At 40.1% G+C, this 288358-nt stretch overlaps 1 protein-coding gene across 1 annotated transcript; it reads right to left on the bottom strand.

The window, feature by feature from the left end:
* Positions 1–76264: 76264 nt before the first annotated feature.
* TRPC6 (transient receptor potential cation channel subfamily C member 6) lies at positions 76265–188706 on the bottom strand. The gene is made up of 13 exons (XM_059708056.1): positions 188067–188706; positions 125589–126363; positions 115689–115874; positions 112048–112212; positions 105842–106058; positions 102309–102542; positions 99646–99910; positions 98151–98346; positions 96912–97115; positions 94926–95000; positions 81302–81367; positions 79201–79276; positions 76265–78681 (listed from the first exon to the last, which is right to left on the bottom strand). The coding sequence occupies exons 1-13, from the start codon at positions 188234–188236 to the stop codon at positions 78530–78532; spliced, it is 2781 nt and encodes a 926-aa protein (XP_059564039.1). The 5' UTR covers positions 188237–188706; the 3' UTR covers positions 76265–78529.
* Between the last annotated feature and the right edge of the window lie 99652 nt (positions 188707–288358).

Raw genomic sequence — 288358 nt, 5'->3', positions numbered from 1 at the left:
ATAGGATAACCAGACATGGACAGAAGGCATAATATTGGGAGCATACTCTTTCAAGCTTCTTTGTCTCTGTTATCTTGACCACACAATGATTTCTAGAACTAAGTAATACAAAATCTCAGTAGAATAAATACAGACTCCTTCTTAGAAAGTTGAGATGAGAAGAAAACAAGTGTACTTATACTATTGTTTTTGCCAGTATTGCTGGGGTGCTTAGTGAGAGGGGTGGATAGAGCCTGGGGAGAAACTTAGACTGGAGAGGTGAGTAAGAAGCCTAGTGATGAGAAACAGAAAAGTATCCAACTAGACACAGGATGCATTTAGTAAAGCAGAGATGAAGATCTGAAAATGTGGACTGCTGTGCCCCAGTGTGGCTCAGAAGACTTGACAGTGTGTGTTGGCCTCTGATTCTTCTAAAGTGAATCATGGATTTCTGAATCATAAACTTAGTTTTGCTGTTGTCTGGAGGTTAAGGCAAGTATTTTCCTGTCTTGTGATTGGGGTTGGAATAACATCCTCCTACATTGATTTTTTTAGGGTCATAAAAATAGCAAAATCTGCCTGGAAATGCATCCTCTACATGTCTCCCACATGGCCCAACCTTCTCTGCCCCCGCCCCCTCAAATTTGATCTTTCCAAAAGAAATCATGTTTTATGTATTCTGGTATTTAAATTACCATATGTGTTTGTGTTTTATTTTCTAACCACATTAGTTGGTATCCTCTTTATGGTTTAGAATTTCACTCAAGATAAGGAAGTTTAGGTACTGTTTATGATAATTGTGAATTAATAAGATGTCTTTTTTATGGGTAATACATAGAGAACCTAATTTTCTGTTTAGGCAATCAATTCTTAAAATATAATAATGGTTTATTCAGTTTCCTGATTTCTGTAGCATGTGGTCAGACAGTACATGTTTATGAACCACCATTCTGCTTCCCATGTTCTTGAGCCTTTGACATGTTATGATGGGGGGAAAAATTGAAAAAAAAGTCTTACTCTGAAGAAATAACAAACCAGTGGGAATAAATAAAGCAAAAGCAAGTTAGAATACTCCATATTGAAGAACAAAATTTATAAACTTGAGGTGTGTTGCCACAAGAGGCACTTAATTCTTAGAGGAGTAAACCTTAGTGTTTTATTTCACAAAACTGAATAGCTAAAAGCATACACCCTCCATTTTATTAAACATTTGCCATTCAACATTCTTAAAAAATATTATTAAGTAGCCCATAATATTTAAGTGCTCTGGAAATTGTTTTGGAAATAAAACAGATGTTATGGATGTGTGTAGACAACTGGAAAAATGGTCAGTGTCATCTGAGCTTAATGTTTGCAATTAAGTTTCCCAAGCATGGATGGGCACCAGATTGCCATTTGGCTTTAAAAATACAGTTTCCAGGGCTCATCCTCATGCCAGGATTCATAGCAGCACAATTAACAACAGCTAAGATCTGGAAACAGCCTAAGTGCCCATCAACAGATGAGTGGATCAGAAAACTGTGATACATCTACACAATGGGATACTAAGCTACTGTAAAAAAGAAGGAATGCTTACCATTTTCAACAGCATGGATGGAACTGGAGAGCATTATCCTAAGCAAAATAAGCCAGTCAGAGAAAGATAAATAGCACATGATCTCACTCATTTGCGGAATGTAATGAACTGATGAACAAAAATAGAACCAGAGTCATAGAAGCATCAAATAGACTGTCCAACCTATGAGGGAAGGGATGGTGTGAAGGGGTAAGAGATCAATTAAAGGACTTGTATGCCTGCATATACATATGAGCATAACCAATGGACACAAATCGGGGGAGGAGGGGAGGGCATGTGCTGGGGGTTGGGGGTGGCCGGGGGGAAAAGGGGACTTATGTAATACTTTAAACAATAAAGAATTTAAATTAAAAAAATGAATTAGAATTTCTTGATTCAAGGCTTGCATTTTCAGGAAGCCTTGTGGATGATTCTGATGCTCTGTCAGATTTAAGAATCATGCCCTCAGGTTTCTTTCAAAGCTGGTGTATCCAGACCTAGAATACACCTAAGGAGTTTATAATTAACCCAAGCTTCTGAACTATCTGTCCTCCAAGGGCTTGTGGGATCACTTCTTCATTATACTCTGAATTCCCTTGTCATATACTTTCTTGGAGTCTTAGGAAAATGGAGACGAATTCATGACTTACCCATTCACTACACCATTTCCAGAGTCACTCAGAGGAAATCCTGGGATTCTATCCATTTTAAGACTATCTCAGAACCCCAGTAAGTTGACCCAAACCTCATATCTTCATTGAATGAGGAAAAGGATAAAATTGTATTTGGTATATAGCTTTGGGTTCAGGGCGCTCACCCACGTGTTGGAAGAGATGACAGCAGCTGGTGGTTATTTGTGAGCCCTGCAGCTCCCCTAGGACATGACGGTAAGTCAAAGGGTCCTGTGGGACTCCCAGAGGGCTAGGGAACCAATCAGGAATAGGCATTTGATGGTAACTGATCTGGAATGTGCACAACCTCTATTTTCACAGGAAAAATGAAAACGAAAGGAAAATCTTTCACAAGACACAAAACTTTAAAAACTCTTGTTGCCCTGACTGGTTTGGTTCAGTGGATAGAGCGTCGGCCTGCGGACTCAAGGGTCCCAGGTTCGATTCCAGTCAAGGGCATGTACCTTGGTTGCGGGCACATCCCCAGTGGGAAGTGTGCAGGAGGCAGCTGATTGATGTTTCTCTCTCATCAGTGTTTCTAACTCTCTATCCCTCTCCCTTCCTCTCTGTAAAAAATCAATAAAATATATTTTTTAAAAAATAAAAAATAAATAAAAACTCTTGTTCACAATAAAAGGAGCACCGTATATGGCATTCTTGTAAAAAAACAAATGGGTAGAAAACCTTTATAACATACTAGAGGCCCAGCACACAAAATCGTACGCGGGTAGGGTCCCTAGGCCTAGCCTGCCATCAGGGCCATCTTCCACCCACTCGCCAGTCCCCAGTCCCGCCCCACCGCCAACACCCACCCGATTCCCCTCACCAGTCCCCAGACCCACCCTGCCGCCACCCACCCTGGCTCCCCATTCACCATCCAGTGATCAGAGCCTCTGGGTCAGGGGAGGGGGGATGGACCAAGAGGTAGTCAATGCACCTCATAGCGACTGATTGATTGATTGTTCTGGTTGTTACGCCGTTATGGTCACTGGGCTTTTATTATATAGGATACGAAAGATGAAGTATAACTAGACATAATTTGAGTTCCTGTTTATTAATAATGGGAAAATAATAACCCTGTGGGAAGATAGAGAAAATCTATGAACAAGTAACTCACAGAAGAAATAACAAATGCCCAAGGAATTAAACATGCCAGGCTTATTTCAATCAAATTCTTTTTCACTTGCTGTTTCCTCTGTTTGGAACCCCATTGCCTGTAGATAACCACATGGCACATCTTCTCACTTCCTTCAGGTCTGTTTTAATTTCTTCTTGTCAGAAACACCTTCCATACCCACCCTATATAAAACATCAGTCTCCCAGGTTACACTAAATGCTCCATTCCCTACTTTATTTTGACTCCGAGAACCATAAACCTAATGCATGTGTTTGTTTATTTATATACTCTCTGTTTTCCTAAAATAGAATATAAAATCCATGAGATATACTTATCACTATATCCCCATCCAATAAGATCACCTAGGAGAGGCCTTGCATATTATAAATATTTCAAAAAGAGGTTCTGATTTAATGACAAACTTATTTAACTAATAAGCAACAAAAATCAATATTAAAATGACAGTATATTTTCACTGTCATATTGCCAATTTTTATTTTTTTTAAGTTCTGTTGCTTTTTTTTACTTAGGAATAGAATATTCTTTCTTTTAAAAAATATATATTTTTATTGATTTCAGAGAGGAAGGGAGAGGGAGAGAGAGATAGAAAGATCAATGATGAGAGAGAATCATTGATCAGCTGCCTCCTACAAGCCCTCTACTGGGGATCAAGCCCACAATCCAGGCACGTGCCCTTGACCAGAATCAAACCTGCGACCCTTCAGGCTGCAGGTCAATGCTCTATCTGCTGAGCCAAGCTGGCAATGGCTTGTTGCCAATTTTTAAAAGATTAATAACATCTGGTGTTCGTAAAGATAGAGTGAAGTGGGTACTTCCAGATACTACCAAATTGCCCTCTAAAACATGACACCAATTATAAACCATTTAATTAAATATATCAAATTTAAAATTCACATACCTTTTAATACAGCAATAAAACAAGCACATTATTTTTGGTAGCAGTAACAGCTACAGCAAAAAACTTAGAGACAAAATGTGTACCAAAGGGAAAGCAGTTAAATTACTACATTCACATGATAGTATATCATGAAACTTTTAAAATAATGAGGTAGCATCATATTAATAGTAACAGAAAGATTTTGAGAAATATATGTGAAATGACAAATGCAGAAAAATGATTTTATTTCTGAATAAATTATGTTTATTAATATGCTGAAATTGCATTTAAAAAACCCCAAAATGATAAACCATTTATAGCAGTTTTTTGGGGGGAGGGAAAGATTTGGTCAGGGTTGAGTGTGGAGTGGAAACTGTACTTGAAATTGTTTATTTTATATGCTTTTTTATTTTTAATACAATTAGCATGTATGCATTGCATTTTCTGAGACATAAAAGGGAAGTTGGATCAAACAAGTTAATATAAAATCTTAAGCTAATGACGAGTGCCTTCTACAATTTTTATTAGCACACCTTCTGGATTTGGGACCCAAAAAAAAAATGGAATTGTCTATTTCTCTGCATCAAAGAAGGGTTGCATGACACAATCACTTACTAATAACTAAGGGAAATTGCCTCTCCTCTCTTTGATGTTTTCTGAAACCTTTGTGGTCCTTCACAGGGACTTTCTGGGTCACTGTGCTCTCCTCTTGCCCCTGAACTGCCCTAATCCTAGGTCACTTGTGAGTCATATTTTAATGACAGAGGAATTTACTTCTTGCTAGAAAAAATATTCTCTAAGAATGATTCTAGTCTATGAAGGTAGTATTAGTAGGTTTTGGGGAATAGTCTGGAAAAACAACCTCTTTGGAAATAGTTCTAGTTAGTCTCTAGGGGAAACAAAGACTGGGTCAATGTATATTCATCATTCATTACACACCCAGCAGAGTCTCAGGGTCCATACTTTTAGAAGACATGGTTTTAACAAGTTGACCAGCTTGCGAACTCCTATAATAGGGTGACCAACCTTCCCCCTTTGCCTAGGATTTATGGGGATCCTGGGATGCAGGACTTTTACTCCAAAATTAAGATAATCCCCAGCAAATTGAGACAAATTGGCTACCCTTCAGGCTGAGGAACAAGACTGATTCCACAGTTAGTGCAACAAATAAATGCCTAATACACGCTGTGCAGTGTGCGAGTTGCTAGGGATTACAGCTGTGAACAAAGCATACACCTACTTAGTTCCTGTCCTGGTAGAGTTTAAAGTCTTTACTTGAAAGAAGGAAAGAGTACTACAGATTGTGCCCGACTGATTTCCCTATTATTATATATGGCTTGGTCAAGTTCTAGTGTCACTCCCGGAGGGAGATCAATAGTAACTGGGGAAGACTTTGTGCAGGAGAAAGGAATTGAGCACATTCTGAAAGAGATGGCTGTTTTTATTAGCTCGGCTTCTTGCAGATCATGGGTCCTCAACAGATGTTTGTTAAATTACACTGACATGAATTTTGGAGCAAACTTTTCATTCATGGATTAGAACCAAAGAGGAGGAGAGAGCCATATGGCTTCTGTTTTGGGCAGACACTCAAATGTTACTATAGTTACGTGCTCTGAAGTCTTATCCTCTTATTTGTTCATTTACTTAGAGATTTTGCACTCTAGGGAACTGATCCAAAATAATTTATAATTGGGTATGTAGCTATTGGGCAGATTGAATATTTATGTACAGTAATCATGACTGCCCCTTTCTGGAATAAAAGCAGTTATGTCAACTGATTAACAACCAAAAAGATGTAGGAGAACAGTATGACAATGTAGAGCCCGTGGATACTTTTCTTCAAGCTGCGGGGGTCTGATGACTCGCTCTTTGTTCCGTGTGCAAAAACTGTGTACTGGACAGAATGTTGATGTCATTGGTCAGGATCAGCATTGTGATGTAAAAAGCACAGTGTTGTTATTGGGGGCAGGGGGTCTGCCAAAAATTGACTGTGACTTCGGAGAAGTCACTTAACTTCTCTGCCTATTGTTTCCTCATTTTTAATACTTCTTTTAAAATATATTTTTATTGATTTCAGAGAAGAAGGGAGAGAGATAGAGAGATAGAAATACCAATGATGAGAGAGAATCATTGATTGGCCGCCTCCTGCACGCCCCTACTAGGGATCGGGCCTGCAACCCTGGCATGTGCCCTTGATGGAAACTAAACCTGGGACCCTTCAGTCCACAGGCTGATGCTCTACCCACTGAGAAAAACCAGTTGGGGCTAGTTTCCTCATTTCTAAAATGAGAAGTTGAACAAGGCCATTTGTAAGGACAAATCTAGCAACAATCGATTTTTACTATTTTTTTTATTCTGGGCACCTGCTCATATCACTTTGTCATCACATTTTCCTTCTCAAATTTCATAGACTCTATGACATGCTACAGCATGATTTATACTAACTATACTTTATGATAGTGACTTCTGAGTGGCATTTATAAAAGTACTTAATCATATCAATGTCATGTCTCCCATTATACTGTAGGCAGTGCAGTAGGGAAGGCAGAAGAACTGAGATGAGAATGCTAGATCCTAAAAGACAGCCCTTAAAAAGCTGTATAAGCTGCATCTCGGAATAGTCCACTGGTGAAGAGAGAGGGCAAAGAGTTACCTACAATACTTTCCATTGGTTAAAGCTTTATTCTGCAGGGCACTGACGCCCCTCTTCTTCTGGGTTATGCGTGTGTGAACGTCATGTGGATTTCCACTGCACCCCACCCCAGGGAGGAGGTAAGAGCTACATTGTTCCAACACCAGCGTGAGACAAGGTGCTTTCAGGTTGCTGTAGAGCCCATGAAGAGCTGGTCACTATGACAGCAGCTGGACCAAGGGACAGAAGAGGACTAGAGGGTTGAACTGATACTTCAGACGTTGCTAGTTTATCTTCTTTTGGAGATGGTGGGAGGGGCTCTTTATTCATTTTAATCTTTATAGGGAAGTTTTTCCCAGTATTACAACAGGGAATCAGTCTACCCAGTCTAGACTCACAAAATGCCACCACGGAATCAGGGAGATCTGGCCTTGATCTAAGGTTCACTAGTTACTATGTATTTTGACCATGGACCAGCCCCTTAGATCTATAAATGTGTTGTGAAAAAGTGGAGGCTAAATCTTTGGATTTGTGTGCTTGGCTCACTCCCCTGACAAACTTCTGTGTAGCGACTATAATTTTCTCATTCTGGGAAAAAAAAAAGAAGGGTGGGGGAGATGGATGTGTGCCAGTATTTAGAATATGTAAGAATTAAATTTAAAATCATGATGATTGCTAAGCTGAATTGCACGGTGTGTTTTTCTAGTAAGTAAGCCAAAGGGGATGGGCCTAAAATCTATCCTGATGGATGTATCCCTTCTGAGTAGTAAGGGCTGCAACCACAAGGTCATGATAAATTAACCTGAGGGCTATAAAAGCCTGACTCCAGCCAGTAGGCCCCATGACATTTCTGTGAGTAGAGACTTCCTATCCTTGCACTGATGCTCCCTAACTTTCTCTTATTTCTTGCCCAGAGGAGCTAGCCAGCCCCGTGTCACTCAGTCTTGGGCTGATGCCTTCCATCAGCAGGAACAGGTAACACTGCCAACCTGGTGCTTAACCCCTCTCCCCGATGCTGTGTGTTTACACTGTGCTGAATTGAATCCTGTATTTATTAATTGGTCCAAAGCCAGGAAAGCATTTCTTGGCTAAAAAGAAGCAGGTGCTGAAATGGAAGCAAATAACATTCACTTTTCTTAAAGCTCACACTTGTTTAACCCTTGAAACTAGTATCTAGGCTTCAAGTTATAAAGCATCAACTGATACAATAATGCCTGTGAGTCAGAAATCATAGATTAATCCTAAACTGTTGTCATTGGTGAGGTTTCAGGTGTTTCTCGCAACTGATAGTGTGGCCCAACAGAGTTCTATTTGTATAAGGAGATCCCTGGGAGAGAACTCAGTGGAAGGAAGGCAGGAGCAGGCACTAAGTATCTAATTTAATATAAAAGCTACACTGATGGAGGAGTGTGGCAGAGCAGAGTGAATGATTTCTTGCACAGTGCCTCAAACCTGTGTCTAGATCCTTGCCAGACAAAGAAACCAGGCTAAAAATGCAAAGAGCTTCTTCACTAAACCTGTGTTGGAGGGGCATGAAATACGTCTGTGTCTGTGTGTTCCAGTGTTTTATAAACTGGAGTATGAGCTGTCAGATGGCATTGACCATCATAGAATTCTAGGGATCAGAACAGTGTGCAGCAGGAAGCAGCGGAAGCATAGAAGTATCAGAGGAGCAGCAGATCATTCACAGACAAGGACTAGATTATTTTTAGGTGCTTATGAGACACTTCAAGAAATTGGTGAAGGAGAGCAACAGCCATGCGATGTGACTTGGAGTCTAGGAAAAATGGGAAAACTGACTCTAAGTTCAAGAACACACAACAGGTGAAAGTTCCCTAACACATATTAAGTCATGCAAAGTCCTTTCCTTTTTTCTCTTCTTCCTCCTACATCCCATGCCACCATGAAAATGCCCATATGGACACAGAGCTAAGGCTGAGGCCAACTTTACTATTGCAGCTATCAAATGGTGTGATAGCTGTATGTTTAGTGGTTATTTGAAAGGACTAAGTAGTCAAAGGTGTTTTCAAGTCTTTCTCATCTTCCCTGTCACAGAGCCTAGAGATCTATCCCACCAGGCCTGCTATGTCCATCAGTCTGTTTTTCTAGTCATAGGTAAAGTGAGGACTTATAAATCACAATTCAAATTCTAAAATTTCCCCCAAAGCCATCTATCTGATCTCACTCAATAATTATCCTATTAGCACCCCTCCAGGATAAGTTCAGATGGGATTAAGTTCAACAGCATATTGTCAATCACCCAAAATAACAGTTGTTTAAGTAAAATAGCAGTTATTTCTCTTTCATGTAGAAAAAGCCCAAGGTAGGCAGTCCAGGGCTAATAGGGTATCTCTGTAGCCATCAAGGACCCATACTCCTTCTATCAATCTGCTTCACTAATCCTTTTATTTTCACAATGACCTCATGGTCCAAGATGGCTGTTGGACATTCAGTCATTATGTCTTTATTCTAGGCAGGAAGCCAAAAGAAGAGTTGAAGAACAAACATCCCAGATATCTATCCTCTTTTTCAGAATCCTTCTAGAATGCCTACCCCAAAAATTCTCCTTAAATTTCTGTGGCTTACAGTCTAGGAAAATGATATCACAGAGCTGATTGGGAAATGTCACATTTTAGCTGGGGTTATTGCTGCCCTAAACACAATCAGGGTTCTGTTAGTAAGGAAAAAGGAGAAATGAGTACTAGGGAGGGGCTAGTTAGTGGTCTCAGCCACATCAAGATCCCCTCCCCAAACACTGATTATCTATAATTATAGGTTACACTAGAGGCCCAGTGCACAAGATTCATGCACTTGGGGTGGGGGGCGGGGGTGTCCCTCAGCCTGGCCTGTGCCCTCTCACAGTCATGGAGCCCTCAGGGGATGTCCAACTGATGGCTTAGGCCCACTCCCCATCAGCCCAGCTTATAGCTGAGTGGTGCTCCACCTGTGGGAGTGCACTGACCACCAGGGGCAGCCCCTGCATTAAGTGTCTGCCCCTGGTGGTCAGTGTGAGTCATAGTGACCGGTTGTTCCACCGTTTGGTCTATTTGCATATTAGGCTTTTATTATATAGAATAGCTTTTGCCCTTTCTCCTCTATTGGTATTGTCAATTCTTTTTGGGAAAGTTTTCTTTCTAATCCTAATCACAAATCACCAGGACATGTCCATTGCTCTGCATTTCAGGTCTTCATTCTCCTGGGAACCAAAAGGGGAGGGATTAGGCAAGTTATGTTACTGGGAGCTTTTAATACACTTTATGACTTACCATTTGTGAAGGCTGTGTATCCTCAGAGGACAACTAATTTTCAGATAGAGCAGAACTTTTTATGTAGTATACCAAGGCATACTGCTGTACCATTAATAGATTTGAAGTCTTTATGCTGGGGAAACACAGTTAGCACTATTTTAATTCAAAGAATCACTCAAGTTTCCTCATAGCAGGAAGTTAATAGAAAGATCTCCATTAGCTGGAATAGATTGAAAACTTCAAATTCAGCAGCAACTTTCCTTTGCTCTCTTATGGACAACACAGGCTCTCTATTTTGAAACCCCATCTTCTCTCTACATATTAATTCTAACCTTCTCCTTCTTTATTATTCCCCATCAGGGGTGGGGCTGGCCTGGGGGAGGGGTTGCAGGAGGTTGGCTGGCTGGCCCTGCCCCTGATCAGGGTGGTGGGGGTCCATCTGGGGAGGGGCTGGCCAGGGGGTGGGGCTGCAGGAGGTTGGCCAGCCGGCTCCACCACCTATTGGGGTGGGGGGTAATCAGGGGCAGGGCCTGCCCAGGTAAGGGGCCAGTTCGCTGGCCGCAGTGAGCGTCATGGCGACCAGTTGTTCTGGTCATTCCGGTCATTACAGTGTTCTGGTTGCTGGCTTTTTATATATATAGATAATGTGTTGCTTTTAAATTCTGACATTCATCTGTAAATATTCATCAAGGGTCTTCAATGAGTAATCATTGAATTGTGTGTTTGCAATTTATATCATTTTAAGTGATTACTGGAAATTCCACTCTCTGGACTGCCACACTCTTGCACTCATGGCTGTCTGATTAGATACCACAAAAGAAAATTCCTCTTGCAAAGTCAACCCCAACTCCCTACAGAATTATTTTCTCACTTAATAAGCAAAATGTACCTACTAAAATAATAATAATTTAGAAGGTAGCATTTGGTAAAACAAAATTTTCTCTATTTACTCTCTCAAAACCCCTTCTTTATCCATAAAATACTGTGACCAAAATACTAACAGCTAAAATTAGCAGCAGGGGTATGAATTCCAATGTATCTGATTCCAAAGTCTACATTGTCAAACACTATCAATATAGTATACTTCAAGTATATGTCATTGAGTGGATTTTGGGATATCAAAAAAGGATTAATGCATAATTAAGACTGGGAATGACACATTTTGATTGTTTTCTGTTCCTGAGCAGGTACAACTTTAGAACAACCTTTTAAGGCCTAAAGGTGGCAGAAAACTAGCTTGGGTATATTTCCTGGGAAGGATTCTTATGCCACTATATATAACTGTTTTGACACATGCTATTGTAACAATTACTGAAATATAATCTTTTTCTTGTCTTCTTGGAGAAGTGAGAATGAATTTTCAGAGTATTTACACAATTACAGGTGACTAATGAAGCACTTGAAAACTCACAAACTCCTTGAATCAGATCTAGGATGATGCGACAGATTGTACGTAATGTTTATACTGTGATAAATCCTAATTTCATCATTATTTAATTACATAGACTAGTCCAGGGGTAGGCAACCCCTGGCATACGTGCCAAGCATGGCACACCAGTAACTTTTGCTGGCACGCAAAGCCCTCTCTTATAATCTTCCATTTACAATTTTTTCTTAATATCGACTTTTTTATTTTTCAGATAAATTCAGTGTAGGTGCATTTTAGATAAATAAATAATTTTACATAACATGTATACATTAAAAAATAAATGTATTTTTCATCATCATATACTATGTTTCTTCACTTGAATGAATTTTATTATTTCTTCAAGGTTCTTCACATATGTATACCTTAAGAGATATCAAGTAGGTGTAACATGTTCTCAAAAAATTAGGGTTGGCATGCAGAAGAATTTTGAGTCAGAGATTTTGCTGGTTTTGGCACGCACTCACAAAAAGGTTGCCCACCCCTGGACTAGTCACTTGTCTTTCAGTTGGAGGCACCGAAAGCAAGCAGATTGGGGCAAGAAGCAAAAAAATGAGATATTCTTTGACTTCATTCATTTAATAATTTTAGGTAAATAGGCTTACGAGACCTCTAGTTTATATTTTCAACTTTAGTAGGAAACATTAACTGACCCTAAACTTTACCTCCATTATTTTAACCATTAACAAAGAGAACTAACTGCACATTGTCAGTACAGTTACAACTAGTCTCTTCCTTTATGGAATTTGCAATCCACCAAGCTGTTTCACCTGTCTTAAAAGGCCACTTTCTGTCCTTTGACCCTCTGCCGTACCCAAATGTCAAAGACCTGTCTTTCACTAATTTTTTAAAAATCCTCTCACCTGAGGATATATTTTTATTGATTTGAGAGAGAGAGTGAGCGAGTGAGAGAGAGAGACATCTTTGTGAGAGAGAAACATTGATTGGTTGCCTCCCTCTCCTACATGACTGGGGATCGAACCAGAAACCTGAGTATGTGCCCTGACCAAGAATCAAACCCACAACCTTTTTGTTATATGAAATAATGCTCCAGCCAACTGAGCTACCTAGGCATGGCCTTTCACTAATTTATTTATTAATAATGAGTGACTACGTTATGCTATTGTGTTAGATGGTGGGAAAAGAAAGTCACTAGAAAGACAAAATATGGCTTCTATCTTCGGGGAGCCTACTGTCTAAGCAGGGCACTTGGTCTGGGCTCCCTGGGATTCATTTGTGAATCCTTGGCTAGATATCTGCATGTCACCGGAAACTGTAGGCTAAATTTGAGTGACTCTAAATTTTTCTAGAAAGTAGGTCTAAAGTGTTTATTTGTACCTCAGAGATGAAAGTGTAAATTAATCCCTCCAAAAGTTAAAAAAAAAATTGGTCTAGTTAGAGTAGAAAGGTATGTAAATAAAAAACAATGTTGATAAAAGTATGCATTTTTTTCTACAGAAGTAGAGAAAGGTCATATAAATGAAACTGTAGGACAGATTATAATTGCAGCAATAGATTATAATTGAGCTGAATTTTGAAGACTGCAAAACTATGCGAGAAGACAGAAGGAAGTCCTCTGCAGAAGTGTGCTAGTAGGCACAAGAGCACTTAACAGCTCGGCGATTCGGGGTCCCTGAAAGTAACTTGGTGCATCTATCTGGTTTGGGGGTGGGGGCACCAGGTGAAGAAGCAGCACATGAAGGAGGAGGCTTGTGTGACGAAAAGAAGCACACTTAAAAGAAAGCAAATATGGTTTTGGACGTATTGAGTTTAGATGTCAATGAGATAGTCCAGTGGAGATGTGCAGTGAATGGTTAGGCTTACAGGTTTGGAACTCAGGCAACAGCTAAAATACGGGATGTCAGTTTGGCTACATCAGCATATGGTAGATATATGAAGAATGTTGACACCAGGGAGAGTAATAGCATCATAAGAGGGAAGCTCATAGAAATGATGGTAGGAAACATATCAGTAAGAAAAGGAGGAGGAAGAGGAGAGAGAGAGAGAGAGAGAGAGAGAGAGAGAGAGAGAGAGAGAGAGAAGAGAAGAGAAGAGAAGAGGAGAGGAGAGGAGAGGAGAGGAGAGGAGAGGAGAGGAGAGGAGAGGAGAGGAGAGGAGAGGAGAGGAGAGGAGAGGAGAGGAGAGGAGAGGAGAGAAGAGAGAAGAGAGAAGAGAGAAGAAGAGAGAAGAGAGAAGAGAGAAGAGAGAAGAGAGAAGAGAGAAGAGAGAAGAGAGAAGAGAGAAGAGAGAAGAGAGAAGAGAGAAGAGAGAAGAGAGAAGAGAGAAGAGAGAAGAGAGAAGAGAGAAGAGAGAAGAGAGAAGAGAGAAGAGAGAAGAGAGAAGAGAGAAGAGAGAAGAGAGAAGAGAGAAGAGAGAAGAGAGAGAGAAGGGAGAAGAGAGAAGAAGGGAGAAGAGAGAAGAAGGGAGAAGAGAAAGTAAGGGAAGGACAGAGTGGCCAAAAGTGTTAAATGCTTCAGGATGGTAAATTAGGATTAAGGCCAATAAGAATTCCACTGGATTTGCATCCTAACTGATGTGTATAGAGCAGTGATGGCGAACCTATGACACGCGTGTCAGAGGTGACATGCGAACTCATTTTTTGGTTGATTTTTCTTCGTTAAGTGGCATTTAAATATATAAAATAAATATCAAAAATATAAGCCTTTGTTTTACTATGGTTGCAAAGATCAAAAAATTTCTATATGTGACACGGCACCAGAGTTAAGTTAGGGTTTTTCAAAATGCTGACACGCCGAGCTCAGAAGGTTCACCATCACTGGTGTAGAGATTTCCCCCCTTGTTTTATAAGTGAGTAGGAGGCATTCTAGCATTGTCTTCTCCAAGAAACGATTCCAGATTTTCCTCCCAGGCATTGATTTCTTTCAGCTTCAGTGCTCTCACATCATGTTATTTAAGTCACTATTTTCCACTTAACGTTTTCAACTATATGTGTATTTCCTTTCCTCCACTAGAATGTAAATTTCAAGATGACAGAAACCATGTATATTTATCATTGTATTAAAGACAGGACCATACATAATTCTGAGCATAAAATAGATTCTTAATAAGTATATGCAGAATTGAATAAAATTATAGTGTTTTATGAGCGTATCCTGCCTTCCTTATTGGACTAAATGCTAATGAATAGTCTTTGCTTGAGAAATGATATTTTTGGCAACTTGTTTCCACAGACCAATTTCCCATGAGTCGTTTTATTGAAATTATATGACTGGTGTTTCAGGTAGGACTCAACCAGTCATTCCAAATTCTTGTTTTGCAACCTAGCACAACTATCTCAGGTAGCGTTATTACATTTTCAAAAAGATCTTAACATAAAATTTCCTCTAAATTTAGAAAACTTGCACACATTTCCATTTTGCTTTTGAGAGGAGGGAGGCACGGATGTTTTGAAATCTAAAAAATTGCACTACTACAGAATTTCACAACTTCAAAATGTTTGTGCATCACAGTTGGTGGTGCTCCTGTTAGCTAGAGGAAAAGACACATTTGTAATTTAGGTTTGGATCTTTACATTATAATCTCATTTGTAGGGACTTTGCTCAGCCTTCTCTACAAAATAATCAGTCTGGGTGATTCTTGTTTACATGTCAAAATAAATTAAATGTATATCAGCAGCTACCATGATGTTAATGGGGGATTTGGAGTGTCTGCAAGTTTGTGATACTAACCATCGTAATATAAACAAACATACATAACTTTAGAAAAGCGGAACTAAGGTTTTTTTTTCATTTAGACGATTTCTACAAGACCACTTTTGAAATTTATTTTATTGATATTGATTCCTACAGAACATTTAATAGGAGAACACGGTTGTTATACTGCAATCCTTCGAGGTGCCCATAGTTTTCCAGGAGGCAGTATGCTAGTGGGCTGTGAAGTCTGAGCGCAGATCCCGACTCATGCCCTCACAGGTCCTGTGAGCCAAGGCTTGTACATTCAGCACAGGAGATGCCGGGCCAGTGTCAGACCACAGTCTGAATCAGATCCAGCTCTCTGTCTGACCCACGGCCAATTGCTTCACTTTTCTAAGCTTCAGTTTTCTGTAAAAGGGGAGAAATTGTGATACTACCCACCACATAAGATTGTTGCGAAGATTATATGGGACAATTATATGAAAATTTACACAATGCCCAGATCATGATACTATCTCAATAAGTAACATACTGAAGCACTGAAGCATCTCAAAGAGACATAATTTTTTTTTTTTTTGCCACTGTAAGATGGTATATCAGCTGCTATTACTATACTTTTTTGGTAGTCAGGTTTTTTATCTCCTAAACTTGGGGCAGTAACAACTGCCCTGCCTGACATCAGGGATATTGATAGAAACAAGATAATAAATGTAAACGTTCTATGTAAAGTACCAAATGCTACTGATGACAATTCACAAGGCGAATGGGCCCGAGAGGAAATTCTTTGCTGCACTCAGAACTCATGTCTAAGAAGGATCAGATGAGAAGTGGCTTGATAGGAGACTTAGTCCTCCTCCCTAGCTTTTAGATTTAAGTTTTTGAAAAGTCCTAAAAGTAAAAAGTCATCTAAACTCCAAAAGAGATAATTCCAAAGGATTTAAAGGTTGAACTTATCTATGTTAATGTGACATGGGCAAAGAAGTTTGTTTGTTGTAAACAGTTTCTGCAATTATTCTTATATACTTGATGCTGCCAAATAAGTTACCATCTCATGCAGAACTAAACCTTGATGGCCAGCCCAAATCTACATATTTCAGAAGTCAATTTAATGCCACCAAATCCATAAGGATATGCTTACACAGAACACACCTCCTGTCAGTGTTTATCTGGCTTGCAGACAACCCTCCAAACTAGTAATCCACTGCTTACTGCTCTCTCTCTCTCTCTCTCTCTTTCTCTCTCTCTCTCTCTCTCTCTCTAAATTCTTTATTGTTTAAAGTATTACATATGTCTCCTTTTTCCCCCATTGACCTCTCCCTAGTCATTCCTACCCCTTCCCCCAGCACATGCCCTCCCTCCCCTACTGTCTGTGTCCATGGATTCTGCTTATATGCATGCATACATGTCTTTTGATGATCTCTCACCCCCTATGCCCCCTCCCCCTCCCCCCACCTTCCCTCTAAGGTTGGATGGTCTGTTTGACGCTTCTATGTCTCTGGATCTATTTTAGTTCATCAATTTATGTTGTTCATTATATTCCACAGATGAGTGAGATCATGTGATATTTACCTTTCTCCAACTGGCTTATTTTGCTTAGCATAATGTTCTCCAGGTCCATCCATGCTGTTGCAAATGGTAAGAGTTCCTTATTTTTTACAGCAGCGTAGCATTCCATTGTGTAGATGGACCACAGTTTTTTAACCCACTCATCTGCTGATGGTCACTTAGGTTGTTTCCAAATCTTAGCTATTGTAAATTATGCTGCTATGAACATAGGGGTGCATATGTCCTTTCTGATTGGTGTTTCTGGTTTCTTGCGGGGGGAAAAAGGAATCTTCAGGCAGACTGGTGCAGCCACTGTGGAAAAAAGTATGGAGTTTCTTCAAAAAATTAAAAATGGAACTCCCATTTGACCCAGTAATCTCACTTCTAGGAATATATCCCAAGAAACCAGAAACGCCAATCAGAAAGAAAATATGCTTCCTACTCTCTTGTTGGCAACCTGGTTTTCTTCAGTCTCTTGCAAACAGTAGTTGAAGGCTTAGGAGGCCTTAGGGTAATTCAAATTTACAACAAACATTATTCGCTGTTGCAGTCACATTCTGTCCTCTTCCTGTGTTTAGACTCCAAAATTCTCCAACCTTAAATCCAAGACTGTGGAAGACAATCAACAGTAGAGGTGCAAACTGTCAAGGAGGCCTGACTTTTCAAAGGGCAGGGTGCCAACTGTGAAGTGAAGAATTTTCTTCCTAACATTTCTTATACTTTCTCCCCTGGGGAGAAACAATTTAGTTTTCTGATACTAAATCTTTTTCATGTGGTTTGCTCTAGATGAAATTGTCAGTTATGTCATTATAAAAAACACCCACATCCAAATTTGAGAGTCAAACAAAACATGATAATCTCAGAAGTATTTTAAAAAAATCTGATGTCAGGCAAATATTTATAATTAGTAAAACAACCTCTCTAAAAATTAGAAATGTTTTTCTATGCCATCCCTGGAATAACAGTAATCATCATGATTGGGAAAACATCACAGCTCATATGTTTTTGAAAGTCAAAAGTGCACAGTGCTGCAACAGGGGTTTTACATGTTGGCAAAGCAGGTAGGCCCTTGGGTGGACTTGGTCAGAAATAGCTCATACCCCCTCAATTCTTACATTGCTTGAAGTCACTCCTTTTGTGAAGCTGGTGAAGAGATGTGAGCCTCTATTGGACAAATGGGCAAGTAGATCCAGACTCTGATAGAAGAGATCATGGAATGGATAGATCTTAATGGGGAAGTAAAAAAAGAAAATAATTGATTCGGAGCACAAGGGTTTCACTAAGTTTTCTCTGATTCAACATGACAATATTGGGAAGGTGAGAGATGGGAAGAGGAAGAAAGAAAAGCATGCTTTCTTCTTTCATTTAACGAATGTTTGAGTTTAACCATGCAGGTTCTAGGAATACATAGTTTTCACCCTCAAAAAGTTTACAGTAGAGGGAAGCGGAAAGGTAACAAGGCCATTTAACACCTTAGAGCAGGGGTTCTCAACCTGTGGGTCGCGACCCCTTTGGCGGTCTAATGACCCTTTCACAGGGGTCGCCTAAAACCATCCTGCATATCAGATACTTACATTATGATTCATAACAGTAGCAACATTACAGTTATGAAGTAGCAACAAAAATAATTTTATGATTGGGTCACAACATGAGGAACTGTATTTAAAGGGCCAGAAGGTTGAGAACCACTGCCTTAGAAGGAGTGCTGCGCTAGGAGTAGTGCAGGAGCACAGGAGGAGGGGTGCCTACACGCGTGGGTTTCCTGGAGCAGGTGAAAGCTGAATTATGGCATTTTTGTTAACCAGGCAAAGAGAGAAATGGTGAAGGCATAGGAAACAGCATGTTCTCCCTATCACCTCAAGGCTGCCTTTCAGAAGAGCTGCAATGAATTTAATACAGTTGCACCAGAATATTGGGAAGAGACATGACCAGAAATGAGGCTGTTAAACTTGGACTCAATCCCTAACGGACACTGCCAGCTTTCAAGGAACGGAACTTTACCCTAAGGGCAATGGGAACAATGTATTTTAGCAAGCACTCAATAGGTGTTGGCTATTAGAATTATGGTTTTAATCTAGAGAACGACATGATTAGACGTGTGCTGGAAAATGATCGCTCTGACCTAAGAAGGAGGAATAGTTTTATGATTTACTCAACAGTGTGAGAGAATACATAGGAATATATGTTGATTATGGGTAAGCAATGAGATGGGGTTGAGAGTAAACATTCTGTTAAATCAAAAACAAACAACCAGTTTTCAAAATTTAAAACAGAAGAGAACCTTAACTGATTATTTAGCTTTAACATTCTTACTTAACACATAAGTAAACTGAGGCTTAAAGAGGTTAAATGACTATCTCAAAATCGCAAAGCTAGTGGGTGGCAGATTTGGTAATAAACATGGGGTCCTTTCTTTTAGAGGTGGGCTCCTTTTTTTCAATTACACCTTACAGTCAATATTATTTTGTATTAGTTTCAGGTGTATAGCAGGTGGTTAGACAATCATATACTTTACAAAGTGTTACCCCTCCCCCCCCAAATATTTCTAGTAATCACCTAGCACCACCATACGTCATTAGTACAATATTATTATTATTTTTAAAATATATTTTATTGATTTCAGAGAGGAAGGAAAGAGGGAGAGAGAAATAGAAACATTATTGATGAGAGAGAAACATTGATCGGCTGCCTCCTGCACACCTCCCACTGGGGATCTAGCCCACAACCCGTCATGTGCCCTGACCGGGAATTGAACTGTGACCTCCTGGTTCATAGCTTGATGCTCAACCACTGAGCCACAGCAGCTGAACGAGTTATTACAATATTATTGACTATATTCCCTATGCTGTACTTTACCTCCTTGTAACTATTCTATAGCTACCAATGTGTACTTCTTAATCCCTTTACCTGTTTCCTCCAGTCCCCCAAAACACCTCCCCTCTAGCACCCATCAGTCTGTTCTCTGTGTTATGAATCTGTTTCTATGTTATTCATTAGATTCCTCATATAAGTGAAATCATATGGTTTTTGTCTTCCTCTGACTGACTTATTTCACTTAGCATAATACCCTCTAGATCCATTATTCTGTCGCAAATTCATTCTCTTTTTATGGCCAAGTAATATTTTATAGTACATATGTACCACCACTTTTTTATCCACTCATCTATTGAAAGGCACTTGGGTTGTTTCCATATCTTGGCTATTGTAAATAATGCTGCAATGAACATAGGAGTACATTAATTCTTTCAAATTAGTGTTTTGGGTTTCTTCAGATGTATACCCAGAAGTGGAATGGCTGGGTCATCAGGCAGCTCCATTTTTAATTTTTTGAGAAACCTCCATACTGTTTTCCATAGTGACTGCGCCAATCTGCATTTCCACAAACAGCGCATGAGGGTCCCCTTTCCTTAACAATCTCAGCAACAGTTTTGTTTATTGATTTATTGGTGATAGTCATTCTGACAGGTATGAAGTGATATATATCATTATGGTTTTAATTTGCATTTCTCTGATGATTAGCAACATTGAGCATCTTTTCGTATGTCCATTAACCATCTGTATGTCCTCTGTGCAGAAATGTCTATTCAGGTCCTCTGCTCATTTTTAAAAATTGGATTGTTGGCTTTTTTGGTGTTAATATGCATAAGTTCTTTATAAATTTTGGATATTATCAGATGTATCATTGAAAATATTTTCTCCTATTCAGTGGGTTGTCTTTTCATTTTGTTCATGGTTTACTTTTCTGTGCAAAAGCTTTCGTTTAATGGAATCCCATTTGTTTATTTTTTTTCTTTTATTTCTCTTGCCTGAGGACATATATAAGAAAAAAACATTGATAAGAGAAATGTCATAACATTTACAGTCTATGTTTTCTTCTAGGAGTTTTATGGTTTTGAATCTTAACATTTAAGTCTTGAATCCAACTTGAGTTTATTCTTGTACATAGTATAAGAAGGTGGTCTAGTGTCATTTTTTTGCATGTGTCTATCCAATCATTCCAGTTATATTTATTGAATAGACTGTTTTACCTCAGCCTCTTTGTCAAATATTAATTGCCCATATAGGTGTGGTTTGTTCTGGGTTCTCTATGCTGTTCCATTGATATATATGTCTGTTTTTATTGCAGTACCATGCTATTTTGATTACTAAGCTTTGTAGTATAGTTTGATATCAGGTAGCACGATACTTCCAACTTTGTTCTTCTTAAGATCGCTATGGCTATTTGGGGTCTTTCATGGTTCCATATAAATTTGTAGATTATTCTAGTTCTGTGAAATAGGTCATTGATATTTTGACAGGAATTGAGTTGACTCTATAGCATGCTTTAGGAAGAATGGACATTTTAATAAAACTAATTCTTCCTATCCATGAGCACAGTATATGCTTCCATTTATTTGTGTCTTCTTCAATTTCTTCCTTCAGTGTCTTATAATTTTCTGAGTACAGATTTTTAACCTCTTTGGTTAAATTTATTCCTAGGAATTATTGTTTATGCAATTGTAAATGGGATTGTTTTATTACTTTCCCTTTCTGATAGTTCATTATTGGTGTATAAAAACCACAATTGATTTCTGAATATTTATTTTGTATTTTGCTACTTTACTGAATTTATTTATCAGTTCTAGTAGTTTTTGGTGGAATATAGGGTTCTGCAAATAATGACAGTTTTACTTCTTCCTTTCTAATTTGGGTGTCTTTTATTTCCCTTCCTTCCTTGCTTCCTTCCTTCCTTCCTTCCTTCCTTCCTTCCTTCCTTTCTTTCTTTCCTTCTGTCTTTCTTCTTCTTTTTTTTTTTAATGATTCATGTGGCTAGACTTCCAGTACTGTGTTGAATAGGAGTGGTGAAAGTGGACATCCTTGTCTTGTTCCTGATCTTAAGGGAAATGTTTTTAGTTTTGCCCCATTGTGTATATTGCTAGCGGTGGGGTTGTCATCTATGCCTTAAATTTGTTGAGGTATGTTCCTTCTATTTCCACTTTGCTAAGAGTTTTTATCATAAACTAGAGGCCAGTGCACAAAATTCATGCATGGGGGGGGGTGTCCCTCAGCCCGGCCTGCACCCTTTCGCAATCCGGGACCCCTCAGGGGATGTCCAACTGCCAGTTTAGGCCTGATCCCACAGACCTAAACTGGCAGTCAGACATCCCTCTCACAATCCGGGACTGCTGGCGCCTAACTGCTCACCTGCCTGACTGCCTGATCAACCCTAACCACTCTACCTGCCTGCCTGATGCCCCTAACTGCCTACTTGCCTGATGCCCCTAACCACTCGCCTGCCTACCTGATTGGCCCTAAGCACTCTGCCTGCCTGCCTGATCACCCCTAACCACTCACCTGCCTCAGCCCCCGCTGCCATGGCTTCGTCCAGAAGGACATCCGGAATGACATCTGGAAGGTTGTTCAGCTGTCCGGTCTAATTAGCATATTACACTTTTGTTAGTATAGATAGGTGTTAGATTTTATCAAATGTTTTTTTCTGTATCTATTGATATGATTATATGATTTTTATTCTTCATTTTGTTTATGTGGTACATCACATTAATTGATTTGTAGATATTGTACTGATCTTTATCCCACTTTATCATGGTATATTATCTGTTTAATGTATTGTTGAATTCAGTTTTCTAATATTTTGTTGAGGATTTTTGCATGTATGTTCATCAGGGCTGTTGGCCTATAATTTTCTTTCATTGTAGTGTCTTTATCTGGTTTTGGAATTAGGGTACTGTCTATACTAATAAAAGGGTAGTATGCTAATTAGACTGGGAGACTTTCCAGATGTCCTTCCGGACAAAGCCATGGTGGTGGGCCAAGGCAGAGGTGGTTAGGGGCGATCAGGCCAGGAGGGGAGGGCAGTTGGGGGCGAGCAGGCCAGCAGGGGGGAAGAGTGGTTAGGGGTGATCGGGCAAGCAGGCAGGTGAGTGGTTAGGAGCCAGTAGTCCCGGATTGTGAGAGGGATGTCCAACTGCCAGACATACCCCAAGGGGTCCCAGATTGGAGAGGTTGCAGGCCGGGCTGAGAGACATCCTCCCCGCCCCCCCCCCGTGCACAAATTTTATGTACCAGGCCACTAGTCTATATATATAGAACCCTAATATGCAAATAGACCAAATGGCGAAACAACCAAACAACTAGTCACTATGACATGCACTGACCACCAGGGGGCGCATGCAGAACATGAGAGGCATTGTTAGCAGGTGGCAGAGCGCTGAACATGATGGGTGGTGGCCATGGTGGGATGGTGGAGCAGGTGAGCGGGGGCGCCAGACCAAGACAGGGAGCCGGTCACTGTCATTGGGGCAAGCCTCTGGTGGTTACTGAAAATTCTTTGCTCCCACATGCCCCAGTCCCGCCCGCTGCTGGCACTGGAGCTGCTGCTCACATCCGCTTCTGGTGCCTGGCGCTGACCCCAATCATTCAGTGTCATCAGCAAGTGTGAGTGGTGGCTGCCAGCCCTGATCACCCCTAAGGGATTCTCCACCTCCCCCTGCTCCTGAGGGGAGATCGGGGCAGCCCCAATTACTCCACGCCATCAGCAGGTGTGAGAGGGGCCAGTGCCGTCAGTGCATGGGAGCAGAGACCACAGGATCAGGGTTGCCAGCTGAGAGGGCACCAGGGGCTATGGCAGGAGGGGCCAGGTAGGGGCACAGAGGATGGGCCAAGACCCTCTCCTGTGCCCACCACAGCCTCACAGCCCACAGATCCTTTCAAGGTGCACAAATTCATGCACTGGACCCTTCGTTGGCCTTATAAAATTAGCATGGGAGTCTTGAATTTTTTTTCAATAGTTTGAGAAGGGAAGGTGTTACTTCTTCTTTGAATGTTTGGCAAAATTCACCTATGAAGCCAGCTGATACAGGACTTTTGTTTATTCGGAGTTTTTTTTAAATTACTGCTTCAATTTTGTTGGTTGTAATCACTCTGTTCAGATTTTGTGTTTCTTAATTCAGTATGTTTCTAGAAAATTATTCATTTCTTTCAGATTATCCGATTTTTGAGCATATAATTGTTCATAATATTTTCCTATAATTTTTTGTATTTTTTTCTTAATAAGTCTGGTTTAGGTTTATTAATCTTGTTTATCTTTTCAGAGAATTTGCTCTTGGCTTCATTGATGTTTTGTATTGGTTTTGGATGGGGTGTTTTTTTTAGATACTATATTTTATTTCTTTTCACTGTGATCTATTTCCTTCCTTCTGCCCACTTTGGGATTTGCTGTTGTTCTTTTTCTAGTTCACGTGCATGTAAGGTTAGATTGTTTATTGGAGATTTTTCTTGTTTCTTATAGTAGGCCTTTATTGCTATGGAGTTTTCTTGTGGGACTGCTTCCAACTGTGTCCCATATGGTTTGGGTTGTTGTGTTTTATTTTCACTTGTCTTAAGGTGTCTTAATCTCATCGTTAACCCATCCATTGTTTAGTAACATGTTATTTAACCTCCATGTGTTTGTGTGTTTATCAAGTTGTTGTTTTTAAAATTGATTTCTAGTTTTATACCATGTGGTCAGAGAAGATGTTTGACACGATTTCAATCTTCTTAAATTTATTGAGACTTATCTTGTGGCCTAACATGGTCTATTCTGAAAAATGTTCCATGAGCACTTGAAAAGAGTGCATATTCTGCTGCTTTGGGATGAGATGGTCTGAAAAAACCATTGGGTTCTTTAGATCCTAGACCACTGCTGTTTCAGTCTCCCTTTGTGTCCTTAAAGGACCATGAAAGAATTGGATCAACAATGACTGAAGCTTGTTACTTAGATTCTTTTTTTTCTGTTGCAAGTGTCATTCAAACTACCAGAAAACATTGTGCCCTGCATTTAAATAACTTCCTCAGGCACTATCCTCATGCTGTTGAAATTTTTTGTTGATTTTGTTTACTAATTTATATTACAGAAGATGAAAGAGCTTTTAGTTGATATATTCTATCTATTTTCCAATTTCTGACCAAATCCCTAAAGTGAAATGAAAAATAAATTACCCGCTTGAATGTAAGTAATTGTTAGGATCAGAGACAACCTAGGAAATGTTTGTTTTTCAGACAGTGTCTCCATAATATAACCTTTTAAGAACTGATTCAAGAGCCGTATTTTTCACTGTGCATAATGGGGAGCAATTTTGATGTTGCTTTCAATCATGGAAATTAGAGCAAGGAAAGCTTTTAAAGATTCTAGTCCCACCTCTCTCCACTGGTCCATTACTCATCAAAACTTCACAAATGGACTCGCACCTCTATGCTGGGTGGTAGAATCAAGGGGATGGGTGGCAGCATTGTTTTTTCTGTGCTTTTGAGCAAATAATTTTATCCCCTTTGACCCACCTATGAAATGAGAATGAATGAGTAGTTTATAAACATAGCTCTCTTCTGTGACACAACAACAAATACCAAAAGATTTTTACCTCAGAGAAGTAACTCAAAATACTTAGTACTTGTTATATTATTTTTTATTACTCTTATTTATTCCTTATTTGAAGAGTATCATTTTTTTTATATAGGGTTCTTGGGATTATTAACATGTAAATATATAACACTATTTATTTTTATATATAATGTAATATTGAATATGTTGGTCTATTCACATCTACCTCTACCCATTACCAAGGTATCAAGTTGGTGAGGGCCACTAGTAGAAATATTGCAAATCAGAACAATGAGTATCAATTGAATCCTCTTCCCTAGAATCAAGCAGACTGATAAACAGGTTGGGATAATGCCTAAGGGTATGCGAATTTGCCTTATCTACTCAATTTTTATTGACTTTCTTGATTTGATGCAAAAGGTACAAATAGGGCCTGCTGCCCCTGGAAAGGGGGTCTCCATGTTACCCAGTGCTAACTGAGGAATTTCCTTATTCAACATCTACCATAGATTAATAATTACCATTCTGAATCAACATTAATCACCCACTTTGCTTAGAGCAAAGTGGGTGATTAATGTTTGTTTTCTTAAGGAGAGAATTCAAGTTAACATAGTTTATTTTACATGTAGGTAGGAATAGAAGGGAGAATTAGGGGAAGGGGATATTTTCAGAGAATAGTAGACCTTAGTGAAAAAGGGGTTATAATTTGAGGAGTATAAAGATATTGAACTAATACTTCCATCATTCATTATACATTAATTATTAAGCACTTCTTGTTTATAAATATATAACCTCAGAAGATTTTCTTAATATTTTTTGGTCGAACACAATAGATGAGAGTAGTAGAATATTGATGATGATGAATATTAATAGATGGCAAACATCACCTAGAATACAGCATAGACTTTGAAAGTCAGTCATTGTGTTACATGTTGGCCATTTTGAGGAAGAATGGTTCTTTTATTTAAGAAGGATCCTGGGAAGATTCTAGAATTAAAAGTTCAACACTGCTTTTGAACAACTTTCATTTGGGTAGGAAAAACAGTCCTCTGCCACATTTCTCCACTATGAAATAAATAAATTATCGGTATTTGGTGTGACTAATGAACCAGAAACTATTCTCATTTTATTGCATTGTTGGGTTCCAGCCTCATCTATATAACTACAGGCTGTCTGACTTTAGGCAAGTCATTTAATTTCTTACTTTCCAAGGTCTGCAACGTAGGCATGAAGGGTTGGTAGACACACTGGACAAGGTTTGGAGATCCTTACAGTGGTTCTCAACCTTCTGGCCCTTTAAATACAGTTCCTCATGTTGTGACCCAACCATAAAATTATTTTCATTGCTACTTCATAACTGTAATGTTGCTACTGTTATGAATCGTAATGTAAATATCTGATATGCAGGATGGTCTTAGGCAACCCCTGTGAAAGGGTCGTTTGACCGCTAAATGGGTCACGACCCACAGGTTGAGAACAGCTGCTTTGGAAGGTTTTTAAGCCTAGAAATGAAAAGATTTAGGTTACTTCTTAAAAAGAAGATCTAAATGCATTAGAAAACTGTGGTACATCTACACGATGGAATACTATGCTGCTGTAAAAAAGAAGGAACTCTTACCATTTGCAACGGCATGGATGGAACTGGAGAGCATTATGCTAAGTGAAATAAGCCAGTCAATGAAGGAAAAATACCACATGATCTCACTCATTCATGGATAATAGAGACCATTATAAACTTTTGAACAATAATAGATACAGAGGCAGAGCTGCCTCAAACAGATTGTCAAACTGCAGCGGGAAGGCTGGGGAGGTTTGGCGTGCAGGAGGGAGCAGGGTAAGAGATCAACCGAAGGACTTGTATGCATGCATATAAGCATAACCAATGGACATAAGACACTGGGGGGTAGGGGAGGCCAGGGGATTGTCAAGGGCGGGGGGGGGGGGGAAGGACACATATGTAATACCCTTTGTAATACTTTAAGCAATAAAAAAAAAGAGAGAGAGAGAGAAACATCGAAAAAAAAAAAAGAAGATCTATTGAGCTGACTCACTCTGCTTTATCTGAAGGCTATTGCAAAAAAAAAAAATCAAGTGAAAGATGATAGAAACTCAGACTAGGGTACTGGCAGGAAACATAGTGAGAAATGGTCAGATTCTGGATATAGTTTGAAAGTGGGGTCAACTAGGTTTCCTTGTCAGATTGTCTATGGGACGTGAGAAAAAAAAATGAGCCAAAGATACTTTCAAAGTTTATGGATTCAGCAGTTAAAATTATGAAATCATATCAACTGAGATAGGTTGTAGGTGAAGCAGAATTGGTGATGCATGTGGTGTGTGTGTGTGTGTGTGTGTGTGTGTGTGTGTGTGTGTGTGTGGAGTGGGGGGTGAGTTACAGCTCAGTTTTGACATAATAAATTTAACACTTCCACCCATTTCTTTTATATTTTGAATGGCAGTCCTAGCTAAATCACCCCAAGGCTGTTAGGCAAAGCAGTAATGAGAAGAATGTGGACATTAGAGTTTTACAGATCTAAACTCCAGTGCAAGCTCCTCCTCCACTTATTGGCTGTTGGAGCATGGGGAAGACGCATTAATCTAATAAGTTTCAGCTTTAGGATCTGTAAAATGAATATAGTGATATCTACAATGGTATCTATTTTCGTGAGGGTGAAATACTATAAATAACTGAAACATAGTACATAATTAATAAATTTATTATTAACAATATGAACTATTGTTCCATGTGTAGTTGGTGAGTCATGACTTTCCATATTTTACTCTGACCTCTGCTCTCAATCTGCCTCCTAAATTTCAGACCCTAAGGCAGTGTTCTCTCACCAGTCTCCCACTCTGCCTTAACTGGTATGGCATGCTCTTCCTTCTCTTCCCATCCACAGAGTTACCTGCACCCTATCCTAATATGCCCTTTTACTCAACAGAGAGAAGGTCTTCAAGTCCAGAGCCACAAATTTTCCTTACTGGTATCTATTTGGATCTGATACATTAATATTGACTTGTACCTAACAGAGAGAAAGCTAGAAGAATAAGGTGGTGGTCATTTATTTTTTTTAAATATATTTTTATTGATTTCAGAGAGGAAGGAAGAGGGGGAGAGAGACAGAAACATCAATGATGAGAGAGAATCATTGATCAGCTGCCTCCTGCATGCCCCCCACTGGGGATCCAACCTGTAACCCAGGCATGTGTCATTAACCAGAATCGAACCTGGGACCCTTCAGGTTTGGCCACCAAGCCAAACCAGCCAGGGCTGGTGTCATATTTTTAATGTCCTTCTTTAAAAAAGGATGAAAGTAAAGATGGGACCTTTACACCCTTATCATGAGCAATGAAGCTAGAATCATAAAGACCCAGCCCCGCTCAGGAAGGATCAGAGAACATTGAGAAAAATCACCAGGGTCAGCAAGAGTAACCTTTGGAAGTCCGCATGCGTGGGTGTCTCTCACCTTCTTTTTGCTAAGGGCTCACCAATTTGAGGATCCTTGCCATACGCACAAGTTTCGGCTCCAGTGCCCTACTTCATAAAAGACAAAACAGGCGTGACTTTGGCCGTTCCTGGCGGGGCGAAGCTGTGGTTCACCCCAAGGCTGTGGCTAGTGGCTGGCGGTTCGTTGTGGGCACCCCTAGCTTCCCCTTTTACTGAGGCTCACGCCGCTTTCTCATGTTTTCTGTTTTTGTTTGTAGTTCTTTTATTATGTACTCTTCTTCTGTCTTCAGTGAACATCTTTTTTCTTTCTTTCTTTTTTGGAGTGAAGGAAAGGGAGAGGGCACGAGAGAGAAACATGGATGTGAGAAACAAACATGGAGCGGTTGCCTCCTGCACGAGCCCCGACTGGGGAGCAAACCTGCAACCTGGGCTCCTGTCCCGACCAGGAATCAAACTGGCGACGTTCCAGTGCATGAGACGAGGCTCAATCAACTGAGCCACAGCAGCCCAGGCAGCCCAGTGAACATCTTTATAGCTGTCATATTTTACACTTTATCAGGTAAATCACTTATCTACATTTCACAGAGGTCTTTTTTCTGAGATAGTACTTGGTCTTTTTGTGTGAAAGATATTCCTTTGTTTCTTCATTTTCATTGCCTCCCTGTGTTGGTTTCTACACAGAAGATAGAAACAGCCCCTTCCCTCAGTCCGGAAGGAGTGGCCTTGTGTAGGAGATCAATCTCATGTTCAACCTGCTCCAGCTCTTGTCTCCCAATCACTAGTAAATATCCAAGCAGCTTACTGTATGTTTAGCAGCTCACAGGAGTGGAAGGTGTGCCAAGACCGGCCAGTGTTCCAAGGGGGAGGATCTCGGTCAGCACCTAGATTCAGGCTGATTAGAAGTTAGACTCTCTACCAGCAGCTTTTAAAGTATGCAAGTTATGTATTTCAGGGGAAGACTGAGAGACTGGCATTTCTTCCTGCTCCCTCTGCACTTAGCCCCAAGGTAATAGCCACTTAAGGACTACTTGTCACCATCCTTGTTGAGCCCGTGAACACAGGCCCCGCTGACCACCAGAGCTGGTCTATCAAGGGGTGTGTCCTCTGAGCAGCAAACACAAAAGCCAGGGCATCAGACATGTACGAGTACACAACCTCCTCTCAAAGACACGGATGACCTGGGTGGTGCAGAGGGAGAGCACAAAGATGGCACCTGCCAGCCTCCCGGGTCTATAGGAAAGATTGTCGCTTGCTCCTACATGTGTGTTCAATTAGAAGCCTATGCCCCTCAGGCCATAGCTCTGAAGGTAAGCTAATAGACCTCTCTCACAGGAAGACTAGAGATACATTTCGGCCTGCTGTCTCTGTGCTGTGCTTTTGGAGGAGCAGCTGCTTGAAAACTGTTTCTCTCTTTACCATAGTTCTACAGGACCTGCAAATGCAACCTCTGCTGGCCACCAGAGTGAGATGATCAAGAGGCACCCCTGGCTAGCAACTGCAAAAATTAGGGATCCAGATGAGTACACCAGCTCCCCCCACCAGGAGATACTGGGGGCTTGAAGTGAGGCGGAGGGATAACACAAAAATGGTGCCTGCCAGTCTCCAACCACAGAGAACATCTTAGTAGCCCTAGATGTGTGCCACCCCGAAACCTGTCCCACACACTGAAGCTTTAAGATTAGCAAATAGTCCTCTTTCAAAGAAAGACTGTGCATTTCAGTCCGCTGCCTCTGCACTGTGCCCTGGCTTTCATAGGCTGCCAAGAACTGTCTCTTTATTCATTACTAGAGGCCTGGTGCATGAAATTCATGCATGGGTAGGGTCCCTAGGCCTGGCCCGCGATCAGGGCCGATTGGGAACTTCTGGCTGCCGGTTGGGGCCTTCTATCATTCTTCACCGCCCTCTGGTGGTCAGCGCACATCATAACGAGTGATCAAACTCCTGGTCTCTGCTCAAACTCCCAAGGGGACACTTTGGATAGTCTTTTATATATATAGATAGTTTCATGTGACCTCCCAAAAGCAAGCCCAGCTGGCCACCAGAGCCAGGCAATAAAGAGGTGTTCCCTGGGTGGCAGCCACAAAACTGGGTAATAAAATATTTTCTAATTTTCATCATGATTTCCTCTAGACATATGAATTACTTGTTTGTATGTTCCTTAACTTCCAAACATACAGAATTTATTTAGCTATCTTTTCATCATTATTTCAAGACATAAAAACCAGGTAACTAGACACATGCTTAATCTTCCCTCTGGGAGATTCTAACTCTCTGGAGGGCAGCGGAGCAGAGCAAGAAGATGGTGCCTACTTCTAAGGTCTCTGGAGAGGATTACAGTCAGCCCTTAGACGTGTGTTTAATTAGAAGCCTGCACCGCAGACTGTCGCTATGAAAGTAAGCCAATACACCCCTTTCTCCAAAAGACTGGGCCCCACCCTATTTTGCTTTTCTGTTGTGTGCTGGGAGTGGTACCTGGTTAAGAACTCTTTCTCTCTTCAGTACAGCCCTTGTGGGGATTGTGAGTTCCCTTCCAATGGTGGGGTGTGGGCATAGCAAAAATGTGAGAATGGGTCTCAACCTCTTCTACTGCTTCTACATGGTGGGTGTTGTTGTAGTTGTAAATTCTGTATGTGCTTGGAAGGTGAATTCGCAATCCTCCTATTGTAGCCATCTTGAACGGGTACTAGCTTTGCTTTTAACCCCTGAATATTTGAGAGTGGATTGTAAGAAGTGATGTTTCTGTGTCTTAACTTTGCCTTCTATATTCTTACAATGCATTTGCCTTTCTATAAATGACTTTTAAAATTATCTTCCTCCTGAGCTCTTATTTTTATTTATACTTTAACTCTTAATGTCCATCTGGTTTCACCAGGAAGGGGCAGCCAGGTGTGGATACATATTATTCAGGATACACTGGCTAATGTTGCTGTCCAAAATTAACATGGCAGAATAATGCATTTCTACTTACTTATTTCTCCATTGTGTATGATTAGATGGGCATGAAAAGATTCGTGTAAAAAACAGTATTCATATAATCTTATTATTCATAGGAAATTCTCTTGGACAATTTATGTTTTCCTCTTCTGATAAGGTTTATTTTTCAAGACTATTTGGTTAAAAGGATAGAGACTACTCTCTGTTCAGCCTTGTGTTACCCCAGATAAAACACTAATCTGTAGGTCAAAAGACTGCCTGCCGGCTTTGATTTGGAAGGATTTTTTGAGGACATTGTCTTCATATCTGAATCATTTATTACGGTTTACTTGACGTTGTAATGAATTCTACGTTGTAAGTGATTCATACGTTAATAAGCAGAACACATTGAAATCAGGATTTGTAAGTTATGAGACTGGCATTTCCCAAGTTCCTGTTTTCAGCTGCATCATATTCATTGTTGGGCAAGAAAACACACCAATATAATAATAGAAAATAACTGAACTATGAGAAAAAAATATGTCAGATTTAATTCAGTAACACTGCTGATGAATTTCAAATATATCTTCATCCTATATTTGCCATTTGGGGATAGGAGAATATTGATATCATATACATGTTGCCCAGATTTTGTAGGTATTTTTTTAACAACTCAAACTTAACAAGTTTGAAATGAAATCTAGGAAAAATATAGATTTAAAATGCAAAAGCCAAATGAAATTTCCATTTACTTATACATAAGGCAGTTTTGGGTGACTTAACACAAATGAAAATATTAACAGATGCAGTTCAATTGTTTGCCATGAGAACTTTAATTAGACCCAATATATAGAATGGCACAATGTTGGCTATGTTTTCATTCAACTTCCATTTCCTATGCTTGAGCAAGTTGTTCATCAATTTCCAGTGGAAAGGAATTAAATTAATTCCAGGATTGAGAAATAGTACTTACAACCCCTCTTCTTCTCATTCTTCCATATCAATTGATCCACAGAGCTTTTTCTCTGCCTCATAGTATTTATTGATTTAGTTTTCTTTTCTCCATCTTCAATTTTACTAAAGAGCTTTTGTCCAACTAAACATTTCACTAATTTTTAACTGATTTCCCCTCATCCACCTTGATTACTTCTTCCTGCCTATCCATTTTGGGGCTTTATTTTGCTGTTATTTATCTAACTTCTAAAGATGGAAGCTTATTTCAATAAATAGTAGCCATTTTTATTTTCTAATATAAGCTTTAAGTCATTGAAGTTTACGTCTTATTGCTTTAACCACATCACACATATTTTGATATAAAGTGTTTATTAAGCTCTAAATATTTTCTAATTTTCATTATGATTTCCTTTAGGCATTTGAATTATTTGGATGTATGTTTCTTAATTTTCAATCATACAGAATTTATTTAGCCATCTTTTCATCATCATTTCAAGCTTAACGTTTTTGATGTCAGAGAAACATCACTATGGTCCTTTTCTTTTTTTAAATATGTCTTGTTTTATTGTCCAGTCTTTAGTCTATTTTTGTAAATATTCTATGTGGACTAGACAAAACAGAAGTATATCCTGTTGTTTTGTGGTTCAGTGTTTTGTATGCTATGTCCATCAAATTTAGTATATTTTATTCAAATCTTCTATACCTCACTGATTTTTATCTATTTAATCTACCAGCTTTGTAGAAAAATATGCAATTATATCCTCAACATACGTAGAATGAAAATTCACAGAAAAGAGGAAATAAATGCCTATGAAAATCTTCTACTGTTTTAAATGACTACATTTTTAAAATAGTTAATTCGTCTTGGTGAATTGAATTGCAGTTGTTATCAAGTTATTGTCTTCTTTTCTGTATCCTTATCTTTTAAATAGTTTGTGTGTGTAGAGTGTATACATGGATTTGGTTTTTATATTATTTGATCTGTTTTTTTTTGTTGTTGTTTTGTTTTTAAGCTGAGGAATTTAAGTTATTTATATTTATTGTGATTACTGATTATTTTGGTCTGTGGGGATATCACTTTCTGCTTTTCCTTTGCTGTGTGTGTTTTTAGTTTTTATTTCCTTTCCTCACTAGTTTTCCCTTGGTCTGATTGGGTATTATTTTTTTCTATTTTCCTCTATTTGTTTGGAAGTTTTACACCTTTTTTTACTCTGTGAGAGGCTGGCCTAGAAATTATTATGCATCTTAACTCTTCAAAATATAAAATTAATCAAAGTTTGTCCCGGCTGATGTGACTCGGTTGGTTGGAGCATCATCCTCTACATCAAACTGTGTCAGGTTCGATTCCCAGTCAGGGCACATACTCAGGTTGCAGGTTTGATCTCTGGTTAGGGTGCATGCACGATTGATATTTCTCTATCACGTTAATTTTTTTCTCTCTCTCTCCCTAACTCTCTATAGAATCAACAATGAATTTTTAAAAATCATTTAAAAGTATTCAAGGTCCTACTTGCTTTTTAAACAAAACAAAAATTCAGAAAACTTTAATTTCATTTAAACCCACTTCCAAAATATACGCTATTGTCTAATACATTTATTTTCATCTTTTTAAAGACTGGATATTATTTACCATTATTATTAACACTCAATATTTGTTTAAATTTATCTATATACTTAACAATATATTTGTTCACTTTTTCTTCTTGCATCTCAGACACTGTGTTTGGCATCTCTTTCTAAGGAAAAGTATCCTTTAGAACTTATTTGTGTCAGGGTTTGCTATAACAAGATCCATGCTATATTATATCTACCTAAAAATGTCTTTATTTTTTCCTCATTGTTTAAAGATATTTTTACTGTTTATAATTTTTTTAAATAATTTTTGTTGAAATATGCAGATGATTAATAATTCATGAGTGTCCAGTTTGGTGAATTACCACAAACTGGGCACTCCTAAGTAACCATTAGGCGGATCAAGGCAGAGAATCCTTGGGAGTCCCCTCCTGATCGTTCCTTCTTCCTTTTTCCCAGAGATAACTTCTCTCCTGACATCTCACACCATGGATTAGTGTCACCTGCTTTCAGGTTTTCTATAAGTAATTTTACGTATTCTTTGGCTTCTTCCTTGTTCTGATCATTATTCATCCATGTGTGTAGCAGTAGTTTGGTCATTTTCATTGTTTACAGATCCCATTGTAAGAGTATACTAGAAGTTACTTCTCCTCGGTGGATATTTAGATTGTTCTACTTTGTGGCTATCCCACACACTATTGTGTGACATGCTTGTACATGCGCTTTGTGTACATTTACTGCTCTGTTGGTTATATATCGAGGCGTGGGATTGCTTGGGCATAGAGTAGGTGCATGTTCTTATTGATTCTGCTGGACAGTTTTCCAGTGTTTGCACCAGTTTGTTCTCTCAGGAACAAAATATGACAGTTTCACATTTTTGCCTAAACTTGGAATTGTCAGTTCTTTAATTTTTGGTATTCTGATAAGTATGCACTGTTATTGCATTGTGGTCTTTTTATCTCTGATGACTAATTTTGTTTTTAATTTCCCCTAGAACTTATTTATCTTACAACTGAAAATTTGTAACCTTTAACCAACATCTCTTCATTTCCCCCACCCTCCAGCCAGTGGTAATCACTGCTATGCTTCTGGTTCTATGAGTTAGAATTTTTAGATTTCACATATGAATGAGATCACACAGAATTTGTCTTTTTGTGTCTGGCTTATTTCACTTAGCATAATGTCCTCAAGGTTCATCAATGTTGTCACAAATAAAAGGATTTCCTTCTTCTTACAGCTGAATAATAATCCATTGTATACATAAGGGTTTGTCAAAAGTAGGTTTATAGTTCCGAATATGTGAAACACAGGGTTTATTATTATATTATTATTTATTAATTATTGTATAATTTTTAATACAGATAACTATAAACCTACTTTTGCCCCACCTTGGATATGCCACATTTTCTTTATCCATTCATCTGCTGACACACATTGTTTCCATATCTTGTTTATTGTGAATAGTGCAATTAATATGAGAGTGAAAATATTTTGTGGAGATACTGAGTTCATTTTTTTCAGGTATATACCAAGAGTTGGGGTTGCTGGACCATATGATAATTCTATTTTTAACTTTTTTTAGGAAACTCCATACTAATTTCCATAATATCTGCTGCAATTTGCATTCTCACCAACAGTACACAAGGATTCCCTTTTGTCCACTCTGCCAACATATTTTATCTCTTGTCTTTTTAATACTAGCCATCCTAACAGTTGTCAGGTTATAGCTTGTCAGGTTTGATTTGCATTTTCCTAATGATTAGTGATGTTGCACAATGTTTTATGTAACTGTGGCCATCTGTATGCTTACTATTTGGAAAAATACCTTTCACATCTTTAGCCCAATTTTATTTTGGATTATTTGGTGTGGTTGTTTTGTGTGTGTGTGTGTGTGTTATTGTTGTTTGTTTGTTGCTATTTAATTACATGAGTCCCTTGTAATATTGCCAATATTAACCTCTTATTAGATACATAGTTTGCAAATATTTTCTCCCACTCTGTAGGTTGCCTTTTCATTTCGTTGATGGTTTCTTTTGCTGTGCAGAAGCTTTTACTTCTGACGTTTCTTTTTCTTTTTTCTTCCTACTTGTTTACTTTTGCTTTTGTTGCCTTTGTTTCAATGTCTTGGCCAAACAATTGCTGCCAAGACCAATAAAGAAAACTTCAGTCTTCCTTTATAAAAAGTTGAACTATGTGCACAGGAATTCATGCCCTGTCATTAATCCTTTTGCCATTCTGGATGATTTTCCTTTCCTCTGGATTCACAGTTTTACAAACCCTCTCAATTTGGGATTGCAGACGGACTTTTCTCTCTGATTGGTAGAGTCTTCTCATCAAAGCTAGGCTGGAAGACTCTAAATAATCCACCTAGGAACTGGAGAGCATTATGCTAAGCGAAATAAGCCAATCAGAGAAAGATAAATATCACATGATCTCACTCATTTGTGGAATATAATGAACAACATAAACTGATGAACAAAAACAGATCCAGAGACAGAGAAGCATTGATCAGACAGTCAAACTTCAGAGGGAAGGTAGGAGAAGGTGGGGGTAAGGGGGAGAGATCAACCAAAGGACTTGTATGCATGCATATAAGCATAACCCATGGACACAGATACCGGGGAGAGGGGGTGAGGGCATGAGTTGGGGGGAGTAGGGGGTCAATAGGGGGATAAGGTCACCCTTGTAATACTTTAATCAATAAAGAAAAAATGTAAAAAATAATAAAACAGGTTAAAATTATGATTCAGCAAAAAACAAAACAAAAAAACAAAAACTCCACCTAGTTCTCCATGTACACTTTACATTTAACTGTCTAGCATTCACAAATCAGGTTGCCACTTTCAATGATATATTACCAAAAAAACTGTAGACAGTACTCAGGCAACCCTGATTTTCTCTTGTACTGTCAGATTTTCCAGCCTGCCCCAAACTTGAAAAGTGATAGACAAGAACACAGTGGAATTCTATCAAATTGCTAATATTGGTGACAGCATGACTTTTCTTCTAAAGGAAAGAGTGATTTATTTTCTATTTGCTATAGTGGAGCTATGCGAGAGTAAGTCAGCATATCATTCTTTTGTTAAAATGAATGATAAATGGCAAAAAAAAACCCACCCACATTTGAACTATATACAGGTGGAATACAAAATAAAAATGTGCTCTGCTCTGTTTTCATTATTTTTTTTTAGAAGAATGCCTAGAAGAAAGAATGCCTCCTAAAAAATGCAATAATAATAAAAGGAAATGTTTTCCTGAAACTGAGACAAAAGTAAAAGAAATTAATTCAACAAACATTTTATTAAGTGGTTCCTTAGTGCTAGGCAAATGCTAAGTGATGAGAATAACAAGATAATAAAATCCAGTCTCTGTCCTTAAAAAGCTCTTGGCTCATTAGAGAAATATGACACTCAGTTTTACTTCAGTTGGTATGTGAATTTGGTATTGCACTTGAATATGTAAATGAAAAATGAAAACCTCAAAAGAGTGATCATCTCTTCATCTCTATTTATCGAGGTGGGAACCAGAAATAGTTTCTGGAAGACATTATATCTGAGCTACAATAGAGAGGCTGAATTGAAGTTCATGAAGTTGCCACAGTGGGGGATAGGCAGTGGTTGAATAAGGATTTCAGGCAAAACTACAGATCTGTGCAAAGGCTCAGAATCAAGAGTTAACCTGCTGCACTAAGGAGACCAGAGGTAGGAGGCACTGCTAGAGAACCAGAACTGGATTTTATTGTCTCGGTATTCTCACCACTTCGCATGATGCCTAGGACTAAGAAAATACTTAATAAATGTTTGTTAAATTAATTTATTTTACTTTTTCTCAATTTCAGGAAAACATTTCCTGTTATTATTTTTGTATTTTTTTTAGGAGGCATCCTTTCTTCTAGGCATAGGCCCTCAAGAGGACCAGGATGGAGAAACGAGAGACTCATTGGTAGCACAAGAAGAAGGGGTCAGGTCACGATGAGTCTTATGTTTCAAGATAGACACTTGGGTTTTATTTGTAGGACTATGATTCAAATATTAATAGTTGAATAATTAATATTAATCACCTAGGGCAGTGGTCGGCAAACTCATTAGTCAACAGAGCCAAATATCAACAGTACAACAATTAAAATTTCTTTTGAGAGCCAAACTTTTTAAACTTAAACTATATAGGTAGGTACATTGTTATTAACTTAATTAGGGTACTCCTAAGACTTAGGAAGAGCCACACTCAAGGGGCCAAAGAGCCACATGTGGCTCGCAAGCCGCAGTTTGCGGACCACGGACAAGGTCCTAGGGGAAGCCTTTAAAAATTCAATATCTCTTTTTCCAAAGATTTTTATTTAGTTTGTATGAGACAGGGCATAGGCACCAGTATTTTTATGTAAGTTCCCAGTGTTTTGTTTATTTGTTTATTTTATTTTGGTTTTTGTTTTAATGAGCAGCAGAGGTTGAGAACCACTGGTTTAGAATGTGGGAAGGAAATTCTAAATAAGGGAAGGAAAAAAACACATTCACAAACTTACCTTAGACAGCTCATTATAGCCATAGAGTTGAAGAGAAAAGTTGGATTCAGAGATCACATCTGAAAATATTCCCTGCCCCCGCCCCTTTTTTTAATCGAAAGAGCCTGCCCTTCCAGCTTTATTCACTGTGTCAGCAATTTCACTAGCAACAGACACCCTCTCTGGGCTTCAGTTTCTGCATCTGTAGAACTAGGGATCTAGTAATAGCCATATAACAGCATTGTTATGAAATTATATATGTGAGAGCTATGGTTAAGTGTAAATTGTTTCCTAGGTAGACACAGTCTACAAGTTGAAATAGACAATGTCTTTGATTGTTCAACACTCATTACACCCAAACCAATCATGAGATTTCCATCCCCCATCTACAAGTTCTATTGCTCCTAAGAGAGGTCAGAAAGAGAGATTGTTTATCTTCTGCCACAAGACCTTATTTCTGGAGGTGACTCCTGGCACTGCTCCAGCATTCTGTTACTGAGAGGGAAAGGCACAGAGCCTGGGTCCTTGATGAGAGTGTTGAGGATGAAACAACCAACACAGGAGGCCACACTTCTGAGTTTATTATTATGTGACACGATACATTTGCTCTTTGTGCCAGTCTGAATGGGACTTCTTGCAGAAAAAAGATGTACAAACTATGGATCAAAACTGAGTATTCATGAATCAAATACTCAACTTATTGAAAGCAGGCTTAATTTTATCTTGAACTTGGACAGTTTAGACTGAATGAAAACAGACCTGAGGACTCTGCCTTGAATCTGATTTGAACTTACTAAGAATGGAAAATTAATTCCAGTTAGATGGAGAAGTTCTAGGACTATAATGGGTCATTAGGCACACAGAGGAAACTGTGAAATTTATTTAATTCTAGGTCCTTAGATTCAACATGGCTTTACTTTTCTGTGTTCGTAAGTATTCTTGGAATACCATCTTCCAGAGATCTCATATGACATAATTCAAAGTGCAAGTTTTTTGGGGGGTGGTGGGTTTTTTTTACCTGTGATCTCTGGTAGATTACTTAACCTCTTTGAGCCTCATTTTCCTTAACTGTAGCATTAAAAAAGCACTTTCTCAGAAAATTAAATCTGGAACTGCCATTTGACTTAGCGATCCCACTTTTAGGAACATATCCTAAGAAACCTGAAGCACCAATCAGAAAGAATATATGCACCCCTATGCTCATAGCAGCACAATTTACAATAGCTAAGATCTGGAAACAGCCCAAGTGCCCATCAGAAGAAGAGTGGATAAAAAAGCAGTGGTACATTTATACTAGGCAGCTGTAAAAAAGAAGGATCTCTTACCCTTTGAGACAGCATGGAGAGACCTGGAGAGCATTATACTAAGTGAAAGCCAGTCAGAGAAAGACAAGTATCATATGCTCTAACTCATATGTGGAGTCTAAAAAACAAAATAAACTGAGGAACAAAATAGATCCAGAGATATAGAAGCATGAAATAGACTGTGGAATCTCAGAGAGAAGGCAGGGGTGGGTGTGTGGGAAGAGATTAACCAAAGAATTTACATGCATTTATGCATAACCCATGGGCACAGACAACAGTGTGGTGAAGGCCTGGGATGAGGAGGGGAGGGTGAGGGGAGGAGGTGCAAGCTAGAAAGCATCAATGGGGGAAAAGGGGACATCTGTAATACATAAAATGTATAAAGATACATTTTTTTAAAAAAAATATACTACTTACATCAAAGAATCTACTTTGAATATTAAATGAGGTATAATAAAGTACATGACACATAATAATAATCACAACAGCACTAGTGGGAATATCCATGTGCTATTTAAATATAGAGAGAGGAGCCATGTTTGGCAGTGGTGGCTGACCTAGGGTTGTTCCAGACTAAATTGAGTGCCCAAAGCTATGTCTAAACAGACTTAATCCCCAAAAAGGTGATAGGGTACATAAGCTATCTGCTTCTTTCTTTAAAATTTGCAAGTAACTTAAATAGAGAAGCATCTTTTTATTTAGTGTAGAATTTCTACAGGGACCTTGGAATTTCCACTATTTATACAAAAACAACAACAACAAATTTCAGTAAGCAGGATAGCTTCATGCAGGAAAAATTTGGTACATAATTAAAATGCATGAATGATACCTTACAGCTTGATTTTTGGTCTCTTTCCTGAGACTAACAGCCTGAATTTCAGGAATTAAGGCGTTACCTCAGAGTGTTTAATGTCCTACATGCTGAAAGATGTTCAGATTTTGATAATTCAGAGATAGAGAGATCAGAGTCCCCTTGGGAACATCCTATTTTTTTCTTTAGGATGAAATAGCAAAAGTGTAAAATTTGGAAGGTTGTTAGGGCAGATAATAAAAAAATATATATAAAATAAAAATACTGTTTGGAGTAAGAAAAGGTATTTAAAGCCAAGTTTTTATTACTGAGGAATTAGGCTAGATGATAAATCTTTCAACAAGAGGTTTAATTGAGCTCCAACTAAGAATAAAGCAAAGTTTTCTGAACAGAAAAGCCTGGAATGAGGAGAGTGATGGACTGTTAAAGGAAAAGATGAAAGTAACAAATATAAGGAATGAGCTTCTTCCTTTCAAAATTGTTCCCAGCCTTCTTTCCCATTATTATCAGAAATCTAATCTGGTCAAAATCTTGACTCAATTTAACTCCTGGGTCATGCTACTCTGCCAACTCCATAAAAATTTTCAAATTATGTTAGCATTGTCTGCCACTACCTGGCTTTTATCTAAAAAGAATGTTTTATCAGATTTGAATCAGGTGACGATGAAGTGCGAAAATTGGATCAAAATGTAGGTGAGTTCTTGAAGTCTAGTCAGTAGTTTTTAATCTTTGATTGAACCCAACTAAGTTTAATATGCACAAAGTTAAACTTGCCTCTTTTAGAGTTTTACCATTCGAGAATTATTTTGTGAGGTGTTGGATAATTCTCCAAAAATGGGAATGTTTGGGGGAGGTATGAAGTGGAATCTCAGTTATTTACGTCTTAGTGTGATATGTTGTAATGAGCCCTCCCACCCCTAACTTCAACTGTAAGATAATTTTTTTTCCTTTGGAGAAAAAAGATTTGATCAAAATGAGGTCAGTAGGGATAATTATTGTAGATTATTGTCATCCTAAGCTGAACATTTCCCAGGGATGGCAGTTTTGAGCTAGTAACAGAGAGCAGTCAGTCACAGAATAGCCGGGGAAACTGGGGGCACTTGGACATAAGGCAAGAGCTTTAGGAAGAGGAGAGGGACAGAACTTATCTCCTAGATAAGTTCGCAGAAATGGTCCTTAATACTCCCCCTCTAATAAACTAGAGTCCAATAGTACTTCTACCAGCGGTTCTCAACCTGTGGGTCCCGAACAATGAAAATACATCCTGCATATCAGATATTTACATTACGATTCACAACAGTAGCAAAATTACAGTTATGAAGTAGGCACCGAAAATAATTTCATGGTTGGGGGTCACCATAACATGAGGAACTGTATTAAAGGGTCCCGGCATTAGGAAGGTTGAGAACCACTAAGCCATACTGGTGAATAGCTGCCCAATGCCAAAACATTCCAGTGTCATTGCTCACGTTCCTGGACTCAGTATCAGCTGTGGTGAAGCGCTGTCAGGCTACACAGAAGCATAATCATGGAGTCAGGCTGGGTCTTGCAGATAGAGCAGCTCCTTCAAGGAACCGAGCAGGGCGTCCAGGCAGCCTATCTCATCCTACTGGCCCTTGGGCATCTTCAAGGGAAACTGATGTGGCAGATGGCACTGGAGACCTTTACCTTCCGAAACCCAACCTCAAAACAAGAACCAGATTTCCTGACCTGAGGATTATGGGAAGATATCCTCCTCTACTCTGTTCAATGAAGAAGGGGCAGTTACGTAGCTTCCATTCCCAGACCACCACCCCTCAGCCTCCTTCCCCAACCGCTGTTCTCCCAGATTACCCCCAACACGCTTGGGTTTCCTCTACATGCACCAAGCTTTTCTTCCTCAGCAGCTTTAACCGGTGGCTCCTCCACCTGGGTTGCTCTTCCTTAGCCCTTTGTATGACTTGTTCTTTTTAGGCTGAAATCTCATTTTTCCTGATTGCCCTATTTAAAAAATGTCTCCCGCTCATTTTCTTTCTCAGCCCCCTTTTAATTATTTAAATGCCTTGGAGGAAATAATTCTAGGTTCTCACATGTTCTTGTTTATTCTCTGACCTCCTCTCACTAGAAGGTGACTACCGGTATGACAGGCTGTGTCTTGTTTATTTTTGTTTCTGTCATACCTACCACATGATGGAATTTCTGCCAGCACAGAAGATGTGCTGGCTCCACAGACTTAGGTGGTGTAGTCCTGAGCTCTGGAAGGGGCCAGGCTACCACTATGGTGTGGGAGGCTGAGCGCATGGTTGGTAGACTTCCCTGGCAAAGGCCAGTGCATCCCACCACAGCACGAGGTGGAGGGAAGCTGGGAGCAGGAGGAGCCAGCAGCATTGTCCTTGGGAAGGAGCTTGTCCACCACCAGCACATTTGTCGGGGCTCCAGAATTTTGCACTGTGTGAAGTGAGGGACTGCAGTCTGAAAAAAACAGAAGGAAAGATGGTTTGTTGATCCGATGCTGTCTACTGAGTATTATGTCCGGGAGGAAAAACAAACAAACAAAAACAACCAAGAAACTTTGTCCAGCCTGTGTCAAACCTGAAATGTTAAGCATTTCTATCTAAAGACTGTAATCTCCTTGAAGGAAGGTGCTCCACCTCATTCATCTCTATAACATAAAGCCAGGGAATGGGGGGTGGGGGGTGGATGGGGGGGAGGTGAGGGGGGAGCTGATCCATTGTTTTAAAAAATACTAACCGCGACGGACTTGTATGCATGCATATAAGCATAACTAATGGACATAAGACACTGGGGGGTAGGGGAGGCCAGGGGATTGTTAAGGGCGGGGGAAAAAAGGAGACATATGTAATATTCTTTGTAATACTTTAAGCAATAAAACAATTAAAAAAATACAAAAAGCAAAAAAAATAAAAATAAAAAATAAAAATTACATGTGGATGTGTTTCATATCATGCTAAAGACACCAACCAGCCTGACCAAATAGCACAAACCAATTGATACAAACTGTGTTCCTTTAATAAACAATCTTGTTTGGTTGCAGACTCCTCCCTAGCCCAGGTCCTTTTAATAAACAATTTTGAACAAAATTTAAACAACAGCAACAACAACAACAAAAAATAAATTAAAAAATAATAAAATTAAAAAATAAATAAAAAATACTAACCGCTCCTACATACTAAGTGCTATTACTAAATTAACTAAATATTAAAAGTAACTAAACACTAATCTTTCCCTCCAGCATGAGAAGGCTGCCAAAAATACGTTGCGGTATTCCAGCTAACCCAAGAAAAGAGAAACTGGTTAAATTGGGGTATAACTGACATGACTATTCCTGAAGTGATCGCCATGTCTAGCTCCCCATTTTCCTTTTTTCTTCAGGCTCTCTGACATTGAAATTGAATAATTTGGGGGAGCTAAAATGGAGTAAGGGGGACCGGAAACAATTTACCGAATGCTTCTTATATAGGAAGCTTAGAACTACAGGCGTTCCCTTGAGTATGTTGTCAGAATTACATGAAACCATCTACATTGCACTTATTGTTTTTACTGTTACATAGAGGAATACAGTGAGATGCAGTGCCTATCATCACAAACCTAGGAAGTGGCAAGGCTGAAATTTGAAAGGGAGCCAGCTATTTTGTTGTTTTGTGTGTTTTTTTTAAATATATTTTATCGATTTTTTACAGAGAGGACAGGAGAGGAATAGAGAGTTAGAAACATCGATGAGAGAGAAACACCGATCAGCTGCCTCCTGCACACTCCCCACTGGGGATGTGCCGGCAACCAAGGTACATGCCCTTGACCGGAATCGAACCTGGGACTCCTGAGTCTGCAGGCCGACGCTCTATCCACTGAGCCAAACCGGTTAGGATGGGAGCCAGCTATTTTGTCTTAGAAACAAGCTCTATTTCTATTACAAGACACTTCCAATAAAATCATCGGAGAAACAGAAGAAATCACTATGAAGCTGGTAGAACCCTGGGACTGCCCTCTATAAGGACTTCTCTTTTGAAAGGGAAAGTCAGTAAGGAAGTTACTCTCAGGAGAATCTCAGGCACGGCAATAACCGCACTGGTCAGTTTTGGAGGGTCCACTCTTTCCGTCCCAATGAAATGGCACTCAGCGTGGTCTTAACACTGGCCTTCACCACTGCTTTTCAAGCATTCTTGTTTTAAGTCTTATTTCCCTCGGGGATTGGCCCTCTGATATTGCCAGTGCCTGCTGGTTTCAAAGAATCACAGCAGCCTTCAAAGCACATTAGTATCTAATGTCTCGAAATAGTATTAAATGGCATTAGTTTAAATTCTCTCTGCAGATACAAACCTTGCCGATTTGCTTTTACTGTAAAACCGCCCGTGACAAACATGCCAGGTGTTGCTCCAACCTTTGTTGTTTCCTCTGCAAGGACCAGAGTGACACACTGACCATGAATCCGGGCTGCTGAAGCCTGTGTCAAGGTGTTTTGTCTAAAACTCAACTCTATCACAAAATAATATGGGACCGAAATCAAAGCACAAAGCTAGAAGACACACTCTTAAATTCTGTTGTTAAAAGCATCCCTTGGAACCCACTCCACAGCATCTCCATAAACTCGACACTGCAGCACAGTCACATCCTGTCCTCACAGTAATAATGTATCTTCAAATCTGAGCATTTTCCCTTCCATGTCTATTGCCTCTCTCGTTTACACAGAAGTCTTCTTTTGGGAAGTGTTGCCACCTATCGTTTAAATGAGTGAAGAAACTAAGGCAAGGAACAGTGAAGTAATAGCTAAATTCCAGAACGTGGACTTATATGAACCTAGGTAGCCTGGAGCCGGAGAACCTAGGGGTTCTCAGACACTGGGCAAGTCTCTTAACCGCTTTATGCTTCGGTTAAAATAGGGATAACAGTTTCACCTATTTTAAAAGATTATGTGAAAATTAAGAAGACATTATCGAAGGAGTCATTGATTATTATTGCTAGTCCGTCTCTGGGTTTTCATTCTTTCCAGTTCACTGCAGCTGTGAGCGAACAGTCCCGCAGCAACAAATAGCTCCAATAATCCTGCTGCTGGCGAGACAACATCTGGCCATCTCCAGGGTGCCCAGTCAAGACATCTGTATTGTCACAACAGAAAACATTACCAGAAACAGCACTGTTTATCTCCAAAATGACATCTTAAATGAGAATGGTATTTGGTTCTTTCTTGAAGCTTAGATCAGTGTGAATACAGCTTCTAGTACTGACGACTGTAAAAGCAAGGCATTCGATTCTTACTGACTGTGAAGGAAGATATGCGTCTTAAGCAGGCAAAGCCCGCATACATATTGCAGTTCTTACAAATGCCCTTTTCAAAGGGGCACATTTTCAAGCACGGGCAACTGTGGTCCCTGCTCATACAGAAAAAAGGAGCCAGGCTTCTGTATACGGGCTTCCATGAGAAGCAAGAAGTCACACTCCGGGGCCGGGCAGATAGCTGGGACCAGGTAGAGGTAGTGTCTGGCAGTGGTGGGACTTGGAAGAGGGCGAGCTGGCAGAGGCCCCTGAGGCAGCCACGGGGACGGAAGCAGGAGACACTGTAAGGCATCTGCAGCCAGGCCAGGGGTGGGAGGCTGGCGAAAGGCCGGTAGAGAGTCAAAACCTGAACTTGTGCAGGAGTAAGGAGCTGCCTTTTAGCCCGTAGATAGCTCCTATCTCAAATATGATCTCAAATGCTTCTCAGACTCAAAAAAGTCCCAGGGCGGTAATGGTTCCAGGATTCTGTGTGGGCTGCTTCTACAACCAGGAAAAAATGCAGCAGGCTTGCCAAGAGATGAGCTGCCCTGTCTGAAAGCGAGGGAGAAGAGTTCCTTTTTCTCTCTTTCTCCCACAGCAGGCGCAAGTACACCCAAGGCCGTGGAGACCTGCCCTGCAGGACGGCGTGACCTTTCATGTCCACGCCTGGGCCAGGAAATGGGCAGAATCTGCCACTTCAGCTATATATATATCCAGTTTGAAAAATTATTTCACATTCAGGTTTCTAGAAAAATAACACGTTGCACACTTGTATATATTTTAAAATATCTCCTTGTTTTAGATTTGATCAATGTAAATATTTAAAGATTTTTGAAGGATGAAATTTAAAAGACAGTATTTATTTTTAAAAAAATATATTTTATTGATTTTTTTTTACAGAGAGGAAGGGAGGGGGAGAGGGATAGCAAGTTAGAAACATTGATCAGAGAGAAACATTGATTCAGCTGCCTCTTGCACTCCCCCTCCTGGCAATGTGCCCGCAACCCAGGTACATGCCCTTGACCGGAATAGAACCTGGGACCCTTGAGTTCACAGTCCGATGCTCTATCCGCTGAGCCAAACCAGCTAGGGTAAGGGCAGTATTTCTTTATTTAATAATTCACTATCTTCTTCAAGGACTTGTCCACAAACATAGGTTTAATTCATCTCCCTAATTCCCTTTTCATATCAAAGTCAAAACTAAAGATGGCTAAAGCATTTTAGAAAATATAATACATTCAGGTTCATGTACAACTTTGCCAAATGTTGACTTGAGTGATAATGAAGCTCCACTTACGTCAACATAAACTTTAATAAGGCAGTGCCTAAATTAAAATATGACCAAAGAAAACAATTCTATTAAAAATAGTTAAGGCTATCATCCTATTTGTTTTAAATGGTATCACAAGAAGTGAAAGAATCCACGCACTAAAAACAGGCCATTTTATGCTTTCCTTCCGCGTTGCCAGAAAACTTCTGTGTTGATATAAATAATATAACCCTTCCTTTGGAAACTGTTCTAAAGATGCAGTCACTTACGGTCTTATTTCCAAGAGGAAACTTAGAAAGTCTTCTTCACGTGGTAACACAGCCATCTGATGGCAGACATCGTGAGCTGTAATGAAATGCTGACATTCCTAACAGGCATCTCTTCCCCAGGCACACGGATGGACGTGCTGTGATTTCTTCATGGGCCGTGTGTAGTGACTGGGATAGTGGAGAAAAGATTCAGAGGATGAAAACTAGAAATATTGGAATATGAACACCACCACTAAAGCAGCTGAACATGCTAAAAGCATTTCTTGTGTTGCCAGTTCATTTTTTTGCAAATGTACACATCTTTCCAAAGACATCCTACACCACACCCAGATTCAACAAGTGTTTCCCAAGAGCCAATGGGACCAGAACTATACCACATGTAATTCCCACCACAAACATTTAGAGTTCGCTTCATTCCCAGTGTCACCCACCCAAGGGTTGGACTCTGGCTCTCTCTCACTCTCACTTCTGAGTCTTGTGGTCTTATGCAGGCCTGTTGACCTGTCTTAGACAAGGGTTGGTTTTGTTTTCTTTATTTTGTTTTCCTTACTACTTTGTACCATAAAATCCCAGGTAGACATAAGCAATGGTTCTCAACCTGGGATGATTTTTCCCCACAGGGGACATTGGCAATGTCTGGAGACTTTTTTTTTTTAATGTTTTTATTGATTTCAGAGGGAGGAAGGGAGAGGGAGAGAGAGAATCATTGATCAGCTGCCTCCTGCACGCCCCCTACTGGGGGTGGAGCCCACAACCTGAGCATATGTCCTGACTGGGAATCCAACTGTGACCTCTTGGTTCATAGCTTGACATTCAACCATTGAGCCACACCAGTCAGGCTGGAGACATTTTTGATTGTCACAACCAGAGTGTGCTATTGATGTTTAGTGGGTGAGGCCAAGGATGCTACTAAACACCCTATAAACTGGCCAGGTGGCTCAGTTGGTTGGAGCGTCCTCCCATAGCACACCATAAGGTTGCGGGTTCAATTCCCAGCCAGGGCACATATCTAGATTGTAGTTTTGATTCTCGGTTGGGGTGCTATAGAAGGAAACCGATTGATGTTTCGCTCATCTCTCTCTCTCTCTCTCTCTCTCTCTATCTCTCTCTCTCTCTCTCTCTCTCTCTCTCCTCTCTCCATTCCTCTCTCTCTACAATTAATAAAAAACATGTCCTAGCCCCAGCTGGTTTGTCTCAGTGGATAGAGTTTTGGCCTGCGAACTGAAGGGTCCTAGGTTTGATTCCAGTCAAGAGCACATACCCAGGTTGCAGGCTTGATCCCCAGTGTGGGGCATGCAGGAGGCAGCCAATCAATGATTCTCTCTCATCATTGATGTTTCTATCTTTCCCTCTCCCTTCCTCTCTGAAATCAATAAAAATATATTTAAAAAAAACATATCCTAGGGTAAGGATTAAAAACAAAAAAGAATTATCCAGCCCAAAATGTTTATGGTGCTGAGATTGAGAAACCTTAGACAAAAATGAAGAAATGAGGTGGCTAAATCATAAAAGAGTAAGCCTTAAATTGGCAGCAGCTCATGATAAAAACAACAGAAGCATTTTAAAACTGTATATATTTCTCAATTCACCCCATTCTTTTGACAACCGAAAGATATTGGTGTGTCAGGGGGGAGGGAGAGTGAGGGGGGGGGGGGGAGAGCAGTGAACACTGAGTTCCATTTATTCAAAATTTATTAAACATTGCTTGTGTGCCAAATACTATCCATGAGGACATAAAAATAAATAATACATGGTTGCTGTCCTTAGGAAGTTCAAGCTCGAATGCAGGGAAGCTGACTAAAAATCCAGTCATTTTTATGTATTGTGTAAGTGCCTGACAGTGAAGTGCTCACACGGAAGGTCAAGGAACCCTGGCTGGGCAGCAGAGAAGGCTTTCAGTTACGAAAATTAGAAAACAACAACAAAGTTTATGAATTTTGAGCACAACTTAAGATTTTATTGTATCCTGGTCGAATCTCAGGCTATTGGATTTTTCATGTGCTTCCATTATGCACTTTCTAATATGCTTTTAAGATCCCAGAAGTCATTTCAAATTCATTCATATGGGCTTATGCTTTTATCCAGCGTGGGCACACTCACAGATTTTTTTTTTGTCTTTGTGAATAGGCTTAGATGTCTGAGGTAATAGCCTTTTTCTGTGGAAAATGGCCATCCCCTTGTCACTCACCCCATGCAAGTTCTTAGAATTCTGATAATGCATTCACCTCAGTCCTTTTCAATGAAAACTAAAGAGTTGTGGTCTGCTTATTCAAACCTCTTTATATCCTTGCCCATTTTTACATTTAGATAATTTTTATAACCTTTACTGTCTAAGTAGTAACACCCAGAAAATGAATCAGCATCTCTACATTGTTATTTGAGAATCAATACAGGGTGAGGGGAAAGTAGGTTTACTTTACAGGTGAGTGTGGGAAGCATGTAGTTTATTCTTGTATTATTATTTATCAACTATTACGTTATTTTCCACACGAACAACTGTAAACCTCCTTTTGCCCCACCCTGTACATGTTGCATAAAATAATGAACAGTTCACAGAATATCTATTATACAAGAAATGTTATGCTAGGTAGTGGGGCTATGAAGGAGATTAAGTGCAAGAGATAAGTGAATAAATGAATATAAGAAGTTTGCTGTGGCCCTGGATAGGTAGCACAATTGGTTAGAGCATCATCCCGCTTTGCCAAGGTTATAGATTCAATCCTTGGTCAGGGTACACAAGAAACAACCAATGAATGCATATATAAGTGAAACAACAAATATCTCTCTCTCTCTCTCTCTCTCTCTCTCTCTCTCTCTCTCTCTCTCTCTCACACACACACACACACACACACACACACACACACACTTTCCTCTGTCTCTCAAATCAATAAATTTTTAAAAAAGTTTGCTGTATGCAATCCCATCCCTTCCCTTCATCCACTCAATCACCAGTCATGTTGATTTTGCTTAATGCCTTTTTTTAAAATTTTGTTTTATTGCTTAAAGTATTACAAAGAGTATTACATATGTCTCCTTTTTTCCCCGCCTTGACCACTGCCACTACCCAAGTCAAAGCCACCAACATCTATGTAGGCCTTTTATGAGGAACTCACTCTTTAAAAACCTAAATAGACCAATGACTGCAAGAAATAAAAAACTTATTAAAATAACCTAACATGAGATAGATAAGTTCTATTTCCTTATGCTTATCCATTTTATTTGCCTATTCAAATCTGTTTGCATGTGTTTCAAAGTAATCTTATTAATTTCTGATAGAATCCATGTTTTTCTTTTAGTGTTCAATATTTTTTGCTTTTGCCTTCTTTCTTTTTTTCTCAGTTAGGTTAGCTAGTGTCATATCTATTTTATTGTGTGTACCTTTAAATCATTACTTCCTTTCTTCTTATTTCTTGTATTCATTTTGTTGCTTTTTTCTCATTTATTTAGTTGAATCCTTATATCACTAAAAATTATGTAAACAGTCAATTTTGAAAGCTATGAATTTTCTTATGGTCTCAGATTTAGTCATACTTAGTAGATTTTATATGTAGTATGTGAATTATCAGTGTCAGAGGTTTTGATATTTTGTTTTATATTTTTTGAAAAAATATTTAGGAGAGTTTTTTAATTGAATTGCTAGGAATTGTTTTTAATATACTTTGGAATTCTTTTTAAATTTTATTGCATTTAGGTCAGATAATTTCCAGTTTGGTAAATTTATTGAGGTTTGTTTATTTATTTTTTGATTATTTCATTTTGGTCAGTTTTCCTGGAATGTTTCATGGGCATTAGCCAGCAGTCTGATGAAAAGGTCTATACTGTTAAGAAATTTTAACTCATGTTGGCGAAGAGGAGCTACACTAGTTGTAAGGTTATGAGGGGATTGCAAAAATCATCGCTGCCTCAGAGGTTTAAAATTTGTGAGTAGAACAATCTCAGTTGGGACCCAGTTCTACCACATAACCATGGGAGTGGTTAGTGATAGACAAGATGATGAGAAGGTACTAGGTTAGATGTGTGAGCCTCAAATGGTAATGGAACTATAGCATGAAATGGTCATTGGGGAGTTAGGAGGATGCTGGCTATAGCTCTGACCTCCTCTTATATACAGTGTAAGAGAATAAGCAGTGCTTATAAAAGAGGCCTTCAGAGAAAGTTGCCATGATTTAATTAAATCAAAGAGGTTTAGGGAAATGTCTTTAAAAACAGTGAGTATATAATTGGGATTGACCCCATATTTCTGTGTATCCAGGACAAACCCAGCCCAAAGTGTCTTAGCTTGGAAGAAAAATATGGTCACCGTAGAAAAAAATAGATATTGTTTTTAAAAATCCACATGGAATCATAGAAGATTCGATATAAATATTTGGGAAGGGCAAAAATGGAAGTATGATGAAGGGGTAGGAGCCCCAGAATGGGTTGGATATAAAAACATTCCCTTGTCTCCAACTTTGAAGAGGAAATTAAAGACAACAGATGCTAATTCCTTAAAGACTCTCCCATCAGAATCACACAGTCATGTAATCCACACCTGTATTCTTCCTTTTTCTTGCCCATTAAATAAAGAGGCATCACCTTTCTAACTACGGATACTCTCCAGCTGTATTCCTGTTTATCCTCTTATTTCCACAGGTAACTTACTTTCTACTTTACCCATCTCTCACATCTGTTCAACTTGTGTATCATTAGCACTTAAACATACTTAAATTTCTCCTATCTTAAAAATAATAACCTCTCTTCAAAATAATAATCTTCCAGCTACTATATTGTGGTTTTCTACACTTATTATCACTACTTCCTCACTTTCCATTGACTCATCAACCCTCTGTAGTCTGGTCCCAGCTTCTTCAGCTCCATTGAAACTATAATCTTAACGATCATCAATGTGTTCCTCTTTGGACAAATCTAAAATCACTTGTACATTCAAATGTTCCGTGACCATATACTGACAGTGCATACCACACCTTTCCCGTCTTGAAACCATCTCTTCTCTTAGGAACAGCACATTCCCTGTGTCCTTCCTAATTCTCTCAAACTCATTAGAGTTTCATTTGCAGCCTCTTTTTCATTGTCCACCCTTTCAATATTGGCATTCATCGGGGTTCTGCCCAGGTACTACCGTTAGCTTTCTCACTCCTCTTGCTTATTCTTATTCATGCTCAATGAATGAAGTTTTAACTGAAATCTCTATCCCAATCCTGCTCTTCCCTCCTGAAGTTTATCAGTGTAAATAGCTGGTAACTGAGCATCACCTTTCAAGTGACTTTCCCACAAATACTTAAAGTCAGCATGTTTACAATCAAAATCATTATCTTTTCCTCAAATATGCTGTTCCCCATGTTCCTCATCTAGGTCAATGGCACTGCCATCTCACAGGTGCTCAAACTGGAAACATTGAAGTTATTGTACTTCCCCTCCCTCAATCACATTAATTTAATTCACATTTCAAAATGGCATCTATTTATTTTATTTCTATTGAAACTACTTCACTTACAACCCATTTTCCATAGTGTTCCAAATGAACAGAACTCCCTAAATGTGAATATGATCGAACCACCCTCTTCTTTAAAAGTGTTCAATGTCGCCCTGACTGGTGTGTCTCAGTTGGGTGAAGTGTTGTCCCGTACGCCAAAAGGTGGCGGGTTTGATTCCTGGTCAGAACACATACCTAGAATGCAGGTTCCATTCCTGTCAGTTGGGCATGTGGGGGAGGCAACTCAATGTTTCTTCTCTCTCTCTCTTTTTCTCTCTCATCAAGCATGTCCTCAGGTGAGGAAAATAAATAAATAAATAAATTAATTAATTAATTAATTTCAATATCACTTCATTGTCCTGAGAAAAAGTTCAAATTCTTATAACTAGTTCTTGAATTGTTTCAATTTGATGGGGTATAACCTTGAAATGGTTTTAATTTTCCCCACTCACTGCTGGTAGTCCATATTGACTCTCTCTTTCCTACCAGAAGTAGAATTCTTCATGACATATCGGGCAAATTCTTTAACATTCAGGTCATTTTTGTCTATTAAAAGCCTATTGAGTTCAAAACTTCAGTCTCCTCAGAGAAGCATCGAACAGACTGTCAAACTTCAGAGGGAAGACGGGGATTGGGGGCGGGGGGAGTAAGAGATCAACCAAAGGACTTGTATGCATGTATATAAGTATAACCAATAGACACAGATACTAAGGGGGTGAGGGCATGTGCTTGGGGGTGGGGGTGGCTGGGGAGAGGTAAGGGGGGGAAAGGAGACATATGTAATACTATATGTAATACTTTAAATAATAAAGAATTTTAAAAGATAAATAAAAATAAACGGATTAATACAATAGAGCCAAATGCATGGAAACATGGAACAGACTGATAGATCTCAAAGAGAAGGGGGTGGGGGCAGGAAGAGATTCACCAAAGAACTTATGTGGATTCATGAATTACCAATGGACACAGATAGCAGTGTGGTGAAGGTCACGGTGGGGTGGGATCTGGGTGGAGGAGTATAATGGGGGGGGAGAAGGGGACCTCTGCAATATTCTCAACAATAACTATTTTTTAAAAGACCAATAAAAAAATTAAAAATTAAATTTAAAAAAATAAATCAATAAATATTTTTTACAAAAAAACAACCCAAAAAACTTCAGTCTCCTACTAGGGATTAATCTAACCTCCTCCTGAGTTTTTGTTAGTCGGCGGGTGGAGGAGAGCGGAGCCTCTTCCTTGCCCTCTCAGCTTGGGTCGGACTAGAAGAAGCATCATCTGCCTCCGAGAAAAGTACTCTCTTCGGAGCAATGCCAAGGCAGAATAAAGGCAGGCAGCATGTGCCTTCCCTAAATTGGGCTGGTGGCTATCACAGTCCTCTCTCTGCTGGCCGTTGCCACTTCTCTGGCTAACCCTGAATAAGCCATTTTTCATATTCTGGCTTCCATGTTGCCTTTGGATGTTCCCTTTGACAGAGAAGAGGCACTGCTCCATCCTTCTGTTTTGATTTCCTTCTTCATTTACCACTTTATCTACATTCCCCGTGTGCCTCTTGGTTCCCTCCCCTCTGTTATTTGGAGAGTCATTGGTAGGAATGAGTCATAGGGGTAATTTATTGTTTATAGAATAGGCCTCTTCAGGGTGTACACAGACTTCGCCAGGAAGCCACTTCAGTGTCAGGCAGGTCTTAAGGGCAGCTACACAGTACCAGAGAGGATGTGAGGCCATGAAAATGTGCCACTCGGATCTCCTGCTGTGGGGAACATAATTGATTAGTGGCATCAGCTGCTGCGTGCTAGGACCACGCTTCCCATGGGCTCCTCCCAGCTAACAAATGAGCCTGGTCAGAGAACTGAACAGGACTATTCCTACAAAACATGTCTCCTTTAATAGGTGGCTTTGCTTGAGAACTTCCCATTGGCTGAAATTCTCTTAGAACTGTGTGCAGTCTGAGACTCTTACTACTCAATTCCCTCTACTGTCTCCTTGCATTCACAGGTTTAAGAATTATGACTAAAGTCTCTTCCCTTTAATTCTTACTACAGTCCTTTGTATTTCTTCAGGGTCCTTTGTTACTTCTCTTTTATTTCTGATTGTGTGTGTGTTCCTTCTCTCTTTTTCTTGATTAGTCTGGTTAAAGGTTCATCAATCTTGTTTATCTTTTCAAAGAACCAGCTCTTGTTTTCATTGATCTTTTGCATTTTTTTAGTCTCGATGTCATTTATTTCCATTATAATCTTTATTAATTCCTTCCTTCTATGTAGTGTGGGCTTTATTTGCTGTTGTTTTTCTAGTTCTTTTAGATATAAGGTTAGATTATTTATTTGAGACTTTTTTGCTTCTTGAGGTAGGCCTGTATTTATTTTTTATTTTTTTATTTTTTTGCTTTCATTTAATTTGCCAGTCTCGCCTCTACAGAAAGAAGATGGATCTTGGAGCTAGACTGCAGAGTGCTAGAAGCTCAGCTGAGTGGCAGACCTCATTACACTGATCCATTACATCAATGACATCAGGCTGTTCAGCAGGACAAGAAAGAGGCAAGCTAGTAAGTGGAGACACATGCAATTCAGAGGGTGGGAGATAAACCCTGTGAAGATTCAGGGACCTGCCACTTCAGTGACATTTCTAAGAGACCAGGGGTATACTGAAATATCCCTCCCAAAGTACAAGGCAAATTGCATCTTGCTGCTCCTACCACAAAGAAGGAAGCACAGGGCTCACTAGGCCTTTTGGGATCTAGAGGCAATGAATTCCACCCATAGGAGTGCTGATTCTGCCCAGGTGCCAGAGGACATGCCAGACTACCAGCCTTGAGAGAGGCTTAGAGCCAGACGTCCAGGCTACGTGCAAACAACTGTGCCCATTAGGCAGCACAGTCTATCTGACTCTGTGGAAAGGAAAATGACACATTATGAAGCTTGCGGCAAACCCAGTGGGAGAATCACAATTCAGACCCTTGGTATTCTGGAGCAAGGCTATGGCTTCTACAGAAGAGACTTCATTACACAGCTTTTGAGAATCAACTCCCAGTATGGAACACTTGACCATGGGACACCAAATGACCACACAACCCAAATCTCCCCTTAGGAGTGGGGCCTATCAGAGCACCAATAATAAATTTGGACAGGCCACGCTTCTGTAAGGCTGTGCCACTCGAGAACAGCGGGGCTAAACTGCAGGTCCATTCTTGTGAGAAACGGGACTCCTTCAACAGGCAACTTTGGCTGGAATGCTGCCCATTGGCCTGGCTGGAACCTTGCTTAGGGCCGTGCTGCAGTTTCCTGCAGGCCAAATCTCCTTCCCACCCAATGGTCCTTTTCCCCCTTTCCCTCGCGGATGCTACTCTCGGCCCACTTGCTCGGCTCCCCCTTCCATTTACCCTTACAGGCATTTCCTCCAATGAAACTCTTGAGCAATTAAGCCCATCTTAAGTCCATTTTTAAGAGGGTCCAAACTAAGACAGAGGAGCCTTTTGGTATTAGTTTATCAGGGAAAAAGCCAGAAAGAGTAAGATACTCCATAAGAACTTGTTTTTCTGGAGGATTTTTTCCCCCTGGATATTTTCACCGAATCTCCAGTAAACACTTCAAGTAATGAGTTGTTTGTCCCCAAGCTACCCCTATGCTCTCAGACTCAGAACTCTATTTCCCAAGGCTATTCCCCTCCACAGCAGTCTTATAAATTATAACTCTGACTACGGCAGGGATTGAAGAATGCAAGCTCCAATTCAGGCCTCCCAGGCCAGAGGGCTCTCATTTTATCCTCAGGCCTCCCATTCCAAATCAGCTTTAATTGGTGATCATTAAAACAAAGGCTGATCTTAGTCTTGTGTGGTCTCTCCCTTCCTCTTTCCCTCCCTCCCTTACTTTTATTCTTAATAGTGTTGTAGGTGGCCCATTAGGGAGCCACAAGGCCTGCACCCACAGATGGCCACACTAGGCGGATGGTTGTGTGGTTCCGATAAGGTTTCAGGATCCGTCCGGCCCTGGTCTTTTGTGATCTGACAGGAAGAGCCCACTTGGGGTTTGATGGACACATCTGGAGGGGAGAGCACCGCTGTGCCAATCATCTTCCATTTGAGCCAAAATTAGCAATGACTTCCACCAAGGACACCCTCACTTGTAAGCAAGGGCCTGCCTTCATCACAGCAATCCCTGACTCAAGTCTTAAGAGCAACGTTTTATACAAATATTCTATAGCCCCCTTCTCACCCAGGAGTAGTTGTATATGTTAATTCGCTATGTGAAGCACACATGACTTTTGTGTGCCTTTTCTAAAAAATGTACTGTCCGACAATGATTCCTTGAGATAGTAACAATTGTTCCGCAAAAAAAAAAAAATGGTTCCATGGGGTTCAGTTAATTAAACAAGGAGGCCATTAGACTGAAGTGGTTCTAATGCCATGGGGGACTAAATAAGCAAACCAAAATCCAAGCCTGTAAATGCCTCAAGATGAAGAAATAGAAACCTAAGGACAGCCAATCACAAACAGCCAGCTAGGATATAAGCTGGCTTATAGCCAATCAGATAATTCCTCCTTTATTCTTTCTCAATTTGTCTAGTAAAGTCTTTCCTCTGGCTCCTGTTAAAGTGCTCCTAACCACTTTAGTTTTTCAGTGCCCGATTCATATTGTTTTTTGCTCAAATAAACTCAACGTTTTTAATATGCCTCAGTTTATCTTTTAACAATGCTTACATTTAAAAAATGCTGGACTAAAGAAATTATGTAATGGAATACAAAAAAAAAGAAAAGAAAAACATTTTAAATTCAGGACTTCTCATTGTCTTTAAGATGACGAAGAGCATTGTGCATCTTCAAGAGGAAGACAGAGTATGTAACATTTGCCAAGACTATTTGCCACAAAACTCACTGAATCTGCCCTGGTTTCTGCAGGGTAACTTCCCACAAGCAATGCCTCAGGGACCGGCATTTGCAAAGGTAAGCTGAGTGGTGAAGAGAATGGAGGGTGCCGTCCCGTCTGAGGAGTCTCAGCTGGAATGAGGCTGGTGCCTGCTGGTCCTGTCCACGGAGCTTCCAGCCGCAGAGCCAGCAAGTCTGGGAACAGTTCGACTGCAAAGCCTTGGATGCTTCTCTGGCAACTGAAGTGTTTAACTGAGTCCCTGTCTTCACCCTTACACGTTGCCAGCTCCAGACTGGGAGGGTGTGCAGTTCATTATTTTAGTTCCATTTTTTCTCAGATACAATTGGGTCCCATCAAAACACAGAACTCATGGTGGCTGAGAAAAACAGGTCACAGTTTGAATTCATTTGGCAATGGTGGGGAACAGATCATGGCCCTGAATAGTCCCTTTGGTAATATGAAAACTCCCAAGCTTTTGCTAAATGAACTGTCTGACATGTTGTAACAGCCAAGAGTCCGGACTGCCCTTCTGTTGGAGGGCCTCCTACGCGGGGGTTTGTATACAAACCTACTGCACATCATAACTGTGTGGAGCAAACCTCTGCCAGGATGCATGTGCATTCAGAGGCTTTCTGGGATGTTCTTCTGTCTAAACGTAACCTGGATTGCTTGCAAATGAACATCTTCGCCAGTTCCTCTCTGGGGCTCATTTTCACATAGATGAGCATGAAGGTCCAAGGAGGGAAGGCAGCCTGAATCCAACGGGAAGACTTAAGTGCTTGGCTGATACTCAAAGCAAGTTCCAGGGACCTAGGCTTTGGAAGGAGTGCCCTTGCAGGAGCAGTTGTTGTTGGGTTTCTTACAGGGTCGAGGCCCAGTCTGACAGTTGGACATAATTCCATGTTTAAAGACCCCATGTCCAGCTTGGGGATACTGGCTTCAGGGGACTGTCCAGGATTGTATAGGAAACTGCTGCCGCATGGTGGAATAGTCACCGGTTACATGCAATTTCTTTTATTTCATTATTTTTTGTGTTTATGTATTTATCGCTTGCTTCTTTTCACTAGGATCTGAGAGTATGGATTTATTCCTCACAGATGAGATTTTCCCAGACACAGGAACTTGTTTTCCACCTTCTGTTGCTTCTTGTGTGTGGAGAGCGGCTACAGTGCTTGGCCAGGTTCAAGCCCTGGACTGATGAGAGGGCACAGTCCTCTCATTGCCACGTGCAAGTCCCAGGGCTCTGCCCTCCCAGCACAATTATAGCCAACAGCTATAGTTGTAAGCTTGAACCTATGGTCTGAACACATGGCCCCACATGCCTGAGTGATGTAGTCTTGATAGAGTTCAGGTGCATGTAGTTGAGTAGAACTGAAACGCACGAGAATGTTGTAAATATCTTGATCACGCCCTTACTTTGCCTCGTGGCATCTGCTATAAAATAAAGACACAGCTTGTGGGCGTCGTCGCTGTCTCTCGGAGAAGCAGCGTCCCACCCAGACCCAGCTCTAATTCTCTTGTCTGTCTTTCCTAAGCTTTTCAGCTGCCCCCTCTCAGGTTCACCCTTGGCCGTGCTGGCGCGGCACAATTGTGCATTGGTGCTCCAAAGTGAACTACAGTACCTAGCCTCTCCTATAGCGATGGGACATTGCAACTTTCCTCTTGGCCATTTTTTTTTTTTCTGTCATGTTCTTGATAAAGTTTGGGACCCATGCAATGGAGGCCGCCCCAAAGGTCCGGCCCCTGTCACAAATCTACACCTAAGTCTGCCGGGATTTTCGAGAAATGCTTCGGTGTCAAGGAAACATAACAAACACCAGTCACAATCCTGCATCTCAGCTGCGGTTAGCTCACCTTGCCCTAGAAAACAGGACCTGCTGGCCTTATAAGGAAACCGCGGCCTCCTAGCCAGCCTGCCCTGTTTCTGCTTCTAAGGCTTCCAGAACCTGCCCTTGCCTCCGTCCCGCAGGAGGAATGCTCCAGTGCTTCTCAGCACTGCACTCCCCCAGCCCCTGGATTGTTTTCCCTTGAATAATGGACATCAAGCTCATTACTAAATTGTTTTAGTTTTGTCATTTGACAGCTTATGGGAGGAGGCAGGCGGGCAGGGACAGGGCCTATAAACCAGCGCTGGTGGAAGGTGCGGTTAAGAGAGGGTCAGGGGAAATGAGGACAGAATTAATGAGCATGTAAACAACAACTGGAAGATGTCAGGAAATGTTGTGCGTTGGGCCATCTGAAGGGCCCCCTTTAATCACTCCCTTATCTGTGCAGCATCTTGTCGCTTTTGTGCGCTCCCTAGCCTGATGGGTTTAACTACGTGGATCGTTGACAATGGCCTTTCCCTAAGGGAAATGTTGGCACTTCTGGCACAAGATAAGAATGCTGCACATTTTCCAGGATCTTTTTTTTTTTCTTTTTTTTTTAATGTCCAAAGGAAATAAAATGAAAATCACAAACAATTTTGTGGGAGGAAAAAAAGAATGAAATAAAATGAAGTTGGGTGCACAGACCTTACTGGTACCCTTGGGGGGCAATGGGGGAGCAGATGCAAGAGGGGGGCATCAAAGCTAGGAGGTTATACCTTGGAGAAGGGTGGGGTGCGCCAGGGGCATACTGGAAGGAGCCTATACCAAGTAGATGAGACAGTCCTGTCACCTGTCAGCTACTTTCTAATTCATTTATAGGAGGGGGAAATCTGAATTATGTGCTGGAAAGCCATTTGCATTTCTTAGAGATTGGTGTTCACATTTCCACAAACGGAGAGGTTTCCTACAATTCTCTGCATTCTACAGTAAAACAATAAATGGTTTCCTTATCAGCATCTTGTAGCTTAGTGCATAGATCTCTATCACAAGTGCCACCCTATCTGATTACTCGTCTGTCTGCCATATTAACGAATCCTGGGGGCTCAACCCGCACACACATTCATCTCACTTCCTTGGGGCCTACCACAGTGCCAGGCACTTAATAACGGCTCAGTGATGTTTGTTAGACTTAATTGAATTGAAGGTGGCCACAGTGGGAATGGAGAGGGGAAAGACAGAGGTGGAAAACCTACTTCCTTTTTATACTCAGAGGATATTAATGACACAGGTCTTACAATCACTCAGCTTGATTTCCCCACCTGCAGCCAGGAACCCGCTAACTCCAGTTATGTTTCTGCAGACGTGCAAGCATTAACCACACAATCTACCTCCTTTCTAGCCCAGCCTGAAAACTGAGGCTCTGTCTCCATAGTTCACAGCCTGAGCAAGCCAATCTGAGGCTGTCCCCGCTCCCAGCTGCTCCCTGTCCTCGTCAGACAGAAAATAGATACATGACCTATAGCTGTCACAAATTACAGTGCTCAAGCTAACCGAATAGTACAAACTGTTCTTTCTTTTCTCAACAGTCAATCAACCTCGATGTGGAAAACCCATTAGGGCTTCTTTGCTGTGCTCCCCTTGCCTCTCTCTTCCGCTCATCACATCCCTGCGAGAAGGCCTCTGGGCCTCACTACTTCTTTTTCTAAGTGAATTAATTTGGGGGATAGCCACTGCTACTGATGGGAGGTGATTACACCTCTCCCTGATAAACGGCTTTATGCTCAATTTTCCATGGCTCGGTTTCACCCATTACTCCTAATTAGAGCCAGTTTCTACTACTCAATTCATCAGGTGTCGACTGGTATAAAGCATCTTAGTGCAGGGCTGTGTCTGTAACCACAGGCCACAAAAGGACACATCCAAATGTCCTCTATGCTTGATCTTCGACATGATCACTACGGATGCACACAAGTGGGACAGCTCAAGACCATGGCAGGAGGGGTAGCTTGGGAAGGTGGTGATTACTTATTACTCTTGAGGGTAGTTAAGCCGAGATTTCACTCACTCATTCACTCACTCATTCATTCATCCAACCAGTAGTGATTAAGTGCTCACTGTAGACAGAAATCCCTATCTCGTCCACTGCCTTACTCCCCCTCCTAGTAAGGTGGCTGGGTGAGATTTATGAACTGGTGGTGGTGGCAGTGGTTGGCGGGTTGGATTAGAGCTCATTCTATATCAGTGATGGCGAACCTCTGACACGCGTGACACGCGAACTCATTTTTTTGGTTGATTTTTCTTTGTTAAATGGCATTTAAATATATAAAATAAATATCAAAAATATAAGTCTTTGTTTTACTATGGTTGCAAAGATCAAAAAAATTTCTATATGTGACAAGGCACCAGAGTTAAGTTAGGGTTTTTCAAAATGCTGACACGCCGAGCTCAAAAGGTTCGCCATCACTGTTCTATATAAAAGTTTAAACTCTCTGACAAAACTGGGAAAGGAACTGATTACTCACACACCAATCCACTCTGTCTAAAAAAGAAAATTAAACCTATTCCAATAAAGCCATCATGAGCTATTGTTTTCCCTCCTGGATCTTATATATTCATTTTTATATATTTTCTAGCGAGAAAAAAAAAATCCTTCAATGACAGTTTTAAAGGTATCAAATTACCTGTATCCATAGACCCCCATTTGCTTAGATGTAAATTTTCTTACAGATCCCCTGAATTTAATGGGAAGCTGATTCAGGGGCCTTATATCCTCAGAAGATTGGGGAACTCTCTCCTGGACCTCTCTCCTCCTCTGGGAAAGCTGGGCATTACCAAACCACAGAGAGGGGAAATGGCACCCCCTCGTGGCTGGTTTTGTCAAGATGCTTTTTGCTGCTGTCCTTACCTGGTACATTGAAAGACTATTTGTTCTTTACCCAACTTCACTGCGGATCGACAGGAGCAACTTGACCAGAGAATGATTACTTCAGCACTCTTCTTCTTGGGGATAGTGTCTCCTTTCACTATTATGTACTTGCACACATAAAGGAAAAGGACTGGCCTTGGCATTGACAAAAGAAAGAAATTGATTAGAATCCTGGTCTCAAGCAAGAATAATGGTTGCTACTTTTTTTCTTTAAACCTCAATATGGGGACAGCTGTCAGGATTAAAATAAGCAAATGTGTTAAGAAAGCTCAGGAAGCACACAGAAAAATAGCACATTAAACAAGTGTTCTCCTGGGGACTGCTCACCTATTTTTTTCTTCCTCTGGGTAACAGAAATTCAACTTTAATAGTCAAATGGGATCCAAATATATGAACACTAGAGGCCCGGTGCACAAAATTTAGGCATGGCGGCGGGGGGGAAGGGGGACCCCTGTGGGATCGGGCCTAAACTGGCAGTCGGACATCCCTCTTGCAATTGGGACTGCTGGCTCCTAACCACTCACCTGCCTGCCTGCTTGATCACCCCTAACTACTCTGCCTGCCTGCCTGCCTGCCTGCCTGATTGCCCCTAACCACCTCTGCCTCAGCCCCCTCACCCGGGACCCAGGCTTCCCTCCTCCAGCTGGCCGCAGGCACCGGGGTCTAGGGCTTCTCTCCCTCTGGCCAGCCGCAGGCACCCAGGACCTCAGGTGGCTTCACCCAGGCAGGCACCCGGGACTCTGGGTGGCTTCACCTAGGCCGTCAGCAGGCACCCCAGACCTGGGCTTCCCTCCCTCCGACTGGCCACAGGCACCCCAGACCCAGGCTTCCCTCCTTCTGGCTGGCCACAGGCACCTGGGACCACAGGTGGCTTCCCCCTGCTGGGCCCCGGCTTTGTCAGGACAGACATCCAGAAGACATCCAATCTATCTAGTCTAATTAGCATATTACCCTTTTATTAGTATAATCAGAAGACACCGTGATTCTTAACAAACATTTTAGTCATTTTTATGAAGTATTGAGTAATTAAACACAACTTGCTCTACACACTTATTAGAACCTTCTGTGTACATCTTGGATCAATGGTAGAGCTCAGGTTTCAAATTATTTTTACTAAGGAGCCTGGGGCTTGTTTTAACCCCTGTGATAAGAAAATGGAAGAGAATTCAAATTGTATCATCAGGCAAAATAAGAGTCTAGTCTGAACAGGCTATTCTTTGTTGTTAGTTTCCAGTCTTGGCCTCTCTCTGTGTCCTGGGCTTCTGCAGGCCTCTGCTGTCACAGCCTCCCCGGGGAACCAGTGCTCTCCGTGGGCGGGGGCGGTGTGCAGGGTGACAACTGAAGTGGGAGTTCGAGTTCTTTTGGAGGAACACTGTCACATCCCCTGTGCAACACCATTAAACAGGTGCAAGCCACCCCCGTCCACACCAGAGGCCACAGCTATGCGAATTAAAGGCATTTTAACTCCAACACCTACGCTCTTCCCGCTTCACTGTAGCTTTCAAACAGACCTGTGTTTAATTCCTGACTCTATCACATAGTAGCTGTATGGCTTTGGGCAAATTATTTGGTCTAGCTGAGCTTGGGTGCTCTCATCTCTGACAAAACAATAATATCTGGTCCATAGGGTTGTCAGGAAAGTTACGTGAGAGAATACAGATAGAGACCTAGAGACATTTATGTGTTGAAGAGATGATAACTATAGGTCATTAATATGACTGTCTTCTACAAGAAATAAAGATTTTTAAATAATAAAAATTTTAAATAATAAAATTTAAACGTTATCATTAAAAATCTTTTAAATCTTAGATGTATTTTATGTTATATTTGAACACCGTTACTCGCAGAATCCAACATCACAGCACAGCCTCATTCATTGTGGGAGAAGATCATGTGATGTAGAAACTTGTGCTTGGCCATAATGGCATTCATTCTTCAGGCAACCTCCAGGGCCCCGTCTCAAACGCCATGGTTATGAGCCGAGTTAGCAGAGCCTACCAGTGACCGCATACAAGCCAGCATGTCAGCCCAGTGTCAGAGTGCTCCGGCCTCCGGGCCTCTGGGCAGGCTCCTCCAGATGCTGGAACACAAGCTGCTCCTGGGACCCAGCCAGCCAACGCAAGAACTGCATGCAGAGCCCCTTCTCCACCACAGGGTGGCGCTAGACAGTGACTGGGGAATGGTGGCTCATAATGGCCCAGGCTTGCTTCAGAGTTATAAAGTGCTTTTCCTTTGCCCTGAAATGCTGGCTCCAGTCAGAATTTGAAGAAGAAAAAAGACAAGATTTTTTATTTATTTTTTTAAAATCAATTCTCTGTTAGGCTTATAATTACTGAGGCAAGCACTATGATCCTTTTATTGTCATTTCTTGATAGAAACAGGCAGAGAGGAGGGCACGGGATCTTCCCATTAATCACCAGTCACGTTGTTATCTGTTACTAGCTTGAGACTGTGCCAGTTTCAGGATAGGTTAGGGGCAAAATAGTCCATTTCCAGAGAATTGTGGGGAAAGGATGGAGGAAAGAGGAGAAAGAAAGATTCAGCTAGAAGCTTGCAGGAATGAGGCAGAGTGGAGGGGGTGTAGCTATGACCAGAGAAATTATAAATGGGTGTGATTGATCCAAACCTGTTCTTGCAGATAGGTCAAGAGCAAAGGTTTGCAGAGAACATGACCTCCCAGGTCTTCGCCCAGATGTTCTGATGCTCCCAACAATTGCACAGCAAACTGCCATTCAGGGGATGATGGTCAGGCTAAGATCAGAAAGAAAGGGCTCAGCTGCTGGGAAACATGGAGAAGAAGCAGGCCCAGGCAGGTCACTGGAGAACAGTCTTGCTTCCACTAACTTCAAGATCCTGCTATGAGGCCCAGCCGGTGTGGCTCAGTGGTTGAGTGTCAACCTATGAACCCAGAGGTCAAAGTTCAATTCCTGGTCAGGGCACATCCCCGGGTTGTGGGCTTGATCCCCAGTCAGGGTCCTGCAGGAGGCAGCCGATCAATGATTCTCTCTCATCATTGATATTTCTCTCTCTCGCTCCCTCTCCTTTTCTCTCTGGAATCAATAAAAACATTTAAGAAAAGATCCTGCTATGACTTCCAGTTTTACTCCGAGTAAAAACCGCAGCCTTCTGTTGCCTTCAAGGCCCTCCCCCACAGGTCCAGTGCTGGTTTCCTGTCTGATCTCACCTCCTCTTGCTCTCCCCCGCCCTCCCGCTGTCCCAAGCCCGCTCTCCTCCTCTTCTCCTTGCTATTCCTCAAGCTCACCAGACATGCTCCCGCCTCACCGTCTTTGTACTCAGGCTCACCCGGCCTAGAACATTCTCCCCACACATCTGCTTAGCCCCCTCCCTGACCTCCGTAAGGGCTTTTTGTTCTGTGAGGCCTTTCTGACCACTCTATTTAAAATTGCACCTCCCCCGCCTCTTTATTTTTATTCGGAGCACATTTCACCTTCTAACACACCACGTGCTCCCCTTGCTTCTTGTACTTAGCCTGCTTTCCCTTCCTGGTGCAGGGCCCAGGAGGAGGCAGGTTTCCCTGTGCTCATCACCCAGACGGAGCCCAGCGCACGTTGGGCCCTCGGTGCAGATTTGTTGTACAACAATGTGTTGGACTGTGTTCTCAGCACCATATCTGTGGGCATAGAAGCTCCAGGAGCTGATAAGTCCTGAACACAAGGGGCTCACACATCAAGGTGGAGGTTCTAGCCCAGCCGGCTTTCAGAGTGCCAATGCGTTTAAGACTTAGCAATAGAGTCTTTCCTATCTGTGGGAAACTGACTTTGAGGAATAAGCATAAGATTGGGAGCACAATGACTAGGCCCCTCCCACCAGGACCTAAGGGTGTAAGAAAAGAAAGCCCAGCATGAAGGTCTGGCCCCATGAGAGAGCAGCCAAACGTTGAAGGCAACATATATATGGAGTTTGAAGGCAAACCTTAGGATCCTGATTTCCCAAGGGCTATAGACAAGATTGGGGTGTAAGTACCTATGTGGCTCTAGACCACTCCCCTCCCCCAATTCCCTGGCAAACGTCAGCTCACACCTCAGCCTGGTCTTTATTGGCCCAGATGCACATCCTGGGCTTGTTCTGAGGTTATTTACAGGCATGGATGGCCTCTCAGAATTGGGTTGGGTGTCTGGGCGGACAAGAGGTAAAGGACGTCTGAGGAACCCAATTCGTGACAGAGATGCTCAATTGTAAGATCCCCAAAGGCCAAGTGCTTCTTGTACTTGTTCTCATGCATCCTCAGTTGATCTCATGAGAGAGACATTTTGAACAGCTGAGGACAATGGGCTACAGAAATGGTCAACGTTGCTCCAAATGGGAGGAGGCGAGTGGCCGTGTGGGGTTTCCTCCAGGTCTGTCTCTGAGGTCTTCTATGTGCATTTGTCTGAGCCACGTTGCCACGTGATGTCAGCACCAGCAGACGGGGCCCTCCGTCCCGGCTCCTTGCAGGCCCTGTCATCAGCCTGCCTGGGCTGGGTCAGTGCGACCTCCCAGGCCCAGTTAGAACACCGTGTGGTTTGACCGGCAGCCAGGCGTAATGGGAACAGAAAGAGCCCATTTTAATGTATAGCATGATGATTATAGTTAACAATGCTGCATTGTATATTTGAAAGTTGCTAAGGGAGCAGACTTTAAAAGTTCTCGTAAGAAAAAGAAATTGTTACTATATATGCTGACAGAGGTTAATTAGACTTATTGTGGGATCATTTCACAATATGTACAAATATGGAATCATTATGCTATACACCTGAAACCAATGATATAGCGTCACTTGTCAATTATATCACAATTTTTAAAAAAAGAATGAAGGAGGAATAAGGAGTGGAAAAAGCTAAAGCGGGCAGAGGACCCACAGAATATCTCTTTCCAGGAAACCAGTCAAAGGCTGGATTGGTATTTGCTTTCTTCCCATTAGTTGTAAATGAGGTTTTGGTAGATGATAGTCTTCATTAATCCTAGCTCAGGACAGCCCTGAAGGGGTAGAATTCCACCACTTGAATTCCATCACTGGGTTTGGGTGCCCTGCTCTGTGGAGCAACTTTAAATATATATATATATATATATATATATATATATATATATATATATACACACACTAGGGGCCCAGTGCACGAAATTCGTGCACTGGGTGTGTGTGTGGGGGGGGGGGAGTGTCCCTCAGCCCAGCCTGCCCCCTCTCACATACTGGGAGCCCTCAGGCGTTGACCCCCATCACCCTCCAATCGCAGGATCGGCCCCTTGCCCAGGCCTGACGCCTCTGGCCTAGGCGTCCTGCCCGGGCAGCGGGGACCCGCAGCTGCAGCGGCCCCGTGATCGTGGGCTCCGCTTTAGGCCCAGGCAAGGGACCCCTAGGTCCCGGGACTGCCAGCTTTGACCGTGCCCAGCTCCCATCGCTGGCTCCACCCCACTTCCTGCTATCACTGGCCAGGACGGAAAAGGCACCTGATTCTCCGATCATGGCTGGGGGGCAGGGCAAAGGCGGCCCCAGGGCCGCCTTTGCCCTGCCCCCCAGCTCTTAGCTCCCCCCTGGGTTTCCGATCACTGTCAGTGGCAGGGGGCTTCTTCCTGCTTTCCCTTTCGCCTCCCTGCATTGTGCCTACATACGCAAATTAACCGCCATCTAGTTGGCAGTTAACTGCCAATCTTAGTTGGCCGTTAACTGCTAATCTTAGTTGGCAGTTAATTTGCATATAGCCCTGATTAGCCAATGAAAAGGGTAGCTCGTACGCCAATTACCATTTTTCTCTTTTATTAGTGTTGATATTATATATATATAATTGATTTCAGAGAGGAAGGGAGAGAGATAGAGAAATAGAAACACCAATGATGAGAGAGAATCATTGATCGGCTGCACGCCCTGCACTGGGGATCAAGTCCACAAGTGGAGCATGTGCCCCAACAGGTATCAAACCATGACCTCCTGATTCATAGCTCGATGCTCAACCACTGCGTCACACGGGCCGCGCCTTGGAGCAACTTTATAACACTTCAGAGACATCATTTTTGCACCTCACCATAGTTTCAGGATGTTCCGTGTACAGTGAGGGTGACTCCCCTTCTCTCATGATGGAAGGGACCCAGGGAACGGAGACAAAGGCTACTTCCTGCTGCCTCTTTCTTCCCCGATATTCTGATGGTGCTATGTCACCCAGGCTGACCTCGTCTCACCTCTAATCTGTCTTCCAGTGAGGGTGAAAAGTGATACTCCGATGACTGGGACCAAAATAAAGTCTTCACAAAGTGAAAAAAGGAGCAGAAATCAAGCAAGTCTGTGTGTTCCTTCTTTCCAGCTATAGGTAGATCCCATGGCAGCCAGACAGGGATAGCTCCCGCAAGCATTAGCAATCCCTGCCCTTCGCTAGGTCTCAATGCTGACTGAGCCTGGAGAAGGCCACTGAGACGCCCATGTCAGAGTGGTTTGACAGTCAAGACTTGAAATGGTTTCCCTGGGGAGTTTCTGTGCTGGGACCGGTCCCATTTTTCTTCTCCTGGGACGTGGCTGCAAGCCCTACTGAGGTAGAGAGTGGCATCAAACACAGAATGCATCCAACAAATGTATTCATTCAGCAAATATTTTTTGAGCTGAATATTCAGTATGTTCCGGGAACGCTGAAAATGCATGTGAAATAAATCTCTAGGCTATGGGTTTCCATGGGTCATGCAAAGTCTTTTTTTTTTTTTTTTTTTTTTTTTGGTGGCAAAAGGAACTTGAGTATTGAGAATAGGCCATATAAGGAAAAATTAGTCATTGGTGCTCCTTGATGCATTTTATGAAGGCTGTCCTTGGCTTTTGCCATCTATCTACCACATTTCTCCTGGGCCTTATGCCAGGACTCTACTATGGTGTTCTTGGTTATAAGGAAGCCTCATTGAATGACTCCTCCATATTCTGAATGTTTTCTTAGACGCATCTCATCTAAAGCTAGCAATTCTGGGTCTCACTATTTAGAGGTCCAGATAAATCCATTCAAGTTAATATTCATAACTGGTTATTGTATCGCCCTTATTAAAATTACATTTCAAAGCAGCATATTATACCTCCACTTAAAGAAATGACAACTGGTAAGCACGCTGAAGGGCCTAGCTGCCTCACGAAGCATGTTGGTCCAGGATGTCTGTGTAACTCCCAACACCTATCATTGAGTGGAGTGAGCAGCCTCCTGCAGAAACAGCCCGGTTTCTGGAGGATACAGACATCACTTGGTTTAACCCCTAGCAACCCAGATGCTGTTTGATTTTAAGAGGATCCCACCCATCTCTCTGCAGACTCTAAAACAATTATTATTTCTCAAACTGTCTCTAAAATGCTATTGGAAAACCAAATGGCATTTTTGAAATTCTGATGCAATCTGTGGTTCCAATGAGCACAGTCCTGGGTTCGCACTGCACACAGAGTGTGTGGCATCGCGGATGCCAGCAACCCCTCCCAGCGTGTCCCTCCCTGAGGTCAGCATGCTCTTGCTTCTAAGTGCCTGCGTCTGCTGCTCTCTCTGGAGAGTGCCCTCGGGCTGCTGGAGCCTTTTCTGAAAGTGCCTGGGCAGTAACATTGCCCAGGGGCAGCCCTTAGCCAAGGACTGATGGGCAATGGGCATGAAGGCCCAGGTCAGGGGCAGAACTTCAGAATTCCTTTGCAGGACCAGGTTGAAGTTACCCTTAGCAAGATTTTGCCCGGATGACACAGTTCGTTGGCATTCTCCTCCCTGTTCTGCTTCCCCCAGCTCTTTATCAGTTTTTTCTGGGCCTGGGAGCACTTGCTTCATACTCATCTCATTCAGGCCTCCTTCTGAGGAACTTTATTTGTTTAAAAATAAATAAATATTTATTTAGAGCATGAAAATCATGCAAGAGTAGGCCTTCCCTCCCCCAGCTGCTGGCACCAGCTTCCCTCTGGCACCCAGGACCCAGGCTTTCCTCCGGCCATTGTCAGGCACCTGGGACCTGGGCTTCCCTTGCAGCCCCGGCTTTGTCAGGAAGGACGTCCTATCTATTTAGCACATTATGCTTTTATTATTATAGATAACTTTTTTAAAAATATATTTTTATTGATTTCAGAGAGGAAGGGAGAGGGAGAAAGAGACAGAAACATCAATGATGAGAGAGAATCATTGATCGGTTGCCTCCTACATAACCCTCAAATGGGGACGGAGCCTGAAACCCAGGCATGTGCCGTGACTGGGAATCGAACCGTGACTTCCTGGTTCATAGGTTGATGCTCAAGCACTGAGCCACACCAGCTGGGCATGAGGAACTTTATTTAAGACAGTGCCATGAAACCCTACCCAGTTTGGCTTAGTGGATAGAGCATCAGCCTGCAGACTGAAGGGTCATGGGTTCGATTTGGGTCAAGGGCATGTACTTCAGTTGCAAGCTCGATCCCCAGCCCAGGTCAGGGTGTGTGTGGGAGGCAACCAATCAATGTGTCTCTTCACACTGATATTTCTTTCTCTCTGTCTCTTCTCTCCCTCCCACTGTCTCTAAAAATCAATGGAAAAAATATCCTCAGGTGAGGATTAACAGAAACAAAACAAACAAACAAACAAAAAGACAGTGACATAAAGACAAGCTGCATGCCACATTGTTTTTCTGGGGGGGTGGGGAGGGGAGGAGTAACAATGCTTCAACAGGTTTCTCCAAATGCATGTTACTTCCAACCAGAAGCCTCTCTGACCTGAAATACACGTGCACCCCCCACCTCCGTGCTCCTTCTGGGGCTTTTACAGCACTTACAGGCTACATGACTAACTCCTGTGTCTGGCTGAAAGCACTCTGAGGGTAGGAACTGAGTTCTGATTATAGTTGCATTTTAAGAGAAATGATTGAATAAATCATGTATTGCTGGGCAGCCATAAGTCCCAAGAACTCCCTTGGGTATAAAAGCCATTGGGATGAAAGTCCCATGAACTACTGCTCTTGTAAAGCACAGGCCAGAGCCCCCTGAGCACTGCATTAATTTTCTGATAATGCACTTGATATGACTATTTTTGCAATTTTGATGACGCATTGTAAAATACCAGCAGGCTGCAGGCCTGGTCTCTGTGTGGTGGAGGAATGAGATGATGCAGATTGTCTCCTTGGTTGCAGCCAGCAACACATGGGTTGCAGTTAAAGTCTGGATTCTTTCTCTAACACTGGGCATGAGTGAATCGCTGGAAGAAATCTTTTCTTTCCCACAAGGTCACAACCTCAGCCCAGAGTGCTTCGGGGAGAAAGTTGACAAAAATATTTTCTGATTCTGTGACATAGTAAAAGCTTTCACCAACCACAAACAATATTTCAGGACTTCTAAGTTGTCCTGAGGGATGGTCATTCAAAAGGCTATCGAGTGCCTTAACTTCTCACACAGAAGCCTCTCTGAGCTCTTAAGTCAGAAGTCATTGGTTTATAAGAGAGAAAAGCTTATACGTATCTTAGGGTCAAACCCAACTGAGTTGGGGATTTCTAAGGAAAAGGAATTAGGTCTCAGAATGGACAGCATCAGGGAGAAGCTACACTCTGGACAGTCTGCCTGTGTCTTCCTCATTAATGAGGCTAAATGAATGCCTGCCACCAGCCAAGGGGTTAACTGACCTATTAGCCAATCATGAATGATGGCTGATCATGTCTGTGAGGAAACTTGATAGGCTAGACCTGTGGTCGGCAAACTGCGGCTCACGAGCCACATGCGGCTCTTTGGCCCCTTGAATGTGGCTCTTCCTAAGCCTTAGGAGTACCCTAATTAAGTTAATAACAATGTACCTACCTATATAGTTTAAGTTTAAAAAATTTGGCTCTCAAAAGAAATTTCAATCGTTGTACTGTTGATATTTGGCTCTGTTGACTAATGAGTTTGCTGACCACTGGGCTAGACCCATAAATGAATTAATAAAGAAAAACTGGCATGTGGTCAATTCATTACTTACTCTACCTTCTTGAGTCAAAGGATGAATTTCTTATTAAACAAAAGTATGACCTGCCAGTGTGGCTCCATGGTTGAGCATCAACCTATGAACCAGGAGGTAGGTCACAGTTCGATTCCTGGTCAGGGCACATGCTCGGGTTGTGGGCTCAATCCCCTGGAGGGGGCATGCAGAAGGCAGCTGATCAATGATTCTCTTTCATCTTTGTTGTTTCTCTCTCTCTTCCTCTCTGAAATCAATAAAAAATATATTCTAAAAAAGTATGAAATGTTTGAGTCAAGTTGCTTACCCTCGACATCAATTAGAAACTACCCAATGACTAGGCAGTACCCAAACTTGCTTACATGGGTTTGGTACATCCTCTAAAAAATAAGATGAAACCATAAACTGTAGCAGGTAAACTACACCTAACAAGTCCAGGCTTCACTTTCCCTCTGTGGATGTTGAAGAATCTCTTCTCAAGCATTGTAGATCTATCTGGGGTGACCAAATGAAAATAGGCCTGATGGACCCAGCTTGTATGAATTAAGTCTGTGTCTAATAAATTGACTTCTTGTATCCTGTTTCTAGTACTGCTACTGGCATTTCCCAGCACATTGAAATAACTACAATAGATATTAAGTACAAGTTTTATGAGTGAGGTTATGATACTATTATAAAACGATACAAAAGTATTACAATCAAAAGTAATAAGTGTCTTAAAATTTTCCCAAATAGTGTTCAAAGATGATTCATTTTCTTCAAGGGTGATGGCAAATGTATGGCCTAAGAAGCAACTTTCCATGACTGTGGCAAGCATTGTTAATTGTCTCAATGTCATTCTATCCCATTGATCCTGTGAGGACCCTGGAATCCTTCTTAAAACAGTGTTCCAAACACTATGTATCAGTTAACCAGAGAAACACGAGTTCAAACCCAAATTTCATTAGATTTTATGAGGTCTAAGACAGAGCAGAAAAGGGAATTTGAGAGTCACATTCTTCCTCTACAATTGCTAACATTAGTTGGATGCTGACATATACTGAGCGCTATTTTCTGACCCTAACGTGTATTAACTCATTTCATCCTCACAAAAACTCTACATAGGAGATGATGCTGGTTTTTTACCTGTAGATTAATGAGGCACAGAAAGCTTAAGAAACTGAGTGAAGATTGTGCAGCTGATAATTGCTAGAGCTGGGATTCAAGCCCACATGTTCTGGCTCCAGATTCTAGACTGCTAGGCTTTAAAGAACTCGGCAAAAGAGGTAGATACTATATAGAGACTAGAAAGAAGTTGAAATCATTAATATTAAAAAAGAAAAAAGAAAGGACAAGTAAAAAAAGAAACAAAAATATATATTTGCAGCATAATGTTTTCCTCTGGGATTATAACATATATATTGCATATATTATATATTCTACATCCTGGCAAACTATATATGCATATATTTGTGTATATATTATTTTACATGTCAACAGATTGTAGCAGCAATATGACATTAACATTTTTTTGAAATATAAGGTAACACTAAAATTTGACCTTTTCCAATTATTCTCAGGGATAGTCCATTTTCTGAAAGAGAGTGGAGGGTAAATGTCAGATGGCTGAATCACAGCATACTGAAAAGGTTAACGCAAAAGTACAGCACTACCCATCGCTCTTTCAGCCTGAGACATGATGATACCTGAACTGACTTTGGTCTGAGATTGTTCTTATGGTGACATGAAAGTCTATTTTCATGGACAATGATCAGGACAAAATGCAGGGCAGTGAAGCTCAAGACTCACTTCCTGAATGTCATCACCAAGGTTTCTCTAATGATTCAGGAAAGCAAAATTCATGCTGCCCTGAGCCTGTGCTAGAGGACATGCCTGTCTATCCACCCATCACGCGCTGTGCTGACAGTTCATCAGTGGGAAAAGCCTTTGCTTATAGCATGGATACTGGAAACAGAAGAAAAGAGAAATTCTTAGAGTCTATACATAACACTTTTTCTCTGATTTTTACAACAATGCCCTAGATAACATTATACTTGGGTAATACTAGGACTATTACGAATATATGACCCTTTGAGTAGGTATAATTCCCCTTACCATTTAATAACATGGCAACTCAATACGTCATTTTCATGAAGTTTGAAAACCATGAATTAATATCCTTATAATTGATTACTTATCAAATGATACTAATATGAGAACAAAACTATCCCATAGCTGGTCAGTTTCTCTAGCTATTTACTCAGTTGTATAAACATCCCTGCAAAAACTGATTCCAAATGAAAGCTTTTTGTGACTTGTGAATAGGTGTTATCATCAAATTCATCTGGGAAAATGTTTTAAAAGTGTCTTCAGAAACTTTTATGGCTATTGCTGTAAATACAGAATAAAGAAGAAAATTCAAGCATTCTAATGACTCAAGGAAAAAAATAACATTTGCCTGGTCTTTCAGGGAATTCATGGTATATCTCTCACCTCGACCAGTCACATACAACAGTAAGGACTCAGATTATGAGTCAACGTTTTATATGATAACAGATGTTTAACTGAATTTTCAACTTCCATCCATAGTAGAATGCTGGGCTCCACTCTTACCCAACCTTTGATGAGTCTGCTCACTGGGAAATTTAATTGGATGTTTCCTGAGTATAACATAATTAATTTGATATGCCTAGTAAATTCATATACTTTTCTGCTCCTCCAGTGATTCAGTCTGCACACTCTACATCAAAGGGTAGAGACTCTGACAGCGTCGGAATTCACATCAAGCACCATTCAACAGAGTGGCAGGGACAGCCAGTGTGACTCCCATAAACCCCCCTGGAATTTGACTCAGGAAGGTTTCAGAGTAAAGAAGGAAGCCGTGTCTGCCTGTCAGAGTCAGAACAGATGGGGACCATCCTTCGAATGTGGCACATGGAGGTACATCTCTTCCATGACCTGAAGCTCCCCTGTCAGCCTATGTGGTTGGCAAATACTATCATATCGACCCTGCATGTTAATGGATGGATGGTTTGCTTTTACTATTTACATGGTGATAAGATTCTTTCCTACTGGAATAAGCTTGGATGGGTGGATAGACTTCCCAAATAGTCAATCTGTTCTCCTCAATGAGTCATTGAATACACGCACTCTCTCTATCTCTCTGAAAAGCTTCCTAGTATCCCACTCAGGCCTAACTCTTGGCCTGGCTCACACTATCTCCACCCACTCACTATACATCTTCATTTTCATGCTTTTTTAAAATAACTACAATCCTTTTGAAGCCAAATCTTCTCTTTACCCAAAGGCTTGATTAATGCTTTTGCCTGTCTCTGGACTGGGTATGTAATGGAACTTAGGGTTTTAAGGTACAAACCATGTGTCCTCACCCAGGGATTAAAATGTAAGTGTCACAATGAGACAACCACACTCTATTATAGCCAGCCAAGACCCCAGGGAAGTGTGAGGGGTCTGCTGTGAGGTAGGCCTGGGTTTTTTGTTCCTGCACTGACACTCTTGGTGTGAGTTACTTAACCTCTAAAAACCTCAGTTTTTTTCAATCTATGGAGGTAAATAGAATTTACCTCATCCGGTTGTTGTAGGCATTGAGTTAGATTAAATACTGTATGGAAAGCATTTACCACAGTGCCAGGGCCAGGGTAGCGGTTCAGTAAACATTTCTTGCATTTGTATTAACTCCCATTTCTTTATTGGTGGCGAGCTCATTCCAGTTAGACACTGATTTTCTATTCCCTTCAATCCCTTTCAAAGTTTAAGCAGACAAGATTCTTGTAATTTATTTCATACTAGTAGCTCGATGCACAAAGATTCATGCAAGAATGGGCCTTCCTTCTCCTGGCTGCCGGCACCACCTTTGCTCCGGCCTGAGCAGCCTTTCCGCCTTCCCACAATGCCCAGAGGCCCGGAGCGACTGGGGCTGTGCAGAATGCCTGCCACCCACCCCCTGCCTTTGTTGGGTTAATTTGCATACTCTTGCCTGATTGGCTGCTGGGTGTCATGAAGGCACGGTCAATTTGCATCTTTCTCTTTTATTAGTGTAGGTGCCTAGTAAAAATCATATCAAATTTGTGTTATTTCTAAGTTTCAGACTAATGAGAATGGCAGAGAGTAAAACTAGGCATGGAGGTACAAACATAGGGTTGCTTTGTTCACTGGTGGTGGGTCTGCCCTGAGGAGGGGCCAAGCCAGAAAGCAGCTGAGTAGTCAGTGCCAGGCAGCATGCTCCATCCTCACAGCAGCCAAACCTCCAGAAAGCACCACATTGGAGAGGAGAAATATGAGAGAAAGACAGCAGTTTGCATAACTACATCTCCGCTTCCTACTCACTTTATTTCTAAAGGTTAAGCTGGCTGCTGTGTGAATCCAGGATTTAAAACCAGGGGTCTTGAAACGTATGAGGGATGGTTTTGTTCATGACAATCCATTGACACTGTGCCTTCAGTTAAGCTCTCTAAAACCTTTCTTAAAATATGGTGGGGTGCTCTTTACATCTTTCAATGAAAAAGAAATGAGAAGAGGTGCCAATTCAGCTGCTCTCTGAGGAAAATCTGCTGACTCCGGGCACAGAGGCCCATCTGGCGCATGCACAACACAAGCTTTGTGGATGTTGGATTATTTTAATTAGCTGATAATGCATTTGGTATGAGGTTGATTTTTGCAACTTCTGATTCAAATATTGTCACGAAACATTTGAAAACAGACCTTTTCTGTGTCAGTAAATAACTTAATAAATAATACCCACAAATACAAAATCACTGAGTACAAAATTTCAGCTATATTTTCTGCTGGTTACGTAAAAGTCCTTTGATTTAAATTCCGTCAAATTTGGGACTGAACAGATTTCCTGTGACATTTTAGTTTTAAAATGAAGTTGCATTTTTGCATTTGAAGCCCTTCTTTATTGAATTTAAAGCTGCACTTTCAGCTAATGCCCAGCATCATCTAAATCAGTAGTTCTCAACTTGTGGGTTGTGACCCCTTTGGGAGTCGAATGACCCTTTCACAGGGGTCGCCTAAGACCATCGGAAAACACATATATAATTACATACTGTTTTGTGATTATGTTCAATTTGTAACAATTACATTGGGGGTCACCACAACATGAGGAACTGTATTAAAGGGTCGTGGCATTAGGAAGGTTGAGAACCACTGATCTAAATGTTGACAGCCTTTGGGAAGTTGAACGGATGACCCTTCATTTCTCTTTTCCTTGTTTGAGCTGCTGCCTCACATCACCCGTCAGTCATAACCTCCTGGTGAATGCACACGAATGTAAACTTCTGTTTCATATATTGTGAGAGGAGGGTAGAACATAACGACCATAAGAGATAAGCATTTGCAAGTTCTTTCAGCACTTTTTCCCCCCTTTATATTTGATGCCAAGTCTGGGAATTCACCTGCAAAAGGCCCTTAGAAATGGCCCCAAATTGTGCTATTAACTGGACTGAATGACCACAATTGTTTAGTCACAACAAAAAAATTATAATGTAAAGAGCTTTTGAGGGTTTACATAGACTGCAAAAGAAAATAGAGTGAGCATTTCCTACACACACACACTCACACACACACACTCACACACACATGCATGCACCTGACATGCACGCGCGCACACACACACACACACACACACACACACCTGAGGCACGTTTCCAGGGTTCAGTGGAAGAAGTACTTTTTCATGGTAAATATAATGTTTTTAAAGAGATGAATCAAAACGTTTAGGAAAGATTTAACCCCATTTTGCACAGACATTATCAATCATCTTCTGTGCGGGCTAAGCAGGACAGGTGATTAAACAGCATTCTCTAAATGGTCACAGGTGGTTTTTTCTTTAGGTTACAGGGGATCCGCAGAGCAGGCAAGGCAGTGCCTGAAATCACCATCAGGGGAAATACCCCTGCCAGCTGCAGTGATTCCCAGGCAGATACTATGCAGCAATCACACCATCACAAGTTACACCCAGAAAGCAGTTTGTAAAACAAGCACCAAACGACTGGCAGACTTTCCATCGTAATCTGCACTATTTAGCCTGAATGATGACATTTACCCATGAAAAATATTAAATGTTAGGGTCCTAGATGATAGCATGACCCAAGTTATCTTTGAACATTTTCTTGTTTAAAAGGTGATCACATTGTCACTTAAAAAAATAAATCAGAAAATAATATAGTCTCAAGTGGACAAATAAATATGGATTTTAGGGGAATCTTGGCATTATCTCTTGCTTTCCTCTTGCTTTGGTTCCAATGGTAATTTCTCCCCAAGTTTTCTAATAAGTTCTGCTAGATCTTCTGAATTCTGAGTTTTTTCTTCCAGGAGTTCATAGCGGAGACTTGAGATGTCCTGTTTAATTTCCTTCAGTTCCCCTTTGGAAAAAACAAGAGTGACAAGTATACTGTCAATACGTAATGCAGAGTAACTAGCAGTTCTGGGGTTGAGTGAAATCAGTCCCAACTCCATGCACATCTGTATGTTGAATCCTTCTGAAGGAAATAACTTCCCAAAAAGCAGGTTTCTATTTTGTCAGCTACGTATTTCAGGTAATGAAAAGACTATAGAAAAAAATTATAGCAAAGTTATAATTTACTTTACTCTGAGAGTAAATTAAAGGAAAACATTGGTGGCAAGTGTTTGGGGGTTTGGGAGGAACAGCCCCTCACTTTTCCTAACCACTTCCTCCTCCCTCCAAGCCCCCCATCAAAACAACCCTTACTTATCTAACTAGTGGTATCGGCCCTCAACTATGTAGACATAGCCTATTGCCTGAGGCCCTACTGGTATTGGCAGTTGGTGAGAACCCATATTCTCTTCTTGAAGCTCACTCTTCCCAGGCCCTTCCCTCCAGCCCTCTCTCAGCTCTGCATCAAGCCCACACCCTGGCTCACCTTCATTCACTTCGTCACTTTCCTTATCGATCTGGGCTTTCAGAACATATCTTTTAATGAGCCTCTTCATGATTTTCTAGAAAGAGAAAAAAACCCATCTCAGCTTTATTTTGATGACAAATCTCTCATCTGGAATAAATTTGAGTTGCTGTCTCTTTTCCAAGCACTTTAGAAGTGATTGCTATCAAAGATGAAGATGATTTACCTGCCAAGGAATGCATAACTCACCTGAATTAATGACTCAAAAATTAATTCTGCAGAAAAGAGCAAGTTTCAAACCAACAGCTAATCCTTGATTCATTGCTTGTATTTTACTTGAAAAGTATTAGGGCAAGACACAGCCTTCAGTGGACAGATTAAAGGTATGCAGCATTGCCGGTGGAAATGGAAAATTAAGCAAATGGGGGAAAACTCATGTTTATTCCCCTCCCTTACCAAAAGACATAGCCAGCCTTGATTTTTGCTTTCTAAGTTATGAACGGCCAGTTTCAATGTAATAGTTCCTCCAGTACCAGGGCTTCTTCCATAAGGATGTGTGTTTACTACATACTTTTCATGAAAAGTAGGAGGCTCAGCACATGTGCAGGAAGTCCTGTGTGAAGATATAGCTAAGTTACCTAAGCCCAAAAGGAAATGGTAGACAGCAAAATTCCACTTTCAAGAACTTATTCCAAGGGTGTAATTGGGTTCATGGATAAATATATTCATGTTATGCTACATAATAGTGGAAACATAAACCCTTACATGTCCATCAATAAGGGATTATTCTAAATTACTTTATTTGAAAAATATATTTATTGATATTTTAGAGAGAAAGAAAGAGGGAGAGAGAAACATTGATGTGAGAGTGAAACATCACAGGCTGCCTCCTGTGTGCCCCCTCTCCCCACACTGGTGATGGAGCCCGGAACTCAGGCATGTGCCCTTACCAGGTATTGAAGTAGCAACCTTTCGGTGTATGGGTCGATGCCCAATCCACTGACCCACACTAGCCAGGGTTGTTTTTTGTTTTTAATTAATGAGAGAGAGAGAGAGAGAGAGAGAGAGAGAGAGAGAGAGAGAAAGAAACATGGAAACATCAATGGGTTGTCTTCTGCACACGCCCCGACCAGGGATTGACTCACCACCTTTCGATGTTAGGGACAATGCTCCAACCAAGTGAACCACACAGGCCAGGGCAGGGATTATTTTAGTAAGTTATCATATATTTGTACAAAGGAATATTATACATCCATTAAAATCAATATGAATATGTTTTATGAAATGAAAAACTATTGCTCATCACATAAGTATTATTAATTCATTTATATATTATACATACATTTATATAATCCTATATAATAAAGAGCTAATATGCAATGCTCGTTACACCCTTGCGCCCTCATGCCCTCGCACCCTCACGCTGGAGCCGGGGGACCTGAGGCCAGGCTGGGGGACCTAAGGTTGTGCCCCCCGCCCTGTGGGGCTTGATGGGGGTGGGGCCGGCCGGGTCTGGGTCTTGCATGATTTTGAGGTGCATGTGGGTGGGCGGGGACTTGACTCTGGGTCCTGCAGAGTGCCCCAGACTCTGACAGGAGGGAGATTTTCATATACATTTTACTAATGTTCTTTCATCTCTGACACTTCTATTATAGAGAAAGGGCAAATAACAATATTAAAATATTTCCTCTAATTAATTCTCTTTTAATGTGCACAAATTTTGTGCACCTGGCCACTAGTAATATTAATAAGTGTAAAATTATATTCATGTATATAATCATCTGGCAAAATATTCAGCAAAAGTAAGTAATCTTTATTCCTCAGTGGTAGGGTTTAAGGTGGATTTTACTCTCCTCTTTATGATTTTAATAAGGGTAGATTTTTTACAATGAGCATGAAGACTCCAAGCTCCACGATGTCAGGGCTTCATCTATTTTGTTTACCTTTGTATTTCCAGTACTTAGTAAGTGCCTGGTACAGGGTAGTTACTCAAATACTTGATGAATGAATACATTATTTTGATATTGAGAAAAATATAATCATTTTCACTTAAAGAATTGCATGCTTTGAAATTCTATATATTATAAATAACTAGTCTTATTATTTAAAAATTCATGCTTACCTGATACTGCCTTGGAGGATTATTGAAACTATTTAACTGGAAATCTTCTGAGCCTCTTATACCAAGCTGCAATTTGAAAAAAAAAAATATTATAAATTGATTCTTATCTAAGTTTTTAAAAATATGATTAGATTTGTAAATGAACTGTTTTACATATAAATAAACGTATCCATCTCTATATATCAATATATAGATATGTAGATATATATAGTACCATTTTAACTACACTTGCTTATTGTTCTATCTTCCAAGACAAATCACAGACACTTAAGGTGTGTTCAGTCTCTCAATGGCTTTTAGAGGTCATCTGAGAAGTCTTTTATACTCTGTGCATCAATCATGTTGTCGTGAGAATCATATTTTAAACTTCCCACAGACACATCTGTGACAGAGCGAGAGGCAAACGAGTTGGAGAAATAATGGTGATGACCTCAGAAATCCTGATTGACTAAAAGCTGGGGACCCTGAGAAATGCCAAGATGCGACTGTTGTGGGACAGAATTCAGGTGCCAAGAAAACACTAATTAATCCATTTAAATTTTAGGATCTGTATAGTATCCAATTTGGGAAGCACTTTTCAAGTAATATATTTGCTTGAATGGGCAAATAACAAAAAATTAAAGCAATCTGCAATAAAGGTTTTAACGTACCATGTTAACATGCTAAGAGGAAATTAAAGAACCCTTCAAGTCACTTTCTAAAGAGAAAACTATGTTTCTACAAAAAACAAGGATAACCCAAGTGAAACAGAGCAGCTCCAAATTTCTATGTTTTGGGTACACAACTGTTTACAGGGGATGAGAAACTTTAAGATTGTCTTCAAAGATATTTCCCAATGACATCTAAGTTGCTATAGGTACAGCTCAATGAGACTCCGTTAAAATCCTTGACTTCAATACTTTGATCTTTACTTTTATTTTTTAAAATTCATCTTTATTGCTGAAAGTATTACAGCTTTGATCTTTAAATGCCTGCATACTGAATTAAAACAGCGATGTACGCATCCATCCACCAAACAAGCATGTATTAAGCGCCTTCTATATGTAAGGTACTGTGCTAAGTTATGGGTGCTAACGAAGAACATAAACAATGATGGTCTAGCTGAATTACAGTAATAGAAAAAAAGTCACAAGGCTGACAAAATCCATAAAAAACAATTTGCAATTTTGATAGTACAGATAGCATTTTTTTCACAAAGCTATTTTCTTTTTCCTTCACCCTCTCTAAAAAGATATCAGTAAAGTGTTACATTATTTTATATTTACTTTGAAAAACATTAAGGCAAAATTACACAATTGACCAAAAAGAGAGGCAGCTTAGATTCTTAAGAGTACCTGCCAGAGACCCAAAGACGCAAATCTGCTTCTGCTACAAGTTAGCTGTGTAACCCTAGGCAAGGTGCTAAAACTCTCTACTATGCCTCTGACAATGAAGGGGGTGACCTAGTAACCTCTGTAGTCCTTCAAGTTCTTCTAATGAATGAATGTGTGAAAGTTATGCAAGCTTAAGCCTATTTTAATAACTTTAATATATTTTATTTATTTAAAATATATTTTATTGATTTTTTACAGAGAGGAAAGGAGAGGGATAGAGAGTTAGAAACATCGATAAGAGAGAAACATTGATCAGCTGCCTCCTGCACACCCCCTACTGGGGATGTTCCCGCAACCAAGGTACATGCCCTTGACCGGAATCGAACCTGGGACCTTTCAGTCCGCAGGCCGACGCTCTATCCACTGAGCCAAACCGGTTATGGCAATATATTTTATTTTTAAATAATATAACTATTCATTTCTTTTTATAATGCCATAATTATTTCTGGCTTTCAAACTGTAATTTACACCTTAAGGACATCATTAAATGTGATGGCCAGGTTCAAGCTCACTTTCATCCCTGTATTTATGAGAAAACATTGAGAGTAAGGACAGGTTCATAAACAGAGAGAAAAGGTCCAGACCAATGGAATCTTTGCACATCCTTTACCAACTATTCATGAATTCTCAACCTCTGAAAATCATTAATTTGGTGCTCATTTTTTTTATTAGAGGCTACCAGTACATCCATGGATGTTCATGGAAATTGGAAAGTAAAAAAAAATTTGCTTCCTATAGATTTTTTGAAGGCAAATGTGTGGTCCTTGATACTTGATTGGGGATGATGCCAAATCATCCCCAATTAAGGCAGCTCCACGACACACCATGCCCTTGGAGATAATTCTTTTAAAAAACACACAAAAAAACTTAGTATTATAGTAATGTCACACAGGACTTCTTTCATTTGCTCTTTTCTAACAAGGCTTTTGTGTTTGCTGTTTCCAATTCCTAACACCCTCTTTTCCTGGCTCTTTGCCTGGATGATGAGCTCTCTCTCACCTTTGGATTTTTAAAAAATATTTTTATTGATTTTTAGAGAAAGAGGAAGGGAGAGGGAGAGAGAAAGAAAACCATCAATGTGAGAGCAGAATATCTATCAGCTGCCTCTTGCATGCCCCCTACCGGGGATCGAGCCTGCAACCTGAGCATGTGCCCTGGCTGGTAACTGAACCAGAAACCCTATGGTGCACAGGACAATGCCCAACCATCTGAGCCAACTGGCCATGGCTCACCCTTTCGATTTTTGCTTAAAACATAAGCTTATCGGAAAGCTTTTCTTGCCCACCCCATGAAAAATAGTTCTTGATTGTTTCCTTCATAACATACTTCACGACTTACAATTACTATACTATATTCACTGGCTTAGTTCCATGTGTATTATCTGCATTCTCTAGGCTGTATAGAAGGATGGACTTTTTAGTTCATCCCAATGTCCCTAGTGCCAGCACTGCCCAGCAGATGGCAAGTGCTCAGCATTGCTGGTTGGTGAAATAAGTGAAAGAAGTGTTGTTGGGTCACTAATGGACCTCACTTGGATTCTGGACACCTTGCCATACAAGGCACGTACAAAACTCTCTGGGTTCATGAACCAGTAGGTTGCAGTTCAACTACATGATAAAGATACATCTGAAATACAGTGAATTAGTTTTAAGCCACGAGGCAGATGCCTTACAACGCAACACACTGGGTGATACAGAGGAAGTAACAGTGCCAGGAAACAGAAAACAGTATTCTGTTCACTTAAGAATGTGTATGATTGTGGATTTTCCAGAGGGCAGATCTTGAAGAGTCAATGACCGGAGTTACACTGTGTTCATACAGTTCCAGCCTAAGCTGCAGCTCTCCCAGGTGTGGAGGCAGTGGACTGAGTTCCAGGTTTCTCGATCCAGACATTTTTGACACTTTGGGTTAGAAAATTCTTTATTGTGGGGGCTTTCTGTGTATTGCAGGATGTTTAGCAGCATCCATGCCCCCTAACCCACTCTATGCCAGCAACAGTGACCCTCTCTGGTGACAAAAATGCCTCTATTACAAATGCGCCCTGGGGATGCTAGTGGGCTTGGGGAGGGCAAAACCACCCCTGTTTGGAAACCACTGGTATTGTGAAATGGTATATGACTAAACATTTATAAAGTTATTTGGAACATTTTTATGTGACTAGTGCTGCTCTAAATCTGAGACATGAATGTGGATACAAATAAACATTTTTAAGAAAAATTTCTAACCCATTTCTAAATACATAACAGGTATGCAATAAACACAGGTTAATAGGGAATAATCCAACAAACAGTATGTAAGGAGGAACTTACCCAATGTGCAAAGAAGCATTATTACCACTTGGTGGCAGAAAATTCTAACATATAATTGTTTCTATGCACACTAATGAAATAAACTGGAAAGTCAAGAGAATTCAATTTGCAATATGAATAATATTCAAACCTTCGGGATCTGGATAAGTATAGATCATATTAATAAGTACAACGTGATGGGAGTGGGGAGGGGAAGCTGGTTGAGTAGAAGCAGGAAGCATTGGATAAAAGCTTTATAACAGATTAGTGCACAAATGCACACTCCAATTCCTTTTTTAAATATATTTTTATTGATTTCAGAGAGGAGGAGAGAAGGAGAGTTAGAAACATCAGTTATGAGAGAGAATCATTGATCTGCTGCCTCCCACACACGTCACACTGGGGATAGAGTCTGCAACCTGGGCATGTGCTCTAACGGGGAATTGAACTGTGTGTGACCTCCTGGTTCATAGGTCGATGCTCAACCATTAAGCCACACCAGCCAGGCTACACTACAATTCTGAATGATTCATTGCCTCTCCTTTTTAAAATACTTCTACCACATTTCCTGTATTCTTTATGTTTTCTCTCTGGTTCATTTTCTAATAATTAGTTTATTAACATTTCCCAACTCTTTGTACAATCAGAGTGATGAACACTCAATACCTTGTTTGTTATTTATTAAGAGGAACAAGTACACTTCATTCAGTCGTTGGAAATTATTATGTGGTTGGACATGGCAACAGTTCTGAGAGTCTCCCATCCCCCACAGCTGAAATGCTTGAGGTCCGGAGCAAAACCATGAACTTAAAGGTACAGACAATATATGAGTCAGCAGGAAATGCAGATGTGACATGAAGCCATGGGGTACAGAGTCTGCAAGCCTCTTGCTTTGGAATCAAGTAGATGTGAATTTGCATTCTGGCTTTGTCATTTGTCTGAAATGGGACTTTGAGCAAGTCATTTCACCTCTGTTAATCCTCACATTCTTTGTGTACAAAATAGGGAAAATAGTATTACCAGCCTCCTAGAGCTAATGTGAGGATTATAGAGATAGGGTATGTAGAATATGTAGCTTGACATACAGTAGGTGTTCTACAATGTCTGTGGCTGTTATTATTATACAAAAGTCATAAATATGTGCTTGGTGCCTTTGGGCCTATTTCATGGTTAGTTTTAATCTAGTTCATTTATTCTGGAGATACTTTACAAAGATTGCTTTTTACTGACATGCCCAAGATCACGACTAAGTTATTCAGGGAATGAAATACTCAGTGATTCCCACACCCAGATGAGCATCCAAACCTCCTGAGGTCTTATTAAAATACCAGTTTCCAGGCCTCATTGCCAGAGATTATAACTCAACAGGCTTGAAGAGGGCTGGGGACTTGTACAAACTCACCCAGAGAAGTGGTCCTGGTGAAAGTGACAAATCGAAACCACTCCTTTCTGTGACTGTTTCACCACAGGATTAAAAAGATAGCCTCTGCCCTGGCCGGTGGCTCAGTATTAGTGTCAGCTCCTCGCACCAAAGGGTCATGAGTTCAATTCCCGGACGAGGCCATATATGGGGCTTGCAGGTTCGATTTCCAGTCCAGGTGCAGGAGAAAATCAATGTGTCTATTCTCTCTCTCTCTCTCTCTCTCTCTCTCTCTCTCTCTCTCTCTCTCTTTCTCTCTCTCTCTCCCTCCCTCCCTCCCTTTTCCTCTCTACCTCCCTTCCACTCTCTCTAAAAATCAATGGAGAAAAAAATCCTCAGGTGAGGATTAACAACAACAACAAAAGATAGCCTCTGACTTGTTAAAAGTTCAAGGATAGAGTTCCTGGACATGTAACTGATTTCTTAACTTTGCCACGTCTCACTCAACCCAGCATAAACAGATCAATAATGCTAAAATAGCATGTCTGTGCTGCATGTGGACTGATGCACATGGTGTACACGACTGCATATCTGCCCCATGTTGCTGACTGCACAGGTGTAAACACCTGCATGTCTGCTCCATGTTGCTGACTGCACAGGTATAAACACCTGCATGTCTGCCCCATGTTGCTGACTGCACAGGTATAAACACCTGCATGTATTCCCCATGTTGCTGACTGCACAGGTGTAAACACCTGCATGTCTGCTCCGTGTTGCTTACTGCACAGATGTAAACACCTGCATATCTTCCCCATGTTGCTGACTGCACAGATGTAAACACCTGCATGTCTGCCCCATGTTGCTGACTGCACAGGTATAAACACCTGCAAGTCTGCCCCATGTTGCTGACTGCACAGGTATAAACACCTGCATGTCTTCCCCATTTTGCTGACTGCACAGATGTAAACACCTGCATGTCTGCTCTGTGTTGCTGACTGCACAGGTATAAACACCTGCATGTCTGCTCCATGTTGCTGACTGCACAGATGTAAACACCTGCATGTCTGCTCCATGTTGCTGACTGCACAGGTATAAACACCTGCATGTCTGCCCCATGTTGCTGACTGCACAGGTATAAACACCTGCATGTCTTCCCCATGTTGCTGACTGCACAGATGTAAACACCTGCATGTCTGCCCCATGTTGCTGACTGCACAGGTATAAACACCTGCTTGTCTGCTCCATGTTGCTGACTGCACAGGTATAAACACCTGTATGTCTTCCCCATGTTTCTGACTGCACAGGTGTAAACACCTGCATGTCTGCTCCATGTTGCTTACTGCACAGATGTAAACACCTGCATGTCTTCCCCGTGTTGCTGACTGCACAGGTGTAAACACCTGCATGTCTGCTCCGTGTTGCTGACTGCACAGGTGTAAACACCTGCATGTCTTCCCCGTGTTGCTGACTGCACAGGTGTAAACACCTGCATGTCTTCCCCGTGTTGCTGACTGCACAGGTATAAACACCTGCATGTCTTCCCCATGTTGCTGGCTGCACAGGTGTAAAAACCTGCATGTCTGCTCCATGTTGCTGACTGCACAGGTGTACACACCTGCATGTCTGCTCCGTGTTGCTTACTGCACAGATGTAAACACCTGCATATCTTCCCCATGTTGCTGACTGCACAGATGTAAACACCTGCATGTCTGCCCCATGTTGCTGACTGCACAGGTATAAACACCTGCAAGTCTGCCCCATGTTGCTGACTGCACAGGTATAAACACCTGCATGTCTTCCCCATTTTGCTGACTGCACAGATGTAAACACCTGCATGTCTGCTCTGTGTTGCTGACTGCACAGGTATAAACACCTGCATGTCTGCTCCATGTTGCTGACTGCACAGATGTAAACACCTGCATGTCTGCTCCATGTTGCTGACTGCACAGGTATAAACACCTGCATGTCTGCCCCATGTTGCTGACTGCACAGGTATAAACACCTGCATGTCTTCCCCATGTTGCTGACTGCACAGATGTAAACACCTGCATGTCTGCCCCATGTTGCTGACTGCACAGGTATAAACACCTGCTTGTCTGCTCCATGTTGCTGACTGCACAGGTATAAACACCTGTATGTCTTCCCCATGTTTCTGACTGCACAGGTGTAAACACCTGCATGTCTGCTCCATGTTGCTTACTGCACAGATGTAAACACCTGCATGTCTTCCCCGTGTTGCTGACTGCACAGGTGTAAACACCTGCATGTCTGCTCCGTGTTGCTGACTGCACAGGTGTAAACACCTGCATGTCTTCCCCGTGTTGCTGACTGCACAGGTGTAAACACCTGCATGTCTTCCCCGTGTTGCTGACTGCACAGGTATAAACACCTGCATGTCTTCCCCATGTTGCTGGCTGCACAGGTGTAAAAACCTGCATGTCTGCTCCATGTTGCTGACTGCACAGGTGTACACACCTGCATGTCTGCTCCGTGTTGCTGACTGCACAGATGTAAACACCTGCATGTCTGCTCCATGTTGCTGACTGCACAGGTGTAAACACCTGCATGTCTGCTCCATGTTGCTTCCTGCACAGATGTAAACACCTGCATGTCTTCCCCGTGTTGCTGACTGCACAGGTGTAAACACCTGCATGTCTGCTCCATGTTGCTGACTGCACAGGTATAAACACCTGCATGTCTGCTCCATGTTGCTGACTGCACAGGTATAAACACCTGCTTGTCTGCTCCATGTTGCTGACTGCACAGGTATAAACACCTGTATGTCTTCCCCATGTTTCTGACTGCACAGGTGTAAACACCTGCATGTCTGCTCCATGTTGCTTACTGCACAGATGTAAACACCTGCATGTCTTCCCCGTGTTGCTGACTGCACAGGTGTAAACACCTGCATGTCTGCTCCATGTTGCTGACTGCACAGGTATAAACACCTGCAAGTCTGCCCCATGTTGCTGACTGCACAGGTATAAACACCTGCATGTCTTCCCCATGTTGCTGACTGCACAGATGTAAACACCTGCATGTCTGCCCCATGTTGCTGACTGCACAGGTATAAACACCTGCTTGTCTGCTCCATGTTGCTGACTGCACAGGTATAAACACCTGTATGTCTTCCCCATGTTTCTGACTGCACAGGTGTAAACACCTGCATGTCTGCTCCATGTTGCTTACTGCACAGATGTAAACACCTGCATGTCTTCCCCGTGTTGCTGACTGCACAGGTGTAAACACCTGCATGTCTGCTCCGTGTTGCTGACTGCACAGGTGTAAACACCTGCATGTCTTCCCCATGTTGCTGACTGCACAGGTATAAACACCTGCATGTATTCCCCATGTTGCTGACTGCACAGGTGTAAACACCTGCATGTCTGCTCCGTGTTGCTTACTGCACAGATGTAAACACCTGCATATCTTCCCCATGTTGCTGACTGCACAGATGTAAACACCTGCATGTCTGCCCCATGTTGCTGACTGCACAGGTATAAACACCTGCAAGTCTGCCCCATGTTGCTGACTGCACAGGTATAAACACCTGCATGTCTTCCCCATTTTGCTGACTGCACAGATGTAAACACCTGCATGTCTGCTCTGTGTTGCTGACTGCACAGGTATAAACACCTGCATGTCTGCTCCATGTTGCTGACTGCACAGATGTAAACACCTGCATGTCTGCTCCATGTTGCTGACTGCACAGGTATAAACACCTGCATGTCTGCCCCATGTTGCTGACTGCACAGGTATAAACACCTGCATGTCTTCACCATGTTGCTGACTGCACAGATGTAAACACCTGCATGTCTGCCCCATGTTGCTGACTGCACAGGTATAAACACCTGCTTGTCTGCTCCATGTTGCTGACTGCACAGGTATAAACACCTGTATGTCTTCCCCATGTTTCTGACTGCACAGGTGTAAACACCTGCATGTCTGCTCCATGTTGCTTACTGCACAGATGTAAACACCTGCATGTCTTCCCCGTGTTGCTGACTGCACAGGTGTAAACACCTGCATGTCTGCTCCGTGTTGCTGACTGCACAGGTGTAAACACCTGCATGTCTTCCCCATGTTGCTGACTGCACAGGTGTAAACACCTGCATGTCTTCCCTGTGTTGCTGACTGCACAGGTGTAAACACCTGCATGTCTTCCCCATGTTGCTGACTGCACAGGTGTACACACCTGCATGTCTTCCCTGTGTTGCTGACTGCACAGGTATAAACACCTGCATGTCTTCCCCATGTTGCTGGCTGCACAGGTGTAAAAACCTGCATGTCTGCTCCATGTTGCTGACTGCACAGGTGTACACACCTGCATGTCTGCTCCGTGTTGCTGACTGCACAGATGTAAACACCTGCATGTCTGCTCCATGTTGCTGACTGCACAGGTGTAAACACCTGCATGTCTGCTCCATGTTGCTGACTGCACAGATGTAAACACCTGCATGTCTGCTCTGTGTTGCTGACTGCACAGGTGTACACACCTGCATGTCTGCTCCGTGTTGCTGACTGCACAGATGTAAACACCGACCCTGAAAGAGACAACTGGAAAGTGATCTGCTCTGGAGCTAGAGCACAGCAGCTATTCAAGAAGCGTCTTGGCACTTCAGGTTACACATGTAACACTGTGTGGCAGGGATCAGCTTTTAATTTACAGCATCCTTTCAGAATGCATATCTGAAACCCTCATGCCAGCAACCACCGAAGTCAGTGACCTTCAGGAGGATATGGTCAAAAATAATTAACAGGTCTGCTTACTTTGTTTCAAAAAGTATATACTGAGATCTGGGTTCCTGAACTTAATTCGTTCTGGAAGGCCGTTGGAAAAGTGATTTGTTTGAAAACTGAATCCTTTTTTTCCCACTAGAAATAATGTAAATTGCATTAATCCATTGCAGACCTTCAAATGATTTCCTGCTTTAACCTTTCTTTTATACAGTACATATCTAATGTACTGTTTAATCTAGAAATAAACACTTCTTTTCTTAAATTTATCAAAACCACCTCCTATTAGCCTTAAACAATTTTTTCGTACCTCACTCCCTCCAAAGTGCTATTACTGTCTACCTGCTTTTCATTTATCCAACCAACAATGGCTTTTCTACCTATTCAATTGCCTGTGTTTGTTATTTTGTGAGCACTTCACACCCTTAGCAATATTAACGCTCTTCATGTTTTAAACTCGTGCTAATCATTGGATTTCACTGCAACAAAAGCAGTCTCTCCTTTGTTTGTTGCCTGAGAGATGCTTTTTGTCATGCTGAGGTGTCAGCATGAAAGGCTTGTCAGGTTGAAAACTGAAGTTTTGGGCCACAACTGAGACATATTTTCTGTGAACAACTTGGTGGAGAACCGAATTATCTGAGATGAGAGACGTTCGAGAAACGAGGTGTGACTGTATCTATAGGGCTCATCTTACTGATGTCCATGGTGTACTTGAAGCAGATGTGAAGGGCGCCTTTGAGCAACCTAACCATCTTAACCTTCAAGGACTCAAAAAGAAGAACCGAGTGAAATACAAACTCTGTCGTTTTAGATGGAGACTTCATGAAAAAGAATAAGCAAAAGCCACGTGAACTGAGTAAGGAAGAAGGAACCATGAGAGTTTTTCTCAGCACATATCAGAGTCCAACTCAGCAGCAATAGGCAAACATGTTTGGAACTATACATAGTTGCTTTAAAAAAACATTTTCTCAGGAAGATGTATTGTTCATGTATCACAAAAAAGCAAGCTATGGAAAATGTGCCTCAGCTTCAGTTCATCACAAGCTTACGTGGCAAGGGCAAATATATTACACACTGTGTTGATTTGGTCCCCCAGGAATCAAACTTGAAGACCAAGTCAGAAGGGTGAAAGGTTTTAGAATTATGCCGGTGAGAGATAACGGGGAGTGGGAGCCAGAGAAGACAGAATAGCTTCCAGGCTGTGGGGCTCGGCTCCCCTGGGAAAGAAGGAAGGTGAACAGATTGTCTGGGAAAGTCAGCCAGCCCAACAGGGAGCGCAGTGCTAAGACTGCTCCCAGAGGCGTCCTGTGATGACTGCAGATGCCCAGGACCAGAAGAGCATGGCCCCTGGGGGAATGCTGAAGGGGGCCCCAAAAAGGCTGCACTGAAGGCTGTCAGCTGACCACACCTGGAGCAGCTGTCTCCTGCAAGAAGGGATGAATAGCACATCTCCATGGTTCCCACAATAAATAGTTACACAAAAGGGTCTCTAGATGACTAACTGATATTGGAATCAACATGTTGTTAATCCACACCAGGGTCAGATACCACATGCTTAGCACTGCTCTTAAAGAGTTTGTTTCAATCTAGGATTAAAATATGTGCTATTGGAAAGTATTAGGTGACCCAAGCCTTGTTTAAAAGATATAAAACATTCATAGCAGCATTATTTACAAAAGCTAAGATCTGGAAACAGCCTAAGTAACCATCAGTAGATGAATGAATAAAAAAAAATAATCTATGATACATAAACACAATGGAATACTATGCAACTGTAAAAAAGAAGGATCTCTTACCCTTTGAGACAGCATGGAGGAACCTAGATTTCACTATGCTAAGTGAATAAGCCAGTTATAGAAAGACAAATATCACATGATCTCACTTACATATGGAATTTAATGAGCAAAAGAAACTGATGAACAAAATAGAACCAGAGATATTGAAGCATGCAACAGACTGACATATTTCAGAGGAAAAGGTGGGGGAGGTTTGGGAAGAGAGTAACCAAAGAATTTTATATGCATACTAGAGGCCCAATGCACAAAATTCATGCAAGGGCCTTGGCCCCGGCCCCCATCTGCCGCCCCCTGCCCCTGCCCGCTGCGGCTTTGTCTGGAAGGAAGGACGTCTGTAAAGATGTCCGGTCTAATTAACATATTACACTTTTATTATTATAGATAGACATAACCCATGGATATAGACAATAGTGAGGTGAAGGTCTAGGGAGACAGTGGGAGCAGGATGGCAGGGGTCAATGGGGAAATTAAAGGGGACATCTATAGTACTTTCAACAATGAAGATAAATAAAAAATAGAAATACACACCTTTAAATATATATAAAATGTATTTTCAGGTTATTACAATAAAATTTAATTTTCTAGATTTTTGGAGATACTAAATAATATCATTTGATTTGAGAGATACTATAATTTCTATCATAAACAAAGGCATTTGATTCCCCTTGAATTTTTCTCATATGTGTCTGATGATTTGGTGTGTCATGTATTCATCTTAATTTTAGCACAAGTAGTTTCTTATAGGAAAACTGTAAAATCAAACTTACACTGACCTGGTTTTGCAAAATATTTATTGAATTATTTATACCCAAATAACCAAAAGAGCCACTTCTCTATGACAAGTACTTTACGCTTGCATAGTGTTTGTAATTTACAAAGTACCATTGTAATCTCCCTAACAGTCTTGTGTGATGGGTTTGTATAACTTGATCATCCCTATTTTACAGATGAGGAAACTGAAGTTTATAGAAGTTAAATGAATTGCTAAAAAGGCAGAGATGTGATGAGATCCCAATCTTCTAAGTACTTAGTTCAATGTTTTTACTGTATCAATACTTATGGATATTCTTACTGTGTTGGCGGAGGAAACATAATGCATAAACAAAACAGAAAAGCCTCCCTCTTCGGCATTTGTGTCCCCTGGAGTGACTCTGTAGCATAGTTCTGGCTAATGAGCTATAACAACAGGAATCGCTGGGAGCACTTCTGAGAGCGGTGGCAGTCAGCTGGCATGGCCCACTTTTCCTCTGCCCCTATTCCTTCTTCGCGTCTAAAAGTGGGTGTGATGGCTGGAAGTGAAACTGTCATCGTGCATCTCACTACCACAAAGAAGTCCAAAAAAATCACTGAGACCCAGCACCAGCCCTGTAGTGCCCACCCCTGGAGAGTGAAGTGGGAGGGGGGGGAAAAACTGTCTTGTAAAATACCATGATTTGGTTTTTTATGTCCAACTGAATGCAAATCCTTCTGATACACTGACCTTGCCCTAATTAACTCATGTATAATTTCCCTGTATCAAGAAGCATTTCTTGCACCTCTATAGGCACGCTACAAGAAGGAAGCAAATGTTCCCATCATTGGGGGTTCTGCCACTCCAAACTGGGGAGCACATGTCTGAGGCACATTGCTCACTGTGAACTGTGCCATCAACAGCAGCCACTGAATTCCCATGGTGCCTTTTCGACAGCTTCTGGATTACTGACTAACGAGGAGGCTCTTCTGGCTGTGCATCCTCTCCACCTGAGCTGCCGCTAGTCTAATCCCAGCTCCATCAGTCCCTGATGGCTTCCTCTGTTTCTGCTTTCTCCTCCTTTCCATCATTCCTATATCCCATCATCCATAAGAAATATGTGTCTAATATATCTTAAATAAACACTTTATTCCTTTTGCTGATTATTTGAACATAGCTTTATTTCCAGCTCTCGGTAGCAGATTCCTTGGGCATTGTTAAAATTGTTAAATTCTTCAATGTGTCTAATGTCTGTTTCTTAAAATTGCTTCTGAACATTTATTCTTTTCTCTGAAAGGATAAGCCTATGCATGACTTCATATTTTTAAAGGTGATCTTACCTGTTTTCTGTCAAGTGATAATTTTGAAAGGTCTTCATGACTTCCCAAAATCTCAAATTTCTTTTCTTCATTTCTCTTTTAAAGAGAGATAATAAAATGAGCATAATTGCTACATTTGGGATTACAAAGCCAATTTTACTCTTTCTTTATTCCACATTTTAAAGGCCATCTGAGCTAACCCTCAAGCAGATTACAATGGGAGAAAAATACTCTTATTGGGGTCTTCCCTTTGGTAAGTGCTTAGATATGTCCTTTGCACATGGAATTCTCTCAGATCGCAGCTCTAATCACAATGTGATTAAGTAAGGAAAGTTTTTGCTACTCAACCCACTAAGTTCTATGTTATACATCTGGAAAAATGGCATAAATGCATATTTTTCCAAAATTCTAACACAAAATAATTGTAAAAGTAATGATATTTAAAAAGGGCTTTGGCATTCTCAAAGCACTTTTGCATACTGACTTGATTTGATCTTCGTAATGTAGATATAACCTTTATTCCCATAGTGCCGTTGGTAAAACTAGAGCTCAGAGAGTTCATTATTCACGTGAGAACCCCAAGTAGCAAATGGAGCAGGAATTAGAATGTTTTCTTTTTATTCAATGACAAAATCTTATAATTGCAAGGACCTTTTACACATTTGGCTTAATTGACCACCAGTGTAGGAAGATCTATATGTATTCTAATGTCGGCCGTCCGGCATATTGATTACTTTCAGTGATAGGAGGCTTATTTCTTCATAAGACAGCCCACCACCCTTTTGGGCAGATTTTGTTACAAGTTTGTTTTTACATAGACCTAAAATTGAACTATTTGCAACTATCATCTATTGCCTCTCTTCCTATTTTTGAAGGGACAGAAACAAAACAAATGTACTTCAGAGTCAAAAGTGAGAATTCAAAAGATATTCATGTTCCCCTTCAGTCCTCCTTCTTCCAGTGAAATAGCCAGTTCCTTGAATCCCCCATCATCTGACATCCTATCCACACCTGTCCCCATCCAGGTACTCCTCGTCCGGATGCCTCTAGTCCTCCCGGATGTAGAGTTCTGCACCCAGCAGGGGTTTTTGCGTGGAGTAACCCGCCCCCCCCCCCGCCCCGCCCCACCGACACACACAATTATATACAACATTCCACATGTGCTCTAAACATTTCTGAACATACTGTGATCCTCCTAGCCCTTCATCCAAGCAATATACCTCTTTTATGGTTTCTTGAGATTGCATTGGCTCATGGGATTCTTGTTTCCAACTAGTACCCTTACATTTTTCTTTCCTCAACTACTTACTGCAAGCCTAGTCTCCCATAATGCAGGTGAGCAGTTGATTTCTGAACTTTCCAATGTAGAAGTTACTTAAGAGTCAAATTCCCCCAAGTCACAATCAGCTACTGATGCTTTGCCCAGCTGTATAAATTGAAAGTGAGGTGAGAGACAAACGGCCACAAGTGCAAAAATGGGCCCCAGAAAAGCTCTCCCTTTCAGTATCTGCTCCAAATAATGTATTACATTATTTTAGTCACATTTCATGAAATTTTCTTATATTCTTTTAAGTAGGACATGTCCAATGTGCTCCTGTTAAACAGACATAAGCCAAAAGACCGTGCTGAGCTAACTGACTACATAAGAAATAAATGGGCATCTTATAATGGACTGCTTCTTTTTATAGTAGTTGTAACAGCCATAGTATTTGCCTGGGCCATTGTGGCTCAGTTGGTTGAGCATCAACCCATGCACCAGGTGGTCAGTGGTTCGATTCCCAGTCAGGGAACATGCCCAGGTTGTGTGCTCGATCCCCAGTTGGGGGCGTGAAGGAGGCAGCCAATCAATGTTTCTCTCTCTCTCTCTCTCTCTCTCTCTCTCTCTCTCTCTCTCTCCCCCTCCCTCGCCCTTCCTCTCTCTCTAAAAAAATAAACAAAACATATTTCAAAAAAATTAAATAGCCACAGCATTTTAAAATACAATAAACAATTATCAAGTCAAATTACCTTGTTCATCTCAGTATCCTCCTGGAAACCCTTTTTGTGACACGGGAACAGCTCAGAAATCCATTTCTTGAGCTTCAGTAAGAGGTAAAACAAAGACTTCGGACTCGGCACCAGGTTGAAGGGAACAGGAAGAGTTCTTCCCTCCTCAAAGTAGGAAAACCAAAGTTTGGCCCTCGCAAACTTCCATTCCACATCAGCATCATCCTATGCAAAGACACATGACAGTTCGGCAAGGAGATGCATAAACAAAGTTACTAGGATATCTCCAACACTGTGTGCCTCGCTAAAGTAATGATGCCTGCAAACACTCCCAGACCCCAAAGACTGCTCCAAGACTTTTTCAAAGGGTTGATTCTACTCACACACTCTCCTAAATATGTCTAAAATTTTATCAGGCTAATAGGACTACAGATCTCAAAATCTGCATGTGTTTATAAATACACTGGCATGTATAAATGTATTTTCCTACATTGTGAAAAGCACTATAAAAATTAGTCACTCTTTTATTCTGCAACAAATGACTTATTTGATTAACTCACAGGCCAAGGTTTCTGTAATAAAAATTTATAATCATTCTAAATTTCAGAAAAGGTCAATTATGAACCTCACTCAAAGAGATTTGGAGACCCTGGCCTGTGTACTAGTATACCGGTGGTTAGAGCGACAGCCCACACACTGAAGGGTCCTGGGTTTGATTCTCGGTCAAGGTCACATACTTGGTCAGGGCAGGAGACAAGCAATTGGTGTGCCTCTCTCAGATCTATGTTTCTCTCTCTCTCTCTCTCTCTCTCTCTCTCTCTCTCTCTCTCTCTCCCTTTCTCCCTCTCTATCTCACTCCCCCTCCTTTTCACTCTCTCTAAAATCAATGGAAAAAATATACTTGAGCGAGTATTTAAAAAAACATACAAAAAGATTTGGATAGCAGTGGTATTCATAAGCAATACATTTTTAAATAAAATATAAATTAAAACTGATATAGCAGTTCTAAATTTTTTAACAATGAAGAATCAGACAGCATTTCTCCTCCTTATGTCTTACTCCCCCAACACATCCACTGATGTTACATTTGGAAGCAAAGACTAGCTTACTGGTCAAACAATTATATAAAACAGGAAAAGAACAAAGGAGGGAAAGAAGTCTGGATTTTCATCACCATTGCTGAGTTAAAACATGTAGGCACAGAGTACACAATAGTTAAAACATGTAGGCACAGAGTACACAAAGATATAGAGATTATACCTCAATCTCCTGGAATGAACTGTTGATCATTGCAATTAACATGTTTAGCAAAACAATAACCATTGTAACATTATAGACGCCATAAAGAACATAACCGATGTTTTCAATGAACTTGTGATTATAGTTGATGACTACTGATTTCACTTCAGAAAGTCCAAATATAGCCCAGAACAGTGTCTTAAAACTCTCCTCAACTCTGGGGGGAAAAAGATAGAGAAAGGAAATAATAAAGAATATAAATAACTGACAGTGGTTCCATAATAAAAGTGAGTTAATTTAATGTCTTTGCAAATTATTAGGTAGTCATGAAAAAAACTCTTTACTTCCCTAAACCTAAGTTTTTTCTATAAAATGGGAACAATAACTTTTATTTCCAGGATTGTTGCAAGAATGAGATAATATTGTGCATACGAAGCATACAGCACAATATCTGGCACATAATAAGTACTCAATAAATGTTATTAACATGACTTCATAACTACAAATGTTAACATTTAAATAATCCATAGCTTAGGCAATGAAAGTGTTAAATGTATTGCTTAATAATAACAGTTCAATTTGTTAGAGCCCTTTTAAGTTTCCTGCTCATGTATACTTCCACTTATATGCAATAAAGAGTAGATAACAATAGTATGTGTCTTAAGGAAAATATGACAATATAAACATATACTATTACAGATATACACTGTTATCAAAATCACTGACATGTCTTGGTAGGTATTTCAATACTTTAGGCATAATTACTGAGGAAAGCTAAGCCTGTTTGTTCATTTTATCTGATAAACCGCACTTCACAAAAATATGGGTAACAATAGGTTATGCTCCAGTTGATGCTTCTGATTGTGACACTGAGGACCTAATATTTGTGTAATCAATTCCAAACATATTTATTAAAAACAAACTAACATGTGTGTCTATGGTGAACATAAGCCAAAACTCTTGTCACTGTTGATAATTCAGATCTCAATATGATCTGACAAATTAAATTAGGAAAGCAGCTGTGCTCACAGTCAGCACCCCAGCAGTTAAGAGCACAGATGCTGAAGTCAGTGGACAAGGGGTTACATCTCAGCTTTCCCAAATGCTGGCAGCTGTGCAACAACATTCAGCAAGGTATTTAACTTTCTGAACCTTAGCTTCCTCTTTTTGTGAAATGGAGATAATAAAATCATAGTACAGTACCTGGCTCTAAAAATGTTAGCTATTATCACTTTATACTAGGAAGGTGCTTATATTTTTTAGTCCTTTCAACTCATTTACAAATCTCATTTTGCTGAAGAGGAAAATCAAAGCACTATTTATCCGATGAAAATATGCAAACACTGTTAAGCCAACATTCATTTAATCTGCAATCTTCACCATCAAAACATTTGAGAACATATACATCATGAAGGTCTCGTTTTGTTTTACACAAGATTTATTAAATCTATAACCATTTAAGCTCATATTTCTTTCATCTGTAATCACCATCATCAAAACATCTGAGATCACATACGTTGTAAAGGCTTCGTTTTGTTTTGCACCGATGTAGTAGGAGTAGAGGTTGAACATTCCAATCATGAAGGCCACAAACACCATGATGAAGATGACCATGAACTTGAAGATGTCTTTTACTGTTCTTCCAAGTGATATCTGCAGAGGTCCAAAGCTTTCATTTGCGGGTAAGATATAAGCTATTCTGGAGAAACTTAAAACTACAGCAATTGCATAAAGACCTTCAGATATAATTTGAGGATCAGAGGGGTCCCACTTTATCCTGGCTAGGAAAAAAGAAGACACGAGTTATGGTGAGTTTCTTTAAGCTGTTTACTTAAGTAACTTTTTCTGGTTAAGAATGTAATTACATTAGCAATCTAGTTCCCGATGGAATTCTCTGTTCTTAAAGGGCTTCTTTAAATGTCAGGTCTAATTGAGCTAGTGAATTTATTGAGAAAATGACCCTCCTAGTTGGTTTGCTGGCAATTTTCCATAAGAGAATAGCATAATGGTTAAGAGCTCAAACTACAAACTCAGTATATATAAAAATTCCAGTAGGTAGCCTAGAAAAGCTGGGACAAATTATTTAACTTCTCTTAGTTTTTATTTTCCCGTCCTTGAAAATGAGATAATACCACTTCTATCACTATCAATCTGTTGTGAGAATTCAATACAAAAACATACACATTCCATGTTTAGAAAGTAGTTGATATTAAATAAATGGTAGCATTTATTATTTAATCTTAAACGATAATAACACTATTATCTGTTTTGGGGCTTGTGGAATACTTGTAGTTATTTAAATTTACTAAAGTAATTTTATGGGTCACTCAAGTCTATTTTCATCATAAAAATGAGCAATTATGCATTTATTAATTTTGATGACCTGATATAATTATATATATTACTATGTTAGGTCATCAAAAAACCAATTAAGAAAGCATCATAAGAAAAATGCAAAAAAAATGTGTAATAAAAAGGAAAAACATGCCGAAACCGGTTTGGCTCAGTGGATAGAGCGTCGGCCTGCGGACTGAAAGGTCCCAGGTTCGATTCCGGTCAAGGGCATGTACCTGGGTTGCGGGCACATCCCCAGTAGGAGATGTGCAGGAGGCAGCTGATCGATGTTTCTCTCTCATCGATGTTTCTAATTCTCTATCTCTCTCCCTTCCTCTCTGTAAAAAATCAATAAAATATTTTAAAAAAACAAACAGGAAAAACATTATTATAAGTGTGTCTTTGTTTACTTGCTGAGAAGTGGATTAGTTTTCTTTTTGAGAACATATACACAGTGCTTTGAATATAAGTGCTACATATAAACAGATCGCTTTAACTTTATAAAATTCTGTATATTAAAAACTGTAGTTAAATGGTAAAAGAAATACTGCAAGTTAATAATAAAAAAATAAATCCTTATGTGATATAGCCAATAACTGGTAGAGATATCAATGAATATGTTAACTGATTTCTTATCAGAGGGTTTAAAACAAGTATACAGAGGAAGTCTATTTTTCCCACTCCCTGTTTCTACAAGAAGGGATTTTCCCTAGGCAAATAACTGAACCTATTTCCATCCTGAGTCACTTTCCCCTGGGGAGGTGGAATGACTTAGCAGACTCTTGACTTGGGATGGATAACTGAGCATACCTGGCTCAGCTCTGTCCTCCTTTTCTTGTGAATTCTCCTCTGGCCCTCCATGGAGGAAGCTCACATGGTCAGGCACATGCTGCCATACCCCTCTTAGGGGAGGACTGTCCTGACCATTATTGTTTGGAAATTTGAAGATATGTCTGCCTAATTCTGGGGGTTCAATATTGCTGAGCCCATGGATTGAGAACTCAAACTATGTCATCTACCCTGAACTTTTTCAGTATTAGAGGTGATGATCTGACCTCCATATTAACTTTTTGTTTTATTTCTCAACTAGTTCAAAGCCTGGGTGGGAAACAGTAGTTTCATTTATTTAGGGCCCTTTCAGAGATTCCCACAATCCCCTTGCTTTCAAATAATCTATATGTCTTAAATGGAAATGGTACTCAAATGTATACTGGGAGTTTTTTGTTTGTTTGTTTTTGCACTCCCATTGTTTATTATAGCATTGTTCACGACAGCCAAGATATGGAGACAGCCAAAGTGCCACCAATGGATGAATGGATAAAAGAAGATGTGATATACACACAATGAAATATTATTCAATCATGAGAAAGAAGAAAATCCTGTCATATGTGAAACATGGATGGACCTTGAGGACATCACGCTAAGTGAGACAGAGAAGGACAAAAACACTGTATGATGTCCCTTACATGTGGAATCTGAAAACAAAACAAAACCAAAACAAACAAACCGGACATGAAAAAACAAGGAGTCGTGTGTTTAATAGAGACGAGGAGAAAATAACTCTAAGACACAAGGCAAGCATTCTCAATGGAGTCTGATAGTTAGCCAACTGATCCAAGAGATCAGTGAGATCATTCCTGTGACTAAGAGATGTTTCCAACCAGAAGAAAAATAGAAGGAAGAGGCAAAACACATGCTTCTTCAGATATAGATACTCTGGAGAAGCTGGAAACTAACCAATAATTCAATGAGAACGGGTAATAACCAAACTACTAATGCCATGTACTTTTAGAAGAAAATTCTACATTTTCATTAACATATATTGACTGTTTACTGTAAACTCACCCAAATTGTAGTATTTCACATTGTCTCCCAATGTGACTTTTGTTAAGTCTTTCAAAGTATCATTTGCATCAATGATGCTCTGAGCTTTGGAAGCGTGCCAAAATGCCATGAATCTTGCAATGAATGATGCTGCAAAGATCGCTAACATACCAAAGTCAAGCATATTCCACAACTCAAACAAATATTCCTTGGGGCCTTGAGTCCAAATTTCTTTACATTCAGCCCATATCATGCCTGCATTGGAAAGGGGTTAAATTATCAATTCAATTTCATTCCAGCCTACGCTCTTCAATAAAACAAAATAAATTTGAAAGACCTCAACCTGATATTCAAAACCCTTCAGCATTTGGCCTCAAACCAACCATTCATCCATAATTCCCATGTCTCCCCAAATCGCACAGTCCAGCAATATCAGAGCCTTATCTGAAAGCAATTTGACAAAGTTCATCAGGATGCTTTAAAAAAACCCATTATTTGATCCATTTAACACTATACATAAAATAGTGTATTAAAAAGATGTTTACTGTAGTATTCTTTATAACCAAGACACACACACTCACAGCCATTTGATATGATACTAATATTTTCATTACCATGGGGTAGTGACCATGAGAATGTACCTCATAGACCTCACAGACCAAGAATTTAATTGGCCCTGGGCCTCGGTGTCTGCATTCTGAAATCTACTGCCATTTTTGTCCCACAACGATGCTTTCCAGGGGCTGCTCCCAGCCGGAGAGTGAGAGCACCCATTCTTGGGAGACACGGGGGACTACTCCGAGGGCTGATTTTGGTTCAAGGATTTCCTGACAGCCTTATTGAACTTCCCTTTGACTGCATGGAGATCTAGGATGCTTCTTCCCAACTTCCCTTCCCTCTCTCCCTCCCTGAACCAGGCTCACATCCCACTCTGACAGCCCTTGCCCCTTTCCTCAGCTTCCTCCCCATTTTCTCCCACATGAAATTTCCCTTCATAGAATTTCAATCTCCCTTAAAGAACTGTCATATATTTAATCCTGTCTTTGCACCTCCTTCTTGGAAGACCTGGAATAAGACGGTGGAAAATGTTTGTCATAAGCATTTAAACATGTTAAGGAAAAAAGTTAAATATGCTATCTATTCCATGACTTTATGTTTAAAGCAAGCACAATAAAAGACTAGAAGGAACTCGGGATATTATTCATAGCAGGGGTCTCTTGCTGGTGGGATTATTAATAATATTGCACACTCTCTCTAAAATTTAGTGTAGTACTTAGGAACATAGGTTTGGGGATCAAATCTCCATAGATTTGACCTTGTTCCTCCACTCATTAGCCCTGTAATCTTTGGCAAGTTACTTCAACTTTATAAAACTCAATCTGTAAAATGGGTATGAGAGTAGCTTGCACCTAATTCAGAGAATTGTTATGAGATAAACAACTCATGTGAACTTCATGTTATTGTGTCTGGCACTTGGGGAAAATAACAAGTAAAATTTATTGAGCACTTACTCTTTTTAAATTTCTATGATTGGTCTATATTCCCTTCCTTAATTTGAAGAATCTTGCTTTATTATAAAGGAGGGACTTTACGCCTCTTACCTTTAAGATACCCTACTCTCTGAAGTCCTGTTTCCTCCTAGAGCCCTGTGGAGGAATATAATCTTTGGATTCCAATAACTAGTCAAACCTGCCTCCATCAAGAAGGCTTTCATAGTCCCCTAGTTGAAATTAACCTCCTCTTCCACCCAGCAACCACCTGCCCCATATTCTCCTGTTTGTCATGAACCTCTAACCAAGAACCTGCCATGTGTGTGGTCTCTGCCTGCTAACAACTTACTATGCGCTTTTCTCTAAACTAGAATTCAGTGCATCACTAAGTATGTGCTTTGATGAGAAGATAACTTCATTACTTTATTTTGCATTTTTCCACATTAAGAGATGACTAGAATTAAATTCATACATATTTTAGTGGATCAAATTTAAAACAGAATATACTGCATGTATACACTTAACCACACACACACCTCCTCCCTCAACCCCAAAACTATGCACAGGGATGAGAAAAATCTGAAGGCAGCTTTCCTTTTGTGGTCCTTGGGTTCCTGCCAGCCTCCTTAATAGGAGACAAGGGAGAACTGAAGCATAGGGATCAATGGGACATTTAAACTCATGTGGTCTAGTTGTTTTCAAAGCTTCCTCTCCTTCCTCCCATTTTCCCATCTTCTCTCTCTCTCTCTCTTTTTCTCTTCTCTCTCTCTCTCTCTCTCTCTCTCTCTCTCTCTCTCAGAATTATTGGTAAAAATATATTACTAAAGTTTAAAAAACAAAAAAAACCACAGTGAAGTATTCCACCTGAAGAAAGATTCCCTGTCTTACGTGCCCTGCGAGGCCCCGAGAGCTGCCTAGCATAATTTGAAACCCACTTCTCCGTGGGGACCAAGCCTTGCTTGAACTTGTCTGGAGAGGACGTGCTTACTATTCTGAAGGCTGCTCATCCCACTGTTGAATGTGCAGGAAGTATCTCCTCTGTGTGGACCGGCTGGTGCTCATTCTGCCTCTAGGGCAGTAGAGAAAAAGCCTGCTCCCTTGCTTTACATTTCTTAAAATAAAATAAAACAAAACACTGTGTGCTCATTAAGTCTTCTCCACAAAGGCAGGTTTATTCATTGACCTGCTCCCAGACTTCAGTGCAAGGACTGCGTCTCATTCACCTCAGTATCCTCACTACCTAACAAAGGCACTTAATATGTTCATTCATAAATATCCCATTGAAATATCATTCGCATTTGCATTATATTAATGACAAGTCATATGTATGATTGATTGACACATACTGTGGCTGTTAACACTGCATTCCTTCTGTTTCACTTACCACCTGGGAGCTCCAAAGATAACATAATGCTGTAAGGTAGATGTATTATTATGCTACAGATTAGAAAGCAGAGGCAGAAAGACTGTGTGAGTTGATGTATATAAAGAGCTTTGAAACCTGGCTGGGTGGCTCAGTTGGTTAGAGCATCATCCTGATACACCAAGGTTGAGAGTTTGATTCCCAGTCAGGGCACAAACAAGAATCAACCAATGAATGCATCAATAAGTGGAACAACAAATTGATCTCTCTCAAAAAAAAAATCAATAAATAAAATAAACTATCCAAACAGTCTCTGGTATGTAATGTTTCAAAAATGCAAAAATAAGTGCCCATTAGATTGAGTTCCTATTAAATCTCAATGTAAAATCATGTGGTTGTTTTTAATCTTTATGTCACAGCTCTCCCAAAATATGAATAGTGGTTTTTCATCACTGATGGGGTTTGATTAATACTATCCTATTTATTTTCTTCCTGGGGGTCTTGGGGGGCCTGTGAGAAGACTATGACACTGATAATGAACCCAAACTAACTCTGCTTTAAAAACACAAAGAAAATCATGGTGTGGGGTGCATTGTGTCATGTTGCATATATTTGTATGACTGATGTGTGAAGGAATCAGTGTCATTCAGTCCAACTGCTAAGGCTGCAAAAATAAATGATGAAGGAAACTCAGCCTTTACCTATTACCCAGGATATGATGAGCAACTCCATCCATGAGAAGCAGGATGTTTTCATTCTGAACAGCTGTTTTGCATTATCTGTGCTGGTTTCATTAGGAAGGAGTTTGGTGCCTTCAAATCTGTCAGCTGCATTCATGACTAGCAGACCCAGAAAAATGGTGAAGGAGGCTGCGTGTGCTACGAACTTCATGAATGGTCCACGCATGATCTTCCCCATCTGCCATAACACACACCAAAAGAAAATCTTAGCTTCGTTTTGTACATTTTGCAAAACACACATGCATATACATAAGAATAACCACCTGTGTACTCCAGTGGTCCCCTTTCAGCAATTCTCAACCTGTGGGTCACGACCTCTTTGGCAGTCAAACAACCCTTTCACAGGGGTCGCCTAAGACCATCCTGCATATCAGATATTTACATGACGATTCATAACAGTAGCAACATTACAGTTATGAAGTAGCAACGAAAATAATGTTATGGTTGGGTCACAACATGAGGAACTGTATTTAAAGGGCCAGAAGGTTGAGAACCACTGCTTTAGGTGATGGTGTATATTTATAAAACTAATGATGGAATAATTCTTTATGCTGCTATAAAATTTTGGTCACATTCCTCATCTACATACTGGTATGTTGATGGTCTGGGTGGATAATTAAATAAGTGTTAAATTATTAAATAATATGTAAATTCTTAAAACATTATATAGCACTGATAAAATAATATTTTTAAATATAATAATGACAAAAGGCAGAGCATAGTATCATTATTATTCATAAAAAGCAAATTAATTTAGTGGGCATGAAGTGTTGAGGAAGCAGTATTAAAAATATCACGCGGAGTCTACTTTGCAATGTTGTCCTCACGTATATTTCACCGACGTGGGTACAATTGGGCCTCACGTGATGTTGCTATTTTGGTGAAGTTGTACATGGAGTAGAAGTCATGAGTACCAGGAAAAGAACCTCTGAGGAGAGGACGGCAGGGCAGTTCCCATAATGTGCTGGGACACTGTCCTGGAATGATGCTGGGGTAAAAGCCCCATGTTTTAGGTTCAAGTTCCAGTTTCATTCCTTCATTAGCTAAGTGGCAATAAGTGAATTTCCTAAATTATGTGAAAATCAAATTCTTCCTATGAGATATGGAGACAATAAAAGCTCTCGTGCCTCTGCAGTACAGGATTCATTTCCATCTGAGATGCACAAACTCTAGCTGGGGCAGAGGGTGGTATGTGGCCAGGATGTGTCTCAGGGGGCTCTATGCATCCCCTGACATGGGCAGCAAAACTCAGTATGTGTGTGCAGTTGTTTTCTTAGGAGAGAGCCCAGAGCTTTCAACAGCCTTTCAAATGAGTTTATTATTACAGAAAAATTCCCAAGATAATACCAACAACACAGCCAGTATTTATTATGTGCCAAGTACTGTTTTAAGTGCTTTACTCTGTTAACTCATATAATCATTACAATTCAAAGAGGTAGGCGATACCAAAATACCCATTTTACTGATTGAAAAACAACTGAAGAGGTGAGATCCAGAACTTTACTTAAAGGTCTCACAGCTCCTAAATGGTAGAGCTGGAATTTGAACTCAGGCATTCTTGTTTCAAAGTTAATTTGGTTTGCAAAGTAATTTCTTATTTTATCATTAAAATGTATATATAAGTACGTGTAAATTCTTAGAGAAAACAAAAAAGGTTCTTTTTAAGTCAATAATATGTATGGTGCCAAGTGGTACTAGACTTATTAGAGGGATCACTTTGTAAGTTATATAAATGTCTAACCACTATGCTATACACCTAAAACTAATATAATATGTAGTTGGGGGGGGGGGGAAGTTGAAAAATTTTAAAAAGACTTTAAATAGCTAAATGCTGTATGGAAGAAATGAAATCAATGTACTCTGTTTCTGCAAGTTTTTTTTTAAATGTATAGTTTTCAAAATCTTAAAAGTTAAGGCTAGAATAAATCATATAGTTCAGTTCCTTGTCTCTTGAATTTAGGCCAGACCAGACATCAGGGTATTTGCATGAGAGTGTGTGCATATGTGTGTGTGTGTATGTCTGTGTCTATATCTTTCTATAGTTTTAAACCAATGGATCCGTCTAGCTAGATATATTGTAGAGCCAATCCAAAGTCACTTTGTGAAAATCTGCTATGAAAATCATCTCTGAAAACCATACTTCCATAAAAATGCTCATTATTTGACTCAGAGTATTTTTTTATTTTTTTTAAATAGAACTCTCAAATAATCAAATTAGGGCAGGTTAAAACACATGAGAAACAAAGTGGATTTCATTTTCTGTTGTGTTGTCCTTAGCTATGTTTTTAAAAATTATAGACTGTTAACAAATGAACATAAATGTGTTTTTAATTTCTTTTTTCATGGTGTACCATGTGCTTCATTTTAATTCTACAATGTTTTACATGTGATTTATTTTAGTCACGTATTATAGCAAATAAAAATGTAGCACAAGATTTAATAAGTTCCTCTTGGAAAAAAGCTATTATAAATCTTAAACCAATTTTTAAAATTTTTCAATTTATTTCTCTGCTGTGGAAAACTGGGATGGGGCACTGACTGTTAGTAGTAAAATCCATGGCATATGTATTTATATTCTGCCTTGTTCCAGAAAGAATCAGAGGTAGCCTTCAAAATAGAAAGTTATCCCAAACACAAGAGAGCACAAATTAAAATAGGAGAAGGAGAAAGCAAAGTAGAAGGAGAAGGAGAAGAGAAAAGGCTGGAGTGTAGAACAGAGTTGAGAATAAAGCTATGTTAGAGTGGGCCACCGTCTGAATGAACTCTGGAACCTGAGTTTTGCTGTCCTGGACACACCCAGTCAATGTTCACTTATTCGGGGCAGGGTGTCTGGTCTGTGCCTCACCCCGGACCTGGCTGGCCTACCTTCTTCATTGAGTTACTGGCCTTTATGTAACATTACACCTTTATTTTATTCAGAAGGGAGAGAGGAGACTCAAACCAGGTGTTTTTGCTGCTTATTAAACGTTCTAGTTCAAAGAAAACAAATAAAAAAACTAAAAATTGGTTGGCAGGAAACTAAAATGGTGCGTTTGGATATTCATATCCTCCATTTCCTATTACAAATTGTAGCCGGCAGTTAGATAGGCAAGAGCAGGGCAGGAAGGATGGGCCAGGTGCAGAGGGTCACCAGGCCGAGCGCTCCAGGGGCCTAGCCACAGGGCAAAACTACAAGCCCTGCAGGACCACTGCCTTAAGCACTGACTCCTGGAGATGACCTCTAGGCCTCAGCTGTATTTCAGCTCCAGGGCAGAGAAGCAGCAAAAGCAGGGGGAGTGACACCGAAGACACCAAGACACCGGGACCAGCGGCACTGACTAATGAATCAGGGGAGACCATGCCCTGAGGAGACACACCAGGAGAGCTGATGAGTGCTCCATTGAGCTCTTCCCCCGGGACCTCAGATGAAAGCCCTCAGGACAGAGGACCCAGGCAGGCTCTCTCTATGCAGCATGCCTCTGCCTTTCCCCACCCTCTTCTTTCCCCAGGGTTCCTCTCTCTCTCTCTCTCTCTCTCTCTCTCTCTCTCTCTCTCTCTTTCTCTCTCTCTCTCTCTCTCTCTCTCTCTCTCTCTCTCTCTCTCTCTCTCTCTTTCTCTCTCTCTCCTTGTTCTAACTTGTTTTCTGAGCCCATTTCTTTCTAAATAAACCTTTTTGTTACAATTTGTCTTGAAGGTTGCTGGTTAACATCTGGTGCTGTTTTCCCATCGCCAACAAAATCACTGAGAGTTGTGTTTTTCTTTAAACTAAGGCAGATTTTGGTACCATTTCATGGACTTTAGGAGTTTACGTGATTTTTCCATTTTAGTAAAAATTTTTCATTTGTATCTCCTGAGATGTAAACAAATTTCTGGGGGGGGGGGGGAAACATGTAAAGTGAGGGACTCATCAATGCATGAGGTAAACAACTGATGGACCTGGAAATTATTGAGTGGAAGCACTGACACAAAACCTGCTTTTAAATATTATAGATCATACTCTTTTCAAGTATTTATTGATAACCAAACACCTAACTACCGAATACCAATAGGAATAGAAAAGGTTGACACCAACTTAAACTAAAATAATTTTAAACCACAGCATGACCTATTTTTATGGTAATGAGCATAAAGCCATTGATATTTAGATTATAGTGGAAAAACAGAATAACTAAGGACCAAAAAAAAAAAAAGTTTCTGGAAGGAGAAGAGAGCCAATCTAAAAAAAGAAAAACAACTTCAAACAGAAATGGGACTCTGTCAAGGTGCACAGGCCTACAGTACGCTCTGGCTAAACTTGCCTGGATGTATTGGAAAATAGTACTTTAAATAAAAGCATCATGTAGCTTAAGCAATCTTCCCCCATAAAAAATTAATTCTGCAACCTGCAAATAATGTTTATGCTCATTGCTAAATGGAAAAATTGTAAAATGGATTTTACCATCATGCTTCAAAGGCTAAAGAACAGTCAGTAAAAGAGGTTTTAATATGAGATGAAAATACCTTGACAGTGTCCTTTTAATTTGATTATTTGCCTCAGTGTTCATAAACGAGGATGGAAAACAGATGCCAGACAGAAACATGGCCAGGGAAGAAGAAATAGTGAAGGAAATAAGGTTAATTAGGATTCAATCAAAAGGTAGGTAATGTGTCACTCTAAGGACTGCCAAAGATATTCGCTGTCAAAACACCAAATTCTCTGGAACACATTACGCTTTTGAACTCACTGGATAGGGGGAAGGACAATTATTCAGCTTAGAAAAGTTATTATAATTCAACTGATCTCAGAATATATAATTCAGAAACTCCTCCCCTTTAAATTCATCTTCAATCTCTGAAGACTCAGGAAATGTGACTAGAAGCAGAACAGAGACTGTATACATTGATATGACCTTTGTTCTGCTAAGGACGATTTAGATGTTTTTTCGAAGTGCAATCTGTATTCCTATGAAAGAGGGAAGACAAAATATTATAACTTTCCAGAAGAAATTCTGCTATAAATTCCTAATGCTAGTAAATCTCATTCTTTTCAACCTTCATATTTCAGAGATAAATTTGAGGCCTTATGTATTGTAATGGCGATAGATTTTACACTCATAAAATCTATCAGCAGTTCCTATTGTCATCACCAGAAGTAATTATGAAGTTCACATCGTATTTAAAAAGGAAAAGGCTTCGCATCAGGTTTCTACCAAAAGCTGCTGAGAAAAGTCCCTTTTAGGCGAAAGCACCATACATGCGACTAAGTAATAAAGCAATATGTTGGTAGTGGTGGTATTGGTGTGCACCCCCGCATTTACAAATGTTTGAAAGTGAGTCATGCCGCTGTTTCAGACCAGCATGTGATTCAGCTGACATTTCTGCAGAGCACATAAATAGATGGCCCCGCAGACATGTTGCCATGTAGCTGTAGAATTATTTCAGTCTGTCGGAGTTGTAACTTAAACAGTTCCAGAAATGCGGCCTCCAAAGTATGAAAAATATGATAGCTGGCAACACAGGACAGACAAATGTCTGTGCCTGTTAACAGAATTCAAACATCTGAATATTTTTCAAGCTTGTTCTGTCACCAATGAAAGGCCAGGTCCATCTGAACATATTTTCAGCAAAGCCTGGTTAGATAGATTTGGCTTAAAAAAAAAAAAGTTTATCCAGGCTGTCCCTAAAATAAATATTCTTCACTGCATCTACATTATATTAGTGTGTTTTTTAAATATGATAGTCCTTTATTTAAATGAAGATTTATCGGGTCATATTAGCTAAAATAAATACAGAAAAAAAATTCATGTCAAATTTGCCAGAGGAAAAATAAAGAGAGGAAACATGTTTATCTTTTATAATGTTATGTGAAATACCTGCTCAATGCATGCTATGTAGCCGCATTTAAAACTATAAAAAGATATGCATAGACAGGACGATATACTGCCATAGTAACTGAGGCTTTCTTTGGCACATTGACAGTGAAGCTATTACAGGTGAATGTTCCCTTCTTTGAATTTCTTTTTCTATTTCCTAGCTAATATATGTTACTTTTGCAACATTAGAAAACAATAAGATTACTTAAGCCCAACTATGACCTTCCTAAAATGCTCATTTGGGAAGGGAATTTTCCATGCATAACCAACCGCCTCTGAGATGTTCAACTAGACATGCTCCTAGGAAATGACGAGGTCCGGGTTTCACAGACATACCTTGCTGCACGGAGCAAACCAATAAATGAGAGCCAGGAAGGGCAGTCCCACGGCAACAGCAAGGACCACGAGGAACTTGACGGCCATCGTCTGCTGCCTCAAGCCAGACAGGTTCTCATACCATATGGAGAGGAGCTGCTGCTGACAATTTGGATGGGCTACAAACTAGCAGGAAAGTGACAAAACATTTAACAGCTTGATTTAAGTTCAGCATAAACTATTTTCTTTTGTTCTAATGTCTTGTTCTGTTCTTTCCCATGAAAAATATTGTTAGAATTAAGGAACAAACATAAAGCATCTAGTTGACAGCAAGCAAGATGGCAGGATGTTCTAATATGTATTAGACAAATTAGGAGATTCCAATTTATCAAACATTCCCTTCATAACAAATGGGATTTCTTTCAAAGCATAAAAATTTTTTGAAATTTAATATTGTGAAAAGATCCATCAATGTTTTGCACAAGGATGTTTATAATTATACTAGAGGACCGGTACACGGATTTGTGCACCGGTGGGGTCCCTCGGCCTGACCTGCAGACATCAGGCTGAAACCAGCTCTCTGACATCCCCCAAAAGGACCCAGATTATGAGAGGGTGGTTCTCGGGTGACACACGCTGGAATCAGGCTCCCTCCTCTCTGGTTCCAGGTGCGTCACTCAAGAACCACAGCTGCCAAGTCACCACAGCTCAGCAGCTCCTGCATTGCACATTTGCCCCGTCATGGTCAGTGCATTTCATAGCTATCAGTCAGAGTGTCTGCCCCCTGGTGGTCATTACACATCATAGCTACCAGTCAACTAGTCAGATAGTCGCTTAGGCTTTTATATATATACTAGAGGCCCGGTGCACAAAAATTTGTGCACTCGGGAGGGAAGGGGGGTCTCTCAGCCCAGCCTGTGCCCTCTCGCAGTCTGGGACTTCTCAGGGGATGACCACCTGCTGGCTTAGGCCCACTCCCCGGGGGATTGGGCCTAAGATGGTAATCAGACATCCCTCTGGCAGCCTAGGAGCCCTCAGGGGATGTCCACTTGCCAGCGGGGAGCAGGCCTAAACTGTAGTCGGACATCCTTAGCGCTGCTGAGGAGGCAGGAGAGGCTCCCACCACCACCGCTGTACTGGCAGCCATCAGCCTGGCTTGTGGCTGAGCAGAGCTCCTCCCATGTGAGAGCACTCTGACCACCAGAGGGCAGCTCCTGCGTTGAGAGTCTGCCCCCTGATGGTCAGTGTGTGTCATAGTGACCAGTCATTCCCAGTCTTTCTGCTGTTAGGGTCAGTTTTCATATTACCCTTTTACTATAAAGGATAGAGGCCTGGTGCATGGGTGGGGGCCAGCTGGTTTGCCCTGGAGGGTGTCCCAGATCAGGGTGGGGGTCCCGCTTGGGTGCCTGGCCAGCCTGGATGAGGGGATGATGGCTGTTTGCAGCTGGTCACACCCCCTTCAGGGTGGGCATCCCCACTGGGGTGCCTGGCCAGCCTGGATGAGGGGATGATGGCTGTTTGCAGCTGGTCACACCCCCTCAGGGTGGGCATCCCCACTGGGGTTCCTGGCCAGTCTGGGTGAGGGGCTGAGGGCCGTTTTCAGGCTGGCGGGTGACTGAAGCTCCCAACCTCTCCTTTTTTTCTTTTTCTTTTTTTAATTCTGGGATTTATTTACCTTCTATGGCTGTCACTGGAGCTGAGAGCCAGCTTTAGCTCTGAGGCTTGGCTCCAGCTCTGAGACCTCGGCTGCTGAAAGCACTTATCTGGGTTTGTTTGGGTTCTATAATTGTAACACTGTTGCGGCCCTGCTCGCTTCAGCTCTGATGGCTGAAAGCAGGTTTCTGGAGCTTGTTTAGCTTCTATAATTGCAACATTGTTTCTTAGAGTGCAAGCTCACAGGCCAGCAGCGGCAGGCAGGGAACCTTGGCTTCCTCCATCACTGGAGCAAGCAAGCTTCCTGTTCGCTTCAGCTGCCTGGCTCCCGGCTGCCATCTTGGTTGGCAGTTAATTTGCATATCTCGCTGATTAGCCAATGGGAAGGGTAGTGAAGTTACGGTTAATTACTATGTTTCTCTATTATTAGATAGGATAGATGGTTTTTTCAACTAGAAGGAACAATGGAAAGACCGTGCTAGTCCAGATGTTTAAATACTTTTTTTAAAAAAAGTACACCTTCTTTCATATAATGGCCTAAAACAGTAAACTTATTTTATACTAAATTCTCACTTACATAAACAGGTCAGTTTATGGACTGCCTATTCTATTTCCGTGTCATAAACTCTTTCAATTAAAAAAGCTTATTTTTTAGATTTTTTAATTCTCACATTAAATTTAGTAAATTAAATTTATTGGGGTGGCATTAGTTAATAACATTGTATAAGTTTCAGATGTAAATTCTCTAATACATCATGTGTATACTGTATTTGACCTCCTTTATCCTCTTCATCCACTCCCCACCCCTTCCTTCTGGTAGTCACCATACTGTTATCTGTGTCTATGAATTTACTTCACATATTTATTTTTAAAAACGATCTCTACATAGGACAGAGGGCAACATTATTAATATACAAAAAGCAACAACCTTAAATAAAAAAATCGGTAAAGAAAATTAAAATGTTAGATAAAGGACAGGTTATTTAGAGGAACTGTGATTGATTCCTAAGGATGGTTAGCCTGAAAGATAAAACAAGATATGATGTTTATCTTCTCAGAATGGTAACGTTTAATAATAACCAATATGAGAGGAAGAAATAAGCCCTGTCATATGCTGTTGGCCCGTGTCAACAGTGCATATTTTCTGAAGGGAAACTTAACAAATGTTTTGCGATTAAAAAATAAAAACTTGCCATAATTACACACCTGGGAATTTTGTTCATGAATAAGACTCATGCATGTAAGCAAGCTACATAAACAAGTATGTTTTCTGTGGCATCCTGTAAGAACAATAAGCAGCCTAAAGAAAATAATAAACACCCTTAAATAATAAACTGATTACATGAACAGAATGATATAACAATGCAACCTTTGAAATGGTAAAGTGGATGTTTATTTACTGATACGTGGAGATGTCTAAGATGTAGATTTGTGGAGAGAAATTAAATGTTGATTCACTACTTTCTATATGAATTGGGAAGCTAGAAAGGGGATACATCTATGCTATGTGAAAACTTACCATAAGCATGTATTAAACTTATTATGCAACTTAGCTTTAAAAACTTTTTTTAAAAGATATGACACATAACCTAAGGAAGTAGTCAAGAATTTTTGGGGGAGGGGTAAACCACATAAAAACGGGGAGTGAACATATTCCACATATAAAGATACAGTTGGAGGAGATTCAAATGTACTCAAGAAGGAAGGGGAATATAACAACAAACGGGAACTGGAGTTGGGTTAAATAATGATGCCTTGTGATCTGGGCACACAAAAGTCATGGCTATGTCATTAGTGAAGTACAGGAAAGTGGAATCACCCATAAGGAAGCCTAGATTTTTAAAGACTGTCGTTCAGGGTAGGTTAGGTATCTCATAAACAGGCTCTCAGGATTCATTAGAGAATCTGCCAAAACCCAGCTCAATTGAACGATGCCAACCAGCCCTTCGTCCTTGTTTAGCACCAATACAAGCGGAAATAATGTAAATAGGCTTCATGCCTGACCTTACTTTTTTTACTTCGTATTTAATGGCAAGTTTTAAACGGCTGAGATTTGGACGACTGTGGTCTCTGCCACTGTGGTGTATTTCAACATCCCCGTTCAGAATGGCCTCTACTTCTTCGGTGTTTCTGCACAGATCAAGGAGTCCAACAACAAAATCTTTGCACTGCATCGACAGTTTTTTGTAGTCATTCTAGGAAAGACAAAACAAACAACAGCAGAAAACAATAATGTAGAAGTAGCACCTTTTGCTATGATATTCAGTGGAATCTATCTGTCACTTGGTTTGTGGAGAAAACAAAGAGAAAACTGTTTTCAGTTTACTGTTCTTTTAACACTGCTTCGTTGCTGTTCTGCTGAGTGATCTCTGAAATATCTTAGCACCATACAGATTTTCTTCAGATCCTAAAAGAGGGAATGTGTCTAAAGCATAACCAAAGTTATCAAAAACACCGGCTGATTCAGGAGAAATAAAAAATAAGCAACTTTTCCCACTACTTTGCATACACCATATCTCTTATGTTCATAACTTCATCAGCGAGGCACATAACAGACACTTGATAGGTCTTTGGAAGACTTTGTAAACTGTGTTGTCTCACTTGAGGAACAGGACTTTGGAGCGATTCCGGAGAAAAGCAAACACATGTCACTTACATATTTAATAAATAGTTATTGAGGAACTTTATGTGCCAAACACAGGGTCAGAAGGCAAGTCTAACATAAAGTCTACAAATTGGGGAAAAGAAAGTTTAACGAGAATGCTCTCATTGTCATTTATCACTGATGCCCTAGTATTATGCTGGCAAGATTTAGAGAATGCAGATCTTATTTAAACACCAAAATGCCTGTCAAACATATACAGCATGAATTCACATGTTCATTCGGGTCTTTTCTAATATTTCCTTCCTCTCTCTTCTATTACATTGAAATAAGACCATTTATAGCCCAACGTTAATCAAGAAACCTACTAGCTAGAGCTTGTTGCACTGTGAGAGGATTATATTATCGCATTGAATCTTCACAGTCTCATCCTCTCTTCTGTTAAATAATGTGTCCAACTACCCTGCAGCCACTCAGTGTCAAAATCAGGCTTACAACCGAATGCTGTTTGGCCCCCAATTCTTTGCTTTTAGGAATTATGTTACTTTATCTCTTCTTTGTATATTGCTTTCTATTTTCATCTTGAAGAACTGGGAGACAGGCAGGGCAAACACTACTCCCATTTTGCACATGAAAAAACTAAGGTCCCTTGAGTTTACACAGCTTCTGTGGCAGTGTGTCCCTCTTCAAGCCAGCTCTGCAGATTCAAACGGTAGCTGTCTCCCCCATCCTGAAGCCACCAATATGCTTTGGAATGAAAGGATCCCTTGGAAAGATCAAGAGAGAAATATGTTGGAAAATATGATTGCCTCTGGGCGTCAGTCAATAAGTGATATTCTGGGGAAGTCTATAGGAAAAGAGCCGATACTGGGAATGTGGGAAACGCCTCCTAGGGCTCCTCTCTGCAAACCATGCCAAGTGACCTTTCAGTTCAGTAACTTATAAACAGGCTACACATCGCTAACTGCAGGTGCAGACAGTTTATATAAAAGCAAATGGATAAAACAAATTATCTGTTAGCTGAGAATGGTTTAAACCAGTTCTAAAAAGGTATCTGGTCAGATAGTATAAACAGAGGTACAAGGAAACAGCTTTACCCTTTCCAAGGAATAGTCAGTTAGGGTCATGGGGCCAGACACTGACATGTGGACATGCAGATGTACATATTCATTCACTAGACTCTAATTAGAAACTTGGACTTTCAGAGATAAATATCCCTTTAATCATATCCCAGGTCTTCTGTTTTTCAGCCACATGTTCTTAAAACCACTCTATGAGGCAGATACTCTCATTGCTCTCATTTTACTGATGAGAAAACTGAGGTTCAGTGAAATTAAGTAAGTGTTAAAGAGATCACACACGCAAAGTTCATCACATGGTGATGAGCATGTAGCAAAGCATCCCATAAAATAAAATTATTTTATTTTATATCATCAAAGGAAAGATCTGAAAACAGGCCATTTCCTGACATTTGTTAAGAGCCCATGGAGCTCTGACAAAATCTAATGCACCTAACCTTTCCTCTATGCAGAGCTCAGTGTGGGTGTAGCCAGTCATTCAAAGGCAAAGGTGTGGTCGTCAAAGTCAGGCTTCTGTAAAATCCTAAGAAGGCTCATGGTGAAATTAGACATTTAAAAAGAGAGTTCGAGCCCTAGCTGGTTTGGCTCAGTGGATAGAGTGTTGGCCTACGGACTGAAGGATCCTCGGTTCAATTCTGGTCAAGGGCATGTACCTCAGTTGCAGGCTCGATCCCCAGTAGGGGGTGTGCAGGAGGAAGCTGATTGATGTTTCCCTCTCATCAAAGTTTCTAACTCTCTATCCCTCTCCCATCCTCTCTGTAAAATCAATAGAATAAAATAAATAAAAATAAAAAGAGAGTATGACCCATCACCTGTGGGTGACACTTCTGAGAGAATCCACATGGACAAAAAGTAAAGTGCAGGAGCTTTGTGATGTTTCACACCTTGTTTCCAACTTGCTGCTGATTCTCAACACATAGTCTCAAAGGGGGGGAAACAAAACTCCATTTTAAAAAAATAAAAAATAAGACTCTGCTTTTAGAAATCTATGCTTTTTCTTTCACCTAGGGGATCCATTTACAAATGTTTTCATATTTTAAGGTCTCGCAAATTGACGTGAAAACTCACTCAGAAGGAAATGCTGGCAGCAGTTCATTAGCAGATGCAGCGGGGAATTTGGTTCCTTGAAAAGAAAAGGGAAGCTGGCTGTTTGATTTAATTCTGGGTCAGGTCTTTGGGTCACATACCCACACCGCACACTATGAATCAGAAGTGGGTGCTCTCCTGTTAACCTTTCAGTTGAAAAAAGATGACTGATAATGGGCTAACAGGGAAGAGTTTAAGAGATTATAAGACATAAAAATGTCCCTGGTAAAATTATCTTTTCAAAGGGTCATCTTAGTTGCATATTACACAGTAGAAGAGATGTTAAGGTCTGTAATTTTAATGTCTGGCTCTTCTTTTTGTATAAAGATTGAAGTTTGCTTGATAGACATTAACAGGGAAAGGGCATGCCTTAATTCTCACTGATGAACTGTCCGGGCTTTGAAGAAGGGCAGACCTGGGTTTAAAACTAACAGCAACCACTTTGAAACTAGCTACATGGCTTTGGGCAAATGACTTAATCCCTTAAAGCCTCAAAATTCTCAAGTGTAAAATGAGGGTAATACGAGTACCCACTTTCAGGGTTGCTAAGAAGATTATACCAAATATGAATGCCAACTTCCTGGTAATTATTAGGATTACTAGAGGCTTGGTGCACAAATTCATGCACCAGTGGAGTCCCTCAGCCTGGCCTGCAGGATCAGGCTGAAACCAGCTCTCCCACATCCACTGAAGGGTCCTGGACTGCGAGAGAGCACAGGCCAGGCCAAGGGACCCCACCAGTGCACTATCGGGGCTGGGGCCAGCCGAGGAGGGGCCGCAGGAAGGCTCCAAGGTGTGTCTGGCCCATCTCGCTCAGTCCCGATTGGCCAGACCCCAGCAGCAAACTAACCTACCAGTCAGCTGTCTTCCCCCTGGTGGTCAGTGCACATCATAGCGAGTGGTTGAGCAGCCTTAGCATATCATTAGCACATTACATTTTGATTGGTTGAGCGGCCGATTGGTCGACTGGACACTTAGCATATTAGGCTTTCATTATATAGGATTATTGTTTTCAATATTTCATAAATAATATTCAAGTGTTCTCATTCCCTTGTCACAAAGTTGTGCTGACAAATATAAAAGCATGTTGGGATTCCCGGCAGCATCTTCATGCATTCTTTAACAAATATTCTAGGCACCAGTTGTGGGACAGGTGCCACAGTCTTACTAAGACAGGTGTTTTGTAAAATGACACTATGTACTTGAACATTAAGGTAAGTACAGAATATTATTATCTATTAGCCAGCCATGCTTCTTGGGACCACATGCAATGTCGGATCTTTCCCGTTTTTCAGAATAACTGTCACTGAATGTCACATTGATCATTGAGCTCTGTTACAGCAGGTGTGAAGATTAGCGAACATTTATTACGGTACCCACTGGGTGGGTTTGTGAGAAGTGAGAGATATAAAAGTTACACTACTCTAAAGAAAAGAGAAAGCCCTGGCCAGTTTGGCTCAGTGGTTGGAGCACAGGCCTGCGGACTGAAGGTCGTGGATTTGATTCCGGGTCAAGGGCATGTGACTCACTTGCGAGTTCCATCCCTGGCCGCGGTAGGGGCCTGTGCAGGAGGCAATCGATCATGTGTGTCTCTCATCCATTTCTCTCTCTCTCTCACTCTCTCTCTCTCTCTCTCTCTCTCTCTCTCTCTCCTCTCCACTCTCTCTAAAACAATCAATGGAAAAATATCCCTGGGGAGGATTAAAAAAAGAAAGAAAAGAAAAGGGAAAGAGATGAGATACCATTTCAAATGTGAATTAAAGGTTTTTGTCAGATATGGCAGATGTTACTAATTTTCATGTTGATTGTTGCCACCATGAGCGGCTACATATTTAACTTAAGACGGTGTTTGATAACCAGTCTTTACTGTTCCTTTTATGTAGAAATTCTCAGCTCCCCTGCAGCTGGAGAGCCGCAGTGAAGTGAACACATGGTTTCGGGGGCTGTGCCCTCTTCCCAGGCAAACTGCTGTACTCACTTTCCTCCTCACTGCTGACTTGCCTTAGATCTAAAATTCTGCCCGAATGAGGTTCTCTCACCATCTACTTCAGATTAGGATAAGAAAGGCAAAGGCAAGAACATACACACTTGTATGTTAGTGCATTTATGTATTTACTAGAGGTCTGGTGCACGAATTCATGAAGCAGTGGGGTCCCTTGGCCTGGCCTGCAGGATTGGGCCGAAACCAGCTCTCCAACATTTCCCGAGGGGTCCCGGACTGCGAGAGGCCCCAGGCCAGGCCAAGGAACCACACCGGTGCATGATCAGGGCTGGGGAGAGACTTGGGAAGTTGGCCAACAGGGGAGAGACTGAGGGAGGACTCCAGGGCATGTCGGACAATTCTCGCTCAGTCCCGATTGGCCAGACCTCTGCAGCAAGCTAAACTACCAGTCAGAGCATCTGCCCCCTGGTGGTCAGTGCATGTTATAGAGAGCAGTTGAGCAGCCTTAGCATATTATTAGCATACCAGGGGCCCGGTGCACGAAATTCGTGCACTGGGTGTATATGGGGGGGAGTGTCCCTCAGCCCAGCCTGCCCCCTCTCACATACTGGGAGCCCTCAGGCGTTGACCCCATCACCCTCCAATCGCAGGATCGGCCCCTTGCCCAGGCCTGACGCCTCTGGCTGAGGCGTCCGGCCCGGGCAGGGGGGACCCGCAGCTGCAGAGGCCCCGCGATCGTGGGCTCCGCTTTAGGCCCAGGCAAGGGGCCCCTAGCTCCCAGGACTGCCAGCTTCGACTGTGCCCAGCTCCCATCGCTGGCTCCACCCTTACTTCCTGCTATCACTGGCCAGGGCAGAAAAGGCACCTGATTCTCCGATCATGGCTGGGGGGCAGGGCAAAGGCGGCCCCAGGGCCGCCTTTGCCCTGCCCCCCAGCTCTTAGCTCCCCCCTGGGTTTCTGATCACTGTCAGTGGCAGGGGGCTTATTCCTGCTTTCCCTTTCGCCTCCCTGCATTGTGCCTACATATGCAAATTAACCGCCATCTTGTTGGCAGTTAACTGCCAATCTTAGTTGGCAGTTAATTTGCATATAGCCCTGATTAGCCAATGAAAAGGGTAGCTCGTACGCCAATTACCATTTTTCTCTTTTATTAGTGTTGATTACACTTTGATTGGTTGAACGGCCGACTGGTCGACCGGACACTTAGTATATTAGGTTTTTATTATATAGGATGTATCTGCCTCTCTCAAGTAGGTTCAAACATCCTTCAGAGCAATGACTATTATAGATCTTACTCATGTTTGAGTCCTCGCATCCTAGTGCAGCGTGTGGCACACAGGAGGTAATCCAAAATTTTGTTGAGTGATGTAAAGAAAGGAACATGGCTGGGTACAAAACATACCTGGGTTTTTATTCTTGCTCTACTGCTTAATAGCTATATAATCTTAGAAAGGTTACTTTATTTTCTGGCCCTCTGTGAATTTCCCCTAATTATTGAGAATGCAATGGCTGCTATATCATAAAGTTACAGTGTAACTCACTTAGAATAACTCATAAAGCTCAAAAAAGGTATTTTGCCTCCTTTCTCTTTGGCCTGGATCCCAGCCCTGTGCTTCTAATGCTGTGATTCCGCATTGTAGGCTACTGAGTACTTTAGTGACACCCTTTGTCACCCTGCTAAGGTCTGATAACAGTTATGCTGCCTTTCTGCTAATAAAAACTACTTTTCAGCCCAGTCAGTTTCTTAGAGGATATTTCTCTCAAACAATGCCAGACATTTTGAACATCTGCACACCAGAACATAGCAACGGTTTAAAAACAGACGAAGCAGGAGTTTCTCTACCTTCCCAGCTCTCAAAGTCAACAGCAGAGGCAGCTGGAGGGCCATGTGCATGAGTGGGCACAGATCCCTGGGGGGACATAAAGGATCTGCAAAAGCTCCAGAAAGCTACTTATCCAGAATGACAGGGAAGGTGACAATCCCTGGAGCATAAAGAGGTGATAATAGGGTCACATTGTCTGTTATCACAAATGACCTAAGCCCTGGTCAGCAAACTGCGGCTCGCAAGCCACATGCGGCTCTTTGGCCCCTTGAGTGTGGCTCTTCCACAAAATACTACGTGTGGACGTGCACGTACAGTGCAATTGAAACTTCGTGGCCCATGTGCAGAAGTCGGTATTTTGTGGAAGAGCCACACTCAAGGGGCCAAAGAGCAGCATGTGGCTCGCGAGCCGCAATTTGCCAACCACTGACCTAACGTATCAATAAGTTCAAAAAGGGTTTGAAGACATAAGTCATAGGTACATATTGAGATGCTAAAAGAAAATTAGAAATTTAGGAGAATGAACTTGCTGACAAAACCATCCCTGGTATTGATTTCCTTGTCTGTGAGATTATTCTACCTTATCTGAGCTTAGCCTTGAGTCAAGGAGAGAAGCCAGGAGTCATGTTCTCTTTGTTATCAAAAAGGTAAGTTGTGGGTATTTCTTTTTATTATTATTATTATTGATTTTGTATTTGCTGCAAAATTTAGACTTAGCCCAAGTTTAAGGTGGCTGAGATCTCATGTGCCCAAAGCAAAAATTTATTGTTAAAAATTTAATATGAAAGTTGAATTTGAATGGGTAAAAAACTTTTGAATTTCATTTCTCTCCATTCTCTTTAAAGACATGTAGTCCCTCAGGCCTATTAATTTTCTTCTATTCCTGTGGTTTCATCTAATTGTTAGATTTCTGTGGTTGCACCTCTGCATGGAGCCAGCTACAGACCTGGTGATATGGGTAATAAATGCAATTTGTTCAGTTTAAGAAATTCAAAGTGCAAGATTAAAGTTGCCCATGAAACTCAATAGCAACTCCTCTGGCCTCTTTTATTAATGGACTATAGCAAGCATGTCAAACTCCTGGCCCATGGGTCACATGCAGACCACAATGAATATTTTTGTGGCCCAGCCAATATAACAGTATGTAAGAAATGTTTTAATAAAAATTTCGTAACTTTTTACAATATCCTGTTATACATAATTATTAATAACAAACTATAACATTCATTAATGACTGATTATTATAATCATGTTGCATTCACTTCCCTTACACGCCTTACACGCAGGCACATCATTTCTCTCCACTAATACTAGCAGCGAATATTTTAGCAGCCGATTGGCACGTCATTAGTATTGGACTGACTTGTTTGGTGTGATCAACAGGAAATATTTTGCTTTCAGAAAACAAGAAAAATAGATTTATTTGCATTATGCTTATTAATTTGTGCAGTTATTCAGTGTCTGGTAAGTTAATGTTCAAGAAAAAAATATTAATTTTTATTAAAGTGTTCTATTATTTTATATTAATGATTAGTCATTTATTTCAGCCCTTTGTATTCAGCATGTCTCTATCGAAATAAACCTATGTTTCTATGAAAATTGAAGCTTTTGTTTTTTTGCGGCCCACATAAACTTAAACCTTGTTTATTTGGCCCGTATTAGCCTTTGAGTTTGACATGCTTGGACTTCAGGCTACTATGGAGAGGAGAGTCTGGAAGAAGCTGAGGAAATTATATGTTAGAGCTTACAAAAATCTTTGTGAAAGATCATATACTCTGACTCACAAAATAGATTAGTTGCCTTCAAACTGCGAAGACTTTCCAGGGACCATAGAACATTGATAGCTTTAAGAGAATCAATTTCCAGATCCTCAATTTTCCTCAAACTAATTTCCTTAAAAATATATTTTTTTCCCTTTTACAAAAGAATTCTCCACTCTTACCCACCCATGTAGCCAGGAATAAGGAATCCCCCTTTAATGATTAATCCAGGTCCCATCGACCCTGAGGGGTCCCTGAATTTCCCTGTCCTAATACACATCTCTGTTGAACTTAATGCTTAGTGATAGAAACACAATGTGCTGGTTCATGTTAGGATGTTCTGAATTTAGAAGCATGATACTGTGTGGTGACAGGAACAATGATAACTTTTGTTTAATATATTTGTCCCTTCATTCTCCAACAACTGTCAAAAAACACACTGAATGAGTGTCTAATGAGACGATGGCAGAGAAGGCTTCAGTAGGGAATACTGAATATAAAAATAAAATGTTCATGTACTTAAATGTAAGTGTAATTCTTCTAAACTAGTATTAACACTCATCTTTAGGAGTGTATCATTAGCTAGAATAAAAGGCATCTCAAATGGCCAAGGTAGAAAACAATTAGTGAAGATGATTCTTTTTAATGTGACTTGGAATGGATTCCAGAACTCAGAAGTTTCCTAGGACATAGGCAAACATATATGGATAAAACTTTTATGTAATTTCTTTCCGATCCATTATGTGTAATTTAGAAAGGCAGTTCTTGAATCATATCAAGAAATATTTATTCTACCTATAGTGAATGCTTTTTAAATTTTATTTTATAAAATCTTTAATAATTTATATATCTTATTAACAAAAACTAAAGTAACATGCTAGCTGCCTCACCACGATATTCTTAGCAGGATATACCTTTTAATCTCATTAAATATATAACAAAAGTGTGAACACAATTAATCCCACTAAAAATTCATTTCCAGTAAGAGTTGTGCCATATATTCAAAATTTACTTTTCAAATTTTGTATATATTTGTTATATTAAACAATGGTGTTTAATGGATGCAGTTTTGTTCAAATGCACAAATAATAGATGTGAAATTAATTCTTTCCAGAATATTTTTAATACCCAGAGCCTATGTCTCTCAAGTCAAACTGTGACCTCCTGCAGCTTGTTCATCGTTCCGACCTCAGCAGCACTGGTCACCATGCTCTGAACACAGAAACAGTGTTTTATAGGAGAAGGAACCTAAGTTTCAGAGTACAGCACAGCTGGGTTCTGATCCAGCTGTCATTTACCAGTTGTGAATCTTGGGCCTTACTTAACCTTTCAATACCTCCATTTATCCATCTAAAAAGGAAGCAATGCTTCTCAAGGTTGTGGTAAAGATTAGACATAATAGCTGTAAAATGACTAGTGTATATCAGAATATCTCTAAATGCTTGCCATGACAACTTTTACTACGTATAATTATAACAAAGAGCTTGTTGGAAAAGAAAAGGAAAATTGCCTACTGTCCCCAGTAACTAGCACAAGTGCTGAGCACACAGTGGAAGCGTGTAAATATACCTTGACTGTGACCTGTGGAGAGTGAAGTCCTTATTGTTAAAGACCCACCTTGAACTCTTTCTCAATGTTGGCCAGCACCGCCAGCTCATTGCTAAGCTCTAACGCTGTCATGACCGGATCTTCGCTAGACAAAGACAGGTAAGCTGGGCTTGCCAGGCCTTTGTAGGCGTTAATCCTAGATCTGGAGTGGCTAAAGGAGTCATGTTTCTGTTTCTGGTTGCATTCGCTGCACTTGCAGAAATAATCGTGAGGCCGTTCAATCCGAGCACCCTTCCGCAGGAGGGTGTGCACGATTTCATATTCCTGGCAGTGGGCGGCCAGAATGATTGGGGTCACGTCATGGGAGAAGCGGGTCCCATCCTCATCGTAGGCGTAAAAGTCATCTTGCTGGAGCTCAGACTGGCTGGGGCTGGTTGCTAACCTCTTTCCTTCAGCAAAAGCTGGATGGCTGAGGATGGCTTCCACGATCCGAACATACCCTTTGCTGATAGCTAGAAGCAAGGCGTCCCCGACACGAGAGAGGTTTTCTTTCTTGAGGAGAAGTTCTGTAATTTCCAGGTGCTCGTTGGCCACTGCCAACTGCAGGGCGTTCTGGCCCATGTAATCCACACAGTTCACATTGAGTGAGAGGCATTCTTCCAACATCTTTCTCACCACTGGGATGTTGCCATACTCAGCTGCATCTAAAAAGCGTTCCTCCTCCACGGATAGGCTTGTTGAGCGATCACTAAACATGTATGCTGGTCCTCGGTTAGCTAACCTTCTCCCCTTCTCACGGAGAATTGTCTGCCGCCGGTGGGCCAGTCTGTTGTCGGTGCCTCGGCTGTAATAAAGTAGAAAAATTGTGAACAAATCATATTAAGAGCAGTTTAGTGTGCCAAATGACTTGCCATCTAATGCAATCCTCAAGTATATTAGATGTTGTCTCATTGTCTCTGGACCAACTATAATATAAAATCAAGATGCATTTGCCAGGGCTGACCAGCAGACCCCCAACGACGGATGAATGATCACTCTGACACAGGTTTCTGTGCTTCCCCACATGCATTTATTTGTTCATGGATTCCAAGAACTTCTCCTTTAAGAAAGCCAAGCATTTTGCATATTTTAACATTCCAGTTTGGGGTGAAGACTGGCGATTCCCATATTCTCTCTGTGCCATTCACATAGATATTAATACATGTTTTTCAATCACAGATGGTATAGGCATAACAAGACATATAAGCAGTCACCATTATGATATAGAATATGAAAATATTTTTTAAAAGTGGAAAAATAGCAAATTCATTCAAATCAACATATACTTATTGAGTCCCTCCTATGCTAGGGCCAGACATTGTATAAGGCCCAGAAAAACTAATGTGGAAAAAACAAAAAAAAAGGGAAACATTTCTGCCCTTATAACTCTTGTATTCTAACGGGAAATGGGCAACTAGCACAATACCTTGTTATCAGCTGTTTAATTTTCATGATAAACCTAAATAGCAGGGTCATCTAACTAGGCTTATAGGAGAAAGTGAGTTGCAAAAATCAGGAGGATGAGTAGGAGTCAGGTGACATTGTGTTTGGGAAGGTGAGACGGGGTCAGGTTCAGGTGAAGAGTTTTATCCAGGAGAGGGACCAAGTACATGCTATGGCATGGATTTCATTGACAGGAACCATTCATGCTTGGACTCTACCAGGTATTGTTATCACATTATTGGAAATTTGAGACAATTGTGATCAAGGTGGGAAGGAATTCTTCAATGATGGAGACAGTTTTCAAAGAAGTGGTCAGCCTTCAATGTGATTCCTCCTCTGATCAAAATTCTACAGTGGGGATATTTCTTTTCTTATTGGGTCATAACTTTAAGTCTTAAGGCCTTTTTTGCTAGAAGAGTACAAGCCTTGTCACTATCACTAGATAACTATTTATAGGTAATTGTTAGATAACTATTTCCATTACGACAATGGCAATGCCAGTCATCGCTATACAAGTAACCATGGTGTCTTTGCAGGTATAGCTTCCCTATTCCTAAAGCCCACGAGTTAAAAGTGCTCTTTCTGTACTCATATGTTTAACATTCTAGGTCCTTATGACTAATTCAACAAAAGTCTGTTCTTCAATGTAAATCTTTCTTTAATGCATTCAACATACTACTTTTTTTTTTTCATTTTAGCTTTTTGAGGAATCTCTTCTGTAGCCTTCTGATCTTCCAGTCTGAATTGGTTTATGTAAATATTTAATGAATCATGCTGTCTTTGAATCTTGTATCACCCCAAAGATTTTCGTTGGGTTCGGAAAGTCTTTCTCCGTTAGATTCTAGTTTTTATAGTTGCTATTGAGAAATATGATTCTGGATATTCTCTTTGTGTCCACCTGAAATTACATGATCGTTATTGGAGGGAATCTCTTTTTCTCCATAGTTCTGGGCATTCAGTAAATCTTTTAATGGAAAAATGTGTTCTTTCTGAGAAACATTTTCTATTTACTTTCTGATAATTTTGTTTCCTCCTTTGAGTGTTGTTTCTGGAACTTCTTTTTGGATGTTGGACATTCTGGATTTACTTTTTAACTTTCTTATCTTTTCTTCCCTATTTTTCAATTGTTTATTGTTTTGCATTATACTCTGGGATACTTATTTGATTGTATGCTATATATTTTTTTTGAAAAATATTTTTTCTCTTAAGGTTTTAATTTTCAAAAGCATCTTTTTGTTCTTCAAATGTTTCTTTTTATAACACCTTTTCTGCCTTCAAGAACAAACTATCTTGCCCTATCTAATTTTAGAGATATTGTGATAAAGACTACACAGATCAGAACACTTCAGAGAATTTACTCCTAAGTTGCTCTTTACTGTTTGTTCTTTATATTTTGCATTAGAGTTTTTCCTCAAATAGCTAGTGATTTTTAAATATTCTTTCCCATTTAAAAAATAATGATTAATTCTAATGTCTTTACAAAGACAGTAAAATTTTCCCTCAGAATTAGCCAGACTCTAATGTTGATTTTAGCAGAAGGTAGTGCTTGGAGGTGAGTTTCTAGACAGCAGCATTATTTCTGAGCTAACAGATGGATGTGGTCACCAAAGAACAACCATCCATCATCTTCCTTCTGAAATTCTGAGCTCTCTTCCTTTCTCTCTGACATTTTTCTGGCTTCTAATAACCTCTTTAGCCTTTCATTTCCCCTCTTGTCTTCTATATGTACTACATTTTATAATTTCTGTTGTATATAAGAGGAAGTTCAATAATTAGGGGGAGGAGAGGTGTCTGCTGAACATAGATAATGCTTTAGGGGAAAAACGATTAAAAATAAGGGAAAAAAGAGCAAGGATTGTGAGATTTCTAAAAGTGAGATGAAAGTACTGAAATTAGAACTTTCAAGAAAAGTTCTCATGTAACTAAAAAAAAAGACATAAAATTGACACAAAATAGTGCCAAGTACCAAATACCAAGAACCAAGCCTCTTTGCTCTTTCTTCCTAAAAATGGGAGAAATAATTATTCTAGCCTATGTTACAGGATTATTTCCAGGGTTAATTGAAATTATAATTTGGAAAATGCTTAAATTGGGATTTCATTGTTTTTCATGGCTAAGGGAATGTGCATTTATATGAACAAGAAGAGACTGACTTTTCCATTTTTCAGCTGTTATTCAATTAGAAGACCCACAAAAAAAGCAAGAACTGTAATGGTAATTGATGTGAATGGTTTTTGTCTTTTTATAGAAAGAACAAATATAATCAGTAGCCTTACTCATATCTCAATTTTTAATCTGGTTTCCAAAGTTTTATTTGTTCCTATAACACCTCTAAATTTACACTAAGGTGGAATGTATGCCTGAGTTGTCTTTAACTCTAAAATCTTAAAGTAATTATTTATGATTTAAATGCCTATTGATTTGAATAAGGACAAGTTCTATTTTTAGCAAACCACTAATCTTAAAGCTATTTCCGCCCTGACTGGTTTGGCTCAGTGGATGGAGTGTCGGCCTGCGGACTGGAAGGTCCCAGGTTCGATTCCGGTCAAGGGCATGTACCTTGGTTGCGGGCACATCCCCAGTGGGGAGTGTGCAGGAGGCAGCTGATCGATGTTTCTCTCTCATCGATGTTTCTGGCTCTCTGTCTCTCTCCCTTCCTCTCTGTAGAAAATCAATAAAATACATATTTTTTAAAAAAAAAAGCTATTTCCTCTTTTGTTCTAAAGTCATGGGTTTCACACCTATAACTTCCATCCTCCCAAAGGAACAGCAAAGACATTTCCACACAAAGCGCTATCTTCGATTTTAAAGCATCTCCTGTCTCTTTCATTGGGACCACAAATATTAAGCATATGAAGTGACATCATGATGTTTTTAAAAAGACCCAGATTATCATTATCTCTTTAACACTCTGTCAACAGAAAAGCCAGATGTAGAATGTTTGTGGAGGCATGTACGATTGCGTTAGGAGGATGACCACTTTGCACAAGGTAGGCAATGCTCCTTGCCTGGGTCATGAGAGAACGGGAAAGCTGCTTGCATGTTGACTGAATAAAATACATGCTCTGCTGCCTCTGTGTCCTCCCTAAGAAGAGCAAAAGGCTCTATGTATATTATTTTGTCACAAATGCTGTTGCTTAATCCCTGATTTTAGGACATAAAAGCAAAAGTAAAAGCAAACCTAGAGGTGATAGGTGATAGCACCTGTCTGAGAACGGATTTTTAAAGGCTATATAGTATAGAATTCTACATTAATTGCATATGTAACCTAGAAAAAATATCTGTTAGAAAAAGCAACAGCCTAGAGCACTATGTCAACAAAAGAAATAGTTTCATTCCAGCTAAAGGGCACATTTTTGCCAAGTCTTCTACCAGTATTTAAGGAAAACATTTATTAAGAATGTTTCTTCATCCATTTAGCCATATTCAGCACAGTTGAATATTTAGTTTTCTACATTTTCATTCTGTATTTTTTAAAATCTGTTTAATCACACACAATATACATGTAAATACCAGTTCTAGAACACAGCGTAACTAGCAGCTGCCCCCGTGGTACTCAAATATTGATTCGATCATGAAAATCAACAGTTTTTGCATACCTCATTGTCCTGAATCTCTCTGCTGGTGAAATAGTGTCTGTTGCCCTGGACAGTGAGAGATGGAATAATCCATCTCTATTGAAAACGCCAGCGACACAAATTAGCCTCTGAGTAGAATGGACTGTGTGCTTGAGTCCAGAGCATGTGCAGTAATTTCCTGTACTTCCTTTTCAAATCTGATGCACTTTCACCAGATGGAACGCCTACAGACACTATAGGAAGCATCTAGCTTAACTTTCATTCTTTGCTTCAAGGATACTTGAAATATTTGAATTAAAGTACAATTCCACTAAAGCAGAAGTGTTATGAATGTAACGTGAATGATACGTAACTATTCCAGGCAGCATGGAAGAGCCGGAAGAGTAGATTTTAAATTCAGCCTTGGAAAGTGAATATAAAGGAAAACCCAGAATATGCATCTTATTACCTACACACTTACCCATGGGAAAAAAATTGGACTGGGGTATTTAGAAATTAATAATCAACACAACTAGTAATTTTGTGGACTACTTTTAGGGGGATGAATGATAAAAAGTTTCATTCTAATTTTATAAAAATGAGACCGTTATTACTGCCTACTGAATCTCTGGCCACATACCCATCGCCTTTCCTCAGGGTGGAAGGAGTACTAACCAATTCAAGTGGCTTTCCTTCGCCTCCTGAGAGCAGTGACTGCTTTGCCTCGTTCACCACTGGATCCCCAGTGCTCAGCAGAAAGGAACATTGCAAGCACTTTGAACATAACTGTCAAATGCACGAATCCCTCTTGTCAAAGGAATAAAGTTCAAAGCCTGTTTGTTCCCTCTGAAGCCGACGTCAAATCACTACGATGTACAACCTTACAAACAAAAAAGCAACAAAACGTAAAGGCTGAACCACAGCGTTCCCCCGTGTGTACATAGTATTTTATATTCACTTCAAATTAGCAGCAAGCTCTTCAGAGAACGAAGAAAGTTGAAAGGCATCTTTTTTAATGACATCCTTGCGATTTGTTTTTAATCCAGAAATGGAGAATTTCTTGTCCTTAAAGGCAGGACTAATATTCTCTCATCTCTTCTGCTCTCTCTGCCTACCTTTGATATTGCACATAGAGCATAACTACCCATCTTCACAACGCATCACTAAACCCCTTTAACCTCCAGGTAGGCTTTGATAGAAATTATTTTAATTCAAGCAGCTCTGATTTTCCCCATGGACTCCTCTCATTTCATCAAATACTAACTTCCCATTTGATCAGTCACACATCACACCACTGCCTACTACTTCGTAAGCAAAGTAGCCTGAACTGTTGGTCACTTTCAGTTGGGAGCCAGCAGGAGTATGACTGAAAAATGTCTTGTGCATGTTGTGTGTTTTTACTCGTCAATTTTTATCACCAATTTGTGTATAAGTTAGAAACCTAACTGTGCCAGAGAATAAAAACAAGAGTAAATAATGGAACAGTTACAGAAACGTGACTTTTTGTAAAACAACTAAGTCCAGAACATCACTGTTTCTTTTCAGACTGCGGTTGTGGTTTATTTCATGTGTCACATCTTTCTTCTTTGAGATGCTCTATAGCAGATTTCTGGGTGCATGCTTTTATTTTGACCTATTCTAATAGAGTACTCTTGGGAATATTAAAACGTTTATGTGTAATACAAGCAAAATACATCCCAATTATCTTATCAAATAAAAAGGTTTAAACTCTTTGCTTCTATTATCAACAGCTGTCATAACGCCTATTTTCCCATTCCACAAACAACTTCTGTGTAAGACAGAGCCCAGGCAGGAAAAAGATAGTGAACTTAACCTGAGTAATCTGAGGGGTTTACTGAAGAGATTCTGGGAATGTGTGGGCAGGAGTTAGGGAAACTCAACATGGTGACCTGCAATACCCAGGTCTAGGCCAGTGTAAGTTACACCCAAAGGAGCATAAGATGGGAGCCGTTGCCAGAAGTTAAAAAGGGTGATTGTAAGGCAAGGGCTGCTTGATAGAGTGTCTGACATTTAATAGCAGGTAACAGCAAACCCTCAAGGAGAGAGCCAGGGGAACTGGTACCCTGACCACACTCTCCTGTTCTCTGCTATTCCACATGCTCTGTACCGAACCAAACATCTGGGGCCACACAGGACCGCTATGCCTGGAGGCAGAGGGCAGTCTGCAGATGGTGGAGAGTGGACCAGGAAGCCAAGAAAACAACACCCAGCACGCACTCTATAAGTGAACTTGACTGCCATGATTAACTCCTTCAGAAATCACTGATGAAAACATTTGCACAAAGAAAGTGTAAGTGTGTAATTGTCTTAATATGAGTCACTGATGCATCATCGGTTCTCATCTTGCTGAGCTTATTTTTTCTGTACAGCATATAAGCTGTCAGGAAAGACACCCACATTCAATTTCAGGCAGTCCATTATCTTTAAAAAACGAGCCTTTAAGATTCACCCATCTGCATTGTAGGTTGATGCTCAGATGAGAATGAACAACTCTGATACTGAGGGTGAGAAGGAGGGTGTGATGGCATAGAAACATTCAAAATTACTAAAATTGTGCATACAGCACAGCACAAGCCCAAGCTGCTGACTGTTGGAGACAATGGTGCTAAGGAAATTAACTTAAATAATAGCTCTGCAACGTACTCTCAACCTCTACCACAGGGCTAGCTCCACTGTTCACAGGACAGATTTAAGTCTATATGAACCCACATGTTTAAGGGAGTTCAAGTGTAGAGAAAGAGGAGGTTGGACAATGCAGCACATTGTTCAGTTTATTCAGGAATAAAATTTGTGAAACGCCTTCCTTTGCTGATGAAGTCTGATTGTAGACACCACTATCAAATATTAGATCCACACCAGAATCTTAACAGTTCATTCATTCATTCATGTATTTATTCTTTCAGTTATTAGTTCAAATATTTACAGTTCCAGGCATTGTGCTAGACACATGAGGGATACACCAGGAAAAGACACTTACATATGGCAGAAAAAAGAAAAGATTACAGGGCAATAAATGTTATCAAAGGAAAGGTGTGATGACCTATATAACTGAATAACAAATACTTTTCAACTCAGTCTATGGGTCAGGGAAAGCCTTCTGAAGAGATGCCTCTTATTCCAAGAATGACGAAGAAATTAGCAGAGGGGAAAGAATGGAAGAAGCCCTCCAGGCAGAGAGAGCCACACTTGTATAAGTCAATAGTCCAGAGAAAGCAGAAAGATGTCCATTACAGCTGGAATTCCCTCCTCCAGGGGATTTCTGATTCTTGGCTCAGTTTAATTGGAGGCTGTGGGCTCAGGGTTAGAGCTGGAGTCTGGCCTCCATTGCTGTCCTCAGTTCAGCACTTAGGACAGTGATGGCAAACCTATGACACGCATATCAGAGGTGACACGCGAACTCATTTTTTTAGTTGATTTTTCTTTTTTGATTGATTTATTTTTTGGTTGATTTATTTTATATAAAATAAATATCAAAAATATAAATCTTTGTTTTACTATGGTTGCAAATATCAAAAAATTTCTATATGTGACACGGCACCAGAGTTAAGTTAGGGTTTTTCAAAATGCTGACACCCCGAGCTCAAAAGGTTCGCCATCACTGACTTAGGACTTACACCTTAGGGCTGAAAAGTGAACGTTTAGGTAACTCTCAAATAGCTAAAGACTCCAATTTAGGAGAGTCAAGCTTCAGAACTCATATATTGGGTCTCTGGCTCTGGGAGTTTTGTTCTCAAGCTTTAGGAGCTACATAATTCAAGGTCCCAAGTTCAGAAAAATTAAGGATAAATCTAGGGCTGCTGAGAACTGAGTCCTGAGGGATCTGGACTTGAGGCAACTCTGAGGAGCCATGGGAAATATTGGGAGGAGCACAGCTTAGAAGAAAAACGTGCTTTATTGAGAATCCTGGCTCTGCCACCTACAAATTGTGTGATCTCTCTGAGCCTCGGATTTCTTAGCTAATCAGTGGATGTGTGAGGCAGGGAAGGGGGAGTAGTTCCTTTACATGGTTACGATGAAATTGGTGATTTGTGAAATTCAACTTAAAATAATACCATCTCTCACCTATTATGGATTTCAAATCCTTCTTAATCATAATTGTCCAATGCTTTCCAGTTTTAAGATGTTCCGCTTAATAAGCAAAATGAAAGCTAAGTAGCTATTAAATAGCTTCTCTTTCCCCGATGCCATCTCTTGCATTTGTACCATGTGCCCAAACAACCAATTGATCCTCCCTTTTTGTTGTTGTTGTTTTTCCTTGCTCTGTACATCAATATGGCTAAAAAGGCATTTTCATTGCCTTAGTGCAAGCATGTCACACTTGCAGCCGGCGGGCCACATGCGAATTTGACATGCTTGCTAGTGTGTGTGTGTGTGTGTGTGTGTGTGTGTGTGTAACTTTCAGCATATTTAGTGTTCCCACCTTGCTAGCACTGTTCTTAAACTGTATTCCATTCTTTTCTCTTTCCTCTTCATTCCTTGATTGTGTGTTTCCCTGATGCATTTGTATACATGGGCTCTTAAAACCTGAACTCATGTTCATATTCTAGTACCAAGTCCAAGACCAGGCACAAAATGTCTTATGAATCTGCAAATGGATGAATAAGTAATAGAAATAAAAGAGCATGAAAACAAAAGTGAATGGAGAGCATCCTGTTTTGTCACATTTTTTAGGAGTTTCCCAACTATTTCATTCCGTATCAAGAACCTATTTTTTTACTGTACAGTTAGAATGTCACTTGCAATCAATAACCAAATGTGTACCGACCACACTACACAAACTACCTCTGCCATCAGAGAGTTATTTTTTAAATAAGTGTATCCTGTATTTATGAAGTGTGGGGTTCAGAACAAGTTACCCCAAGATGTGCCCCAGTGGTATGTGGATTGTTTTGAGCTAAAGGTAACTGGGACACTGCAGGCTCAAGAGAAACTTCTGCCCCTGCCTCAACCATCTAGAAGAATTGAAATTAGAAGCCTGGCCCATGATAATAGTTATCACCAATGGCTTTTTTAACCAATCTGTGGCAGGGAAAACGAATTCCTGAACACGTGCTTTCCCTGCTGGGACCTCTGAACCCCAAGGCACCTTACTCATCCCACACGCTGTGTGTCTTATCAACCCATGTTCCCTTTCTGGTTCTGGACCCCTGGTGCATGTGGGGTCTTTGGCTCTCTCACATGTGTGGGGTTCCCATAAAGATGTATGTATTAAACTGGGTTATTTTCTCCTGCTAATCTGTCTCATGTCTATTTGATTATATGACCAGACATAAGAACCTTGAGGGGAGAGGAAAGTTTGTTTGGCCCCCACAGGGGTAAACATAACTCTTCATAATGTCCCGGCATCACTGAGGCAGCTGAGGGTAATGGAGACAGACCACTCTGTAGATGTAACCCCATGTGCTTCACTTTCCACAAACTAACAGTCTATGCATTCAGAATTTCTCCTATCAGAGGGATGCAATCTCATTAAGAACACACCTGTTTTTAGATCATGGGAATAAAGGTATTTCATATTTCAATATGAAAATGATCATAAGACTAAATCACCCAATTTTTACATGCTAACTTGATACAACTAAAATCTTTCAATAATTCACAAGGCCCGCTTTTAAATGGGCTGATACCTTTGAAATAAAGGGCAAAGGGTTCAAACGTATCATAAGTAGTAAATGTTGCCCAATGACTTTCAAAACTCATCTGTATCCTATAAAGTTGACCTTTATACCATTCCTAGCATCATAATGTCAGACATCTTTAAACTACACAACTTTTTTTCCACATCCAGTGCACAAATTCATAAATTTCTATCAAATACCCCAAATTCACAGTGGTTAAAAACACAGATGCAGGAGTAACAATACGTGATTCCAGTTCTGGCCATTTGTTGACTTTCTGGCTTCATCCAAATAAGGAATATAATGCTTCTATTTCACGGGATTGGTGGGAGGGTTACAATATGGTGTGCATTTTTTGTAAAGTATTATTTATGACCCTGGTGTAATACTTAGTGCTTAATTAAATTATCTTCTTAACAACCTTATGCAGTACATGCCTCTTATTATTCTTATTGTGGTAAAGATAACGTAAAGCATTTGGTATTTGACAATAGTTAAGTATTCAATAAATAGTCATAATTGTCATTATGCTATTATTTAATTTTTACCGTAGTTGGTGACGTTGGCTTTGTTACGTCCACTTCACATATGAAAAAAAAAAAATGTTTGCGGATTGACTCGAAACAGGGGCGGTATACATAAAGAAAGGAGCTATTTTTCTAATACAGCTGGAAAAAAAAAAAAAAGCTAATATTGAATACTTTAAAAAAACGAACTCTCTACAATGCCTAGGACTAGTTATGGTATACAGAAAATTCTTAAGTTCATACTTGTACCAAATTGTAAAACAAGATTATAAACTTAGAACTGCAGTTGTCATATTTCATTTTTAAATCTTGTGTTTATGGTTGTGAAACATATATGCTGAAGAGAGCTACAAATTTAAGTTCAGTAATAAAATTAACACCATCTGCTTCCCCCAACCCCCCAAGCCCCACTCCTAGCCCACAACCCATCTAAAACCATGTTACCATAGACCATCTGACAACTGAAGGCCTCTGTGTGCCCATTTTGATTTACTATCTCCCCCTGCAGGTCAACAAGCGACCACTACACCACTGTCTGCTTTTTGTGTTAAACCTTCTCTTAACTTCATTTTTGTAGTGTCTCCATCTCTGTATACCCTGAACAATATAGATTCGTTTGGAAAAGGTAAGTAATTAGCACAAACCTGACATTAAATAAAGAAAGGGAAACCTTGCCACTGCTGCACTATGGACGGGAAGCTCCGATAATAAGACAAAGTGTGTGTAGTTCATTGTCTGGCTCCAGCTTCCCTGGGAGGTTACAAGGCCCCCTGTGCACTAGGCAGAGCACCCTCCTCTGTCAGAATTGCAAATTTCAGATACTTTGGTGAACTGTTGGCTGTTTTGCTGGTGGGAGACGGGGTTGCCCGTTGCCCGTCCAGTTTGGGGGTTATCTACAGTCTTCCAGGACAAAGACTTCCCCCCTCTGGCTTCTTTTCTCTTTCACTACCGACCACTTTTCTCATCACTTTTGCCTTTTCCCCCAGAAGATAGACATTTTGAAGGCTGCTCTTTCACGCTGGGCATTCTTTGAAGTCCTTCCCCTGCAGTTCATGGTCTGATCTATCAGAAGCCCTTTGTAAATTATTTTTCAGACTTAGGGGAGGTGCGGTGTCTCTGGCAGTAGTTCAGGTCAACCCGAGGCTCTAGACTAGCTTTCTCCTCTCTTCCGTGCAGGGCTCCTTGGCACAGCCTTTGCTCCAAAGCACGCCGGGCTGGAGGAGGTGGGGCAGGAGGCTGAGGGGTCCTGCACTGGATTGTTAAAGAGAAAACCGCAGGCCCAAAATAATTTCTTTTTGCTCATTTCCTGCAACCTATTTATTTCCCCCTGAAATTTGCACTTCCCCTGAAAGTGCCAAATGGGGTTTCTGGGTTTGACAAGGCTCTGTTGAATTACTACTACCTCTAAGTCTTGGTTAAACATGTTTTCACCAATTACTCTAAAGTCTGAAAAACAACACTTAAAACTGCCACATTCAATTAAGCAGAAGCCTCTAGGACACTCAGAAAAATTTAAGAAGGAAAAGTCTTTTGGTTTTTTTTATCATTTTATGTTCATAATAATCAGATTAAGAAAGCAAGTGTTCTAAAAAACATTGAGGGAAAATATGGATTTCACAATTAACATTTTTTTCACGATAGAGTCCCAGTGCTGCATACTAGGTTAAGAGGAGACCACATGTATTTGTGAAGTAGGGTGTGTATACGTAGGAGTATGCATGTAATACCTTATTTAATTATTTTTATGGACATTTTGCAGCTTTTGTAAGAATAATGGTACACAATTTCAAATTTACTAATTAACCAACTTGATGAAATTATTTATTTACAATTGGATATGTTTTAAAATGAAGTAACTAAATAGCTATTCCTTTTAAGTTGTTTTTAGTTCTTTGTTCAAATTACTGCCACCCCAAACCCTTTCTTAAATGCTATGAAATATAAAATATTTTTATCTATGTCTGTCTGTATATCTATAGCCAGGTTTATCTTTATTTGAATAACTAAATTTGTGATACATTTGTGCATTCTTTTTTATTTTAAACATGTTTGGTAGAAAAGGTGAAAGTCAGATGAATGAAGTTGTACCCAGATGTTAGATCCTGAGATACTGGCGTGCAAAGATGTCTACCATTTATGACCTGCAAACACAATGCAGATCATAGAGCAGCACAGGCCATATGATCGTACTCACCAATGTGAACTGACTATGAAATACTTTGGTTAAAAAGTATCTTTAAAATTCATTATTACCTTAGAGTGTTGTTGTCCTCTATATATAAATAACACATCGTAAAGAGCTGCTTAGTGTGGCACTTGGCACACATTAAGTACTCAATGCTGTTACTATCCTATATAATAAAAGGGTAATATGCAAAAGGACCCTAACAGCAGAAGGACTGGGAATGACTGATCACTATGACACACACTGACCACCAGGTGGCAGAAACTCAATGCAAGAGATGCCCCCTGGTGGTCAGTGTGCACCCACAGGGGGAGCTCTGCTCAGCCACAAGCCAGGCTGATGGCTGCCAGCACAATGGTGGTGGTGGGAGCCTCTCCCGCCTCTTCAGCAGCGCTAAGGATGTCCGACTGCAGCTTAGGCCTGCTTCCCGCTGGCAAGTGGACATCCCCTAAGGGGTCCCGGGCTGCCAGAGGGATGTCTGACAGCCAGTTTAGGCCTGATCCCCTGGGGAGCGGGACTAAGCCAGCAGGTGGAAATCCCCTGAGGGGCCCCAGACTGCGAGAGGGCATAGGCCGGGCTGAGGGACCCCCTTGAGTGCACAAATTTTTGTGCACCGGGCCGCTAGTTATTTTATAATTGTTATTAACTCATATGTAGCCTGCTTTCTCTTATCATGGAAATCTATGGGATGCAGGCCCACTGCCTTTGCCTCATGGTGCTTTCTCAGCCTGTGCATATTAGAAAACAAACATGCTTAGGAGTGTGAGGTTACAAGTAAATGTGTCAATAAAAATTATGTGAGTCAAACAGAATTTTGACAGACAAAAAAGTTGCTTAGATGGTTTCTAAGTTGACCTAAGAGTGTGTATGAAACAATCCTATCTAATAATAGACAAAGATGAAAATTGACTATACCTTCGCTAAGCCCACCATTGGCTAATCAGAGTGATACGCAAATTAACCACCAACAAAGATGGCGGCTAATTTGCATATACCGGCTGGTAACGAAGATTGAAGACACCCGTAGAAGGAAGCCAAGCAACAGAGCCAAGGTAGTGGAAATGGGGGGGGGGGGGTAGGAGCGGCAAAGATGGGAGCGAAGCCCTATTCTTGCAGGAATCTTCCTGCAAAGGGCCTCTAGTAATTTATAAAATAATACCACAGGCCAATTGGTATCTAGAAACATTGAAATATTAAATATTCCTTCCAAGCCATACATCTTGGAATTTCCAACAATTGAGTGGACAGCCCTTTTAGCCAGCAGGAGGCATGAACCACAGACAGGCACCATTTTCCTCCGATTAACTACTAATAAACTGAATTGCAGTTGAAAGTAAGGAAAAATAAGTACATTTCCTAAGGAATTCGCTTATACTCTAAACACCAGACTTATAGATCCACAAAACTTTATTTTGTAACACAGAGGAATATAGATCAAAAGGTTAGAAAAGGCTTCAAACTTCACGAAAGCCTAGAAAAATCAGGAAGTACTAAAGGCGTTCAGGTACTGATGAAGATGGGAGTAGGATGAAGCACCTCAGCCTGTTCATGGGAAGGGTGGAGCGACAGAAGAAATGGAAATCCAGGCTAAACACCAGGGGCATCCTGACATTGGAGCATTGTCCGGCTCAATTAAAGCCATTGAGGGGCCTGCATGGAAGCTTGAGTGTGCACTGAGCAGTTTTTGTCCTTTAACTGGGTCCTCTGACAGACAGGGTGTTCTTAAAATCGTTTGACTTAATGCAGAATTATCCAAAGGCAAAGTAGAACAAGGCTGAAGACTGGGAAGAAGAGACTATTCTATAGAATTGAACAATATCAGAATCAGGAGGGATCTTAGAAACATGTATTTATTAAATACTTAGATACCACTTAATCTGTACTAGGTGCAATTCTAAACTTTACTTTATAAATACTAACCCAACCCTCTAAACAACACTAAGAGGTATACACTATTTGTATCTCCACTGGGAAAACGGAGGGGAAAACGGAGGAATAAGAACGTAAGTAACTTGCTCTTGGTCACACAGCTCCTAGGTGGCCGAGCAGGGGCTTGACCTCAGGAAGCGTGGCCCAGAGTCGGCACCTCCCACCTCTGTAATAGTGCCTTTTATCTAGGTAGGCACTCAGTTACTTTTTCAATCTATGAAAGGCTGTGATGAAATATTCTTATTACAATCTTGATTCTAAGAAAATCTGTTTGGTTGTACCAAAGGAAGATTATTTGCCAATAACTCTTCCTGAATCCCATGAACATCATGAATGAAGTGAACATAATTGGAGGCTTTTTGTATTTAACACAATTTTAACTGCCTGCCATATTTCAACCAATGTCAACCATATGCAAGACTGAATCAGCAACTTTTCCATATCAGTTAGGATTGACATCATGTATTATTTTTATTTTTTATTGAATTTATTGGGTGACATCCTATCTAATAATAGACAAACAGGGTAATTGACCGTACCTTCGCTATTCCTCCCATTGGCTAATCAGTGTGATATGCAAATTAACCACCAACAAAGATGGCGGTTAATTTGCATACATGGGCTCCAAGCGGCAGAGTGAAGACTGACGGCGAGCCAGAGCCACGAAGACAGAAGACGGAAGGTGGCTCTGGCCGGGGCTTCGAAGATGGAAGATGGAAGGTGGCTCCGGCTAGAGCAAAGGCCTGGGTCTCGGGTGCCGGAGGAAAACCAGTGCCCACAGCCAGGAGAAGGGAAGGCCTATTGCACGAATCTCTTTGTGCAACAGGCCTCTAGTTGATGAATAAAATTATACAGGTTTCAGGTACACAATTCTAAAATACATCACTTGTACATTTATAATTATTTTTCTTTTTTCATCCTCTGTAACCAATCTAGTTCCTTCGCTCTCCTCCATTCTGTCTGCTCCACTGCAATTCAAACTCTTATTACTCAGATTATTGCAGTAGTATCCTAAGTGTTCTCCCCATCTCCTCTGCCTGTTGGAGGCATACTGGAAGGAGGCTGTTCATGGGTACCTGAGCAGGAAACAGATCTGCAGGTTGGAGGTGAGGCAAGCTGCATCCTAAGATAAGAGGCACAGCTGGATGGACAAGAACCAGCATCAGGCCGGTCACTTATGGTGCTAAGGCAGTAGTAAGGTCAAAGGTCAGATCAAGCAACCACACTGTACAACTGAACCCAGGGCACGTGCATTCCAAAGCCAAGAAGCTCAACCTTCAGAGCCTCTCACTTGCACAAGTCGCTTCCAGGGTCCTCTTCAAGGGACTCCAGAATAATTTTTATTCTGTTTCTTTAAAACAGGACTCTTAAAACACACAAGTACCAGCCTCCCCACCCCCCCCCCACCCCCCGCAAAACCTAGGCCTTCTTCTGATTGAAACTATGGTTTTAATCACACCTTCAAGGCAGAACTCAATGAAGCTGTTTGAAAATTTGGAAATCAGATGAAAAGCGTCCCTTGTGTCCCATAGGCTTCCGCCCACCACCTTTGAGGACTTCATACTTTGTTTCATAAATTTGGGGGGCTAACCTGAGTTTGAGGTAGATCTTCTCTCTATAAAAAGTCTTTCCCCCTCCTCTATGCCTGCCAGATTCCTTGAGGCTGGGCCACATGTCTATCTGGAGGCTTCCATTCCATCCATTCCGGGAGCTGCTCTTTGGTAGTAAGTCGGCAGTCAGCACGTTCCTGTCCTTCCCTGGTGTTGGATTCTGCGCTCACCCCCAGCTCCCTTTCATTTCTTACATAATCCGTGCTCAAGTTATCACAAGATGTAGCAGGAAGGATTCGGTGTAAAGTTATTTAAACCACATTATCCAAAGGCAAGCAATTGATAATTCTAGAGTTACAATTGATAATGTCAAAGAAGTTTTTAAAAAACAGGTGGCCAAATAATACTCTACAAAAGATCAATAATTCCATATATTCCTAATCCAAATGAAGGAAAGATTAACAACCAATATATATTCAGCAAGAGAGGGCTCACCTCTTTAACATACCCACTCACAGCAAAGTTTTAGTCCTATATAATTTTTCAAAAATTAAGTCAGTGGTTTATTAGGAAATCCTGACTTGCACAGCAGAAACCATGGAGAGTTCACACCTCACTGTAAGATTTATGTGAGAAAATCAATGCGTATAAATCATTTAGGATGTCAAGACAAATAAGAAATGTATCACAACATAAGAGGGGAATTCAAAAGTTTCTAGTGCTCAGAAGAAACATGCTCTTATTTTTATGGCTCACTCAGTTACTAGCCAAATAATTCATTTCGTTTTGTGTTTTTTTTGCTTTAACCTTTGTAATTGAAAGTATTCATAAGTGAATACTTACATTTATCCACATCGTGCCAAGATAAATATTCTTTTTGTGACTTGGGACTTCAGAGGACTATGGGGTCATTGTTCTGAACATCTATGTTCATCTCAGATATAGAAAATGTAGAAAACTGGACTGACTCTGAAGTATGACTGAGTAGTTCTGCTTACACTTTAGTAAAATCTGTGATAATATACTTTTTCTCCAATGTGGTCTGACTAGTCTGTTCAAATAGAGCATAAAAGCAGTGTTAATTGGGGATACAAGTTAATCAACTTTTATTATATTTGTAAATTAAGATAAAAAGAACGAAGTATTTTGCAGATAAATTGAACGACCTGGAAAAGTTTTAATTAAATAAGTTGATAGCCAGGTCAATGGCTTTGGAATGTGAGACTATCTTATAAAAATATTCCTATTAATATAAAGTAGATATCACTTGGATCTAATAAATGCAAAGGTTAGAGCAAAGAGTAGTGTCACTGCCCTAAAATTCTTCTGTGCTATTCCTAGTCATCCCTCACTATACCCAAGCCCCTTGGCAACTCCTAATCTCTTTACTGTCTCCATCGTTTTGCCTTTTCCAGAATGTCATAAAGTTGGAATCATTCCAGATTGTCTTCGTTCACTCAGTAACATGCACTTAAGTTTCCTCTGTGTCTTTTCATGGCTCACCCACTTTTATTTGAACCTTCTTTTTCCTTTCTCTCTGTCATCCTCACCATTGAGTGTTGGCCCCCAGCCTCATTTTGAGATCTGCTCCAGAAAGGAGCTCTAAAAGCTGTTTTGAGATTTTACAGGGATTAGACTGCTCTCTTGTTTAGGATTTACCATAAACTCCTTGCACTCCTGCTCCTGGAGTGAGCAGAACCCTCCCAGTGTCAGCAGCTGTTCTCAGTTTGGCCTGGGCCTTCCAGTAAGCACCTATTGGCTGCTGTGAGCTACCCTGTCCTCGGTTTCTCAGATACCACACTGAGCATCCCTCTGTTTTCTGCAGTTCACTGATGCCAAGCAGGCCTTGTGGCTGTGGCTGGCTCATCCCATTAGCCTGCACTAGGGGGATTTGTGGAGATACTTTATCCTCAATTTTGTTGTAAATGTTGTCCATTGTTGTTTGCTTGTGTTAAATACCGTATTTTTCCGTGTATAAGACGCCCCCAAGTGTAAGACGCTTCCCACTTTTCCAACCCAAAATTAAGTTATCAATATTTTAAACATAAAACAGAACACATTTTTATTTAGTAATTGCCGCAGGTAATGTTTACATACCACTGCTATGATACTATGCAGCATATCACTTTATTCAGCCTCTGTCACATCACTGTTCTGTTCTTCATCACTATGAGTTCCAGACATATCAATTTCTTCAACTTCTATTGTATCACTGCTGTCTTCTGAGTCACTGCCTATATATGTGAGATCATCCTCATAAACTGGTGGCATTTTCTGAGCTAACTTTGTTCATGTTCTCATGGCCAACCCTTCTCTCCTCATGAAACTGAAGCACCATTTTGCCTTTCCTATAAAATCAACAATGTTCATTTCGCTTGCAAACATTCTTGCCTGACATTGAATCAGCTTGGTTGGCACACATAAGCCACTCTGGCGCTGCTCCATAATCCAAGGCTTAAGGCTCTGCTCCATGTTTGCCCATTTTGCTGGTTTTCCTCATAAGGCCTTCTTCTGTTTTGGCATCTTAAGGAATTGTTCTTCCTGTTTTCTCCACTGTCTGATCATACACTTAGTGGGAGGAGGTCCAAATTGTCTCTCTACAGCACTATTCCAGCTCTTTTGCATAGCTGATTGCATTCCGTTTGAATTTTGCAGAATAAGACAATCGCTTATCTTTTTATTTTTTGACATCTTCATGGGCTCAGAACACTCCGGTCCCTGTTGCATCTGCGCACTCTCCACCTCCACCTCCAATTACAGCATCAACTGATGTCAGTAACAATAAGGCTGGTGATTGGAGGAAGCCTGTTTGACAAGGTATACAGTCGTTTTTAACTCACTCGGTTCCTAGCTATACCAGGAACCGAGTGAGTTCTATAAGATGAAAAAATTATTCAAAACTCTTTCAGTTCCTCTTAGCACTGAGCAGTACATATCTGTAAAACTCTATTTCCTAGAAATGCTAAAACAAAGTTCAGCAGTGGAAACGAGGTGACACCACCAGGGTAGACACATCAAAGACTGCCTAAGGCTTCTGCTAACCAGCCACAGTGGGAAGGGTATCAGTGGATCAAGAGCAGATGAAGAAACAGAAAACAAGGCAAGGTCTACGGAATAATTTGAGAACTAAGAAGACCTAGGTATTCAAAGCAGTTATCTTTTTAATTGTTATTATTCTTAAAGACATGAAAGAAAGGAAAGGGTGGTATTTTTCACAGTACATATATTTAAAATTTTTATCATATACATTTTTCTCAGACTTATGCAATGTTAAATGTCTGCATTTATCATACATGCTTGGAGTATATTGACATTCATTCTTGTTTGGCTAAGTTGCCATATATAAAAATGACTGGATTTCTCACAGTATCTATGAGACAGAAGGCTTAGGCCAGGGGCAGGCTGAATGGATGGCAACATGATGAGGGAATTCTTCATGCACAGTTTCTGATTAGGGCTTCCACTCATGCCTACTATGTCAAGGACGGGAAACCATCTTGAAGGATGTTAGACTAAAGGATAGCTTTTCCCAGTGTTAAAGAAAACCAGTACTGCCCTGTTAGTATTCTCAGTAATTCAAGAACTAAATCTCAGAATAGTGTCTACTATAAAGTAAAAATATTTTGCTGTTGAGGCCACAAGGTATCTAAATTTTTTTTGAACAAGTCTTTATAGCTAGATTTGTATAAGCAACCATTATGCTTAGCAAATGTGATATAGGTATAATGTTAAATGATAAAAAAATAAAAATGAAAGGTGAATCTAAATAGATTAACTTGCTATGGATATTAGACCCAAGTGTAAGGGATAAAACTTTATAAGCAAACTTATGAGAAAACCTTTATGACTTTAGATTAGACAAAATTTCTTAAATAGCTTAAAACCATTAAAAATTGACAAGCTATATTTCAAAATTAAAAAAATAACTCCTGCTCCTTGATAGACACTCAGAAAACAGAGATGCTCGACGTCACCAATCATCAGAGAAATGCAAATTAAAACCATAATGAGAGACCACCTCACACCTGTCAGAAAGGCTGTCATCAATAAATGTACAGGGAACAAGTGCTGGCGAGGACGTGGAGAAAAGGGAACCCACGTGCACTGTTGGTGGGAATGCAGACTGGTGCAGCCACTTTGGAAAGCAGGATGGAGTTACTTCACAATTTAAAAATGGAACTGCCTTATGACCCAGCAATTCCTCTCCTGGGAATATATCCAAAGAAACCTGAAATGCTAATTCGAAAGAATATATGTACCCCTATGTTCATTGCAGTGTTAATTACAATAGCCAAGATTTGGAAGCAGCCCGAGTGTCCATCAGTAGATGAGTTGATTTAAAAAGTTGAGTTTTCCTGCCAGTGTGGGTCAGTGGTTGAGCATTGACCCAGGAAGTCAGAGGTCACCTGTTCAATTCTCAGACAAGGCATATGCCCAGGTTGTGGGCAGGATCCCCAATAGGGGGCGTGCAGGAGGCAGCTGAGCGATGATGTTTCTCTACCCTGGACATTTCTATCTCTCCCTTTCTCTCTCTCTCTCTCTCTCTCTCTCTCTCTCTCTCTCAAAAAAAAAAAAAATCAATAAAAACATATTTAAGAAAATAAGAATAAAGTTAAAAAGCTGTGGTATATTTACACAATGGAATACTGACTGCTAAGCTGTAAAAAAAAAAAAAAAAAAAAAAAAAGGAAATCATACCTTGTGCAACAGTATGGGTGGACCTAGAGAATATTATGCTAAGTGAAATAAGCCAGTTAGAGAAAGAAAAGTACCATATGATTTCACTTATATGTGGAATCTAATGAACAAAATAAACTAACAAACAAAGTAGAGAAAATTCATGTATACAGAGTACAGACTGACAGCTGTCAGAGGGGAGGGGGTTGGAGGCTAGGTGAGAAGGGTGAAGGAATTAAGAAAAGAAAAAAATAAAGAAAGACTCATGGACACTGAAAACAGTATGATGATTGCCAGAGGGAGGGGGGAGTAAATGGTAATGGAAGGAGACTTGAATTGGGATGGTAAACACTCAATACAATATACAGATGATGTTTTGTAGAATTGTGTACCTGAAACCTGTATAATTTTATTACCCAATGTCATACCAATAAATTCAGTTTTAAAAATGGAAAGATAAACTGCAGATGGGGAGAAATATTTACAAAACACATATGTGATAAAGGCCTTGTGTCCAGAACATACGTATATACTCATTCAGCCCCAATGCATTTCTTATGACTTAGCTAACACATTAGAAGTTTTGCACCATTGCTTAAAATAATATTTAAGCATATGATGGAGGCCTTTATCATTTTCTTCCTTTAACTACTACATCTATCCATTTGCCTTATTCTACTGAGATAAACTTTATTTTTCACACCAGCTATTAAAAATAGGCATCAATTTTACCTGACTCATTTGTCGTTGTAGCAACTCAGTAAGACGATCCAAAAACAGAAGGGCAAAAGATTTAAAAGACACCACACAAAAAAACAACAACATCCAAATGGCCAATAAGCACATAAAAAGAAGCTGAACTTAAGAATCAGATGAATACTTAGAAAGACTGAGGATACCAAGCTTGTCGAGGGTGTGGAGGACGTGGAACTCATACTCTGTTCTTGGGAATAAATAATTGTACAGCCACTTTGAAAAGCAAGTTGGCAGTTTCTTATAAAGTCAACCTACATGTACTCTATGATCCCAAGATAAATGAAAATGTATCTGTATGCAATGTTTATAGCAACTTTACTCTAAATCAAAAAAACCTGGGGAAAATCCAAATGTCCATTAACTTGTGAGTGAGTAAACAAATTATGGCGCATCCATCCAGTGCAATACTACTCATCAATAAAAATGAATGAGCTACTGAGACATGCAATAATGTGGATATACCTCAAAAACATTCTGTTGAGCTAAAGAAGACAGAAAGAAAAAGCATATGTAATTCCATTTCTATGACAGCCTAGGAAAGGCAAAATTATAGGGACAAAAAAATAGTTCGGTGATTGCAGGGGCCTGGGATCAAGAGAGGAAAATTTGAGGGTGATAAAACGTTGTATATTTTTATTTCAGTGGTGATTTCATGACTGCATATATTTGCCAAAACTCGTTCAACTCTATGCTTAAGATGGGTGAATTTTATTGTACATAATTTAGAGCTCAGCAAAAGGTTATTCAAAAATGTTCCATGCCGAAACCGGTTTGGCTCAGTGGATAGAGCGTCGGCCTGCGGGCTGAAAGGTCCCAGGTTCGATTCTGGTCAAGGGCATGTACCTGGGTTGCGGGCACATCCCCAGTGGGGAGTGTGCAGGAGGCAGCTGGTCGATGTTCCTCTCTCATCGATGTTTCTAACTCTCTATCTCTCTCCTTTCCTCTCTGTAAAAACTCAATAAAATATATTTTAAAAAAAACTGTTCCATGCCAACTGGCTTATTGAGATTCTTTAAAATGCTATGGGAATTTACTTTGTTTGAATCTTGCTGTAAATGAACCCATATCTAATGAGCCATACACAGTTATTTTAAATAAATGACAGTTTTAGACTTAAGAAGAGCAATGTTTGAAGTAAAGTCAAATTATTAGCTTGTCTGGATCTCACACATCAATGCCCAGTGTCATAAAATACTATTGAAGGCAGATATTTGCCTAGTGGTCTTTCTTTATTTTTTTTATTATTTTTTAAAAAATATTTTATTGACTTTTTACAGAGAGGAAGGGAGAGGGATAGAGAATTAAAAACGTCGATGAGAGAGAAACATCGATCAGCTGCCTCCTGCACACCCCTTACTGGGGATGTGCCCTCAACCAAGGTACATGCCCTTGACCGGAATCGAACCTGGGACCTTTCAGTCTGCAGACCGATGCTCTATCCACTGAGCCAAACCAACCAGGGCTGCCTACTGGTCTTCAAGTCAATTGATACTTTGTGAACTTTTCAAGGAACGGAGTAGGAGCATCAGCAATATTCTGTTTGAGAAACTCTGTCCTAATGGTATTTTAGAAATTTATTGGGTTAGATTCATGAAGGTCACATTTAAACCCTTTATGTATGTGACTCCTGTAAGACTTGTGCTTCTGAATGAGAAATAGGTCTGTACTAGTCTTTACACACATCCACATCATGTATACGTACCCATAACATTGCTACCATATTTGACAGAAAGCAAAATCATTGTTTACAAGGCACACTGGCCTCTGTCTATCACCCATAAAATATTTTGCTTGGGTCTTTAGACTAGTAATCTAACACTGTTAACCATCACAAAGTTTCCTGATGAAAAGCAAAACAGTTGGATAAAGCGTTCATCTAGCTTTATGTATTCAGCACTCATTCAGCCCCAATGCATTTCTTATAATTTAGCTAACACATTAGAAGTTTTGCACCCTTGCTTAAAATAATGTTTAAACATATGATGGAGGCCTTTATCATTTTTCTTCCTTTAACTACTGCCTCTATCCATTTGCCTTATTCTACTGAGATAAACCTTTATTTTTCACATCAGCTAATAAACACAGGCATCAATTTTACCTGACCCATTTGTCGTTGTAGCATCTGCAGTGCCATCTGGTTTCCACATAGAAGGGACCCCATTTATCTGCTTTACCTGGGATTATTAGCTTGTTCCATTCTATGAATAGAGCAATAAAGAAGAGGAGAAAGTGAAGATAAATTGAGGTCCCAGAGAATAGAAAAGTGATGAATTTAGGATCACATTTAAAACTCCTAATATTCAGACTCAGGTGATGGAAAAAGATTTCAAGGGAACATAAGGGTTTCTGAATAATACTTTATTGAATAAATGCATGCAAAAATTAATGGATGAGTGAATGAAGTGGCCAAAGAAACTTTGAGTTTGAATCTTAGCTCTTCTCCTGAGTATCCAAAAATGTTGGCAAGCTACTTAGCCTTTCTGAGCTTTGCTTTTTTTCATTTACAAGATGGAAATAATAACACTTACTTTGCCAAACTGAACTGAAGATTAGACATGATGTATAGAAAGTATCTAGCTCATCATTTGGGAAATAGGGAATTTTCAAAAAAAGTACAGTGCAGCTGCAGGAAAAATGTTTGATAAATTTCAACTTCCATTTATGATTTATAAAAAGAAATCTCTTAGCAAACCCGGAATAGAAGGGAACTTAGTCTGACAAAACATAGCTATAAAAAACTAGGAAATGCAAGGAGCCAATTGTAGCTGAGAAGCTCTTGAAGAACAAGAACAAGTAAGAAAGACTTGCCCTGTAAGACTTACTGCAAGGCCCTGGAAATAAATAAAGTATAATACCAGCACAGTGGTAGGTAAACAGAATGAAATTCTAAAATAAGGAGCATATACAAACCTATGGACACTATAGCAGGGATGACATTATAGATTTTTGAAGAAAGAATAAAATTTTCAATAAAATTGGTTTTCTTTATTGGGAAAAAAAACAACATGTTTTACCCCTACCTAACATAAACAAAAAACAATTCAAAGTAGAAAAATGAACTAAGTGAGAAAAACAAAACGACAGGGTTATTGGAAGACAATATAGAAAAAATCTTCATACCCTCAGGATAAGGAAGGATTTCTTCACAAAACACAAAAAAGTACCAATCATAAAGAGAATGTTTAATAAATCAGATATATTAAGTATAAGAGCTATCAATAAAAAGATAAGTAAAAGGCAAACCTCAGAAGAGAACAGAAATGTTACACCTATAATCAAAAAAGCACCACTGTCCAGAATAGTAAAAGAACTCCTACAAAGCAATATAAAAAAGTAGGCAACCTAATAGGAAAAGAAAAAGGTAAAAAATTTGACCAATCTCTTTTTAAAAAAAAGTCTACCAAATGGGAAATAAATACCTGAAAAATGTATTCAAACTCTTTAGTAATTAAGAGAAATTTAAAATTACAATGGAACACCATTATACTTCTACAGATTTGCAAATATTAAAGCACCTAAAATATCTGTTATTGGCCGAATTGCATGCCTCCCTTCCAAATTCTTTTTTTTTTTAATTAAATCTTTATTGTTCAGATTATTACATTTGTTCCTCTTTTTTCCCCCCATAACTCCCCTCCTCCCAGTTCCCACCCCACCCTACGCCCTCACTCCCCACCCACTGTCTTCTTCCATAGGTGCACGATTTTTGTCCAGTCTCTTTCCGCATCTCCCACACCCCTTTCCCGCCCAAGAATAGTCAGTCCATTCCCTTTCTATGTCCCTGATTCTATTATGATCACCAGATTATTTATTCACTTGATTCTTAGATTCACTTGTTGATAGATGCATATTTGTTGTTCATAATTTGTATCTTTACCTTTTTCTTCTTCTCCCTCTTCTTAAAGGGTACCTTTCAGCATTTCATATAATACTGGTTTGGTGGTGATGAACTCCTTTAGCTTTTCCTTATCTGTGAAGCTCTTTATCTGACCTTCAATTCTGAATGATAGCTTATGCTGAGGTCCCAAACCCCAGTATCTCAGAATATGACCTTCTTTGGAGAGAGGAGTTTCACAAAGATGAAAATGATGTCATTACTGTGGGCTTTAATCTGATAGGACGATGTCCTGATAAAAGGGGAAAACTTGGACCCAAAACACATACAGAGGGAAGACAATGTGAAGACATGGGGAGAAGATGGCCACTGACACCAAGGGGAGAAGCCTGTCACAGAACCTTCCCTCACAATCTGCGAAGGAACTGAGCCTGCTGACAACCTCATCTCAGATTTCTAGCTCCCAGAACTGTGAAACAATAAAAGTCCACTGTTTCCGCAGCCCAGTTTGTGGTACTTTATTACAGCAGCCCTAGCGAACTACTATAATATCTAAGCCAAGTGTTGTGGAGGATAGAGAAGATTTAGGAGATAGATTCTCCTGTACTGGTGAGTGGAATATGAACTAGTCCAACCGCTTTGAAAGCCAGATTGGTCTTAATCTGGCAGGACTGACGCTGTGTCCCAGGTCCTAACAACCCACTCTTAGGTATGTACGTAGAGCAGGGCTGTTCAGTAGAACTGCCTGCAGTGATGGAAATGTTCTGTAATTGGTGCTGACCAATACTATGGCTACAAGTCACAAGTGGCTATTGAACCCTTGAAATGAGGCTAACACAACTGAGGAACTGAATTATTAATTTTATTTCATTTAACTAATTTAAATTTAAATAGTCACTGTCTAGTTCCTGCAATGGTTGCTAGTGCAGCCTTACAGTAACTCAAATAAACATTCACTAAGACATACATATAGGAAAGTTTAGCCCTGGCCAGTGTTGCTCGGTTGCTAGAGTGTCGGTCCGAACACTAGAGGGTCACAGGTTCGAATCCTAGACAAGGGCATGTACCTGGGCTGCAAGTTAGATCCCCAGCCCCTGGTTAGGGCTCATACAGGAGGCAACCAATCGATGTGTCCCTCTCACATTGATGTCTCTCTCTCTCCCTCCCAACCTCCCTCTCTTTTTCCCATCCACTTTCTCTAAAATCAATGGGAAAAATATCCTCTGGTGAGGATTACAAAAAAAAATTAAAAAATAAATAATAATAATAATAATGTTTATAGTAGCACCAAGAAAGAACACAAATATCTATCAATAATATAATGATAAAATAATCATGGTATATTTATACAATGAGATACTGTACAGTAATGAAAAATGATTGAATGATCTAGAGCTACACACTAAATTGATGAATTTCAAAATTATATGACTAAATAAAGCAAGAAATAAAAGAATACAAATGGTATAATCCATTTACATAAAGTTTACACAGTATGTTGTTTAAGGATAAATACATAGATGGTAAATAATAAAGAAAAAAAATCATTACAAAAGTCAGGTTGGAAAGAGGCCCATGGGAGTCTTCTGGGTTTTGCAAATGTGCTTGTTGACATTGGCACTGGCTACACAGAGTTCATTTTCCAATTATTTAGCTAAGTTGTATGTGTATGTTTTATTTATTTTTCTGTATATGTGATATGTCTCTCAATAAAGAATGAGGACACAATTAGAGTTATCACTATTCTTAGACACTGTTTTTAATTAATGTTGCTTTTCTTTCACAAACATATTTAATCTATGTACACGAAGCGACAGTCAGAGATTTCCAGTAGAAATTCAGATCCCTAAGTTATTTAATATATCTGAATTCTCCAATTTAAAGGCACAATATAATGACCATATACAACACACTTTCTTAACTTACTTCCTCTTATCTACCCCTAGATCAGTGGTTCTCAACCTTCTGGCCCTTTAAATACAGTTCCTCATGTTGTGGCCCAACCATAAAATTATTTTCGTTGCTACTTCATAACTGTAATATTGCTACTGTTATGAATCATAATGTAAATATCTGATATGCAGGATGGTCTTAGGGGACCCCTGTGAAAGGGTCGTCGCGACCCACAGGTTGAGAACCGTTGCCCTAGATTAACCAATGTTATATATTTAGAAAACAAACTCCTTGATGTTCTTACCACACTGAATGCTTACAGCTAATGTACATGACAGGACTGCTCTTACAGCTCCAACAAAAATCAATTATGTATTTTAATTAATAGAGTAGGAATGTATGAGATTTGTCAATTCTATGAAGAGTAATTTGCATTCTTTGGGAAGACTTGATAAGGGAGAGTCTATTCAGGAAAAAAAAAAGGCCCTATAATTAGATTGAGCAAAGCAACGATAAAGTTAGAATCTTAAAAATACTATACTAGGGGGGGAGAAGGGGACATTGTAATACTTTCAACAATAAAGAAAAAAAAAACTATACTACAGTGGCTTTGGAAAAGTTCTTACCTTCTTATGCTACATTAAGAAAATGATACTATAAATCAAAATTTCTGCATTCCATTGTGGTTGATAGGAGACAGATATGAAGCACCAATCAGTGGCCCTTAGACTTGAATATGTTCAAGAAAAAACCTTGGCACTACATTAAAATATTAGTGACTGTACAATCCTAATGTAAGTTTGACCTTTAAGTATTGAGCTACGGGTAAAGCATTTTTCACAATCCTCTGCTTCAAATCACTCTCTAATTAAACTATTAACTACTGGTCCCAATAGGGTCAGATAAGAGGGCATTTGTATTGTATTTTCAAGAGGTTGGTGTATGGAAAAGGGGAAAGAGAAGGACACTGGAAGTTTGGCTTAAAAAAACTCCCCCCAGAGAACAAGTTTTCAAAAATTCTTGTACAGACATATTGTCTTCATCTTCTTAACCCCTATGTTCTCCTCAACTTATTCCCATCAGGATTTTACATCCAGTGTTCTCCATCTCCCCAAAGTATCTTTATACCTAGGAGCTCGGTGGGCCCTAAGACTCCCAGATGCTTACAAATATTCATATAGTAATTTTTTATGGGAAATAAAGCAGCTCAAGTTCTCCAAAGTGTGTATAGGATGAGTAGCATAGAACAAAAGACTTCTGCTGCCAAGAACATTTTTCAGGATTCTAGTACGTGACTAAGTGAACCCCAAAGCCTTCTTGGTTCAATCTAAGAACTTACGACCCCTGTGGGTTGTGCCAAGCATACCCCCGGGGAACCATCGGTCTTCTGACTGTCTCTCCTATCTGTAATTTAGAAAGTAGTGATTCTGTACTGAAAGTTGCACAGAAAACAGATGATCCTAACAGGAATCAAGACGGTAATCTTTCTGTGAGTGTTTCAGAGTTGGGTCCTAAGAGACTGTCCGAAGACCAGAAATACACTAACAACGGGACATGGAGAATGGTCATATTTCCTTTGGTCTCAGTAGGCACTGTATGGTCCTAGCCTGCTGCCTCTCTTCTCCCACTCATTAATTTCCAATAATCTGGATTACAAGCAAACTAAGAGACACTAAAATGAGACTACTGGCCGATTCCAACACCAAGATGTAACTATGTCAATAAATAGGCTACATTCAGATACGTATATACACAAATATTTCTCACAAATAAACTGTCTTTAGGATATGCCAATTATGACTTTAAGATTCCTTAAAGCTGTTAGGATCATGAGAGTCTTGCCATATACACTGAAGCTATTATTTCAATAGTGGGACTAAAATAGTATTTCTATAACACCAATCATAATCCAAGTAAATTTCAACAAAGTAGGCTTTCTGTAATATATAGTTCTCTCCTTTCTTGTACTATATTCCAGGCATTTAAAATTTACCACCTCACTTAATCTTCCCAATAACCTAAAAAAATAGGTGTTATATCACAGGTGAGAAAAGTGAAATTTAAATAGGTAAAGTAACTTGTCTCAGGATGGGGCAAGCCATTTAATCAAAGTTAGACAGCAAAGCCAATACCCTTTCTATTGCAGGAGTTGCTGCTTCCAGAACAATTATGCTTATTTATAAAAAGAAGGCTGAGATGAAATAACTATTCAAACATTTTAGAAATGATTTCCATACAATGGAATACAATGCATCCACTAGAAAGAATGGAATAGATCTATAGTTGCTAAAATGCAAGGTTCTACAAAATACACATACAATTGAGTAAAAAGAAGTATGGTATGGAAAAGTAAAAAGTATGTGATTTTGCTTTGTAAGAAAAAAAGCAGTCAATACTTGTAAGATCTTGTATTAGTAATTACTAGGATAAACTTTGATGCGATAGAAGAGACCATCATGAAAAGAAAGTTCAAAAAGTTTATCATAAAGTAATTTCAAAAAGAGAAAGTGGCAGAGAGAAAAACACAATATTGAATATAGCAAAAAATTAGTTACTATATTATGAAAAAAGCTTTTATAAAATTTTGAGGAAAATATAGCCCTAATAGTCAAAGTTCATGGAAATATAATTCACACAATATAAAATATAATTAGCAAAGTAACACTTGGAAAAATAGTCAATCAACTAATAACGAAATGCAAATTAAAACTAATATGAGATATCACTTTTCGTATACTTAATTAGCAATATAAAGAATATCACCAAAATTATACAAGACTGAAGTGAAATTTATATCTTCCCTTTTTACTGATGACACAGAAATTGAAACAGCCTTTTTGGAAAGTAATTTAATAATATGATCTAAGAATTATGAAAATATATTAAGTTTTTGTATTTCAGAAATTCTTCATTTTGGAATTTGTAAAAAAATCTAAAGGAAAACAATTCATATGGAACATGTTTTTGGCAACATTATGTATAAGAATAGAAGTTTAGAATCAGCTTATACAAGTTCAACAATGAAGAAATTATTACTCACAAAATAAGTCCTTTATTAAAAGTTCTTCAATAGGATTTTATGTGGATTTTAACATGGTTATTATAAAAAATACATAGCACATATGAAAAACAGGTATAATATTTTATAAGATTTAATAAGTACAGAGATATATGTTATGATGTAGAATCATGCATATATTTGGATGGGTAACAGAGAAAATCAATTTGATTTGTTAGAGTTCAAGTGTATTTATACTTATTAATTTTAATTTAATTTCTTATGAAAATATTTCTGCAATTAATAACAATTTTTATAACTTCAAAACATATTGTAGTATTTTTAAGCAACAAAAAGGAAAAAAGAAATTTAATTTCCACTGAAATTTTTATATTTGTTATAAGCATTAATATATAGGGACAAAGGGCAGTTGAATAACTACATTATTTTTTATATGCAAGTGTCTTTTAGAGGCTTTCTAAGGTAATATATCATAAAGCACCAACAGATTAAGTAAAAATGTATATGATACATGCAGACCAGGTGATGTAACTGCTGTACATTTGAAAAATTATAGTATTTCTTAATATTGCATACAGCTGGATTTCATTTTTATTTAGAAAATAATATACATGCCAATTATGTTTATTAGGTTCACTTAATATTGTGGGATGAGAGATGATTCCTATATTTTATTCAATTGTAATATTTAAAAGAAATTGAACCATATGATTTAAAAATAAAAAGTTTTATTTGGGTGCTGCCCTAATCAAACTTAAAACAATCATTCCCGCCCTAACCGGTTTGGCTCAGTGGATAGAGCGTTGGCCTGCGGACTCAAGGGTCCCAGGTTTGATTCCGGTCAAGGGCATGTACCTTGGTTGTGGGCACATACCCAGTAGGTAGTGTGCAGGAGGCAGCTGATTGATGTTTCTCGTTCATCGATATTTCTAACTCTCTATCCCTCTCCCTTCCTCTCTGTAAAAAATCAATAAAATATTTTAAAAAAACAAACAATCACTACCATTAAGAGCAGCTATATGACTACACATGCATAAGTGTTTTGGACAAAGTCAATACCTATAGTTTAGTTTGGGTGAAAATGCTTCTGAACTTTAGTAATCAGAAAATAGTTTCTCCGTATAGGAATAAATTTTCATGTCAACATACTTCTGTTAAAAAAAAGAAAAAGTTCCATTTCAAACTTCCTGGAAATGAGCATTTAGCATTTAATCAGTAAATACATTCACTGAAACTACTAAATGAATTAAAAGAACTAAGTGAATATCATAAATTGGCACTCATTAAGCATGACATACTTCAAAGCACTAAAGAGTGAACTGTATTTATGCAATTTAAAGGGACAAGTTTAATAAAATGATACTTTTATAAATAGGTTAGCAAAAATATGTTAGGTTTGACCATTTAAACTACGTTTCTTTCTTGGCATACTTCTCTTTTTAAAAAAATAAGTCGTTATTCAAATTACTCTCCTAACAGTTATCATTTTCAAACTTAAGTTAAATTGCTTTTCATTAATTTTTCATACAGTCATAGTTTATAATTTTTCTGTAGTTATAAAGTATTTTTAAATCAATTTTTCCATCAATATATCATCTCTGCCAATTACAAGCTCAGAAAGACTTCTAAAGTCCAATCATTCACAGAGGGGCCTGGGGTTTCTTGTGTGCAAGGCAATGATTGTCCTGTGTTCCAAACTACAATTTCAAGGATGTTGGTATAGAAACAGCCTGGGAAGACAGAGACAGTGTCTCTTTCCAGAGCACAGGGGCAGTCATGGTTGTTGCCCATCACAAAAGACTTAGGTTCCGTAAACTCAGAGTTCCTCCCTGTAACACAGTTCACTGTGAGTGCAGTGCCATCGTGTCCTCCCATGTCTTTGTGCAGGACCCCCAGCACTGGCCTACCTCTTTGGGGCATCCATTGAGGAGCCCCAGGGTCCTAGGTCTCGCACAATTTTGCACACCGGGTCACTAATAATAATAATAAAGCGACATGAGGCAGAGTTTTCTAACTATCCAAAATTACTTGGCTCTAAATGTTTTTATCACATTCTGTCTCCATGGTTTACATATCAAGAACCAATAAGTATTGGTTGAGCCAGAAACACCAAGTTTTGCTTTTGAAATATCTCTTCTTTCTATTTAGGCTTGTTTATTTGTTGTCCCAAGCAAAGAAAGAGTGGTGATCGATAATCCAGCAACAAATTCTAAAAGAAATTCAGTCTTAGCTACCAGATTACCTAATTTTTAAAAAAACTGTCTGATTCAGATTATAAATGTTTCAATCTCTGCATATTTTTCTATGATTCCTGCATTATTATTTTTCTATGAGTGAATGAGGATAGGGTCAAATTCTGGGTTCTGGGCAGTGCCTAGAAAAACATATATGCATATGTGATGGTGTGAACAGAATGATAGTTGCAAATACTGTTGGACTCTACCCAGTGTGGGGTTTTTTCTGTTTTGAGTAACAAGACTAAAATGAAAATATTAGGACTGGGAAAGTACGCTTTTCTCCAAAAAATGGCAAATAAACTAAGTTGTATTCAGTTAATGTGAAAAGAGAAGTCTGGGTTTGCAGAAATTCAGGAAGTGGGATATAAATGGGAAGTAAGATGAGGGTTATAGGGTTAAGCATAACCAAAAAGAGGCAGCCAGTCCCTTCTTCCCATGACTGACTCAGCCGCTGGTGCTCAAGACCAAGAACATGAGCTAATCTCGACCAAAGCAAATATGCTAGCCTGGGAAGTTTAGAATTGAAACAGGCCTAGTGGAGAAACCAAATCCACCCTGAGCTGTACTCTTCCCTGTAGCCTGTCTCACAACTGCCAAACCTGATACAAGCCTTTTTTTGCTTTTGTTTCTCCCTGACTAGGTTTTGTAATCCCTTTTCTGAATCTTTATTATAGTTGGTATCCTCTTTCAAACTCAATTAATCCTACATAACAAAAAGCTAATATGCAAATCAACCCAATGGCAGAACAACCAGTCACTATGATGCACACTGACCACCAGGAGGCAGACACTCAATGCAGGAGCTGCCCCCTGGTGGTCAGAGTGCTCCCACAGGGGGAGTGCCACTCAGCCAGAAGCCAGGCTCAAGGCTGGCAAACGCAGCAGCAGTGACAGAAGCCTCTCCCACCTCCACGGCAGTGCTAAGGAACAGTGAGCCAAGCGGTAAGGAGCAGTCTGACATCCCCCCAGGGCTCCCAGACTGCGAGAGGGCGTAGGCCGGGCTGAAGGACCCGCCCCCCTCTTCCCGAGTGCACCAATCTCATGCACCATGCCTTTAGTAGAACATAATTCAGATGACACCATAGGATGTATCCCAATATCTCACTACCAGTTAATTCCTGCTGTCTTGCCAGCCAATAGATCAGAACTTTTGCATGGCAATAGTAAGCCAAGTAATATTAGTCTCATGCCTTTGGACATTATCATCTGGACTGCTGATCAATACTTCAGAATCACCCTAGTGATTCTGAATAGTTTCCACCTTCCTTCCCTTCTTAAGCAGCTCACCTGCTGAGATCTCAGCTTACAGTGTATCAGGTACACTAAGAAGTATAAAATAGTCTACCACATATATATGAAAAGGCTCCTTTATTTTACCATATCTCCTTTGGTTCCCGTAGTGAGTTCTAGAAGAGTAAATGCACCCATACATCATTCTCTCCCTAAAAATTTACTTAACATGTATCATGTTCCAGATGCCAAGCCCATAGCAAGAGGATGTATAAAAGGATTAGACCCTTGCAAAAAGAAGCATTTTGTAAACCCCTGCCCAGTACTAGATGCTGTAGTAAGTATTCATAGTTTGGCAGGAGAAACGTTGAACACTTGGCACACTTGATTTAAGTGCGATACTAGAGATATGTATAATGCACTTGAAAATATAGAAACAGACACACTGAACTGGGTCTACGTTGGATCTGATTCCACAGGGAGGTGACTTTTAAGTGCTCTGATAGGAGGCAAAGAGGTCCCATAATTGAAGAGGAAGGAAGAAGCTGCACTCCAGGCAGACACATCAGTATGTGCAATGAAAGGATGCATGAGTCACTTCAACAGGAAGAACTGAGAGTGGAAACTGTTCCTTTTTATTTCTATTTATTTATTTATTTATTTATTTATTTGGGGGCCAGTTTCAGAGATGCCATACAGAAAAGTTTTTATTTGCATATATGCATGTTTTGTTATGCTTGGTGTATTAACTAGGCGCTTAATCGTATTCAAAAGTTGAGCAATGAAACAATAAAAAGTTAACCTATTAAGAGAATGAGCAATAGACTGAGTACACTGGCCTCCTTCGTGTTCCCCACGCCTGCATGTCTCTGTATAAAACATATATGGACCGGGAATATGGTGGACTTCGTGGCTCCCAGGAGAGACCCTGACCTCTACAGTACCCCTCAGAGTCCTGGCCCGTCTCAGCTCGTGGCAGCCCAGGGCCAGGCAATAAGAAGAGACAAGTTATCCATCTCACTGAATCTTTCTTTCTGCTTCACCCAGACAGTGGCAGGGGGTGAGGGGGGAGGAATTAAAAACAAAAGATGAACTACGACCAATCAACCAAAGTCTTGATTAACGAATAACAAGAGTGATTCTATTTTCCAAGCTCAGACAGACAGCAGCAGATCCAGCTATCACAGCTGGATGCTCCCTCCATAAATCACAGGCCCATTTCCTCACCCCAGGGCTGGGCGCTAGCCAGCTTGCTCCCTCCCCTCACTGTCTTTCCTGAGATTGCCATGTTCTCTCTACCAGTACTTCAGTCTTAAAACAGGCCATAAAGATTCCAGTCCACAGGTTCGGATGGCTCCAGGCTGCACTAGTATTTAGTGTTTACCTCCTCTCGTTTCCGACTGTTTGTGGCTTTTATTGGCAGGACAGTGAGGCCTGATGTTCACTGAGCCCTCACTCTGCGCTCACCGGCGCTAGGCCATGGAGATACTGCTGAGCTCAGGCTTTGGAGCGCATTCTCTGTGACTTGTTATGGCTGTGAAGTGTGCACTCACTGGGTGATACAGCTGACTCTCTTTTTTTGTGAAATCAGCTTTCTTCACCTGTTATTCAAAGGCTCGGTGTCACTGGTCACGGAACAGGTGTGAGTGGGGGAGGGCGGCGGGGGGGGGGGGGGGGGCGAGGCCCCATCTTATTTCTTCCGTTTCAAATACCTCTGTTTTCAACATCGCCATGTGGCATCCTACTCTTTGACCATGCTGAAAGGCACCTTCCTTTAGTCCATTGTTTAAATGTATCTTCCTCTTGCCTCCCCTACCTACCTTTTCCTGTCTAGGAAGGACCCATATGCTCTGTGTATTCGCTTGTGATCCGAGTGTGAGCAGTGGTTGAGTTGATATTTCCTGCTCATAATTATCGATGGGAATCACTGGCTTTTCCCCATCCTGTTATGAATACCCCCAAGAATGTGGTGAGACCTACTGGCATACAAAGTTACGAATAAACATATGACGTTATCTTTGGGAAAATGGGTGGTGGGAAACTATTCTTTTTAGACAAACATGGGAACATTATGGAATACGATGCAAACTTTTAATGTAAAATAGGTCACAGAATATCTGTGTCTACAGTGGGCTGTATCAGATTTCTGTGAGAACCAGTCATATTGTTTTCCTGTGGTCAGAATATGAAATGCTGAAAATTTTATATAAATAAAACGTTATTTATAAAACTTTGACAAGCACTATCCCATCTTCTTATTCCCTAGAAAGTTATCTCTATCGGTTTTTAACAGAGTACATAGTTTAAACCTTAATAATCATGACATATCATGGACATAGCTCTAAATAAAGGTGAACTGTTTTTTTAAGAGAGAATTAACTGAGTTTTATGATCATTTGAAAGGATTTTTAATGCAATGATTTCTTTTCAAGATTTGCTTCTTTATAAACATTAAGATATATACTATCAATTCAATGTCTTTTACTGTTCTTTTGTAAAGCAACGGCTGGCCATCTTGTGAAAAAGTAATATATGCCAGCCCAAGTTGAGAAACAAAATTAATACCTTTATATCTTTTTGGGGATTAATAGAGTGGTATGCTTTATTATAAGGGTAAAGTAGCGAGCAAATCTATTCCACCTGCAATTAGGGTTTCACAGAAACTGACCTTTTTGTGTATTGTAAATCTTTAAAAATTGTCAGCCTGAGACTTAGATCTGGCTTATAGTCCTTTTAGACCATTTTGTGTTTTAAAAGTCAGAACATTCCACATGTAAAATATTTCTTCTGGCTTATCTTTAAAAACTAGAGGATTTAGGAACACAGCCCCCTAGTTCCTCCTGATAATAACTGACCAGGGCTGTGTGGAGACTGCCATTTTTTTGTAGGACAATCTCTCAAGGTCACTACATCCCCAACTCACCCTGAGTTGGCAAGATTGATTCATTCAGCCACCCTTCCACGCAGCAGATATTTTTAGGTATTGTGTACGACACACTGTTCTGCAACTAACGAGTATATTATTAAGCCCTAGCCCTTACCCTGGAACACCTGAAAGCCCCACATACACAGACACAGAAATAAATCATTGAATAATGGTGTCGTTAAAAGCAATGACAGAAATCTGCTCCGAACATAGTGAGAGCTCTAAGCTACTCCAGCCTGAAATGGTGGGGAGAGTCCAGGGAAGAATCCTCTGAATGGGTGTGCCCAATACAAAAGAAGCAAGGGTAATCTAGGCCAAGTGAATAGTCTATAGAAAGGCACAGCAATCAAAAGCATCAGTATGTTTATTGTGAGAATAGAAAGATCAAGATAAAGGTGAGGAGAGTTGATATTGGAGAGAGAAGGAAGTCCGGTTGTAGAAGCCATTTTACTAAGTTGTCTCACAATAAGGTCTCAGATTATATTTTACTAGAGGCCCAGTGCACAAAATTCGTGCACTCGGTGGGGGGAGGGGTCTCTCAGCCCAGCCTATATCCTCTCACAGTCCGGGAGCCCTCAGGGGATGTCTGACTGACAGTTTAGGTTTGCTCCCCGCACCCAATTTCAGCATGCCTAAGCCGTCAGTCAGACATCCTTAGTGCTGCTGCGGAAGTGGGAGAGGCTCCTGCCACTGCCGTTGCACTTGCCAGCCATGAGCCCAGCTCAGGGCTTCTGGCTGAGTGGCACTCCCCCTGTGGGAGTGCACGTCTGGCCCCTGGTGGTCAGTGCACGTCATAGCGACCAGTCGTTCCACTGTTTGATTGATTTGCATATTAGCCTTTTATTATATAGGATTATTGTCAATGAGCTAATCCACATAAAGAAACATTCCAGTTTACTATCATGCCTTATAGCATGAACATTTTTGTTAATTATATTGGATTTAAAATATTTCTAAAATGCAATGTATAAATCTCTCTTGATGACTCAAGGGCACCATATGTCAATCCTCATTCCATGTTGCCAATAAAATACCAATACTATAAGTGGGTTTGAAGGTTATGGAACTTTTCCTCTTATAGTAATAATATTCTACTTGAGCAACTCCTTTTTTTATATAAAGCTATTAGGTAAATTGACAGAAAAGTAAAACACCTCAAATATTGTCTGCCACTTCTCATTTGTTGTTTCTGCTTCACTTAAGTTAAAAGTAGAGGCTCAAGCTCATTTGAAATATACACAGTAGTCCTGGCTGGTATAACTCAGTTAGTTGAGCATAGTCCCATGCACCAAAAGGTCGCTGGTTCGATGCCCAGGTTGTGGGCTTGATTCAGGAGGCAACCAATTGATGTTTAATGTTCCTCTTTCTCCCTTCCTCTCTCTCTAAAAATGAAAAAATAAAAATAAACATATTTAAGAAATATACACAGAATTCTTTTATTTAGGTTGGGATGAGCACTCATAAATTGTATTCATGAGCTTCATGCCAACTCAGAAGTACCCCCCCCCCCGCCGCCCCACATTTTTTTTTAACTCATATGAACACTCTGGAGTACTTTCAAGAACAGTGAGTGGCTCTCATATCCTTTTTGTCCTTCTACTCTGCAACTGATCTGGTGGATGAAAAAGGAAGAGAAGTTCCCTTAGGCTCGATATAGATGGGCTACATAACAAGCCTCACTCCTCTCTCTCCACTCAGGAAAACATATAAAAGGGTATGTCAATATCATGGGATCCTAGGGATTATATTAAAAATTCCCTAAAATGTAATTTTTAAAAAAAAGCAAATTCCTTTGAAAATGTGGTCCTTTAAGTCCAGTTATCAATGAATTGCTTGGGGCACACCTCACAATGCCTAAGATACAACATAGCATCACCAAAAGATGGTCTCAGTTGAGTGAGTGAAGTGAGTCTGTGGTAAAATAAATATTTTGGTATACTAAAAATCCAAAACTGCTTTGACTATGGATAGTTCCTAATTCTGATTTCTATGCCTCTTCTAGCCCTCCTGAAAATGGGTTGGCCAAGTCATAAAAAGGAAGAGAAAGAAACACAACAGATTTAAAAATAAAGATTATAACTGAAGAAAGAAGGAGGTATACAGAGGAAGGAAAATAGGGGAAATCACCCAATTTCAGTGGGACTTGCAAGGATTTGAATAAGCAGTTCTATATTTAGTACCTATCAATTTGGGGCAGTCCCTAAATTCAAGAAGTTTCTGACTTCATTCTGAGTCCCCAAATACTGCAGGGTGAATCCATTTGCAAATCACATCTTCAAAATTCCTTTTCTATTCTCTTTCCTTTTTACTCTTTTCATTATGTAAGACACTTCTTTCTGTACAATCTGAAATTTTAGAATAAGTGACTTAAATTTGGTCCTAGATAGTCCTACCAAATATCAGAGGTTGCATGATAAAATAAGATTGATACTCATATGTAGTAGCCACCTACTGTTGTGAGTTGAAATATAACAGAAAAGGTTTCTTTGTCTTTGTTTCTGTCCCTTTGGAGGTGAGTATTAAAAATGCCTTACCTAAGAGGGTGTAGAGTAGGGGTTTAGAACATAGACTCTGGAGTTCAACTGCTTGGGTTTGAATCCCAGTCCTGCCAATTACCTATGTGACTTTGGGACAAAGTTACTCTAGAGGCCAGGCTTATATTTTCTAATGTGTAAAATGAAGATAATGTCCATGTGGGTGTAGTGCAGGGTTTCCCAGGAAGTCACAGTGGAGCTTGCAGGGTATGCTATGTGACAGGGTGAGTTGGAGGAGTGGGAGGGTGTCCTCATGGAAGAGCAGAGACAGAGGGGCTGGAATGGTGCTGAGCATCATGGGTAGCACAGAGAGAAAATAATAAAAATAAAAATAGGCTGTCCCTGCTGGGAATTTTGTTTCAATATTAGAAACAATGATATTTTGAACTTTCCTACATGTATATCTTGGGGCATATGGGTAAGAATTTCTCTTAGGCGGTGACTCTCAAATCTTAGCATATATTAGAATCACCTGGAGAGCTTTCTAAAACACAGGTTGCTGCAATATTAAGAGAAAAAAAAACAAACACATAATAAATACATTGAACTTAAAGATAAGGAGAACAGATTTGGTAGTTTCCAGAGGCAGTGAAGGTAGTCAAAAGGTACACATAGTTATAAAATAAATAAGCCATGGGGATGTAATATACAACACGATGACCACAGTTAGTAATACTGTATTGTATATTTGAAAGTTGCTAAGAGAGTAAATCTTAAAAGTTCTCAGTACAAGAAAAAAATAACTATGTGTGATGATGACTGTTAACTAAACTTGTTGTGGTGATCATTTTTCAACTTATACAAATCAAAGCATTCTGTTGTACACATGAAACTAATATATGTAAAATACAACTCAATAAACATAAATAAATAATTTTAAAAATAAAAGCTTGAGAAATCCTAAGATTTAAATTTCGCAACTTAATGTAAGTGGGTAAGATTAAAACATCAATTATTGTAAATAATTTTTTCACACACAAAACCCTCCTAGGCTTTAGTAAATCTCAGTTGACACATTTATGCAATTGTTTATTCACAACATATTTATTAACTGCTGTGAACAGGTGCTAGATACTTGAAATAGAGTGGAAAATGACTCCCAGTCCCTTCCTTCATTAAGATTATACGCTAATGGGAATACAAGGGGAAAAAGTCACATAAACAACCAATGTGATTTCAGATAATGGAGAGACAAATACCAATCAAAGACTATTCCTTATCTCCTGACTCTAATCCCAACTTTCTCACAGTAAAGGACACTCTGTCCCCTCTCTCATTGTCCAAAAATAGAAGCAGTAATTATTTCCTCTTTTCCTTAGCCAAAGACACCACCAAACTCTCCAATTCCTACCTGATTTTAATACCAGCCTACAACTCCATAAGTAATCAGTCAATGAATCTACAATTGTTTACTGAGCATCAAATATTTCCTCAGGATAAGGCTTTGTCAGGGCAGAGAAGAAGGGAAGAGAAAATTAAAAACCCAGAGAACATACAATATAGAAAGCAGCCCAATGGTGATGTGCACTCAGCAAATACTAACTCAATACCTTGCCCAGCGAGCACTGAAAGGTGAGAGAAACACAGTGGCAAGGAAGCCTGTACCCTTGACAATCTTGTAAGCAAGGCAAGACCATATTAATTCAATGGAAAACAACCTTTTCTTTTTACATTTAAAAATCTTTAAAATGGGACTTTATCTTACAATGGTGATGCCTTTGACTGGATAAATTATGGTAACCGTAGCAGAAAGTAGCATCATGCTCTGAGGGCTGTGTAGAATCAATGGCAGTGGTCCGAGTCAAGCTGCACATTTTAAAAAAAAACAACAAAAGGTAGTTGGCCTCCACCCTCAGAGTTTCTGACTCAGTAAGTCTGGAGTGGGGCCCGATGATTTGGATTCCTAACAAGTTCCCAGATGATGCTGGGGCACACACCTGGAGACGTCCTACTCTAGGGCAGCTGTCTTTAAACTGGAGAATACATACCCTTGCGGCACCCAACACCTTTGCAAGAAGTACATGGACAGAAATAGTTTTACGGAAATCTGTTTTCAAGTCCTCCGTATCCATGTGTATTCTTTCCTAAAACTTCCCTTAGGTTTGCCTTAGAACACCAGGTAGTCAACTAGTCACACTGGTTCTCCTTTCCCACTTTCCATTTCACAACCTCCTTTCCTCACTTTACAAAGGAAAAGTATGACCCTCACCCATTCCTGGCATTGATCGAATGTGTAAAGGCCTCTTGAACATTAAATAAATGTCACAGAACAGACTAAGGGATCTCAGCGGGAAGGGGGTTGGGAGTTAGGAAGAGACTAACCAAAGAACTTCTATGCATATATGCATAACCCATGGACAAGAAGGCCTGGGGGGGGCGGGGGGAGCAGAATAGAGGAGGTCAAAGGGGGGGGGGTGGAACATCTGTAATACTTTTGACAATAAAGATAAATTTTGAAAAATAAAATTAAAAATCACAAAGTTCAAACTAAGCCTCCTTTAACCAAGACACCAAGTCTCCCCATCCATTTTTTTAAGAAATGCATTTCTAATAAATATTAAACAAAAAATAAACTATAACTGATTAAAATGTATGCAATTTTGATCCAAAAGGTCTAAAATCTGGAGCAAATATGTCTAGGATCCAATCTTGAAGCCACTACTTAGTATCTATGAAATCTTAAGAAAGTTAATCTCCCTGTGCCTCAAATTCCTCCTCTGTAAAATTCACATAATAATATTAAATTCCTTTAGGATTCTCGCTAGCATTAACGAAGCTAATATAGGTAAAGTGCTTAGAATTGTGCCTGGCACATAGGAAATGCGCTATGTGTTAGGTATTATTGTTATTTTTGTATTGTTGCAATTGCATTAGTTATATTAATTTAATAATAATTGGAATACTCTTTAAATTTTTATATAGGCTTTCTTTTGTTTCAGGAAATTTTATAGGGTCACCAATAAAAATATTTCAAGAAAAAATATTGTGTAACATGATATTTATGTTATGTGAAAATAATTTCAAGTAAAATATATTAAAGAAGAGTTTGTATATTTTTTAATTAATGGTAATGAATATTACATTGCTAGCATTTGGACTTAATAAAATATTATTTTTATAAAGTGATGGATTAATTTTATTAAAAATGCTAATTTTCACAATATATTGGCATCCTTTACAACTGTTTAAACTTATGACAAAAAATTTTAGATGTTAAGTTAAGGATGTGTGGTGGTAGGTATTTGAAGAGAATTTTCTGAATTAAAATACATTATTTCCCAATTTGTCTGTAATATCTGATTATTGAATCTTTAAAAAACGAGGTTTTTAATCTCATGTTTTTACTCTTGGATGAATACACAGTAATGATTTTCTTTATTGAAATTAGATTTAGTTCCTAACTCTGGTTTTTTCAATGAATCCAAAGTATCTGAAACATCAGGTTTCCCAAAGTGGCTACATATTAAAATCCACTGGGGAATTATTTTAGTGTCATACCTCCCCAACTCTGATTTATTTAAACTCTTGTAATTCTTAGTGAATCTATATATTTAAAAATCATCCTGTTGATTCTGAAATACAGGGTGGGGCAAAAGTAGGTTTACATTATTCATATGGAAAATAATACAATAATCCTATCTAATAAGAGAGAAACATGGTAATTGGCGTACGACCGCTACCCTTACCATTGGCTAATCAGCGAGATATGCAAATTAACTGCCAACCAAGATGGCGGCCGGCTGCCAGGCAGCTTGAAACTAACATGAGGCTTGCTTGCTTCAGTGACGGAGGACTCCAGCGTTCCCAGCCTGCCTTGCCAGCCTCTGAGCTTGCAGTTTAAGAAACATTGTAACAAATATAGAAGCTAAACAAAACCCCAGAAACCTGCTTTCAGCGAGCCCGGGATCTCAGAGCTAGAGTTACACATTGTTTCGATTATAGAACCGAAACAAACCAGATACCTTCTTTCAGCAGCAGAGGCCTCAGAGCTGGAGCCAGAGCTAAAGTTGGCCCAGAATAAAAAAGAAAAGAAAAAAAAGGAGCGGTTGGGACCTTCAGTTGGCCTGAAAACAGCCCTCAGCCCCTCACCCAGACTGGCCAGGCACCCAAGTGGGGACCCCCACCCTGAAGGGTGCGTGACCAGCTGCAAACAGCCATCATCCCCTCACCCAGGCTGTCCAGGCACCCCAGTGGGGACCCCCATCCTGATCCAGGACACCCTTCAGGGCAAACCAGCCAGCCCCACCCATGCACCAGGCCTCTATCCTATATAGTAAAAGGGTAATATGCCTCCCAGCACCGGGATCAGCGGAGCTGTGAGGCCTCCCAGCACTGGGATCAGCGTGACAGGGGGCAGCGCCCAAACCCCCTGATCGCGCTGCGGCTCTGTGTGTGACAGGGGGCTGGGCCACAGCCTCCCTATCCGCCCTGCTCTGTTCGTGACAGGGGAAGGCGCCCCAACCCCCTGATCAGCCCTGCTCTGTGCCTGATAGGGGGGAGCTCCCCAAACCCCTGATCGCCCTGTGGCTCTGTGTGTGACAGGTTGCGGCGCCCCCCCCCCCCAGGGGCCCTGCTCTGTGTGTGACGGGGTAGAACCATAACCTCCCCATTGGCCCTGCCCTGAGTGTGACAGTGGGGGCGCCCCAACCCCCTGATCCGCCCTGCCTTGAGTGTGACAGGGGGCGGTGCCCCAACTCCCCTATCGGCCCTACACTGTGAGTGACAGGGGGGAGCTCCTCAACCCCCTGATCGGCCCTGCTCTGTGCATGACAGGGTACAGAGCCCCAACCCCCCTGATGGGCCCTGCTCTGTGCGTGACAGAGGGTGGCACCGCAACCTCCCCATCGACCCTGCCTTGAGTGTGACAGGGGATGGTGCCCCAACCCCCCAATCGGCCCTACCCTGAGCGTGACTGAGGGTGGCCTCGCAACCTCCCAATCTGCCCTGCTCTGTGCATGACAGGGGAAGGCGCCCCAACTCCCCAATCGGCCCTGCTCTTAGCCCGACCAGGGGCTGCACCTAGGGATTGGGCCTGCCCTCTGCCACCCAGGAGCAGGCCTAAGCCAGCAGGTTATTATCTCCCGAGGGGTCCCAGACTGCAAAAGGGCACAGGCCAGGCTGAGGGACCCCCCCTCCCCTCCGAGTGCACAAATTTTTGTGCACCGGGCCTCTAGTTAGTAAATAATAATACAAGAATAAAGCCTGTGTTTCATGTACTCACAACTGTAAACCTCCTTTCACCCCACCCCATATAGGCAGATTTGCAAACCACTGATTAAAACCTTTTGTAATCCACCCGTGTGCAGGTTTAGATAAAAGGCTGCTAATATTTTTCCTGTGCTTACATCACTTAATGGGCAGCACTTTTCCTTTAGTAATATCGCTCACTATAATGCATGTAAGAAGAGGGATAAGCATCATTTATAAACCTTTCTGGGTATAAGAGAAGTTGTAATCCAATTTAAAAATAATTAATTTCTGAAAGCTAGATTATAATGAAAATCAACTATATGACTTTGTAAGTTTTGCCCAGGTACAATGTGGTCCAAATCACAGTTATGGTACATAATCAACATAACATAACGTTTAGACCATTTTTACTTAACATTCTTTTCTCACTTTCTTGATTTTAAGCTGAATTATTTCATTTAAGACTTAATTTAAGTATGAATTATTTCATTAAAGTCTTTAAGCAATGAGCTTTGGTCTCAGGAAATTCAGTGTGCACAAAATCTTTCAACTTATTAAATAAAAATTCAAGTCCCTTTCTTCTTGCTATTTAAGTAAAAACAAACAAGCAAAAGATAAATCCCCATGAGTGTTCTGTCAACACATGTAAAGAAAGAAAGAATTTATATTCATATATTCTTGTTTGTAGGATTATTTAAGAATACTTAACAAACACCATTTTAGGGATCAAGCATATACAAAGAAAGCTCTTAGAATTCACTAAATGACCTAAGTTGCAAGAATATAAAACTCCAATATTGTAGTGTTTTAGAGAAGGCTATGATAAAAAAAAAAAAATTGTAAAGGTAAAGTCTAGCAATGCCAAATGAGACCCAGAGAGAAGAGCATTTTAGAGATAAGGCCAATCTACTGAAATCTCTTTTTATAAGGGAGACATTGATTCGTCATCCAACACACATTTATTGAATCCCACCACATGCTAGTCACTGTTTACACACCAGACCCCTGCCCTCCTGGAGCCACTTTTCCGCTGGAGGGGAACAAGTACAGACCATGAGGTCCAAAGCCAAACAAGCAAACCAAACAGTCAAATGTGTTCAAGAACTGGCTCAGATGCTTGAGAGCCATAAATTCTTCGGTAAGTTACTTTGCTTTTCTCAACTTCTGCTTCCTCATTTATAAGAGAAAATATTACCGAACACGCAGGTTTGCTGTGAGGATCAAAGCAGCTAATATAAATAAAGCAAGAGACTGTCATAGTCTTATTTGTGTTTTAACGTCAGCTGGAGAATGAAGTTTAAGCCTCTTAAATTCTGGGCAGATCACAAAGGATATTGCGTGCCTTGTAATCTTTCATGCTACATCTTCTCTCTCATTCACCTTAACTAGCACACCAAACACCATATTTCCTTAATTTTAAGACACATATTTTTCTCCCATTTCAACTTGTTTGGGATAGGACATGTCTTATCATCTAAGGCTTCTTGCAATCGCTGCCTTCGGGTATCAGTCATGACCATGACATTGTTTTCATTGCAAGTCCATGTACAAGTATTAAAAGTAATGGCATCCAAAGTTTCAGAATGGATCACAGTGGCTGGGAAATAAATCCTGGAGATAGGAGCTAAGCATTCCTTTCAAGCCTAAGAAACAAATATGTGTGTGTAAGTCCATGTGTGTATTGGGGAGGGTGGGGCATACATGAGGAACAGCGGTGAGCTGTTTGTTTAGCAACGTTTGGAAACTGTGAATCAAATAGTCAAGCTCTGTATAATTGCAAAGTCAGTTTCACTGCCCAGCACTAAAAGCTTTGGGTCTATCATGGGTCCTTTGGCTTCTTTAAAGAAATGTTGCATGACCATTGTCCTTTTTGGCAGAGGACAATGCTCTGTGGAAAACCACGGGCATTGAAGATTCTGAGTTGAAAAGTGATCGGGAAAGTCCATCTCTAAATGTGACGGAGCTTTAGGAATCCCTTACCCAAATTCATTTTGTCTAGATTTTCTTTCTTCCATATGTGCATAAGAGCAAATCTATATCTAATTAACTAAAAAAGCTGCTTCAATCATTGTAAAATAAAAACCTAAGGTATAGATTGAATTGACAGCACTGTTTTTGCTTGTTTTTGGAGGTATATTTAATATCAGAGCATGTTATAATCAATAGAACCTTAAACTTTATAAGGTATAGTGTTCATGGTTCTCCAAATATGGTGCATGGCTTATCCAAGGAGCTTAAATAACTATTGTTGAGAGCAATTATTGCATCCTTCAGGATGGCCCTGAATGCCCTCAGAGGAAAAGGATCCCGCAGAAAACATTTTTCTGGGTAGGAGTGGGGATTCGCCTGCTCAGGATCAGCTTTTCATAGTCACCACTGCCACCTTCAGCCTATTCAATGCAAAATTCTGTTTCAAGGAGGTTAACACCGTAATAATTAAATCAAGTTTTATCTATAACAGTTTATTCGCCAAAAAGAATTTCGAAAAGAGCCTAGAGATCATGTTTTCCAATTCTTATTATAACTGTCAAGATAATCTTGTTGGTAATTCCCATGAAGAGAACTCTTCCCAGTCTCATGCGAGAGTTTTGTGCTGACCCACGATATGCCAGGCCAAAATGCACTTTGTGCTGCAAAACCAGAGCTGCTGTAACTGAAACAAAGTCTGCCTTGAATAGACAATCAGTCCTAACATGACTACCCATACTGTAACTGGTGTCTGGCAATATACACTTTCAGATAAATGCCATATAAAATGCTTTAAAAACTATGCAAGTCCTCCAGTTTCACACTACTATTTGAGTCAGGTCCATTTTTCTGATACAACTACATTATAGCATAGAAGCCATTTTCAGCCACACATTAGAGAGAAATAACCAGTAAGAGAAAGCTTCACCATTTATCTTTAAAGAGTCATAAAAGTTTGTGGACAATTTGGTAAAATCATCTACAGATTACCTAGTTTTGTCATATTCATAATCTTCCTGTTGTGACAAAGATTGGCAGTTTTTCAAAACCTGTCACTGTTTACCTAGATAACAGTGGTAATTTTACCTAGATAAGTGATCAAACCAAATCTTTTGCTTCTTCCTTTCTTTCTTCCAATTTCTGCCAACTACTAGTCATGTAATCTTTGGCAAGTCACTTAACCTCTCATTGATGTGGTATTTTTTTCTTTCTTTTCAGTAAAATACATCATAGGTCTGTCATAAATATTAAATGAGTTAATACCTATAAAACATTTAGAGGAAAGCCTGGTACATAGAAACCCTTAATAAATCGATTATTTTTATTATTACTAGGATAATCATATAAAAATGAATGAATATATAGATTCACAAATTAGTGAAGCTGTGCAATATGAAACTTGAACTGCAAAGACAGTTATGATTTCAATAAAAGAGAAGGTAGAGGCTAAACATACTTATTACTGCTATTCATAACATTCCATCCCGTCTTCTCCCCTCACCTAGAAAATAAGGTAGATGCGATGAGTACAAAACAAAAAACCTTGGTTCAGCAGGTCAGAGCCAACCTGTGGCTTCCCCAGTAGCTGTAGAAAGAGAGGGACAGGAATGATGAACATGAACTCCAGGAGCACAGCTCACCAAGTATCCAGCTGTGTCAGGGACAAACATGAGTGTATGGATACTGAAGTAGGGGACTATGCAAGCTGCCAGCCCTTCTGTCCATGTGCTCCAGTCTGTGTTATCTAAGATGCATTGGGTTTTTTCCACTTGATAACAACTTACCGGCTGTGTAATTTTCTGAACATGGCCTAACATCTCTAAATTTCAGTAATGTCACTTATAATATGGACGTTTAACATAGCCAAGTGGCTGCTCTGAAGACAAAATTACATTTGTATGACAACTAAAAAAGGACCTGCTACACAGTAGGTATTCAAAAGGTGTTAGTCCCCCCAAATATACGTAAAGATTTTAGATTAGTCCTCTAAAGAAACAGCAACTTGCATTGAACTTTAGGTAACTCTCATTAACATCATTTCTCCTCGTGGTCCTGACTGAGTCATCTGAATTAGCTAGAAAACAGTTATACCACACTCGTATATGTTGTATGAGTATCTGTAACATTCATTTCTATATGCAGTTTCAAATGTGAGTTGATCAATTTCAATGGCTCAAGAATCTTGAACAGCATACCAAATTTTAGATGCTAAAGTTCAATTGAAATTTGGCATACAGATGAGCATTTTTCCGTGTACTCAGAGCAAGCAGAAGATTCCTAGACAAAGAGCAATCACAAATGGTAATTTTATCCAACTGGATCCACTTATATTTAGCATTTTTTTATGGAAGAGAGAAGAAAACAAGAATGGACTTAAAGAAAATGTTTTCCTTTTATGATTGACTTTCCAAAAAGCAGAGATGAATTGCCTTATGAAGTTCCTTCTTATAACTCAAGGAACATAACTGCCTAGAGAAAAAATTATGCAATGTCTTCCAAGAGGTAAACAAAATTTCTGTTGCAAAATATATGTAGGCATTTCAGCACATTTGGCAATAACTCCACAACCTACAGTGTCTTCCCCCTGAAAAAAATGTTTCCTGATAATAATTTGTTATCAGCGGCTAGGCTATTGATTACTTCAAGGCAGGGAAGATGCGAAAACAAAATAGGTGGTTTCTGTCATATAGAACACAGACCCCAAAGTGGTCAATTAAAGGAGACCCACCATCAACCCAAGTGGCAGGGGGCCAGCAGGGGGTTGTTGACTCCTAAATGAAGAAGGGGGAGGGGGGGAACAGATCCAAAGGTAATTTGTTACACTTACTTTCCCCCTGAGAGCAGCTTTGAAAATGCCAACTCTTAACCAAGGTCCACGCCTTAACTTTATGGCTATAGATGTTGTTTCAGAGGACATGATATTAGGATTCTCTGTGAATTCTAAACCACTACATATGTATAAGAAATCATAATATCGCACATGCTCCCTTTGATCGATTTTACTTAACTTTTGATAAGTATGCTCTTGTAAGGAAATGAGCTGCTTGATTTTATCCTTATACTGCTGCTGGGTGGTCATGTTTTGGTATTTCTGCCCCTTTGCAGGTCAGGTTAAATGGGAGAACCTACTTAATGTCAATGATTCAGGAAAAAGGGAAATCCTAGAAAAAGAAATGGAGTTTGAAAAGTATATCTTACACTGAATAAAAAGAGGGGGCTGGCTCTTCATCTGTCTGGGCTAGGAATTATTAGGGGCTAGACTGTGTGAGGGTGAGGATGGTCTCAGGAGAGGAGGGAAGAATGCTCTCGCCAGCTGGATGAAGCTTACTGGTAGGCAGGGGTCAGTCTTAGGAGACTCCGCATATGAGCTAGCACAGCAGTTACAGCCAGCGAAGAGGTCTTCTCTGCTCATTATTGCTCTTTGGTTATCCCTGAGCATTTGACAGGTCCTGACAAAGATACAGCCTCATCTTGGGTGAGCAGAAGGAACTTGAAAGGAAGAGCCTGAGGCTGGAGGCTAAAAGGAGAGCAACATGGCAGTGGCGGTAGCCAGTTCCCCAAAAGGAGATGAATTTCAGTGGATATGCAACTGGGATATACGATATGGGTATCATCCTCTATGTGGACATTCATTCTTCTGCCTAACCTAGAGGACTCAGATGCTATTTTTATAAAAAGAGTTGTATCACTTCATTCCTTATTATAACAAACTAGAGGCCCCGTGCACAAAAATTCATGCACTCGGAGGGGTCCCTCGGCCCGGCCTGCACCCTCTCGCAGTCTGGGACCCCTCTGGGGATATCCACCTGCCAGCTTAGGCCCACTCCCTGGGGAATCGGGCCTAAGCTGGCAGTCAGACATCCCTCTGGCAGCCTGCCACTGCTGCTGTGCTGGCCAGCCATGATCCGGCTTCTGGCTGTGGAAGTGCACTGACCACCAAGGGGTAGCTCCTGCATTGAGCATCTGCCCCCTGGTGGTCACTACATGCCATAGCAACCGGCCATTCCTCTGTTAGGGTCAATTTGCATATTACCCTTTTATTATATAGGATACAGGGGAGGGCAAAAGTAGATTTAGAGTTGTGAGTACAGAAAACACAAAGATTATTCTTGTATTATTATTTATCTATTGTTGTATTTATTATTATTATTAACCTATTTTTGCCCACCTCTGTATTGAGGAAAGGACCATATCTTTGTTAAGGAATAAATTAACTTGTAGCTTCTCCTTGCTACACACTCTGTTAAATGTAGACAGATGGAGGATTGCCCCACCTCTAGAGATTTACAGTCTAGTACAGCAGTTCTCAACCTGTGGGTCGCAACCCCTTTGGGGGGTCGAAGGACCCTTTCACAGGGGTCGCCTAAATAGATCCTGCATATCAGATGTTTACATTATGATTCATAACAGTAGCAAACTTACAGTTATGAAGTAGCAACAAAAATAATTTTATGGTTAGGAGTCACCACAACATGAGGAACTGTATTAAAGGGTCGCGGCATTAGGAAGGTTGAGAACCACTGGTCTAGTAGAAGGAAAGAGATATATAAACAAATAAGTATAAAAAATGTGCCCAGCCAGTGTAGATCAATGGTTGAGTGTCGATCCATAAACCAGGTGGTCAGGGTTCGATTCCCAGTCAAGGCACTTGCCTGTGTTACAGTCTCAATCCCTAGTAAGGGGCATGAAAGAGGCAGCCAATCCATGATTCTCTCTCATCACTGATGTTTCTCTCTCCCTCTCCCTTCCTCTCTGAAATCAATGAAAATTTATTTTTTTAAATGTGACAGATGTTTGAACAGACATATTTGTTAGACATATGGATGCAAAATGAAGGAGAAACATGAAAATTTAATATGATTCACAGGCCTGAGTCCATACTCTCACTTCAATCTTAAACTTCTCGAAGAGAGTAGTGTGGTATAGTAATTAACATAACAAAACATTCTCTAGCCTGCAATCTGAGTTTCTACATTAGCTTATTTATACATAAATGTGTTGAAGAAATATTTTATTTTGCCTGGAGAAAAGAAGGCTATGTCTGGGGATTTTATTTATCTGTGCTCTCTCACCTAAGGTTACTTCTTTTAAGTTAGACATTAAAAGTCTGGGTCTTAAGGATCATAGATAGGTTATCCAAAACCATCCTGGAGTCAACAGAAATTTTAAAGAATTCATGACCCATAAAAAAAGTTATTTTCACCTGTAATTGAAAAAATTTCTAATATAATAAAAAAAAGATGAAGTCACATTTAATAAAGAAATCTTCCATGTACCTTTATTTAATAACAGGTTCTCCATGATGTTTAATTTTAAATAATATTATGTCCTATAGGTAAACATCATATAAACACTATTGTGACAATGTCTATAATTCAATATCATGCTTATGGCACATTATTCAAGTTTTTGATTTTGATCATTAATAATGTAATCTACTTTGAGTTTAAACAGCTGTTATCTTTTAATAGTCTCTTTCTTCAGGATACTTTCTGTATTGCCTAATCATGCACCAGGAATAATTTTATTTGTTCCCAAAGGAACAATAAAAATAATCTTAAAATCTTTGTTGAGAGAGTATCAAGCATTTTAACATTAAATAGTCACAGTTTCTATTTAATTTAAACTATTTCATGAAACAGAAATGTTTTCATGGAACTCATGGATCAAATAAAAAATAAATGTCTCCAAAAAAGTCACTTTTGTTTTTATCATGTGAAATAAAGAACAGAATTAAGGATCTTTTGGGGGTTCTCCAACAACTGTGATTCATTGATATTACCTTTAAATAGGAATCTATTTTTGTCCATGTCCTTGTTTAAAAAGATCCTATCAGCAATGGAGCATCAACTTTGTATAAAACAGTAACACCTAAAGAGTAGACAACGCCTTTATATAAAAGAAAAAACATAGTTCTTACAAGCAACACATTATATAAAATAGGTATCAAGTTACATTAGGAGTACATTTTCATTGTATATATTTTTGAATTTTAAAACTTCAATATATTCTTTTCAAGTACACATGCAACATTTTCTAGAATAGACCACATGTTAGGACACAAAACAAGTCTCAATAAATTTAAGAAGATTGAAATCATATCAAGCATCTTCTCTGACCATCAGGTCTGAAACTAAAATTCAATCACAAAAAAAGAAAGAAAAACACACAAACACATAAAGGCTAAAAACATGTTACTAAACAATGAACGGGTTAATAATGAGATCAGGGAAGAAATCAAAAGATATCTTGAGACAAATAAAAGTGAAAACACAACAACCCCAAATCTATGGAACACAGAAAAAGCAGTGAGTCCTACAAAGGAAATTCAGGACTATCTTAAAAAAAAAGAAAAAATTCAAATAAGCAATTAACCTTACCCTTAAAAAAACTAGAAAAGAAAAACAAAGCCAAAAGTGAGTAGAAGAAAGGAAATAACGAAGATCAGAGCAGAAATAAACAAAATAAGACCCTAAAAGACATTTTAAAATATCAATGAAACCAAGAGCTGGTTTTTGAAAAGATAAACAAAACTGATAAACCCTTAACCAGACTTATCAAGAAAAAAAGAGAGAAGACCCAAATAAATAAAATCACAAATGTAAGAGGAGAAGTAACAATTGACACCACAGAAATGCAAAGAATTACAAGAAGTATTACAAATAACTATATTCTAATAAACTGGATAATTTGGAAGAAATAAATAAGTTCCCAGAAAAATACAATAAATCAAAACCAAATCAAGAAAAAACAGAAAATCTGAACAGACAAATTACAACTAAGAAAACTGAAGCAGTCATTTTAAAAAAAAACTTCCACAAATAAAACTCCTGGACCAGATGGCTTCACAGGTGAGTTTTACCAACCATTCAAAGATGAACTAATACCCACTCTTCTCAAACTATTCCAAAAAAATTCAAAAGGAAGAAAACTCCCAAGCTCATTTTATGAGGCCAATATCATCCTAATTCTGAAACCAGATAAACAACAAAGAAAGTTATATGCCAATATCCCTAATGAATATACTACTAGATGCTAAAATCCTCAACAAAATATTAGCAAACCAGATACAGCAATCTATAATAATAAAAGCATAATATGTTAATTAGACCAGACGTCTTTCTGGACATCCTTCCTTCTGGATTTCATGCATCGGGCCTCTAGTACATTATAAAGGTCATATGCCATGATCAAGTAGGATTTATTCCTGGGATGCAAGGTTAGTAAATATCTGCAAATTTACTAACATGATACACCACTTAAACAAAATGCAGAATAAAAATCATATGATCATATTAATAGATGCAAAAAAAGCTTTTGACAAAATCCAGTACCCATTTATGATTAAAACTCTCAGCAAAGTGTAAATGAAATATATCTCAACATAATAAATGCCATATATGAAAAACATCATACTCACTGGGGGAAAACTAAAAGCATTTCCCTTAAGACCAGGGCAAGACAGGGATGTCCACTTGCACTACTCTTATTCAACACTAGAGGCCCGGTGCACAAAAATTTGTGCACTCGGGGCGGTGGAGGGGATCCCTCAGCCCGGCCTGTGCCCTCTCGCAGTCTGGGACCCCTCGGGAGATAACGACCTGCTGGCATAGGCCTGCTTCTGGGTGGCAGAGGGCAGGCCCAATCCCTAGGTGCAGCCCCTGGTTGGGCTCAGAGCAGGGCTGATTGGGGAGTTGGGGCACCGCCCCCTGTCATGCACAGAGCAGGGCGGATTGGGAGGTTGTGATGCCACCCTCAGTCACAGTCAGGATAGGGCCGATTGGGGGGTTGGGGCACCGCCCCCTGTCACACTCAAGGCAGAGTCGATGGGGAGGTTGTGGCGCCACCCCCTGTCACGCACAGAGCAGGGCCAATCAGGGGGTTGGGGAGCTCCCCCCCCCCGTCACGCACAGACCAGGGCCCATCAGGGGGTTGGGGAGCTCCCCCCTGTCACACACAGAGCAGGGCCCATCAGGGGGTTGGGGAGCTCCCCCCTGTCACTCACAGAGCAGGGCCCATCAGGGGGTTGAGGAGCTCCCCCCTGTGTCACACACAGAGCAGGGCTGATCAGGGGGTTGGGGCGCCGCCCTCTATCCCCCACAGAGCAGGGCCGATCAGGGGGTTGGGGCGCCTTCACCTGTCACGAACAGAGCAGGGCCGATAGGGAGGTTATGGCCCCGCCCCCTGTCACACACAGAGCTGCAGGGCAATCAGGGGGTTTGGGCACTGCCCCCTGTCACACTGATCCCGGTGCTGGGAGGCCTCTCAGCTCCGCTGATTCCAGTGCTGGGAGGCATATTACCATTTTACTATATAGAATAGAGGCCTGGTGCATGGGTGGGGGCCGGCTGGTTTGCCCTGAAGGGTGTCCTGGATCAGGGTGGGGGTCCCCACTGGGGTGCCTGGCCAGCCTGGGTGAGGGGATGATGGCTGTTTGCAGCTGGTCACACACACTTCAGGGTTGGGGTCCCCACTGGGGTGCCTGGCCAGTCTGGGTGAGGGGCTGAGGGCTGTTTTCAGGCTGGGACTGAAGCTCCCAACTGCTCCTTTTTTTCTTTTTATTCTGGGCCAGCTTTAGCTCTGAGGCTCCAGCTCTTAGGCCTCCACTCCTGAAAGCAGGTATCTGGTTTGTTTCGGTTCTCGAAACTCTGTATCAACTCCAGCTCTGAGATCCCAGCTGGCTGAAAGCTGGTTTCTGGGGTTTTGTTTAGCTATATTTGTTACAATGTTTGAAACTGCAGGCTCAGAGACCTGCAGCGGCATGCGGGGAACGTTGGAGTCCTCCGTCACCGAAGCAAGCAAGCCTCATGTTAGTTTCAAGCTGCCTGGCTGCCGGCCGCCATCTTGGCTGACAGTTAATTTGCATATTGGCCTCATTAGCCAATGGGAAGGGTAGCGGTCGTACACCAATTACCATGTTTCTCTTTTATTAGTGTAGATAGTACTGGAAGTCCTAGCCACAGCAATCAGACAAGAACAAGAAACAAAAAGCATCCAAATTGGAAAGGAAGTAAAACTGTCATTTTTTGCAGATGACATAATACTGTACACAGAGAACTTCAGAGATTTCATTTAAAAAAAAAAACTACTGGAACTGATAAATGAATTCAGTAGAGGAGCAAGATACAAAATAAATACCCAGAAAACAGTTGCATTTTTATAGAGCAATAATGAACTATAAGAAAGGGAAATGGAAAATAATCCCATTTACAACTGCATCAAAAAAGGAAATGAAATACCTGGAAATAAACTTAACCAAGGAGTAAAAAACCTGTACTCAAAGAATTATAAGGTACCGAAGAAAGAAACTAAAGAAGAAACAAGTAGAAGCATATACTGTGCTTATGGATAGGAAAAGTAAAATGTCTATACAATCAAAAGCAATCTATAGATCCAATGCAATTCTTATGAAAATATCAATCGTGTGTTTTACAGACTAGAACAAATAACCTCAAATTTTACTAAAGACCCCAAATAGCCATAGCAATATTGAAAGAGAAAAAAAAGTTGGAGGTATCACATTACCTGATATCAAACTGTACTACAAGGCTATTGCAATCTAAAGCGTATGATACTGGCATAAAAACAGACATATAAATAAACAGAAAAGAATAGAGAGCCCAGAAATAAACTCACACATATTTGCTCAATTAATATTTGACAAAGAAGGCAAGAACATACAATGGGATAAAGATCGTCTATTCAATAAATGGTGTCGGGAAAATTGGACAAATATATGCAAAAATATAAAACTACTTTCTTACACCATATAGAAGAATAAACTCAAAATAGATTAAAGACTTAAATGTAAAACTTGATAAAATAAAAATCCTTGAAGAAAACATAGACAGTAAAATCTCAGACATTTCTGTTAGTAATATTTTTTCTGATATATCTCCTTTGGCAAGAAAATCAAAGAAAAATAAATAAACGGGGCTATATCAAACTAAAAAGTTGTGTACAGCGAAGGAAACCATCAACAAAATGAAAAGACAACCCACTGACTGGGAGAACATATTTGCTAATAATACATTTGATAAGGGGTTAATATCCAAAATTTAAAAAGGAATCACACAACTGAATATCAAAAAAACAAACAATCTGATTAAAAACTGGACAAAGGACCTAAATATACACTTCTCCAAAGAGGACATGCAAATAGTCAATAGACATATGAAAAGATGCTCAACATCACTAATCATCAAAGAAATGCAAATTAAAACTATCATGAGATATCACCTCACACCTGTCATAATGGCTATCATCAATAAATCAACAAACAGTAAGTATTAGCGAGGATGTGGAGGGAAGGGAATGCTTCTGTATTGTTGTTGGGAATGCAGAAGGGTTCAGCCACTGTGGAAAACAGTATGGAGGTTTCTCAAAAAATTAAAAATGGAACTGCCTTTATGACCCACTGATTCCATGACTGGATATATATTCTAAGAAACCCAAAATATTAATTTGAAAGAATATATACACCCCTACATTCAATGCAGCAATCTTTACAATGGCCAAGCTATGGAGGCAACCCAAGTGCCATCAAAGTTGAGTGGATAAAAAAGCAGTGGAACATATATACAATATTACTTGACCATAAAAAATAATGAACTCTTACCATTTGTGACAGCATGAATGGACCTGGAGGATATTGCGCTAAGTGAAATAAGCCATTCAAAAGCAAATGCCACATGATGTCACTTATATGTGGACTGTACGGAACAGTATAAGCAACCAAAACAGATTCATAGTTACAGAAAACAGACTGATAGTTGCCAGAGGGGAGGAGGCTACAGGGATGGGGTGGAAAAGATGAAGGGATTGAGAAGTATAGATTGGTAGTTACAAAATAGTAGTGGGGATATAACAGATAGCATAGGAAATATAGTCAATAATACTGTAGTAACTATGCATGGTGCCAGTTAGGTACTGGACATATCAGGAGGAACACTTTGTAAAGCATATGATTGTCTAACCACTATGTGATACACCTGAAACTAATGCAAAATAATACTGAATATAAACTGTAATTGAAGTTTTTTAATTAAAAATAACTTACTCATTCAAATCCCTTATATTTTGGTTCATTTTAATATTTCCCCTTATCTTTAGTGTTCTGCAATCTCAGTAAGTTGTTTAAATGGGTTTATTTTTATGTATTGCACTAATTTTGCTGTACTTCATAAACATGAAAATTTATCATTTCTGGAAAATCATCAGCCATTATCTATTCCAATGTTGCCTCTCCCCTATTCTCTGCATTTTCTCCTTCTGGAACTCCTACCTTTTTATTCCATGACTCACTAATGTTTATGTTTACCGTTTATGTCTCTGCCTGCTGAGTGTTATCACCAATTATGCTATGGTTAATCTGCATTTTAACTCTTCCACAGAGTTTTTATTTCAAAATTATATTTTCATTTATAGAGTTCCTATTTTTTAAGTAGGTCTTATTCTCTCCTTAGAGTTTGATTTCTCCTTATATATTATCAACACTTTTATTTTTATATCCTGTATTTTATATTCTCTTTCATGTTGCTGCATTATCTCAAGTTCCATTATCAGGATCCAATAAGGCTGTTGTATCTCATGCTGATTCTCCCTCATGGATTGTATCATCTGCTCTCATGCTTGGTTGACTATTTCCTTGCACGTTTTGTCATGTATTACAGTGAACATATGTTTATCCATGCTCTTCTGTCTTTTGCCATTTTCTTGAAAATCCTTGGCAGTTGAGATGGTTGGTACTCTTTCAAAATGGTGTTCTATTTTACTCTTCCAGGAGTCCTAAGGGTATTTTTCAGCTTGAAGATTTCCAGGTGAGCTCAGTCGTATAAAAAATAAAAGCAAAAACCAAAACTCATGTGACATGCAGGCCCAAAGAATGAAATTTTTAGGGGGAGATTCATTTTCCTTTTATTAATGAAGTTTCTTGTTTTCACTTTGTGCGGGTGGTGTATTTTTCTAGCCTAGCCTCTCATAAAAACAAGGATCCTGGACTTATGCAGGGCTGAAGATGTCTCAGTCCCCACTCGCTGCCTCATCTGGAACCAAGGTCTTAGCTTCTCTCCATTTCATATGGACACTAGACTCCAAGCTCCTGGTCACTCCCATCCATAATCCCCCAGGCAGCCACAGCATCAGCTCACAGGCTATACTCTGCCTTTTAATTTCTTTGCTTGTGACACGTGGTAATCTCCTTTACTTTTTGCAAAACTGGGTTTTAAAATTATTTTAAATATTTTACCCAGTATTGCTAGGTATTAATAACCATAATTTTTTAAAATTATCTCAGTCCACTATATTGCCAGAGCTTTAGTTTACAAACAGCTTACTATGTCAATATGCTTAATTATTTAGTCAGCCTTTTCCAAACAGAATGCTTAGTTGGACTGTGTTTCAGATCTTGAGAATTTAGAAACCCTTAATATTACTTGTTATGTCCAGAATTCTTCCTCATACTCAGAAGTGATGAACAAGAGACATACTTTTAAGTTCTAAATAATACACGTCCTAGGATTCTGCCAGAACATGGACCATTTCTTGCTAATCACCATTACAAATTGACCCAAACAGGGCACATTAATTGACTACTAATTAAAAGTTGGAAAAAGGAAGAATTTGAATCTTTTTCTTCTAAAAACCATTTCAAAATGTTACTACTTACACTATTAAGGTCTGAGAATTGCTCCCAAACAAAAATAATTTGCCACAATTTTTAGTAGTAAAGCCTCATGAACATATGTAAAAATCTTTCTACATAAGTGCATTATGAAACAGAATTTTTTAGCAAGAGTCATTGAATTTATCTCACAGAAAAGACAACTTTCAAAAAAATTGTGATCTTATAAGAGGAAAATCTCGATGATTTCAGAAAATGGCCATGCCCATGTCCAAAGTGTACTAATGATTGCCCTTTCACAAAGAACACACCTCCCACTCTGGGGAAATGTATGAAATTGTTGAAATAACATGTCACTAGCATACAGAAGGGTTTATTTGTACTCTCCACCAAAGGGGAGCAGTTTCCTTTAGCTCTTTCTCTTACATCATAGGTGTGAAGTACTGCTGTTTATTGGTTAAAATATTTCAGTTCCTTGACTTTTAACTGGGAAAAATAAAAACCTTGCCAGAGTAAATGGTAATAAAAAGTAACTATAAAACCCTTTGGAAATAATAGATTTAGACAAGGCCAAACTCTAATTCTGGAACAAGGCTCACTCTTAAATTTATTATAATAACTCTGACATGACATGAGGGGGTGCTCCTTATGAACTGAAGCACATTCAAATATTTCTGCTCATCTCTCCGCTGCCCAGGTCTAGCCATTAAGATGGATCTGGAATTCCTGAACTAAGGGAGAAAAATACTCTCTGCATAGTAGGTAATGTAAAAACTAGATACATCAGTACGGCAGTAAACTACATTTGAAGAAAACATTGGGGGAAGTTTTTAGAACATGATGTTATTACTTTACTTAGTCTCTCTCACTACTAATATATTACCACTAGTTTTTAAATCGAATTATTTTTCCCACAGACAGTAACAAGTGATTATAGACTAATCAGGTGATAAAAAGAAAAGATTTTTGTTTATGGGACAGTCTAATATTTAAAAAACAGTATAGCTATTTTAAGTTGCTTAACTTAGCCACAGATATTACCGTTTTAGTAGATCTCAAATCTAAGCCAATAAAAAAAAAGTTCATCTATTTTTTAAACATATACTCTCAAGTCACATTTGAAAATAGCGGTATTTACAATAACCAGGATTGATTCATTTTTCTTTCTATTTTTTTCTTGGCATATATCTCCTTGCTACTCAGAGTGTGGTCCGTGGACCAGCAGCCTCCACCTTTCTCAGCAATTGTTAGAAATGCAGTGTCTTGGGCTGCACCTAGAGCCCTGAATCAGAATCTGCATTTCAACAAGATCTGCAGGTAATTCATAGGTCCACTAAAGTTTGAGAAGGGCTGTACCGTAAGAAAGAAAAATACTCTGTAATTTAAAATCAAATACAAAGTTTATTCTGGGGATAAGGACAATGTCCTGGAATTAGATAGTGATGATGGTTTCACAACTTTGTGGATATACTAAACACCACTGAACTGTACAACTTAAAATGAATTGTATGGTATGTAAAATATATCTTAATTTTAAAAAGAAGAAAAAGACACATACACATACAGAAAAAAATATACTAGGCATTTCCTACAAACCAATAGCCTAAAATAAAATTTCACATCTTAAAACAAAAAAGATAAGTAACAGTAAATGATTTCAAGTTGTACAGCACACAGATGAATGCAACCAGTTCTAACTTTTTCGTTTCATCTTGGGGGAAAAAGGAGACGCTCCATTTCCTGGGGTTCACCTCTTACTGTGAAAGCGCACCACAGCAGCTGTGGCTGTGGGCAGCCCTGGCCAAAGGCTGCAGGGCGCGCTCTGCTATCCTGGGGGTCTATTAGGGGCCAAGGGGGCGGAAATGCCCTGTCCCCCACATGCACCTCTAGAGCTGCTTACTGACCTGCTACTGAGACCTGCTTTCCTAAGAGGAAACCGCACACGGATGGATGTGTCAAGTCAGGAAACCAGACTACCCAGTCAAGTGAAGGAGGAGCAAAGAGGAAGAAACGCTATCTACCAGCTGCACCAGTGGGCCCAGGCGGGTGGGGGAAGGGAGGCTTTTCCTCCATTCGCCCTCTGCCAGCCTCTGCCAATCGCCTCTCCACCCCCCACCCGCCCCTAACCCCCCAAAACACCACAAATTCTTAAAGTATTTTAATTACTGAGAATGCACTAGAAACGACCCCTACCCCAGCACTCCCACGGCTTCTACAGTTTTCTCCTCGCCGGCCCGCACCCTAGCAGGCTCATCTCCCCGGACGCCTTCGGTAAAAGCTTCGGGTGGGGAAGCCTGTAAGTTCTATTTCCCAGACTTAACCTGGTGACCCGGCGGGGGGGGGGGAGAGGATGTCCCAGGGCGAGTGCACCCCCTCCCACGCAATCCTTCAGCTCCCCTGCCGTCCGGGGTCCGGAGGCCCTGTGCGCGCCCCTAAGGGGCTAGGGCAGGCAGCGCGCGGGGACACGCACCGGGGCAGCCAGGGACCCCGTGTGCCACTCCTCTCTCCCACGGTGGCTGGGTCAGAGGGGCGCCCATCTGAACCAGTGCCCTGCCCAGACCATGCACGCCACTGGCGCAGGACACTGGGTCCCTTCGAGGGTGCCAGCTGACACCCCAACTGCAGAAACTGACCAGCCCCCCGATCATCACCCGCGGCGGTCTCGGTGGCCTGCGGTCCCACGCTCGCGGGCACACCCACCCGCGCTTGCTCCCCGGGAGCGATCTAGACCCGCACGCGTCCCTCCGCTCCTGGGGTCCCAGCCCCGGCTCGCGGGTCGGTTCGCACTTACACGTTGGGGTAGTAGCCGTAGGGCGTCAGCGGGGGCTGCGCGCAGCCGTCCTCTCCCAGCTCCGCGTCCAGCAGCAGGTAGTCCTGGCTCTCGTTGCGCCGCGCGCCCGCCCCGGCCGCGACCCGGGGAGAGCCGCCCGGCCGGGCCCCGAACGGTGGGCTGGGGTTCATGGCGGGAAGCCGGGCTGGCCCGGGCCCCGCTCCGCTCCGCTCCTGGGGAGACGCCTGGGCAGCTCCCGGGGACGCGGTGCGCGCTCCGCGTCACTCGCCGGACTGGCCCGGGGCACACGGGCGCCCAGGGGACGAGGGTGAGGCGGGGGTGCGGACGCCTGGCGGTCCGAGCTCCGAGAGCGGCTTTGCTGCTAGCAGGGGGAGAAATCACCAGTGAGGGGGTCCCCCAGCGGACCCCGCAAGGAAGCGGCCCGGCTCCCGGGGTGAGTGAGTGCAGGCGGGGCGGCGGGTGGCAGCGGAGCCTGGGAGCCTGGAGCAGGGGAGCCGGAGCTGAAGTTACTATGTCAACGGAGACTCTCCAGCCCTGGGCTCCCGCCTTCCTCCCCCACATCCTCCGTCATGATCCCACCTTTAAAGGGATCAGAATGACGTTCCAGAAAGAGCGGCCAACGCCTGTCCTGTTAGCCACAACTTTCTGGGCCTGGATGAACCTCAAGTAGGCGGGGCTACACACGCAATTTTTTTTTTTTTTTTTTTTTTTTTGTATAGCCCTAAGAGTCTGCTTATTTAGAAACCACACAAATTAAGAACTTTCTAGGAAGCTTCCCTTAAGTAAGACTCTTGAAGAACCAAGGAAACCTGTATTTTTAGAAGATATACGATGTCATAACTGTGTATGTACTGGTGCCAGGCGGGTACTTGAAATATCGGAGGACCATTTGGTAAAGTATGATTGTCTAACCACTACGCTGTGCATCTGAAACTAAGCTGTAATTGAAAAAAAAGAAATTTTGAAAGTATTTTTAAATAAAAGGAACACGAGCTTCTGGTTTCTCTAGGCTGCTTTCATTTTCTTAAGGCATTTTCTCTTCCATTCCCAACCCCCAACGTTCTTGCAACTCTTCGCTTTAAAAATGAAAAACTGCTATGATCCCAGTGCCAGATGTTCCCAGTTCCTGAGCAAACCAACAAAAATAGGCAAGCATTTTCCGATGATAACGATAGAGGCCAGCAGCCTGCTGACTTAAGAGAAAATCTTTCCCCCCATCGCTGCAAATGCCAGAATCATTTCTCTGCAGATGTTTCCCACATTTCCAAACTGTTTTTAATTTTAAGACTTAGCTTTACATTCTCATTTAATCTTCAGAAACGTGAGAATTAAAAACTTCTCAACAGGGATGAGTAAGTATCTGTAGTACCAGCAGTCGACAATTAGGAGCCCATTCATTCCTTCAACAGATATTTAATCAATGCCAACTGGGTACCCAGCTCCCACTTTAGGATTCAGAGGCAAACTAGCCAGGTAAGGCTCCTGTCGGCCTCCACAGTGTCTTCATGGAAGAGAGGGAGACGGATTAAACAAGCAACTGAGAAAATATCAGAGACAAAGGCTACCATGAAAATAAGAGATTTATGTGATGTAACTGGGGACTGAATCCTTAAGATTGGGTGTTTATAAGAGACCTTTCCAAAGAGGTGCTAGTTAAATGGTGGTTGGCAAAGAACCAGACATAAAGTGACCAGAAGCCCTTTGCAGATGGATTGAAGACAGCCAGACTGCCTGAGCTCCTGTCCCTAAAGGTACCTGGGCTTGGGTGGACAATACAATGGATGTTGGAAATGTGAGCAACAGCAGTCAACTAGATGGAGGGGGAAAGAGGTCACAAATTTAGAGCTGAGACTTAGCCAGTGTGCTAAGAGCTAAAGTTCAAAGAAGACAGAAACCATTGTATTCTGAGAACCTAGTTCTATATTTGGCACAGGTATGTGGAAGGAATGAGTGGATGAAAGGATGGATGAAGTATTTAGAAGAGAGAGAAAACATTCTTGGCCACTAAAAGAACACCCCTGAGAAACTAACAGTGACCATTCTCCAGCATATCATTCCTGATTTCAGAATATCCTTTTTTGATTTCTTAACATATGGAGCCATACTTTTAAAATCTTTTTCTTAGTAATTATGCACAGCAATAAGATACTCTACTTGAAATTTGTTTGTAGCAATTTCTACCTGTCAGAACTCAACAGCTTTGATGCTTAAATTAATTAGTTAATGAATATTTAATTTAAGTAGTGTCAAGATAATCATTCTGGTAAAATCAAGTATAGGAAACAATTTAGTGGGGAAAGTAACAATTCAGGTGTTTTTTATCTGACTCAAATTCTATGACTGAAAGCAGTTAGGAAGGACCTGTAGTGTTAGTTGAAGTGTTAGTCTTTAACTTAGAAAAGAAAAATAGAGACAGTTTATTTTGTTATTGTTATAGTTAATTGAACTGTTTGTGCCCTTTCTCATAGCACTTTTTTTTTTCATTCCTAGATAGCATCATTTACACTGAAAAATTATTACAGCAAACTTATAGTGTGATATTAGATTATCATTTTTCAAGATAGGGCATGTTTTTCTCTATTATTTGAAATGTAGTTAGTACTGGACCAATAAATCCCAGGGACATTTCCCCCCAGGAGAGAAAAGGTGGTATTTAAATAATTGGAAGATTCTGAAAGCTTATGATATGATGAAGTGGAAAGAGCTTTAGGTTGGAAGTCTGAAAGCCTAAATTCTTGTTCTAACCATTAAGAGAGGACATTTCATCTCCCTCTGCTTCACTTGTTCAGCAGTAAGTGGATATATAATTACCAGAACCCCTCAATTTTTAACTTTCTGCATTTTATGATTATGCAGTTTTATCTTTTCAATTACATTTAGAAAACACAGTGAAATAATAAGACAACTTTTCAACTGATTAACCTATTTTTAAGCCAAGTATAGCAGTGTTGAATAGATCTGGAGTAATGAAGAAACTGAGGTGCATGAAGAAATGACAGTTCTCAAAGTAAAACATAGTGGATAAGTGAAGAAATTATACTTTTCATAGAGTAAAAAATTGTTCTGTTCTTTTATGTTATCTGTGTTTATGCAGGATGTCTACAGTACTGAAATATAAAAGTGCACCCAGGTGTAACTCTGAGATGTGGGGACGAAGGTGGAGGGAACCCCTTTGGAAGGAGAAAGGGATTCCAATAAGAGAAGACTTGTCTCATATCTGCACCTGCTGTTTGATTGGTTTTACAAAAACTGGTTTATTATTATAACAGTATTTTGTAAAGTCATTTGGGCAAAATGAGCAAAGTGAAAGGGTTGGCCTCTAGAAGGGCTCACGCTAGGAGCCCAGAGGGACAAAAGGTTGAGAAACCATTACTAGATGCTTGATGACTCAAAAAGAAGTTCAGGAGGCATTACATGGAAGACTAGGGCAGCTGCAGTTTCTGAGATGCTGCTGTTGATGGGAAACGAACTGACACAGGGCTTTTCTGGGAAATGCAGTTTGGGGTTAGCTGGCTGAGAGCTACAAATAGTAGTTTAGTTAGGAATTCATCTGGATTATTTAAAGCATGGAGACCCAAGCCCTGACCCCTACTGCATGTAGAATCCACAGGGGAAAAACCCAAAACACCCTAGAACCCCCAGAAGGCCTGATCGTCTATGAATGAAGGTCCTATGTAAATTCTGGTTTGAGTGAAATAGTGGCCTGTGCTAATAGATCTTGGAACCTCAATTTCTTAATTTTTAAAGGCGTTGTAATAATTACATTTAATATCTCTGTTGCAGCTGAAGGTTTGTTAAATATTAGAAATATAAAATTTAGTTAGGGACTATTTTAATTTTTGCTTTAATTTGAACTTAATATAGATGTCCAAAGTTCTAACATTATCATATAGGTACTTTGTAAGCATTCGTGATTACCATGGTTTCACTTAGAATAAGTCATATTGGAATAAGTTAATCTCTTTTGATAGCATTATTATAATGACCATGGGCATCGTGCAATATGTTTGTCAGCAAGATTGAAAAATATGGACTGGGTAACAGAGGAGTGATTCTAAAATAGTCAGAACACTGTTGAGAAAACTGCTGATTTACCAATCAGTGTCACCCAGGTTCAGTAAATGGAGACATATCAAGAATGGATGGAGCTACTTTATAGGGAGTTAGTTTCCTATCACTGGACATATTCAAAGGCAGCCTGGATCTCAATTTTCCACATATGCCATAAAGTGAAGGTATGTGTCAGTGGTAAATTAAATGAACACTAAAATCCTTTAAGAAAAAGTCAAAATTTCATCATCACTCCCATGGAACCTAAATGCATTCACAATATCCCTGATTTATTTATTTTTAACTCAGTAAACTAAGAATAACAGGCACATCTTTAACGAGGCAAAGGAGGCCTATTTCAGATAAAACCAACATGGGATAACACCACAAATGCTTCCATCAATGTAAGGAATAAAATAAAATAAAGATGTTACTATCATTACTATTATTCATTAGCTAAGAACTTCTACAATAAGCTAAATAAATCTTGCAAAATAGAGGAAAGAGTTAGTAATTTACAGATGTTGTAATTGTTTATTATTAAAAAATTAAGATTTTAAACCAAAATTCATTAGAATGAGAAGAAATCTATTTGGAATAATGTTAGCTTATAAAGGTAAACGGAAAATTCAGTCGTTTTTAATATACTAGCAATAGCTACTCACAATACAATAAGAGCTACAAAATATAAAATAGAAACAAACTGAACCAAGAGTTATAAGAACTATGTAAATAAAATGATAAAGCTTCACTAAGACCTAATTTAGAGTCAAAGGCCTACTTCAGACTATTCAATACATTTTATTGATAGTTTGATGAGAGTAGTATTAGATTTATAGATTAATTGAATAAAATGTAGTAATTTCTAATATTGTCTTCCCCTCTAGGGACAGGTTTTCTCTACTATTTATTTTTTCTAAGAATAAATTGACAAAGGCAAAAAAAATCATTTAAAAATTATTTTTGAAAAACAATGAAAGGACCGTCCCTTATAAAATATTAAATGATTTAGTAAAACCACAATAAATAGATTGGTATTAACAAATCACAAACATTAAAAGAACAAAATAGAAAGTTCAGTCAAAGACATCCGGGCTTAAAAGATTTTATAGTATGGTAAGGAATACATCTCTATTCAGTAAGGAAAATGAAGGAATATTGAATAAATGAAATTGGGTAAGAGGTTTCTGTCTCCACTTTTGCCAAAATAAATAGGATGTATTAAGAATTTGAATATAATTTTTAAAACCATAAAATCTACAAGGGAAAAATTATAGATAAAATTGAAAAAAAAATACTGTATGTAATCTTGAGGTGGATAGCACCATTCTAAGCATTCACCAAAAGTTGAAACAGTAAAGGAAAAGATTTATAGAATTGACTAATAAAAGCAAAAGCTTATATATGTCAATATATATAGCTTAGAGAGTTGAATCAATGCCACTCACACAAGCCACTTTATCTGTAGGGATATTCAATGAAGAAGCAGCTAAAAGTTCAAGCTTTATTGTGGGCTCATGGCTCCTTTAGGCAGGAAGACGGGCGGGCTCCAGGCAGCTTCATGAGCCCATGATTACACACATTTTTCTAGTCACATTTCTTAGATTTGCCATATTTCATTAAAACCTCACTCCATGGCTCTTTTTTTTTATATATGTTTTTATTGATTTTAGAGAGTGAAGAAGGTAGAGAGATAGAAACATCAATCGGCTGCCTCCTGCATGTCCCTACTGGGGATTGAGCCCGCAACCCAGGGCATGTGCCCTGACTGGGAATCGAACTAGTGACCTCCTGGTTCACAGGTTGACGTTCAACCACTGAGACACTCTTTTCTTACTCTCTCACTAACTTTTACAAGTGCAGACACCTTGCCCATATCAGACTGCACCCTGAGCCATTTTCTTCACTCTTAAAGGGATGTACTTTGTGCACCTAAATTTATCAGGATTTTAACAGTGAGCATCATGGCCACAGCTTTGGTTTCACCCTCGGTGTGAGACTGAGATTTATAGGTCTTTGTGACTTTAATTTCACAATTTTATTTTACCATTTGAGAATGAAAAGCAGGAGCCTCTTCAACCCCTTAAAGGTCTCTGAATTTGAAAATTCTCTCTTCTTTTTCAATTTTGCTTGCAAACTTTGCACTACTATTCAGAGGTCATCTCTTTCTTGTGTCAAATTGCCAAAGATAGCCTACAGCAACCAACATTTGCTATGAACATTTTTTTCAGTCCTTCCTTACAATTAAAATCTTATTACATACATTGTCTTACCCAAATAATTGAAGGTGACCCTTTTTTGCCATTTTTTTTCTATCACATAACACCAGGTAAGTGAACTACCTTCTTTCCAGTATCTGCTAACAGATTCTTTATTAATCACCACTTGACTTCTAAGAAAAGGCCACATATTTTAGTTTTATTAGTTTGTTAGTTGGTTTTACTTACAGAACCACCACACTTCTGGTTACTAATTTTTGTGACAGAAATAAAAAGCATCATTTCTTTTGGAGGTCGTCAGAGTTATAGTTCTTACACATGGCAGGCTTGAATCTTATAGGAATTTAATTTGTGAGATAGAAGTAGCTACATCATAATTTAACTACTGAAAAACAAAGACAATGAGACAATCTTGAAAAAAGCCAGTAGTAAAAGATACATATACACAGGGAAACAGCAGTTCAATTAACCAATGATTTCTCCCTAGAGGACCATTAGACGATTTAGTACAACTTCTTTAAATCTTATCAAATCTGAATTTTGAATCAGAGTTAGATTGCAGTGGGTGTAGAGGAAGTTACCCTTCCTAGGACTTGCATTACTTAATTTTTATATCTATACTAGAGGCCCGGTGCACAAAAATTTGTGCACTCGGGTGGGTCCCTCAGCCCACCCTGTGCCCTCTCGCAATCTGGAGCCCCTTGGGGGCCCCTTCCCCTGGCTGCTGGCACCAGTTTTCCTCCGGTGCCCGGAACCCAGGCCTTCGCTCTTCGCTGGGAGGGGCCCACATGGTGGGCGAGGGGCTTAGCTCTTTTAAAAATACTTCTGAATGTTTGGTAAATAACCCTGTAGGAATCTACTTTCTGAAACATGCTGGTTGTTAAGGGCTGATTTGGGTAATCAACAAAATGTATGTTAAAATCCTAATCCCCAGAACCTCAGAATGTACCTGTATATGGAGATAAGATCTTTAAAGAGGGGATTACATTAAATTGTGGCAGTTCCAGTGGGACCCTTAGCCCATCTCACTGAAGTCCTTATAAGAAGAGGAATGTTGGGGTCCAGCCCCAGCAGGTCCAGGGGTTCCCAAAGAAGGAATGACACAGAGGCAGCATTCAGGTTATCATCATAGCCAGGTTCTCTTTTTATTGTCCTGTTACATCTATATTTATACTATTTGATCCTATAAACATGCCTCTGTAAGCTTTTTTTTTTTTTTTTGCATCGGGTCCATTTATTGGGGGGTCAGTCAAAGGGGGAGCTGGCTAGGGTGGGGTAGGGCAGCAACTTGTCTGGCCCCCAAGAAACCCAACTTAAGTCCAGAGCCTCAAGGGCTTAGAAGCCAAAGTCTTCCTCCACCTTTATCTGCACGGGGGCCAGCTCCGGAGTCAGCGGGACTCCTGCCCAGTGCCCTTCCTATGGCACTCGCCACCTCTTCCAACTGCTGGGCCCCTTGCCAGGGGCCGGGCTGCTGGCTTCTATGGGCGCTGGCGTCCTCCTGGGCGGGGACAGCCCCTCTTTCTCTGGAGGCTCATTCTCAGCGTTGCCTGGGTTGGGGGCATCTCTGCCCTGGCTGCCCTCGTCCTCCAGTAAGATGGTGAACTGGCTGGCCCGGTAGTTGTCACCGTAGGAGTCCAGCACCTTCATGAGGAACCTCCGCTCCTGCTGGAGTCTCCATGTTATCCTCTATATCTGATGGAGCCTGTTCAGGACCCGCTCCTTCGCCTGCTCAATCTCCCTGCAGCGCCGATCCAGCGCCTGGTACTTCCTGCGATTGAGTTCCCGTTGGCGCCGCCCTTGCTGGCCTCAGGCTGCCTCCTCCTCTTTGTCTCGCTCCTGGAGGCTGGAGCTGCCCAGACCCCCAGACACGAACTCCACTTCGGGCTCAAGCTCGCTCTCCAGGATGTGACCACCTTCAGCGGAGGCAGCGCCAGCTCCCAGCCGGGAGGTGCTGAGAACTCCTCAAAGCCCATGGCTACCATGGACCCCTCTCTCTGCTCCAGCTCCATTTCTCCCTGGCTCCCGACGCAGAACTTCCAACCTTGCAAGCCTCTAGTTTAAAGTGGCTTGCGAAACTACAGCCCATCCGATTTCACAGCCAGGCACCCAGGCCCTGGCCGCTAAGCCTCCTGGGAGTTGTAGTTCTCTATTTCTGGCTTGCCTCCCTTGCCCCACCCCCACCCCAGTCCCAACTGAAAGGCCCTGCTGGCTGGTCTAACCCTGTGGCCAGGCATCTGAGTCACCTCGGGTCTTTATTCCTGTCCCGACACCACGCCATCTGACCATGGAGACTCTCCTCTTGCGAGGCCCCTGGGTCTCCTTCTGGGTCTCCTCAGCCCAGGTACTGGATCGCGTGCCGCAGCAGCAATACAGCCCTGGTGCCTGGGTCTCCTTCTGGGGCCTGGCTGTATCGCCCCCGGACGGGATGGCGTGCCCCAGCTGCGATGCAGCCCCGGGCCCTGGGTCTCCTCAACCTGGGCACCGGATTGCGTGCCCCAGCGCAAAAACAGCCCCGGCGCCTGGGTCTCCTTCTGGGTCTCCTCAGCCCAGGCACTGGATTGCGTACCACAGCTGCAACTCAGCCCCAGGCCCTGGGTCTCCTTCTGGGGCCTGGCTGCGTCGCCCCTGGGGTCCAGATGGTGTCCCCAGGCAGCTATGCAGCCTGGCCTCTGGCCCCGCCTCTGGGTGTTCTCCCATCACTGGTGATCAGTGATCTGAGAAGCCAGGCAGACATCCGCCTCTTCCCTGCCCCACCCAGCTTCTCCCATTACTGGCCCAGGGCCGGCAAAGGCGGCCAGGTTCTCTTATCACAGAAGCCGGCAAAGGAGGCCTGGCTTCTCCGAGCAAAGGCAGCTCGGTTCTCTGGCTCTTGGCTGCCGCCTGGGTTTCCGATTGCAGTCAGCGGCAGGCAGCTTCTTCCCTCCTTCCCCTTTCGCCTCCCAGCATTGCGCCTATGTTGGCAGTTAACTGCCAGTCTTAGTTGGCAGTTAATTTGCATATAGCCCTGATTAGCCAATGAAAAGGGTATCGTCGTACGCCAATTACCATTTTTCTCTTTTATTAGATAGGATATTTGACCCATTTTAAAGTTTATTCTTGTGTATGGTATGAGATATGGATTCACTTTTATCCTCCTTCACATGGCTATTCACTTCCCCCAGTATCATTTATTGAAAACTTCACTTCATCCCAGTGTTTTTAGATATCATCTTCATCATATATTAAATTTCCATGTGTACTCAGGTCTATTTCCAGAATTGCTATTCTTTTCCATTAATAAGTTTGTTTACTCATATGTGAGTTCCAAACTTTCAGTTATAGAAGATTTATAATATATTTTAATACATTGTAAGACTAGTCCCTTCTTTTAGCTTTCCTTTTCTGTATTTTCCTGGCTATTTTTATATGCTTATTTTTCCATATGAACTTTGATATCAACTTTTCCAACTCCAAAATATATGCTTGTTGGTATTTTTATTGGGATCACATTAAATTTATAAATTAATTTAAGCAAAACAGACATCTTTGTGACTCTAAATTATCATATCCAAATGATATACGTTATATTTGGATATGATAATTGCTAGGAGGGCAATGGGGAGAAAAGGGAGACATCTATAATACTTTCATCAATAAAGATTTTTTAAAAACAAATACAAGAAATGCCTTTTTTGTTTGCTTATATCTATTTTTGTATCTTGCAGAATTGTTTTAAAGTTTTCTTTATGTAGTTTTTACATGTCTTGCTAAGCATATGCCTAAGTTTGTATCACCCTATATTTTCCATTATATTATCTTAAAATATAATATTTAGATTCTAAACAGTTATTTTTGTTTCCATGAAGTCCATTAATTTCTGTTAATTTTATATCCTGATACCTCAGTAAATTATTTTATTGTTCAGTTTATCATTGACTCTTTAGAGTTTTCTAGGAATACCATCATATCATTTGAACTAAAGATAGTTTTCTATTTTTTTCAAATCCCTATGACTAGTTCTTTCCTGCTGTCTAATTGCATTGATTAGTGACCCAAATACACTGTAAAAAAGTAGTGTTGATTAAAGATGTGTATATACATGTATATAAGATATAAATACATACAAATGTGTGTGCATGCCCACATGTGTACACAAGGAAAATATCCATCAATTCCTATTTTCTTGAAGTTTTTAAATTCTTTTTCAAAAGGAGTTTTCCAAAAAACTATGGAGATAATCATGATTTTTCTTCTTAGGTTTATTAATATGGCCCATTATATTAATGTATATCTTAATAGTGAACCATTCTTATATTCCAGAATAAATCCCACTTGATAATTATATATTACTGGTATTTCCTAAATATGGTGCAGGATTTTGCTTGCTAATATTTTATTTAGGCTTTTTGCACCAGAAATGATGATTGCAAAATTCTTTTTAATACTATAAAACTGGATGTCTTTCTTGAAAAACATTCAGAGTATCAACAAAGGGGATGTTGATTTGAGATATTTTTGGTGCTAAAAGAGGCTTCATATAATGCATATAAAGCAGATATTAGTTCATAAATAAATTAGTTATTTGTGATTAGGAAGTGATGTATCAAACGTTTTGTATCCTAACATGTTAGTTTATAAACATATAGACAATACGTTTTTTTACTATGTTTTAGTAACATTTTGGAAAGTTGATTGAGTGTTTGGCATGGACATGAATGCATTATAGCTTTTTCCATTTAAAATAATAAAAAGTCCAGCCAGCATAAAGCAAAAACTAATAGATCTACAAGTAGGAATAAACCCACAATCTCAGATTTTAACATGCCTCTTTTTATATTTGCTATGGGAAATCTTCTGTATAGAGAGATATAAAAGATTTGAACACAATTGGCAAACTTGACCTCAGTCATTCATAGAACAATTCAATGAAGCAGGGAACAGCAAACTGGGCCAGATTCTGCCTGTGGCCTGTTTTTGAAGGAAATGTTAGCTAAGAATGGTTTTTACAATTTAAAAGTTATGAAAAAATAAAGATAAATATGTTACAAAGACCATGTGGGGCCCACAAAGCCTAAAATATTTATATTTGGCTCATCATATAGAAAGTTTGCTGATCCCTGCATTAGACAAATTGTAGAATACACTCTTTGTAAGCACACCTGCAGTATTAAAATATCAGTCAAAGAAGAACTCATAATGAAAATTATAATAGGCTTTAAAATAAATGACAAAAATTCGCCTGCTTCTACTTGTAATGTGTTCACCAAACTCTGATTCACTTTCCTCTTCCTGAATGTGTAAGAAAGTAACATTTGTTGGTGTTGGGAAAATTGGACGTTTACATACAAAAAAATGAAACTAGACCACCTTCTTACACCATATACAAGAATAAACTCAAAATGAATTAAAGACTTAAATGTAAGATTCAATACCTTAAAAATCCTAGAAAAAAACAGAGGCAGTAAAATCTTGAACATTTCTCTTTGTGATATTTTTTTTCCTGATCTATCTCCTCACGCAAGGGAAAAGAAAGAAACATAAACAAGTGGAACTATATCAAATTAAAAAAATTTTGCAAAACAAAAGAAACAATCAACAAAAAGACAGCCCACTGAATGGGAGAACATATTTGCCATGATACATCCAATAACAGATTAATATCCAAACTTTGAAAAGAACTCACACAACACAACACCAAAAGAAAACTAACTTTAATTAAAAAATGGACAAAGGATCTGAAAAGACACTTCTCCAAAGAGGACATACAGATGGACAATCGACATGATAAGATGCTCAATTTCACTAATCATCAGAGAAATGCGAATTAAAACCACCATAAGATATCACCTCACACCTGTCAGAATGGCTATCATCAATAAATTCACAAATGACAAGTGTTCATGAGGATGTGAAGAAAAGGGAACCCTTGTGCGCTGTTGGCAGGAATGTAGATGGGTGCAGCCACTGTGAAAAACAGTATGGAGGTTCCTCAAAAAATTAAAAATTGAACTGCCTTTATGACTCAGTGATTCCATTTCTGGGTATATATCCAAAGAAACCCAAAACACTAATTCGAAAGAACACATACACCCCTATGTTCATCGCTGCATTACTTACAATAACCAAGCTATGGAAGCAACCCCAAGTGACCATCAATAGAAGAGTGGGTAAAAAATGGTGGTATATATAAACAATGGAATATTACTTGGCCATAAAAAAATAACAAAGTCTTACCATTTGTGACAGTATGGATGGACCTAGATGGCTTTATGCTAAGTGAAATAAGTCAGACAGAAAAAGACAATACCATATAGTATCACTTATATGTGTACTCTAAAGAACAATATAAACATACAAACAAAACAGACTTATAGATACAGAAAAAAGATTGATAACTGCCAGAGAGGGGACTGGGTGAAAAAATAAAGGGACTGAGAAATACAAACTGGTGTTAAAAAGTAGTCATGGGGATGTAAAGTACAGCATAGGAAATATAGTCAATAATATTGCAATAACTACCTATAGTGCCAGGTGGGTACTGGAAATACCAGGGGAACACTTTGTAAAGTACGTATATGATTGTCTAATCACTATTCTGTACCACTAAAACTAATGCAAAATAATATTAAATGTAAACTGCAATTTTCAAATTGTTTTAAAATTCAAAATAAAAAATTTAAAATACCTGCAATGACATTGTCACATCTAAAAAATATAAATAAATAACATTTGCCAGAGTCTTCTGTAGTTAAATTGGGGCCATATAGCTGGCTATGAGCAATTATAAACATTTCTGCACAACAATTAACATTCTTTTAATTGACATTTGGGGTCTATGTTCCCTGCCCTTGAATTGGGATCAACTTTAATGACTCACTTATACCTATTAAACTGTAGCTGAAACAATGTGTAACTCCTAAGGCAAGAAAAAGTCCTACTGCTTCCGCTTGGATCTTGTGAGTCACTTGTCTTTGGAGGCACCCTATAAGAAGTCTAAATACCTTGCATCCTTCAGCGGTGAAGAACACAGGCCACATGAAAAGACACATGTAGGTGTTCTGGCTGAAAATCCCTACTGAAATTCCATCTGACAACCAGTACCAGCAGCCAGACATATGTGTGAAGACACTCATTAAATTAGCCTTTAATCTTGAATTGACTCCCAGCCATCAAGTCTTACCAACTGAGGCCCCAGACATTGTGAGACAGAGATAAGCTATCCCTGCAGTATCCTGTCTGAATATATGGCCCAGAGAATCTGTAAATTTAATAAAATGATGATTTCAAGACACTAAGTTTTGGGGTAGTTTGTTATGCAGCAATGCTAACTAGAACACTAACCAATGGAATAGAGGTGGATATTACCTATGCCACTTCTAGACCTAGCCATATATCCCTCTTACTCTAAATTATCTTCCATAGTAACTCTCTTAGAACAAGAGGTTTGGTTGACATCCTTATAAGAAGTCTGGATTTTTGGAAACCACCTGGAGGAGTCTAACCAACAAGAACTACTTGACCCATATTAGACCCATACATAGTAAAACATAAATCTTTACTATTCTGAGTCACTAGTATCTATCTACACTAATAAAAGAGAAAGATGCAAATTGACTGTACCTTCACAATGCCCAATCAGGAGTGAGTATGCAAATAAACCCAACAAAGATGGTGGGTTAATTTGCATAAACAGGTGCTAAGTGGACAGGGGTGGGGCGGGACGCTTGCATGGTGATGACACAGGCGTTCTGCACTGCCCCAGGCTCTCTGGGCCTCTGGGCAGCGTGGGAAGGCGGAAAGGCGGCTTCGGCCGGAGCGAAGGTGGTGCTGGCAGCCAGGGGAAGGAAGGCCCATTCTTGCACGAATCTTCATGCATCGGGCCTCTAGTATATATATAAAACCCTAAGCAACCAGTCAACCAATCGACAGGTAGACCGTTTGACCGGTCGCTATGATGCGTACTGACCACCAGGGGGCAGATGCTCAACACAGAAGCTGCCCCCTGGTGGTCAGTGTGCTCCCACAGTGGGAATGCCACTCAGCTAACCAGCGGGCGCTGGACGCCGGGCTCACGGCTGGCAAGTGCAGCTGTGGCTGCACAAGCATCTCCCGCCTCCATGGCAGCACTACCAAGAGCACCACGGGGCTGGGATGAGCAGGGGCAACATTGCAACCCCTCCCCCCACACCCCACCTGGGCTCGGGCTCCTCCTCAGCCACCTGCCGCTTTGCACACTACTACACCCTCGGGGGTCCCAGATTGTGAGAGGGAGCAGGCCAGGCTGAGGGACCCCACACACTGGACCTCTAGTTCAGATATAATTGCCCATTCTATCTTACTAACACCAATACATTTTGAAATTTGAGGGATGAACCTAAAGCAGAATTTAGAGGAAAATTACCTACAAATTCATATATTACAAAAGGAGAGTGCTGAAGAATTAATGTCAAGGAGAACCAAGATGGCTGCGTAAGGTACAGACCTGTGCGTGCTGCCTCCCACAACAACATCGAGACTACCAACTATAAGACAAACAGCTGTCATTCAGAACCATGGGAAAGCTGGCCCAGTGGAAGCTCTACAACTGGAAGGAAAGAAAGAAAAGCATTGAGACTGAGTAGGTTGTGCAGGGGCTCCAAGAACAGAGGTACGGAGTTGAGCGCCAGGTGGGCTGCAACTGGATGGGCAGTTTTTTTCAATCGGAAGTGGCTTCAGACTCTCGAGTCCACTGAGCTTGTTTGGGGCGGGATTCTGAGGTCCCAGACCCCTACGGGGAGAGGCGGGACAGCCTTGTAACAGGTTGGAGAGCAAGGGTGGCTTGCTTGCAGAGCTGCCCGCCGGCGCTCGGGGACACGGGGACGTGGAGTCCTGGAGAGGCGAGGAGTCTCAAAGACACCATTGCCCCTTGCTCCGCCCTGGTGATTCACCAAGAACAGAGGTGTGGAGTCACGCACCAGGCAGGCTGCAACTGGATCCGAGGTTATTTTCAATCGGAAGGGGATGCAGACTCTCAAATCCACTGAGCATGTTTGGGGTGGGATCCTGAGATCCCAGACCCCTACGGGGAGAGGCGGGACGGCCTTGCAATGGGCCGGAGAGCAAGAATGGCTGTCTCGCAGAGCTGCTCGCTGGCACTCAGGGATGCGGGACGCAGAGTCACGGAGAGGCAAGGAGTCGCGGAGACACCATTGCCCCTTGCTCCGCCCTGGTGATTCCCGGGGACCCCACACTACTCAATTTACATACCCACCCAAGCTGCACCAGTGGCACAAAGGGAACACCGGCGCTTTTGCAGCCCAGCCCAGCAGAATGCAGATTTCAACTCCTCGCATACAAAAGGAACACACTCAAGAAGCAGAATCAGGTTCAGAGGAAGCCGGAGCCGGACCCAGCTGGGCCGGCGACGTGGAACTGCTGTACCAGCAAACTCACAGTCAGGTCCACCTGATCCAGTCTCACATGAGATGCTGGGAGATGGCAGACAGGCAGTCTGTGCACTTGGTAGAAAACGAAATCCAAGCAAGCATACCAGATATTCAGCGACCAGGAATGCCTGGAGATTTTGTCCAGCAAGGAGCCGCCCAACAAAGGACAGAATGCCAAACTTCGTGTTGCTGAGACGGCCCCCATGAGGCTGAGACGACCCCCGTGAGGCTGGGACGGCCCCGGTGAGGCTGGGATGGCCCCCATAGGGCTGAGACGACCCCCGTGAGGCTGGGATGGCCCCGGGGAAGTTGAAACGGCCCCGGTGAGGCTGAGACAGCCCCGATGAGGTTGAGACGGCCCCAGTGAGGTTGAGACGGCCCCTGTGAGGCTGAGATGGCCCCGGTGAGGTTGAGTCAGCCCTGGTGAGGTTGAATCGGCCCCAGTGAGGTCGAGATGGCCCCGGTAAGGTTGCAACAGCCCCGGTGAGGTTGAAACGGCCTTGGTGAGGTGGAAACAGCCCCAGTGAGGTTGAAACGGCCCCTGTGAGACTGAGACAGCCCCTGGGAAGCCAAGAAAAATACCACATGAACTCACTCATTTATGGATAATAAGGACCATTATAGACTGATGAACAAAAATGGATACAGAGGCAGAGCAGCATTGAGCAGACTGTCAAACTACAGTGGGAAGCCTGGGGAGGGTTGGGAAAGGGGGGGGTAAGAGATCAACCAAAGGACTTGTATGCATGCATATGAGAATAACCAATTACACAAGACGCTGGGGGATGGAGGAGGCCAGGGGAATGTCAAGGGAGGGAAAAAAGGAGACATGTATAATACTCTTTGTAATACTTTAAGAAATAAAAAAAAAATTAATGTCAAGATGTAATAAAAACAAAAGCAGAATAAACCCCAAAAATATAGAAAATACATATTAAGAGCAGAAAATAAATAAATATAATTCAATGTTAAAAATCTTCATTTTTTTAATTAATGAAATTGATAAACCTAATGCAAGACTTATCAATGAGAGCAAAGGTGAAAGAAAGCAATTCTAGGATTGCAAAAGAGAATCTCATTGTACATCTTATAGACATTGAGAAATAATAGCAAAATATTACAAAGTTATAACCATATAAACACTGAAAAAATCCTAGAAAACACATCTTATCAAAACACAAAAAGAAATAGGATATCTTACTAATTCTATATTTTATTAGTATTAGATCAGCATCTAAAACTGTCTCATAAAGAAAATAGTACCAATTGACTTTGCTGGAAAATTCTACCAAACATTTCAAGGAGAAGAATCCAATCCTACACCAACTTACCACAGAATAGTGAAAGAAGGTCTTTTTTCCAATTACTTTCATAAGACCAGCATAGTCTTTTTTTTTTTTTAGTACATTTTTATTGATTTCAGAAAAGACGGGAGAGAGAGAGAGAGAGAGAGAGAGAGATAGAAACATCAATGATGAGAAAGAATCACCAATTGGCTGCTTCTTGGATGCCCCCTAGTAGACATCGAGCCCGCAACCGGGACATGTGCCTTTGGCCAGAATTGAACTTGGGACCCTTCAGTCCGTAGGCCGTCACTCTATCCACTGAACCAAACCGGCTAGGGCGCAACATAGTCTTAATATCAATACAAACTAGACCATATAGGAAAAGATTACAGGCCAATCTCATTCACTGCTGTGCACTCATGGATCTTCAAAAGCCCATCCAGAAGCCCAGACACATATGAGCAAGCCAAATACATAAATAACTAAAAATCATGTATACCATAAACAAATGGACTTTACCTTAGAAATACAAAAGGGATTTGATTTTTTTAAATCCAGCAAGTTATTTGCCACAATAATAGTTCAAAGAAGAAAACTCAAAAATCATTTGTCTATTAATTCCTGTTTTTGGTTTTGTTCTAAGTGAATCATTAGGGATGTGGGTAAGGAATTTCTAAGATAGTCCCCATTTTTCACCCATTTCTCTGTTTATACACTTTGCCATGTGACTTTGCAGTTCCTCACCCTTTGATTCTGAGCCTGTCTGTGTGACTTGCTTTGGCCAGGGGATATTGGCAGATGTGATCCCTTCAGAGATTGGCAAATGTGATTCTGGATTTCTACTTCCTCTCTTGCTGTTCCTTAAACATACCAAGAGTGCTTCTGCCTGCAGGCCTTTGTCCTTCCTGCCCCCTCCATCAGGAGTAATCTTCCCTGTACATTATCCACACACCCAACTCCTTGCCTTTATTCATGTTTCTGCTTGTTTCCTCATCAGAGCAGCCTTCCCTGAATGTCCATGTTAAAGTAGTATATCCATGAAAAAGAAATTCATAGCACCTAATGCTAATTTGTTCATTGGCTGTCTCCCCTGGCTGGATTAGGATATCCATGAGTGCAGGGACTTTCCCTATTTCACCAGTGCCTAGAATAGTGCCTGGCATATAGTTAGTATTGGAGAAATATTTGTAACATCAAAAATATGCCTCAGAACTTACTGATGCAACCAACCACTTTAACCTTTGTTAATTTAGCAAAATGTAACACACCAAAACCTGACACTTGTTGGGGGTGGGGGTGATGGAGTGAGATGGGAGTTAAAAGTTGCTAAAAGATGGAATAGTTACTTAAAATGTGGTTAAGAAAGTACCTAACCATGCAAAGTACATACTTGTCTTTAGTCTCTCCAGCTATCCCACACACTGAGAATCACAAACCAAATCTTCATAAAAAGTCATATTGATGCCATTGTAATTAACCCAGTTATTAATAATAAGAAAGGAGCAAAGGGAAGGCCAAATATTACCAGCATGCCCAGTAAAGTCTGTGTTACAAGTCTGTCAATCACCCCTGGGATTGGCCAGAGTAGGTGTGGCCACTGCAAGCACAGGAAGAGTTGAGATACTTGAGCTCCTAAATAAAGGAGTTTGCTCTCTTGCTCTCTTGGAACTCTTGTTGCAGGATGTGCTCTCTTGGCTCCCCTGCATCAGCCCACATGGCCTACAGCCACGTGGACCCCACACACAATGGACTAATGGACTACAACTAGCCCGATGCTACACGGAACCCAGCTCCATCATGCAACAGAAACTCTAGACACTGGTTTTGCTTTTAGCTCTGTTGAATCCCCAGCTGCACCTCTTTTGGGACTGGATTAAGGGAAATAGAGGGACTTTGCAAATGCAGGATGTAATTCGACAAAAAATAGAGCTTTCTACACCACATCTCATCCTCCTGTGGGGGTCTCTGGAAATGCTTATTCCAGTAATGCCCCAAGAGCCCGACTCCCACTAACAACAGAGAAAGACCATCCATGAATTCCTCTGGTAACAATATGAAGAATAGAGAAGATAGACATATTTTTGGAGAACCTAAAGGAAAAACTTGAAAGATATAATGAGTAAGAAACCCAAGCATGGATGAAGCACTAATAAGTGATGATCACAGTGTACAAGGAAGAAAATGAAGGAAGTATCTTCACTCAAATAAAATGTTTGTATGTGAAAAATACAGAAATATCTGGACTCAAATAAAATACTCAATATAACGCGACCAATGAAACCCAGAAGTTAAAGAACAGAAAATGTATAAAATGATCTAATTTTTTTTAGTTACAACCATAACTGAATGTGCTGTTAAATAATTAGACAGATGCTAAAGGATTTGTGGTTATAATATGGTAACAGTATGTCATAAAATGTGATTAGAGAGATAAACAATAGGTCCTAACTAAAGCTAAATTCTGGGAATTATTTTTAAGGAAGTGACTCAGCACGTACCAGTGGTCTTGTTCATACCACATAGATGCTTTCATTGTATTAATGAAATGACTAGATGTTTAAAAAGAAAAGAAAAAAAACACACACACAAAAAAAACCCCAAAACAACTATGTACAACAGGGTAAATAGCTTGCCTAACCGAGCCTAGATGAGTCTAAGCTATTTTTAGTCTATGAGTCCGTCGGTCCTAAAAGGCTCCCGGGAATTCAAGGGAAATATGAAAAGAGAAAATTTGTTTTCTTCCCAGCTGAATGATACCAAGATATTCCTGAAATACATTTTAAAAGGCTTTTCTTTCCAAAGATAACTCAGTTTCTGTCAGTCACGGAGAAAATAAAAAGGGGGAAAGTTTATTTTTATAATACAACATTTCCTCCAGTGGGCCCTCTCCAGGGTGACCACTGTCAGCTCCCTGAGTAAATGAAACATCTGTAAATCAGACGAAGAATCTGGTTTTGCTCCATTTGGGAAAAATTCTTTTTAATTATATATGTCGGTCTAATTCTGAGTATCCTTCTCAAATCCAGGTTCAGATGGTTTTTGGTCCAACATTACTTATCCAATATATGTTTTCTAATGTACTGAGACTTCAAGTTTCTGGCCCAGCATGGAAGGAGCTTGGAAGTTACCACTTCTTCCTAACAAGTAAAAGTCTGAGCAAAATGAAAAATCAATAGCTTTTCTTTGATCCATAAAAGAAGTGAGGTCACAGGGCAAACCACAAGAGAATCACACAACTCATTGGAGCAGGAACCTCCATGGGAACCAGTGTTGAGGTAGGAAAATCTGAACTACAATCAACAAATTGCTGGAGGCACAGTGCCTGCAACTCAGAGAGATAAAAACTCGGGGGTGGGGGGGAGTCACTCATTTGCAAATTTTACCTCCTGAAACTCTACCAGGTTCTCACAGTGAGTATCAGAGGAAAATGGCCCAGTGCTTCCCGCAGAGAGAGGGGCATGGGAACCATTTTGAGATATGTCAGAGCCTTCTGTTCTTAATAAGGTCTGCCCTTATTAAGGGAGAAACTAGTTAACCAGAGCTTAAAACCTGCTGGTGTTTTATCCAAGTCTAGCTGACCTGGGGGTAGAGAAGTACTCAACTCCAGCCATCTCTAGCCTTCCATGTGCAGGTATGGAAATATTCAACTCCAACCTCCTCTAGCCATCCTGTCTTAGGCAACCATCATCGCCATCCATCTCCAAAACTTTTAATCTTGCAAAACTGAAACTCCATGACCATTAAAATTAATCCCCATCTCTCAACCCCTGGGCCGGGCAACCACCATTCTAATTTCTGTCTCTATCAGTTGGACAATTCTAGGTACCTCATATAAGTAGAATCATTTAATTTTTGTCCTCTTGTGTCTGACTTATTTCACTCAGCACAATGTCTTTAAGGTTCATTTATTTTGCGGTGTGTGTCAGAATTTCTTTTTGACATGTGCCGAATAATATTGCATTGTATGTATGCTGGTATTTTGCTGAGAATGTTTGCATCTATATCCATTGGAGATATTGGCCTGTAGTTTTCTTTTCTTGTTGTGTCTTCATCGGACTTTAGTAGCAGGGTATCTGGTAATAGTATCAGGGTAATAATTTTTTCATAAAATGAATTTAGGATTGAAAAAGATTGAAAATCTTCAATTTTTTAGAAGAGTTTGAGAAAGATTGGTATTAATCCTCCTTGAAATATCTTGTAGAATTTTCCAGTAAAGCCATCCAGTTTTCAGCTTGTCTTGCTTGGGAAGTTTTAAAAATTACTGTTACTGATTCAATCTTCTTACTCATTATTGGTCTGTTCAGATTTTCTATTTCTTCATGATTCCGAGTTGGTAGGTTGTATGTTTCTATGAATTTAATGATTTCTTCTAGATTGTCCATTTTACTGGTGTAAAATTATTCATAGCAGTCTCTTAGAATCCTTTGTATTTCTGCGGTGTCAATTGTAATGTCTCCTCTTTCATTTGCTACTCTATTTATATGAGTCCTTTCTTTTTTTCTTGGTTAGCCTAGCTAAAGGTTTGTTGATTTTATCTTTAAAAAAACAACAAAACAAAAAACACCCTATAGTTTTTTATCTATTCTATTATTTTTCTATTCTCTATTTCATTTATCTTTGCGCTAGTATTTGTTATTTCCTTTTTTTTTTTATCTTTGGCCTTAGTTTGTTATTTTTCTAGTTCTTTGAGGTATAAAGTTAGGTCAGTGGTCGGCAAACTGCAGCTCTGGAGCCACATGCGGCTTTTTGGCCCCTTGAGTGTGGCTCTTCCTAAGCCTTAGGAGTACCCTAATTAAGTTAATAACAATTTACCTACCTATATAGTTTAAGTTTAAGAAATTTGGCTCTCAAAAGAAATTTCAATCATTGTACTGTTGATATTTGGCTCTGTTGACTAATGAGTTTGCCAACCACTGAGTTAGGTTATTTGAGATCTTTTTTCTTAATGTAGACATTTTTAGCTACACATTTTCCTATTATTATTGCTTTTGCTGCATCCTATAAGTTTTGGTATGTTGTGTTTCCATTTTCATCTGTCTTAAGACTTTTTTTAATATTCCTTTTGATTTCTTCTTTGACTCATTGATTGTTCAGGAGTATGTTGTTTAATTTCCACATATTTATACATTTTCCAGTTTTTTCCAGTTATTGATTTCTATTTTATACCATTGTGGTCAGAAAAGATGCTTAATAAGATTTTGTTAAGACTTGGTTTATGGTCTAGCATATGATCTATCCTGGAAATGTTCTGTGTGCCCTGGAAGAGAATATGTATTCTGGTGCTGTTAGATGGAACGTTCCGTATATGTTTGTTAGGCCCATTTTGTCTATAGATTTATTCAAGTCTCCTGTTTCCATACTTGTTTTCTATCTGGATGATATATCCAACATTGAAAATGGAGTATTGAGGTCCCTTACTATTATTGTCCTGCCATTTTTTTTTCTTCCCTCCAACTTGTTAACATTTGCTTTAAATATTTAGGTCCTCCAATGTTGAGTGAATGTATTTACAATTATTATATCCTTTTGATGAATTAGCACTTTCATCATTATATAATGTCCTTCTTTGTCTCTTGTGACAATTTTTTACTTAAACTGTATTTTGTATGATCTAGGGCAGCCTCTCCTGCTCTTGATTGGTTACCATTTGCTTGGAATATCGTTTCCCATCCCTTCATTTTCAACCTATGTTTGTCCTTAAAGCTAAAGTGAGTCTCCTGAAGCTTGTTTTTAACACTTGGTAGCTTTCCTACTGATAAGGAAATTAGCCACCAACATCTCTTACATCCAGTCTTCACCATCAGGCACTTCGATAATGTGCAGGACACAACAGACACACACACACACACACACACACACACACACACACACACACACACACATTTAAGAAAATATACTATTATATCTCAATCTACATATTGGAAAATTAATGCTGGATCAATTATATTAGATCAAGCTTCTTCACTCTAAAATATTTAAAATAGAAATGTAATGCTATGTTTCAATGTGTCAAAATTTACTTTCTTAGATTTTGTATCAGAAGTCCACATATTCACAGATTTGTTTCAGGAAGAGAATTAAACCAGATTTACAAGGTGCCAGACTCAGATGTACCTTGTTTTATGACATTTACAGGTGATATTTACCTATGCCATGTCATAAGCCCTGCCTATCAGCTCTCTTAAATTTAGTCTGCGTTCCACAGACTCTTTGTGGTTCTGTGTCCTCTGCCTGTTTTCTCAGATGGGTTTTGAACACTTCCCACAGATGGACTTTGTTTAGAATCCACTAGAACTGAGAAACTCCAGTGGTCAGATAACCCAGGCAGTCTCAACTTCATTCTGTTTTAAGCCCTTAGTATATTTAAGTATGCCTCTCTCCTTTCCTCTAAGAAGAAAAAATAAGCAAGGGTGACCTTTACTATTTCTCTTAAGCAGAATCTGCTTCCTTTGAGCCTCCCTCTGAAGCTTTATTGGACATTTCCCCACTGATCCTTTGATCCTTATTTCCTGGATTTACCTGCTTTCATCCTCATTGATTTGCCTTTTCATATTCATGGAATGAATAGTTAAGGGAGGATTTTAGATTAATTTTTGTTTCTCTGAAATGACGTGCCATACAGGGTAGGGTAGATTTATAGTTGTTTGCCTGGAAAATAATACAATAATCTATAATAATAAAAGCATAATATGCTAATTAGACCAGACATCCTTCCAGATGTCCTTCCTTCCAGACAAAGCTGCAGCGGGCAGGAGCCGCAGAAGAGGCCCCGGCTGCGGTGGTGGTGGGCAGGGGGCTGGGGCCAAGGCCCTTGCATGAATTTTGTGCATCAGGCCTCTAGTTAGTAGATAATAGCACAAAAATAAACTCTGTATTCACACACTCACAACTGTAAACCTACTTTGGCTCCACCCTGTATTTCATTAACAAGTCAAAACTCTGATTTCATAGGTATTAGAAAAAAAATCAGGAACTCATTCTCTACATATTGATAAGCGGACATTTGGTTTATTCTCTGTGTAATAATAGACAAAGCAGGTAACAGCAAAATGGTTCAAGAGAAAGAAATAAAGAAGGTGACTCATCCCAGTAGGCATGGTTCAATTCCCAGTCAGGGTACATGCCCTGGTTGTGGGCTTGATCCCTAGTAGGGGCATGCAAGAGGCAACTGATCAATGATTCTCTATCATTGATGTTTCTATTTCTCTCTCTCTCTCACTCTACCTTCCTCTATGAAATCAATAAAAATATTTTTTTTTTAAAAAAAGGTGACTCAGAATCTTTAATTCTATTTTGTTCATGACTAAGCACCTATGAGAAGCTTTGAAACAATACTTTCTCCTTTTACATTCCTGTTCTCATGTCCTAAAATAAAATCATAATTATAAGAGCTACCAATTATTGAGCAATTATGATATATCAAGAATTGTATGTACTAGACATTTTTAAGAAATTGCCTATCAGATAATTAAGCAGTAGACCTGAGATTTCTAACACACAGCTACTTGAGTCCAAAGCCCATGATCTGGGACACTTGGCTTTTCCAAATTTGTTTACCCCAACCCAAGTGATGGGTTAGGCAAGGTGTATGTGGTCAGGGACAGTGAGAGATGGAAATCTTCCCAGAAGCAGTGAGTGAGTGGCACAATGAGACATTTCATTAGAGAGGTGAAGTGAGGATTACAAAAGTCAGTAAAATTTATGGGAAAGATTTTTTCCTTTGCTTATCCTGCCTTTCCCCTCCTTTTCCTCAACTACTTACCTGGGCTTGGTTTTAGGAGTAGCCCTTGCTTCTAAACACCCGTCTAAACAGATGTATAATTTAGTGTCTCTGAACACGGATCTATGGTAAGATTTTTAGTGATCCCCATCAGGAGAAAAAAATAAGGGCATTAATGAATTTTACATTAAACTAATGGTATCAAATTGATGTAATATCCTATATTCTGAAATATATCTATTTTTCTATTTTCAAAACCATTGCATAAAAATCTTAAATAAAAAAAATAAAAATACTCTTTAGCTTTTATTTGTTCGTTTGTTTGCTTGCTTTTGAGGCTGAGTGGAAACACTCTTTGAAATCCTAGTTTCATAACCATAATTCTAACCACAATAAGGTGGGGAGCAGAGGATTCAGTGAGAAAACTCTAGCAGGCATGTATGTAAATGGAAGGACAGAAATGCAGGTGCTGAAGAGATGGTGAAGAAATTATTGCAGTGTCCAGCATAGGGTTAGTTAAAAGCCTATAGTTATATGGTGTCAAAGGGAATTGAAAAAAGGGTGGGGTGCAAGGCTTATTTCAGAGGATGAACCAATAGGACTTTGCGCCATGGGAAATAAATGGAAGAAAATGCTTGTTAAAGGCATGTAGTGATGGTATAATTAGCAAACAGCTATCGTAAAGCTTGCCAACTTCCTTGAAGTTACTAGTAATTCTGTAGCTTCAAATTTAGTGAGACTTCCATATCACTGTGAGGAAAACATCCAAAGTGTCGCCCCACTGAGAATAACCAGTGTTCTAGCAGATTATTGGCTAAGTGGCACAGTGCTGGGCTCATAGTTGGTACTTAATAACTATTATTCATACCCAACAATGAGATCTTCTTTTGCCTTCACAACTCTCTGAGAATCAGAGGAGACAATTTCACATGACTAGAGACTAATTTCACAGGGCACAGCAGCAATCTGAATACAGGTCAGAGAGCATGAAAGGGCACAGGAGTCTACCCTTTGTCAGAGCACTGCTTCAAGTCCCATTTGGATAATTCATAAAAAAAAAAAAAAAAAAAAAAAAACAGAAGAGACAGAAACAGAATCCTCTTGTGGCCTCACTGGTAAGGATACTCTGCAGTTAATTGAACGATAGCAAATCAGCAAACATGCACTTGGCCCCTACTATGTGTCAGACATTGTGTAGGTCCCGGGCATCAGAATATAAATTAGACACATTCCGCCCCGGAGGAGCTCCGCACCTAGAGGACAAGCCACATAAACAGCACTTGGAGTCACACAGACACAGTTCACTACGAATCTCACCACCACCAATTCACTGTGAGGCAAGAAACATATTTTTCTGCTTCATAGTCTGCCATTTGAGATACCAGGTTAATATGACACAGGGACATCTAAGAAAATTCATTAAAAATAGAGTTGAACTTGATGAAACTATAAATCTTCAAAGCAATTGTGCAAAAAGTTAAGTAAATCACCTTTTCATTAAAATGATAATTAATCCCATCCTATATTTTTAATAATGGATAAGTCATGAAAACTCTTGAGAGAGTCTCCTTTGCATTAATGTACTATTCCCATATAAAGTTCGGGGTTGTTTTTTGTTTTTTTTAAATCTACAGATGCTCTTAAAAAAAGTCTTTAAGAAAGAAGTATGGATTTTAGTTTCTTACTACCCAGAGAAGACCAGCAGGGAGTATTAAGAATAGCCATCATTTAAATGTTAAACACCAAATCTGTTTGGCTCTAAAATGCAATCAGTGCTTGCAAGGCCCTGGCATAGACACCATGCTTATCCTGGCACGGTTCTTGCGCAGCAATCAACATCCCTTCAATCTGGTTTTCTTAAATATGATCACTGGCTACTAGCCTGGACCTACTCTCCCTAGGACTCCCACAGGACGTCTGTCCCCCCAGCCATGTCATTCCTCTCTGCAGCACACACACTGCACATCCCTAACCCTGCTGCCCACCCCTCCCAACACACACATACCCACGGCAAGTGCCCATGCCAATGCCAGGCCTGCTTGCCCTTAACTCTTTTTCTAACCCTTGTTTTTACGTGCCTGAATTGCAGAGGGCATCTGGGGAATAGGAATGACCCATTCCAGTTACACCTCCCAGTTCCCAGGAAACTGGCTTCCAGCAGGATTGAGCTAATGGGAGCCATTCCCTAAAGATTGGGGCGGGGAACTGGGAGCAGAGGAAAGGAGAAGCCAAGTTGTTCTTTCCCTTTCTCTGTGCCAAGGGCTCCTTCTCCAGTAGTAAGAGCAGCTTCTCTGTGGCTCCAGCTCCTGCTCCATGTGCCCACTCTGGTTCTATCTTTCACTGGGTCACCCCGATTATAACACAAACACTTTGCTTCTCCCTCCAGCTGAGGATGGTAATGGCTCCCTGCGGCTGCTAATCTCTGGGCTGCCTTGCTCCTCCCCTCTGTGGACTTTGCAGGTTTCCTAACCACCTGGGTAGCTAATTGTGAGCACTACAGTCCCTGTTCCAAAATCTCAGTGTTTTTTGTTTACCTGGTTGGACCCTCGCTGTGCTCTAACAGCGGGAGTTTTCACAGTGTGTCTGTCTGGCACTGTACTTTTTATATTAACGTTCTTATTTAATCCTCACAACAATCCAAAGGGGTGGGTTTTCTATTTGTATGCTGCAGGAAAGGAAAGTGCTCATCTCTCCAAGCCTCAAAGTCACAGTTAGTAACAGAGTCTAGATTAGAACTACTAGTAAGGTGTAATTACTTTTCACCCATTTTTACTTATTTATACATCTATTCATCAGACCATAAACTGTTTAAAATCTGGGTCTATGAGAATCCTTCTTACATCTCCTCTATGGTATTTCACACAGGTAGGAACAGTGGGGATAGTGACTCAACAATACTGATTAACTAACTAAGGGACTCCATGAGAAGTAGTCGGCCACAGGAAACCTGTATTCTAAGAACATGCTTTAACCATTTCAGTTGCTTGCTCCCATCCATGTCCTCTCACCCCAGGAAGACTTACTAGTATGAGAGAGGAGAGAATTAGCAGGAGTGAGAAGGCACCACAAGGGGTAGAAATGTTTGATCCTAACAAAGGGTGGCCTCCAGGGCTCAGGTCAAGTAGCACAGCTTTAAGTTTGACAAACAAAATAAAGGTTTGATTCTGGGCGGGCAGAACACGGAAGGACGTGGCAAGCAGACAGCAGAGACATGCCCTGGATAATCTCTCTCTGAGATGAGCCATGGAATACTCAAAATAGAGCCGAGTCCAAAGAAACAAAGCCGGGCAGGAATGAGAAAGGAATGCCCGTCCCAGCCAATTGGCTTAACTACAGCACAAGATGCCTGACGAAGTCCAAAGACCTAGCGGAGAGAGAAACATTCTGGAACCCAAAAGACTGGGCAGACTGACCTCATGGAAATGGCCAATCGTTAGTGTCACTAAAACTCACAGTAAGAACTTAATTCCTTCCAGTAGTCTAGCCCGTTGGTATGAAACTATATAAGAACTTTTAAAACCAGGAGCGGGGGTGACGTCACACCAGCTCAGCCCCCCCTTGCATCAGGAGGAAGCTTGCATGTGGTAGCTGGTTTGTAGCCAAGCCTGAGGGGAGGAGTTGACAGCTTCCTCTCTACTGGTAATTGTATGGTCTTTTATTAACTTCCTTTTCATTTTTAAGAGAAATGTGACACTTTCCCCCAGGGAATCTCACATTTACCAGCATCTCACATTTATTTGGAACAAAATAGAAGGTTTTCCGTTGTTGATTATTGGGGATGTTGGGATCTACCTTCCAACTCCTTTCCAAGAAAGCTTGTCCATTATTTTCAGCACCTGGCCTTGCCTTCTTCTTTTTTGTCTCCTTCCCATCAAAATAATCACCTATCGCTTTACTATTTAAGAAGAAAGAGGAAAACTTAAGAGGAGCTGGTCTCACAGAGACAAGTAAGGGGAGAATGTAAAGGAGAGAGATGTCAAAAGGATTAAATTCGGGAGTAAAGTTATTTTCCCCAGCCTAATTGAGATATAATTTACATATAATATCATGTAAGTTTAAGGTATAAAATGAGATGATTTGACATGCCTATGTACTGCAATACAGGTGTTTTTTTTAACACATTCTTTACCGCATATTTTACCATTTTAACTTTGTTGTTATGGTGAGAACATTTAAGCTCTACTTTTTTAAAAATATATTTTTGTTTATTTCAGAGAAGAAGGGAGAGACAGAGAGAGAGAGAGCGAGAAAAAAAAGAACCACATCAATGATGAGAGAGAATCCTTGATCAGTTGCCTCCTACACAGGGGACCCAAGCCCGAAACGTGGGCATGTGCCCTGACCAGGAATCGAACTGTGACCTACTGGTTCATAGGTTGGTGCTTAACCATGGGGCCACACCAGCAGGACTATGCTCCACTTTCATAGCAACTTTTAATGTGTACAATAAATATTGTTAATTATAATCACCAGCCAGTACCTTTAACCCCAGAAATTTATTCATCTTCTAACTGAAAAATTGTACCGTTTGACCAACTTCCCCCCATTTCCCCCACTCCTCAGTCCCAGTTGACCACCATGCTGATCTCTGTTTCTATGTGTTTGGCTCTGTTGGATTCAATGTAAAAATGAGATCACATAATCCTTGTCTTTTTCTGTTTGGTTTATTTCACTTACCATAATGCCCTCAAGATCCATTTGTGGTCGCAAATGGCAGGATTTCCTTTTTTCTCGTGGCAGAATAATAGCTGATAGCTCAATTTTGAAAATGAAATGTATATTAATAAATACTACCTTTATAATTATTCAAAGTGTGTATATACATTTTGGGATAACATATATATCACATCAAATCTTTTTCCATTTATCCATCAATGGACACTTAGATGGTTTCCATGACTATTATAAATAAAGCTGCAATAAACATGGGTCTGCAGATATCTGTATGAGATGGTGATTTTATTTCCTTCAGCTATATACCCAGAATTGCTGGGTCATATGGTAGTTTTATTTTTAATATTTAAAGAAAACTCCATACTCTATCTATAATGGCTGCCCCAATTCTCATATCCACCAATAGTACACAAGAATACTCATTTCTCTGCATACACATCAGCACTTGTTACCTCTTAGAATTAAATTCAGGAATAAAGTTATTTTTATCTTTTTTGTGAAATAAAGTTATTTTCATATCTTTTTTATAATAGCCATTCCAACAAGTATGAAGTAATATCTCATAGTGGTTTTGAATTGCATTTCCCTGATGATTACCTTTCATGTACCTGTTGGCCATTTGTATGTCTTCTTTGGAAAAAGTCTATTCAGGTCCTTCGCTTATTCTTTAAATAGATTACCTCTTTTTCCTTTATTTTGCTGTTGAGTTGTATGAGTTCCTAATATATTTGGATATAATCCCTTATCAGATACATGGTTTGCATATATTTTCTCCCATTTCATAGATTGCCTTTCATTTTGTTGTTTCTTTTGCTGTACTTAACTTTTTAATTGGATGCTGTCCCACTTATTGATTTGTGCTTTTGTTGCTTGTGCTCTGGCGTCATATCCAAAACGTCATAGCCAAAGCCAATGCCAAGAAACTTCTTCCATATGTTTTCTTCTAGGAGTTTCATAGTTTTAAGTATCATATTTAAATGTTTAATCCATTTGACTTAATTTTTGTGATTGTTGTAAAGGTAAGATTCTAACATTCTTTTGCATGTGGATATCCAGTTTTCCCAAAACCATTTATTAAAGAGACGTCTTCCAGCCCTAGCTTGTTTAGCTCAGTGGATAAAGCGTCGGCCTGCAGACTGAAGTGTCCTGGGTTTAATTCCAGTCAAGGGCATATGCCCAGGTTGCGGGCTCGACCTCCAGTATGATGTATGCAGGAGGTAGCCAATCAATGATTCTCTGTCATCAGTGATGTTTCTATCTCTCTTTCCCCTCTCCCTTCCTCTCTGAAATCAATATATATATATAAAAGCCTAAGCGACCGAACAACCAAATGACTAAATGACCAAACCACTAGTCTACTGGTCACTATGACACACACTGACCACCAGGGGGCAGATGCTCAATGATACACACTGACCACCAGGGGGCAGACTGGTGGTCAGTGCACTCCCACAGCTAACCTCTCTTCCCCACCCCCCCCCCCACCCCCAGCAAACCTCCCACAGCTCCGATCAGCCCTGATTGCAGGCCAGGCTGAGGGGCCCCACCATGCACGAATTAGTGCACCTGGCCTCTAGTATTTTATAAAAAAGAGACTTCTTCCATTGAGTAGTCTTTGCTCCCTTGTCAAATGTTAGTTGACTGCATATGCATGGGCTTATCTCTGAGATCCCTATTCTGTCCCACTGGCCTATGTATCTATTTTTTGTTTCTACCATATTGTTTTGATTACCATATCTTTGTAATGTAGTTTGAGGTCAGGAAATGTTATGCTTCCATTTTTTTCCTTTTTTCTCAGGATTGCTTTGGCTATTTTGGGTGTTTTATAGTTCCATATGAATTTTAGAATATTTTTTTCTGTGAAGATGCCATTAGAATTTTGATGGGAATTACACTAAATTTATATATCACTTTAGGTAGTATGCACATTTTAACAATATTAATTCTTTTGACCCATGAACATGGAATAGCTTTCCATTTATCTTTGTCTTCTTCAATTTTTTCATCAATATCTTATTTTTCATTGTACAGATCTTTCATTTTCTTGGTTAAATGTATTCCTATTTTATTCTTTTGATGCTATCGTTAATAGGATTATTTTTATTTCTTCTTCAAACAGTTTATTGTTAATGTATAAAATTCTACTGATTTTTGAATGTTCATTCTGTATTCTTCAACTTTGCTGAATTTGCTTATTCTAAAAATTTTTTCTGGTGGAGTATTTAGGGTTTTTTATATATAAGTTTGGGTCATCTGCAAACTGAAACAATTTTACTTCTTCCCTTTCTGTTTGGATGCCTTTTATTTCTTTTTCTTGCCCAATTGCTCTAACATTACCATTACTATGTAGCGGTGAGACTGCCATCCTTGTCTTGTTCTTGATTTTGAAGTAAAAGCTTTTTATCTTTCACCAATGAGTATGATGTTAACTTTGGGATTGTAATATATGGCCTTTATTATGTTGCAATGTGTTGCTTGTACATCCAATTTTTTAACAACTCTTATCATTAAAAAGTGTTGATTTTTGCCCTAGCCAGTTTGGCTCAGTGGATAGAGTGTTGGCTTGCAGACTGAAGGGTCCCGGGTTTGATTCCGGTCAAGGGCATGTAGGCATGTACCACGGTTGCAGGCTCAATCCCTGGCCTTTGTCAGGGTGTGTAGGGAGGCAACCAATCTATGTGACATTGATGTTTCTCTCTCTGTCTCTCTCCCACCCTTCCACTCTCTCTGAAAATCAATGGAAAAATGTCTTCCTGTGAGGATTAACAACAACAACAACAAAAGTGTTGATTTTGTCAAATGCTTTTTTCTGTGCCTGTTGAAAGGATTATTAGATTTTTATCCTTCTTCTATTAATGTGGTATATCACATTTATTGACTTGCGTATATTAAACCATCCTTGCATCCCAGAGATAAATGCCACTTGATCATGGTGTCTGATCCTTTTAATGTGCTACTGGATTTAGTATATACCTGAGAAATTTTGTATCAGTATTTGCAATATTGAACTGAAATATTCTTTTTTTGTAGTGACTCTATCTGACTTTCATATCATGATAATTTGGCCTCATAAAATTAGTTGGATGTGTTCCCTCCTCTTCAACTTTTTGGAAAAATTTGAGAAGGATTGGAATTAAATGTTTGGTAGAATTCACCAGTTAAATCATCTGATTTAATCTCATTATTTATTATTGGTCTATTTAGATTTTCTATTTCTTCATGATTTATACTTAGTACAGTGTATATTTCTAGGAATTTATTCATTTCTTCTAGGTTGTCCAATTTGTTTCATATAATTGGGCATAGTAGCATTTCATAATCCTTTGATTTTTATAGTATTAATTATATTTCCTCTTTCTTTTATAATTTTATTTATTTGAGTACTCTCTTTTTTCTTGGTTGGTTTCGATAAAATTTTGTCAATTTTGTTTATCTTTTTTTAAGACCAACCCTTAATTTAACTGATCTTTTCTATTCTTTTAGTATTCTCTATTTCAGTTTTCTGCTCTAGTCTTTATTATTTCCTTCCTTCTAGTAAGTGTGGGCTTATTTTGTTTTATTGTCTAATTCCTTGAGGTATAAAGTTTAGTTGTTTATTTGAGATCTTTCTTTTTTCTTAATGTAGCATTTGTCATTATAAGTTTCCCTCTCGGAACTGCTTTTGTTATATCCCATAAGTTTTGGTATGTTGCATTTTCTCTGTTTTGGGTTTCACGGTATTTCAGACTTCCCTTTTGATTTCTTCTTTACCCATTAGTTGTTTGGAGCATGTTGTTTAATTTCCATGTATTTGTGAATATTCCAGTTTTCCTCCTGTTATTGGTTTCTAGTTTCATTCCATTGTGATCAGAAAAAATGCTGAGTAAGATTTTAATCTTTTTCATTTTGTTAAGACTTGCTTTATGGCCCAACATACCACCTGGAGAATGTTCTGTATGCACTGAGAATAATGTTGGATGAAATGTTAGTTTATGTCTGTAAGATCCATTATGTCTATAGTATTGTTCAGATCTACTGTTTCCTTATTGATTTTTTTGTCTGGATCATCTATCTAATGTGAAAAATTGAGTACTGAAGTTCCCTATTATTGTTGTAATGCTGTTTATTTCTCCTTTCAGTTTGTTAGTATTTGCTTTATATATTTAGGTGCTCTGATGTTGGGTGAATAATATTTACCATCTTGGCTGAAAAAAAAAGAAAAATGTAAGGTGTTAATTAAAGGACAATATATGGATTATTAGATGGAATATAATTATGGCAGGATGACATCTGAGCACAGGTAGAGTTCTAAAGCTTAGATTAAGGAAGGTCAGCCTTTCTTTAAGGAAGTGAAAGCAAAAAAATGAGTGTGGTAAGGAAGAGTTTGGTAGGGTGCTGAAGGAAAATGAGAAGAGTTCATGAGTAGGCTCCTTCTAAGTGCTTTTCACTGCATTTATGTGTTATTAGCCTCTCTTTAGCTCAAATACAAATTATTAAAATAGCATTTATGCAGGTGAACACTCCATTTTCTCTCAAATACATTTTCTAGTCTTTCCTTCTTATGTCTTGTATCACAGGGAGCTGCATTTCCTAGGATCTTTTCTTTCTGTCCTCATGCTAATTTTGACTAATTGGACTCTCTGCTTAGAAGAATGGAGAGCAGAAGAAAGGGGTAGACCAGAGTATTACTTTCCTTCCCTCTTTCTCTCGGCTTCTTATGGTGTTTGGCAGCAGTTGCACCTTAAACATGTCTCAAGATCTCAGAAAGATGTGTTCTCAGCTCTCAACTAGCCATGCTCATCTTCTCCTGGCATCTTGGACTGGGATTATTTCTTCTGTTATATTCCTGATGTTGCCAATCTTTAAATTGCCTCACCACTTCCTGTTGGCTTTTTATTATTTGTACTCCTGTATAACAAATTTATTGTATTAAATTTACTACATTTGAAAGGGCTAAAATATTTCTCCTTTTCTAGTTAGACCCGAACTAATCAAGCGTTCATCTCATCTAAATCATTTTATGACAACATATGCAAGATGCAATCCAATGCCAAAGTAGTATAAACTTAACCAAATGTCTTCTTTCTGAAAAACATACTCAACAACAGCTAAATTTTCCCAAAATATAAACCACGAGCTAACAATTTTTTTCCCTTTTTCAGAATTGTTAATGGTAAATGATTATGACACTGTATACTAGATTTTGAAATTGTTTTTCAATTATTAATTATAATCGACTAGGGTGTAGAGTACTATTTCTAGATAGATCTCTAATCTATAAATAGTGGAAGCTCGTGGTTTATCTTTAAATTGTTCTAAATGTTTAAACAAAACTTCCTCACTCTATATCATAATGTTATTGCACACTCACATGACAATAAGAATACTCTCTTTGTTGTTACATAATAAATAACAGTGATATTTGTTTCATGGTTTAGTATAAAAAGTCTTCACACAGGAAGGTTAGTCTCTATTGGCAATCTGCTTTTATGTTTCCTGAGATGTGAAATAAATTCTCTAAAAAGGTTGGGATATTTCAAATTGCTGAGGGAAAATCTAGGAGGGAGGGAATAAACATCAATGAGGTGCCAGTGGTACTACATGAAAAAAAGAGAGAAAACCCTCCAGCCCCATGGTCTCTGGCTAAGAAAGAACTGAAAAAAAATCAATTGTCTTTTCTTCTAAATTCTTGCCTGTTAAATGTGTGAGATAAATCCCTTCTGTCTTCTCTATGAAGCCTTTAGAAAGTTTTATGAATTTTATTTTATTTTTTTAAATATTTTTTAAAATATATTTTATTGATTTTTTACAGAGAGGAAGGGAGAGGGACAGAGAGTCAGAAACATCGATGAGAGAGAAACATCGATCAGCTGCCTCCTGCACAACCCCCACTGAGGATGTGCCCACAACCAAGGTACATGCCCTTGACCGGAATTGAACCTGGGACCCTTCAGTCTGCAGGCCAATGCTCTATCCACTGAGCCAAACTGGCCACGGCAAGTTTTATAAATTTTAGTCACATTTTTATATAAGTGAATTCAAAGAATTCAAAATAAATTTTATGTAAGTGAATTTAAAATGAATTTAAGCTGATAGAAAAAAGTTGGTAAGTGAGGAGACAGCTTTTAAGAGAAAAATGTGTCTAACTGATCTTCCATGAGTATATTACCCATTCTGTGCACTTCTGAGTTTGAAGACATGGAATGCTATGTAAATAGAAGACTTCACTCATTCGCCCAGATGGTCATCTGCTATCCTGGGATGTGGTGTGGACACGTGCATTCAGCACGTGTTCATTCACTCCAGAGTTAGAAAATGACTAAGTCAAACTAAAATATTCAGGTGAATTTTTAATTTTATGTTATGAAATTTTATTGGGATTGTCTGAGTCACACAGATCAGATCTGAGGAATCAAGGAGTGGGACCAAGGTCACAGAAGGGACAAGGAAAGTACCAGCATAGGTCACTTTTTCTATGGCCTGCCTAAGGCAACAAAATGTGAAAAACACATTCTCTTATAATTTTCTGGTCATATACATGCTGAACTTAGTGTCCAAGATTCCTTTCCATGGCATCCAAACAGTTCTCCAAATATATTTATTTCTTTTGTCCGAAATGTCCATGTTGTATGTTTAAGAGAGTATACAGATGTATGTGGGGAGGCAGTGCCTTCTGAGAAAATACCACTGGACATAGCCCTCTGCTTTGAAGGCTCGGAGACAGGATTGGGTCAGTGCCCCAAGTTGGTTGCACCCTAGGAAGCTGACACATGCTGTGCTCTTCGGAATTTGAAGATATGGAATGCTATGTAAATAGAAGACGTCACTCATGCATCCAGATGATCATCTCCTGTCCTGAGATGTAGCGTTACCCATTGGAAAACAACTGCCACAGTGACAGAAGATGTAGTCTCACATATTCCCTTCCTGTGGTAAGCAACATGGGGAACTGTTGAAAAAACGATCAAAAATTGAAAATATCTGAAACTTTATTTTCAACACATATTTTCGCTGCAAGCTCGCCTATGGGAGAATTGAAAGGTTCCTTGGTGAAACTCAACTCAGAACAAGGGGACAGAGCCCGATTCCAGTATTTCCTTAAGCTTCTTCTCAAAAAGACTCTCCTCCACTGCAGTCTGTGAGGTAGCAGTAAGGTCATGCAAAACTGATTTGAGTTAATAAGTGCTAATGTATTGACAAAGCAAAAGAAAATGGTAAGTATACAGACACACACACACACACACACACACAAAGGAAACTTGTCATATAATGCCTCATCCCAACAGATTAGACACATCTTAAGCACACCACACTTGGTAGGGGCTATTAACTAACCAATATTGCTCTCAAATTCTTCAGATTATAACATGTATGTGATTGTGTTTTCCCTTTCATGTTGGCTCTTTTGCCTTTCATGAAACACATTCCAGTTCAATTTGGACAATTGGATCATAAGGTGGCCCACACTGATGAGTGATTGCTTTAATGCCATCTTCCTGGTGAGGGTTTGAAGACATGCCCTGGCCTTCCAGCTATTGTCTTGGAAATTTCCTGGCTCATGGGTCATTGTTTGTACTAGCAGGTTAATTAAATCATTACTATACAGTCATTCCTATTTTATAGATAATAAAATAATGAGATACAAGATACTCACTTGCTAAAGCCACAAGATGGCAAAACTGGTTTCTAGTCCATTTGGGGCTCTTTCCAGTGCCTGACACTGCTTCCAGCATTGCCCAAACCTCCCTGCTCTGGGCATGTGTGCAACTGTTTCCCTTCTACTCTCCTAGCAGGGGGCCTTTTTTCCTTCCAGGGTGTAAGATGATGGGATTCTCTTAACTACCCACAGCTCCTATTAATTCAGAGGAAAGTAGCTTTAGTGTGAATTCTTGGGGAAATTTCCAAATGCCTGCTTCAGAGTATTAAACATTCTGTTATATGATGCAACTTCTGCTACCATGTCATATCTCTACTGGCAAATTATATTGTACTAGAGGCCCGGTGGACAAAATTTTGTGCACTCGGGGAGGGGGTCCTTCAGCCTGGCCTGTGCCCTCTAGCAGTCTGGGACCCCTCTGGGGATGACCACCTGCTGGCTTAGGCCTTCTCCCCAGGCCTAATATGGCAATCAGACATCCCTCTGGCAGCCCAGCAGCCCTCGGAGGATGTCCACTTGCCAGCGGGGAGCAGACCTAAGCTGCAGTCAGACATCCTTAGCACCGCTGAGGAGGCAGGAGAGGCTCCCACCACCACCGCTGTACTGGCAGCCATCAGCCTGACTTGTGGCTGAGCAGAGCTCCCCCATGTAGGAGTGCACTGACCACCAGAGGGCAACTCCTGCATTGAGCATGTGCCCCCTGGTGGTCAGTGTGTGTCATAGTGACCAGTCATTCCCAGTCTTTCTGCTGTTAGGGTCAGTTTGCATATTACCCTGTTACTATATAGGATAGAGGCCTGGTGCACAGGTGGGGGCCAGTTGGTTTGCCCTGAAGGGTGTCCCAGATCAGGGTGGGGGTCCCGCTTGGGTGCCTGGCCAGCCTGGGTTAGGGGCTGATGGCTGTTTGCAGCTGGTCACACCCCCTTCAGGGTTGGGGTCCCCACTGGGGTGCCTGGCCAGCCTGGATGAGGGGCTGATGGCTGTTTTCAGGCTGGCCACACCCCCTTTAGGGTGGGGGTCCCACTGGGGTGCCTGGCCAGTCTGGGTGAGGGGCTGAGGGCCGTTTTCAGGCTGGCCAGCGACTGAAGCTCCCAGCCTCTCCTTTTTTTCTTTTTCTTTTTTATTCTGGGATTTATTTACCTTCTATAATTGAAACTTCGTTGCCGTCACTGGAGCTGAGAGCCGGGCTCCTGCTCGCTCCAGCTCTGAGGCCACAACCTGCTGAAAGCAGGTATCTGTGGTTTGTTTCCCTTCTATAATTGAAACTTTGTTGCTTTCGGAGCTCAGAGCCAGGCCACAGCAGGTGGGGAACCTTGGCTTCCTCCATCACTGGAACAAACAAGCCTCCTGCTCGCCTCAGCTGCGTGGCTTCCGGCCGCCATCTTGGTTGGGTTAATTTGCATATCGTGCTGATTATCCAATGGGAGGCATAGTGAAGGTATGGTCAATTACCATGTTTGTCTATTATTAGATAGGATAGTATCTTTCTGGACCAAGTGACTCTACCACTTGATTGCTATGTTACCTTAAGAAAGTGAATTCTACTTCCTAAGCTTTAATATCTTCATCTGTTAATATTAAATAATAAAGGCCATGATATCGAGGGTTTTGTGAAGTCTAAATGAGATAATATAGTAAAAGTTCTTGACATGGTTATAGAAGTGGAAGTACTAGACATAAAAGTAGTGTAGCAGTTATGTTAATCTTGGAGGAAGACACAGAAATAGGATCATGACAAATATTTTTGTACAAATCATCTGATTGTATCTTTATAATAGTTGTATTATCTCCATCTTACAGATGAAGAAACAGAAACTTGTAGAACTTAAATCACTTGCTCAAAGCCAGGTTGATAAGTGCCAAAGATGAGACTCACATGTCATCACATTCTAAAGTCTCTCTACTTTCCACTACAACATGAGGCCCCAGTGGTCTTAGCCATCACTGGGCAATGTGTGCCACACTGGTCGTGTGTGGTTGATGAGGTCAGCTGAAGTTGTGAAGGAGCAGGGGCATGGGCTTCAGAGACTACTGGTAGCGTTAGCTTGGCTATTAACTAGAATGATGTTAGAGTCTAAATCATTTTGTATAATAATATTTACTATTTAGTACTATGTTCTCAGCACTATGCTAGGTGCTTTACCCTTAATCCTCACAACCATGCTCTAAGGGAGGTATGTATTGTCATCATTTACATATTTTAAAAACTGGGGATTAGAGAGGGTAAATAGTTTGTCTCAAGTGATATCTTGGTGAATGGTTAGGGCCAGTGTTTGAATCCAAAACCTGTATTCCTTTCAATAGGTTCCACTTCTCATTAATGTAGCTAGCCCCCAGTTTCCTTGTTTATTACTTTTAGAGAATAACTGCATTGCAGTAAGTACTATGTGAAGATGAGATGAGATAACATAAAACAAAGTACTTAGAATAGGCTTGGCATATAATAGACAATAGAAGGCCAATTCTCTTCCTCTTTATTTATCTGATGAAACAGTGGCCCAAGGAGAAGAGAGAAAAACAGGTGCACAACTACTGACCTTATCTCTGAGTGACATCTGCAGGCAGTTCAATGACATTAGAATTGGGTCATTGTGTCAAAAGGGCCATCTCTCCATGATCTCTGTACATAGACTAGCTGTTATGGAGGAAGGCAGTGATATATCAGGGGGCTTCGTTATAAACTTCCAGATGTAAATGATGCCATCATCAACTTCTTAAAACTTTTATGCTAGATTGATACTCTGGTTACTTTTGTCTTAGAAATGCTATACAACTCTTCAATCAATGAAGATTTAACTTTTAAAGACCAACTGTTTATCACCATTTTAAAATGGACAAATGTTCTCTTAATAACAAAAACAGTATTTTTTCTCCGTTGAAGACAGATTTGAATAGCATCAAGATAAGAAGAAGTGCAGAGAATAAACGCAGGTCCTCTCAGATCTCAGTTAATTTCTCTTTCGTCGTAAAATTTAGCACAAAGCTTTGGAATCTAAAGATAATTCTCTTTTATTTTTTAAATTGATTTCAGAGAGAGGAAGCGGGGAGAGAGAGAGAGAGAAATGTGAGGGAGAGACATCTATCAGTTGCCTCCTACACGCATGCCAACCAGGGATCAAACCCACAACCTGGGCATGTGTCCTAACCTGGAATCAAACCTGCCACCTTTTGGTGTATGGATGACACTTCAACCCCCCAAACCAACCAGCCAAGGTAAGATAATTCTCTTTTAAAAAATATTTTCATTGAAGTAAAAATAACATCATCAGTCCAGTGCTAATATCATTCATGTTAATGTTGATAGATTTTCTTAGGAATGGCATGTGATTATCTCTGTCTAAGAAATTGTAAATAAGAGGATAAATACACCATCACGACTCCTGAATGCTTGTGTAATTACAAAAAATTTAGTATAATTGTCTATTATTCATTAAATCTTTACACAATGAGTGTTACCTATATTCAGGATTTTATTTTCAAGTTTAGAAAACATTGGGTAGAGGAACATTTGTACAGTGGCAAATAAATGTTAAAAAGAAATTGCTATCTTTCAAGTGTTTATATAGAGCTACTGCTCTGTATAAGTTGTAGTGCAAAGTTATATGCCTGCAGACATTAAACAAAAACACAATGCCAGTCATCAAGATTTGCATGATTTAGTTGTGTGGGAGAAAATAAACCAATAATTATTTTCCAGGATGTGAAGAGTCATGCAGAGAGCTATGGGAAAGAGCATATGGGAGACACATAAAAATTTTTTAAAGCTTTGGGATGAGAGAATTGAGTGGGTTTCCTAGAGAAACCAATGGTGCACTAACTGAAATATGGAGTGACTTTTGCCATGCCAAAAAAAATAGAGAGAGAGAAACATATACTAGACAGAGGGAGGAGCATGTGCAAGTACATAGGGAGCAGTAGTTAGGACAGAAGTGATGAATTATTAAAATAATTAAGCTTGGAATCAGGGTTGGACAAGATGAATCTTTGCTTGGAGAAAGATGGAGTCTTTATATTACTAGAATTCTGAATAGGTGCCAGAAATATGTGAATAAGGTTCATAACAAGGTTTATGAAATGTCCATAGAATGAGTAGATAAAATGGAGTAGCAGGGAAGGTAACTGGAATAGAGAGGGTCAAGGAATTTTGATGATGGAGTATTCTAAGGGCCAGGATGTGGGTGCTCATGTCCCTCAGGATGCTTGAAGTACTTAGAGGTGCAGAGAACAATTATAACTCCAGTGTGAATGCCAGGTGTTCTCCTCTTCTGCTCCTAGGAGCAAATTCCTTCTGAACAGCTAAGTTAATTAGAACTAGTGAAAATCCATGATCTTGAACCTCAGCTGGTTCCTCAAATAGCCTACTGTGACTTCTAGTTAGATCTCATTTTTAGACCCTTTCCCATTATTTCTACCTTCCAAATCCAACTCCAGTTCTTTACTGTATCATTTTGAAATAGGAATTTTAGGGGAATATAGGCAGGTTTAGGGAATTTTTAGAATTGGGGGTTCATGAAAAAAAACACAGGGCTACAGACTGGGAGAAGTTACATCTCCAAAAGACAAGAGAGCTGGGAGAAGGTACATTTCCATAACACAAGGGAGCGGCAACAGTTATATTTACATAAGACAAGGGAATTGGGAGTAGCCAAAAGGTCTATATTTACAAAATAAAGAAGGAGGAAGGAAGCCCAGAAGGAATAGGAGGACAATGAGGGAGGAAGGCCTGGGGGGGGGGGGGGAGGTGTTACTGTAATAACCAATTCAAAAGGGAATATTGACCAATCAGAAGGGATATCAGGGGACTTGCAGCCTTTATAAACACTGGAAACAGGAAGTCAGGGGGACTCTTTCCCCCTCCCCACGTGGGAGTCTATGCTGTGAGGTTCTTTTCCCTTCCCCACATGGGAGTCTGTACTTGTTCTTCAATAAATCTCCACCTTTGCTATACCATCTTCAGTCCATGATTCCACTGGACAAAGAATCCGGGGAACCATCCTGCCCAGGGGAACACCGTGTGTTCCAGTCCAAAAATCATGTATCAATTTCCTCCCCATTCTCATGCAACGTCCCCACCTGCTTCATGGGAAGAAATGGAGATCCCCAAGAAGTAAACACTTCCATTTCTTTCCTTACCTAAAAATGTGTCCACATCTATACTACTATTTTTTGTGTCTCACTTTTCTCAGGTATAAAAATGAATAATCATACGCATCTAATAATGCTTTGGGAAGAGGCATTATTAAATGGGTATAACCTATGCAATATTTTTGCAGGTATTGTATATAGTGATCAATAGATATTACTTATGATTATTGCAATTATTATGGTGGTGTCCAAACCTGACCCCAACACCTGTCCTCAGTCCCATCTCAGGCTGCCTCCTGAGGGACCTCACCTCATCACGTATCCTGCCTGTATTTTCCGCATTTCCCTTTCCAGCAGTTCTTTTATCTCAGTACATAAGATCAATTCTCTCACATCTGGAAACACACACACAACTTCCTCCTCAGCTTTGGTTCCTTCCCCCGCCGGCATTTTTCCTTAGCTTTGCATCAAGCCCCCTGGAAGCTACTCAAAACCTGCGGAGTCCACTTCCTTTTTAAATATGCCACCCACCACACTGTGGTCTCTACCCTGCACATACTGCTTTTCAAAAGGTTCTTATAATGTGCAAAATACTCAATCTAATGGTTGCTTTTGGTTCTTATGGTATTTGGACCCTCAGGAACATTGACACTGTCAAGAATTCCTTACACTCCCCTTTTTTTCCTCCTTCCCCATCTCCCTCTTCCTCCCTTTCTCCTTGGCTGATTTTATTCTTTCATAACCTCAAATATTGCTACTTAGCATGGTATTTGGTCTATGTTTACTATTCAATAAATATCTGTGGCATTAGTACAAATGGCCTTAATGATGATAACGTATTAAGCAAAAAATGCATTTTCTTTGAGTTTTTAGTGTCTGAGGACTATTATGTCTGAACTATGGGTATATCGCCTCTATCACTGTAGAAATTAGTCCATTCTCTGAACTATCTTTTCTTAATAGGATAAAAAGCTGATTCGTCAGTACCCAGCTAACAATACTTAAAATTATCTAGGTTGTTTTTGCTATCTTTAGTAAAATGAGAACAGTACATAAGAGCAAACTCACTTACTGTAAATTCTGTTTATTATCTGGCTTTATTTTTACTAGCTCATAAAATAAAAGCGTTGATTTAAAAAAGAATTCCTGGCTGCTTCACAGCTACAAATACTTGGGCCTAGTTAGGTGAAGCTTTAATGCACCATTTTATAAAGCTGGTGCCTTAAATGGGAAACAAGGGGCCACTTCAGGTTTCCCAGCTGGCCGTGGACTGTAGTAAAATGCATCTATTTAGGGGATCTCAAATCCCCAGTTAGCATTCACAGGGTTTGCGACTGTAACACAGTGAATATCTCATTGAAAAGGCTCTGCACTGCTTTCCTCATCACAGTCTTTGTGTAAAGTACAGCAGAATCAGATGTGATGACAAAGACAGCCAGTCAGCTTCTCTATGGCTTATTACCATGGCCCTACAATCAGTAGAATCTGTATTTCTGGACCCACTCTATTCATGAAACTATAAACAGACTTACCACATCTGTTTCACTTTTTGATTTATTCGTTGATTTATGCACTCATTCATGTTTTCACACATGCTTTGAATGGACTAGGCTGTATCACTTTTGTAATCACATACACTTGGTCCTAGTGAACCCTCATTGCAGAATGCCTACATGACAGCAAAACCATTCCAAGGATGAGCTGACTCCTTTATGTGTGACCTTTCTACTTCAAATCATGCTACTCTTATTTAGGTCCTTAATGCCTGTCACCTAGGCTAGTGTAATCATGTTCTGGCTAATGTCACAGATTGGGTGCCCTGGGAAATGGACGCTGAGACAGAGTTTAGGATGCAGGGTTTCTATTAAGAAGTACCCGTGGGATCAATACCTGGGGAAGGGGCAGAAGTGGACAGAGAGAGAAGACAAGATATAGTCAGATCCAAGCATAAGCTAAGCCCACCTCCCCCACTTCATAGGAAGCTTAGAAACCAGGATGACCTTTCAGAGTTTCCCATGTTGGGCCTGCATAGAGCAGTCACTGGATGTGAGTTGCTCCTGAAATGGGCCTGACCTTGACTGAAGTAACTCTCTGCAGGTGAGCCATTCCCTGGCAATTCTAACAACTGAAGGGTGTCTAGGAACTCCCAGAAGAACCCCCTTCCCATCTTTGGGAGCACATCTAGTTTCCCTCTCTTCAACTTCTCCCCATCGTAACCCACCACACTCATTATTCCCACATGGATGTGTTCCAACACCCCAAACCACCTAAGTTTCATCCACACTTATGCATCCTCGATTTAGCAAAACCACTATACCTAAACCAGGTCAGGCCCCTGTTGTAGCCAGATGAACAGTGTGTAAGTAAGAATAGTGGTGGGCTGGCCAGTGTGGGCAGTGGTTGGGCATCTACCAATAAATCAGGGGGCTGCGGTTCAGTTCCCGGTCAGGGCACATGCCTGGGTTACGGGCTCAATCCCCAGTGAGGGATGTTCAGGGGGCAACAGATCAATGATTCTCTCTCATCATTGATGTTTCTCTTTCCCTTTCTCTTTCTCTCTCTCTAAAATCAATAAAAATATATAATTTTTAAAAAGAATAGTGGTGGACAAACTGGAAAGGCATTTTTATGAAAGATCTTTCATGCCTCATCTTCTATTCTTGTCTTTTCATCTAACTAAAATTCCTATCATTCTTCAAAGCCCAGCTTTTATACTATTTCTTCTACATAATTCCTCATGTAAGGAATTTCCAAGGGACTTTTATGAGCCAGGATGGTTAATATTTAATTGATGTGACTTGGTATGCTGAGGTGATTCTCTCCCTTGCCCTCAAAACTGCTGACTGCTTTGTGTGGGTGATGCTTCTGAAACACCGATGGGGGACTGTGCCCCATGTCCTCATCATCTCAGAGATGAAGGGTAGAATGGTTGCAGGAGGAAAAACTTGAATAAGACCAAGGATTCTTAAAAACTTGAAACTGAAGTGGAACAGGGCCATAAAAATGTAAATCCCTGACAAATTGCGTATGTTGGGCAAGACACACTACTCCCCCAATACAATGAAAAAGGACCTCTAGTCATTTCAGTTTTAAATGTTAAGCTAAAGAGGCCATGAATACAGAAGACCTGGAAACTTCACGTGCCATTCCAGGGTTTAATGCCCAAAATTAGCAGGATGAATTTAGACAGTTTTCAGGGATCCTTCATGAGTTACAATCGAGGGCCCGAGGTGATATATTTTCATGGTCGCTTTGTTGGTGCTCATTGTTGTGAGCTCTTTGAGGGCACAGGCTTCCCTGGTTCATCTTTCTATCACGGAGAGAACAGTATCTTCCACATAACAGAGCCTCAGTGAATGTTCAGCAAATGCTAATTGAAAGCTTTCCCTCATCACAAGTCAGTCACCATGAGAAAGTTTATCTAGGTACACTGTTTCCGTGATAGATTTAGAGAAATAAAATATTTCCAATGAATAAGCTTTAAACATATCTTTACCTGTGCCCTTTTTGTTTTCTCATCCTCTTGACAGGTGTCAACTAAAAGGGCCATGATAGCATAGAGTTATATATTCAAATGAGATAAAAATTCCCAGATTCTGGGGTGAACTCTCATTACTCTTTTTTGGGGGAATAAAGAAGTGGGTCATACTTAAACAACATAATGAATGTAAAACAGTGATCCTAACATACTATAAGCATTTGATAATGAATGTAAAACAGTGATCCTAACATACTATAAGCATTTGATAATGAATGTAAAACAGTGATCCTAACATACTATATGCATTTGATAAATACCATCTGTTGTTTACTATTTCCATAATATTTGTATCCCAGAGGTTTGACCTTAAATGACACAGTTCAAATCTTGTAAAAGCTCAAGCTATAAAACACATTAAAGTGGAGCTGCGCATGCACAGGGGTTTCCAAGGGATGCTGGAGTCTTGTCTGTGCAGCTCCTCCATCAGTTCCACAGCCCAGGGCCCTGCCCGTGAATATAGCTGAACATCAATATTATATTGGATGGTCACTGAAGCCCCTTCTAGTTTTGATTTCATTATTCTGTGATTCAAATCTCCTATGAATATGGAACCCAAAGCTGCAGGTGAGGTAAATCCCAGTTTAATAAAAGGTAGGCAGAGCTCCACGAGGCATCCAGGCGGCTGCTGCATTCGACACACACATCCTCTAGAAGTGTAACTGAGATCAATTATTTTAAAACTGAGGAAAACAAGCCATGACCTCTGACATGTCACATATTCGAGCCTCTTCTTAGTTTGCTTTATATAAAACAGGTGTATCCATCAGGGTCTTGGGCCATAGCACACCAAAGATGAAAGCAAAGCGAATTTCATGAAGAGATGATTTGAGAAGCTATAGGCAAGTTACAGAAACCTACAAGGAATGATGAAGAGTCTTGGGACTAGAAACAACAGGAAGCTCCTACCATCCCCCCGACCCCTTTGGCTTGAAAGGGTAAGGGGATATAGTTTTTAACAGAACTTAGCAACATACACAGTTGTGACAAAAACAATGGCCTTAGATAGAGGAATGTAGCTACTGCAATATCATCCAAATAACTTCCCCATTTCTGTATATTTCCACCCACAAATACCTGGCCACTAAAAAATTACCTGCAAAATCTAACCAGACTTAAATGAACGAATACGGTGGTACAGTTAAAGTAGTCCCTTTCCTGAGGCACAGAGCCCAGCAACAAAGGTGGAGAGCGTGCTTTCAACAACAAACATGTACCCAGAACACTACTAGTTGGCCCTCTATCTATACACCATCTGTCAAGACAGTAGGGACATCTTAAGGACAGAATAGTAGACACATCCAGGAGGCTGAGTGAAAAGGCACCCGTAGAACATGCAGCAGAAAGTCATTCTCTTGAATTGTATGGAGGATAATTAGAAAAATGATAGAAAAAAGTTGGGACAACAATATTGTGGGAACTTAAAAGAAGATACATGTGAAGAAGTATTATAGTATAGGAAATGGGGTTAATATCATGGGGCACAATATGGGCTTAGTTGGGTCAGTCAAAGGACTCTTATTCTGGATGCCATTATTGAAAATAGAATCAAGTGATGATATGGGGAAAGTGTTGTCATGCTTATTTTTTTTTAATATATATTTTTACTGATTTGAGAGAGAGGAAGGGAGAGAGAGATAGAAACATCAATGATGAGAGAGTACCACTGATTGACTGCCTACTGCATACCCCCTACTGGGGATCGAGCCCACAACCTGGGCCTGTGCCCCTGACTGGAGTCAAACCTGAGACCCTTCAGTCTGCAGGCTGACGCTCTATCCACTGAGCCAAACCAGCTAGAGCATGCTTCTTTATTATACCTTCTTCATTCTCTATGTGAATGTTCAAGGTCTTAAATTATGGTATGACTCCAGGAATTGAAAAGTAGAGGGTGAATATGAAAGTTGTAGTAAGAAGGGGAAATGACAGAATTTGAAAACCATAAAGAGAAGAATGTGAAATATATAAAAGATGGTTTATAAAAATGTTCCATTTTGCTGCTATCCAAGATAAACATTTATGTAACTTATTTAGGATGCTAAGCTGTTTATCTCATGGAACCAGACGGAAGTTTATCTTGCTATTATTATAGGTTCGTAACTGTTGTCCACAATATGCTATAGTATGTTTGCAATAGTCTTACATTATGGAAATTTCTGTTTTTGGAGTGGAGATCATGGCTTTCTTCTTTCTTCAGTTTAAACTTTTGGCTTAAAGGAGTTTAAACTTTTGGCCAAAAGAGTTTAAACTTTTGGCTTAAAATTCTGAATAGAAACTGATGCCATTTCTTTCACATGTGTAATTACTGTTTTAAAACAACATGGTAGTATTTATAAGTCTTTGAAATCAATTGAAATAAATGTAGTTCTAAAGGAAAAATGTATTACTGCCTTTGTTGAACACTTATTTTTGTGTATTAAATAATTTTCTTATATTTTTTCAATACATATTTTCTTTTTTATTTAGTCTAATTGTTAATGAATTATAATTTACATATAGTAAAATGCACAACTCTTAACTTCATATCTTAATGAACTTTATGTATATATCCATGTAGTGACAACTCCAATTAAAAAATTATGTAGAATATTTTTATCACTCCCTATCCACCTTCTCAATCAATGATTCAACAGATCGAATTTTTTCTCTTCTTGATTTTCATATAAAAGGAATCACATACTATGTGCTCTTTTGGCTTCTTTCATTCAATATAATTTTTCACATTCTTCCATGTTGTTGTATATATCAAGTTGGCAGTATAGTCACACCACTAACAATTTTCTTATTGATGAACATTTAGGATTGTTTACATTTTGGGTTACTGTTTTAAAAAAATACTTTTTATGTATTCCAAATTTTAGTCATTTGGTGGGTGCTGGTGTATTATTATGGCTTTAATTTTCATTTATCTGATGATGAATGATGTTGAGTACCTTTTTATATATTTATCAGGTTTTGAGATATTTTACATTAAAATGACAATAGTAGCCACAGTCTTAAAGTAGCACACCAAAAGTTGAAGGACTTAAACTCCCGTATATCAATATTCATTAAAAAGCTACCATAATGAGGACTATATGGTGTTGATGCTAAGTAGAGAAATAGCTCAATGAAGTGGATTACAGAGGCCAAAACCAAACCTACACATAAATATAATGACTTGATTTATGACATCAGTAACATTGCAAAGCAATGGGGAAAGGATCTACTTGTTAATAAGTGATGCAAAGTCAACTGCATGTCCATATAAAGCTAACATGAATTTTGACTCCAATTTTGACACTAAGTCATTTCTAAATGGACTGTAGATCTAAATGTTGAGGGGAAAACTATTAAGCTGTTGTAGGTAAACAAAAGAATATATTCATGATTTGGGGGCTAGGCAAATGTTTCTTAGGACAGAAAAAGAATCAGTTTTGAATGAAAATTTGATACACTCTATTAAATTAAATTTAACAACTCAAGTTCTTCAGAAGAAAATAAGAAAATGAAAAGATAAGTCATATGAGTGGTCTTGTTTGTGTAAGGAATGAGCATCCAGCATGATTGAAGACCAACCAGGAAAGCACAGACCCCTGACATTAACTGAGGGCAAGGAAGGACATCAATTGTTGGAACTGCAGGACAAGTTCTAATTGCAGGACAAGTTCTAAAGGCCCTAGAAAGCCTTCAGGCGCGTCTGCCTGGTATGTGTCATGGAGACTACAAAGGAAGTGGGTGATCACCCTGGGTTCCAGTGATAGAGACACACAGGGTAAGGGAAGGCTGATTCCACTCCCGTCATTTCCAGGTAGTAAGATCAGAGGTTCACTTTGGTCAGAACACAGATACGCATAAACTACAATATATCTCAAGCCTTGAACTTGTCCTGTCTCCAACATGAGTGGTAGTCACTCCAAACCAGTGTGTCAGCTTGATTCTGGTGGTACATTACCAATGCCAGTGGGTCAGATCCACTCAGCAGACTGGAATGAAGACCTGACAAAGGGGTCTGGGATAATTGCACAGGTGTGAGTTCCATAACCTACATGTGTTTGGGAGGTAAAGGAGTATAGAGAATCCCCAAAGGAGAAAAACAGAGACTGGTGTTCCCAGTGAGGATGGGACTGCCAGCCCAGGCTTGTCTCAGGCACTTTGGGGAGAGTTAGAAAATTTCCCAAGCAAATACTTTTATTGGGGTCCCCTGAGGAAAAATCCTGATGCCCCCACCCCATTTACCTATAGCTAAAGGTGGTACTAGAAATAACACTAACGTCATTACTTATAGATTGGATATAAGAGGTGAGAAAAATTCACAGTTTTGTAGCTTGAGTTAAGTGAATAAATAATCATTCACTGAGATGAGAAACCTGGATGAGAAACAGATTTCAGGGAAGGAGAAAGAATTTTGTGGGGGTGGATGAAACAGGGAGAGGTTACAAAGGTGTACAAACTAGAGCTATAAGGTATAGAAGGCCTGAGGACCTACTGTGAAATGTGGTGATAGCACTGTGTTGTATAATTGAAATGTTAAGAGAGTAGAACTTGTGTTAACAACAACATAAACATGTGAGGTGATGAATGTGTTAATTCATAGATGGAAGAATACATTTCACAATGTATACATAAATCAAACAATTATGAAGTACACTCCAAATTGTTTGTACATCAATTATACCAAGAAAGCTGAAAATTAAAAATTGAGCATTCTGTTGATCATTTAAATTTGATGCTCCAAGTAGAAATAGAAGTAGCGATGTTAGTAAGATATTATATACACAAATCTAAAATTGAGGAGCGTTATCTGGTATGGGGATTTAATTTGGAAGTCATTAAAATAATGGAATTTAATAAGATTGATTCTGGAGAGGATATAAAGAAGAAAAGAAGGCTCATGACCCAACATTGAAGCATTATAGTATTTAGTGTTCAAACCAAAGAGAAGGGGCAGGCAAGTAAGTCTGAGAAAGATTTCCTATTGTAGGAAACCGGAGTTAGACCTTGTCTATTCTCCCCGACTGGTTTCCTCCACTGAATGACCCAACTTGATATCTGATGCTGACAAGCCCAACACTCCGCACATACTTCTAATACCACCCTTGCCCTATTCATCACCCCAGGCTTGGATATCTATGACCAACCTAGTAAAAAACTGAATTTGTGGGAGAAAGTAAGATGGCGGCATAGGGAAACACCGAAATTGCTGCCTCCTACAACAACTTCAAAACACAATAAAAAGACAAAATGGACATCATCCAGAACTTACAGGAAGGCTGGCGGAGTGGAAATTCTACAACTAGAAGGAAAGAGAAAGGCACATTGAGGGTCAGGAGCTGAGGAAGTAAAGTGCAGAGGTACGGAGGTTCAAGAGTGCGCGGAAAGGGGCTGGTACCTGAGGACGCGGCTGTCTTTTTGAATCGGGAGGGAGTCACAAGCTCCCGACTGCTCTGAACTCCGGTTCCAGGAAGTCTCTGGGGACCCAGGACTCAAACGGGGAGAAACTGGACTGTCTGGCAACGGGCAGAACTTGGAACTCGAGGGCGGCTTTCCCTCAGAGGTGCTTGCAGCAATTAAATTATCAGGACACTGAGGCTCATGCGGCCCCTTAGGGCAGGGCTGAGAATCCGCCATAGTTCCTTGCTCCACCCTTTGATTCCCTGAGACCCCGCCTCACCCAGGCTGCGGCAGAGGCTTTTGCATATGAATGCCCTGGCCCTTTGCAACCTGAAAATTACCTAACAAACTGCAGCTGGGCCACAGACCCAGAACTTCCAAGAGAAGGCCCAAGGCCCCACAGCAGCTTGCATTGCTTCACAGCTGGGCCTCATCAGGACACCTCCAAACTCCAAAAAAGGAAGGTGAATCTGCAGTTCTCTTCATAGCTCCTGCTGGGTAACCTCCAAGAGCCAGTGTACCCAGTGGTCAGAGGGGGACCATCCAGATTACAACTCCTTAGATCCATAAGGGACACACCCAGGGGGCAGACTCAGTGAGCACCAAAGCCCCACTGAAGCAAGTCTTGCCCCAGAAGGGTGTCTTCAGCACAGAAGTTCTCCTACTGCAGACACAGCCGATTCTCACTGCCAATTGGCCTGGAGGTCAACTCCTCCCAGTGATCCTACAACAATCAAGGCATAACTACAACAAGACTGTGCACAAAGCCCACAAGGGGGTGCACCAAGAGTGTCCACCTCAGGTAACGGGGGAGGCTGAGCCACTGGGCCCTACAGGACACCTAGCACACAAAACCACTCTACCAACACAGGGAAGCATAAAAAAAAATGCGGAGACAAAGAAACAGGTCACAAATGACAGAAATGGAGGAAAGCAAACGACTGGATATAGAGTTCAAAACCACGTTTATAAGGTTTTTCAAGAATTTTATGGAAACCGCCGATAAATTTAGTGAGACCCTCGAGGATATGAAAAAGGACCAACTAGAAATTAAGCATACACTGACTGAAATAAAGAATAATATACAGAGATCCAACAGCAGACAAGAGGATCCCAAGAATCAAGTCAAAGATTTGAAATACAAAGAAACAAAAAATACCCAACCGAAAAAGAAAAAAGATTCCAAAAATATGAAGATAGTGTAAGGAGCCTCTGGGACAACTTCAAGCGTACCAACATCAGAATTATAGGGATACCAGAAGAAGAGAGAGGGCAAGATATTGAAAACCTATTTGAAGAAATAATGACAGAAAACTTCCCCTACCTGGTGAAAGAAATAGACTTACAAGTCCAGGAAGCACAGAGAACCCCAAACAAAAGGAATCCAAAGAGGACCACACCAAGACACATCATAATTAAAATGCCAAGAGCAAAAGACAAAGAGAGAATCTTAAAAGCAGCAAGAGAAAGAAAGTCAGTTACCTACAAGGGAGTACCCATACGACTGTCAGCTGATTTCTCAACAGAAACCATGCAGGCCAGAAGAGAGTGGCAAGAAATATTCAAAGTGATGAATAGCAAGAACCTACAACCAAGATTATTTTATCCAGCAAAGCTATCATTCAGAATAGAAGGTCAGATAAAGAGCTTCACAGATAAGAAAAAGCTAAAGGAGTTCATCACCACCAAACCAGCATTATATGAAATGCTGAAAGGTATTCTTTAAGAAGAGGAAGAAGAAAAAGGAACTCTTACCATTTGCCACAGCATGGATGGAACTGGAGAGCGGATAAATACCACATGATCTCACTCATTTGTGGAATATAATGAACAACATAAACTGATGAACAAGGACTGATCCAGAGATGGAGAGGCATTGATTGGACTGTCGGGCCTTGGAGGGAAGGTAGGGGAGGGTGAGGGTAAGGGGGAAAGATCAACCAAAGGACTTATATGCAAGCATATAGGCCTAACCATTGCAAGCATATAGGCCTAACCAATGGACACGGACATGAGCGGGGGGGGTGGGGGGGGTGGTAGGGAGTAACGTGGGGATAAGGATACATATGTAATATCTTATAATATCTTAATCAATAAAAAATATATTTAATAAAAAAAAAACTGAATTTGTGATGACTGGTTTGGGCTTGATACCTGATTGTTGCTGTCCTCTCTACTTCCCTTTATGTAATACAAATTTTATCAGTTTATTGTGAACTAACAACAGTTCTCTTTGCTTATATAATTGAACCCCTTGTACAAGTATTCCCAGACATTATAATATGAAATTAATAGGTATGAGCATTTATGTTAGTGGTTTTATTTGGGGTCTAACGTGTTGACACTAAGATAGTACTTATTAAGCTGATATTAGCTTAAAAGTTTGATTTCTTTAAGAAAAAAAGTTAGAAATAGCATTCTCTTTACTAGCATTTAATATTCTGATAAGCTATGTGAACTATGTATGTCCTCAAAATATTCTACTTTAAGTTGTTTATATCCTGAGTATTTTTACAGCTCCTATTTATACACATAGGCATGGCACTTTTAAAAATAATCTCTGTATACATTCTAAAAGCTCTAAAGATCTATTTTGGTATAAGAAATTAGATTGTATGAGATAGATTTGTGGCTCATATTTTATTATACTTATTATTTCAATATGTTTCCAGATTTATAATAATATTTGACCTATGGTGGTGTATATTATAGGATTCATTTCAGAAGCAGCATCTAATCAGCACCTTTAACTTACCAATACCATCAATAACAACACAAATGTGTGTCCATTATTCACCTCATCATACAGTACTCAGAGCCACCCACCACCTAAAGATTACTACCTATTACTGAGTAAAGTGATAAGTGTGGTGGGTAGTCTCTAAAGTGGTCTCCAATGATCTCCATCTTCTAGTATTTTCACCCTTGTGTGATTTTCTCCCCTTGAGTCTGGTCAGCTTTAGTGACTTCTTTCTAAGAATACAACAGAAGTGATGGTACATCAGAGTTTCACCTATTTTAAGCCTGTGCCTTCCATCTTGGGAACTCTGTCACACACACTTTCTTGCTCTCTCTTGGATTGTTCACTCTGGGGGACTCTATCTGATGTTTATGGGGACACTTGAGCAGCCTAAGGAGGGGCAAGAAACTGGCCAACGGCCAGTGAGGAACTGAGCCTGTCAACAACCCCATAAAGGATCTTGGAAGTGGATCCTTCAGCTCCAGTCACTTCTTAAGATGACTGTAACCTTGGCCAACAGTTTGACTGTAACTTCATGAGAGAACTTGAGCCAGAGACTACCCAATTTACTCATTCTAAGTAAGATTCCTGACCAATAGAAACTATGAGACAATAAATGTTCGTTGTTTTAAGCCATTTAAGTTTTGGGGTATTTTGTTGCACATCTACAGATAACTAATACAATGAGTAAACACAGGCACACTAATGTACTAATGACTTCCTATCTAAAGCCTTCCAGAATACTTAATTTCTTAAGGATTTATAAGAGTATAATACTTAACCCTAAGTAAAAATCTCTGATGGGTTGTAGTTAAGACTATTCAATATTGCTTGGGCAAAGTCACCTTCCTAAATGCCTACAATTATACCATTTCTGCTTTGAAAAATTACTCTGAGATTGGTAAGGTATAGGTGATACAATTGTCAACTAACAAATTACTGTTTTACACATCTAATGACATCAGTAAATCATCCTATCTAATAAAAGAGAAACATGGTAATTGGCGTACGACCGCTACCCTTCCCATTGGCTAATCAGGGTGATATGCAAATTAACTGCCAGCCAAGATGACGGCTGGCAGCCAGGCAGCTTGAAACTAACATGAGGCTTGCTTGCTTCAGTGACAGAGGACTCCAACGGTCCCCACCTGCCTTGCTGGCCTCTGAGCTTGCAGTTTAAGAAACATTGTAACAAATATAGAAGCTAAACAAAACCCCAGAAACCAGCTTTCAGCGAGCCCGGGATCTCAGAGCTGGAGTTATACATTGTTTCGATTATAGAACCAAAACAAACCAGATACCTGCTTTCAGCAGTGGAGGCCTAAGAGCTGGAGCCTCAGAGCTAAAGCTGGCCTGGAATAAAAAGAAAAAAAGAAAAAAAGGAGCAGTTGGGGGCTTCATTGGGCCTGAAAACGGCCCTCAGCCCCTCACCCAGACTGGCCAGGCACCCAGTGGGGACCCATACCCTGAAGGGTGTGTGACCAGCTGCAAACAGCCATCATCCCCCCAGTGGGGACCCCCACCCTGATCCAGGACACCCTTCAGGACAAACCAGCCAGCCCCACCCATGCAACAGGCCTCTATCCTATATAGTAAAAGGGTAATATGCCTCCCAGCACCGGGATCAGCGGAGCCGTGAGGCCTCCCGGCACCGGGATCAGCGTGACAGGGGGCAGCGCCCAAACCCCCTGATCGCCCTGCGGCTCTGTGTGTGACAGGGTGCAGCGCCCCAACCCCCCCCCCACGGGCCCTGCTCTGTGTGTGATGGGGTAGAGACATAACCTCCCCATCGGCCCTGCCCTCAGTGTGACAGTGGCGGTGCCCCAACTCCCCTATCGGCCCTACTCTGTGAGTGACAGGGGGGAGCTCCTCAACCCCCTGATGGACCCTGCTCTGTGCATAACAGGGAGGAGCTCCCCAACCCCCTGATTGACCCTGCTCTGTGCATGACAGGGTACAGAGCCCCAACCCCCTGATGGGCCCTGCTCTGTGAATGACAGGGTATGGAGCCCCAACCCCCCTGATGGGCCCTGCTCTGTGCGTGACAGGGGGTGGCGCCGCAACCTCCCCATCGACCCTGCCTTGAGTGTGACAGGAGACGGGGCCCCAATCCCCCAATCGGCCCTACCCTGAGCGTGACTGAGGGTGGCATCGCAACCTCCCAATCTGCCCTGCCTTGTGCATGACAGGGGCCAGTGCCCCAACTCGCCAATCGGCCCTGCTCTGAGCCTGACCAGGGGCTGCACCTAGGGATTGGGCCTGCCCTCTGCCACCCAGGAGCAGGCCTAAGCCAGCAGGTCGTTATCTCCCGAGGGGTCTCAGACTATGAGAGGGCACAGGCCGGGCTGAGGGACCCCCCCTACCCCCCAAGTGCACAAATTTTTGTGCACCGGGCCTCTAGTCTATATATATAAAGAGCCAGGGGCCATTGCACTCAAACAGACAACCAAACAGGCTGAGTGGGGCAACAAGGCTGGCAGATGGGTTAGTGAGGGATAACCAAATGACTGAACAAGCAGGCTGCATGGGGCGACCAGGCCGGCAGGGGAGTTAGTGAGGGATGACCAAACAACTGAATACCAGGCTGCATGTGGAGACCAGGCCGGCAGAAGGGGGTAGCGAGGGGTGACCAGGCCAGCAGGAGGGTTAGTGGGGGATGATCAAACAACTGAACACCAGGCTGCATGGGGCGACCAGGCTGACGGGGGGGGGGGGGGTGGACCATGAGGGGCAACCAAGATGGAAGGGGGGGGCAGTTGGGGGCAACCAGGCCAGCAGTGGGAGCAGTTGGGGGCAACCAGGCAAGCAGTGGGGGCAGTTGGGGATGTCCATGACAGCAGGGGGCAGTGGGGGTGACAAGACAGGCAGAGGGGGGCAGAGGGGTGACCAGGCCAGCAGAGGGCCAGTTGGAGGCAACCAAGTCAGCAGGGGTATGTGGTTAAGGGCGACCAGGCCAGCAGAGGGGGGAAGTGAGGGGTGACCCTGCTGGCAGGGGGCAGTAGCGGTGACCAGGCTGGCAGAGGGAAGCTGTTGGGGGCAACCAGGAATGCAGGAAGGAGCAGTAAGGGGCAACCATGCTGCTGGGGGGGGCGGACAGTTAGGAGCCACCAGGCCAGCGGGGGTGGGGGGGGAGGAGTTGGGGGCGATCAGACAGGCAGGCAGGTGAGCAGTTAGGAGCCAGCAGTCCTGGATTGTGAGAGGGTGCAGGCTGGGCTGAGGGGACACTACTCACCCTCCCGCACAAATTTCGTGCACTGGGCCTCTAGTACAATATAAATATGCACATTGCCACTCACTGTCTCCAATCACAGTTGTTCAATCACTTATGAGGTGATGATGAGCTTTAGTCTGGTGGTTTCTTTTTGGTCTCATGAAAGTATTGATATTTTGCTGTCATCAGACTAGATCACAGGGCACTAGGCTACTCATCAAGTTTTAGTTGTATTGCCCAATAGTCCTGAACTCACTTTATTTTTATACATATGACACTTATTATCAGTTACCTGCTGAATACCTTCCTAAGAGCTTTATAAAGGCTTAACCTGGTCTTTGGTCTGGAACAATTAAGGAACTCTAGCTCTTGCTCAAGTGATACAATATCAAGTTCCTCATGTTCCTCTTGAGTTTGGTTTTTTATTTGTTTATTTCCTACATACCTGTGTCTTTATATTGATAATGTGTCTCTTTTATACTACAAGCCAGGTACTACTTTTCTGTTGTTCTACAAAAGGCAGTCTGATAACCTCTGCCTTTTAATTAGAGCACATAGTTCATTTACATTTAATGTAATCATTTACATGTTGCACTTAAGTCTACCATCTTATTATTTGTTTTCTATTTGTTTCTCTGTTTTCTCCCCCTTAGTTCCTCCTTATTTAGGATTAATTACATAGTTTATTACTGCATTTTATTTCCATCTGACTATTTGGGTATATAGTACTTTCATCTTTTTAAATCAGGGCTCTAGGAATAATCCCATGCACCTTTCACTTGTCACATTCTACTTAAAATTAAAGTTGTACTGCTTTATAGAAAATATAAGGATCTTGTAACATTATAATTCTTTTTATTCCTCCCCTTGTATTATTGTTTTTATATATTTTATATCTGCATATATTATAAATTTTATTTTGTTTTATTTTACTTGATTGTATGTGTTTTAACAAAAATATGAGAAAAGGTAGTTTCTGTCATATTTACCAACATTTAAAGTTTCTAGTTCTCTCCATTTCCAACTGTACACATGATTTTTCTATGTAGTGTAACTTTCTTCTGCCTGAAGAAATCCCTTTAGTATTTCTTATAGTGCAGATGTGCTGATGAAGAAATTTTAGTTTTACTTATCTGAGAAAATTCTTATCTGTCTTTACTTTATTTTTATCGGAGTTTTTTACTGGATATAGAATTTAGGATTGATGTTTTTTCTTCTTTCAGAACTTTATTTTTTAGTTATTCTTAATCCTCACCTGAGGATATTTTTCCATTGATTTTAGAGAGTGGAAGGGAGGGAGGGGGAGAAAGAGAGAGAAACATCATCAATGTGAGAGACAGGCCAGGGATTAAACCTGCAACCCAGGTAAGTGTCCTTGACCAGGAATTGGACCCACGACCCTTCAGGGCACAGGCCAATGCTCTGACCACTGAGCAACATCAACCAGGGTTTCTTTCAGTATTTTAAAGATGTTGTTCACTGTATTCTGGTCTCCATTAGTTCTAATGAGATTTAAGCAGCCATTCATATTATTGTTATCCTTGATATGAGTATTATTTTTTCTTGTCAGACACTTTCAAGATTTTCTATCATTGATTTTCAGTAATTAGACTACAATGTGTCTTAAGATGATATTCTTTATATTTATGTTCTTTATATTTAGAGTTTGCTAAACTTTTTGATTTATGTGTTCCCAAGTTATGAATTTTTCAGCCATTATTTTTTAAAATACTTTTCTGTTCCATTGTCTCTTTCTCCTCTCTTTCTGAAACTATAATAATATATGTGTGATACTTTTGTGACAGTATTTCACAGGCCTCTAAAGCTCTGCTTTCAGTTCCTCAGAGAAATACATAGACATTATTCAAACTTTAAGCTCAGACTTGTTCTTTTGTCATTCTCTATCTGCTATTAAGTCCATGCCATGAATTTTTATTTTAGAAATTTAAATGTAATTGACATTTTAAAGGTACATTTATTTTATATTTTAAATAGTTTATTGCTAAGTTTAGAATCTTTACTGAGACTTCCTGTTCATTGTTAATATATCTTTTACATTTTTGTATTTATTTTGAATATTATTTTGTAGTTTAGAGGTCAGTCGGGAGCTGGACAACACACCAATAATTTGAATAAGAAAAATGTGATATAAAGAATTATTAATGGGTTCCAGGAGACAAAGAGAACTCTAAAGAATATATAAATAGCAGATATAGGATGCAGCCACTGCCTCTATGGCTGAGGCAATAGTAGACATGGAAAAAGTCACCACCCACAAGACCGAGATTCCACCATTATTGGAGACAGTGTTGCTTTGACCCACCAGATGACAGGAAAGTTCATGATGTGTTTCAGGCTAGTGATGGCAAGCTGGAAATCACATGCTTGGATGCCCAGCTCAGAGGCATTACTAGTGGGAAGCTGTCTGCTAATGTGCTGCTAAAACTCATTTTTTTAAAAAACCCTGTGAATGAATGTCATACATTCTACTGATTACTTCATGCTGTGGGAAGCAGAATTTTAAATAATAATAATAATGATAATGATAATGATAGCAGTGCCCCATTGATTACCTTCTATTAACAAAGCTTAACATTGCCAGTGGAGAAGAGAAACATGTTTATAAGCTCTAGCTCCAGTATCTCAAAGCAGAGCAAAAAAAGTAGACTTGGAGTTGAAAAACAACAAAGAGATAACTGCCAGTTTGAGCAGAGTTACAACTGATGCTTTAACATTCTTGTCTGCATATGCATAACCCATGGACAGACAATAGTGTGGTGAAGGCCTGGGGAGGGGTCAATGGCGGGAGGAGGGGAAGGGGGACACCTGTAATACTTTCAACAAAAACGATAAATTAAAAAATAAAATTCTTGTTTCTAGTTCCAACAGCTATATCATCTTAAGAGTTGATTTCTTTTGACTAATTTATCTCTTGACAATGAGTCACATTTTCCTGCTTCTTTGCATTTCTACTAATTTTAAACATGTACTGGACATTGTGGATGATATATTGTGGAGACTAAATTCTGTCATCATCCTCTAGAACAGTGGTTCTCAACCTTCCTAGTGCCGCGACCCTTTAATACAGTTCCTCATGTTGTGGTGACTCCCAATTTCATTGTTACAAATTGAACATCATTAAAGCATAGTGATTAATCACAAAAACAATATGTAATTATATGTGTGTTTTACGATGGTCTTAGGCAACCCCTGTGAAAGGGTCATTTGGCCCCCAAAGGGGTCGCGACCCACAGGTTGAGAACCGCTGCACTAGAATGTGTTGATTTTTGTTCTAACAAGCAGTTAAATTATTGGTTGTCACACTGAGCTTGTAGAGGCGTGGTTTTACCCTTTTTGGAGTGGGTCTCATAGTTTATGCTTAGACCTAGTATGAATCCTTTAGATATGGGACATAGTCTTGTGGGAATACACAAGTAATCTTTTCTGTCAAAGAAGGGAATTTAGGCAGTTGCCAATTGGGCTCACGTCACTTGCAGCTCCCCTGGGGGTCTCCATTGTGAAACAACAAAGATTAACCCCTCCCCTTTCCCTTTAAATTAGCCAATCATGCAACACTGCGAGCCTAAGTTCTTCCATCAAGAGTGAGGGACAGAGGACATTCATCAGGCATAAAAGCCCAAGTGGACACCCACTAAGTGTGCGTGTGCTCCCAGACCATGTGTGTGCACACCCTCCTGCAGGAGTAAAGAGATTTGCCTGGCTGCCTGGCTCCCGAGTGTGTGTGCTTTGTGTTCTGCCAGGACCCCTGGTTTGGGGGCTCACCTTATGTCTACCAGTCTTTACTCCTGCAGCATGAAACATAGAGTACCTATGACCAGCCTGAGTTTACCAACATGGCCAGATTCAAGTTTGGAACTCTACCTTCCTTTTGGAGGCAGCAATTAAAATCCCTCTTAACCTTTCAGCTGTTCTTTCTGCTGGGCTCCTTGGAGTCACTCCCACGTGTATGTATATCAGACATTAACCAAGGATTTGAGGGAAATGTATACACAGATTTAAGGCTCTTCCTTTTTGGCTTCCTCCTTGCCAGCATTTCTCCACTCAATTTCCAGCCACTCTGACAGCCCTCACCTCTGTCTTCTGACATCTCAAGTCAATAACACAACAGCTACTCTGTACCTTTCAGAATAAGAGCTCCCTCAGAGAAAATATCCTATGAAAGTGTATCCCATCCAGTGAGGTTTTCCTCTTTAAGGGTCATTTACAATTTCTACACTGTTTTTTGTGACTCTCAATTTCCTGAGATAAACTATTCTGCCACTACTGGAACCAGGTTTAGACAAGATGATTTCTAAGGGATATTTTTAGTCCAAGGCCTTTGAATCCAATTTCAAGCAGTAAGTAAATTCTAACGCACATAGAAACAAATATCTGTGCTTATTGAAAGAATTAAACATTTTCATTTTATTATAATGTGTATTGAAGTACAATACATACTGATGGCAGTTCTAGACCTGCCAAAGGATAAAGCAAACAGCAGTTAGCATATTAATGCAAAAAGAAACATTGGAATACCAATGGACTTTGATATTCAACAGGGCTGAAAATCAGCATAATATTGCTCTGCTCTGGGCTCAATGCCATTTCCTAACCTGATAATCCTTACACTGTTTTCCAAACTTTACCTTTGATCTGCCTGTATGCATTGCTAAATGGCAAATGTGTGTTCAAGTGAATAAAAAGCAAACGGGACCCGTAAGTTGATGTGCCTCTTCAAGAAAGAGGTCTCCACCTGGCCCCACATGCCTTCTAAATTCATATTTCTTATATAGCATTTTCATTTGTGCATTGTCCGCTCCTTCAGGATCCTGAACCTTAGCTGTGCAGGTCTGGGCATAGACCTAATATGAATTATCCAGGAGTATAATGAAACAGAAAAATAAGGTAAATGTGACCATATGATAATTTATCAGATTCCCTCTTTTGGGGTCAGCATGGAGTATATGTCTTTATAACAAATAACTTTTTTTAAATATATATTTTATTGATCTTTTACAGAGAGGAAGGAAGAGGGATAGAGAGTTAGAAACGTCGATGAGAGAGAGAAACATCGATCAGCTGCCTCCTGCACACTCCCTACTGGGTATGTGCCTGCAACCAAGGTACATGGCCTTGACCGGAATCAAACCTGGGACCCTTGAGTCCACAGGCTGACGCTCTATCCACTGAGCCAAACCAGTTAGGGCTATAACAAATAACTTTGTTTAGTCAACTGAACATACTTATAATAGGTGTACATACATAAAAAGGAGATCAGCGTGGTATGACTTCATATTGTTTTTGAACTTGCGTAATCCTCCTCTTTGGAAACACAAATGCTTCTGCATGAGTGAGTTGTTGCTTCACCACAATCCATCAAACATGGAAGGTCTCCTGGGCGAAGCATCAGTTCACACGGCACAGCTGGCAGAAGAGAAGTAATTGGGGGAAGAATTTACAGCTCAGTGACAAGCAGGCATTTTCAGTGGCCTGTTTCTTTCTCCTCTCATTAGCTTGTCTGAAGTTCAATTTCCCTGCAACCGTAAGCTGCACTTGGCTTCATCTTTGTTCGGACAGACCTTTAATAAATCTATCTTTTGTAATACTTAATCCTGTGCCCCAAAAAAGGGTTAATAAGAGGAGCAGCTCCTCCATGCTGAAGGACATCAGCTTCTGTCTGCACAGGGGAGATGCACGGAGGCAGCCTGTCTGTGTTCCGTTTCTTTGTTTTATTAAGCACTTCTAGCACTTTTCTTTTCTTTGTTTTCCGTGTGTTTCCATGCCTCTAGTTCTATTTCATCATCAGTTTATTGTGTGCATTAGGTTCCACTTATAGGTGAGAAAACCTTACACGCTGCAAAAAATTCCAGAAAACACATGAAGAGCAGAATTTTAAAGATCATCCTTAACCTCACTACTTGGTTATTATAAACATTTTTCTGTGTAAATTACCCACAGACTCAAACATACATGCAATTCTTCTTTACCCATACATACATGATCATCAGTTTATGGTGGCAGCATATTGTACGGAGGCATTAAACATTAAGCTATCAATTCTCTAGGGATAAGTATTATTTTTTAGATCCCAGCATATATTATTTTATTTTTTAATTTAATTTTTATTGAGGTATAATGGAAAAATAAATTATAATATGTTTAAAGTGCATAATAAGGCGATTTGATTTATGTATACATTGTGAAATGATTCCAACAACAAAGGTAATTAACACATCCATCACCTCACATGGGTTCCTTTTTTTTTTGGTAAAAATGCTTGTGATCTACTCTCAGCAAATTTCAAGTATACAATACAATATTATTAACTGTGGCCACAATACTATATATTAGATCCTAAGAACTTATTCAATTTATAGCTGAAAGTTTGTACCCTTTGACCAACCTCTTCCTAGCTACAACCCCTCCCTCACATAGTCCCTGGAAACCACCATTCTATTCTGTTTCTATGAGTTTAACTTTTTGATTTTAAGATTCCATATATAAATGATAAAAAGTATTGGTCTTTTTCTTTCTGTCTGGCCTATTTCATCTAGCATTATGTTGGCATATTTGGCAAGATATTCTTCTTTTTAAAGTCTGAATAATAGACCATTGTATATGTACCACATTTTCTTTATTTATCTGTCCATGGTCACTTAGATTGTTTCCATGTCTTGGCTATTGTGAATAATACCCAGCATATATGGTATTTTAATTCTTTAGAGGCCTTTCTTAATTAATTGAACCTAAGTCACTCACTAATACACTAGATTATTTTAATTCCCTAAAATGCATTTATCATTACTTGGTGTTTTTGTGTTTGTTCTTCATTTGCTTGTTCACTCTCTGTGTCTTTCTCTAGATTATGAATGATGTGAAATTAAGGACATTCTCTTGTTTGGGCCTGTATTGCAACACCAGGAGAGTGTCTTACACAAGGAAAGGTTTCATGAATATCAGTAGTATGAATGAAAACTGAGACTGTGAAGTCCTAATTGTTTTGAGAAAAGAGGGTGAGAATGTTGGCCAGTATATTTACAACTTCATATTAGGAAACTATAGGTCAGTGTAGGCCAGACATTAGGGCAGAAAGATGGAGAATGGGATAGGCTAAGGCAACCATCTAATAAAAAGCATGATTCCAGGGAAATAAAACATGTGTATGATCTCTAGCAAGTGTGAAAGGAGGGCAATTTTAGGAGACAACAGCAAATACGAAGGTGGCAGCAGAAGCCCCAGGCAGTTCAGCAGATTTCTGATCTACCTTCCCTTCCCCTGACAATCCCAACCTCAGTAGCCATGTCACCAGGGGCTCAAAGCCCTAAAAATTCCCCCAAATATTTCACCACTGATTGTGATTCCCACCCAAATTACTGTTGGCGTTGACAAAGTCTCAAAACCATTATGTGGGACCTAAATGGTCTTGGACTTGTACTAGAGCATTCTTTGATAAGAAAATAGCATAAATTGAGTATGAGAGGAAGGTTAGCATCAGTAAAATTAACAAACTTTCTCCCATAATACAGATTCATTAAACCCAGTTCAAATATTTACCAAGTCCCTATTATGCAGCCAGACTTCTTTTGCCAGCTGTTTGACCTCTGGCATGACCTGGATAATTGCTGTAAGAGTGGTAGACTGAGTCTGTGGGAAGATAAAATGTGAACTAGACAATTAGAACTGGAAGGCACTGGAGTCAGCTCCAGCTATAGGTGACAGGACAGTATGGTAACTAGGAGCATGGGGACAGAGAACAGGGCCTGCCCAAAAAAGGACCTGGCATCGAAGATGCAAAAAGGGGTGATCTATGTCCTGAAATGGAGCCAGCACACAGTGATGGGGATTCCAGAGCAGGCAATAAATCACCAAGTACAAGGGAAGTAGGCACCGGGCCAGGACTCTGACCCAAGAGTTTTGGAGATGAATGGTGGAGTTAGTCAAAACAAGGTACAGCTCGCCCGGCCAGCTTGACTCAGTGGTTGAGCATCAACCTATGAACCAGGAGGTCATGGTTTGATTCCCAGTCAGGGTACATGCCCAGGTTGTGAGTTAGATCCCTAAGTAGGGGGCATGCAGGAAGATGCCAATCAGTGATTCTCTCTTGTCACTGATGTTTCTATCTCTCTCTTCCTCTCTGAAATCAACACAAAGTTTATATATATATATATATATATATATATATATATATATATATATATATAGGCACAGCTCAAATACTGTTGGTTGAACTGGTATGTTACCAATGCAGGAACTCTGGCAAGAATAAGGCAATCAGCGTATAGAACTTTCCATGGTAAAGACTCCTGGACTAGCAAAAGCATCAACATATTTTCTGTTTAGAGGTGACTGGAGGCAAGCCTAGGTATATGGTTTCCATATGAGGTCAGTATTGGACATGAACTTCAACATTTAGTCAGGACAAGCTTGTAAAGAGCCCTCAATGCCAGCATGACAGAAACAGTAAGTTGCCACCTGATGACTAATCTGTCCTTATTTAGTATAAGAGCCTGGATTTTATTTGGATCAAAAATAGCTCCAGTTAAAAACTATATTTCTCAGCCTTTCCCTCAGCTACATGTAACTAACTTGTATGTAGGCCTTGGCTATATGTAAGATTTGGCAAACTGATGGACTGTTCTGTGACTATCCAGGAAGGCTATGGGGGCTGCTATTATTCTGTCTACCATTCCTCCTTCCTGTTGGAGATGGCTGTAATTATTAACAACCATATTGGACCATGAGGTGACCTTGAGACTAGAATCTGTGACTGAAAGACATACTAAAAATTACACAGAATGAAAAGAGAGAGTGTGTAGGCCGCAGGTACACAGGAGGATCTACCATACTAGTCATGACATGCCTTTCTCTGGATTTACCTTCTTCTTTTTATATGAAAGAGAAATAAAATTCTGTTTTTCTTTCATCGTTGTTAACTTGGCTTTTCCATTATATGCAGATTTCCCTAATCTCAATCAATATATAGGTTGAGGAGTAGGGTCAGACTCTAGGGTGGCCCTTATGATCTCCACCTTCTAGTGCCTTCCCTTGAGTGTGGGCAAAACCTACCACTTGCTTCTGTCTAGTAGGATATGGCAAAGGTGAAGGAATTTTACTCCCATGTTCATGTTACGTTTATAAACTGCGTCTTGTTAGCAGATCTACACTAGAGACCCTGTCTCCTCAGCTAACTTTGAAGAAGAGGCCATGTTAGAAGGCTAATCTGGCAAGGAGCTGAGGGTGGTCAGTAGGATCTAAAAGTTGTCTCCATGCAACAGCTAGCAATAAGCTGAGGTCCTCCATCCTACAACCAAAGAGAATGAATTTGCTGATGACCTGAATAAGCTTGCAAGTGAGTCCTTCCCCAGTCAGACTCCAGATGTGAACACAGCACAGCTAACGGTCGTTGTTGTTGTTTTGCAGTTTTTTGAGATAGTAAAAAGAGAACTTGGTTAAGCTGTGCACAAATGACTTTGAACCTACAGAAACTATGAGATAATAGATGTGTGTTGTTTTAAGGCCCTGTGTTTGTGGCAGTCTGTTATACAGCAGTAGACTACTAATACAAGGAATCTAGACAATCTGTGGTTCTCAAAACTGTCCATGGCTGTATTGCATCTTAGCCTAAAAATTTATCATTCCCTTATCTTGCAGAATGTGTACATGTGGAGTTCATAGTTACTTGACTTCACCTCTAATGTGAAAAATATTAAATAAATATAAAAAAGGAAAGGTGTGATTTTTACCTGCAAAAAGTCTGTGAAATGCTTCTGCATGCTTACTAATACCTTCCCTTGCACCTTCATCAAATACAGGCTGGAGCAATAGCCAAATGAGACCCTCCTTTTATTTGCCACACAAATTCAATGCTGGACAAAAAGTGGTAGTTTGAATTAATGCACCTTTTATATTTAAAAAGTAAGAAGCAGAAAAGAAAACATCACAGATTCACATCTCCCAGAAGACATGATGAAGATTGTACTAAGTAAACATTGAGATTCTCAGACAAAAGGGTGCCATGGAACTGCAAAACATTATTATTAATGAACATAGTTGTAAAATCTCACATTCCAAGGAGAGAAAAATCTTGGAAGCAATTATGAAAGTCATCGTATAACATTTAGATTAATTAAATACTTCTCTTAGGAATATAAAATATTAAGTAGGTCCTTCAATTTTTTCCAAATATGAGTAATACAATTCACTAGCTCTCACCTCTCAATGGCATTCAAAAAATTGCAGGTGGCCTAACAAATATAGATAGCTTCTAACAATGTCACTCCAATCAAATGCATTATATTATATCAAACATAATTGTTCTCTATGTCATAATAATTGGATAACATAAATGTCATAGAGTCAGAGGCAATGGAGATGTATTTATAAATTTATTTATTATAAACAGTGAATAAATTTTAGATAATGAAGCAGTTTGTAAACCAATATTTTCCTATAATGAATATTGTTGGGGTGAGGAATGAATAAGAATGATTAGTGCATGTATTTAATTTATTTTTTTAGTTTTAAGAAGTAGAGTTCTTCCATTTGACCCAGTGATCCCATTTCTAGGAATATATCCGAAGAAACCCAAAACACTAATCAGAAAGAATGTATACATCTCTATGTTCATAGCAGCACAATTTACAATAGTTAAAATCTAGAAACAGTACAAGTGCCCATCAGTGGATAAGTGGATAAAAAAGCTGTGGTACATTTACACCATGGAATACTATGCAGCAGTTAAAAAGAAGGATATCTGACCCTTTGAGACAGCCTGGAGGGACCTGGAGAATATTATGCTATGCAAAATAAGCCAGTCAGAGAAAGACAAGTATCACATGATCTCACTCTTATGTAAAATCTAAAGAACAAAATAAACTGATGAACAAAATAGATCCAGAGACATAGGAACATGGAACAGACTGTCAAATCTCAGAGGAAAGGCAGAGGTAGGTGGATGAGAAGAGATTAACCAAATAATTATATTCATATATGCATAACCCATGGACATAGACAATAGTGTGGTGAAGTCTGGGGGCAGGGACAGGGTTGGGGTAGAAGGAGTCAAAGGGAAAATATAAAGAGCACATCAATAATACTTTCAACAATAAAGGCAATTTTTAAAAAAATAAGTAGAGTTCTTTTTTAAAAGTATGTTTTTATAGATTTGAGAGAGAGAGAGAGAGAGAGAGAGAGAAGGAAGAGGGAGAGAGAGAGAAACAATAATGAGAGAAAAAAACCATCAATCAGCTGCCTCCTGCACACCACCTACTGAGTATCAAGCGCGAAACCTGGGCACGCGTGCTCTGGCTGGGAATTGAACTGGTGACCTCTGGGTGTGTGGGAAGATGCTCAACCAACTGATCCACACCGGCCAGGGAAAAAAGTAAATGTTCTATATATGTCAATTATACCCACTATATCCCAACTAGAGTGGATCCAGAGACATGGAAGCATGAAATAGAATGTGGAATCTCCAAGGGAAGGTGGGGAGGGTGGTTGGGTGGGAGGTAATCAATAAAAGACCTTGTATGCATGCATGCATAACCCATGGACACAGACAATAGGGTGGTGAAGGCCTAGGGCAGTGGGCGGGATGCAGGCTGGAGGGAGTGAATGGGGGAAGAAGGGGGATATATGAAATGCTTTCAACAATAAAGAATGGTTTTTTAAAAAAGATTGATAAAGGTGATAAACTATAGCATGTGGATGATGAAAGAGTTCCTCGTGAATATATATATTTCTCACCCAAGGACATTTTCCCATTGATTTTTAGAGAAAGTGAAAGACAGAAATATCAATGTGAGAGAAACACATCGGTTGGTTGCCTCCTGCATGAGTCCCAACCAGGGCCTGGTCTGGCTGGGAGGAACCTGCAACCGAAGTAGGTGCCCTTGACCAGAATTGAACTCAGGACCTTTCGGTCTGCAGGCCGATGCTCTATCCACTGAGCCAAACCAGCTAGGGTTGCTTCATGAATCTTGAGTATGACTTACAGTTGCCTTCTGTTTGGCTTAAGAGTTGTCCTCTGCCTCAAATCCCAGCATCTTCTCAGACCAGGACTCTCTTTTTACTTCCCTGAATTCCATACAATTTCTTCACTATAGTGTAGGGTAGATACCAGTTGTGTTCTCTGGATAGCCAAAGTGATTCATTTTTAATTCAGTTTTTTATTTTAAATTTTTATTTCAATTTTCAAATTCAATATATTCTTTTTTCCTAGCTATTTGAGAAGTCAAATGTTCATATGACATAGACTATGCCCTTCAGATTCTTACAATATAGTTTGTTTATTCATCCAACAAAACTTTACCAGGTACTTTTTTGAAGAGTAATATAAGGAAAAAGAAAAAAATAATGCACACAGAACATGACATATTTAAGTGATAAAATATTTGCTACCAATGTTGATAGCCATGGGAGAGGAGTGAGAAGTGTATAATGTAATGGAAAAAGCACTGTACCTAGTAAAAAACTTTGCTAATGGAAAGTGTGATCCACATAGAACAGCAATGTTGGTACCATGTGGGGGCTTGTTATAAATGCTGACTCTCGGGACCCACCCTATACCTACTAAATTAGAATTTGCATTTTAAAAATATTTAATTAAACTTTGAGAAGTACTGCTCAAAAACACTTGGCTTAGGATATGCTAATTATTTATTACTTACATGTTTAGTCTAGAAGATGCTGTCTCCCAAATTGTGAAACAACTAAACTACAGAACAACCATCATTCTGAATCACCTGAAATCTAGATGAAAGGAAGTCCCACAACTAAGGATGGAAAGAAGTCACAATGAGACTGGTAAGAGGGTTGAAGACAGAACAGGCTGGTCCCACATGGTGGATAAAAATCAGGAGGGTTATCTTGGCTATGGAGGTCTCCCCTGAGGAGTGAGGAGTGCCAGCCCCACACCAGGCCCCCCTCATCCCAGTGTTCCAATGCTAGGAGGAGCAGCCCTCATAACTTCTGGCTGTAAAACCCAGCAGAGATTGTGGCTGAGTGAGATGAAGGACTGCTGGAGTCCCAGGCAGTTCCTCTTCAAGGATCTGTATAAGGACTTACTTCCTTTGTTCCAACACTAGGGAAGCAGCTCCAAAGGCACCAGAGACATATGTTGAGGAACTGAAGGGTCTGGCATCAGATTGAGAGCTGGAGTTGTCACCTTTTCCCAGACAGAAATTCCGGAAGAGGCCATTGTTACATTGCTGAGCCCTCCACCAACAGAACCATCAGGGGATGCAATATCTGAGTCTCCATCAACCTGGCTTTCACGGTTCATCCTGCCATGGTGATTCTCTGAGACTCTGCCTCTTTGACTGGTGGGCCCACTCAAGCTGTTTCCTGACGCTTTTTCATGCAAATGGCCTATCTTGGTTCATGCTTCAGACTTTTCTAAAATCTCTCAAACAAGCAACAGCTGACCTTAGTTTGCCCCTGTCACTCTCACTAAGTGGCCCCAGGCCTGGCATTAGCAGAAGCAGGCTTGGTTTTCAGTTTGGCCTTTCCTGGGTACCTCCAAGCCCAACACAAGTAGCAGCTATCTGCAGATTGCTTTGTAGCGTATGCTAAGTGGCCCTGGGCAGAACAAGTGTAGCAGTTGACCTTGACCTGCACCCCCTGGGAGATCCCAGAGCCAGTACATCTGGTGTACAGCTTCAAACCATGTCAAAGTACCACCTAGCCATTTGCACAAGCAATATACCTAAAGGGTGGTGGACTCAGCAGGCACCAGAGCTCCACCGCTCTGTGGGGTGAGCCCCTGCACAGATTCTCCTCCATGGTGGTCACAGCCAGTCCTTGCAGTCAATGGGACTTGGGGCAAATCCTTCCCATTGACCTGCCACCAACAATTAAGGCTCAACTACAATAGGAGGTTGTACACAAATTACACAGGACTGGGACATACCTAGAGTCCCAAGCTTGGGTGAATGGGGAGGCTGTGCTACTTGAAACTCAGGATACCTACTACCCACTTTCATTTCTGATTTTATTTATTTGTGTCCTCTCCCTTTGTTTCTTGATGAATCTGGCTAGTGGTTCATCAATTTTATCATTTCAGAGAACCAGCCCTTGGTTTCATTGATTTTCTTGTATTGTTTTTTTGGTCTCTATGTCATTTATTTCTGCTCTAATCTTTATTATTTCCTTCCTTCTACTTACTTTGGGTTTTTCTTGTTGTTCTCTTTCTAGTTCTTTAAGTTGTGGGGTTAACTAGTTTATTATTGATTTTTCTTGTTTTTTGAGGGAGGCCTGTAGTGCTATGAACTTCTCTCTCAGGACTGCTTTTGCTGTGTCTCAGAGATTTGGAATTGTTGTGTATTCATTTTCATTTGTTTCCAGGGAGTTTTTATTTTTTTCTTGATCTCATTGGCAACCCATTCATTGTTTAATAACATACTATTCAGCCTCCGAGTGTTTGAATGTTTTGGTGTGTTTCTGCTGTAGTTTATTTCTAATTCTATTCCACTGTGATCTGAGAAGATGCTTGATATGATTTCAATCTTCTTGACCTTGTAGAGACTTTTTTTGTGTCCTAACATGTGGCCTACCTTTATGAATGACCCATGTGCAATTGAGAAGATTATATATTCTGCAGCTTTAGGGTGAAGTGTTCTATAACTGTCTATTAAATCCATCTGATCCAGTGTGTCCTTTAGAGTCACTGTTTCCTTGTTAAGTTTTTGTCTGGAAGACCTATCTGGTGAAGTCAGCGGGGTGTTAAAGTCCCTTATTTTGACTGTATTGTTGTCCATTTCTTCACCAAAGTTCTCTAGAAGTTTTTTATATATATTTAGGTGCTCCTCTATTGGGTGCATATGTTTTCCAAGGTTATATACTCTTGTTGGATTGATCCCTTTAGTATTATGTAGTGACCTTTGTTATGTCTTGTGATGTCCTTCATTTTGAAGTCTATTTTGTCGGATATGAGTATTGCTACTCCAGCTTTTTTTTTTCTTTTCCATTTGCATGGAAAATATTTTCCCATCCCTTCACTCTCATCCTGTGTGTGTGTCTTTTGTTCTGAGGTGGGTCTCTTGTAGACAGCATAGGGTCATGTTGTTGTATCCATTCAGCTACTCTACGTCTTTTGATGGGAGCATTTAATCTATTTACATTTAAGGTTATTATTTATAGGTACTTATTTATAGCCATTTTAATTCTGTATGCCTAGGTTTCTCTCTATTTCTTCTTCTCATTATAGCAGTCCCTTTAGCATTTCTTATAATGCTGGTTTGGTGGTGATGTACTCCTTTGGCTTATTTTTTTGTCCAGGAAGCTCTTTATTTCACTGTCCATTTTGAATGATAGCCTTGCTGGATATAGTAATTGTGGTTTCAGATCCTTGCTTTCCCTTACCTGGAGTACTTTATGCCATTCCCTCTGGCCTGTAGAGTTTCTGATGAGAAATTATGGGAGCTCTTTATAGGTAACAGTTTGCTTTCTTCTTGCTGCCTTTAAGATTCTCTCTTTGTCTTTAATTTTCAGCATTTTAATTATGATGTGTCTGGACATGGGCCTGTTTGAGTTCTTGCTTGGGCTTCTCTGTGCCTTCTGAACTTGTGTGACTTTTTCCTTTACCAGTTTAAGGAAGTTTTCTACCATTATTTCTTCAAATACATTCTCTATCCCTTTCACCTTTATCAATCTTGATAGCTGTAGTAAAGCAGTGAAATAGCATGTTAACATCAAGGTTTCCACCAAGAAACCAGGATACATGAGAAGCTACATGTCTAAGTAAGGTGCCAGTGCACAACACAGTTTCCTGACCCACAGTCACCAAGGTTACTGACACCACTGCAAGTTACAGAACAGTATGAGACCTGCTTGAGACAATGATTTCACTCAAGAGCAAGGATAAATTCACCTTGATGTTTATTCAGCAGTTTAAATAATGAGAGAAGTCAGTAACATGTTTTTTACTGTAACCTATAAGTCATGTTTGTTTAAGATACCCTTTATGTAGTCTGGTAGTTTGGGTTGAATTTGAGGGCTGTCTCTTTTTTTAATGTATGTTTTTATCAATTTCAGAGAGGAAGGAAGAGGGTGAGAGAGATAGAAACATCAATGATGAGAGGAAAACATTGATCAGTTGCCTCCAGCATGCCCCCAACCCCCACTGGGGATAGAGCCCGCAACACAGGCATGTGCCCTTGACCAGAATCAAACTTGGGACTGTTCACTCCACAGCCCAACACTCTATCCACTGAGCCAAACCAGCCAGGGCTTGAGGACTGTCTTGAAAGAGCATTGACTACTCACAATGAAGACAAACTGGAAGTGAAGAGTGAAACTGTGACGTCATGATCACAGGCACAGTAAGGGGCTCCAGATCTTAGTGAAGTTAGAAAACCAGGTCACACTGCCATCATGTCACACCACAGGTGTGGAGAACTGGGATAGAAGCCCATAGCTCTTCTTTCTTGGTCCACTGAGCTAAAACTAATCAGAAGTTTGATTTTTTTAAATGTTCAAATAGCAAATAATTTTTAAATTTATAACGCAGTTTTTATACTTAGAATAGAACTCTCACTTGTTTAAAATGAATGTACTCTTCAACTCACAAGATAAATTAGTCTTAGAAGGATGTTGCCTAAAATGGAGAAATGCTAAAATTGTTTACATTTTATGCTTGTATAATCTATTAAGTGCATTGTACAGAATGGCATTTTTCTTTCTCTTAGGACAGAAAAACAAAACATTTTGAAAGCGAAACAATGATAAATAGTTATTTGACAAACAATATTAAAAATATAAATGAGTCCATTATTTCAGATTTTTTTGGACAAACCCAACTATTCATTTCATTGGTTCCAAGTTTCTACTTGAAATATTTATATACTTATCAACTGGGATTAAAAGTTAAATCCAAGTTGATAAATTTCCTTTTAAGCTTCTATTTTCAGACAGATGTAAGAAAAAATGTAAATGTTCAAGCAAAGAAGTATTACTTTCCAAAAGTGAGTTTTTCCCATACATTTAAGGAACCAAAAAAATGATTAAATATGATTGACTAAATTTTAATCTTTTAGGAGGAAATATGACCATTCAAGTCACTAGTTTCCTTATCACTATGAAATACAATAACTAGTCCACATGTAACTTACCTTAAAGACAATATACCATTTGAGGAAAAAGACAATTTTGCTCAAGTACCTTGGCTTGGCAGAGTTCTGACCATCCCCAAAACATATTTCAACAATATATATTAATGGAAATTCATCAAAATAGAAAACAAGACAAATTTAGACTTAAGTAGATTTCAATTAGCAATATTTTTACAATCGGGAAAACCAAGAATAGCATCTTTTCTATTTTTAATTATTTCGAATAGTAATATTAGTTTAAAGAGGTTTCGTTGTATGCAATGTTTTATGAATAAGATCAGATTATTGAAGACAACCCCTGTGGACAGCTTTATTTGAAATTGTCTTCTTATGGAAGAAAAAGAATAATATATCAGATTTCATTTGACTTTTCTCTTGAAGGAAGTTGTTCTTTTGGTAAAATTTTCAATTCATTTTCATTAAAGTAAGTACTAAATTTGTTTATGTACTATTCTTCTATATATTATCAGCCATTCATAAAAAGCATCTGACATATTAATATCAAGGTAAATATCTAAAAGAGAAATAAGATTAACATAAGAAACTACAAGCAAAATGCTGAAGTCCATAATGTAGATTCAATAATTAATACGGAAAATAAGAAAAGAGAAATACTAGTGTTGGCAGGTTTTTATCAAAAAGAGCTTCCTTATAAATTAATACCCAAATCACTGAATTTTTCTACCTCTGATCTTTTCTTTCTATAAATATGAATAATATATTAAACCCACATTAAGTTAATTTTATCTTTCAGAGCTAAAGCTATTCTACCTTGATCAAAATCATAAAACAGCATAAAGTGAATATTTTGTACAGGCAGTAGTTACTTAGTCATCTGCTAAATATGCCATATAGCCTTAGAGAACTTAGACTTATGAAACTACAGAGGCCTCTCCAGCTGTTGCTTTTCTGGTGTATTAATTCAAGCTTCAGTTTGACAAAGAAAATTCTGTAATTCATCATCCATTTTAATATCCTGGAGTATCTTACTTTTGACTTGCTGCTGGGAAATGCAATAAAGAATGTAGGAAAGAAACATAAAGCCCCTCTTGGGTACCACACTCAGTTCCTGACTCAACTCCCACCAGTATCATAATTGCTATCCTTACTTATATTACCTTCCTACCTTTATTCCTTCTTTCCTTTCTTTATTTATTCCTTCCTTTCTCTCCTTTCTATCCTTTCCTTCCATTATTCCTTCTTTCTTCCCTTTCTCTCCTCTTTCTTTCTCCCTCCCTCCCTCCTTCCCTCCTTTCTTCTTTCCTTCCTTCCTTCCTTCCTCCCTTCCTTCCTTCCTTCCTTCTTTCCTTCTTTCCTTCCCTCCTTCCTTCTTTCCTTCCTTCCCTCCTTCCTTCTTTCCTTCCTTCCTTCCTTCCTCCCTCCCTTCCTTCCTCCCTTCCAAATAAAATATATGGCTCAGCACTTTCGGAAACTTGGTTTTGGGAACTGAGAGATAAAAAAAGGTCTTGTAAAAATGTTGGGTTTGAAAGTCACAAGTAGATATCAATTGAGATTCTATCATTTACTAGCTGTGTGACTGCCTGGACCTCTGTTTCCTCATCTGTAAAGTAAAAACGATAAAAGGTTTTTATTCCATCACTATCCCCTCTATGCCCTCTTCTACCTCCACCCACCCCCTCCCACCCCAATGTTATAGGCTTGATGTGAATATTAAATCATAAAATGTACCTGAAAACAGTCTTGAAACTTGGAGATTTTATATAAATGAAGGAATTATTATAAATTTTCTATTCCCCAATTCAGATAGTAATTGGCCCTAGATGACTATATGTTTTTGAAGGGTTCCACATTTGCTTAGCAAAATGCCTGGAGTTGTCACTCTGACTGTATATTTTTTTAAGTGAAAGCTTGAGGAGGAAATGTCTTTTAAGATTCATAATTAACTAAAAATTTTAACAGTGTTGTCTAGGAAAATTAACCTATTCACTTACATATTAAAGGTGTGTTTTTAAAATCAATTTAGAATAAAAAAGCAGGACTCTAAAGGAAAAAATGGCAAGTGTTGATGGAAGAGTGGGAAGGGTGGAAAAGATAAGTGAGAGAAACTTAACCAAGGAGAGAAATCTGAGCACCATGAGAGGACTCCAGATTAAGGACACCGAGGAGGAAAGGCAGCGTCCCAAAGACTCAAGCTTTCATTACATGCCACCACAATATGCTGTTATTTCCTGTTCACTTCTCTGTCTCCCTAGTTAAAATGTAAGCACCTTGCTTTCAAGAACTGTATTTTCTAGCCTTGCTTACTGTATATCATTAGGGAGAAACAATTGAGTAAATCTGTGAAAATGTGTCTCAACTTTTTAGCTATCGATCCTGTTGTCCATCTTTCCATTGTTTCATCCCTCTTCCCTTGTCACCTGCAGGCAGGTATTGAGTAAACATGGATAGGAGGCGTTACAGTGAGTTCTGTCAATTAAGAGGAAGAGAACAGAAGTACTATCTAAATTTGAAATTTCCAAATATCAGATAACACCAGTTTATATAAATGTTATTGAAATTGCTAATATGAAACACATTGAGGAATCGTTACCCATTATGCAAAGTTGAAGCTATGGCACACAAGAAAAATCCTCTCCCACAAGACAAATTGCTGTAGATAAATGTTGGAGATGTTTTGAGAGACAGGCAGACTTCCTTTTCCAGTGAACAATTTTAATGGCATTCATCTCAGGGATTTCTGAAAGGTTCTAACGTATAATGGTCAAGGTTAGATTACTTCATGAAGCCATGGGGGGGAAGGGGGTGTTACATTTTGTGTACTTAATAGAAGGGGGAGTTGTTATGCTTGGCTGCTTAGCACAGTCTTTTGAATGGTTATTTAAGTGTGGTTAGCAGCCTTTTATAGTGAAATTCATTTCCAATGACTATGATAGATGGGAAAATGCCTACAGCTTGGACAAAGACCAACAGTGTGTCTTTCCTGGGGACAGCAATGAATGACTCTGGCCCCGACTCAGTCTTACTGGTATGCCTGGGAAAATGCTAGGACAAATATGATAAAATCAATTTGCAAAGGTTCCTAGAAGACCATGGTTCTGTGAAGAAAAAAGCCTGGAAAATTAATCTCTTAAACCAAAATTTAGAGTGACATGAGTTTAGTAAATTAAGAAGATATGTTGAAGTTTGATTTTATAAGGATCTTTATCTTTCCTGCATGAAAACAAGCCAACCTTCTGAAAAAATAATGGAGGTGAGCCCTGGACACAGAGGTATCTCCTCCTACACAGGGCTCCAGTAAAATCATGCTGTGAACTCAGCTAAAAGCACATGCGGGACATCTTGCAATGAGGAGAATTGGTCCTGGTCAGCCCTGACTCTATTGCCATATAGGAAGCATCAAACTAGGAAGCTACCATCTTAAATTTAAAAACCCTCCTTTGACTTCACTTCCTCCTCTGACTTCATTTTTCTGATCTAATTTACATAAAATTTCTTGAAAGAATTGTCCATAGTCACTCTCTCCAGTTCCTCTTCTTACTTTGCAGGTCTAGCTATATCATTTGCTGGGCCTAGTGCAAAGTAAAAAGATGAGACCCCTCCTCAAAATTATTAAGACTTTCATAACAGGCTACCAGAGTGTTCAGGCAAGTGTGGGCTCTTGTAAAAGTGGGGCATTGTGTCACCTGTACATCATAGCCCCCTGAAGTTGACCCTGCTCCATTGTCATCTGAACCTACTCCAGTCGGGCTTTTTCATTCTCCAAGTCCACAAACATAGTTCTTGTCAACATCAGCCATGGTTTTCATTAGTTTAAATCTCACAGTTAATTCTCACCTTCATCTTATGGATCAGTGAGTGCAATTTAGCAGAGTGATCACTCCCTTCCTTTTGAAGCATTGTCATCACCTGGTTCCAGAACACACTTCCTCTGTTCTCAGTCTGCCTTGCTGGATGCTGCTTTCTTTAGTCTTATCTCCTGGTTCCTCCTTGTGGTAGGTTGAATATTGATTGGTTCCCCCAAAGGTATCCATGTTTCAATAGTGGGAACCTATGACTATGTTACCTTGCATGGTGAAAGGACTTTATAGATGTGTCAGTTAAACATTTGGAGATTGAGTATCCTGGATTATTCAGGTGGGGCCAATGTAATAACATGGATCCTTATAAGAGCCAGGCGGAAGAACTGGAGTTAGTAGTGTAGTAAGTGATGTGTTGATGGAAGTAAGATGTTGGAGTAGTATGAAGAAGGGGCAAGGAAAGCAGGAAGACTCAGTCTATAAGCAAAAAAAAAAAAAAAAAAAAAAAAAAAGCAATGAAACAGACACAGACTCTCCCCGGAAGCCCCCAAGAGGCATACCATTCTGAAGTCCTGCCAAGAACTTGATTTTGTTTTGTTTTCTTTCTGCCACTCCACAAATTCTCCTTTTCTGGGGCTCTCTGGTTACATAAATCTTAGGCAACTTCAAGTTGTCCCACAGCTTTCTGATGCTCTATTTATTTTCAGTCCTTTTTCTTACTCTACTTAACTTAAGACTATGTCTATCACTGTGAATTGAAATTCACTAATCTTTTCTTCTGAATTGTCTGACCTGTAATTAATATCACTCAGTGTATTTTTCTTCTCAGATATCATATATAATATCTCTAGAAGTTTGATTTTAGTCTCTTTTTTTGTATCTTCAGTACCTTTCATTATGATCATGCTCTCCTCCACCTTTTTAAATATAGTTTGTATGTTTATAATAGCTGATTTAATGTCCTTGTCTAAAAATTCTATCATCTATATCATTACTGAGTCTATTTTGATTTATTTAATTTTCTTCTCATTGTGGATTGTATTTTCCTACTTCTCTGCATACATGAGAGTTCTTACTGAATGGCAGACCGATTGAATTTTACATTATTATGTGCAAAATGTTTTATTCCTTGAAATACTTTTTAGCCTTCTTCTGGGACCCAGTAAAATTATTTGGAAACAAATAAATTTCAAGTCTACTTTTAAGCTGTGTTAGGTGGAACCGGAACAGACTTAATTCTAGAGGCTATTTGGATCTTACTGAGGTAGAATACCTCTGAGTATTTAATCCAACATCAGATATATTATGAGATTTCTCCCCTCTGGCTGTTGGGAACATGAACTGCTACTCCAGCCTTGTGTGAGCCCTGGGAATTTCCCCTGCTCACTTACAGTGGCCCTTTCCCTCATGGGCATGCACTGATCAGTACTTAGCTAATGACTGAGAGGAATGCTCTCAGTTCTCCAGTTCAGAGCTCCAGTTCTACCTTTCCAGTTCTCTCTCCCTTGTATTCTGTCCTGAGAATGCCAATCCTCTTGATCTCCCTGAATTCTCATCTCTGTCTCCACAACTTGAGGAGACCATATATTCTGTTTGGTTTCCTTCTTGTCCAGTGGCTTTGGAAACTCCCTCCAGACAGTAAACTAAGGCAATCATAGAGCTTACTTTTTGTTTCCCATGCTGCCTGTTACCGAATCTTTAAAAATCATTGTTCCATATATTTTAATTGTTTAAGGCAGGAGGACAGCCCCACAGCCAAAACTATCACAGCCAAAAGCAGAATTCTATATCTAAGTCAACTTTCAAAAAGAAGAACAGGATGGGCAACTGGCTTTATTACATATCTAGCTGTCTTATAAAGCCTTTACAATGCTATAGTGAGTTAAAGGATGTACTATTAGCAAAAAGCTAAGTAAACAATAATAGGAAACTCTTAGAATAGTACCCAGTGTGTAACATACACATTATCTGTGTATTTATATGTGTGCTTTACAGTTATTAATTTATTAAATGCTCAGAGCTATTTCATAAAGTAGGTACCATTAGTATTTCTCTGATATTGATGATAAAGAAACTGGGGCACAGAGTAGCTGAGCTACTTGCTCCAGTTCACATAAGTCCTAAAGTCATAGCCAGGATTGAAATCCAGGAAATCTGGCTCCAGAGACCAGGCTCTTACTAGTAACCAGTAAACTGCATTTATGCAACGTCATATATCTAAGCATTATACAGCATTATAAGTTGTATAAGTGGCCTTTGAATTACTGGGTCATAAATTTGTCATCTTTTGTCCATTCATAAAATAAGGCTCTCTCCTCCTCACATAAATTAAAAATAGAAATGCCATATGATCCAACAATCCCATGTCTGGGTATTTATCCAAAAGAACTGAAATCAGTATCTGGAAGAGATATTTGCACTCTTATGTTCACTACAGTTTTATCCACAATCTCCAAGATATGGAAACAACCTGTCATCCATGGATGAATGGATAAAGACAGTATAATATGTACATACAATGGAATATTTTCAGCCGTAAGAAAGAAGTAAATCCTGCCATATGTGACAACACAGATGAACCTGGAGGATATTATGCTAAATGAAATAAGTCAGTCCCAGAGGACAAATACTATATGATTCCACTTATAGGAGGTACCTAGAGTAGTCAAACACATAGAACGGAGAGTAGAATGGTGCTTGCAAGGGCTGAGGGAGGGGCACAAAGTCCCTCCTAGAAATCTGCAGTATAACATGCGCATGTAGTAATGTTTGTACGCTTAAAAACTGTTTGAAGGTTAGGTTTCATGCTAAGTATACTTAGCACAATTGTAAAAACGACAAAGATAAGCCTCTCTCTTATACAACTTCGGCTTTATCGCCTGTGTGACCTGATTGATCCACTTGTTTCAGATGTCTTGATATGACTTCGGAAAGCCTGAATCTAAAACAGCTCCCAGGTTGTTATTCCTCATCCTGGAGGAAATATTACCTTTATGCTACTTTTGAACCTTCCATCTTCTGTATCATGGCATGTGCCCAAAACCTAGCTGCTGTGCACATCCCCCTATTTTAGAACAAGCTGCTTGAACTTTCCAGCTGCCCAGACCCTCAAAAGCAGGAGCCATGTCTTTGTATCCACGGCGCCAGACATAATGTAGATGCTCACAAATGAGTATCAAATAATTGAATTAGTGACAAAAATTGTAATGCATCCAGAAGTCAGAAATGCTACTTATAGACACTACAAATCTACTACTAGCCTAGAACCGTGTCACCTTTATCTCCTGAACTGTGGGCGATTGCTGCTCCTAGACAACACAAAGCAGTCTTTTATGACACAAACAGATGGAATGCTGTCACCTCTAGGTATCTTTGTTCCACATCATCAATTGCTAACCCATTAAAAAACTATAATGCACATTTGATGGTTTTTTTTCCTTCTACCCCTTACAAATTCATCCAGAGGAAGAATTGTGTATGGTAAATGTTGACAAAAGCATAGCAGTTTCAAGTAGTAAAGATGCTTATACTCAGAATTGAGTACAGTTTTTGTTTTGTTTTGGTGTTTTTTTTTAGAGTACAGTTTTTAAATCCAGATTTTCAAGCATTTGTCAGGGGTGAGGAATCTTTTTGTCTGCCAAGGGCCGTTTGGATATTTATAATATCATTCGTGGGCCATACAAAATTATCAGCTTAAAAATTAGACTGTTATATTTGGTCAAACATTTAAATAACTCATCCCTAATGCCTCAGAAGGGCCAGGCCAAATGATTTCGCTGGACTTACTGGTGTAGTGCCTGGAGGCCAGATGTCTTCCCCCCCACCCCTCTGATTTATGCCTATACTGTAAGATGGTAACAGAGGATTGGTGAAAGTGGCTAGTCATTACTTTGTCCTTATTTTAAGAGTCAAGTAAAATCATAGATTCTAATTTCATAACACCATATGTATGATTTATTGCAATTGAGCTATGCCAAATCCCCTCATCAAGAAATAGGAATACTGGACCTGAGTCTGGGCGTAGGACTGTCCTCTGGCGAACCTGGTGGGGCATGTTGACTGGGTATCTTTGCATGGCTCTCCACTGCAGCCCAAAGTGAGTCCAGCGTCTGAGAGCTGAGATTGAATTAAGAGATCATCATTAAGAGAATCTGAGATTGGAAGCCAGGCAGAATATCCAACCACCTTGTTGATCTGAAGAGGCTCAGCAGAGAGGGGAAAATAGGAGAAATGAGATAAGTGGAAGTGCCAAGCATGGCCTGTGAGGACAGTCCTGGGAACATCCTTGGCCTGGACACCATGGCTTTTTCTTTTTAATTTTTTATTGAATTTATTGGGGTGACATTGGTTGATAAAATTATATAGGTTTCACGTGTACAATTTCTATGATACATCATCTACCCCAAGTCAAGTCTCCTTCCATTACCATTTATCCCCCTTTTTTCTCTCCTTTTTTTGGCCCCTGTTTCCCTCTGGTAATCATCATACCATTGTCTGTCTATGAGGATGTTTTTGTTTTGTTGTTTTTATGTTCAATCCCTTTTTTTGTTATAGGAAGTGAGGAGGTGGTTGTCAAGGACCAGCTAAAACTCAGCGAAGCTGCTTCCTCACTCTGCTGAGGCTACCCCACACAGGCGTCCTTAGGGAAAAACATTTCTCTTCACTGTCTTGAGACTCTCACACTCCCCAAAAGAGGAAAAGAAGAAGGTCTAATTTTTTCTGTGCAGTTGCCCTACAGTTCAAAGGTAAAAATTACAGCCTGAGAAAGAAGAGAAAGTAATACTCTCCAGCTATATTTACTGAAAGTATTTAAGGGAACAGCTAGTGAACTCGCCAACACAAGTAATACAGCTCTTACTTGATCTTGGGTAAATTTCTTACTGTATATTTACCCTCATAATTCATCACATATTACATCCTTCCACTGGGTAAACTTGAACTTATCAAGAATGAATTCAAATATTTTAAAGAAAATAATCAAATTCATTTGCAATGATAAATTGACATAAGATTACATTGCATGGCAACCACTCAATTCTAATTTGGGTATTATTGGTCTGAGACCAGTTTCAATTCGAAACATTGTTTGAAACGAGGTCAAATGAGACTTTGTGATAGTGGGGCTGGTCTCTACCTGTCTGTTTTAGGTTTTGTGACAAGTTGGTACATGTTTTATGTCTAGTGTATCTGACAGTCACCCTTTTGCATAATTTACAGGTTCCTCAGTCAGAACAACATGATACTATCTTTGTGCTAGGCAGGTGACATAACCATTAATATTTTATTTTATAAATAAAAATTGTGCTAACATTCCAGCACAATAAACACTCTGTGCACAGGACAAAGGAAAGGAAATGGGATGCTATATAGTGGGATTGGAAGAGCTTTGTTATTGTGTTTCTCCAACAAAACCTTTGCCAGCATCGCAGTGAAGAAAATTCGCAGCATTTGAATGCTTTTGTCAGGGATGGGGATTTGACAGACTTAAGAAAGTGAAAAGGTAAAGGCTAAATTGAGAACTTACTAGGACTAAGGCCAGAAATCTAGAAATGTGTTGTTTTTTTGTATTGTGGTTGTTGTTGCTATTCCTATTTAATAATTTTAATAACCTTAAGATATAGTTATACTTCTGTCTACTTTAAATATTTAAAAAACACCTTGGGGGAAAAAAAACACACATTGCCTAGAACAAATTGAGTGTTTTGATCAAGGTCACCTGGAGAGACCAAGGTTCATTCAGAGCATGAATCCAGATCTGCTTGACTCCACAGTCCAGGGCTTGTTTATGTAGGACAAAGTGGTACACAGTAACATGTCAGGCACATTGGCTGTTTACCCAGCATCCATCCTCTCTTCATCCTTCTTAATAAAACCCACATGTTGTTAAGGTGTCCACCCTCCCCCACATTACCATGCAGTTCAAAGGCAAACATCCCCCACTCCAGGGGAGCCTGACTGAGTGATCATCACTATTCCCTTTGCAATGATTACGTGTAGGCTGGGACTACAACTCAATTCTGGCCAAAGACACATTAGAGCAGTGGTTCTCAACCTGTGGGTCGTGACCCCTGTGGGGGTCGAACGATCCTTTCACAGGGGTCGCTTAAGACCATCAGAAAACACATATTTTCGATGGTCTTAGGAACCAAGACACCGCTCCTCTATCCATCTCCAGGCGGGTCCACCCACATGCAGATATGCCCGTATACGAGTACCCAGCATGATGACATCATTGTGCCAACCCCATCACATACACCCTGTACAAATACAGGTGTATGTGACAGGGTTGGCACCATAATGTACTTATGCGGACCAGTCACACATGTGTAGAGAACAGCTACTGTGTAGAAAGCAGCTGCTATGTTGAAAGCAGCTACTCTGTTAAAAGCAGCTACTGTGTTGAAAGCAGCCGTATTGGAGGTAAAATAACACTTCATGAGTTATAATTACTGGGTAAATGTAAAATCATGTACTGTAAAATCATCAACTGCAAAAAAAAATATCTGTACCATGGGAACTTAATCTGGATGCTGATTGGTCTTTTTATATTCAGCTGTGGTTGATGTGAATACTGCCCCCTTGTGATAGTAACAGGTATGAAAAAAAAAACACAGAGGAAACTTTAATGAACTGTATTGACTGAACTATGCCATGTATCATCTTTTGTATTATTAAAGCTATTGTTATATATTATTTTCATTAGCAAACCATCCCATCACAATGGATCATGTAGAGAAGAACGTTAAGAAAATATGGTGAGGATTTTTTACAGTATGGTTTTACCTCAATAATTACAGCAGGAATTGAGAAACCACAATGTGTTACTTGTTGTGAAGTTCTATCAGCCTAATCTATGAAACCGAACAAACTAAAACGCCATCTTGATAGCAAGCATTCAAACTTTGACGGCAAGGATACCAACTATTTTAGAAGCAAAGCTGATGAACTCAAGAAAGCCAGACATGGCACTGGTGGCAAGTACCACAAACAAAACGTAGCAGCCATTGAAGCTTCATATTTGGTGGCACTTAGAATCGCCAGAGCTATGAAATCTCACACCATTGCTAAGGATTTACTGTTGCCAGTGGCCAAAGACATGGTTTGAGTTATGATCAGAGACAAATTTGTTATGAAATTGAGTACAATTTCCTTATCTAACAACACTGTCTGCAGAAGAATAGATGACATGTCTGCTGATATTCTTGATCAGGTAATCCAGGAAATTAAATCTGCTCCACTTCCAGTATTTAGTATCCAGCTTGATGAATCTACAGACGTTGCAAACTGTTCACGTCACTGGTTTACGTGAGGTATATTAATGATGGCGACATTAAAGATGAGTTTCTTTTTTGCAAACTTCTTGAAATGACAACTACTGCACGTGATGTATTTGACACAGTTGGTTCATTTCTGAAAGAGCATAAGATCTCTTGGGAAAAGGTTTGTGGTGTTTGCACAGATAGTGCTCTAGCTATGCTAGGATGTCGATCTGGATTTCAACATTTGGTACTGAATGAGTTACCAAAAGTCATCAGACTCACTGTATGATTCATCGGCAAATATTAGTAACGAAGACACTGCCACAAGAGTTACAAGAAGTGATGAAAACTGTCATAAGTTGTGTCAATTTTGTAAAGGCGAGCACTGTAAACAGTCGACTGTTTTCGCAACTGTGCAGTGAGTTGGATGCGCCGAACAATGCTCTGCTATTTCGCACTGAAGCGAGGTGGTTGTCAAGAGGAAAAATTTTAAAACGTGTTTTTGAGCTGCGTGATGAACTCAAAACATTTTTTAATCAGAAAGCAAGACTGCAGTTTGAAGCACTTTTCGGTGATAAAAGTGAACTGCAGAAAATAGCTTACTTGGTTGACATCTTTGCCATCTTGAATGAGTTAAATTTATCACTGCAAGGACCAAATGTAACATGCCTCAATTTGTCTGAAAAGATCCGATCATTCCAAATGAAACTTCAGCTTTGGCAAAAAAAAAATTGGATGAAAATAAAATTTACATGTTGCCTACCTTATCTGCTTTCTTTGAGGAACATGACATTGAACCAAACAAAAGGATTATGATGATAATTTCTGTGAAAGAACACTTGCACATGCTTGCAGATGAAATTTCATCGTACTTTCCAAATCTACCTGACACCTCATTTGCACTTGCCAGAAGCCCATTCACAGTCAAAGTTGAAGATGTTCCTAAGACAGCACAAGAGAAGTTCATTGAACTTATTAACAACAATGCAGTGAGAACTGATTTCTCTACAATGCCAGTTACAAAATTCTGGATCAAGTGTTTGCAGTCATATCCTGTTCTGTCTGAGATTGTGTTGCGCCTTCTTCCATTTCCAACAACATATCTTTGTGAAACAGGGTTTTCCAGCTTGTTGGTTATCAAGTCTAAATACAGAAGTAGACTTGTTGTGGAAGATGATCTTCGTTGTGCTCTTGCAAAGACTGTCCCGAGAATTTCTGATCTGGTGAGAAAGAAGCAATCTCAACCTTCGCACTGACCTTGGCTTTTTACACATACTGTCGTAAAATGTAGCAATGTAGATTACTGTTGTTATATTAAGACTGTTACCCATGCTACACCATGCTTCAAGACAAAATTTCATTTATTTGTAATTTGAAATAAATATTTCACAATATATAATTACATATTGTTTTTGTGATTAATCACTATGCTTTAATTATGTTCAATTTATAACAATGAAAATACATCCTGCATATCAGATATTTACATTATGATTCATAACAGTAGCAAAATTACAGTTATGAAGTAGCAACGAAAATAATTTTATGGTTGGGGGTCACCACAACATGAGGAGCTGTATTACAGGGTCGCGGCATTAGGAAGGTGGAGAACCACTGCATTAGAGGAAATCTGCTGCTACAAGGGCAGAGGGTTTCTTCTTTCTTTACAGCAAACCAAACAAGAAACAATTGTCTCCATCTCTGGGGTATGGTTATGTCTGAAAATGATGCCATACTTGCTTCCAACACTTGGTACTGACCTGGGGAAAAAGCCTGCCAAAGAAGGCAGAGCAGAAGAACAAAAGAACCTTGGAACTGATCAACTAAATAACCCTAGAATCTGCTATGTCCCTGGACTTCCCCTTATGACATAGCACATGCTTGGATTTACCCCAGTTTAAATTGTTTGTTGGAGCCTAAAGCACCCTAATAATATACTAACTGGATGCCGAGATTACACGCAGCAAGACTTGACTGATTTACTCTTTGCAGATTTCTAGGCAAGTGTAACAGAAGGTCCTAAGCAGAAGAAAAGTCATCCATGTAGGGCAGGTGAAGGGGTCGAAATGACTAGCTAGAACTTGTCACTAGGACTTCTAAGGTAGAAATTCGGAAATCAAGGGCCAGCTGGTACAGCGGCAGGAACATTTGCAGGAATGAAACGTGGTACTCCTGGCAAAGCAACCTGGCTGGTTTTCATCTGTTGAAGTTGGTCCCTGTCACAGACACAAAGAACAGGTGGTCTGTTCCTATCAAGCTGAAGTAGAAAGAAATTGCCTGGCAAGAGCCAAGTTAATTAAATTGAGCTCCTAAGAATTTCTTCTGGGCAGTTATTTTTTCATCTAAATGAAAATTTTGAAAACTAATCACTCCCACAATCACTTTCAATTCATTGGTTCAGGGAGTTCAATTTGATGTATTAAAAATTTTATGTTTAATATTTAGAGCGTAATGAATTAGCATCAGTTTTAATATATCTAATATCTCAATGAAGATTCTACAGTAAGTAAATAAGCTACTTAGTTTCTTAACACAATATCTGTATGTATCAGAGAGAGATGGAGAGAGAGAATTATCAAGAGAAGAGAGAGAAAAAGACTAAGAAATTCTGGACCTGGGTCATCATGCTTGTTATTAGTCATATTCCTTGTTTTCTCCTACTATACATAACAAAGAAGGGCATTTGCTGCACCTTCTGATTCACTGCATTTTATTTGTTAGAATTATTTAAAATGCCTCCCAAGGAGCCCTATATACAAAAGCTCTAAAATAACTTCTCTAGAGAAATTGAGGCTAGTAACCATTTACATATAGAATTACACAAACTAATGAACACGAAATTCCCACTTTTCTTCTACATTCCTGTTTTTTTGTTGTTGTTGGTTGTTTTTGTTTTGTTTTTGTTTTTTAGAAAGAGAGGGAGAGAGAGAGAGAGAGAGGCACATCAATGTGAGAAAGAAATATTGACTGGTTCTCTTCTATACCCATGACCTGGGGTTGAACCCACAACCTGGGTATGTGCCCTGACCTTGAATTGAACCCATGACCTTTCAGTGTAAGGGATGACCCTCCAACCAACTGAGCCACACCAGCCAGAGCCACATTCCTGTATTGTTGTTTTTTAATTTTTTATTTGAGATACAATTCATACAACATAAAGTTCATCATTTTAGCCATTTAAAAGTGTATAATACAGTGGTTTTCAGAATACATGTAATGTTATGCAATCATCACTACTTTTGTTTTTCAAAACATATATATCACCAAAAGAATCCCCATTCACTTGAGCAGGCATTCCCAAATCCTTGTCCCCACCATTCCTCATTAAATATGAATACACTCTTTCTCTTTATGAATTGGTATTTCCTCGACATTACATTTACTAGTATATGAAACTAGAGGCCCAGAGCATGGATTCATGCACCAGTGGGGTCCCTCGGCCTGGCCTGCAGGGATTGGGCCAAAACCAGCTCTCTGACATCCCCCAAGGGGTCCTGGATTGCCAGAGGGCGGTTCACAGGTGATGCACCCCAGAATTGGGTTCCCTCCTCTCTGGTTCCAGGTGAGTCACCCGAGAACCTCAGCTGCCAACTCACCACAGCTCGGCAAGTCTTGCATTGAGCGTCTGCCCCCTGGTGATCAGTGAGTGTCATAGCTACCTGTCAGATGGTTGCTTAGGCTTTTATATTTATCTATACTAATAAAAGGCAATATGCTAATTAGACTGGGAGACCTTCCAGGAGACCTTCCGGACGTTCTTCTGGACAAAGCCATGGTGGCAGGGCTGAGGTAGAGGCGGTTAGAGGCCAAGAGGGGAGGGCAGTTGTGGGTGATCAGGCTGGTGGGGAGCGAGGCCATTGTGGGTAAGCAGACCAGCAGGGGGGCCAGTTGGGGGCAAGCAGGCCATCAGTGGGGGTCAGTTGGAGGTGATCAGGACAGCGGGGGGGGGGGCAGTTTGGAGTGAGCAGGCCAGCAGGGGGGCAGTTGGGGGGTGAGCAGGCTGGTGGGAGGGGCATTTGGGGCAAGCAGGCCAGCAGTGGGGGGCAGTTGGGGGCAAGCAGGCTGGCAGGCAGAGTGGTTAGGGGCAATCAGGCAGGCAGGAAAGCAGGTGAGCTGTTAGGAGCCAGCAGTCCCAGATTGTGAGAGGGATGTCTGACTGCCGGTTTAGGCCCGATCCCTGTAAACCGGCAGTAGGACATCCTTCGAGGGGAACCAGATTGGAGAGAGTGCAGGCCAAGCTGAGGAGCACCCCCTCTCCCATGCATGAATTTTGTGCACCGAGCCACTAGCATATATATAAAAGCCTAAGTGACCAGCCGACCAGCTGACCATTCGACCAGCCGACCAGTAGCTATGATGTGCACTGACTACCAGGGGGCAGATGCTCAATGCAGGAGCAGAAACCACAAGCATGGAAACATGGAACAGACTGATGAACCTCAGAGGGAAGGGGGGAGGGGGAGGGAAGGAAGATTAACCAAAGATCTTATATGCATACTAGAGGCCCAGTGCAAGGATTCATGGGGTCCCGGTGGGGTCCCTCTGCCTGGCCTGCACCCTCTCACAATCCAGGAACCCTCAGGGGATGTCGGAGGGTTGGTTTTGGCCAATCCCTGCAGGTCAGGCAGAGGGATCCCATTGGTGCACAAATCTGTGCACCGGGCTTCTAGGATATAGATAATACAAGAAATTTTCTGTCTGGCTTTTGGGTATGATATATTTCAGGGTTCATCCATGTTGTACATGTTTTGGTACTTCATTCTTTTTATGGCTGAATAATATTCCCTTATATGGATATACATTTTGTTGATCTATTCATCAGTTGATGGGTATTTGTATCGTTTCTACTTTGCGGTTATTATGTTTTGTTTTGTTTTGTTTTGTTTTGTTTTGTTTTGTTTTGTTTTCCAATGGGGTTGACCAGGAAAACAGGCCAGCTTCACAGAAGTGGAAGAAATGAAGAGGATGTTGCATCCTGACTTAAGAAAGTCATCTGACCAAGTGTGATTTCCTATAGTTTTTGACATAAAAAGGTATACAAATGAGTATATTTTATTTAAACATTATATTCATCAGATAATGGAAACTGAAGAGGTAGTGGGATGCTATAGTTGTAATAGATAATAAAGATAAAGTAAGGAAGCTTTTACCTATGCTCTTCTAGTAATCTCTGATAAAATCAGTAATAAAATCCCTGCTTAAAAAGAGGGAAAAAGAAAAAAATGTTTAAATAAATAAAACGGTGACAGAGGGAAACAGCAGCTCTCAGGATAAGATACCAACACAATTATACCTTCCATGGTACTGGATATTGTTTCTAACCTATTGTAACTGAAATATAGAATTCTTTTTAATAAGACAATTTGACCCAAAACGCAATGGGAGTTGTTGTGACTTTGTACTGTGCCAAATTAGTTGAGTTGAAGCCATGTTTCCCAGAATTCTTTCCTTTGTTTGGTTCCAGGTCAGGATTGGTTTCGAGAGAATTTTTCATGAGATTTTAAGTCAGAAGTCAAAGAGTAGCTGTTCTATGCTCTGAAAGTTGGTCTAGGGCAGTGATGGCGAACCTATGACACGCATGTAAGAGGTGACACACGAACTCATATTTTTGGTTGATTTTTCTTTGTTAAATGGCATTTAAATATATAAAATAAATATCAAAACTATAAGTCTTTGTTTTACTATGGTTGCAAATATCAAAACATTTCTATATGTGACACAGCACCAGAGTTAAGTTAGGGTTTTTCAAAATGCTGACAGGCCGAGCTCAAAAGGTTCGCCATCACTGGCCTAGGGCCAGGCATGTTGCAGCTCAAATACATGCTTCTCATCTGCTGGCTCACCTGTTGACCTGGGGCAGCATCTGGAAGCACAGCTCCTCCAGATTCCACCAGATTTTCCTTTTCAGTCCAGAGTCTCCCAAAGCAATAAGGAATGCACTAGTGAGAAGGGTGCAAGCTCTTCTCTGTAGGGCAGGGCTAATAGCAATGGGAATGATAAAAACAAAGACAACAATCACCAGATGGTGACACTTTATAATCATAAGACAGGCAGATGCAATTATCCTAATGAGTGGCAAAGTTGGAATTGGCATCCAGGGGTGCCTGAGCTAGAAAGAGTTATAGATGCAGTTATAGATGCAGCAATGGGCAAAATAAATTATCAGAATGCTGAAGGAAGTCGTCATAATAAAAAGACACATGGCTTCTAGGCTTGAGCTATTTTTCATCACCAGAACCTGTTGAGTGAGGGGCTGCATCTCCAAAAGGAATGACCCATTAATACCATGGCAAGGGTACAGTTATGTTCCTCACAGTTCTTCCCAGGGTATCTACAGTCATTTACTTTAAGACTATCATACAGAGAGCTCAAGTTGACATTGGTACCTGGAGACCCAAAGCATCATCAGAGTGGCAGCTTACAGAGACCAGATAATAAAACAGAGTCATCTGGGTCTATGGACCCATACAGTGGTCATTTGCCTTGTCACCAAATACATAATTAAAATAGTCATACTTGGTAATTGGCACAAACCCCACATTGGTTGCTTGACTTACAGGATGAGAACTATCATACAGGGCAAAACCAATTAGACGTTTGAAAACTACCACTCCCTTCTCAGTCATACATAAAGGTAAGCAAGGGTATGTTTAATGCTATCTTTAGAGGCTTAAAGGATGCAGGAGAGCTGGTTTCCATTATATCTCTGTTTGGCACACCTGAAATCTTGGAAGTATAGTGGAGTTTATACTTCTAATAATGAGTGAAAGCTTAGATCATTAATGTTAACAATCTCTTCTTTTCCAATATATACCCCTAAGGTATAAATTTCCTCTTAAGGTGGATCAAGGATTCAAACTCAGGACAGCTTCAACACCGCAAGATGAAACATTTGTCATAAAGAACATTAATTTGAGTCACCTTCATGTAAAGAAGTCAATAATTGCATGAAATTTCACTTTCAGGTTTTATTTCTATAAATGTTTATTGATTGTCCACTATGTACCAGCATAATGGAAGATATTAGGTATATAATGATAAACTATATAAACCTGATTAAACTTTCAACCTAGGAAAAAGTACTAAGAATACAGATGAGAGAGCAGAATGTGCTATGACAGGGATCCCAGAGAACACCTGACCCAGATTTGGATGCAGTAAGAAGTTGATGGTGAGGGCTCAGAAAAAAAGTTAAGTAGCAGATGTTCCAGGAAAGAGGGCAGAAAAACACACAATTTCAGGCAGAAATAACATGGGTAAGGACAGAGAGGTAAGAAACATGTGGTGGATGCTAGGAACAGTTAGGGGCAACTGTCTTCCTGTCCTTGGGTTACAAAGAGTAGCTTTCTACTAGAGGAGCACTTCTGTGATGTTTTAATGTACTTAAGGGAAGAGGAGGAGCTATCTGATGAGTAACTTTGGGAGAAGAGAGTGAGCATGCAAAGCTTAGTTCTCCCTCTCTCTCTTTCTCTCTCTCTCTCTCTCTCTCTCTCTCTCTCTCTCTCTCTCTCTCCCTCTCTCTCTCCCTCTCTATTGTATCTGCTAAGCTGGCCCAACTCACTATTAAGAAGGCTAACTGGGCTTTGATGGCACAATATCTAATACAGTTTTTTTCAAAATTAAAGCAAATACTTTATCTCAGACCTTTATGTATTTTTTCAACTGAGCCTTCACAAGAGTAAAGGGAAGTTAAAACTTGATTAACCAGCCCTAACCAGTTTGGCTCAGTGGATAGAGCATCAGCCTACGGACTGAAGGGTCCCAGGTTCGATTCTGGTCAAGGGCATGTACCTTGGTTGTGGGCATATCACCAGTAGGGGGTGTGCAGGAGGCAGCTGATTGATGTTTCTAACTCTCTATCCCTCTCCCTTCCTCTCTGTTAAAAAATCAATAAAATATATATTTTTTAAAAAAACTTGATTAACCATAACTTCTGCAAACCTCTTTAGGCCTCTTCAGGTTGAGTAAAATCTAAATTCTGAAGGGAGGTTCAGAGAAATGGCATTGCCAAGGTCAGATAGAAAGTTGCCTTCACAAATACTAAAGCACTATTGTTGTACACCAAGAGGAATATCTTTAGTCACAGAGTCCTGGCCCCTCATGATAGCCTACCTCAGTTTCACTAACATGTAAATTATCAAATTCTCAGATCCCAATGGATGCTAACTACTCAGTGCAGTGTTTTCAGTGTTCCCACCCTCATCCTTGCACAACTCTCTCTTCAGCATTCTCAAAACCTCCTTATTTTGAAAAGTAGATGGTGTATTTAAACCAACGAGTGGTAAAATATGACCAAAACGGTAACAGGAGACCCCAGCCTCATCCCTCCACAAAAGGTCAAACAATGAGACACAAATCCATGAGCAGAACAGCTCTAGTAGAAGCCTGAAGTCCACTTAAGAAATTGTAGCAACACAGTGAGACAAACAACTTGAGAATAACCACACGCAAAGAGGAGAAAGAGAGCTTCCCTGTGCCTGCTCAGCACCAAGAATGAACTCCCCAGGAAGAGTTCCCCTCACCAGGGAAGGGTGGGATGAGCTACAGCTTACCCAGCCTTTCCAGGAACCACACAAATGCCTTGCTTCAATTTCAGCCAGACAAGAATAGGTGAAACATAGAGAGGAAACTGGGAACAAGGAAAGAAAGTGGAGGCTACCAAAGCAGCCACATTGTAGGCATAGTGGTGGTTCACAGTGACCAGCACTGTGGACACACTCAGCAGCTTTCATCACTGCAAAACCCAATGGGTAGCACAGCTGCCCCCATCACATAGCACTCAAAGTCCTAACTAGATCAAGCATGAAAAAAGAAAAAAAGAAACAAAAGACATCCAAACAGTAAAATTATCCCTGTTTGCAGATGACCTGATTTAATGAATAGAAGATCCTTAAATACCCCACCAAAACACCGATTAGTTGAAACTGATCAATAAATTCAGTAAAGTTGAAGGATACAAAATCAACACACAGAAATCAACTGCATTTCTATACACTAACAGTGAAATATCTAAAAGGAAATAAAGAAAACGTTCCCATTCACAATAGCATCAAAAACAATAAAATATGTAGTAATAAATTTAACTAAGGAAGCAAAATGTATCTATAGTGAAACTATAAGACTTTGATGAAAGAAATTGAAAAAAAAACACGAATAAATGGAAAGATATTCCATGTTCATGAATAGTAAGAATAAATATTGTGTTACCTTATGCCTTAAGTGAGAAGGGAAAAGAAGGCCAAGTTCACTTATGAGACTAACATACTTCCTATTGTTTCCACTTTAAAATCTGTAATTAGTTTCTGCCTTTTATTTCCTTTTTTCTTTTTGTCTTATGTACAAACTTACCTGTCAATTATCAAGCTCTGGTGTTTATTCACTCCTCCTGAATTTAATGCTCTTCCATTTCCTTGAGCTTCTTTGGTATGACTTCTGATCATTTTATTCTCTTAAATTCATTTTTATTCAAGTAAGGGAAAGTATATGACAATTTCATTATAATTCAGGTTTGCCTAAATATTGAAATAAATATATTTAAATTTAAAGATATTTCTGAATATATAATAATCATATGTATATGACTTTTATTTCAGGACTAAAGACTTGTCTGCATACAAGAGGCCCAGTGCACAAAATTGTGCACAGGTGGGGTCCCTCAGCCTGGCCTGGGATCAGAAATGATCAGGGCCATCTCGCCCAGTCCCTATTGGGCTTATAGGGGCCAGCCAAGGGGGAGGGACTGCGGGAGGTTAGCCAGCTGCGGGAGGTTGGCTGTGGGAGTGCACTGACCACCAGGGGGCAGCTCCTGCATTAAGCATCTGCCCCCTGGTGGCCAGTGCATGTCATAGCTACCGGTCAGTAATCCGGTCATCCAATCATCCAGTTGTAATGGTTACTTAGGCTTTTATATATATAGATATAAAAGCCTAAGCGACCATCCAACTGTTCAACCATCCGACTGGTAGCTATGATGTGCAATGACCACCAGGGGTCAGACGCTCCAAATGGTAGCTCTGACACACATTCACCACCAGGGGGGCAGAGGCTCAACACAGGAGCTGCTGAGCTCAGTGACTTGGCAGCTGCGGTTCTTGGGTGACCCACCCAGAACCAGAGAGGAGGGAGCCCGATTCTTGGGTGCATCACCAGAGAACTGCCCTCTTGCAATCTGGGACCCCTCAGGGGATATTGGAGAGCCAGTTTCAGCCCAATCCCCACAGGCCAGATCGAGGGACCCCACCAGTGCACAAATCTGTGCACCAGACCTCTAGTTTATTATAAAAGAGATAGTCCTGGTCTGACAATGTTGAGACTAAGTGTTATGATCTATCAATATTCAGGTACAATGTGATTAAAAGATTATGAGATGGTTATTAAAATATATACAACTTTCAATTATTTAGGAAAATAATCTCAATATAAGCAGGGTGTCTTTTATTAAATTTGTCTGGCTTGGACATTTCTTCTGTTTTTGCATGTTTCATTAGTTCACATTCAATTGAGATGACCAGTTGTGTAAAATAGGGTAAAATAGGCCTTAAAACCAACAAATTAACTATGAAACTTTTAAAAACTAAGAACAGAGTTCAACGACTTAAAATTTAGCAAATTAGAATGTAACAGAAAAAATGTTCTCTATACAATAATTATAAGAATATTATACCCAGAAATAAACGTAAGAAAAAATATAAATCACTTATACAAAAAAAAACTATAGAAATTAATGGAGTAACCTAAAACAAAACGTAAACAGATGAAAAGATAACATGTTCCTTGATGACAAGACTCAATATAATACATCTGACAATGTATTACATCCTGTCAAATTCACTTATAAGAATGATAAAATCTAATCACTACCCAAAGTATATGGTACTGACTATAAAGCCCACGGTTTTGTCACTGTAGTATATTACTTCTCTTTCAAAGTAAACACTTAGAAATTATTAAACATACAATAATATTAAAGCAGCTAAATAATTTTAGTGAATTCATAATATGAAATCCTGTGAAATCATTAAAAATGTACAACTTGAGCCCTGGCCAATGTGGCTCAGTTGGTTGGGCATCTTCCCATGCACCAAAAGGTTTCCAGTTTGATTCCTGTTATGGTGCATGCCCGCATTTTTCCAGTAGGGGTCGTGCAGCAAGCAGCCTATCCATGTTTGGCTCTCACATAGATGTTTCTTTCTATCCCTCTCCCTTCCTCTGTCTCTAAAAATCAATAAAAAAAAATATTTAATGTATAACTTCAAAAAATATTTAATGTGAGAAATACCCATAGTGTAAATTAATGATAAAAAAATACAAACAGGAAACTATATGTTCAATATGATCCCAAGTCTATAAATAAAAATGTGTATGACAAAAAAAAGTCTAGAAGGAAGAAAGAGTAAAAGGAAGGAAGGAAGGGAGGGAGGAAGGGAGGAAGGGAGGAAAGAAAGGAGGGGAGAGAGGGAAAAATTGGCTAAATGTTTGGGGCTAACAATTTTTAAAAAATGGGGAGAGAGAATTACAAAAATCTGAAAATATTTAGCAGTCAGATTACTTTGCAAGTGTATTTAGATCTTTAACAACCTGAAGATACTAGAAGGAGTAAATGTACTAACAGTGTGATTTATACAAGAAAAGCCAATAGCAACTCAACCCATGAGCCCATGTCAAAAGATATAACTAGAGTCCTGTATCAAAAGACTGGTGAAAAAATACACATTTAGGGTTTTAATTTAAAATAAAATGTTTAAAACCTATTCATGGCTTTGTTTATGAGCCTCCCACCCAAGTTTTCACCAATACTGATAGAGTAATAGGACTGCCCCCATGCTGAGCTGTGAACGTTTTAAGTTTAATCTGCATTGTGGCAGAGGGGGGAATGCAAAATAGAGTCTTGTGATCTGTGTCATAAACTTAATTCTGTTGCCAACTAGCTATGGACTTGTGAGTACTAAGCACCTTAACCTATTGATCTTAGTTTCCTTATTTGTAATAAGAAGGTCTGGCTAGAAAATGGACTCAAACATTATTTTTACTTTTCATAACAATTTTATTTTTTAAAATAAACATTTATAAAGTAACAATAAGTTTACAACAGTGGAAAAGCAAAATATTTCAATTATTTATGGTATGTGATATCCAATTAGAACTTTTTTATATAATATAAGGAAGGTGTGGGAACCATGCCAGGTCCCTGGATAGTCAAGGCCGGTGAGAGCACAGAGGCCTTGTTATCAATACACCAGAATGGCCAAACGCCGCTCTGGGCATGTGCCTAAACGGGATGTTCAAGGACTCTGAGTCTGGGAACCCTAATCAGGCCAAGAGACCATGAGCTGGTGCAAGGACATACAGTATACTGTGCCCTACAGTAGCCAATATGATTGATGCAACTATTGGCACGCAGCCTTCTTTGTCTAAATAGTGCAAAAGTAGGTTACTGACCAGTCTCATTGGAGTAGGCTGGAGTGAGAAGAAGCCAGCTGGAGTATGGATTGAGGGCAGCTGGGCAGGAGAGACAGGAGAAGCTGCTGAGCCGGAGAGCTCAGGTACCACTACGATGTGCGGCAGTGAGTCTAGGAGGCAGCGTGCGGCTGCTCAGATAACAGCTGTGGGCACAGAGACTGATGCTGCTTTATGGGAAAGATATATGTGCTCCAGTCAGTGTCCGGCTGCCTGCCTGTATGGACTTTGCGGTGAGGACTGTTCTTGTCTGATGGCTATGTGACCACTGGCTTCAGCAATAAAGACTCATTCTTATATACCCATAACCGCTCACGGCTTCTCCGTCTGCCCCGCCGCTGAGAATTGACCTGTAACTGGTGAGCAGAGGATAAAGGAGGAACTTGGACCAAGTTCCCAACAGTTAGTACAGTGGGCCGGGTTTGAGGAAGAATTTAGAAGAATACATGGACTCACAGACACTCAGAGCCAGTCAGACCAGCAGAGCTGTGCGGTGCTCTTGCTGCTGGCTCTGACAGAAGCAAACTTAGTTATATCAGAATATTTTTTGCAGAGAAGGGAAGCAGATAATCACATTTATGAACTTGAATAAATACAGTAAATTCATATACCCAGTATTCAACATTGTTGTTTTGGGAGATGTATCACTTTTTTCTCAGTTAAATCTGGCATGAAGAGAATTTATTGTTAAAACATCTAACACAACTGAACTCTGAATCCAGATATGCTACTGATTTGTTCTGGTGCACTAGAAAAGTCTCCCAGTCATAACTTGCCAAGAAAACATCCATTTTTCATCGACCCTCCTCCCAACCACACACCAAGGTGTATGAATAATTGAAGAGTTTGCAGGAACATGCTCCATAGATTTACAATTAATTATTATAATCCTGGCAAGGAAGCCGTAATGCCTGTAGTGACCTCTTTGTTCACAGGCCCACTTGACCACAAGTGGCCCAGGGGACTGCAATTAAAATTCCTAAATTCTTTAAAAGTCTCTACATCCTGCTGAATTGCACATTCACAACAGAGAATTAAAAAACACTCGCCCCTAAACTGGTTCACATGTTCTGAGAAAAAATGCCCCAAATATTCCTATCACCGAGTCATGTTTTCTATAAAAAGCGAATCAAAAGGAAGTCAGTCAACCAGATGATGAGTAATTCTATTGAGAGCTCAGTTTAGACTTGAAACTGAAGAGACACTGAAAAACACATTGCAAGTAAAATCAATTCCAGTTTACCCAAATCCTTCAAGTAGAAACCAATGAAAGCATTGCATGCAAGGAAGTACAAAATCATGTATCTTTTAATATTTCACTTTTTGATTCTCATATAGCATATATCTCTTTAATTATCTTTCATACACAGCTACAATGGAAAGAACCTGGGAACCTAAAGTGAGTGTTTGAGTTAAGTTCCTTTTTGTTTGTTTGGTTGTCTTACTTTGGAGAAGTCACTTAACCACACATGCTAATAAACGTTTTCTTGTGATGAGATTTTTAAGATCTACTCTCTTAGCAACTTGCAAATATGCAGCACAGTATTACTAACGATACTGACCATACTGTACCTTAGGTCCCCATGACTTATTTATTTTATAACTGGAAGGTTGTACCTTTTGACCCATATCACCCCCACCCCATTTTGCTCTTTTAACAAATTCAGAATAAATTAGGCATGACTGAATACAACAATAAATTTCAAATCTGAGTGGAAGTTTAATCATAACTTGCTACCAAGTGGAAATACAGCAAACTATTTTAAGGAAAACCCAATCACAACTCAAATGAACAAATCCAGTGCCATAATCTGCATATCATTAAATTCTTATCTCTGGTACTAGAGGCCTGGTGCATGAAATTCGTGCATGGGGGAGGGGGGTTCCCTAAACCCAACTTGCACCCTCTCCAATCCGGGACCCCTTGGGGGGTGTCCGCCAGCTGGTTTAGACCCAATCCCAGCTGTCAGACATCCTTCTCACAATCTGGAACCACTGGCTCCTAACTGCTCACCTGCCTGCCTGCCTGATCGCCCCCTCTGCTTGCCTGGTCATCCCTAACTGCCCCCCCTGGCCTGGTTGCCCCCTACTGCCCCCCTCTGCCAGCCTGGTCATCCCTAACTGCCCCCCCCCAGCCTGGTTGCCCCTTACTGCCACCCCTGTTGGATTGGTCACCCCCAACTCCCCCTGTCTGTCAGCCTGGTCACCCCTTACTGCCCCCCCGCCTGCCTGGTTGCCCCATGCAACCTGCTGTTCGGTGGTCTATCTGGTTGTTTCAATCGTGATGGCCCCTGGATTTTTATATATTAGGATTATTTTAGAGATCACAGTTTACAATAAAATATGTTGAGTATGGTTATGGTGAAGATAATATTAAAGGAATTAGACTCTATCAGCTAAACTATTAGTGATTAAGCAATGTTTCAGACATTGGCTAAGCTGTTCCATTTATTCTGGACACTTGATATTGAACCCTCTTATATTGGTTTAATATATTTTACAATTGCTTTTATAGTTATTATTTTAAATAATTGTAGTTCATAGAATTAATATTAATTATGAAGTTACTGTGTGCTAAACACTTTTATAAGCAATTTGGTGTGAACCAAATAAAAAATGTTTCTCTTAATTACAAGCCTACATATGAAATATCCTATCTAATAAAAGAGAAACATGGTAATTAGTGTACATCCGCTACCCTTCCCATTGGCTAATCAGGGCAATATGCAAATTAACTGCAAGCCAAGATGGCGGCCAGCAGCCAGGCAGCTTGAA

This window comes from Myotis daubentonii, chromosome 9 (assembly GCF_963259705.1).
Source record: "Myotis daubentonii chromosome 9, mMyoDau2.1, whole genome shotgun sequence".
Lineage (NCBI taxonomy): Eukaryota > Metazoa > Chordata > Mammalia > Chiroptera > Vespertilionidae > Myotis > Myotis daubentonii.
This window is presented reverse-complemented; position numbering and strand designations above follow the sequence as displayed.

Bases quoted from the DNA above. Each gene is read 5' to 3' on its own strand.
- TRPC6 (XM_059708056.1), bottom strand. From the start codon at position 188,236: ATGAACCCCAGCCCACCGTTCGGGGCCCGGCCGGGCGGCTCTCCCCGG. The intron at 97,116-98,150 runs GTATAATCTCTA...GTCTTTGCATAG, and splicing joins GTTCATTCCAGGAGATTGAG to GATGATGCTGATGTGGAATG. The intron at 95,001-96,911 runs GTAATTTGACTT...TCTCTTTAAAAG, and splicing joins AGGATACTGAGATGAACAAG to AGAAATGAAGAAAAGAAATT.